At 53.3% G+C, this 264,857-nt stretch overlaps 9 protein-coding genes and 2 long non-coding RNA genes across 45 annotated transcripts; 8 read left to right on the top strand and 3 right to left on the bottom strand.

Moving 5' to 3' along the window:
• Window positions 1-26,798: 26,798 nt before the first annotated feature.
• On the top strand, window positions 26,799-47,272 carry LOC128416925 (epiplakin-like). Its single transcript, XM_053395002.1, has one exon. The coding sequence runs from the start codon at window positions 26,882-26,884 to the stop codon at window positions 46,319-46,321; it is 19,440 nt and encodes a 6,479-aa protein (XP_053250977.1). The 5' UTR covers window positions 26,799-26,881; the 3' UTR covers window positions 46,322-47,272.
• An 11,902-nt stretch (window positions 47,273-59,174) lies between these two features.
• LOC128416929 (epiplakin-like) lies at window positions 59,175-67,018 on the top strand. Its single transcript, XM_053395012.1, has 2 exons — window positions 59,175-59,405; window positions 64,213-67,018. The coding sequence occupies exon 2, from the start codon at window positions 64,283-64,285 to the stop codon at window positions 66,962-66,964; it is 2,682 nt and encodes an 893-aa protein (XP_053250987.1). The 5' UTR covers window positions 59,175-59,405; window positions 64,213-64,282; the 3' UTR covers window positions 66,965-67,018.
• Window positions 67,019-86,573: 19,555 nt separating this feature from the next.
• NRBP2 (nuclear receptor binding protein 2) lies at window positions 86,574-110,712 on the top strand. Its single transcript, XM_053395000.1, has 18 exons — window positions 86,574-86,752; window positions 96,541-96,663; window positions 96,814-96,915; window positions 97,562-97,651; window positions 98,025-98,065; window positions 98,171-98,265; window positions 98,496-98,519; window positions 99,085-99,168; window positions 99,298-99,353; window positions 99,580-99,675; window positions 104,371-104,503; window positions 104,605-104,707; window positions 104,800-104,850; window positions 105,181-105,316; window positions 105,591-105,644; window positions 105,843-105,906; window positions 106,206-106,261; window positions 109,844-110,712. Exons 1-18 carry the CDS (start codon window positions 86,627-86,629, stop codon window positions 109,910-109,912), a joined length of 1,503 nt encoding a protein of 500 aa, XP_053250975.1. The 5' UTR covers window positions 86,574-86,626; the 3' UTR covers window positions 109,913-110,712.
• A 983-nt stretch (window positions 110,713-111,695) lies between these two features.
• Window positions 111,696-112,439, top strand: LOC128416924 (uncharacterized). Its single transcript, XR_008331358.1, has 2 exons — window positions 111,696-112,215; window positions 112,254-112,439. It is a non-coding gene; the product is annotated as an uncharacterized LOC128416924 (long non-coding RNA).
• Window positions 112,440-119,348: 6,909 nt separating this feature from the next.
• Window positions 119,349-132,093, top strand: PUF60 (poly(U) binding splicing factor 60). 3 transcript variants are annotated; one of them, XM_053394997.1, is made up of 11 exons: window positions 119,350-119,716; window positions 122,189-122,284; window positions 122,713-122,802; window positions 123,522-123,572; window positions 125,706-125,867; window positions 125,978-126,070; window positions 126,490-126,703; window positions 126,787-126,977; window positions 127,281-127,425; window positions 131,219-131,454; window positions 131,665-132,093. In XM_053394997.1, the coding sequence occupies exons 1-11, from the start codon at window positions 119,663-119,665 to the stop codon at window positions 131,962-131,964; spliced, it is 1,632 nt and encodes a 543-aa protein (XP_053250972.1). In that variant the 5' UTR covers window positions 119,350-119,662; the 3' UTR covers window positions 131,965-132,093. The 3 variants fall into 3 exon arrangements, with proteins under 3 accessions (XP_053250974.1, XP_053250972.1, XP_053250973.1); XM_053394998.1 differs by having other exon boundaries at window positions 119,352-119,689; XM_053394999.1 differs by lacking the exon at window positions 123,522-123,572 and having other exon boundaries at window positions 119,349-119,716.
• A 1,500-nt stretch (window positions 132,094-133,593) lies between these two features.
• On the top strand, window positions 133,594-191,745 carry SCRIB (scribble planar cell polarity protein). Of its 8 annotated transcripts, XM_053394977.1 has the most exons (45): window positions 133,594-133,804; window positions 151,061-151,178; window positions 151,856-151,934; window positions 153,823-153,912; window positions 153,993-154,049; window positions 154,312-154,375; window positions 154,919-154,993; window positions 155,447-155,591; window positions 156,895-157,013; window positions 157,160-157,359; window positions 160,429-160,595; window positions 160,733-160,854; window positions 161,350-161,475; window positions 161,818-162,099; window positions 165,066-165,392; window positions 165,613-165,675; window positions 167,147-167,236; window positions 167,408-167,485; window positions 167,987-168,304; window positions 168,530-168,610; window positions 169,305-169,589; window positions 169,818-169,928; window positions 170,734-170,910; window positions 171,248-171,364; window positions 172,161-172,349; window positions 172,553-172,672; window positions 172,830-172,886; window positions 175,801-175,866; window positions 175,964-176,047; window positions 177,700-177,987; window positions 179,334-179,402; window positions 179,539-179,589; window positions 179,992-180,036; window positions 180,384-180,509; window positions 180,616-180,723; window positions 180,810-181,065; window positions 181,407-181,590; window positions 181,925-182,017; window positions 182,104-182,298; window positions 186,304-186,465; window positions 186,926-187,065; window positions 187,162-187,199; window positions 187,741-187,815; window positions 188,813-188,861; window positions 190,189-191,745. In XM_053394977.1, the coding sequence occupies exons 1-45, from the start codon at window positions 133,643-133,645 to the stop codon at window positions 190,365-190,367; spliced, it is 6,027 nt and encodes a 2,008-aa protein (XP_053250952.1). In that variant the 5' UTR covers window positions 133,594-133,642; the 3' UTR covers window positions 190,368-191,745. The 8 variants fall into 8 exon arrangements, with proteins under 8 accessions (XP_053250952.1, XP_053250945.1, XP_053250948.1 ...); XM_053394970.1 differs by lacking the exon at window positions 177,700-177,987 and having other exon boundaries at window positions 133,595-133,804; XM_053394973.1 differs by lacking the exons at window positions 165,613-165,675; window positions 177,700-177,987 and having other exon boundaries at window positions 133,595-133,804.
• On the bottom strand, window positions 184,899-207,020 carry IQANK1 (IQ motif and ankyrin repeat containing 1). 18 transcript variants are annotated; one of them, XM_053394981.1, is made up of 16 exons: window positions 206,936-207,020; window positions 205,613-205,710; window positions 205,166-205,228; window positions 203,844-203,977; window positions 203,365-203,529; window positions 201,357-201,563; window positions 198,796-199,098; window positions 198,567-198,706; window positions 197,189-197,243; window positions 196,830-196,922; window positions 196,338-196,446; window positions 194,118-194,214; window positions 193,771-193,905; window positions 193,456-193,584; window positions 192,558-192,719; window positions 184,928-185,119 (listed from the first exon to the last, which is right to left on the bottom strand). In XM_053394981.1, exons 2-16 carry the CDS (start codon window positions 205,704-205,706, stop codon window positions 185,041-185,043), a joined length of 1,965 nt encoding a protein of 654 aa, XP_053250956.1. In that variant the 5' UTR covers window positions 205,707-205,710; window positions 206,936-207,020; the 3' UTR covers window positions 184,928-185,040. The 18 variants fall into 18 exon arrangements, 15 of the variants coding, with proteins under 15 accessions (XP_053250966.1, XP_053250956.1, XP_053250961.1 ...); XM_053394986.1 differs by having other exon boundaries at window positions 198,956-199,081; XM_053394982.1 differs by having other exon boundaries at window positions 201,357-201,548.
• LOC128416920 (uncharacterized) lies at window positions 200,454-201,223 on the bottom strand. Its single transcript, XR_008331357.1, has 2 exons — window positions 201,126-201,223; window positions 200,454-200,484 (listed from the first exon to the last, which is right to left on the bottom strand). It is a non-coding gene; the product is annotated as an uncharacterized LOC128416920 (long non-coding RNA).
• A 1,785-nt stretch (window positions 207,021-208,805) lies between the features above and the next one.
• On the top strand, window positions 208,806-236,889 carry FAM83H (family with sequence similarity 83 member H). 2 transcript variants are annotated; one of them, XM_053394978.1, is made up of 5 exons: window positions 208,806-208,908; window positions 225,485-225,960; window positions 229,209-229,373; window positions 230,370-230,494; window positions 231,452-236,889. In XM_053394978.1, the coding sequence occupies exons 2-5, from the start codon at window positions 225,502-225,504 to the stop codon at window positions 234,063-234,065; spliced, it is 3,363 nt and encodes a 1,120-aa protein (XP_053250953.1). In that variant the 5' UTR covers window positions 208,806-208,908; window positions 225,485-225,501; the 3' UTR covers window positions 234,066-236,889. The 2 variants fall into 2 exon arrangements, with proteins under 2 accessions (XP_053250953.1, XP_053250955.1); XM_053394980.1 differs by lacking the exon at window positions 208,806-208,908 and adding an exon at window positions 214,030-214,270.
• Window positions 236,890-238,906: 2,017 nt separating this feature from the next.
• Window positions 238,907-252,453, top strand: MAPK15 (mitogen-activated protein kinase 15). Of its 8 annotated transcripts, none has more exons than XM_053394960.1 (14): window positions 238,909-239,062; window positions 239,250-239,348; window positions 239,954-239,983; window positions 243,727-243,817; window positions 244,912-245,042; window positions 245,359-245,522; window positions 246,679-246,818; window positions 247,456-247,513; window positions 247,663-247,800; window positions 248,009-248,114; window positions 248,737-249,001; window positions 250,422-250,591; window positions 251,088-251,231; window positions 251,828-252,453. In XM_053394960.1, the coding sequence occupies exons 1-14, from the start codon at window positions 238,991-238,993 to the stop codon at window positions 252,050-252,052; spliced, it is 1,833 nt and encodes a 610-aa protein (XP_053250935.1). In that variant the 5' UTR covers window positions 238,909-238,990; the 3' UTR covers window positions 252,053-252,453. The 8 variants fall into 8 exon arrangements, with proteins under 8 accessions (XP_053250942.1, XP_053250941.1, XP_053250940.1 ...); XM_053394959.1 differs by having other exon boundaries at window positions 251,085-251,231; XM_053394962.1 differs by having other exon boundaries at window positions 238,911-239,062; window positions 250,437-250,591.
• A 1,258-nt stretch (window positions 252,454-253,711) lies between these two features.
• On the bottom strand, window positions 253,712-257,934 carry CCDC166 (coiled-coil domain containing 166). Its single transcript, XM_053394968.1, has 2 exons — window positions 257,767-257,934; window positions 253,712-254,863 (listed from the first exon to the last, which is right to left on the bottom strand). Exon 2 carries the CDS (start codon window positions 254,833-254,835, stop codon window positions 253,807-253,809), a length of 1,029 nt encoding a protein of 342 aa, XP_053250943.1. The 5' UTR covers window positions 254,836-254,863; window positions 257,767-257,934; the 3' UTR covers window positions 253,712-253,806.
• Between the last annotated feature and the right edge of the window lie 6,923 nt (window positions 257,935-264,857).

Below are 264,857 nucleotides of genomic sequence, written 5' to 3'. Positions count from 1 at the left end.
GCCTCCCCTAGTCCACCCCTTAGCCTGTCCCCTGCAGCCCCTCCAGACAGCCTCATCCTGGGCCCTCCCTGCTCCTCACCCGGTTCCTCAGTACCCACCTCAGTCCCTGGGGGGGCAGCCCTGCCCCAGGTGGGATGTTTGGCATCTGCTCTGCCCACCAGCAGTGCCCAGGTGGGCACCCCCTGGATGGTCCCACAGCAGGTTCTTGGGGTGAGGAAGGCCACCTCCCTGTGGTGCTAGCCCTGGGGGGGGTCCTTGCCTGGAGTGCCCCCTTTCCCTCCCTCCCTCCCTCCCTCCCTCCCTCTTCCCCTGGAGCATGCCTGCCTGCCGGCTGCTCTCTAGCCAGGCTGAATATTTGCCTGCCATGGTTGTGGATGTGCTCAGCGAGGGACAATAAAGACCAGGGTTTCTCTAGACTCCTCTCGCTTGGGTGCTGGCTCTGCCTGCCTGCCAAAAGAGGCTCCGCTTGCCCTTGGGGAGGTGGGGGTGGCCGGGGGCTCCTTGGGGTTGAAAACAGGGGGCGGGGGAAGGGAAAGCTCCCCGCTTTTGAAAACAGAAAAATGGACTGGTCCAGATGGGGCCCAGCTGAGAGTCTGCGGAGAACACAGACCACAGAATTGTAGAGTTGCATGGGACCCCCAAGGGCCATCCAGTCCACCCCTGCAATTTAGGAATGGCTGACAGATGACCATCCAGCCTCTCTTGAAAAGCCTCCATGAAGGAGATTCTGCCACCTTCCTCCAAGGTCACTTGTTCCACCGCTGAGCAGCGCTGACCCTCAGGAAGTTCTTCCTAATGTTTAATCAGAATCTTGGACTAAATTCCAGGTGTGGAATTGATCGATCAGTTGAACCTATTTCTCTGTCACTTTTCATTCAAATGAGCCCCAAAAAGACTTACAAACAACAAATAGCAATAGCAGGATAGAACATCACAAATACAGCATAAATCATATAGGATAATTAACAAATCATCAGGGAAACAATTGCAATCTATAAAACGCTGTTATAACAGCAACTTCTGACGAAAGCATCATAATTAAAGCAAAAATAATATTATATGATTAACAAATTAGGGACAGATGGGGCTCATCCACCTGGGAAGAGAGCCCGTCTAGGAGAAGGAAAACTCTGATCCCAAACCTCTGCTGCTTTGTGGGATTTCTTAGGGAGAAGAAAGACTCGGGAGTAGACCCTGCGCAAATGCGGGGCGGATCTCACCTCATGCTCCTGCTTCCAGCAACTCCAGCAACTCCAGCTGGTGCCAAACATCTTGCTCTGCTTTCCTTTGGGCCCCACCAGAGAGGCCCACCTTGTGGTCAGAGGATCCCACACGTCCATGCGCACTGAGCAGGCTTGCACCCCAGGCAGCTCACTTGGGTGCTGCTAACACAGCGGTTTGTCTTTGTCCCCAGAGGCACACACTCCGTTGTCTCTCAAGACAGGGATGCCAACATAAAATAAACATTAACAACATTAACAGAATAGCAGTCAAAAGATAAAAGCAAGCACCGTTAAGTTCATGCGCACACTCTCCAAACCCCCTGACTCCTAATATTCCACTTTGCTCAGCTCATGAAAAGGCCCATCCACTCAAGGCCCATGGCAGCAACTCCCTTCTGAAGGTTCCTTGGGCTGGAGGTTGGGTGGCCACAGGTGAACCCCCCCCCCATGGCTCTCTCCTCTCACAACTCCCTCGTGGAGGCTCTTAGGGCTGGGGGGGGGGCAGGCAGGAGGAAAAACCATTGCCTGGTGACCAGCACAACATCTCTCTCATCTGCTGATGAGCCAATAAAAACACAGCTTGTCCTTAAGATCGGCCTTAGTACCTGAGAACTGGAAACTGGCTAAAAGAAAAACCATTTTTGGAATAGGGATCTGTGCAGTTGCAGCCCAGTTTGCTTCATGTCTGTTCCAAGGTAGAATCGACAGGTATGCGGAAGAACAAGTCCTGCTGAGGCGCAGTCAGCCTGGCTTCTGCAGAGCTAAGTCCTCTCTCAGGCTGTGTGCACATTGCAGTCTTTGAAGTGCTGTGGTTTTCCGTTTTCAAGAAGTCACTCTGCAGGTGCCTGTACCTGCACGCTAGGCAGACAGCAGGTGCCATAGTTAAATCATTAACCTTCCACACATGGAGGGTGTCCCCTGCTGCTGGCACACACTAGTTTTTTGACTCCCTCCCCATTCAAGGCTCATATTATTTTCAAAAAATCTCTATGAGTTTATTAATATTCTAAAAGTCTTAGTAGCACAGGTGCAGTTGGTGTCATTGCACTCAGTGTATGCCCAGAGATTTGTATCATGCAGACAATTTTAAGGCTGCATTTCTCCTTCTGTGTGCTGTGGGCCCCACTCTGGATTGTATCTAACAAACATCTACTCAGAGTATATCTAGTCTCTAATTTTGACAAGGCACTCTGAGTATGCTCAGAGCCTCCTTGCCCTGGCACCAGGCGCTCAGGGAACATCCTGCAGCCTGAATTATTGAACGAAGACTGCAGGAAAAGGCACTTTAGGCTTCTGATAGCTCTACTCCTGTTAGCCAATTAACACCAGTGGAGTCAATGTGGTTTCTTAAAGGGCAAAGCACAGCTGGGTTTTGCTAAAGGGTGATGGGCAAAACAGTTGTTTCTCAGTTCTATCAAAGTCCCACCATAAGCACTCAGGTGATGTGGTTCTTGGTTGTGGTGCAGCGTGAGTGGGGCTGCAGGGTCAGCTGCCATGGGCACAAAATTATTTGTAAGGGGTGCAAAATTTCAGCACCTGGTGCTGCCTCAATACAGCTAGCCACTTCTGTCTCTGGGCTCTGTGGAAAATTGCTGCTCCATGCAAACCAGGAAGTGATCTCACCAGACAATGGAACGGATCTTCTTTTCATATCTCTGTGGCTGCAATCTCCTGGGTAACACAATGCCTTAGGCCAGAGGTTTTCAACCTTTATGAATCCCCTGCTCCTGGCCAGCCCCACAGGCGCCATTCACCTGGGGAGCTTGTAGCAAGGGCTGCTGCAACAAACAGTTGTGCAAGCCTTGGGAAGGCAGTGACAAGAGAGGGCATGGGGGTGTGAGGTAAAAGGGATGGAGGCCAGTGTTGCCCACAGCACTCCTGCCCATCATTCAAGGCACCCAGGGTGCCACAGCACACTGGTTGAAAACCACTGGACTAGGCAGTTGAATGTGCATGTGCACTCTGTGTGTACGCATGTGTACTCTGTCCATTTCCCTTTAGACCCCAGACCAAAACCACACTGGGATGGCTTGGGGACCTGGAAGAGCTGGCCTGTTCATGGGGGGGGGCTGTTCCCTAATGGAGGCCGCTGTCTCATTCTGCCCCCTCCCAAGACGAGGCAGGCTTGGCTCTCTGGTCTTAAACAAACAGGAAGTGGTTGTGAGGCAGAATCAAAGTGAGCTATTTGCCTGCACACCTTGGCTGCCGGCACTGCCCAAACCTGTCCCTCGCCTGCTCTCGTCTGTGGGATCTTTGGCGCATTGTCTGTTTTGCCAGGCCAAGGGAGTCCCTGGACCTTGAGAAACCACCTCCTCTGTTTCCTGGGTCCCCACAGGCCACCTCCGCAAGGCTCCCCTGGAGAGGGCTGGGCAGCCAGTTCTTCCTCCTTGGTGGCCCAGGCAGCCTCCGCTGGGAGCTTCCGTCTGGCTCTGCTGGGTTCTCAGTCTGCCTGTACAGGTTGGACGACTTTTGGGCAAGAGCGCGTGTGCCTTCCTCCCGCTGCATTAACACCCTTTGACTGGTCCGGGGCGGCTGAGCCACATCAGGCCCCATCCCTCCTCCTGGCTTGGAGCCAAAGTCCCACCCCCTTAGCCCACCCACCAACTCTCCCACCTGCAGCAGGTGGCATGAGGGCTCTGTGACGCAGAGGTGCCCTCTGGCCTCTGGCTTTGGCCTTGCCAGACTTCCAGTGGGCCTCTTACACTGAGATCCAAAGGTGCCTGAAGGCTCCAGGGTCCTCCCGCCCCACGGAAGCTAAACTCTGCCCCGTGGCCCCTGCAACCTTTCCCAGCATAGGGATGCCCATGGAGCCAGGCTGGGGCTGGTTTCAGGGCTCCTGGGCAGGGCGAGAGGCTCTGCAGCGTGGATGACTATTGGCGCCCACAAGTGTGCCAGCACTGCAAGGCGATGTTTACAGAAAGCTCAGAGCCTGGCAAAGCGACAGGGAGGCTGGCTCAGAAATCAACACAAACACCCCCCCTCCTCTTCACACAAACACATTTGCTTTGTGCCAGCAGAGGCTTAAGCTCAGCCTGGCAGCTGCTCCTGTGCTACACAGCCGGCCTCTCCTGGGACACGGGACTCCCAATCCCCTCTTGGTTTTGCTGCCAGTCTTGCTATCTGCCCTTGGGGAAGCAGGCGAGGCTCTAACCACTTAACCTGCTGGTTTGGTTTCAACTTGAATTCCTCCTCTAGCGCTGCCTGGGATCACTGCCAACCTGTGCGCCCTCCTGGCTCTGCTTGTCCTCGCTCCAAATGACCCTCTTCGCCATTTTGGGGGTGGTGGGGTGGAGGAAATCTCCCTTGGCTTTTTAGAAAAGTGAGAAATCCTCCTCTGTCCCCCCCGCCCCTTTCCAGCCCTATAGTAATGGGGTGCTGCTGCCTCCCTTTTCTGCCCTGCATGGGGGCTTCCCTTTGGGAAGTGGGGTGCGGGACTAGGTGGACCCATTCAGCTGGGCAGCTTTAGTTTGGCGCCCCCAAGGGGTGGGGGCTGGGAAGCACCACCCATCCAGCCTGCCCAGCCCCTCTTGCCTGGGGCGTGGGGGGGGGGCGACGGCAACGCGCAGACGGCAAGGCGGGAGCTTTGCCCTTTTTGTTCAGCTTTTCTCAAGGAAGTTCGCTGCGCTCTCCAGGCGCCTTCCGTGCAAGGCGTGCGAAGGAACAAGCTCTCGCCTGGTGTGTCATTTGCTGCAGCGAATACCTAGGCACTGGATCATCCTTTGACGCCGGCAGGTCTCTCCGTCCCAAGGAGCTCCGTCCCAAGGAGCCCACAGCACCCTTTATCCCCCTGGGAAGGCATTCAGACGTTGGCGGGGAGGTGTCCAGTCCAGGCAACCTCCCCAAAGTCGGGGGAGAGCAGCGCGGCCCTTTCTGCAGCCCCACACCCGCTGAGAGAGGAGAGCCACGCTTGGTTCACTCCCTTTTCACAGGGCATCTGCACAAGGTCGAAATCAAGGCCGCCTCCTCTCATGTCTTCCCCCCGCAGAAAATGTTGCTTTTTTGTACAGAACGGCCCTGCCATTTTTCCCTCTCGAGGAACCTTCATCTCGCCTCCCTACGAGTCGGCCCCAGCCCTTTAACCATTTCCTTTCCAAGAGCCATTGCAGCGTGATGGGAGTGCAGCGAGAAGGGGGGGGGGGTTAACCGTTTCCCCACCCACCATGGTCCCAATGAAAATGGCACCCACCCACCATTTGGGAGGGGAGAAGCAGGGGCTGATCGCTCGGCCAGAGAATGTCATTTGGATTTCAGAGTCTGGTTTGCTGGACCAGCTTCAAGCAGAGCGGCAGCCCGAGGGGGCAGCTGATTCGTCCATGTCTGGCGGGGCTGGGGGGTGGTCCCCGGAATCCTTAGGGTGGAGGATGGTGGGCAAGGCTGGCCCCAGCCACCCTGCGCGCTGCCAAACAAGACGCCTCATGCCGCTGAGGAAGCGGGTGATGCCCTTCCCAAGTTCTGCCCCACTCCTGGCGTTTTGCCCCCGTCCCCACGTCATTGGCTTTGACGCCTCTGCAGAAACTGCCAAATAATTTTTTCCGCCTGTCCCACCCGCATTTGCTCCGGGACGGAATCTGAGGCATCCTCCGGGTGCGCCTCCTGCAGAGACGGGCCAAGTTGCCCAGGTGATTCACCCTTTCCGGATACGAGCATCCTTGGGATGAAGGCAGGTCACAGCCTCCTCCTCCTCTTGAAGTCTGATGTCCCGAGAGAAGACCATTCTGGGGCTCACAGAGAGCTCTCTCCCCATACTCCCACCCCACAATTGAGGCCTTTTTGCCTCGGCTAGGACAGGAACCCTTTTCACAGCATTCACACGTAGCGCAGAGATTTTTCAAAGCTGTGGGGAGGAGACATGAGGTCATTCATCGACGCCTATGTTGGGGAGCAGGGAGGGGGGAGCCAGCCTCCACTTTCAAAAGCAAGCGTGTGGGGGGCGGGTGCTGCTTACGCCGGCTGGGGGGGGGCATGTTAAGGAGAGGAAGCTCAGACGGGCCCTTTCCTGCCCCATCATATTTTGGCTTCTCCCCCAGCAGCTGCAAACGTGTCTCCCGTATCGGCCTCTACAGCCACAGCAGGCGCTGTAACTCTCCAGCGGTTTGACCCCCAAAGGCGCTCTCCTCCATTGTCTCCCGAGACAGACGGATACCAGCAATTCTTAGAGCCCCCTTTCAGCCCTCCTCCCACAGGGCCCAGGACGGGCTTGAACAGCCCCCCAAATCTAGAAACAGCTGGAGCAGAGACAGGTGCCTCATTCTGGGCAGGAGCCCCAATCCTGCCCTAGTGCTCACGGGAGTTCCCCCAGGACTTGGCTCTGCAAACGAGCAGCTTCCTCCTCCCTTGTAGCAACTCAGTCCGCGTCATGGATCTGTCCCGTTGGGTGGGAGAACGTGCTCAGTTGGCCCCCTTCTTGCTCCCCCACCTGCCTCTGAAGCCCTCTGCTGGTTAGTTTAGTTGCGGGTTGATCCCTGGGTGCGCCCATGTGCTCAGCCTTGGGGTGATGGAGGCAGTTCGGCCCCTTACTGCGGCTCTGGGAGCCCCACGCGGGACCCTTTTGCTTCCTGGTTCCTCTGCTGCCGGAGCGGAGGGCGGCGCGGCTGCCTGGCTGCCAAGGGAGGGGCGAGGCGGATTCCTCGGAGGCCTTTCATGTCTAGCGGTGCTGAAGCCGCTGCCTGCCCTGCCACTGCCCTGCCGAGCCTGAGGCGCTGAGGGAGTGCTGAGCCCCCGCTGCGGGAGGCCTAATCCTCAACCCCGCAGCCTCCACTGGGCCCTCCATGCCCACGGCCAGCCCCTTCTCAGGAGCGCAAGGGGCAGAGCCGCCCCTCGACATTTGAAACACGAGGCTCTCCTCTCCCCAAGGGTCCTGGGAACCGTAGTTCGTTAAGGGTGATGGTCGTTAAGGGTGATGGTCATGGGGGCTGAGTCCCGTAGGTCTGCCCTTGGCGACTGGCCTTCTTCTGATCCAGGAGACGGACTCAGCAGCCAACATGACTAGTAGTAGCCGCGGGCGGCTTATCTTTTTCCGTGGAACTGACAAGTCGTCCTTTGACGCCCCCCCCCCGCCAGCTGGCAGCCCTCCCGGCAGTTGCCACCAGCGAGCGCATCAGGACATGCCCGGATGGGAGGAGGGCAGCGAGCGGACTCTGCCAAGGCTCTGCCTGCTTTGCGAATGCCAAGATCAATAGGCACACCCCAGGTCGACAAGGCGGCCAAGAACGGGGGGGGGGAGCCCTCTGCCCTCCACCTGGGTGCTGAGAAAGCCCTCCCTCTGCTGGTGCCCAAGGCTGGGCTGGCGCCTCCCCACTTTCCTTCCTGATCTGGGGGCTACGGGACCCCTCCCTGTTCACAGGCAGGGGCTCACCTGTGCATCTTCATTTGCAGACATTTGCAAATATTTTCATATGCAAATTCGGTGCGCAAGTCTTTATGACAGCCTTGTTTGTGGAGCTGCCCCGTTATCTCAAACAAAGCAGCCGGGAAGATAAACCACATGCAAATGCCGCTGCCACGGCCTGCCGGAGAAAGGGAACCGCCGCTGCCCGGCCGTCGCGCTACGCCTTCCTCACAGGACTCGCGAGCCGGGTCGGCTGCGTGCCGGAGTCCTTTAGCTGGGGCCGGGACTATTTATTCATTTATCTCATGATCTTTATATACCATCTGATTGTTGTTGTTTTTTAAAAGAAAAATGTCTCAAAGCGGTTTACACAACAGATAAAACAATAAACTCATTGCTAATAAAAATGTACAGCATTATTTTAAAACATCCAAAAATTAAATGCTAAAGCAGATTAAAATTGCTTCGCTTAACTAAGCATTTGGGTAAACAAGATGTCTAAACAAGAATGTTTTAAGCAGGCACCGAAAAGAGTACAGTGAAGGCACCTGCTCAGCATCAATTGGCAGGGAGTTCCAAAGAGCCACACTAAGTTCTTACAAACGTGCAAACAGGTATTGCCCCGGCAGCTGCAGCTGCCATTCCACGTGTTGGGAAGTTGCTGCGCCGGCTGCCAGGCTAGGAAATTTGCACAAGATGGTTTTACAGGAGTGGTTCCCACAGTGGATGGTCGTGTCCCTTGGGGTGGCTTACCTGGGGTGCTAAGAGGCAAGGGGGTGGCAACAGAGAGGCGCCGGAGGTGCAAAGGAGTCTCAGACTTTGAAAAGCTGGAAGCATTGGATCCGAGGGCCTTCTGGCGGTTCCCTCGCTGCGAGAAGTGAGGTTACAGGGAACCAGGCAGAGGGCCTTCTCGGTAGTGGCACCCACCCTGTGGAACGCCCTCCCAGCAGATGTCAAGGCAATAAACAACTATTTTACTTTTAAAAGAAAACTGAAGGTGGCCCTGTTTAGGGAAGTTTTTAATGTCTGATGCTGTATTGTTTTTAATATTCGGTTGGAAGCAGCCCAGAGTGGCTGGGGAAACCCAGCCAGATGGGCAGGGTATAAATAATAAATTATTATTATTATTATTATTATTATTATTATTATTATTATTATTATATTCTCAAGCTCATTAGTTTTGTTCAATTATTTAAACTACATAGTTTCAACTGCACTTCGAATGAATGCGCAATTAATTGGTCCTGTTTTGGATTTTATTGTGTTATTATCTTCCCCGGTGGGTCATGGGGCACTGGGGATGAGTTTGGGAACCACCGCCCAGAGCCGTATTTTGCCTGCAACCCTGGCCTTCCATCCCTAGACTCTGTGGCCCCTGCGGAGAGAGGGAGGGCCTGGCCCCCTTGCACGGGGCCCACGAGGGACAGCCAACCGGCCCGACGACTTCCCCGCGTTCCAGTTTCGAGACGGGTCTGGCTCCTTCGCTTCCTGGAAGCCTGCCTGTCTGCCTCGCCCCAGGCCCCAGGCCGCCTCTGCCTCCGAGGTTTTTGTCCTCTCCTTAGCAAGGCTGGAGCTCAAGACAAACACAAAATACACCCCGATTACTGGAGGGCCAAACACGACAGGAAGACAATGCGCACATCCAGGTGGCAGGTGATGGCAATCAGCTCTGGGTGGCAGGAGCCGCCCAGCCGACTCCCTCGAGCCGTGAGAAGCTATGGCGGAGACTTGGCCGTGGCGCATTCCTTCCTTCTCAGGGCGACAGGGGGTGGCTTTGGCCGGCTCCTTCCGAGGAGGTGGCTGGCGCTTCCGTGTCTTTGAACTGTGTCATCGGCTCCTGGCCAAGGACGCTCCCCAGCTCAAGGAATGCGCGTGGCAGAAACTTAACTCTGTATTGTCAAAGCTGACACGTGGTAACATGCTAGAAGTGTATAAAGTCACCTGGAGAAAGAGGAGAGAGAAAAGTTTTCTCCCTCTCTCAGAAGAGGAGAACTCGCAGGCATCCAAGGAAGCTGAAGGCTGGGACATCTGGAACCAAAGAACATACGTTTTTTATTTAACCAGCAATTGGAGATACATGTATGGCATCATAGACCCACGCACAACTAGAAGCACAACTAGAGCATCTCTGGCAGAAGGAGCTCCTGGCGTGAAGGAGAGCCCCCCACCTTCTGACACGGAGCTGCTTGTGCACACAGTGAGTGCAACGTGGAACAGGGCATTTGCTACAAGAAGCAGAGGTGGCCACCGGTTTGGATGGCGTTGAAAGGAGATTGTAGGCATGAATGGACAGGGCTGTCAATGCTCCTGGCCATGATGGCGATATTCCAGCTCCGCTGTGGGAGGCAGTCTGCCTCTGAATGCCCAGTGCTGGGAACTGCAGGAGGAGGCACTGGCTGCTGCTTGTGGGCTTCTTCCCTTTGAGGCATCTGGTTGGCCACCGTGAGAACAAGGAGCTGGACTGGGTGGGCCCCTTGGGCCTGATCCAGCTCCTACAGGGCTTTTCTGGTAGACTTCTACGGGTTGAGCACTGGTGGAGACACAGCTGACTTCCAACATGTGCGGCGCCAGATTTACACATAAGCTAAACAAGCTATAGCTTAGGGCCCCGCTCTCTTGGGAGGCCCCCCAAAAATTAAAGAAAAAAAACCTGGATGTACATTTCCAAAATATAAGATAAAAAGATAAAAAACACATAAAATAAAACCTACACCCAGCAACCGTGTTTTGTGTTGTGTAGGCTCCTGTGATGTAAGTCATGGGCCCCGCCTGCTAACCTGCTCCCTCAAATATCACATATAAAGGGCCCCATTACCTTCAGTAGCCTAAACCTAAATCCGGCCCTGAACTTGTGTCCCAGATGTCTAGGGCTGGGACCACAGTGTTGCTCAAACTTGGGTCTCCCGCTGTTGTTTGACCACAATTCCCATCATCCCGACCACTGGTCCTGCTTACTAAGGATAATGGGAGTTGCAGTCCAAGAGCAGAGGGCGATCAAGTCTGAGAAGCCCCCGCACTATGGCCTTCTTGCAGAGAGCATCTCAGCACCCTCTGGACTTTTCCTAGTCTCAACTCCGCTCTCCCCGTTGATGCCATTCCGGTGGTGTGTGTGCGCTGAATCTCGTGATCAGTTATGTGGGGTGGGGCTTATCTTATTCAAGTTGGCCCCTCTTCCTGCATCTTCTCCTTCTCTGTACCAAGCCAGGTCCACAGGGGCCAAAAGCCACAGTGAGGAAGGAGACGTGGCTGGCTGAGCTGCCTCGCACAAAACTTTGAGCAGGTTGAGCTGCCTCCTCCTCCTCCTCCTCCTCCTCTGGCAAGGATGGTTCTGGAAGAATAAACAGCCCCACACAGCAAGCTGCTCTCCTTGCTCTCCCAGCCTGGTTACTCTTCCCACTGGGCCGCCCAGCCCAGCTCTGCAGACAAGACGGAGGCTGAGGCCATGCCAGTTCTCCCTGGGACGCGGGGGGGGGGGCGATGCAGAACAGAGTGCTGGCAACTCGTCTTGATGGGCTGGATCCATGTCACGTAGCAGAGCAGCGGGGTAGGCAAGGGCAGGATGGGCTGGAGGGTCTTCTCCTGCCCTGTCCAGAGGGGGCTGGGGCTGGCATTTAAACCAGGAGAAGCTTTGCCTTGTGATCAACGCTGATGAAAAAAATGGACCCTCACCCCCCAGTTTGGCTGGAGGAGTACTGGCGTTGGGTAGTTGCTGCTAGTCTGGATTGTTCTGCCTGCTGGGTGCAGCCTGCCTCTTCTGGCAAGCCCCCCCCCCCCCCAGCAGAGCCCAAGCAAAATGCTGGGCTCTCCCCACTGGTGATGCTTTGCAACTAGCCTTCAGAGGTGGAACACAAAGAAAGGAGGTGGAACACAGCTATCTTTGCTAGTAGCCACAGAAAACCTTGTCCTTCACGAATTTGCCCCGCCCTCTTTCAAAGCCATCCAGGCTGATGGCCATTACTGGCTCCTCCGGCGGTGAGTTCCACAGATTAACATTTCCTCAATCTGCCCCGACCCTTCCAACGTTCAGCTTTGCAGATGGCCCCTCTGGTTCAGAGGAAGGGAGAAATGCTTTCCTCTCTCTGCTCTCTCCACCCACGCTGCTCCCACCCCGACTTGCACAACGCGGCCCGGCCCGTTCCCAGGAAGCCGCGCTCGCGAATCTCGCTTTCTCTGCTGCGGCAGCAGGACGGGGAAAGCCCCGAAGGGCAGATCAGGCGGCAGGAATTCCGTTGCAGACACACCTGGGCAAGGATTAGGATTGACAAACCGGAGAGGAACCAAAACCGCCTCCAAGCTGCTCCTGTCACTTGAGAGCCCGGACCCCGCCAAAGGGTCTTCTCGTGCTCCGTGAGCCCCCTGGTCCCCCCCTCTGCCCCAGCGACACTCTTCTTGCCCATCCCAGGCAGCTCCTGACAAACCACCAGGAGCCTTGCACAAAATCCCTGTGTGCGCGCGTGTTTGCACCCTTCCTTTTGAACACCATCCCCTCCCTCCGGTTTGGGCAAAATCAGTGCCTGTGCGAAGTGAAGAGCCAGGTGTATGGCAGGAGCGCTCCCTCCCTCCCTCCCTCCCTCCCTCCCCGTGTTTGCACCACTTGGGTTGGGCCAGTGTGTCATCCCAGGGCGGGGACATAAAAGCAAGGTTGCGCTCAGGCCGTCCCACCTTGGCAGAGTTGGAAAGAGCAGCAGGAGGCGGCGGCAACAGCAGAGGACCTGCCTGGCAGAGGACCCACAGGTAGGACTGAGGAATGCCTGGTTAGGGGCCATCAGCTGGGGAACGGGGGCGAGTGGGGGGCTCTGCTCCCCTTGGCAAGGCCACTGGGAGTGCTGGGCGCTGGTGCCCTTGGCAGGGCAGGCGTAGGGGAGTGAGGAGCAGCGCCATGGGGCTGGGCTGCCTGTGGCAGGCAGGTGCCTCACGTGTTGCTGGGAGCCAGTGCAGGCCTTCTTGTCGGGGGACACGTCTGGGGGGGAAGCAGCCTCAAAGGCAGACCCCCCTTCCACGCATGCCCTCAGGCTTCTCTGCCCAGGTGGCTCCTCTTGCCTCCAGCGCTTGCAAGCCCACCACCGAGGGCTCCCCTTTGGGTTTCCTCTTCCAGGGCGTACCTAGGGATTGGTTAGGTATGGGGGCGAAAAATCACACCTCCCCATGCTGAAACGTGTCCTTGCCAAGGGTTCAAGGGAGCTTAGGTCCGCCTCTGCTCCTGTTTGCTCCCTGCCACCTTGCCACCAGCCGCTCTGCCTGCCCTTGGTGCCCACGCTGCTCCCTGGGCATCTCTGGTGAAGGCTGGCAGGACCAGGAGCAAGGCGGCAGCAGTGGCAGCAGGATGCCCTCTAGGCCCATACCCTCTCTCTCTGTGCCAGTCAGAGGTGAGGCATCGGGGGAGAGAAAATGCCTCAGGAGGGCTCAAGGTGCTTCCCAGGTGCCGCAAGGAGGAGGAGGAGAAGGAGGTCTTTGCTCCAGGCACCTCCAGCGGCTCGTGGGCCTTTCCAGTGGTGGCCCCTTCCAAGCGACACGCCCTTTGCACCTTCATGGTGTTTTTTCAGACTTGCTGGCCTCCTCATCACAAGGGACACCTTTGCAGGCACCACTGGCTAGTCAGGCATTTAATTTTATCCATGCGGAGTTTTCATCTTCATTTGTTAGGGACATTTTCACTTTTTTAAAAGGAAAGGCAAAGCCTTCTGAAGAAATGTAACCTCTTGGCAAGTAGCTGATATGAAGAAAGGCTTTAAACTGAGGTTGGGTGTCCATTTGTTCAGCTGTGATTCCTGCTTTGCAGAGGGTTGGACCTTTGGGGTCCCGTCCATGAAAGTGTCCCCCACATGTGTGTGCCTGTGGTTTATCCAGAGCCTCATGGGGCCGGGGGTGGGGGAGCGGGGAGCATCCAGAGCCCAGCTATGGGGCTGCCAAGGCTCTTGGCTTTGTGGGCCCCACTAGCGTTTCCTGAAGGGGTCTTTGGGCAAGCCCCCAGCCTGCCCCGGTCTGGAAAATCTTGTGCTAACTCCCCATTCCTTCTTCACAGGAGCAGGATAAGCTCTGGAAGGCAGGCTTAGAAGTGAGATGCGCAGTCTAGAAAGGCAGCTGGCAGTGACTGGAAAGGGCAGGATCAGGTCCAGATGCAGGACAGAAAGGGGGGCTTCCTTACTTACCTCTTAGGTGGGGTGGGCAGGGGGCACAAGCCCCTGGGTTGTCTCTGCTAGAGCCCCCCCCCCTATTTCTGGCCTCTTTTCTCCTTTACATCTGAAGCCTTGGTTGTTCTTGGTGCTCTGTGGTGGGTAAACTACACTCCCAGGCTTATTGGGGGAAGCTCTGTGGTGCTTTAATCTCATGCTGTGGGTGTGTTTTTAATCTTTATTATTATTATTATTATTATTATTATTTACATTTATACGGTGTACCGCTCCTCATCTGAAGATCACAGACCCTAACCCTAACCCAGCAGTTCACAACGCAAAAATACAAACTGTGAGCTTCACTTACAGAAGTGGTGACCAAAGGTGCTGCAAATCACAGTCCCGATGAGACCCCTGGGACCACCCGGCATCCTCATTTGTCCAGAGGCAAATTCAGGCCTGACAGCAAGAGCCCAAATTTAGGTTCTCCCCAGCTGCTCTGCAAGTCAGCCTAAATTTGCCTTTGAATTAGCAGGTGCCGGTTTGTGCTATGGGTCTGTGCCCCTTGCCCTGTCCCTGTCTGCAGCCCTGAGAGTGCCCTCCCCGTCACATGGGGGCAGCAGGGGGAACTACTTTTCCAGATGGGGCACAGAGCACCCCCCTGGTGCCAACTGAGTGACTGGCATGCTTTTTGTTTCTTTAGAAAAAAGGATGTTAAGGGGACAGTGAACAAGGGGAGACCAAAAAATCAAGAAAACAGTTTATGCTGTAACTAGAAAGTTGCAAACCAGTTTTATCCAAAATTTTGTTTTAATCTTGTATCACACAAGCAATACAAAAAAACCACAATCGGGGTTTAGAAGCAGAGAAAGCGCCCTTCCGTGCAGCCCTGGTCAAGCAGTTGGGGGGCTGAGTACCGCAGGCACACGCTTTTGGATAAAGCCAGTGAGATGGAGTTTTAGACTTAGAATAATGCTTTCCTTTACAAATTCTTTAGAAAACCAAAGACCAGTTCCAAAGATGTATGCTGATATAAGTTGTGGCACATGTATGTGAATGTAGGCTTTCAGAATGTATTTTTTTGGGGGGGTCTCTGGGGAAATACTTAAAAGGGGGGATGCTTTCAGAGGGGTACATTCACAGTGCAAAAAGCTGCCCATCCTGCTCAGCCTGGGTGAGGGGGGGAGAGGGGAGTTTGACTCCATCTCTGCAAACAGAGGTCCAGCATTTAAATCTGCAAAGGTTCTCTGGTTACCAGGCAGGCTGCCTTAAGCAATTCTTGAGTGACAGGAGCGGTCCTGCAAAATCCACCTTCAGTCAGGGAAGGTGAGCAGACTTGGCGGGGTGGGGTGGGGTCTTCCAGAAGAGACTTTCGCTGTGCCTTTGCTCTCTAGAATAATAGAATTGTAGAGTTGGAAGGGACCCCAAGGATCAAGAAGTCAATTGTTCCTGTTATAAAAGCAAGGTGGCATCCTTTACACGGAAGCTGTCACTGTCTGTCATGACAAAAATTAAAAAGACAATTTTCCACACACGCAAAATTCTGGAGGAGGGAGCAAAGCACAGCTCCTGGACAATGCACCCATTTGCCGCCCCCTGGCTGGGACCCCAGAAAGCTGCTATGAAGCATCTTCACATCTCCATGTCTGGAGTGCCTCTTGGGTTCAGGAACTTCTGCTCCCTTCCTGCAGGCATGGGCCATCCCTGAAGTGAGCCACAGGGCTGCCAAGCTGCCCATTGCCCCCCCCCCAGCAGCTTCCTTCCCTGGCTGTGTGTTGCACCAGGAAAAGGGCTTGTTATTGGTCTTGCAAAACAAGCAGGCATTTAGACTTCCCCCCTCCTACCTGATCCCTGAATGCTCAGGAAGGCGGATGGCAAACATTTGAAAATGACAAGACTGCAGTTTCAGGGGGAAAAGTGTTTTGAAAGTGAATATACTAGCAAAAGAAGAACCTGTCCCTAACTCCTGGCTAGCTCTAGACTGTTTCTGGGGCTCCTGGAGGATGCTGTGGGAGGCAGGTAGGACACAGCAGCCCGTGAAATTATGCTCTGGCAATGATCTGGGCACTCGCCAGGATGGGTCTTGGGCTGAGCCTCTGGCAGACTGAGAGGTCCCAGGGTGCTCTGCGGGTCAGTGGGAGCTCTCCCTCGTGCGAAAGGGGCCCTGCTGCCTGCGGCAAGCGGGGATCGTGTCCTGGGTGCTGCTGGTGCCACTCAGGCCTTCAGCCAAGGCGTCTTTGGTCTTCCTGCCCTTGGGAGCCCAGCTGCTCCAGGCTCCCTCTCAGCCCCAGTGTGGTCCCCTCCTTCCTCCCTCGCATCTCCAGAGCTGCCTGGGTGGCCAGACTGGGTCATCATCTCCTGGTACCTCATGTCCCCAACCGACTACCTTGTGCCAGAGGCTCCTTTGCGCCAATCCACTCTTCATAAACAGCAATTCTCCACATAATTACATTTGGATTAGGCTGAAACCACATAATTGCAGAATAATTGCCTGCTGAAAGGTGTGACTTGCCAGCCTGTCATGGCGCAATGTTAAAGGCAGTTTTTATCACTCCTCCTTCCACGGGTCTCTATGGATGCTATAAAGGCACCTGGGGAATTAGAGACCCCCCCCAGCAAGCAGAGTGTCTGGAGTGCCACTGCTGCAAAGGTGGGATATCGAGTGTGTTCATCAGGCTCCTTCCTTGTGACCATGGGCATAGGGTCTACTCCTGAGGCTGCAGCTGTGCAGGAGGCAGTGACTGGGCTGCTTGCGGGGCAAATGACTTCCAGCATTGCTGACCTTGTTTATGGCTCTGGCTGCCATTCTGCCTCTGGGCCAAGTTCAAGGCTTTGGAATGAACAGCTCAGGCCCAGGGAACTTGAAAGAGACCCTGATCCCTGACATGCCCCCTAGCCGGTCACTCTGACCTGCAGGAGAGCTCCTCCTTCAAATCCCCCCAGATCTCAACAGCCCCCTCCACAGTAACTCAGGGCAGGCCTTTTGGGGGGGTCACCCATCTTCCATGCCCAGCATCCCTCAGGGTCACAGCAGGGCGTCCATGATTGTCACTTCCCATAAACAACTGGGGACAGATTTGACTTGGAAAACTTTTCTAGCTGAGTGAAAAGGTCTCTCTGCCTCTGGTGCTGATTCTGTGTTGTTTTGTTTTGTTTTGTTTTTTTATAAAATATTTATTAAATTATACAAAAACATAAATACAGAACCACATAAGAAAGGAAAGAAAAAAAGATGCATCAAAAAAGAAAAAGTAGGAATATATAAAAAAATACAACTTACAAAGATGGTAATAAGAAAGCTACATTCAAAAAACAAAGAAAAAATAAGAAAAAATTAAAAACAATACCAATTTTCATAACTTTAAACTCCTTAACTTGTTTCTTTGACCTCCTCACACCTCCTCTTTTTGTATTCCCATTTACATAATCAAGTCAACAAATCCTTACCCTCTTTCCTTTACCTTCACTCTGATTCTGTGTTGTTTTGAAATACATCTTTAATTGTTGCTTTTTTGTACTATTTTCATTTTCAGTGTTTTTTATGGTGTGCCTTTAAAAAGGCCTTGAGACTCACATGAAAAGCGACGCATAGCTTAATAAATGAATAACCACACATGAACTTGTGGAGCCTGAGGCAGAGCTGGCCCAGGAACCGAGGGCACCTGGAGCAGAGCAAGCCCTCCTCTGCCCAAGGCAAGGGGCAAGAGGCTCTGGTCCCTGGAGAACTCCACCAAGGCCGTGGGGTTCAATTAAATAGCTCACCATTTTCTTCCCTTTCAGGCTATTCCAGGTCAGCTGCTTGAGACAGTCTGAGCTGCTCTCCCTTCCCTTTAGAGCAGGTGTCAGCAACCTTTTCCAGCAGAGAGCTGGTCCACTGTCCCTCAGACCTTGTGGAGGGGCTGAACTATATTTTTTTTGGGGGGGGATGAACGAATTCCTATGCCCCACAAATAACCCTGAGATGCATTTTAAATAAAAGGGCACATTCTACTCATGTAAAAACACGCTGATCCTGGACCGTCCACGGCTGGATTCAGAAGGCAATTGGGCCGGATCTGGCCCCCAGGCCTTAGTTTGCCTACTCATGCTTTAGAGCTAAATTAGAGAATTTACAAGTGCACACATTTTGTTTTTGTTACTAAATCATGTATATTATGCAATAAGAATTACAGTGCTATCTAGTATACTGGTCTGCGTGTTGCTTGTATTGTTTGTTGTGTTAAGTTTGCAACACAGGGGTTTGTTGTTATGTATTAGAGCTTACTCCATCAGAATGCAATTAGCCTTCAGCAAAGGACCTCCAGTGCCTAGGATTTCCTTCTCTGCCTTCAGCCTGCATCCAGGGGGTGGAAGTGGGTGACAAGAGCACCTTCCGGGCCGTGTTCCCATGAAATAGCTCCACGGGGGCTGGACTTTGAAGTGGCCAGGCACGGATCTGCTTGTGAGCCCAGGCCCACAGCAGCCCAGGGACAGAGCTGCTGTTGCTGCAGGTCCAGTTCCCAATGTCAGCCCCTCCAGGTGGGACTGGGAACGTCCCTTGTCTGAAAGACTTCGAGAGCCACGGCTGCCCTTGGGAGCAGGCAGCACTGACAGGGGTGGGCCAAGGGTCTGGTTGGGCGTGACTCCCTAAGAAGGGACCAGGGCAGGGGATGGAAGTCTCTGTAAAGGAGGGTCAGATTGGGTGGTGCTGGGTTTGCCCCCCTCCCTGCCAAGTCCTGCCGTGTGCGCAGGCTCTGCTGGGTGTGGTGGGGACCAGTTTCTGTGTGTGTGTTGCCATGAGACGCTGCAGCTGTGCAAACAAGGCGGTGTTGGTGTTGCACGTGTGATGTGTGACTGTGGTTGCTGCCATGTGTGTGGACAAGCCCAGGGAGCTGTGCCAAGCCTGGCACTGCCCCAGCCCACGTCTAAGGCCAGACCTGGGTCCAAACAGGCAACAGCCAATTCAGGAGGAGGAGGAGTGTCCCCCTCGTTGGCCGACCAGGAAATCTCCCCCTTCTTCAGAAAGGCAGGTGATGCAATTTCCAGGCAAGACAACACCCTTTAATTTGCAGGGAGCAGAACCGTCTCCCAACCGGCCCAGTAGCTTTTATCACTGGGAATCTGGGGTGTCAACGCTACGCAGATCCCAGGCCTCCTGAACCAACAAGCATTTGCAGGTGCTTCCCAGGGAAGAGGCTTCTTCCATGCCCAGCAGGAGCCTCCGCCTGCCTCCTTTCCCTGCCAGGGCTGGTAGCAGAAGGCTCTCACTCCACCCACCGCTGCAAAGGGTCCTGTGCATCGAATAGCTGCAGAAGCACCTGTCATTGCCCGAGGATGAACCTTTTCCTGCCATGTGGATGCTGTGAGGGGGAAGCTTCACCTGGGACCTTCTGCATGCAAAGCAGCTGCACTGGGAATTAGCTATGACGGCCTCTTCCCATTTGTGACATTAGAGTCCTGCAAGATTGCTGCTTGCTGGCTGTGACGGTGGGTTCGCTTTGAAGCCGGGCAGGATCACTTTGGGAAAAGGAAAAGGAAAAGCTCCAAATGGTAGAAACATAGAATTGTAGACCTGGAAGGAACCCCAAGGGTCATCTAGCCCAAAACAGGAAGGAGAAACTGACCTTTTCGTGTTATTGGCCCAGTCCTGTGGAACTCCCTGCCACTAGATATTCAGCAGGCACCTTCTGTGCCAATTTTTAAATGCCTGCTGAATACTTTCATATCCTGCCAGGCCTATACAGGCAGTTAAGAATACATCCTCCACAATCGTTTTCTGATGCCTGATTTTAATTTATTTTTGTTTTTAACTTTTTAAAACCTTTATTGTCTGTTTTTATGTTTTTATATTGTTGTAAACCACCATGGTATTTATTTACGATACAGTGGTATATACGTATTTTTTAAAATAAAAAAATGACCAAGCTAAATAATCTCTGGCTATCCAGCCTCTGCTTCAAAACCCCCATTGCAGGAGAGGCCACTGCCTCCCAAGGTGGCCTGTTCTACTGTCAAACAGAAAGTTCTTCCTAATGTTTAGTCAAAATCTCCTTCCTTGTTATTTGAATCCATTGGTTCGGGTCCTTCCCTCTGGAGCAGCATAAAATAAGCTTGCTCTGTCTTCCATGGGGCAGCCCTTGAGATATTTGAAAATGGCTGTCCTATCACCTCTCAGTCGCCTCTTCTCCAGGCTAAATATGTGCAACTCCATTACCCATTTCTCATGAATAAGGCTTTCTTTCTTCAGCATCTTGCTTGTCCTCCTCTGCACATGTTCCAGCTTGTCAATATCCTCCTTAAACTGGGGTGCCCAGTTAAACTGGACACGGCATTCTGGGTGGGGTCTGACCAAGGCAGAATATAACTTTTGATCAGGACACTCAACTTAGGTTGATACAGTCTAGTTAGTATAACATTAGCTTTTTTTGCTGTTTTGAAAAAACAACAACTGCTTCATGACTCCTTAATGGCTCAGAATGACTCCTTAATGGGAGCTAATTGTTAGAAGATGCTTACTTGATAAAGAAATCTCTCTGGAATGTTCTGGGTAGAGAAACCCATCTATTTAGGGAAGGGGATCCCCTAAATAGGGCAGGGGGGAGCTTCTAGATGCAGTTGGGCTCCATCTCCAATGGCCAGGGATGGTGGGTAGTCATAGTCCACCAGCTTCTCAAGGGCTGCAGAGTCTCCATCCCAGTGTTAACGGGGCGGGGGAGGGAAGCCATTAAATCAGCTGGCACTGTTGAAATGCTTGGCAGCCCCTCCCTCATCTTCAAATCCTGGAGGCTTCCAAATACGTTGACTGGAGTTCTTCTTCTTCTTCTTTGGCAATCTCTTGTAGCCGAATAAGATAGTCTTCCCTAAACACGGTTTGAACAATGAGTCCCTAAGTGACTGTGGAGGCCAATTCTGGATCCACACGTCCTTCCACAGTGGGGACATAGGTCTCCGGGCAGGAGATGTCAGTTTTACAAATGGGCTCAGGCAGTGTCAGTAGAGGAACTTGAGTTTTGGAGTACTGCTTCTGTGTTTGGCGATTCTACCTTCTCAAGAACAAGAGCAAGTTGTTGGCTTCTGCAAAGTAGATCACATTCGATTCCTTGCACAGGGACTGGGTTCTGCCGTGTCTGTTCTCCAGCAGGGCTGAGGGCTCATCCACGCTTAGCTTTGCTCCACATTGTAGGCCCGGGTTTTCCAGGTTTGTGTTTGAGCAGTTTCCCCCTTCTGTTTTTTTGCCCTGGCACTTTCTCCGCAAAACCCACTCTTGACCACTGAATCTGGGCAGCCACCAGCAGAAAACCCAAATTGCCCTTGGTTCCAATTCAGCTTTAAAGAGTGTGTTTTCCTGGAGGAAGCACCTGGTGGTAGGTTAGGGGTGGAAGTGCCTGGACACAAGCTGGGAAACAGCGGGGCAAAAAATAAGTGTGGAGGACGAGCCCTGATGCTAAAAGCTCTCTCTTTGCTCTTCTGGATCTAAATGGCAATTTTCACATTGAATTGCACTGATTCTTTAAAAAATGCTTTTAACCTCTCTTAGCTTGTAAATATGAAGTGGCAATTTCCCCCAGGAATTAAATTCTGACCAAGGGTTGGAAAAGGGTGTTCTGTCTTCCCATTAGTGGTTCTGCTGGACCATATTTAGTTACTATCAACGGAGTTGACCTGTAGCTTACAAGAGCACATAGGTGGGACGGCCTGTCTCAATACTTTCTTGGCAGTCTGTGCTGCTCTCTCTGCCTCATTATTTCATTGAGGGTAATTTGAGCTGGTGGCAATATGGCAAAAGTTGCAAGATGCCAGAAATGACTGGAATTCTGCTACTGTAAATGGGTTTGCGTTGTGGGTCATGTTGATCAGGCGTGCCAAAGCAAACAGACATATTCTTCAGTGCTCAGGCAAGGGAAGTAGCTCAATAGACCTTGAAAAGCAGAACCTGAGAACCAAGCCAGGTCAGCCTTACAGTTCAGCTGCTCACCTTTCCTAAGGTCTATCATGTGATTAAAGGATCCTTCCCATTGTGCTGATCCAGTTCTTCTGGATCAGAAGTCACAGCATGAGATTTTGTTCTTTCTGCCCCTTCCAGAACCTGGCCATCACACTGTCCACTTGGATCACTTACAGCAGCCCATGGTTAGACCTTGACATCCTTGGTGGATGGATGAGTTCTGGTCTAGATAAGTTCTAGGATCTCTTTCCTCATTTGTTGTGCTGCAACAATGCGCTTCCCTTTCGTGATTAGGCCTTCCGGTTCACTCAGTCATCCACAGTCTGCAAAGTTTTTCCGACTCACCTCTGAAGAATTGCAAAAATCTTTAGGCCATCCTGATCCAACATAGCACAAGACTTCTTGAAGTTCTGGATTTCCATGAATGGCATTTGGGGTTGGAGTTTTGCGAATCCTGGCCACCATTCCAAGAAGCTTCCTCGCTGCTTTCACTCATCTGATGGGGCGTGGCTTTGTACAGAGTTGCGTTATGGCATCTCCCAAGAGCTCTACGTTGTATTGATGAAAAGTGCATTTCTCCTTGTTCAGCTTGTGGCTGGATTCATGGAAGCAGCAGCAGCAGCAGCTGGGATCATACAGATCAACCTCCAGCCACCGTGATTAAGGGGTGGGAGAGCTGCACATGGTGCGTTGTTTGGGGTCCTGTGGAACTGCCCAGTGTCTGCTTTCAACTGGATCACAGAACCAGAGACTGGTAGAGTCTAGTGTCTGGTGTCGGCCGTCTTTGCTCCCTGGGTGGTCATTGGTGGTAAAAGGAAGACCCTGCTATGGCCAGGACAGTGTTTAACCCTGACACATTCTGCCATTCCCAGCCTCAGAGGCTCATTTCAGGACCCATTAGGAGAACATCATCAATTAAGTGAATTATACATTTACGGTTCACAAGTGATGAGATAACACCCGCATTTTAAAGCATGCAATTAGTCTTCATCTGTCTCCACCCAATATTAACAGCATGTGTTTCAGCTGAATTACAGGTTTCTGTCCCTTACCTCCACATTCCCATCCTTTTCAGGATTGTGGCTGTGGGCACATCACACATTTAAAGTACATTTCCACCCCTAAAAATACTGGGAATTGTTGCTTACTCCAGAGCTGTAATTCCTAGCGCCCTTAACAAATGACAGTTCCTAGGCATTATTATTCTTATTATTTTACAACCAAACATAGTTATTTAAAAGTTCAACACACCAGAAGCATAGGCTGATTTCATTTTTCTTCCCTCAGAATTTCCAGAGAGATGTGAGAGGCAGCTGTTTCTAAACTATGCTGTGCTGAACAGTGAAATGTTAAGGGACTTGCTCTGCGCATGGCTGTGTTAAAGCGCTCCATGCAAAACTCTCTCCCCTCTAACTTGAAAAAGGCATGAGCCTATTCTGGGAGTGGAGGGAGCACATGCAAATATTTGAGGTGTGTGAGTGGTGCCTCAGCCCCATTTTGCAGTGGAGTTACAGCTGGACAGGAACTCTTCAGTTCTGCATTTCCTTTAAGTTCTGACTTTGTGCCTTTGCTCTGGTCTGAGGGGGCTGGCTGCAATCCTGCCTTGCCCAGGGCAGCTCCGGCCACCCTCAGCCCCTCGGGGCGATCCCAGCAAAGCCCACTGCTGGCCGCACGGGCTGAATTTTTTTCGTATTAGAAGTATTTGTTACCATGATTTCTGTGCTGCCTTTCAGGGTCAAAACCCTCCCAAAGTGGCTTACATGCAAAATGCAAATAAAGCCAATCAATAAAGGTTAATGATTGGAGGGTTCTGAACTTGCTTAACACCCCTGGGGGAGGGGGAGTGAGCTGTGCCCCCATCTGGCTGGGAGGAAGCAAGGGGTCTGGCTCTCTTGTTCTTCCTGTGATGCCTCTTGCTGCTTGGAAGTCCAATCATCTGCCTGCACACCAGATCCACTTTCGGAGCACATTTCCCCCTCAAAGCATCCTGGGCTCTGCAGTTTGCCCCTCACAGATTTACGATTCACAGCCACTCTCTTTGAAGGCCACAGCCCATCCACAGCCAAGGCTGCTATTTGTGGGGAGGAACTGTGGGCACAACATCTGTTTCATGCATTTTTAAAATGAGGCTGCATTTTAAATTGCATTTTAACCTGTATTTTAAATTGGTTTTTTTCTTTTCTTTTCCCTATTATGTTTTTACTGTGATTTTATTGGTGTTAGCCGCCCTGAGCCCGGCTCTGGCCGGGGAGGGTGAGGTATAAATAAAATTATTATTATTATTATTATTATTATTATTATTATTATTATTATTATTATAGTGCTCTGGTCCATGGGGTCACGAAGAGTCGGACACGACTAAACAACAAAATTATTATTATTATTTCATTTATAGTTGCTAATGTTATTTATATAGAGGCTTTATTGCACTTGTATCTGATTCTCATTTGCAGCGTTTGAAATTTCACAAATTATTTAAGGTAGGTTGTAGACCACTTCGAGGTAGCTTTGAGATTGTGAAGTGGCATGGAAATCATAGATTCATAGAATCATAAAACTGTAGAGTTTAAGGCACCCCCAGTGGTCATCTAGTCCAACCTCCTGCAATGCAGGAACCGCAGCTCAAGAATCTGCTGCTGGAGATGTCTGGAGCCCAGGGGTGCTCCGGGGTCCCACTGTGGAATAGGTAAAGGTAAAGGTAACCCTGCCCAAACGGGCCAGTCTTGCCAGACTCTAGGGTTGTGCGCTCATCTCACTCTATAGGCCGGGAGCCAGCGCTGTCCGCAGACACTTCCGGGTCATGTGGCCAGCGTGACAAGCTGCATCTGGCGAGCCAGAGCAGCACACGGAACGCCGTTTACCTTCCCGCTGGTAAGCGGTCCCTATTTATCTACTTGCACCCGGGGGTGCTTTTGAACTGCTAGGTTGGCAGGCGCTGGGACCAAACGACGGGAGCGCACCCCGCCATGGGGATTCAAACCACCGACCATGCGATCGGCAAGTCCTAGGCGCTGAGGTTTTACCCACAGCACCACCCGCTGTGGGTGGAATAGTGAGATGGAATAGTGAGCTGCAAATGGCTGTTGACAGGGTGGCTCCCAAGTCCCTGTAGAGCCCAGGCAGCTCTCTGGTGCACTCAAGAACTGGGGGGGGGGGCAAGGAAGCAAGCAGGAGGGGGGCCAAGCCATGGCAAACAGTCACATTCTCAAGGCCATTTGCACACCTGAGAAGGAGTGCATCTCAAGGCATTCTTTCCTTTCCTTTAAGACCAAAACCGTTTCATTCTGAAAAGCCCACCATGGAGCCAGGCAGCAGCCCCCCTGCCATGCTCAGTCCCTGAGAGGGAGGGGCACTCCTGGAGAAACCAAGATGGCAGCAGGCCTATGGGGGGGGGAGCTGGCTGAGTCCGCTGCTGTGGAGCTGGCTTCTTAAGGAAAGAAAAAGGGATGCTGTGACAACGGGCATCAGCCCTAACATGCCGACGCTGGGCACTGATGCTCTGCCAGGCGGCCACTGTCACCTACTGCCTGCCCCTAGTGGGTGTTTCCTCCCCACCCCTAGGTTATGGGGCCCCAGGCTTGGACTATGAAGTCTAGCCCGGAGGGCACCACATCCTAAATACCCCCCCCCCATTTACAGGGGCCTTCCCCCACCATGCCTTCCACTGCAGCTGCCCCCCAAGAGCATTTTGCTGTGGAGGCAGGGAGGGGGAAGGCCTCCCTTGCACCTCTCTAACCACTAGGCTTCAGGACCTCTAAAGCCACCAGCTTCAGCAGCAACTGCTTAAGTTTTACACATTATTTCTACTTTTTGTAAAACGCACAGGCAAGCTGGCCCTGCGCAGGAGTCCTGAGATCAAGACCGGTGAGCGTCTCGCTTGGCTAGGCTCTGGCTGCCCTCAAGGCCTGGCCTGCCACCAGTTTCTCTCTTTTTTCCATGACGTTGGGCTGCTCCCTGGGCTAGTGTGGCATCAGAGGCAGCAGCTGGGTGCTGGGTCCCCCCTTCTCTGCGTGCCCCCCTCCCTGACCCCTCCTGCATTCCAGGCTCCGTGCAAGCAAGCGCAGATGGGGATTATCTGCCACCAAGAGGAACAGGGCTGGGCTGCGGAGGGGAGAGGCAAGTGGGTCGCCTGGGCTTGTCTCCCTCCTTTGTTGCTCAACCTTGGCAATTGCTCAGAATGTAAGAGGAGCGGGGAAGTTGAAAGCGGCTGGGGCTGGGCTCAGGAGGATGCCAAACCTGTCTGGGCTTCCTTCCCACCCCAGCCAGGCTGAAAGGGGACAGAGATCTCATGAAGCAACAGGGGTGAGATAATACGCTGTGGCTGATCATTATTCCGCTTGGCCTTGACAAGGGCTCAGTTCCAGCTTTGTTGAGGGCAGGTTTCTGGTGCAATGACTCCGTGTACCCAAGGAAGATCTCACCTGTCAAATCCTCCAGAGGGCTGGCCCAGCCCAAAGCGCAGAGGGCCTCCCCAGGCCAGCTTCCTATTACTGGACTGGGTGGGTTCTGCACACACCACATGGGCCCCTCCTGCAATCTCTGCCTTTTTATTCCTGCTTTCTCTTTTATTACCAGGGTTTTGGTTTTCATGCCAAGCTTTTGCTTGTTGGTGTGTTGCAACATTGCTCCATTATCGCTCGTAATTGCTGGGAGTGTCCTTACAACCGGAAAAGCAGACGTGCGCAGTTGTGAGGAACCACTTTTAAAATCTGTTTCTTTCTCTCCTCAATTATCAGGGAGTATTTTGGAAGTTTACCCTTGTTTCTTCCCCGTGGGAATGTGCGTGAAGGTAGAAGGTGCATTCCAAGGACACCTTGCAGGTGCCATTCAGGTTTCAGGTTGAATCAAGAGTGGAATTCCATGCCAGCAATCCTTAGGAAAGGAACTGAAAATAAAACTGCCAGTCTCAGAATGCCATTATACAAGTCTATGAAGCAACCACATTTGGAGTACTGTGTGCAGGTCTAGTCACCACATCATGAAAAGGATATTGTAGAGTTGGAAAAGGTTCTGAAAAGGGTTTCTCTGTGAAGAAGGTTTGCAGCATTGAGGACTTACTAGTTTAGATAAAAGAAGTTTAGAGCAAGAAGTATCACAACAGAAGTTTATAAGAGGATGCCTAGCAGGGGGAAAGTGAAAGAGAAAAGGTTTCTGCTCCTTTCTCTCTTCATGACAACTGACTGTTTCCTTTCTTTCTTCTCCTTGCAGAGACCCACTTGCCACCCGCAAAGGGAGCAGAAGAGTCGCCTGCTTGCGCCAGGAGCGGGAGACTTGGAACAACTGCACAAACAGCATGGAGGCCAGGGGTCCAGGGACCCGGGGGCAAGCAGGGTCAGCAGCCATGCCAGGGGGCTACATCTCCCCCAGCAGCACCTCAGCAGCACCCAAGGCAGACACACACATCAAGAGCATTGCCGGAGTCTACGTGGAGGCTGCTTCTGGCAAGACGATGTGCCTTAATGAAGCTGTCCAGCATCATTTGCTGCAGCCTGACGTTGCATCAGCTCTCCTGGAGGCCCAGGCAGCCACCGGTGGCATCGTTGACCTAGCGGGAAAGCGGCTGGTCTCTGTTGCAGAGGCCCTGGAGATGGGACTGGTAGGGCTGGAGATGAAGGAGAAGCTACTCTGCGCAGAGCAAGCAGCAAAGGGCTTCAGAGACCCTTATACAGAGGAGAAGATCTCCCTCTACCAAGCCTTGCAGAAAGAGCTCCTTGGAAAGGAACAGGGCCTGTATCTGCTGGATGCCCAGTTAGCCACTGGGGGCACCATTGAGCCAGCCACTGGTCACCGCATCCCTCCGCAAGAGGCTTATGAGAAGGGCTACCTTGATGAGAAACTAAGCAACTTCCTCTCTGACCCTGAGAACGAGGAGGCCAAGGGCTTCTTGGACCCAAACAACAACCAGAAGGTCACCTACACAGAGCTGATGAGAAGGTGCATTTGTGACCACACTAGAGGCCTGCTCTTGCTGCCACTGAAAATCTCCTTTCCTGGGCTGAGAGGGTCTGTGTGCAGCCATGAGCTCCTGGATTCTGGAATCATTGACTCAGCCATGTTCAAAGCCCTCCATGACGGGGAGCTCACGGCGCAGGAAGTGGCGGAGATGGACTCTGTTCAGGGGTACCTCTCTGGGACAAAGAGCATTGCCGGTGTGGCGCTGCTGCACACCAATGAATGCAAGAGTCTGTACCAGGCTTTAGGGGAGCACCTCCTAGTGCCAGGCACAGCTGTGATTCTCCTGCAGGCTCAGGCTGCCACAGGATGCTTGATAGACCCTGTAAGGAACGAGAAGTTCACGGCCGATGCTGCCATCCGCGCAGGAGTTGTTGGGCCAGAGCTCCATGAGAAACTGTCTTCAGCAGAGAAAGCAGTCACAGGGTACAAAGACCCCTTCACTGGCGAGACGGTCTCTCTGTTTCAAGCCATGAAGAAGGGCCTTGTGCCCAGGGACCCTGGCATTTTCCTGCTGGATGCCCAGTTTGCCACTGGAGGCATCGTCGACCCCCACACGCATCACCGGCTTCCTGTGGAGATGGCCTGTCAGCGGGGCCACTTAGACAAGGACACAGAGAGCCTCCTCTGCAATCCCACAGATGAGATCCGTGGGTTCTTTGAGCCCAACTCCAAGGAGAAATTGTCCTATGCAGAACTGCTCTTGAGATGCGTCACAGATCCAGACACGGGTCTCTGCCTCTTGCCTCTCACAGGAGGCCATGGAAGGGAGCACTCCTTCATTAACCACAACACAAAATCTGCTCTGGAGAACATGGCTGTGTCTGTGGCCTGTGGGAAATTCAAGGGGAAGCAGGTTTCACTCTGGAAGCTCCTCTTCTCAGACTACTTTACAGGAGAGCAGAGGACCGACCTCATCCAGCAGTACCGCTCTAGGCGCCTTTCCGCTCGGCAACTGGCTGACAAAGTCTCTCACACCATCCAGCAAGCCGTTGCCAACTCCAGAGTCACCTTTGAGGGCTTGAGGGACAAGGTGACGCCCGCCCAGCTTCTGAGCTCAGACATCATCAACAAGAATTTGTTTGAGAAGCTGACCCAAGGGGAGACCTTGGCCAAAGATGTTGTCAGCATGGGCACGGTGAAGAAGTATCTGGAAGGGACGGGCAGCATCAGTGGGCTGCTCCTGCCCGACTCCCAGGAGAAGATCAGCATCTACCAAGCAAAGAGGAAAGGCTTCCTGCGGCCAGGGACCTCCCTCATCCTCCTGGAGGCTCAGGCTGCCACAGGCTACATCATTGACCCTGCAGCCAACAAGAAATACTCTGTGGACGAGGCCCTGAAGGCCAACGTAATTGGCCCAGATGTTTACGACAAGCTCCTGACTGCGGAGAAAGCTGTCACTGGCTACAGGGATCCTTACACAGGAGAAAAGATCTCCCTCTTCCAGGCTATGATGAAGGATCTGATCATCAGGGACCATGCCATCCGCCTGCTGGAAGCACAGATAGCGACGGGGGGCATCATCGACCCCATCAACAGCCATCGCCTGCCTGTGGAAGTTGCCTACAAACGGGGCTACTTTGACAAAAAGATGAACCTGATTCTCTCGGACCCCAGTGATGACACCAAGGGCTTCTTTGACCCAAACACCCATGAGAACCTGACCTACCTGCAGCTGAAGGAGAAGTGCATCATAGAGCCCTCAACCTCCCTCTGCCTCCTGCCGCTGAACAGCAAGAAGCCACGCTTCATTGATGACACCACCAAGCAAGCGTTCAGGGGCTCCTCGGTCCTTGTGAAATACGGGCGCTTCCAAGGGCAACGGGTCTCCCTGTGGGATTTGCTGAACTCCGAGTACTTCAGCGAGGGAAAGCGGAGGGAAATATTCAACCATTATTCCCTGCAGAAGGTCACCCTGGAGAAAATCCGGCTCATGTTGGAGGAGGAGATGAAGAAATGGGCCTGCATCCAGTTCCCAGCCCTAAGGGGCCGCGTCACTGCCTACCACCTGATGGAGATGGGCATAATCGACAGGACCCTCTTTGAAAGGTTGCTGGAGGGAGCTGTGAGCCCAGAGGAGGTTCTGCGCATGGGCTCTGTCCGGAAATACCTCTATGGCACTGGAAGCATCGGAGGCATCGTGCTGCAGCCCTCCAACGAACGAGTGAGTCTCTACGAAGCCATGAAGAGGAACATTGTGGTGCCAGGGGTAGCCATGCCCTTACTTGAGGCACAGGCAGCCACTGGCTTCATTGTTGACCCAGTGAAGAATAAAAAGCTTGGCCTGGATGAGGCTGTGAAGGAAGGCCTTGTTGGCCCCGAGCTCTATGAGAAACTCCAACGGGCAGAAGAGGCTGTCACTGGCTACAAGGATCCTTTCACAGGCAAGAAGATCTCCCTCTTCCAAGCCATGAAGAAGGGCCTTGTGGCTGACAAACAAGCCAGGCAGCTGATGGATGCCCAGCTGTCAACGGGGGGTGTCATTGATCCGCACTGTGGACATTATGTCCCAGTAGAATTTGCCCAGAAAAAAGGTTACTTGGATGAGGACTTCAGCAAAACACTTTCCAACCCAAGCAGTGGTGCCAAAACTTTCAGCACTCTGGACAGAAAGGAGATGGTGACCTACAGCCAGCTGATAGATCAGTGTCAGAAGGATGAAGCCTCTGGCGTCCACCTGCTACCTCTGCCGCAAGCAGCTTCTCCTGCCACCACAGATGAGCAGATCAAGCAGCTCTTCAGGGAGACCTATGTGCAGGGCAAAAGGGTCTCCCTCTGGGAGCTCCTGAACTCTGGCTACTTCACGGAGGAGCAGAGAAGAGACTTCCTGGAGAAGTATAGGTCTGAGGCAATATCCCTACAGCAGCTGGTCACCCTTGTCCAGGAACTCATCAAGGAAATGGAACTGAAGGCTCAAAGCCAGGTCACTTTCCAAGGCCTGAGAGGTGCAGTTCCCGCAGTCTGGCTTCTGGATACTGGCATCATTTCGGAAAAGATATTCAGAGAGCTGGCTCAGGGCAGGAGGACAGCCAGAGAAGTGTCTGAGATGGACAGCGTGAAGAAATACTTGCAGGGCACTGGGAGCATCGCTGGGGTCTTCATTCAGGCCTCCAACGAGAAAATGAGCATTTACCAAGCCATGCAGAAGAGCCTCCTTCTCCCAGGCACAGGGGCAAGGCTTCTGGAAGCCCAGGCAGCGACAGGATCCATCATGGACCCCGTGACCAACCAGAGGCTTGGAGCAGAAGAGGCCATCAAAGCTGGCATTGTGGGTGAAGAACTTGTGGAGCAGCTACTGCAGGCTGAGAGGGCCCTGACAGGCTATCCTGACCCCTACTCAGGGAAGCCCATCTCGGTGTATCAGGCAATCCGGAAGGAGCTGATCTCCACCACGGCTGGCATCCCCTTGCTTGAGGCACAGCTGGCCACTGGAGGGGTCATCGATCCCATCCACCACCTCCACCTTCCTCTCCAAGCAGCCTACAAGCACAACTTCTACGATGAGGAAATGCACAAGACCCTTTCTCAGCAGAGTGACGACACCTGCGTCTTCTTTGACCCCAACACACAGGAAAGCCTGACCTACCAGCAGCTGAAGGAGAGGTGCGTCCGGGATGCCGAGACAGGACATTTGCTGCTTCCTCTCTCGGAAGAGGCCATTTTCTATGCGGATCAGCAGACCATGGAAGTGCTGAAATCTGTCACTGTCGGTGTCAACATTGGGCGGTTTAAAGGCCAAGAGGCTTCGCTCTGGGACTTACTCCACTCTGAGTACATCACCCACAGCAAGCGGAGAGAGCTGGTGGCAGCCTACAAAGAGGGGAATGCTGAGATCCTTGATGAGATTGCAGTGGCTGCCTCCAAGATCATCGAAGACACCGAGCAGCAGAGCAAGAGGTTCACTTTCAAGGGCCTGCGCAAACAGGTGTCAGCCAGCGACCTCTTCCAGTCAGAGCTCATAGACAAGGAAACTCTGGACGAACTGAGAGAGGGGAAGAAAACTGTCCAGGAAGTCACCAAGATGGATTCAGTCAGCCGATACCTTGAGGGCTGCAACTTCATCGCTGGAGTCCTTCTACAGCCAAGCCAGGAGAGGCTGAGCATCTACCAGGCCATGAGACAGAGTCTCCTCCGGCCAGGGGCGGCTCTGGTGCTGCTGGAAGCCCAGGCTGCCACTGGCTTCCTCCTTGACCCAGTGAGAAACAAGAAGTTATCAGTAGATGAAGCGCTGGCAGGTGGGCTGATTGGAAGAGAGGTTTACGAGAAGCTGCTGAGTGCAGAAAAAGCTGTGACAGGATACACACACCCCTACACAAAAGAACAGATCTCCCTCTTTGAGGCCATGAACGAAGGGCTCATTGTGAAAAGCCATGGCATTCGTCTCCTTGAGGCCCAGATAGCCACGGGGGGCATCATTGACCCTGTTCACAGTCACCGCATCCCCGTAGAAGTAGCTTACAAACGAGGTTACTTTGATGAAAAACTGAACCAGGTCCTTTTGGACCCCACAGATGATACCAAAGGCTTTTTTGACCCCAACACCCACGAGAATCTCACCTACTTGCAGCTTCTAGAACGATGCACCCAAGATCCAGAGACTGGACTGTACATGCTGCAAATAGTCAAAAGGGGTGGAAGGTACTTTTACATCAACGAGGCAACCAAAAAGTTCCTGCAAGCACAACCAATGCAGATGCACATTGGCAGGTACAAAGGCCAAACCGTCTCCATGTGGGACCTCCTTTGCTCCCCATACATCCAAGAGCAGAGAAGGAAAGAGCTGGTGCGCCAGTACAAGTTTGAGGGTCTGACCCTGGAACAACTCAGCAAAGCCATCACTGCTATCATCGAGGAAACGGAACAGAAGATGCAGGCCCTCAAGGTGAAGGGACCAAGGGGGGACGTGTCAGCGGCAGAGCTGTTCAACTCCGAGATCATTGATAAGAAGACCCTGGATGGGCTTCACCAGGGGCCTGGTGCCCTTCAGCAACTTGCCCAGAAGGACTCAGTGAAGCAATACCTGGAGGGAACAGGCTGCATCGCCGGAGTCTTAGTAGCCAAAGGGCAGAAGATGACCATCTATGAAGCCATGAAGAAAGGGGTCCTGTCCCCAGAGCATGGTCTGATGTTGCTGGAAGCACAGGCTGCCACCGGATTCATCATCGACCCATTGAAGAAGAAAACATTCTCCGTTGACCAAGCAATCTCTGTGAGGCTTGTGGGTGAAGACCTTCGAGAGAAACTTCTTTCTGCAGAGAAAGCCGTTACTGGCTACACTGACCCTTCCACAGGGAACAAAATATCTCTCTTCCAAGCCATGAAAAAAAGCATCGTAGAGAAAGGACTTGCTCTCAGGCTTCTGGAGGCCCAGATTGCCACTGGTGGCATCATTGACCCTGCGCATGGCCACCGCATCCCTGTGGAGGTGGCTTACAAACGGGAGTGTTTGGATGAGGGCACTTACCTCCGGCTTTCTGATCCAAAATATGCTACCAAAGGATTTGTGGATCCGAACACCCAGGAAAGGATTACCTACGCCCAACTATTGCACAGGTGCACCAAAGAGACAGGGATGTACTTCCTACAGCTGCTGAGCAAGAGGGACTATTTCTATGTAGATGAAATAACAAAAAATATATTTTCATCCACCAAAGTAAATGTAACACTTGGGAAATTCAGGGGCCAGATTGTGTCTCTGTGGGACCTTCTTACTTCAAGCTACTTCACTGAAGAGAAGAGGAACGAGCTGATTAAAAAATACAAACTGGAATCTTCTGCTGTTCTGCAGCACATCACGGATGAAATTCTGAACATAATAAAAGAAAAAGAAGAAAATAGAAGAGACATATGGTTCCAAGGGCTACGGAAACAAGTCACAGCTTCGGAACTACTGAAAGCAGAAATAATAGGTAAAGAGACGCTGAAGAGCCTGGAGGAAGGAAAGCAGACAGCAAAAGACGTGGCAAAGATCGACTTGGTGAAACGCTACCTGGAAGGCACCAGCTGCATTGCCGGAGTGCTTGTGCCATCCAAGACGGATCCTTCCAAGACCGAGAAGATGAGCATCTACCAGGCCATGTGGAAGAATGTCTTGAGGCCAGGAACTGCTCTGGTGCTGCTGGAAGCACAAGCTGCCACTGGGTTCATCATTGACCCCCTGAAGAATGAGAGACTGTCTGTCGATGAGGCCATCTCTGCCAGGCTGGTGGGTGGAGAAATTCACAACAAGCTCCTTTGTGCTGAGAAAGCTGTCACTGGATATACTGATCCAAACACAGGGAAAAAGATATCTCTTTTCCAGGCCATGAAGAAAGATCTGATCATCAAGGAGCACGGCATCCGCCTGCTAGAAGCCCAGGTTGCTACGGGGGGCATAATTGACCCAGTCAACAGCCATCGTGTCCCTGTTGAGGTGGCCTACAAACGGGGCTATTTTGATGAGAAAATGAACCAAATTCTCTCAGACCCCACGGATGACACCAAGGGCTTCTTCGACCCCAACACCCACGAGAACCTCACGTATATGCAGTTGCTTAAGAGATGTGTTCATGACACAGAAACTGGACTAATGATGCTTCAAATACAGGATCAGACCTCAATTGCCTTCAGTTTGGATGAAAATATAAAGAAGACTTTGAGGTCTACGACAACAAGAGTAAATACGGGTGATTTCCAAGGACAAGTGGTTTCCCTTTGGGATCTCCTCTTCTCTAAATACATTACAGAAAATAAAAGCCAAGAGCTCATAAGACTATACAAATCAGGAAAAACAACAATTGAGGAAATGATTGCCACGTTGATATCAACAATCAAAGAGAAAGAGGAGCAGAGCATCAACCAACAGAGAAAACTAGAACATGAAACCGTCCACCTGTCCTTCGAAGAGAACTGGCAGAAGACCTTGAAGTCCACGACCCTCCAAATGCCTGCTGGACCACAAAGAGGCCAGACGGTCACTGTGTGGGACCTGCTCTTCTCCAACTATATCACAGAAGAAAAGAGGGCAGAGTTCTTGGACTTGTACAAGAGAGGGATGATATCAGTGGACCGGCTGATCCATGTCCTCACCACCCTGGTCACCAAAAAGGAAGCCACAAGTAGGAAATTGGACATTAAAGTGAGAACCCCCAGCAACGATGGCCCTGAACGGGAGGAGGAGGAGGAGAAGGATGATGATGATCATGAAGAAGAAGAAGAGGAGATGGATGCGCCAGTACTGGGAGAAAAAGAAGCGGCTCTGAAATCCCGGAAGGTTAAAGTCACCGCAAGCGCGTTCCATGGAAGGGAGGTTTCCGTGTGGGACGTGCTCCACTCCAAATACATCCCTGAGGAGAAGCGGAAGGAGCTGCTTCAATGCTATAAATCCGGCATCCTCACCATTGACCAAATGGAAACTGTAGTCACCGCCATCGTCAACAAAACAGAGGAGGAGAAAACAAAGGAAGCATCCCACTCGCCCTCGGGAAGCTGGGAAGAGCCCTTGCGGAATCACACTGTGGTCCTGCATGTGGGTGAGTTCCAGGGGCAAGAAGTCTCCCTGTGGGACCTCCTCTTCTCTCAATACGTTCCAGAAGCCCAGAGAGAGGAGCTCCTCACAAAGTACTGGTCGGGAATCCTCAGCATTCAGGAAATGATCGTCACGCTGGCCCCTCTTCTCACAGAGACAGGAGGAAGCCACGGCGGAGATGGAGAAGCTTCCTCTCAAGAGGAAGAACTAGAAAGTGCCTTGCGCCGGGTGACCGTGGAGGTGCCCTCGGGCGAGTTCCAAGGCCACAGGCAGTCCGCATGGGACCTTCTCTTCTCCAAATACGTGACCGCAGACAAACGGCAGGAACTCCTGGAGAAGTACCGAGCAGGATCCTTGACCAGCGAGGAGCTCGTCCAAAGAATCACCATCCTCATTGAGGAGATGGAGGAAAAGAGCAGCAAGCTGAAATTCTCTGGGCTCAGGAGGCAGGTGACAGCCTCGGAGCTCTTCAACTCGGAAATCATTGACAAGGAAACACTCTCTGAACTCACGCACGGAACCAAAACTGTGGAAGAGGTCACGGAAAGAGATTCGGTGAAGCGATACCTGGAAGGCACCAGCTGCATTGCCGGAGTTCTCGTGCCGTCCCGCTCAGACCCTTCCAAGACAGAGAAGATGACCATCTACCAGGCCATGTGGAAAGGCTTCTTGAGGCCGGGCACCGCCCTGGTGCTGCTGGAGGCCCAGGCCGCCACGGGGTTCATCACGGACCCTCTGAAGAACGAGAAGCTCTCTGTGGACGAAGCTGTCTCTGCCGAGCTGGTGGGTGCCGAGCTGAAGGAGAAGCTTCTCTCTGCAGAGAGAGCCGTGACCGGATACAAGGACCCCTACACGGGGAACAAGATCTCCCTTTTCCAGGCCATGAAGAAAGGCCTCATCGTCAAAGATCACGGCATCCGCCTGCTGGAGGCTCAGATCGCCACTGGCGGCATCATCGACCCAGTGCAAAGTCATCGCCTGCCCGTCAACGTAGCATACAAGCGGGGCTTCTTTGACGAGGAAATGAACCGCGTCCTCTCAGATCCCTCCGATGACACCAAGGGCTTCTTTGATCCCAACACCCACGAGAACCTCACCTACTTACAGCTCCGGCACAGGTGTCTCCCCGATCCTGAGACCGGTCTGTTGATGCTGCAAGTGTTGGACAAGGGCTCCTTTTCCTTCTATCTGAACGACAGCACGAGGAAGGCCCTGCAGTCTGCCAAGGCCAGGGTTGGCGTGGGCCTCTTCGAGGGCCAAGACGTCTCCGCCTGGGACCTCCTCTTCTCCAGATACATCTCTCCGCACAAGAGGATGGAGCTGCTGAAGCAGTACAAAGCTGGCACCCTAACCCTTGAGGAGATCACCCACATTCTCGTTACCACCGTTCCCGAGACAGAGGAAAGGAACGCCAAGCCGACGGGCCATGAACACGCTCCACGTACCCCTCAAGCAACATCACCAAAGCGAGACACTGCTCAGCCATCCTTCGAAGAGAACTGGCAGAAGACCTTGAAGTCCACGACCCTCCAAATGCCTGCTGGACCACAAAGAGGCCAGACGGTCACTGTGTGGGACCTGCTCTTCTCCAACTATATCACAGAAGAAAAGAGGGCAGAGTTCTTGGACTTGTACAAGAGAGGGATGATATCAGTGGACCGGTTGATCCATGTCCTCACCACCCTGGTCACCAAAAAGGAAGCCACAAGTAGGAAATTGGACATTAAAGTGAGAGCCCCCAGCAACGATGGCCCTGAACGGGAGGAGGAGGAGGAGAAGGATGATGATGATGATGATGAAGAAGAAGAGGAGATGGATGCGCCAGTACTGGGAGAAAAAGAAGCGGCTCTGAAATCCCGGAAGGTTAAAGTCACCGCAAGCGCATTCCATGGAAGGGAGGTTTCTGTGTGGGACGTGCTCCACTCCAAATACATCCCTGAGGAGAAGCGGAAGGAGCTGCTTCAATGCTATAAATCCGGCATCCTCACCATTGACCAAATGGAAACTGTCGTCACCGCCATCGTCAACAAAACAGAGGAGGAGAAAACAAAGGAAGCATCCCACTCGCCCTCGGGAAGCTGGGAAGAGCCCTTGCGGAATCACACTGTGGTCCTGCATGTGGGTGAGTTCCAGGGGCAAGAAGTCTCCCTGTGGGACCTCCTCTACTCTCAATACGTTCCAGAAGCCCAGAGAGAGGAGCTCTTCACAAAGTACCGTTCAGGAATCCTCAGCATTCAGGAAATGATCGTCACGCTGGCCCCTCTTCTCACAGAGACAGGAGGAAGCCACGGCGGAGATGGAGAAGCTTCCTCTCAAGAGGAAGAACTAGAAAGTGCCTTGCACCGGGTGACCGTGGAGGTGCCCTCGGGCGAGTTCCAAGGCCACAGGCAGTCCGCATGGGACCTTCTCTTCTCCAAATACGTGACCGCAGACAAACGGCAGGAACTCCTGGAGAAGTACCGAGCAGGATCCTTGACCAGCGAGGAGCTCGTCCAAAGAATCACCATCCTCATTGAGGAGATGGAGGAAAAGAGCAGCAAGCTGAAATTCTCCGGGCTCAGGAGGCAGGTGACAGCCTCGGAGCTCTTCAACTCGGAAATCATTGACAAGGAAACACTCTCTGAACTCACGCACGGAACCAAAACTGTGGAAGAGGTCACGGAAAGAGATTCGGTGAAGCGATACCTGGAAGGCACCAGCTGCATTGCCGGAGTTCTCGTGCCGTCCCGCTCAGACCCTTCCAAGACAGAGAAGATGACCATCTACCAGGCCATGTGGAAAGGCTTCTTGAGGCCGGGCACCGCCCTGGTGCTGCTGGAGGCCCAGGCCGCCACGGGGTTCATCACGGACCCTCTGAAGAACGAGAAGCTCTCTGTGGACGAAGCTGTCTCTGCCGAGCTGGTGGGTGCCGAGCTGAAGGAGAAGCTTCTCTCTGCAGAGAGAGCCGTGACCGGATACAAGGACCCCTACACGGGGAACAAGATCTCCCTTTTCCAGGCCATGAAGAAAGGCCTCATCGTCAAAGATCACGGCATCCGCCTGCTGGAGGCTCAGATCGCCACTGGCGGCATCATCGACCCAGTGCAAAGTCATCGCCTGCCCGTCAACGTAGCATACAAGCGGGGCTTCTTTGACGAGGAAATGAACCGCGTCCTCTCAGATCCCTCCGATGACACCAAGGGCTTCTTTGATCCCAACACCCACGAGAACCTCACCTACTTACAGCTCCGGCACAGGTGTCTCCCCGATCCTGAGACCGGTCTGTTGATGCTGCAAGTGTTGGACAAGGGCTCCTTTTCCTTCTATCTGAACGACAGCACGAGGAAGGCCCTGCAGTCTGCCAAGGCCAGGGTTGGCGTGGGCCTCTTCGAGGGCCAAGACGTCTCCGCCTGGGACCTCCTCTTCTCCAGATACATCTCTCCGCACAAGAGGATGGAGCTGCTGAAGCAGTACAAAGCTGGCACCCTAACCCTTGAGGAGATCACCCACATTCTCGTTACCACCGTTACCGAGACAGAGGAAAGGAACGCCAAGCCGACGGGCCATGAACACGCTCCACGTACCCCTCAAGCAACACCACCAAAGCGAGACACTGCTCAGCCATCCTTCGAAGAGAACTGGCAGAAGACCTTGAAGTCCACGACCCTCCAAATGCCTGCTGGACCACAAAGAGGCCAGACGGTCACTGTGTGGGACCTGCTCTTCTCCAACTATATCACAGAAGAAAAGAGGGCAGAGTTCTTGGACTTGTACAAGAGAGGGATGATATCAGTGGACCGGTTGATCCATGTCCTCACCACCCTGGTCACCAAAAAGGAAGCCACAAGTAGGAAATTGGACATTAAAGTGAGAGCCCCCAGCAACGATGGCCCTGAACGGGAGGAGGAGGAGGAGAAGGATGATGATGATGATGAAGAAGAAGAAGAGGAGATGGATGCGCCAGTACTGGGAGAAAAAGAAGCGGCTCTGAAATCCCGGAAGGTTAAAGTCACCGCAAGCGCATTCCATGGAAGGGAGGTTTCTGTGTGGGACGTGCTCCACTCCAAATACATCCCTGAGGAGAAGCGGAAGGAGCTGCTTCAATGCTATAAATCCGGCATCCTCACCATTGACCAAATGGAAACTGTCGTCACCGCCATCGTCAACAAAACAGAGGAGGAGAAAACAAAGGAAGCATCCCACTCGCCCTCGGGAAGCTGGGAAGAGCCCTTGCGGAATCACACTGTGGTCCTGCATGTGGGTGAGTTCCAGGGGCAAGAAGTCTCCCTGTGGGACCTCCTCTACTCTCAATACATTCCAGAAGCCCAGAGAGAGGAGCTCTTCACAAAGTACCGGTCGGGAATCCTCAGCATTCAGGAAATGATCGTCACGCTGGCCCCTCTTCTCACAGAGACAGGAGGAAGCCACGGCGGAGATGGAGAAGCTTCCTCTCAAGAGGAAGAACTAGAAAGTGCCTTGCGCCGGGTGACCGTGGAGGTGCCCTCGGGCGAGTTCCAAGGCCACAGGCAGTCCGCATGGGACCTTCTCTTCTCCAAATACGTGACCGCAGACAAACGGCAGGAACTCCTGGAGAAGTACCGAGCAGGATCCTTGACCAGCGAGGAGCTCGTCCAAAGAATCACCATCCTCATTGAGGAGATGGAGGAAAAGAGCAGCAAGCTGAAATTCTCCGGGCTCAGGAGGCAGGTGACAGCCTCGGAGCTCTTCAACTCGGAAATCATTGACAAGGAAACACTCTCTGAACTCACGCACGGAACCAAAACTGTGGAAGAGGTCACGGAAAGAGATTCGGTGAAGCGATACCTGGAAGGCACCAGCTGCATTGCCGGAGTTCTCGTGCCGTCCCGCTCAGACCCTTCCAAGACAGAGAAGATGACCATCTACCAGGCCATGTGGAAAGGCTTCTTGAGGCCGGGCACCGCCCTGGTGCTGCTGGAGGCCCAGGCCGCCACGGGGTTCATCACGGACCCTCTGAAGAACGAGAAGCTCTCTGTGGACGAAGCTGTCTCTGCCGAGCTGGTGGGTGCCGAGCTGAAGGAGAAGCTTCTCTCTGCAGAGAGAGCCGTGACCGGATACAAGGACCCCTACACGGGGAACAAGATCTCCCTTTTCCAGGCCATGAAGAAAGGCCTCATCGTCAAAGATCACGGCATCCGCCTGCTGGAGGCTCAGATCGCCACTGGCGGCATCATCGACCCAGTGCAAAGTCATCGCCTGCCCGTCAACGTAGCATACAAGCGGGGCTTCTTTGACGAGGAAATGAACCGCGTCCTCTCAGATCCCTCCGATGACACCAAGGGCTTCTTTGATCCCAACACCCACGAGAACCTCACCTACTTACAGCTCCGGCACAGGTGTCTCCCCGATCCTGAGACCGGTCTGTTGATGCTGCAAGTGTTGGACAAGGGCTCCTTTTCCTTCTATCTGAACGACAGCACGAGGAAGGCCCTGCAGTCTGCCAAGGCCAGGGTTGGCGTGGGCCTCTTCGAGGGCCAAGACGTCTCCGCCTGGGACCTCCTCTTCTCCAGATACATCTCTCCGCATAAGAGGATGGAGCTGCTGAAGCAGTACAAAGCTGGCACCCTAACCCTTGAGGAGATCACCCACATTCTCGTTACCACCGTTACCGAGATAGAGGAAAGGAACGCCAAGCCGACGGGCCATGAACACGCTCCACGTACCCCTCAAGCAACATCACCAAAGCGAGACACTGCTCAGCCATCCTTCGAAGAGAACTGGCAGAAGACCTTGAAGTCCACGACCCTCCAAATGCCTGCTGGGCCGCAAAGAGGCCAGACGGTCACTGTGTGGGACCTGCTCTTCTCCAACTATATCACAGAAGAAAAGAGGGCAGAGTTCTTGGACTTGTACAAGAGAGGGATGATATCAGTGGACCGGTTGATCCATGTCCTCACCACCCTGGTCACCAAAAAGGAAGCCACAAGTAGGAAATTGGACATTAAAGTGAGAACCCCCAGCAACGATGGCCCTGAACGGGAGGAGGAGGAGAAGGATGATGATGAAGAGGAGATGGACGCGCCAGTACTGGGAGAAAAGGAAGTGGCTCTGAAATCCCGGAAGGTTAAAGTCACCGCAAGCGCGTTCCATGGAAGGGAGGTTTCCGTGTGGGACGTGCTGCACTCCAAATACATCCCTGAGGAGAAGCGGAAGGAGCTCCTTCAATGCTATAAATCCGGCATCCTCACCATTGACCAAATGGAAACTGTAGTCACCGCCATCGTCAACAAAACAGAGGAGGAGAAAACAAAGGAAGCATCCCACTCGCCCTTGGGAAGCTGGGAAGAGCCCTTGCGGAATCACACTGCGGTCCTGCATGTGGGTGAGTTCCAGGGGCAAGAAGTCTCCCTGTGGGACCTCCTCTACTCTCAATACGTTCCAGAAGCCCAGAGAGAGGAGCTCTTCACAAAGTACCGTTCAGGAATCCTCAGCATTCAGGAAATGATCATCACGCTGGCCGCTCTTCTCACAGAGACAGGAGGAAGTCACAGTGGAGATGGAGAAGCTCCCCGCAGTCCCAGCAGGGAAACATCCTTGTGCGAGGAAGAACTAGAAAGTGCCTTGCGCCGGGTGACCGTGGAGGTGCCGTCGGGCGAGTTCCAAGGCCACAGGCAGTCCACATGGGAGCTTCTCTTCTCCAGATACATCTCTCCGCACAAGAGGATGGAGCTGCTGAAGCAGTACAAAGCTGGCACCCTAACCCTTGATGAGATCACCCACATTCTCGTTACCACCGTTACCGAGACAGAGGAAAGGAACGCCAAGCCGACGGGCCATGAACACGCTCCACGTACCCCTCAAGCAACATCACCAAAGCGAGACACTGCTCAGCCATCCTTCGAAGAGAACTGGCAGAAGACCTTGAAGTCCACGACCCTCCAAATGCCTGCTGGGCCGCAAAGAGGCCAGACGGTCACTGTGTGGGACCTGCTCTTCTCCAACTATATCACAGAAGAAAAGAGGGCAGAGTTCTTGGACTTGTACAAGAGAGGGATGATATCAGTGGACCGGTTGATCCATGTCCTCACCACCCTGGTCACCAAAAAGGAAGCCACAAGTAGGAAATTGGACATTAAAGTGAGAACCCCCAGCAACGATGGCCCTGAACGGGAGGAGGAGGAGAAGGATGATGATGAAGAGGAGATGGACGCGCCAGTACTGGGAGAAAAGGAAGTGGCTCTGAAATCCCGGAAGGTTAAAGTCACCGCAAGCGCGTTTCATGGAAGGGAGGTTTCCGTGTGGGACGTGCTCCACTCCAAATACATCCCTGAGGAGAAGGGGAAGGAGCTCCTTCAATGCTATAAATCCGGCATCCTCACCATTGACCAAATGGAAACTGTAGTCACCGCCATCGTCAACAAAACAGAGGAGGAGAAAACAAAGGAAGCATCCCACTCGCCCTCGGGAAGCTGGGAAGAGCCCTTGCGGAATCACACTGTGGTCCTGCATGTGGGTGAGTTCCAGGGGCAAGAAGTCTCCCTGTGGGACCTCCTCTACTCTCAATACGTTCCAGAAGCCCAGAGAGAGGAGCTCCTCACAAAGTACCGGTCGGGATTCCTCAGCATTCAGGAAATGATCGTCACGCTGGCCCCTCTTCTCACAGAGACAGGAGGAAGCCACGGCGGAGATGGAGAAGCTTCCTCTCAAGAGGAAGAACTAGAAAGTGCCTTGCGCCGGGTGACCGTGGAGGTGCCCTCGGGCGAGTTCCAAGGCCACAGGCAGTCCGCATGGGACCTTCTCTTCTCCAAATATGTGACCGCAGACAAACGGCAGGAACTCCTGGAGAAGTACCGAGCAGGATCCTTGACCAGCGAGGAGCTCGTCCAAAGAATCACCATCCTCATTGAGGAGATGGAGGAAAAGAGCAGCAAGCTGAAATTCTCCGGGCTCAGGAGGCAGGTGACAGCCTCGGAGCTCTTCAACTCGGAAATCATTGACAAGGAAACACTCTCTGAACTCACGCACGGAACCAAAACTGTGGAAGAGGTCACGGAAAGAGATTCGGTGAAGCGATACCTGGAAGGCACCAGCTGCATTGCCGGAGTTCTCGTGCCGTCCCGCTCAGACCCTTCCAAGACAGAGAAGATGACCATCTACCAGGCCATGTGGAAAGGCTTCTTGAGGCCGGGCACCGCCCTGGTGCTGCTGGAGGCCCAGGCCGCCACGGGGTTCATCACGGACCCTCTGAAGAACGAGAAGCTCTCTGTGGACGAAGCTGTCTCTGCCGAGCTGGTGGGTGCCGAGCTGAAGGAGAAGCTTCTCTCTGCAGAGAGAGCCGTGACCGGATACAAGGACTCCTACACGGGGAACAAGATCTCCCTTTTCCAGGCCATGAAGAAAGGCCTCATCGTCAAAGATCACGGCATCCGCCTGCTGGAGGCTCAGATCGCCACTGGCGGCATCATCGACCCAGTGCAAAGTCATCGCCTGCCCGTCAACGTAGCATACAAGCGGGGCTTCTTTGACGAGGAAATGAACCGCGTCCTCTCAGATCCCTCCGATGACACCAAGGGCTTCTTTGATCCCAACACCCACGAGAACCTCACCTACTTACAGCTCCGGCACAGGTGTCTCCCCGATCCTGAGACCGGTCTGTTGATGCTGCAAGTGTTGGACAAGGGCTCCTTTTCCTTCTATCTGAACGACAGCACGAGGAAGGCCCTGCAGTCTGCCAAGGCCAGGGTTGGCGTGGGCCTCTTCGAGGGCCAAGACGTCTCCGCCTGGGACCTCCTCTTCTCCAGATACATCTCTCCGCATAAGAGGATGGAGCTGCTGAAGCAGTACAAAGCTGGCACCCTAACCCTTGAGGAGATCACCCACATTCTCGTTACCACCGTTACCGAGACAGAGGAAAGGAACGCCAAGCCGACGGGCCATGAACACGCTCCACGTACCCCTCAAGCAACATCACCAAAGCGAGACACTGCTCAGCCATCCTTCGAAGAGAACTGGCAGAAGACCTTGAAGTCCATGACCCTCCAAATGCCTGCTGGGCCGCAAAGAGGCCAGACGGTCACTGTGTGGGACCTGCTCTTCTCCAACTATATCACAGAAGAAAAGAGGGCAGAGTTCTTGGACTTGTACAAGAGAGGGATGATATCAGTGGACCGGTTGATCCATGTCCTCACCACCCTGGTCACCAAAAAGGAAGCCACAAGTAGGAAATTGGACATTAAAGTGAGAACCCCCAGCAACGATGGCCCTGAACGGGAGGAGGAGGAGAAGGATGATGATGAAGAGGAGATGGACGCGCCAGTACTGGGAGAAAAGGAAGTGGCTCTGAAATCCCGGAAGGTTAAAGTCACCGCAAGCGCGTTCCATGGAAGGGAGGTTTCCGTGTGGGACGTGCTCCACTCCAAATACATCCCTGAGGAGAAGCGGAAGGAGCTTCTTCAACTCTACAAATCTGGAGTCCTCACCATTGACCAAATGGAAACTGTAGTCACCGCCATCGTCAACAAAACAGAGGAGGAGAAAACAATGGAAGCATCCCACTCGCCCTTGGGAAGCTGGGAAGAGCCCTTGCGGAATCACACTGTGGTCCTGCATGTGGGTGAGTTCCAGGGGCAAGAAGTCTCCCTGTGGGACCTCCTCTTCTCTCAGTACATCTCAGAGGGCAAAAGAGAAGAGCTTCTAAGCATATATAGAAATTGTCAACTTACTCCTGAGGAATTGGCAGCTGTTCTTTCTACTCTTATTACTGAAATGTCAGAGCAAGGTAATAAATTTTCAGCAGATAATCTATCAGCTGTTGACATGTCTTCATCTGGCACAGAAGAAGCATCACATCTGGAATGGGAAGAAAAGGAAAAAGCTCTGAAATCCCGAATGGTGGAAGTCACCACAGGTGAGTTCCGTGGACAGAAACTTTCTGTGTGGGACATCCTTCACTCCAAGTACATCCCTGAGGAGAAGCAGAAGGAGTTGTTGAAGCTGTACAAATCTGGTATCCTCCCCATTGACCAAGTAGAAACTGTTGCCACCTCTATTGTCACTAAAACTGAGGAGGATCCGGAGAGGACTTCACATCTTAGCAGTGACACAACTAAGCAAAAGGATACTGAAGCTCCAGAGTCATCATACTATGACCTTCTCCAGCACACCTTGCGCCTTAAAAACATTGATGTCACCATACGAGAAGTCCATGGTCAAAAGGCTTCCGTCTGGGATCCTTTCTTTTCACGATTTGTCTCTAATATCAGGAAAGAGGAGATTGTACACAGACATGGAGCACCAACAGTAAGCGTTAAAGAAAGTATTCAAAGCATCACTACACTTATTACAGAACCCACAATCGGTAGTGGCACACCATGCAGAAGTGAGGAAACTCCCACTGAAGACATTAAACCACCCAGAACACTTGACGCTTCTCAGGCAGAAGACCAAGAGAAAACACAGGATTCTTTGAAATCCAGACTGGTCAACGTATCCATTGGTCAATTCCATGAGCCCCATATATCACTGTGGGATCTACTCCATTCTCATTATATCCCTGAGGAGAAACGGAAGGAGCTGCTGCAACTGTACCAATCTGGCATCCTCACCATTGACCAAATGGAAACCGTCGTGACTTCAATCATCAACAGAACAGAGGAGGAGAAAGTCACTGACCCTGGATGTGTTGCAAGTCCAAACCAAGAGACACGGTTGCCAGAAAGAGATGAGAACGTTTGCCTCTCCCCTTCCTCTTCTTTGGAAAACATGCTACGCTCTGAGAGTTTTGTGGTGCCAGTTGGAGAGTTCAAAGGGCAGATGGTGTCTTGCTGGAATCTTCTCTCCTCCAAATACATCTCAGAGGAGAAGAAGCAGGAACTTCTAAACAAATGTGAAGCCAAAGCGCTCTCTGTGCAGGAACTGATCGGCATTCTCACCAACATCATCACCAAAATGGAAAAGTGTGACAGAGATCAGTCAGCAAGTGCGGAGGGCAGCCTCACGGAGGAACACGTCGATTCACATGCACGGCAGCAGCAGCTGAGGAAATCCTTGAGGACAACTATGGTCCACGTGACTGCCGGAGAGTACAAGGGGCAAAAGGTGTGTGTGCTGGATCTTCTGTTTTCTAAGTATGTCCCTCAAGATAAAAGGCAAGAGCTCCTTGAACTGTACAGAGCAGGGACACTGTCCATTCAAGAAATGATATCCACCATCACTGCCATGATTGATGAGGTTGAAAGCAAGCATGGGAAGCACAACCGAAAAATGTCCTGCAGAAAAGGGAAAGTATGTTGGAAGGACCAGGGTGCCCACTCATAGCCAACAGAGTCATCAAAGCCCGGTGGCTCATTCGACTCTCTCTGACCAAAGGCTGCCTGCCCCCCTCCTCCAGCCTCCATCCTTAACCAGCATTCTCCTTCACAAGCACACCAAGGACGGGCTCTGTCAGCAGGAAGCCCTTCATCTGCTGTGACCTTTTGAGAGAGTTCTTCATGCTCTCGTTTCTCTCCGTTCTCTACTGCTGCATTCGCACACTGGTGGGGGGCCTGGGGCAATTCTTGTCTTGAGCATCTGGACTTCTCCCCTGGATTGCCAGTCACAACTGAAAGAAGTTCTGCTCATACAGCACTCTCCCAAATGTGGCAAGTACCTCAGGGACTTTCTAGGAAATTGTACTCTGGGTTTCTATTTGGGAACATTTGTGTGCCCTGAAAGGCATGGGGGAGGGTGTGAAAATAGTGTCTGTGACTTCAGGCAATCTCTGCATGAAACAGAGGGGTCTCCATCATCACTGGTGGCTACTCAAGGATGGTGCAACCTGGGTGCAACCAAGGACAAGAGTGAATTATTTGTGACTTGAGGGTGCATTGAGAGTGCTCAAAAGCAGAATGTTACTCCCCCCACCCCTTCAGAATCTCTTAAGCTGGTCTGTGGAGTTCACAATGGAAAATGACTTGGGCTGAATACTTGATTTCCAAATCCATCCATTTTTTGGTCAAGCGCTGCTTTTCCCCTGGAGATTGTGGGGACCATAGGAAACTTGGCTTCCATTTTCACTGATCTTTGTTTCTTCCACACCTGGGGTTGCAACACCTGCCCTGGAAACATTGCAAGTGGGCTGAAGCTGTGAGCCCAGGTCCAAAGGCCCTTCCATTCTGTGACGGGTTCCAGAGCAGGTCCTTCATGAGAAAGGACACTGGAAGGATGTCACAGAGCAACTACTCAGCTTGACTGTTTCTGCTAACAATAAAGGACAACTTTAAAACTCTCTGTAGGGCTATGTGGCTGCATTGACATTTCTTCTGATGATCCATTGTTTCTAGATCTCCTAAAGATGGACAGTTTCATTCATTCATTCCAGAATTTAGTATTTATAGGCAAAGTCCTCCTCCCAATCTAGCTTACGTAAAACATGAAAAACTTGAAATAAGTCTTAAATATACATAGAAACAACCCAATTAAAACCAGCAGCAGTTAAAACAATATATAGCCCAGCTCACAGTGTGCTTAACGAAAAGCTGGCTGAAACCTTTTAAGGCCTGTTTGAAAGCTCATGGGCCTTCCCTGTAAATTGCCTGTCTCTGTTGCCCCCTGGGGCGATGGGTCTGGACAGCCAAACCTGTGAGCAGAGGTCCTCTGAGGTCAAGTTCAAGTCCCAAAGCTAAAAGTCAACAGTGCTTAAAACTGAGTTGGAATAAAGCAGGCAGTCAACGTAACCAGTGCAGTATAAGGTCATGAGAGTGGTTAGGGCAGGGGTAGCCAATGTGGTGCCCTCCAGATGTTGTTGGACTACAACTCCCATCAGCCCATGAGCAAGGAAGGTGGGAATTGTATTCCAACAACATCTGGAGGGCACCACAATGGCTACCCCTATGTTAGGCAACTTCTTGAAGAACTATAATTCCCAGCACCCTGGGGGAAGCCATGACTGTCCAAGTGGTATATTGGGGCTTGAGGTGCCTTGTGGGGCTGTGACCTCGGAGTTCTAGGATCCAAATGTCATATGACCCTCAGCCATTTTTATAGAGGAGGCCGTGGGGGTGGCAGCCATGTTGGGCTGTCCAGCAAAAACAACGAAGGCCCTTTGGGCTCATTAATACTAACCTGGGCTCCTTTAGGAAGATGGGCAGCACAGACATTGAATAATAAATAAACAGAAGGAAGAAGGAGAGCCCAGCAGCTGCATCAGACCAAAGACTCAGCTAATCTAGAAGGCTCCTCTCATGGGGGCCAGCCAAATACCCTGTGGGAAAAGCCCCTTTTAAAGGGGGAACCAGAAAACTGCAGACCAGTTAGCTTATCATCCCTTCCACAAAAATTGGCTTGAAGCATTATTAAAGATAGAATTGCCAAGCATACAGAAGAACAAGTGTTGCTCAAGCAAAGTCAGCACGGCTTCTGCAAGGGCAAACTGTGTCTCACTGATCTTTTAAAGTTCTCTAAGAGTGCCATTCAGCATATCGACTGAAGTGATTCAGATGACTTGGACTTCCGCACAACTTTTGACAAACTACTTCACCAGCCAGACTCCTGAGTAAGCTCACCAGGCATGGAATAAGAGGAGAGATCCTCTTGGGCGTGAATAATCGGTTAAGAAACAAGAAGCAAAGAATAGGAATAAATGGACAGGTCTCCAAGTGGGTATAGAAAGTGGAGTCCCCAAGGATCTGTATTGGGGGCTGTGCTTTTTAACGTGCTCATAAAATATCTAGAGACAGTGCTAGGCGATGAGGTGACCACGTTTGCTGATGACACTAAACTGTTCAGGGTCATTAAAACAAAAAGAGACCGAGAAGAGCGCCAAAAGGACCTCTCCAAACTGAGGGCTCATCTAGGTCTGTGCTTTAAAGCTCTGGGCCTGAGCACCATTTTGGCTTTCTCTGTGAAAATCCCCTCTTGACCACCAAATCAGAGCAAACAGCAAGTCACAGAAATGTGTGGATGAGCCCTGAGCTCATGGGTGGTAAAATGACAAGTGTAAAGTGATGAATGTTGGGGCAAAAAATCTCAGTTGCGCCTATACGCTCCTGAGGTCTGAACTGGTGGCAGCAAACCAGGAATGAGACCTTGGGACTGAAGTGGGTAGCTTGATGAAGACATCAACTCAGTGTGTGGGTTCCTTAGGAAATGGATCATTAGGGAAAGAACTGAAACTCATTACAGTGGTACCTCAAGTTAAGTACTTAATTTGTTCCGGAGGTCCGTACTTAACCTGAAACTGTTCCTAACCTGAAGCACCACTTTAGCTAATGGGGTCTCCTGCTGCTGCTGCACCGTTGGAGCACGATTTCTGTTCTCATCCTGAAGCAAAGTTCTTAACCCGAGGTAATATTTCTGGGTTAGCGGAGTCTGTAACCTGAAGCGTATGTAACCTGAAGTGTATGTAACCTGAGTTACCACTGTATGCCAATATCATAATGCAAATCTACAGTACAACTGCATTAGGACTATCATGTACAGTTCTGATGTAGAGCTGGAAAAGGTCCAGAAAAGGGCAACCAAAATGATTTAAGGGATGGAGCAACTCAGGAAAGTGTACATCATCTGGGGCTTTTCAGTTCAGAGAAAAAGTAAGTAAAATGGGACATGCTATAAATGTTTAAATGACACATGACCTGGGGAAATTGGACAAAGAGAAGTGTTCCCTCGCTCTCAGTCTGGGGCTAGCACATGAAGAAGAAAGTTAGATCTGTCTGTCAGCCGTGTACTGATGACACTTTAGCAGCTAAACCTCTGGAGGACTTCCCCCTCTGGTCTCACACACAGATGCCAAAAGTCATGTGGGACAAGACAGAGCCCCAAAGGCCTAAAAGCATGGTGTGGGGCAGGCTTCTCTCAACACCACCTGCTGGTCCAGTCTGCAGAAATGGCCAGGGCCAACATGACAGTGGACCTCCCCTGGGCCAGCGATTCATCTCCCGGGAAGAGTTGGGCAGGGGGAGCATCATCCAAGAGGGACTCAGCCGGGAGCTGCTGTCTCTTCCGTCCCTCACCCAACCACAGCCCCGATAGAGAATAGAAGCTTCCTGCCCAGGCTGGGGGGGGGGGGTCCCTCTGTGCACCGCATGCCAGAAAGGCAGCAGCAGCAACCAGCAAGGAAGCCCACAGCCAGTGTCTGCAGTGGGGAAGCCAAGCTCCCATTGACCCACGGCTGCCACGGGGCAGTGACTGGGTTCTACCAGCTCCTGACGTGTTGTTGGCCTCTCACCCCCGCCTTAGGGCCAAGAGCTACCATTTCAGACTGTGGGATGACTCTGTCAGGACTGGGACCCTGGAGGCAGAGGAAATCCAGACATCGGGCAAGGATCAGCCCTGGCAAGCAGCCTGGCAGGGGCCACAGAGACTGCAGACTTCCACGGAGGCCTTAACTGCCTTCCTCCTGAGGGTTAAACCTGGTGGAGTCCACAGTGCAAGGTGTCTTGATGGAGAAAGAGGCAGCAGAGATCACCACCTGTACCCCAAACCATCTTCCTCTCCTGGGCTCATGAGGGAGGCCTTCCCTTCCTGATTCAGCTCTATGGGCTTCTCAAGCCTCAGACTGGCACCTGAGCAGTGAGAGTCAGGGCGAAAGGGGAGTGAACTGGAAAGGGCCGGGCAATGGCTGGGTTTCAACATTGTGATCTATCACCATCGCCATATGCCAATACATCACAGTGTCTGAAATAAGGATGGAACCATGCAGAGGCAACTTAGAAACCGGAGTAGCGGATGGAGGAAATATGGAGGGAGGGAGGAGGAAGAAAGTGGGGTGCCACAAGAGTCAGGAGACAGACAGACCGGATCCAGTGAAACAGAATCTCATGAAATGATGAAACTACTTTGCACACACAACCACCGTCAAATGCTATTGGCTGAACCTTAAAGATCCACTGCACAGATGATGGCAATTTCTAAATAATTGTATTTCAGGTGCTCTCTGTCCCTCTCCACCCTGAGGCATTGAAACATGGGCAAAGATTGATTTCAAGTTTTGCATTGGTTCAAGTTTTGCATGGGGGGGGGGGAGAGACATTGGTTGTCACTAAAAGGAGCTTTCCAGCACTGGCATGAGGGAAAGCATGGCTCAGAGGCATGGAGAGTTACGGAGCCTCATAATCCGTTTCACTGAATCACAGGTTGCCTCTTTGTCCACACAGCTCTTCTGTGGTTTCTTGATGGTTTTTCTGTCATTCTGTGCAAAATTCACAAAGCTCCTTGATAATCCATGCCTTGAAACAATGTTGTTGTGGAGGGTTCAGTCCCCAAAGGCATATCCAAGTACGAGAGGCAATGGGGAAACCCAGCCAGGTGGGCAGGGTATAAATAAGAAATTAATAAGAATAAGAATGAATATTGTTACTGATAGGAGAGGCTCAGAACTTACAGGGTTAAGAGTTCTGAGTGATGACGCCTCACATTCTGAGGGCGGGCACAGAACACGGAAAGGGAGTGGTTTCTCTGTGTGCTTTCAGTCTGCGTGTTTGCTCCTTTGAGCAAGCGAGATGTCCGCTCTGTCTCCAGGCAGGAGATTTATAGCTGTTGTGTTTTGCTAAGGAATAAAGACTTTAAAGATAAGGAGACTGCTAAGTGTCAGCCTGAGTTATTGACTTCGCACGAAGAACGTTCAAGCTTCTGTTCCGCTGTGTTTTACGCTCTGCTGAGTCAAAGGTCCCAGGGGGGAAGACCAGAGCTGCGCAAGGGAAGTGTGCCGGACCCCCCGGACGAACTTGACCCCGAACAGTTACTATTATTATGACTCCAGCAACACTGAGCTGGAGGAACCAAGGGTCTGACTCGCTGCCAGAGCAAGCCCTGAAGGGTCTCCACCCAGCTCCCGCTCTCTTCTACAGGCTGTGAACCCAGAAACTGCTATTCAGAAGCACTTACTGCTTCCAGCTGTGGAGAGAAATCATAATGCTGGAAGGGACCCCCAAGAGTCAGCTAGCCCAACCTCCTGCAATGCAGGAATTGTGGCCTCAGGGGCTGGGAGCCATCAGTGGCCTGATCCTCTGTGAATTTGTCTGATCGCCTTTAACACCATCCAAGCTGGTGACCATCATTGCTACCTCTGGGAGCGAAGGCCTTTGCTTCACCCTTCTGCCCTGTGGCAAGAAGGGCTTTCTTTCCTCTGCCCTGAATCTCCCAACATTCAGCTTCATTGGATGATCCTGCGGGGCTCCAGTGTTACACGAGAGGTGGAAAGCCCTGCTGAGATGCCCCACCCCAACTTGAGACTCCGATGGGGGACAGTTTCTGGGTGGGGGTGGCAGGTGGGTGAGAGGCTGTGGCAGCTGAGGCCACATTAAGCCCAAGAGCCTCTGAAGTGGCCTGACCCCTTTCACCTCTTGGCACTGGCTCTCCTCTGCCACAGCACGTCCCAATGTCACCCTGCTGGAGGCTCAGCTGATCATGTGCCACAGCATGCGGCTGGTCAAGGAGAAGCGTCCAGCCAGGGAGGCAGGACCAGTTCCCAGAACCTGGCTGCAGGTTTGAGGGGCCCGTGGGCAATGTGTCCTCTCTTGGGCTGGCTCCAGATCTAGCCACCCTTTAAAATTCCCACGATGCCCCAGCGTGATGTTAGGTCAGGGGCATTGTGGGAAATTAAATGGCGGCTAGGTGCAGCTGCCCTGAGCTGGGCCATGGAAGGAAACTTTTAAGGTGGGGTGGGGAGAATTGGGCCAGGCGCCAGCAGGACACCCTCAGCTCTGGCCCCAGTGCTGGGCCCTGGCAGGATGTAAAGAAGAAGAAGAAAGAGAAAGGTTTCTCAAAGATGCTGGGGGGGCGGGAATGGTGGTTTATTTTTATATTTTGTACAACACATTTTGGCTTCAAGGGCTTATCTCACTTTGTTCCTCCATCAGCAGCTCAAAAACGGGGCAAATCTCCTTCAAGCTGAACTGCAGTGGGCTAATAATAATAAACCACCACTCTTTCCAGCATCTCTGAAAACATTTCTCTCTCTTTTTGGTTTACATTATTGGACACTTCCTGCTTCCCACCAGCAACCCAAGGATGCTAGAGGCCGACACCAGCGCTACCAGTTTCCCCATCTCAAACTGGGCCGTGATGTGGGCAGTAGGCCAGGGGGTGTCCCAAACTCCATCAACGCAACAGAAAATGGAAAGAAGCCCAGCCAGCACGAGAGGGAGGAAAGAAGCTGCCAGTTGTGGGCAGGGTGCCCCCCAGCGGCCATGTGGCAGACTCAGGCTCAGCCTCCTCAGCATGGCCTGGACCCCTCAGTGCAGGATTCAACCATGAAGAGGCCCCTTTGTCACCTGCTCTCCCTTCACCTGAGCACCAGCTGCCTCAGCACTCGAAGAGGGGTGTCTTCATGTCCAGCTCTTGGTGGGCGCCAGAGACAGAGGAATTTCAGTGGTGCCACCCTCTCTTGGCTTTTCAAAGAGCTTTGAGGACCCATCTGTCTCAATCTGCTTTTAGCTGAGATGGCAATTTGTCTGCTGGTTTGAAACTGTATTTCGGCATGATTTAATTAATTTTAGGGCTTGCTAGGTTGGACTCTCTATTGTCAGATTTTGTTAACTATTCTTTTAAATTAAGGGGTTTTGTTGAAATTGTAAACTGCTTAGAGGTTTTACTACAGTTAAGTGGTATATAGGATTTTGTTAACTGAATAAATCAAAACTGACAGTGTGTTTTTACTGAGTTTTAGCCTCCTTGGGAGATTTATTTCCCTTGTAAGGAAGCCTGCTCCTTACTCCTAAGTGTCTGGGCACAGTGATTGCTCAGTGAGCAGGAAAAAACATCTCTCTGGCCAGGCTCAGAGGTGCTGCCCCGTATGGTGTCCACATACTTGCAGGCTTCAGTGAGCCAGGGGACCCAGCAGGGGGTGCCAGCTGACCAGGATCTGGCCCTGAAAGAGGGCGAGGAGGAACTCTGCACCAGGCCCTCCTTCTCTCTGCCACCACTGCACCAAGGTCACGTCACCCACGTTTTAGAATCGAGTGCCTACTGTATGTATGTATGTGCAAATGTGCATCTATCTCTATACATACTGTATGCAGATGTGTGTCAGCTGGAAGAGCCACACCTGGCTGAATCATTCAGGTGTTTTCCAATGGGCAGGTGGGGTTAGGGGCTTCCACTCCAGGCCTTTGGGAGATGCAGAGAGGGCTCTGATGATCAGAGGGGGGCATCAAAGAGGGGGTCTTTCAGCCCCCCCCACGTCCTCCTCATGCCTTCCAACATTTCTTTGATGGAAATAGGGACATTCTGTTCTACATCAATGTGCGGCGTCTGTGTGTGCTGGAGATGAAACGTGGGAGCAGCTTCCTGATGTAGAAGGGGCACCTGGAGCAAATGACCGCCTCTCTGCCGAACATACCTCACAGGGTTGTTGTAAAGAAAAAATGAGTGAGCGAAGGGATCATTTAGAACATCTTCCGCAGATAAGGAGAATGAAATAAAATAATAAAATTTTAGCTGGAAGCTGCCTTGAGTCCCTGACAGGGGAAAGGGTGAGCAATAATAATAATAATAATAATAATAATAATAATAATAATAATACAGAAGGTGTTGAGAATGGTCAGGAACTTACCAGAGAGTAAATTCTATTGAATTCTGGAACTTAGTTCTGAGTAAAAATGCTTTGGATTGGAGTGTAAGGCTGCCCAGTCTGGAACCAGTTACTTGGGAGTAACACAGTGAGACTTACTTCTGAGTAGACGGGATAAGGTTCCATTTACAATAAAGGAATCAATACTCCATGCATTTCCTCTGAGGGAGGGGTCTGATCTCTCCACCACTTTCAATTCTTCTCCAGGATGTGGAAAAGCAGGACCTTCTGGGGTCAAATCAGACACTGGAACGGCTTCTGTCATTCTGGGACTGTCTCTGGAAAATCAGGACACTTGGAGAGTATGATGCTAACAAAGCAAACCCCCCCCCCCCCGTTGCTTTGGGAGGGTGAGGGGCTTTCCTTCGGCCTGGTGGGGGGAAGGTGGACGGCAAGGGCCTCCCAGCCACCCCCACCCCTCCTGGGCTATTAAACTGGAACAGGAGCATGGAGGGTTTCAAGCCAGTGCTGGAACACAGCAGAAATGTGGGTCAGCCCCACGGAGAGCGGCTGAGTCCACTTCCCTCCTCCTTCCGCTGCCTGGCCTGGCCCTGCTCCGTGGGCTCTGCCTGGCAGGAGACCCCTGTTCTGCTGCAGCCCCTCATGGCAGGCCCAGCAAGGCCATGGGGGGCAGGGCTGGGCCTGGGGGACAGACCTGGGGGGCTGGGTGACCCTCGGGGGTCCCTTCAATTCAGCCGCCCTGTGATCACTGTGATCATGGGGGTCTCTGTGCCATGGCCTGCCCAGCGGCCTCCGCACTTGCCTGACACGGCCCCTGAGGCCACTTGGGCTGGGGCCAGAGACCCCCGGCAGGCCGAGCGAAGGAAGGAAGGAAGGAAGGAAGGAAGGAAGGAAGGGAGGGAAGGTGGAGGGACCCCTCTCCGCTTGCAGCCTCTGCCTAAAGCAGAGCCAGCGGAGCCACCAGCAGCTCCAGATCCTGAGGGAAGTGGAGCGATGGGCCTCCTTGCCAGGAGGGAAAACGTGGTGGCAAATAATCTAGGGGTTTCCAGAGGCAGAACAGGCAGGAATCAGCCAAGCGCCAGAACGGCTGGCTCTGCCTCCGCCTGCTGCCATGTCGGGGCTGCTTCAGGGAGGTCCAGCTGAAGAAGAAGAGTTTGGATTTGATATCCCGCTTTATCACTACCCGAAGGAGTCTCAAAGCAACTAACAATCTCCTTTTCCCCTTCCTCCCCACAACAAACACCCTTTGGGGTGAGTGGGGCTGAGAGACTTCAGAGAAGTGTGACTGGCCCAAGGTCACCCAGCAGCTGCGTGTGGAGGAGCGGAGACGCGAACCCGGTTCACCAGATTACGAGTCTGTTGCTCTTAACCACTACACCACACTGGCTCTCCTTTTCCCCTGGGCAACTGAGGGGCTTCTGCTGGTCTTGGAAGCAGCCGGCAAACATCCCAGGTGAAGAAATGGCCACCTGTCCCTGGGCAGGCGGAGGACAAAAAAGCCGACTGCTGCTCTTGTTCTTATTACATCTATGTGGAGCCCACATTTTCTTGCAGGTACAAAATGCAAAAAGACAGATAAAATAGAAAAAGCTAAAAACATAGGAATGCTAATAATCAACAAGTACAGTGGTACCTCAGGTTACAAACACCTCAGGTTACAAACTCCGCTAACCCGGAAGTAGTACCTCGGGTTAAGAACTTTACCTCGGGATGAGAACAGAAATCGTGTGGCGGCGGCAGCAGGAGGCCCCATTAGCTAAAGTGGTACCTTAGGTTAAGAACGGAGCTCTGGAACAAATTAAGTTCGTAACCAGAGGTATCACTGTAATTAAACACCAATAGTACAAACACACACACACACACACACAATTGCATTGAGGTACGAATCTGGACTGGCCAGCCAAAAAGGCAGCAGTGGGAGATGCGCAGACTTGCAGGAGGGAGAGAGCGCATCCTGCACCAGGAAGGCCTCAGAGGTTGGCGTGACTCAAAAGTGTCCAGCGCTTTAATTAGTCCGCCCCACCCCGGCTCAGGGCTCAGCACCAGCACCAAGGCATATTTTAAGCTCCCATTCATTTTGTGGAGAGGCAGGGAGGGGGAGGGGAGGGAGGAGAAGCTCCTGAATGGGCCAAAGGGGGCTGGAAAGGGAGAGAGGCAACCTGGGTGGCGCCCGGTCCCTAGAGTGGGAGCGGGCACCGTTCTTGGCATTGGCAGCAGGTGGGCCCTGGATGGGGGGGCAAAGGCAAGTGGGCATGGCGGGCAGTGGAAGCGGTCAGGGTCTTCTCACACACACCTTGGAGACACACTTTGTCCCAGTTAGGGGCACACACTCATTAACGCATACATTCAGATTCACCCTGACACCCAGTGCCCCCCCATTCCCCACACCCAGAACCTCCCTCCCTCCTTGTCTCTATCACTTGCTCCCTCTTTTCCTCACATCCCGCCCCATTCCCACTCCCCCCACCTATCTAACATCAGCCATGAGCTAGAATAGGGCTGTGATAGGTTTGGGGGCTCAGGCTGGATGGTGGCTGTCCGTCAGGGATTCTTCAGCTGCAACTCTTGCACTGCAGGGCTTGGACTAGATGGTCTTTGGGAACCCCTCCCTGCGCTACCATTCTGCGAATGCCCTGGCTCCCTCCCAAACTGTGGGTAGAATCTATCAGAGGAAACCAGCCAGACCAGTTCCTTTGCTCAGGTAATGGCCTTAGCCGGCCAGTTAAGGACTAGCATTTGCATGAGGGGGAGGCTGCCCTTTGCCCTAGAGACAAAGGGGGGCTAATCCCACCCCCAATTGGAAGCAGGACCACCTTGTAAGGGAGGCAAACAATAGCCAGAGCGTTTTGTGTTGAGTTTTTGGCTGATGCTGGAAGCTGGAGAGGCAGAGGTCAGCCTTGCTCTGTGCTGGATCCCTAACAGGACGGCAGATCTGCTGTGAGCCCCTCTCCTCCGGTTGCAGATATGCGTAAATAAAGCTGTATATCCAAAAAGAAGGTTTTCAAAGAGAGGTTGGAAGGCCATTTCTCAAGAATTATTTAGCTAGGATTCCTGCACTGCAGGGGGCTGGACTAGATGACCCGTGGGGTCCCTTCCAACTCGACAATTCCATGAAGACGCCGCACTCTTCAGTGACCCTCATTCCAAGGAAACTGAGCCCTGGGAGCCCCCAGAGTCTCTCCCTGCTCAGAGATTGGGGAGCAGGCAGCCGGGGGGAGAAGCTGCTTGTCCTCGTGTGGCTGGGCTGTGGGGCTGAAGCCTCCCCATCAACAAAGGACAGCAATCTTAATGACAATCTGGGAGGGCGAGTCCTCCCTGCCCAGCTCCTCTCCCTGTGCAAAAGACCACCGCCCCTCCCCCACCTCTGGCTGCCACCAGCATCCGTCCCAGAGGCCCAGGGACAGGCCCAGAGCCAAGGGATGAAAAGACCCGCCTGGCTGCTCCCAGCCCTGAACAGGGACCCCCGGGGGGTGTCCGGGGGGGGGGGGAGAGTGCCGTATGAGAAATTGATGCCTGGGGGGAACAGCTTGGAGCTCCTGACCTCTTTGGGCTAGATTTTGCAAGGGGGAGGACTTGGCATTGGTGACCAAACTGCTTGCCTTGTCACCTCCTGCATAGCCCAGCTCTGGCTGTCAGCTCTCAGCTTTTGTAAGGCTGGTTCCATGGAGGCAGTTATTTTGCATTTATTTATTTTTTGCAAGTCAAGTGCTTGACTTCATTTAGGGGGAAGCGGTCAGGAGTTGAAGCCAGGACGCCTCCACCCGCCCAGGCTCTTCCAGATGCAGCCACAAGAGGGGAGGACCTTCGAGAGCAGTTGGAGGAAGGGAGGCTGGCTGGCTGTGCCCCTTCTGCTGCCACACCCTGCACTCAACTGGCAGGCTCAACTGGGAGCAGGGAGGGCATGGGAACCCCCCCTGGCATTCTCCTCCCCTGGTGGGCCCTCAGCCATGTCCCCTGCAGTGGCCCAGTGCAATGGGGCGACAACCCCTCTGCAGTCTTCCCTGGGCCAGACCTTGCCTGCCTTCTCTTCCCTCGCAAAGAGGAGGCGGCCTTCCTTGGCCCAGCTTGGCTATGGTGGGGGTACCCTGGGCCTTCATTTCCGGGGGCTCTGAAAGGCTTCTCCATGTGGGGCAGGATGGGCTCTGAGGGCAGAGGCTCCTCTCCAGGGTCTTCCCCCTTGGCAGGAGGGGCTCCCTCCTCAGCCGCCTGCCTCCTGGGGGTGTCAGAGGGGTGGTTCAAGCATCTGTTTCGGTGGGGGGGCTTATTGTGAGGAGCTTCTGGCCTGGTCTTGGGGGCTCCTTGGCTTCCTCCAAGGAGCTGGCCTGGGGGGCTGCTGGGCGGTTCTCCCTGCCCCATCTTCTCCTCCCCTCCAGCCTGTGAGGTCAGCTAAGCTGAGCTGCAAGGCTGCGGTGGGATTGGGACCCAGCTCTCCCTGGCCCTCCTCTGACCCCCCCCCCCAACCACTCCAGCATGATGCCCCCTGCTCCTTGCACTGCAGGTTTTGTGCTTGTTTCTGTTTGTGCTTCCACATTAAAATGGAAAAGCCTTTCCAAAGGGCAGGGGCCAAAAATAATCCCTCTTTGGCTCTGCCTTGCCACCCCACCCCACCCCCGTTGTAAAGACCCCTCCCCTTGTTTGGGCCTGCTGGTTCCCTGGTGGCAAAGGAGGGCCTGGGGAGGCGGGAAGAGGCTTCTTTCTGCCCTGTTGTTGTGGCAGCAGCAGTGTGTGCCTGCCCCACACCTTGGCCTGGCAGGCAGGGCTGGGCCGTGTGTCATCGCTGGGCGGGGTGGCCAGCTTTAAAGCCGAGGCAGCAGCCCCTGTGGGACAGTCAGAAGAGGCAGCCGGACGAGGCAGAAGAGATCAGAGCAGCGCTTCACCAGGAGCCTTCAGGTAGGGGCTGGGGGCACCTTCTGCGGGGGAGCTGGGAGGTGCCAAGGTGGGAGAGGTGGGGGCAGCAGTGCCTTCCTGCTCAGATCCCGCAAGAAGAAAGTAGGTAAGGGGATGCTGAGGCCCCTGCTAGACCCCCAGGATGGGGTCTGGCAAGAAGCCCAAGGCTGAGGGTGGAGGAGCCATCCTCCCCAGCCCCCTCTCTCCAGCGGGGCAGCCGGTGGACCCCTCACCCCCTTGAGTTCAAGACCTCCCTATCCTCACTCAGTTTAAAAAGCTGTTGGTGGAGAGGAGAGCAGGAGTGCCTTTCCGGCCCACTTAAGTAGGGAAATGAGGGAGGGATGGAGGACGGAATGGAAGGGGGCTCGTGTCAGGTGCTGAAGCAGCCAAGTGGAGGCTGGAGACCAGACCAGCCCCACACGCAGCTCCTCAGTCACCCACTGAGCAACATTGAGAAGAGGCTGCAGGCTTCTCTGCAGGAGCGCTCCCACCCAGACATGGCTGCAGCCTCCACTCTGCACCCCACTTCAAATGGGGGCCTGGGCCACAGTGATGCTTAGAGGGCAAGGCTGCAGGTTCCAGCCCCATGGGGAGCCCACAGGAGTGAAATCAGAGGCTGGCCAAACTAAGTGTGGCAAAGATACCTGCCTGTTTGGCCCCCCAACTCTTCCCCAGCCCCAGGGGCTGCAGGATGCAGAAGAGGAGCAGGAGGAGGCGCCCAGTGCCTTGTTTGCAGGAGCTCAGCACCAGGGAGAGGAGGCTGGGCTCCAGGAGGGACCGCCTGGCTCAGCTGCTGGCCAGGAGCTGGAAGCAGCAGCAGTGGGGTGAGAGGCACTCAGGAAGGGTCTGGAATGGGGCGCTTGTCAGGAGAAGAGAAAATGAGGGGCAGTCCAAGGGTGCGGAGGGGATAAGGGGCAGATCCTGCTGGACTTAGTGGAAGACCAGCGGCTCCACCAAGCAGTGCGGAGGGCACCCCTCTGTGCACCCGGCTGCCCTGGCCTCAGAGGGGTGGCTGACCCCACTACCCTGTGCTTTGGTGCCAAGTCCCTCAGGCCCATCCAGGCCCAGCCAGAGTGCAGCCTCTCCCCCCTTCCCTGTGCTGGGCGCATGCCAGCCCCACAGGTCCCCGGAGAGGCTCAGGGGCCAGCTGACCATTAGGCAAATTGGCCCCAGAGGCAGGAGGCCATTTGCACCGTTGTGCTCCCGGCTCCTCCTCTTCTTGTTGTTGTTGTTGTTGTGTCATTTCCTCTGCTTGGCTGGCCCTGCCAGAGCAGGTGGCCTCTGCCTCCAGGACTCCAGCACCGGGCCAGCCTCCTCGGGTGGCAATTAGGCGGGCATGGAATGTGGTTGGCTGCCTCCTGGCACTCCAGATGCATCCGGCTCCCGCACCTCTTTCCCCAAAAGACAATTGGCCTGTCACTCACCTGCAGGAGCCCAGGCAGCTCCCGTCTGCCTCTGAGAAGCCGCAGAGGGAGGGAGGGAGGGAGCAGGCAGCCCTTCTGAGCCCCTGGGATCCATTCAGCCCTTTCTCTGCTGGAGAAGCGAATGGACACCAGGCCTTGAAGAATGCAAGAGTGGGGGGGGGGGTGGAGAAAGTTTTCTCCCTCTCGTGATCGTAGATTCAGTGAAGTTGGAGGTTGGGCGTCCTTCCACATGAAGCACACGGTTAAAACTATGCAGGAGGCAGTCATGGCTGCCAACCTAGATGGTCTTCATTTTCATCATCATCATTAGCCCACCTTTTCCCCTGATGGGGCTCAAGGCAGCTTTGAAAGGGAACCAGGCAGACCCAGGGAGAATGAGCCTACTAGCCAGGATGGCAGCATCTTTTCTTGGCTGCCGGAGGTGACCTGCCTCTGACTGCTGCTTGCTGGGAAGGGTGGTGGGGAGAGCTATGCTGCTGCGGCTGCTCTTGGGGGCTTCTTCCCTCTGGGACCCCCTTTGCCCACTGAGAATGCTGGGTGAGGGGCCCCCCTCTGGCCTGATCCAGCTGCTGACATTCTTCTGAGGGGCTCTTGGCTGCATTTGCCACAAGAGCCCTGGAAGCACTTTTGTGTTTTCACTGCAGTCTGGTGTGTCATTTATTCCACATTTCAAGGACAGCCCTGCAGGATCAGGCCCAGGTGGGCCCCTCTAGCCTGGCCCTAGTTTCCTGCATGGCTACCCAGATGCCCCACTGGGAAGACCGCAAGCGGGACATGGAGGGGGGTACAACCTCCCTCACTGCTTTTTGCACTACAGCACCTGGCACAGTGGGGTAGACCGCCTTTGCAGACAGAGGTTCCACTTAGCTCTAACTGAAGCCGTAACAAGAGTCCTACTGGCCAAGCAGATGCCCCACAGGGAAGCCGGCAAGCAGGCCAGGGGGCACCCACAGCCCTTGCCCCCCTTGCCTGCTGTCTTTGGTCCCCGGTGACTTTGGCACTTCATGCAGACTCCCCAGTGCCTCTATTGTGTGGGAGGGGTTCAGGTACAGGCTGCAGATGGAGGTTTGCCAAGCTAAAGTGGTTTAAATCCCTCTGTTACCTGAGTGCCACAAATCCACTTTTAAAAAGCAGCAGTGGTTAGGAAAGTGAAGCAGAATAGAGTGTGGGATGGAGGATACCCAAAGCGCTGTAAGGAAATTGGGAGAGGGGAGCAGGCATCAACGCACAACTTTCCTGCAAACAGGTAAAGGTAAAGGGACCCCTGACCATTCGGTCCAGTCATGGCCGACTGGGGTTGCGGCGCTCATCTCGCTTTATTGGCCGAGGGAGCCGGCGTACAGCTTCCTGGTCATGTGGCCAGCAGGACTAAGCCGCTTCTGGTGAACCAGAGCAGCGCACAGAAACGCCGTTTCCCTTCCTGCCGGAGCGTTTCCCTTCCTGCCGGAGCGGTACCTATTTATCTACTTGCACTTTGACATGCTTTCGAACTGCTAGGTTGGCAGGAGCAGGGACCAAGCAACGGGAGCTGCCCTAGGCTCTGTGGGTTAATCCACAGTGCCACCCGCGTCCTGTTGAGTAAAGACTGAGTTTAATCTACCCTCCGTGTAAGCTTTGTGTGAGCAAATTGGGAAGGTTGCAAATTCATGGCGGAGGGGGCCAGTAGCGATTCCTGCCTTGCAGAAGGGAGGAGGAGATTATCCTTGAGGTGCCTCCTGACTACACTCCTATTGTTCAATGATTCTGTCTCCACAGTCACAGGAGGGGAGAGTGTTGCTCTTGTGCCTGAGTCCTGCTTGCTGGTTTCCCCCAAGAGGCATCTGGGGGGGGGCCACAGGGAGAAGAGAATGCTGGACTTAGAAAGGCCCCTTTCCAGCAGCGTTCTTCCCACCTTCTTATGCTCACTAAATAGGTGGTTGGGGAATGGGGCTTACCCCCCCCCGCCCGGCTGCCCCTCCGCACTGGCCATTGCAGCAGTGGGGGGGGGAGCCAGGGGCCAGTGGGTCTTCTCTGCCCTTTCAGCTCAGGCTGAAGGCTGAGGGTGTTTGCATCCAAACCTGTCTTTGTGACTCTGTGACTGAGCAGGGAGGGCAAGTGCTTGCCCCAGGCACCTTCACACAAACACACAGAGGAAGAAGGGTGTGTGCAGTTCCTGTGTACACGCGCCCATCCCCCGAACCCTGCCTCCTGTGTGGTTTCCCCAAATTGTTCCAAAGGAGCCCTTTTCCTCCACTTCCTCCCCAGCAAAGTGGCTTTGCTCCACCACAGCCCCAATTAGGTGCATTTGGGGCATTACCTCACCAGGCAGGCAGGCAGCCCCACTTCCAATTTGAGCACCAGATGAGCCAAAGCGAACAGCCGCCAAGCCCCAAAACATGGCAATTAACATAATGACGCAGGTGAGTCGACAACCTGTGGACGGATGGATGGAGGGCCTGCAAACAGGTTTCCTGGCTGGGGGCAAAGACAGGGTCACATGCCTGGCCGGACCAGTCTGGCTGAGCCCCGTGGCACAAGCAGGGCACCCTCTTTGTCTTCTTCTTCCTCCGCCCGTGGCCCCAGCAGCTTAGCGTCAGGTCCCACTTGTCCTGAGCAGGTGGAATCCTGGGAAGCAATTCCTGGCACAGGAGGTCTCACCAGAGTCCCTCCTCCAAGGCAGCCTGGCCAGGATTTCTGCCCCAGGACCAAACACCCCCCCCCCAGCACCTGGCATCATCACCAGCAGGTACTGAACTGGCACAGTTACCCCACCTGGTGCCTGAATAGTCCACAAAGGAGGGGCAGGGCTGGCACAGGAGTGGGTGAGACTTGCGGGGAGGGGACATGTGCAGGAGAATCACCCTAGAGAAGTGTCTGGGGAGGGGCTTGGTCTGCATTCTCACGTTTACCCTGGGAAGTGGCTGTGAGCTAGCCTTCTCTAAGCCAATGTCCTCCTGGCGTCCTGGACCTTCGCTCCCACTGTCCCACCTGCTGGCGATGCCGCAAGGGCTGGTGGGAGCTGCAGTTCCAGCAGGGCCCAGTTGGAAGACGGCTGTTGGCGAAGCCACAGCTGAATGACATTGCCGAATGCTTGGCCTGTGCTGCTAATCCCAGAGATGGCTGGAGCACACCTCACGGGGCAGTTGTGCATCTCCCGGCAGCCAGCAAGGGAGCAACCTCTGCCCAGGGCAGGATCCAGAAGTGCCAGCCAGGGCCAACTTTACAGGTCTGCATTTGGCACAGACAGCAGGTGTTGGAAGGCCTAGCACTGTGTGGAAATGCTCCCCTGCCTGCCTGCCTGCCTGGCACTGGCTGCTCCCTCTTCTTTGCAAAACAGCCTCCCTTGTGACCCCCAAATGGGAGCACAGTTGTCTCACAAAGCCTTTTCTGCCTCTCTCTTCCTCCAGAGACTTTCTTGCTTCCCCCTGCACGATCACCCACCCAGAAGACACGCCTGGACCCCCTTGCACCCGAGCCATGCCACAGGACAAGCACCTTCCCAAGGGGGGCACGGACGCAGCCCCAATAGTCCAAGTCCGCGAAGAGCCACGCTGGCCCTTTCCGTGTGCGACCGACCTGAGTGAGGACCATGTCATTGCGGGCATCCTCAAGGAGCCTGGCAAGGAGAGGCTGAGCATCCGGCAAGCCATGCACCGAGGCCTCCTGACCCACGGGACAGGCCTGGCTCTGCTGGAGCACCAGGCCGTCTCAGGCTACATCGTGGACTTTACAAACAACCGGCTGCTGTCTGTGAGGGATGCCAAGAACGCTGGCCTGGTCGACCGAGAGCATTTCAACACTCTCCTCATTGCAGAGAAGGCCGTGACAGGCTACACTGACCCCTTCTCCGGGAGCAAAATCTCCCTCTTCCAGGCCATGAAGAAAGGCCTGCTCATCAAGGACCACGGCATCCGCCTGCTAGAGGCTCAGGTTGCTACGGGGGGCCTCATCCACCCCATGCACAGCCACCGCCTCCCTGTAGAGGTGGCCTACAAGTGGGGCTACTTGGATGCGGAGATCTTCCACCTGGTCTCCAACCCTGCCAACCACACGAGAAGGTGCTTTGACCCCAACGCCCGTGACAACCTCACATACCTGCAGCTCCTGCCCAGGTGCTTTCCTGACCCTGTCACTGGGCTGCTGATGTTTCAGGTGATGGATAAAGGGTCTGTCCATGTGGACGAGAATCTGCGGAGGTGCCTGAAGTCTGCCACGGCCCAAGTCCATGTGGGGCTTTTCCAGGGCGAAGAGGTCTCCATCTGGGACCTCCTCTTCTCCAGGTACATCCCCCGGCACAAGAGGCAGGAGCTGCTGAGGCAGTACAAAGCAGGCACCATCACCCTTGAGGAGATCACCCAGACCCTCAAGACCATCGTCACCGAGGTGGAGGCCAGAAGCAACCCTGGCTGTGTGAAGAAGCAAAGAGCCACCCAGACAACAGCGTTTCCGGAGGCAGAGAAGAGCAAGCGGACTTCTGAGCGGGACGAGATGGTGAAGGCGCTCAAGTCCAGGGTGGTCAAGGTGCCTGCTGGGGAGCTCTGTGGGAGGAAGGTCTCTGTGTGGGACTTGCTCCACTCCAAGTACATTCCCAAGGGGAAGAGGAAAGAGATCCTGAAGCTGTACAGGATGGGCATCCTCAACATGGAGCAAATTGAGACGGTGGTCACTGCCATTGTGGCCAAAATAGAGGAGGAGAAAGCCAAAGGGCTGGGTCAGGTGACTGGCATGGCAAAGGGCGAAGGGGACAGAGCCGACCACCAGGAGAGGCAACTGAAGCAATCTTTACAGTTGGTGCGTATCCCTGTGACCTTTGGAGAGTTTAAAGGGCAAAGTGTCCCTGTGCTGGACCTTCTCTATTCTAAATATTTCTCCCAGGAGAAAAGACAGGAGCTGATGGAGCTGTACAGGACAGGGGTGCTCAGCCCTGGACAAATGACACTGGCTGTTAGTGAGACCTTGGAAAGAGCAGAAGCCAGCAAGAAGAAGTTCTCCATCAGAGTGAAAAGTCGGAGCCGAGAGTCATCAGGAACCAAGGAGGCCAAGGAAGCCAAGGAGGCCAAGGCTGCGGACCCCTCGCCCAACAAGCAATCGGATGATGTGCTGAAGGCCAAAATGGTCACTTTGCCTGCCGGAGAGTTCCGGGGCCAGCAGGTCTCCGTGTGGGACCTCCTTTTCTCTCACTACATCACAAGAGACAAGCAGGAAGAGCTCCTGAGGAAGTACAGAGATGGCCAGTTCAGTGCTGAGGATCTCTCCTCCATGCTCACCATCCTGGCTTCGCTGCACGACCTCTTCTACACTCTGGAACAAACGGCAGCAAAGGCCCCGGCCCAGGAGGCAGCCTCTTCCCCAGCAACATCACTTGAGGAAGACGACGAGGAGGAAGATGACGATGATGATGCTGGTGATGACGACGATGACGACGACGAAGGGCAGGATGAGAAGGACAAGGTATTGAAGTCCAGGATGGTCGAGGTCCCTGTCGGCGAGTTCCGTGGGCGCAAAGTGTCCGTGTGGGACCTTCTCCACTCCAAGTACTTCCCAGAGAAGAAAAGGAAAGAGGTCCTGAAGCTGTACCGGATCGGGATCCTCTCGGCTGACCAAATGGAAAAGGTGGTCACGGGCATCGTCACCAGAGTAGGGGAGGAGAAGTCGGGCGAGGGTCGGCGTGCCAGCATCTCCAGCCAAGGGGCAGGAGCCCCCAGCGAGGGTAGGAGCGCTGGCTTCCCCCAAGACAGCCCCTCAGACAGGACGGTGGAGGTGCTCACCTTCGAGTTCCCCCTCGGGGAGTTCCAAGGCCGGAGGATCTCCATGTGGGACCTGCTCTTCTCCACGTACATCTCGGAGGCCAAAAGACAGGACCTTCTGGTGAGATACATCACAGGAGCCCTCAGCAGCCAGGAGATGGTCAGCATCCTCTCTGCCCTCGTCGTCGAGGCGCACAGGCAGAGAAGCTCCTCCAGCATCCCACACCTCTTTGGCCTCCTGCACCCTGAGGCCTCCTACATGATGTTTGGGCCGTCCCAGGCCCAGTCGGGGTCTGTGCACGACCTGCTGCAGTCGCACGAACAAGAAGCGCCCAAAGCCGGGAGGGTGACCTACAGCGAGATCACCATGACCACCACCGTTGTGCATGGGCCTGAGCAGAAGCAGGAGTAGCTCTGGAGCAAGGCAGCCGCCAGCAAGCGGCAGGTTCCAGAGCAGAGAGCTGCTGGCGGCTGCAGTGGGGGGGTCAGCAGAGCACCCCCTTCTGGGTGGGGGAGGGAGAAAGGGGAGGCCAAGAAGGGAGGGGGAGGGCAGGGGATACTAGTGTAAGTAGGCCACTATAAGAGGGAGGCTGGGGGAGGGCGAGGGGGGTTAATTGGGGAAACAGAGCTGGGGCTCCATCCAGGCAGGCAGTTCAGCGCTGGCCTCATCTACAGGACAGACCGGCCAGTCCTGATGCAAAGAACAGTGCAATCTTCAGCCCTCCCAGGGAATTGGAGGGAGTAGCTGTGGGGGGGGGGTGTGTGGAGGGGGGAGGGTACCCAAAGGAGACCCCTTAGCTGGCCAGGAAAGGACTGCTGGGGAAAGGACTGCCATGATGGCTAAACCTCAGAAAGAACTTCCTGCTAGTAAGAGCCGTTTGACCATAGAACTGTCTCCCTTGGGAGGTGGGGAGATCTCCTTCTTTGGGGATTTTAAATAATAATAATAATAATAATAATAATAATAATAATAATAATAATAATTTTTATTTATATCCCGCCCTCCCCAGCCGAAGCCGGGCTCAGAGCGGCTAACAACAGTAAAAGTAACACAGCATTCTAAAATCAATTCATTTTAAAATCAATTCAAAATCAAATTAATCGCAACCATTGGGCTAGAGTTCTGTGAGGAATTACCGAAGGAGGGAGTCAGGCTGTGCCCTGGCGAAAGGCCTGGTGGAACAGCTCTGTCTTGCAGGCCCTGCAGAAAGATGTCAAGTCCCGCAGGGCCCTAGTTTCTTGGGACAGAGCGTTCCACCAGATCGGGGCCACGGCCGAAAAAGCCCTGGCTCTGGTTGAGGCCAGCCTAACCTCCCTGTGGCCTGGGACCTCCAAGATGTCCCGGATCGGGATCCTCTCGGCTGACCAAATGGAAAGCTGGTCATGGGCATTGTCACCAAAGTAGGGGAGGAGAGGTCAGGTGAGGGTCAGGGTGCCAGCATCTCCAGCCAAGGGGCAGGAGATTGGACGGCCATCTGTCATGGATGCATTAGGTGAGGTTCCTGCATTTCAGGGGGTTGGACTAGATGACCCTTGGATCCCTTCCAACTCTACGATTCTGTGATGATGAGGTTGGTGCGTGTGAGAGAGGAAGAGACTGTGATGGGGCTTCTTCAGATGTGGTCCTGAGTCTGCTTCCCCTTGGCAGGGCGAGGGAGGGGGAACTGACCTCAGGGGCATCGCCCCAAACCAAGCCAGGATCCGCATGCAAGCAGGTGACCAAGAGCAGGAGGAAGTCGCCTGGGACTCAGCACCAACCTACAGCTCCAAAACATGCTCAGGGCACCATGTCCCAGGAAGCCCCCAATCCCAGTGGCCCCGCCAGTTGGGGGAAGGGGCTGGCTCGGCCAGCAGGGCTCTTGGACCATTGGGTTGCCGGACCCTTCCGTGGGGAGATGTAGTCAGACCTCCCTCAAAGCTACAACCAGCCACAGAGGGAGAGTGCTTGGAAAGTCCTGGGGGGGGCAGGCAGGCAGGGAGTGTCCCCAAATGGTCCTAATAAGATGTTCAGTCAAAGTTAGGAAAGATTAAAGTTGACAACATTAGTGATGAATAAAGTGAGGGTGGAATGCAGGAAGGCCTCACCCCCCCCCATTGGAGCAGTCATCTAGTCCAACCCCCGCAATGCAGGAATCTCCACCAAAGCAGCCATGACAGGTGGCTTTCCCCCCGCCCAAACTCTGCTTTAAAACCTCCACGGAAGGAGAGTCCACCACCTCCCTCTGGAGACAGGAGGAAAGCCTGGATGTCCCTGATGTGAAATCCAGATGCAGAGAGGGAAATATGGGGCTCAGAAGGCAAGAGAGACTAAGGGACGGATCCTGGCAGCAGTTGCTCACTGGATCAAGTTGTGGGAGACCAGCATGGACAAGCTGCCCCTTTCTATTGGGGGCAGTAACCAACTGGGGAGGGGGTCGTGGGTGCTCCCCTTTTGCTGACGCCACATTTGCCTACAGCTGAGAAAGAGGAAGAATGCCTGTCGCTGCTGACCAGTTCCCAGCATGCAGTGCTGCAGAATCGATGATGGGAGAAGCCATGAAAGGATGAGCAGCAGCACAGCCACGCGGAGCCTCCCAGGGCGTTTCATGTGGGTCATTTGCTGATGGCCCCACAGAGTTCCTTCTTCCATTTTAGTCCCTGCCAATAAAGATATTTCTGGACCTTCTACTGGTAGCCTGATTCTGTACCCCTGCCTGGGTCCCAGAGGTGCTTGGAGCCAGGCCCAGTTCCAAAGGGCTTCCTTTCACCCCACAGATTTCAATTTCTCTTGAGGCCAGTTATGCAAATGTTTCGTTTTTGTAAAGGACGTTTCTGGGATTTCTACCAGCTGTCCCTGTTGAGCAAGGACTCAGCTACACAGCTGCAAATAAAATGTTTAGAATGTGCTATATACAAATGTGACACTAGATGACGACAATAAGCTATGCAAAATTCAATGTATTTTCCAAAAATGTTTTTTTTAAAAAAGCATTTCACAGCTTTTTTTATATGTGTGTAGATCCCACCCAAGAGTGATTCTTATTCTGAGTCACCTGCCCTTCTGTCCAGCACCTGTCCCTTTGCCTTCTGCAAAAGCATTAGGCCTTGTTAAGATGTTGCTGACATGTGACTCCTCAGAGTGTGAAGTGTGGAGTCATCCTGCCTCTCTTGGCTATGCACATAAATTCTTGCGCATAAACCACACAGTGCTGACTCTTTCAGACAGCAGCTGCAGACTAGAGTATGAATATGGGGCAAATGACACAGTGCTATATGGAGCAATGCCCCAGTTCTCTGAGTGGCGAGATCTCCAGGGCTTCTGTTTCCTTGGAAGGAGGAAACTAGAGGCAGAACGGGTGTTTTGAGACGCGGCTAATTTCCAGGCTGAGCACAGGTGCCCTAAATTCCCTGCTGCTCATCAGGTACCAAGGGGCACCCATAGATCCTCCAGAGAGCGGCTCAGCCCTCGGCCTCACCACGCTTTCTGGTTGCCATTCCTCTGGCAGCTTCCTTCCTCCACAGCTTCACTTTCACAGGCGAGAGTCAGCACCTGACCCAGCTGAGAGAAGAGGTGGGCAGGTGGGCTTGCTCCTTCCAGGCTTGGAAAGAGCCATCATCATTATAGGGCAAAGTACTTGATCATCTCTGGCCATCCTGCTAGCTCCAAAAGCCCCCTCCTCAACCAACCCCAGTTCTAGAAGCATGGGCAGGAGGTCCCATGGGAGACTGCTCAGAACTATCTTCCCATCTCATGACAATTGCACAGGAAGTTGCCTCCTATCAACTCAGACCGTTTACCTGTAGAAGCAGAGATGAGTAGAGTTGGAAGGGACCCGAGGGAACTGCAGAATCCCTGATAAATGGCCTCCCAACCTCTACTTCACAACCCCCAAGGAAGGGGAGTCCAACACCTCCAAGGGAGTCTGTTCCACTGTCCGAACAGCTCTTACCTTCAGAAAGGTCTTCCTGGTGTTCAGTTGGAATCTCTCTTTTTGCCACTTGAATCCATTGGTTCAGGGTCTTCCCTCTGGAGCAGCAGAAGACAAGCTTGCCCCACCTTCCATTGAGAGGCCTTCAGATGTTTGGAGATGGCTCTCAGGTCATCTCTGGGTCTCCTCTTCTCCAGTCCACTCTGCCTGGTAGGTCTTTCCATCCCTGCCTTCCCCCCCTCCCCCCCCCCCGAGGGGCCTGGGGACTGAACAGGGACCCTCTGCCTGCCAAGGAAGGGCTCTGCCACCGCCGCAGGCACTGAGCCAGATTCAGCAACATCTGGCGATGCGGGTGCTCAGGGCCTGAGCCTTCCTGTGAGAAGAGGGGGATGTCCCGAGTGGGATTTGGGAGACGCTGGAGCGCACGTGCGCAACGGAGCCCGGCTGCGCAGGCGCCCCCTACTTCCGTCGGGGCAGGCGGCGCAACTCCTCGAGGGGACCCACACCTCCAACCCGACCCTTCCCTCGCTCTTGCCGGGCGGGGGGCTCCTGGGCGGGGCTGGGGGTCTCCACGGCTCCCGTAAGGGTTGCTTCACTCGAGGGTTTCCCAGAAGGGTCGGCGCCGGGACGCCACCCGGGGGGAAACCAGGAGCGCTGCCCTGTGGGGGGAAGGAGTCCGGCCCGGGCGCTGCGCCACGCCGCGCTCCGTTTCGGCCGTCGAGCTGCCTCGCTGGCCCAGGACGGCCTCGCCCCGGCAGGGAGCCCGAGGGGCCCGTCGACCCTCCCCGCGGGGTCGCCCTTCCTGCGCCCGGAGAAGACGCGGCGCCTGCTGCGCGCCAGACTCAGCCCGCATCCGGCAACCCCGGGAGGAGCGCGGAGGCCCGCGATTGCCCCCCCCCGCCTCCCCGAACCCTAAACGTCTGGGGCGGCTCCGGAGCGAAGAGGGCTGAGCCCAGAATACCAGCGGCCGCAGCGGATTGACTCCGCACAGGATGCAAGTTAAAAGCCAGGCAGTCGTGCCTGCAAGTTTACCATCTGAAAGACAACACAAAATGAGAGTTTAAAAAATCCTTCCAGTAGCACCTTAAGAGACCAACTGATTTCATTATTGGTATGAGCTTTCGTCTGCATGCACGAAACTTAGTTGGTCTCTAAGGTGCTACTGGAAGGAATTTTTAAATTTTGTTTTGTTAACGGAGAAATCTGAGGGCTCCCTTGGACAAAAAAACAAGGACTCCAGCCAGGAAGACCAGAGGAAAACAGCAGCCGGGAGGCTTGGTCTTGATTGAAGACTGTCGCGACAGGACTCCCACCTGCCACCAGGTGGAACAAGATGGAAGCCCCCAACAAAAGAGCCCCCAAACCTTTATTAGCTGCTAATCCCCATGCTACACCCCCCCCAACTACATCACTCATACATCATGATTACATCATGAAAGGGGAGTTCTGGGGGCAGTAATCTGAGCATCCTGGACCTGCCCCATGGTTCCCCTTGCCCTCCACCAAACACCCATCAAGTGTGACAAAAGAGATATTTACATTTCCCTGTTTGCCAGCCAAGTTCATCACACCCTTTTGTCTTCATCTGGGTTTGTTATTTCTGGAATGGCTACCTGTCTGGCACTCAGGTATCAGGATGCCAGGAATTATCACTCAGGCAGAGGGGCTGCTGAGGAGCTGAGCTCACATGTCTATAGGAATTTCTGAAGTTTTCCCAGTGAGCCAGAACATAGATACATTGATCAGTGAATTCTTACATTTGGTATCGTGCAGCAGAGGCCCTTTGAATAGATAGGAAGAAACTGTGATGAAGTGTTTTGTGGGGACAAATCACAAAAGTCACAAAAGTGATTGTGCTGATTTTGGTAGTGGGCTGCATGTGCAGGATATCTGCTGGAGGGGCAACCCCCCCAACCTGTACATAAATTCCTGCAACTGTTTCTACTACTACAGACCAACACTGCTACCTCCCTGTAAACAAAATGAGAGGGGGAGGGGGAGGGAGAAGGAAAAACCCAGACCTTGCCTGGGAAAGTTCCACAGCTGTTCTCAGGGTCAGATTTAGGTTTGATGAGGCCCTGAGCTACTGAAGGTAATGGGGCTACTGAAGGAAATGTTGGTCAGAAGTGAAAAAGGACTTAGAAACATGGTCAAATTTGAAGCTTTCCTTGTTGGGTCGAATTGCTGTTATAAAGATGAATGTATTGCCAAGAATGTTATTTTTGTTTCAATCATTGCAAATTTTGGACAAAATGGACTGTTTCAAGAAGTGGCAGAGAGACATTTCTAGATTTGTCTGGCAGGGCAAGAAGCCCAGAATAAAATTTAAAATACTAACTGATGCAAAGGAAAGAGGTGGATTTGCCCTGCCAGACCTTAAACTTTATTATGAATCAGCAGCATTCTGCTGGTTGAAAGAATGGCTGCTTCTTGAGAACACAGACATTTTGGATCTAGAAGGTTTTAATAATGTTTTTGGGTGGCATGCATATTTGTGGTACGACAAGGTTAAAGCACATAAAGCATTTAAAAACCATATTGTCAGGAAAGCATTGTTTAATGTCTGGATAAGATATAAAGACTTACTTGAAAATAAAACCCCAAGGTGGTTGTCACCGATGGAAGCAAAGGCTCAGAAAAAGCTCAATATGGAGGCCAAGTGGCCGAAATATTGGGAAATTTTGGAGCAAGAAGGAGACAAATTGAAATTGCAGAGGTTTAAGAAATTAAAAGACAAAGTGCGAGACTGGCTTCACTATTATCAAATAAGAGAGGCTTATAATTTGGACAAAAAAAATTGGCTTCCAGGTGGAAAAATCAAAATTGGAAACAGAACTGCTAGATCCCAAAACAAAGATACTTTCAAGAATGTATAACTTGCTGTTAAAATGGAACACTCAGGATGAAACGGTTAAATCTGCTATGATTAAATGGGCACAAGATGTTGGACATAACATTATGTTTGCTGACTGGGAACAGTTGTGGGCCACAGGTATGAAATTTACGGCATATAATGCCTTAAGAGAGAATATTATGAAAATGATATACAGGTGGTACATGACACCAGTCAAGCTTGCAAAAATATATCATTTGCCCAATAATAAATGTTGGAAATGTAAAGAAAATGAAGGTACATTCTTTCACCTTTGGTGGACGTGCCCAAAGATTAAGGCTTTCTGGGAGATGATCTATAATGAAATGAAAAAGGTATTTAAATATACCTTCCTGAAGAAACCAGAGGCCTTTCTCCTGGGCATAGTCGGCCAATTGGTGCCAAAGAAGGATAGAACTTTTTTTATGTACGCTACAACAGCAGCAAGAATACTTATTGCAAAGTATTGGAAGACACAAGATTTACCCACCCTGGAAGAGTGGCAGATCATAGAATCATAGAATCATAGAGTTGGAAGAGACCACAAGGGCCATCGAGTCCAACCCCCTGCCAAGCAGGAAACACCATCAGAGCACTCCTGACATATGGTTGTCAAGCCTCTGCTTAAAGACCTCCAAAGAAGGAGACTCCACCACACTCCTTGGCAGCAAATTCCACTGTCAAACAGCTCTTACTGTCAGGAAGTTCTTCCTAATGTTTAGGTGGAATCTTCTTTCTTGTAGTTTGGATCCATTGCTCCGTGTCCGCTTCTCTGGAGCAGCAGAAAACAACCTTTCTCCCTCTTCTATGTGACATCCTTTTATATATTTGAACATGGCTATCATATCACCCCTTAACCTCCTCTTCTCCAGGCTAAACATGCCCAGCTCCCTTAGCCGTTCCTCATAAGGCATCGTTTCCAGGCCTTTGACCATTTTGGTTGCCCTCCTCTGGACACGTTCCAGTTTGTCAATGTCCTTCTTGAACTGTGGTGCCCAGAACTGGACACAGTACTCCAGGTGAGGTCTGACCAGAGCAGAATACAGTGGCACTATTACTTCCCTTGATCTAGATGCTATACTCCTATTGATGCAGCCCAGAATTGCATTGGCTTTTTTAGCTGCCGCGTCACACTGTTGGCTCATGTCAAGTTTGTGGTCAACCAAGACTCCTAGATCCTTTTCACATGTACTGCTCTCAAGCCAGGTGTCACCCATCTTGTATTTGTGCCTCTCATTTTTTTTGCCCAAGTGCAATACTTTACATTTCTCCCTGTTAAAATTCATCTTGTTTGTTTTGGCCCAGTTCTCTAATCTGTCAAGGTCGTTTTGAAGTGTGATCCTGTCCTCTGGGGTGTTAGCCACCCCTCCCAGTTTGGTGTCATCTGCAAATTTGATCAGGATGCCCTTGAGTCCATCATCCAAGTCGTTGATAAAGATGTTGAATAAGACCGGGCCCAAGACAGAACCCTGTGGCACCCCACTAGTCACTCTACTCCAGGATGAAGAGGAACCATTGATGAGCACCCTTTGGGTTCGGTCAGGTGATGGGCTATATGGAATTGGCAGAAATGACTGGCAGAATCCGAGACCAGGGAGAAGAGTCGGTGGAAGAAGATTGGAAGAAATTTAAAGACTATTTGCAGAAATATTGTAAAATTAATGAATGTTAAAATGATGCTGGATTGAAAATAAGTGGCATTAGCAACAAGGTTAATAAGAATATGCAAAAATGGATTGATAATGGATGAAAACATATAGCTATAATGTGTTAAGATATAGAGTTAAGATAAATGAAAGAGGGTAAGGATTTGCTGAATTGATTATGTAAATGGGAATACAAAAAGGGGAGGTGTGAGGAGGTCAAGGAAACAAGCAAATGAGCTTAAAGTTATCAAAAAATGGATTTGTTTTTTAATTTTTTCCTATCTATTTGTTTTTTGTATTTTGTATTTTCTTTTTTTCTATGTATTTTTGTATTTTTTTTATTTTCTTCCTTTTCTTTGTTTTCTTTTTATTCGGTAAATCTCTGTTTTTTGTAAAACCCTAATAAATATCTTATAAAAAAAAAAGTAATGGGGCCCTTTATATGTCCAGCTGTCCTTTGTCAACAACAAATTGTCACTTTTTTGTGTGTTTTTTGTGTACCATATGCTACATGGTAATTTATGGTATATGGTAATTTATGTTGCCATGCAACCAGTCCATGCAGAATGTAGGCACCCTATATATAGAAATGAGCGAACCAGTGATATTTTAGGGAGCAGGCTAGCAGTGGGGCCCATGACTTACATCATAGGAGCCTACACCACACAAACACTGTTGATGTACGTAGGTTTTATTTTATTTGTTTTTTATTCTGGCAGTTCCCTCACTATGAGAAGTGAGGTTACAGGGAACCAGGCAGAGGGCCTTCTCAGTAGTGGTGCCTGCCCTGTGGAACACCCTCCCACCAGAGGTCAAAGCAATAAGCAACTACCTTACTTTTAAAAGACATCTGAAGGCAGCCCTGTTTAGGGAAGTTTTAATGTATAATGCTGTATTGTGGTTTTTAATATTTGGTTGGGAGCCGCCTAAAGTGGCTGGGGAAATCCATCCAGATGGGCAGGGTATAAATATATTATTATTATTATTATTATTATTATTATTATTATTATTATTATTATTATTTCTTATATTTGGGAAATGTACATCCAGGTTTTTTCCCCCTTTGATTTTTTGGGGCTCCCCAAGAGTGTGGGGCCCTAAGCTATAGCTTGTTTAGCTTCTACGTAAATCTGACACTGGCTGTTCTTGCAGTGAGCAGCTGTGCTGTAAATAGGCCTGGGAGGAACCTGCTTCTCCCTCCTCCCGGGCTGAATGGCAGCGGCTGCTCTTTCTCCTGCCCCTGACACGCAGCTTTCTCATTCAAAAGGAGCTGGAGTATTTCTGATGTTTTGCCTGGTGGAGGGTCGAAACGTGCCACATCCTTGGGCTTCGAAATACCACACCGTGTGGCTGGTGGGGGTGGAATGGGGGCTGGACTGAGAAGTAGGTGGGTGTGGCTGTGCCTGGGCACCAATGCCCAGTCTCTGTGGGTGCCAGTCAGCCAGCTTCCCCCACCTGTGGGCTGCTGCAGCTGCTGCCAGGAGAAGAAATGCCCCCCCAGCCCCACTTTCTCTTCTGGGCCTTTGATGTGTCCCATGTGGGGCTCGGCCAGAGGGGGACAGGAGAGATTCTGCTGCCTTTATATTTAGAGTCTGCTATTTTAAAACTACTAAGCATTTGCTGGCATCATTTGTTCACCTGCCTATAAGCTGCCTTGAGAGAGTCTTTGTCTAAAGGGCAGCATATAAATTAAATATAAAAATAAAACAAGGGCTGCTTTCCTGGGCATGCCCAGCTGGAGGCGAGGGGCAGGTGTAGGAACGTGCGTCTTTTGCATGGCTGGGATGGAGCTCCGCTTTCTGCCCCCCCCCCACTGGCCTTGGCCATCCTTGCTTCCTGTGGGAGAGAGTTCCATAGTTTAACTGCACTCTGTCTCTTCCGCCTTGCCAGCTTCCGGCTGCAGCCTCCAGCTCATCCTGCCTGGTGCTCAGTGCCTGGCCAAACGCTTCTGCCCCAGGATCCTGAAAACTGGTTCGGTCCCATCTGTGTTATGACTCCTGTTGGCATTTACCCCAATAAGTGTCTTGTGCATAACACAAGTCACACTCTTTTAGGCTGGCCAATTAGCCTAATTGCAAGCTGGTGGCTTCCTGATCTCAGCCTGACATGAACCAGGATCATCCTTCTGCAAATTCCTTTCTATTGTATGTAAACTCCCCTTCTAGGCCTCTGCTTGTGTGTAAACTTGGCAATTGCTTGAAGGGAATTGAGGCAAGGGGTGTGGGTGGGTGCTCAGCCTGCAGCAAGGGATTCTGCTCAGATCCTGGAGGAGTCCCTTTCTGCCCCTTTCCTTTGCAGAAAAGAGGATTGCTGCCAACCTGTGATGGTATCAGGGTGGACTTGGCTGTTGCCCACAGACCCCCCCCCTTCTTGCCAGCCACTCAAAGGGCCCAAGGTTGGCTTAAAAGAGGAAGAACCAGAATAAGGCAGGTAAAGGGACCCTTGATCATTAGGTGCAGTTGTGGCCGACTCTGGGGGAGCTGGCGTACAGCTTCCGGGTCATGTGGCCAGCATGACTAAGCCGCTTCTGGAGAACCAGAGCAGCGCATGGATATGCTGTTTACTTTCCCGCCAAAGTGGTACCTATTTATCTACTTGCACTTTGAGGTGCTTTCGAACTGCTAGGTTGGCCGGAGCAGGGACCAAGGAATGGGAGCTCACCCCGTCGCGGGGATTCGAACCGCTGATCAGCAAGCCCTAGGCTTTGTGGTTTAAGCCACAGTGCCACCCGCATACATGCAGCAAAATCAGCCCAGATGAAACGAAAGAGTTCAAAAGCATTGGCTTGAAAAGAGGCTTTGAGAAATTCATGGGTTCCGCAGTCAGAGACAGTCATGCTGGAAGCCACAGGAGAGAAGATTGTCCTGGTGTTCAAGTCCTGCTTTGGGGCTTCCCATAATGGTCACCTGGTTGGCCACTGTGAGAACAGGATGCTGGGCTAGATGGAGTTGGGCCTGAGGCAGCCGCCAGGGTCCTCTTCTGAGCTGCTGCTGCCCCCTGCAGGAGGAACAGGCACTTCGCCAAGGCTGCTTCAGAGATCAAAGGAGCAGAGAGGCAAGCAAAGGACTCCTCTGGGCTCCTTCCAGGGCCTCCCACTGAGCAGGTACTGCCTTAGTTTGTGGCTCCCGTGGGGCAAATGCAGCTGGACCCACAGTCTACAAGGCAGCTGCCATCACCCTTTAAGGTGACACAGCCATGCATTTCTCTGGGGGAGGAAGTGCACAGTCTCCCCCCACCCACCCCAGGCAGGCCTCATATTGACAGGGGTGGGGGTGGGGGTGTTTCTGGCATAAAGGGAAGGTTTATTTCTGTTGTGGAGAAGTTGTTTCAAACCTGAGTTACACATATGTTATATGAACATTTTGGGGTTGGCTTTTACAGCCTGTTATGGAAAAAAACCCGGGGTGAGAGACTACTCAACAGCCCAGTTCATTGGAGTGCAAGTCCCCTGTGGGTCTACGCAGTCAGAAAAAGAAGGAAGTTCCAGCCAAGTAATTTGGAGCAAAAGAACGGTCCGTAGACCACAATCTTTACTGTTGCGCAACAGGCCCCCACAGGAGTAAGAACGAGCATGGGGTGACATTGAATTAAAAAATTAAGGTCTTATATATATATAATAAATGTTCATGAATGTAGCAACCAAGCATGTACATAGATATGTGGACCACATGTCTGGAGCAGCACAGGAAGACCATCCTGAAACCATTTTGACTCCCAAACTGACCAAATGTTTTCGCTGCAAGGGGAGGGGGGAGGGAACCTTCCCATTGCCTCAGGAATTGGGTAATCACCATCTCAAAGGAATGGCCAGACTACCAGGAAAGGCAATCAGATAAGGCATTATCAGATAACCTGGCAGACAGGAAAAACAACAACATTCAAATTTCTGTTGTAGACCACCTTTTCTGTGATGTAGGTATGATGTACCTGGGGGATGGTCTTAGGTTACACCCCTTCTGTGATGTATGTATGGAGGGGTGGTCTTGAGGTCCAGGGCAGGGAATTTAAAATGTCTATTTAAGGGCAGGCACACCTGGGTTCTGGGTCCTTCTCCATCGTCCTGTGTGTAAGGGGAGCACCCTGTTGCAACAGATCAATAAAGATCAGGCTTACGAGCTGCTTTGCTTCTCAATATTCTCTGGTTGGCCTCTGTCATTTTCTCCTACCAACAGGGAACCTACATAAGGACTCTATACGGGCTCTTGGATACTCCATAAGGGGGAAAGGGCAGATTTTGTTTACGATACCCTAGTTTCTGAAGCCATTGTCACAGGCCTCCCCAAATCGTGCTCTTTTGACTGTATTTGAAGGATTTGAAATAACTCCTAGGAAAGGATTTTCCAAGATACCATATTTTTCCGTGTATAAACCCCCCCCCCCGTGTTTTGTTAAGGATTGCCCAGAGTTGTGGAGCTTTTAGGGGGGAGGATTACCACCTATCCTCTGTCACCTCACCAACAAAAGCCGCAAATCGCCCGCCCAATTACTGCAGCGACAGCCAATCAACACCTTATCTTGCTGCAGCAGCCAATAACACGCCCAATAGCAGCTGACAATCTCCGGCTTGCAGCAGCAACCAATCACACGTTCCCCCATGTACTATCCGTGTATAAGACTACCCGCCCCCCTTTCACATTCTTTCTTAGTAAAATAAACCTACTGTTATACTCGGTGTTGCAGGAATTTGTGTATGGGGGGGGGGTTGCCCCTCCAGCAGATATCATGCACATGCAGCCCACTACCAGAATCAGCACAATCACTTTTGTGACTTTTGTGATTTGTCCCCACAAAACACTCCATCACCGTTTCTTCCTATCTGTTCAAAGGGCCTCTGCTGCACGATATCAAATGTAAGAATTCACTGATCAATGTATCTATGTATCTCACTGGGAAAACTTCAGAAATTCCTATAGACATGTGAGCTCAGCTCCTCAGCAGCCCCTCTGCCTGAGTGATAATTCCTGGCATCCTGATACCTGAGTGCCAGACAGGTAGCCATTCCAGAAATAACAAACCCAGATGAAAACAAAAGGGTGGGATGAACTTGGCTGGGAAACAGGGAAATGTAAATATCTCTTTTGTCACACTTGATGGGTGTTTGGTGGAGGGCAAGGGGAACCATGGGGCAGGTCCAGGATGCTCAGATTACGGCCACCAGAGCTCCCCTTTCATGATGTCACCATGATGTATGAGTGATGTAGTTTGGGGGGCTGTAACATGGGGATTAGCAGCTAATAAAAGTCTGGGGGGGTCTTTTGTTTGGGGCCCCCATCTTGTTCAACCTTGAGGCAGGTGGGAGTCTTGTCGCGACAGTCTTCAATAAAGACCAAGCCTACTGGCTGCTGTTTTGCTCTGGTATTCCTGGCTGGTGTCCTTGTTTTTTTTTTTTTTTAATAAATATTTATTAAGGTTTTTACAATATTACAAAATGAAAAAAAGAAAAGAAAAAATACAAAATAAAAATAGTTAAAAACAATTCAATCTTTTCATCACTTATCTTCCATTTACTTGTTTCCCGGACCTCCTCATACCTCCCCTTTTTGTATTCCAGTTCAATTTATTAGTTCAGCAATTCCTTTCCCTCCTTATTTTATCCTGATCTTTAATCTTAATATATTATAACATTAATTTACCTGTTAAAAATCCAATTCTTTTCATATTCTTTTATACCAATACAGCTAGAAACCACTTAACTTCAATCCAGCATCATTCTAACATTCATTAATTTTACAATATTTCTGTAAATAGTCTTTAAATTTCTTCCAATCTTCTTCCACCGACTCTTCTCCCTGGTCTCGGATTCTGCCAGTCATTTCCGCCAGTTCCATGTAGTCCATCAATTTCATCTGCCATTCTTCCAGAGTGGGTAGATCTTGTGTCTTCCAATACTTTGCAATAAGTATTCTTGCTGCTGTTGTAGCATACATAAAGAAAGTTCTGTCCTTCTTTAACACCGATTGGCCGACTATGCCCAGAAGAAAGGCCTCTGGTTTCTTCAAGAAGGTATATTTAAATACCTTTTTAAATTCATTATAGATCATCTCCCAGAAAGCCTTAATCCTTGGGCACGTCCACCATAGGTGAAAGAATGTACCTTCAATTTCCTTACATTTCCAACATTTATTATCGGGCAAATGGTAGATTTTTGCAAGCTTGACTGGGGTCATGTACCACCTGTATATCATTTTCATAATATTCTCTCTTAAGGCATTACATGCCGTAAACTTCATACCTGTGGTCCATAACTGTTCCCAGTCAGCCATCATTATGTTATGTCCAACATCTTGTGCCCATTTGATCATAACAGATTTCACCATTTCATCCTGAGTATTCCATTTCAACAGCAAGTTATACATCTTTGACAAAATCTTAGTTTTGGGTTCTAACAATTCCGTTTCTAATTTTGATTTTTCCACCTGGAAGCCGGTTTTCTTGTCCAAATTGTATGCCTCCATTATCTGATAATAATGTAACCAGTCTCGCACTTTGTTTTTTAGTTTTTCAAAACTCTGCAATTTCAACCTATCTCCATCTTGTTCCAAAATTTCCCAATATTTCGGCCATTTAACCTCCATATTGAGTTTTTTCTGAGCTTTCGCTTCCATCGGTGACAGCCACCTTGGAGTTTTATTTTCCAATAAGTCCTTATATCTTATCCAGACGTTAAACAGTGCTTTCCTGACAATATGGTTTTTAAATGCTTTATGCGCTTTGACCTTATCATACCACAAATATGCATGCCATCCAAATACATTGTTAAAACCTTCTAAATCCAAAATGTCTGCGTTTTCAAGAAGCAGCCATTCTTTCAACCAGCAAAAAGCTGCTGATTCATAGTAAAGTTTCAAGTCCGGCAGGGCAAATCCACCTCTTTCCTTTGCATCTGTTAGTATTTTAAATTTTATTCTAGGCTTCTTGCCCTGCCAGACAAATCTAGAAATATCTCTCTGCCACTTCTTGAAACAATCCATTTTGTGGCGTCCTTTTTTTTTGCTCCAAGGGAGCCCTCACATTTCTCCGCTAACAATGGAAAACTAAGGTATTTCCTTCTGCAAAGGAAATGTTTGGAGCCATTGAGAGTCAAGATGGCTTCAAGATTGCTCTCCTCTGCTATTTCAGACATGTGGTTTGTGTACGTATTTATGTGTGCTTACCTTGTTCACTTACATTTTATTTCTGACACCATAGAATTATTATAACATAAAGATGGGGGGGGGGGAGAGGAACAGCTGAAGAGTCCATCATGGATAGAGTCTCACACAGGGGCACAGAGTATAGGGCGGAGTGGGCTTTAGCCCCCTTAATATTTTGGGGCAGGGGGCTCAGCCTCCCCAGTATTGAGGGGGCTGCCACACCCTGCAGCTGCCAAGCCCCATCCTGCTGCCCCTCTGCCCCTTGGTTCAGGCTTGACCCATGGATGGAGCAGCCATGGCCAGCAGCCTCTCTCTGCTGGAGCTTTGCATGGGGCAGCCCAATTGAGGAGAGGGGCAGCAGCCCTCTGCCGCTGACCCTCCACTCAGAGGAAGCTGCCTCCAGAAAATGTGTCTGGTGGATGGCGGGCTGAGTGGGTCTGGGCAGCTTGGGAGGGCATCATGCATGGTCCCACAAAGCACAACTTGGAGAAACCTTGAGTCGATCCTGTCCAAAATATCAAGAACTGAAAAATGCACAGATTGGGTACAGCATTCATTCATCTGGAATATCAGCACAACCACTGTTGAAGATCCTCACCCCAACATGGGGGATGTATCCAGAAAAGGCATCTGGAATAGCTGCCTTGGCCAATGGAACTTGGAGCTGTTGGCATGACTGATGGTTCTTGCCAGACCTAAGGTGCCAGAAGGCCTCCTGCAGGGGGTGGCCCTCAGGACCCCAGAGCATAGCTGGAGGAATCAGAGACCTCCTCCCTTTAGGGACATCACACCAGCACCTTCCTCCTTCAGTGTAGGACACTGCACCCTGGAGCTCTGGACAGCCCTATTTGAGTGCCTGACAAGAGTCAACCCTTGCCCATCAAATCTCATGTCAGTAGAAACCAGGCCGCATTTGTACCAAGGCATGAGTGGCTGGCTCAAGGCAGACTGGAACACATCAAACTTGCAAACACTTGGGGGGGCTGTGAAGTGGGGAGCAAGAATTCAGCTGGTTTTGGGGTCCATGGCACGAGGCAGCCAGCACAGTGTAATATGGGGGGGCAGGGAGGTGCCCAGGACCAGGCTGCTGAGCTTGAATGGCTTTGCTCCTCATAAGGACAGGAGTGGCTTTGCTTCCAGTCTCCTCCTGCAAACTGTTTGCTTTCCCCAGAAACCTTGTGGGGTGGGGGGAGGAGGAGGAGGAGGAGGAGAGCTGTCTCCTCTCTCCATTGGTGGGACAGTGAGCTATTCCAGGCCTGAAAGCCAAGTGTGGGGGTGGGGAGGAGAAAGAAGGATGTGGGGAGGATGAAAGCCTTTCCAGGAAAGCAGCTCTGGACAAGATGCACGCACAAAGCAGCAGGTTCTGCCAAGGAGCAGAGAGAGGTGTTCCTGGCACAGGAGTGGCCCCCGCCTGTTGCAAACACAGCTCCAGTCATGGGACAGAGCCTGCTTCTTCAAGAGGGGGGAGAGTGCCAGTGCTTCCACAGAAGTGGAATGCACAATGAAGAATGCACAATGAAGCACCTTTTCACCCACACAGAAACAGCCCCTTCTCTCCTTCACGCTTAGGAGAGGGGTGTGTGAATGTGCTTTAAACTTATGGGGTGTGTGCAGCCTCAGTGGCACCATAAAGCCAAGGAGAGGGATTGTGGCCGGCAGCTCCAGAGCCTGTGTCCGCTGCATCAAATCCACAAAGCGGCCTCCTGTGTGGCAGGGTTGATACCCCCCTGAGGACCAAGAGAGGTGTGTGAGACCCGGCTGCATGGGCCCTGGAGGCAACCGACGCAGGACCTGAGGTGGCCACAGCCCCTGGCAGAGCCCAGGCAAACAGAGGACTGAAGAAAGGCCAAGCTCCTAGTCCTTGTGGGGTGCTCTGCTCCCATCCAGCAGCCGCCAGAAATCAGGAGACTCAGCAGGAGGATGGAGCCAGGCATGACAGCTCCTCAAAAGGTTCCCTTCCTCTCCTCAGGGGGCTGGAGAGGCCCAGGACTTGCCAAGACCAAATTCCTGGCTGTCGCTGATGAGTCCCAGAAGAGGAGGGGGAGGGGCAGCTGCCTCCTTCGCTGAGTTGCCGCAGAGTCTGGCCTTCCAACAGAAGAGGCTGCCAGGAACATAGGAAGCTGCCTTATACCGAGTCAGACCATTGATCTGTCCAGCTCAGGACTGTCTACTCTGGCTGGCAGCACCGGCCTCCCCAGCCCTACTTGGAGATGCCAGGAGGGGCTGAACTGGGACCTTCTGCTTGCAGACACTCTGCTCACTGAGTTACGGCCCTTTGGCAGTGGATTTGTGCCCGGGGAGGGGGGTGGCTTCTGCAGGCTGAGCAAGGGCCTCTCCCTGAGCTACCTGGCCCCCTCCCCCATTCACAATGCTCCAAAGCACAGGCCAAACATCTGAGGATCCCATGACCCTCAACCCAGTTGCACAATCACGGCGCTGTTGTTTCTGACCAGAGGAAAGCGCCTAGGGCTTATCTGCACATTTAAGATTTGGGGGCTGGGCCCTCCATGTTGCGGAGCCTTTTCAGAGATTGTCTTGCCGCTGCCTGGATGGGCCAAGGGACTTAGAATCCCACCCAGTCTGTTCCTGGTCAAGCCGCAGGCAGCTTTGTGGAGTTAGCCACACCCTGGGCTCCCTGTTAAAGCAGCAACAGAACCTAGGGCCCTCTCCAGAGGAACTTCTGGCTGAAGGGCACCCCCAACCCTGCTCCCCAGAGAGGCCCCAAGCCCCCCAAGCAGGCGCCTTCCCGAGGGAGTGGCTCTGCAATGGGGAGTCTCTCTGCCTCTGTCTCTCTCATTGATTGCATTCATTACAATTACCGGTATTCTCTGCCCATCACTCAAAGGTTCCAGGGTAGAAACCTGCAGGGCAGCTCTCTGCCCCCTTGCAGACCAGTGGGGCAGCGGGCAGAGGGAGGGCTGGTGGCTCCCTGGCTGGTCAGAGGGCAGCCCTTTGGGTCCCGGGGGGCAACACGCAGCAAGGCTCCTCCTCCCTGCAGCTTCTGCTACCGACTGAGGGACCTGTTCTCCAAGACAGATGTTTCTACGAAAGACAAACTAGCCAGTCAGAATTGTAGCAGGACATGGAAGGAGCACTTGCCAAGCAACAGGCAGATTTCAAGACCCAGGTCCTCCTGCCTCGGCCACTGGACATCTCGCTCGGCCCGCCTTCCTGAGTCACATCCAGCAGCATCCTTCCCCACACAAAAGGGGGGCCACGTTTGACTTTGTGCCAGCGCACATCACAGAACATCCCCCCACATTTCTCTGCCTGACCAATTCACCCTCTTCCACAGACAGGCTTGGGGAGGGGGCATGCACTATGGGAATTCTGTCATGGGTGCTGTTGGGGGGCTTATGTCATGTGCATGCACAATTTCATTCTGCACGGGCTCAGATGGGCACAGTGCCGGATTTAAGTATAAGCTAAAAAGGCTATAGCTTAGGACCCCAGTCTCTTGCCCCCCCCAAAAAAAATTTAAAGTGTAAAAACTAGGTGTACATTTCCAAAAGATAAGATAAAAAACAACTAAAATAAAACCTACATACAGCAACAGTGTTTTGTGTTGTGTAGGCTCGTGTGATGTAAGTCATGGGCCCCGCCTGCTAGCCTGCTCCCTCAAATATCCCTGGTTTGCTCCTTTCTATATATAGGGTGCCTCCATTCTGCATGGACTGCTTGCACGGCAACATGTGCAAATGGCTTGAAATACCTATGATGTCCATACATTACCATATAGCATATATTCAGCACAAAAAACAGCGACAATTTGTTGTTGACAAAGGACAGCTGGACATAGAAAGGGCCCCATTACCTTCAGTAGCTGAGGGCCTCATCAAACCTCAATCCGGCCCTGGTCAGACACCAGCAGCCCCCCCCCGGGGGTGACAGATGCCCCTCTCCCTGCTCCGCAGCCGGGTTCGTGCAAAGCCCACCGATTGCGCGCCACCCAGAATCTGCGTCTTGCTCCTGGGACTTTTGGAGGCTGGCGAAGGGGACTGAAGCTGCGCGGGCCACGACACCCCTTCCCGGAGCCCAGAGGTGGGGGGCTCGCTCTGCTTGGCCCCCGCGGCTGCCCTCCCCTCCGCTCGCTCGCTCGCTCGCCCGCCCGCCCACTTGCCAGGAGACCGTCCCGCCGGGTCCCCTCTGGCCTCGGCTCCCCTCTCGGGGGATCCGCGGCAGAAGAGGGCAGGCGAGCCCCGGGCCCCCTTCTCCGGCGGGCCGGGCCGGCGCCTGCCGCCGCCAGGACCCGGAGGCCTCGGTGGGGCGCCCAAGGGCAGCGCAGATCCCGGCGGCCGAGGCCGGCGCTGGGACCCGGGGCGGCTTCCCGAGCCGCAGCGACAGCCGCGCCTTCCGCGCCGGGAGCGGCGGCGGGGAGGCGGAGCGGCGGGCGGAGCTGAGCCGGGCCCGCCCCGGCAGCGGGGGCTCGGGCGGCGGAGGCGGCGGAGCGGCGGCCGGGCAGCGGCGGGAGGGAGGCTGCAGCTGCGCCAGCGGCGCGTCCGTCCTCCGGGCGGCATGTCGGGCGCGGCGGAGGCGGAGGCGGCGGCGCCGGTGTCGGCGGCGTCGCAGGAGGAGAGCGAGGACGAGAGCGAGGTGCTGGAGGAGAGTCCCTGCGGCCGCTGGCAGAAGCGCAAGGAGCAGGTAGCGGCGGCGGAGCCGAGGGCGGGCAGCTCCCGGAGACAGCGGGCCGCGGGGTCCCCTGGCCGCCCCCTCGAGCGGCAGGAGGGGCGCCCCGAGGGTCTGCGCTGCGCTTCCGGCGCGCCCGGGCTGCCCCGCATCCTGCAGCGGGCACCGGGCAGGACGGAGGCCGAGCCGGGCTTCCTCGGTGCCGGGCGAGCGTGCCTCCCTGCCCGACTCCCCCCTTGCCTCGGCGGGCGTCGCTCTTCTGGCTCGCTTGGTCTCCGCGCCAACCCGGCGAGGTGGGCGCACGAGGGGCGGCAGCAGAGCGGGGCTCCCGGGACCCGTCGGAGCCCCTCGCAGTCGCCTCCCCTCCGCGCCTCTCGCCTCGAGGGGGAGCCCGCGGGGTTCCTGCAAAACAGGGAGCGGGGCAGCCCCGGTGCGGAGCCGGGGAGAGGGGTCCCAGGCGGGCCCGGTGCTTTCGCTCGGGCGCTTGTCCCGGCCTCTCGTGGGCTGCTTATCTGGATGTGGCGCCCCAGAAGCGAAGTGGGGCCGGGAGGCAGCGCAGCTCAATCCCCCTCCGACAGGGCGAGGCAGAGTCCTGGGGGCGGCAGTGGGCTCTGCCCTCCTGGCTCTTGCGCCCCCCTTAGCCAGCCCCGCTTCGCCCCATATTCAGAAGACAGTTCCCTCCTGTTGCCCGCAGACAGAGCATGTCTTTGACTGGGTCCCTGCCTACCTGAACCAATCTCTCCTTGTCAGGACCCGTCTAAAGGCGACAAGATCAGAAGGAAGCCTCCGAGTCCCCCTCCATTTGGAGAAGGGGCGCCCTCCCCCTGGCAGAGGACCCACCTTCATCACAGGGGTGCAGAGCCCCCCCTCCATTGCCCTTCCCCCAGGCGCCTCTGGTGCTCCTGCTCCTGATAAGGCCCATGTTTACCTTCAGGGGAGGCTCCCAGGGAGGCCTGCCTGCCCAGTGTTGGGGGTCCTGCCCCATGGGCCCCCAGCCACGATAGTGGGCAGTGGCGTAGCGTGGGTTGTCAGCACCCGGGGCAAGGCAAGTAATTTGCGCCCCCTAACCCGTGGATTTTAGCAGGGGGCAGAGAGCTGCGAGTGCGAGTGCACCCCCCCAGATGTTGCGCTCGGTGCGGCCGGGCCCCCCTGCACCCCCCACGCTATGCCACTGTAGTGGGGGCAGCCGGGAGCCAGCTGGTTGCACAGTATTCAGCACAGAGCAGCTGGGAAGAGGGGCTCTGGTGGGATCTGTTTGCTCAGTGCAGGCAATCTCACGTCCTCCTAGGCTAGGCCTGCCCCACAGCAGGCAGGCAGGCAGGCAGTGTGACCCCCTCCTCCTTATCGCCACAAGCCCCATCATGCCTCCCTCTGCCAACATTGCGGGGGGGGGGCTCCTCTTTGTGCTGCCGCCCCTGAACCAGTCAGAGCAGAGCCTGGAAAACTGTGAGAGGCTCAGCGTGGCTTAACCTGCCTGGGAATGTGGCTCCCTGAGCCGCACTCTGCACTCGCCCAGAGACACACCTGAGATTTTGTCTGTGTTTCTGCTGGCCAGCTGACCAGGACTGAGCTCTCTCTCCTCTTCCGGGGTCTCCTTTCTGCCCTCCCCTAGTGCCTGTCTCAGGATCGCTCTGCAGCGGGGGGGCTGCTGGGACCCTGCCATTGCCGCGCTCTCCGAGTGCCAGGGAAGAGGATCCTGCCCAGGTGGCCTCGCTGCCGCTCTGAGGCACAGGGCGAGGCTCCTGCTCTTAGCTCTGCCCAGTGCCAGAGAGGCTCTTGCCCTCCTGGTCACTCGTTCCCGGGCCTCTGCGCACAGAGTGGCTGCCACAGTCCAAAGGGTCTCAGGAGCCAAGGCCTTTGCTGGCAGAATGCAAACACAGGCTGGCGCATCCTAGGCAAGGCAGGGCGATTTCTTCTGTGCTGACCTCCCCACCTCCACTGTTTGCAAAGCCTTGGCAGCTTCAGGCTTCCATTGGCACAAAACGGGTTTATGGAACCGCCTGCCACTGGCCTGGCTGATGCCACTGGCACCAAGAGCTGAAGTGCCCACAGTCCCTGCCATGACCCACCTCCTGCCCAGGGGGGCTTCTCCCTCATGGGGGTGACCACCATTGCCAAAGCTGCCTCAGGAGCCTGGCCCACTCATTGGGCCCCTCGCTCTGGCTTCTGGGGACAAGCCTAGATGTGCTGGTGACCCTCTGGGGCTACTCCCTCTGGGGCTGGGGCAGACTTCTGGAGCCCCACAGGGCCAGATTTGTGATCCCTGTCTTCTGAAAGAAAATATCAGTGTAGAGAACGGGAAGCTTGGAGGGTTTTTTAATATATATATATATATATATATATATACTCAAGCAATATATGCCATTCATGAAAAAAATGCCTAGAACAAGCTGTGGGTCTGGCCTGCCCCTCTCTCCCTCTCCGCTTTGCCTCCTGCCAGCCGCCCTCCACTTCTGCTCCTCGGTGGACGATCCTAGAATAAGCAGGGGTGGGTGCCATGGGTGGAGGGAGTGGGTGCTTGTGCAAGCCAGGAGGCCCACAGGTGACCTCTGCAGAACAGCTGCTTATCTTGCAGCAGACCTGGGCTCTGGGCTGGCTTATCAGGGCCTCCTGCTGTGCCAGGCTTAGAGGAGGGGGGAGGGGGCTTTGGCCTTCAGTTCGGCCTTCAGCCCCTCCAGACCTGCTGCCTGCCTGCCCAGCCTGCTCCACTTTGCTCTGGAATGAGGCCTGTTGAGGAATTATTATTATTATTATTATTATTATTATTATTATTATTATTATTGCCTTCTTCCCCTGCAGGGTCTCAGAGCATATTACAGATAAAATACAAGCAGCTAAAATATAGGGGGGAAAGCAATAATTTAACAACAATTAAACATTAGTACAATTAAACAATATGAACATAAAAAGAACCACTAAAGCATCATTAGAATATGAACACCGCAGGACCAGCCCTTTCCTTAAGGAACAGTCAAAATAAAACCGTCTTCATCTCCTGTGGAAGGAGTGCAGGGAGGGTGCCCCTCTGGCTTCCAAGGTCCCAGAGTTGTGGGTGAGCAGCCACCCCCGAGAAGGCCCTCTCCCCTGTTCCCGCCCAACGTGCCTGGCTGGGTGGTGGGACCCAGGGAGGGCCTCCTTGGCAGCTTTGGGTGCAGGCTTTGCTTCCTGGATTGTGGCCTGACTGCGTGTCTGAGGAAGGCAGCAGAGGTAGAGAGGAGGGAAATGGAGTCGTGGTGCGGAGGCCCTCGTGGTCTCATGTAGTCTTGGGGGGGGGGATCTCCAGCGCCTTTTGCAAAAGGGACTTCAAGGGACTTTCTTTGCAATAGTGTCCCCTCACAAAATGACCCTTAAAGGCCCAGGAGCAGCGCCCCCCCTTGGCAGCTGCCTCTCTTGCAGCTCAATCTTATGCTGTCGCAAGGCTTCCACATGCCTGGTCCTGTTTGCCTCCTGGGTCTCGCAATGCAGTTGCCATGGCTACAGCTTCTCCAGAGCAGCTGTGGTACCCAGCCAGATGGCCCTGCAGCATCTTGTTGGCTGATGAGCCAAGCCCTCTCGCTCCTCATTGGCTGCCTGGGATGGGGGGGGGAGCAGAAAGGAAGCACCTCCAGCCTCTGAAGAGGCCAGAGACTATCTTGGTTGTGAGTTTTGGTGAACCTGCTCCCAGCCTTGCTGGCTGTTTCTCCACCTGGCCTGGGAGGATGGAGTTCAGACTGACTCCAACTACGAAAGCGGAGGCTGCTGAACAGACTCATGGGCTGGGGTGCTGTTTGGGTTTCTGCTGTTGTCAGGGTTGTTGCTGTTGGTTTTTTGTATCTTTATTTTGTATCTTGTGATTTATGTGGAAAATGTTCAGTTTGGTTATGTACTTTTTAGTATTTCGTTTATTGTTTATGACCACTTTTGTTATGTTGTTAGTATTTTTTCTTCTTGTAAGCTGCCTTGAGTCAGGGCTTTTGCCCGAGGAATTTCTCACCAGCATCAGCACGATGTTCTTGTAGCAGTTGTCAGGCATCCTTCCCCCGAGAGGGTGGTTGTTAAGGACATTGATCTCACGCCTTCCCAACAGAATGTTGCTCAAGGCAATCAATGATAAAAAAATGAAGCTCATGAAAATTCAAATTAAAACATTTATAAACTGCACACCAAAGTTATAAGCAGGGCTGGAAACCAAAATGGCTTCAGTTATATCAACAGCCAATGCAAAGCCAGCCACTGAAAGTCAGCTGCAGAGCCAGTGGGAAAGAGCTGTTGCCTCCCCCCCCCCACTTGCCTCCTGGAAGGCTGTGAAAGAGGAGGTCTCCCAAAACCTGCCTCTGGCCACTGACCCTCCTCCCCCCCCCCGGCTGCGGCTGCCCCCCAGGGTGTCTGTGTGATGCTGCCTGCCTCCTTTCCAATCCCTCCCTGAAACATCAGGCTCCCGTCTGGACCCCCGCCATCCTCCCCCCCAGGAAATGAATTTGCCCAGCTTGCCCAGGTTCTGTCCTTGCAGTGCCTCCCCACCCTTCATTCATTTAAACCGGTTGTCCTCTGCCTTTCCTCATCAAAAGCTCAAGATGGCTGCAACAAAATCAAACCACCATTCAACCCTTTCAAGTCCCCTTTCCATAAACATTAATAATAACAACAATTTTATTATTTGTACCCTGCCCGTCTGGTTGGGTTTCTCCAGCCACTCTGGGCCACTTACAGTACATATAATTTTTTTTGTAGAACATCAGACATTAAAAAGTTCCTGATACAGGGCTGCCTTCAGATGTCTTCTAAAAGTCATATAGTTGTTTATTTCCTTGACATCTGATGGGAGGGCGTTTTACAGGGCGGGCACCACCACCGAGAAGTCCCTCTGCCTGGTTCCCTGTAACTTGGCTTCTCGCAGTGATGGAACCACCAGAAGGCCCTCGGAGCTGGACCTCAGTGTCCGGGCAGAATGATGGGGGTGGAGACGCTCCTTCAGGTATACTGGGCTGAGGCCATTTAGGGCTTTCCTGGGAGCCAATCTTGGTTTTTCAGGACCAATAAAAAGAGCAGTTAATGCAGCAATCGAGTACCAGCAGCTGAAGTTATTCCAAATCAGCAGAGTAAAACGTATGCAATAAATCAACCACTTGCAAACCCAAAAACCTTCTGCAAAAGGAAGGTTTTTACTTGCTTAAGGGGAGGGGGGCACAAAAGGGTGGTCTTCCTTTAGCAGGAGCTCCAGAGCCAGAGGAAAGACCGGCTCCTTCCTGCTTCCTAGCAGAGAGCATTTCAGGGGCGGTTCAGGGGATACCAGGGCGGGCGGCAAGAAGGTCAGATACCCCAGTCTTGAGCCATTTAGGACTTTAAAGCTCATCATTAACACTTTGAATTGTGCCCCCCCCAGTGAAAGTGGAGTGGGGAGGTCACTTGGCCCCCATATGTGGCTGCATTCTGGGCCCCCTGTAGCCTCTGGGGCAGCGCAGTGAAGGTGCATGGCAGCCCCCCAGATGGGATGCAACAAAGGTGTGTCCGTCTTGCCATGGCAAGCCCTGAATCCTTCCGGAAGAGGCAGTGTGAGCACACCAGTCTGTTAGGCAAAGGCCCTCCTGGGCTCTGCTGAGCTCTCCTCCTGCAGGCTCAAGGGGGGGGGTGTCTCAGATGGATGGCAACTCCGTCTCTATGGTGAGAGGCAGTACATCTCTGAGCAGGGCTTTATGGGATGTGTGGGGAGAGTGCCCTTGCACTCAGGTCTTGCATTTGGGGCTCCAACTGGAGCATCTGACTGGCCACTGAGAGAACAGGATGCTGGACAGTGGCCAGATCCATCAGCCAGGCTCTTCTCATGACCTGTGGGCCAATGTGCTCCTCTGGCCTCTCTCTGGCTCTGGACCCTCTTCCCAGTCCATGCCCTTCACTGGGCTCCTGCAGTGCTTTTGCCCAGCTGAGCTGGGTCCTTGGGCTGCGCCAGTGCTGCTTGCCTGCCAGGATGGAGATGTCATTGTGCAGAAACGCCAAACCTTAGTGTGGCTGCTGCTCCACCTGTTGCTCCACCCCCATTTACATGTGGCCCCTGGAAGGTTGCCAGGAGGGAATGTGGCCCCCAGTCATAAAGTTGCCCCACCCTGGTCAAGAGAAATCCTCAAGGTTGTGTACCTGTGGTTCCTGGGGAGGGGCAGCCTCATCCAGTACAGGTGGGGTCCCCATTCCTGCTCCACCAGCACCTGTGCCAGGTCTGCGTTGGCTTTTGACTTATTTGCCACCTCCCAATGTCAGATCAGGACCTCCCCAGATGCCTTAGCACAGGCATCCCCAACCTTCGGCCCTCCAGATGTTTTGAACTACAATTCCCATCACCCCTGATCACTGGTCCTGTTAGCTAGGGATCATGGCAGTTGTGGGCCAAAACATCTGGGGGCCACAGGTTGGGGATGCCTGCCTTAGCAGGACAACGAAAGAAGAGACAGAGTTGGGTGGCACCTGCTCATTGAGACCACAGAACTGCAAATCCCTGGGTGACCCCCTCAGCCTGTAACCCCAACCCAGGGCAGCAGCTCAGGTGCCCAGCAGGAACCCCCAGTGCCTGGAAGTGGCCTCCCCACACGGACCAGGACACCCTCTTTCCAGGCCCCTCTCTTCTCAGGGAGCTAGTCCAGGAGGCTGTTGTATTTCTCTGCCCCATTGAAATTTAGACTGTAAACTTCTGGGGACAGGGACCTGCCCTGCCTTAAAAAACCTTCAACCCCTATTGCGCCTGTGTGTTTCTCTGCAAAGCGCGCTTCCTCTGCTTTGAGCTGTCCCCTCTCTCTGCCCTGATTTCTTTCTCTCCCCCCCCTTGCCCGTTGCTCCTCCTCTTCTCAGTGATGCCACCCGTGTCCTGGCATGCCCCCCCCGGCCACAGAGCCAGAGGTGAAAGAGCAATGAACCCTTTTGCACCAGCAAAGCAGCCTCAGCCTTTTCCGCACAACAATGGTGGGGGCTGTTGGATGAAGAAATGCCTGTGTGTTGCTCCCCCCCCAGTCCTTTTTGGGCTTCTGCTCCCAGGGACCCTGCCCTGGGTTTGCTTAATAAAAAGGTGCCACAAAGACTGGCTCTGGCGTGAGTCACTCCCCCTTGGCCTCTTGTGGGGGGACACAGACCTTCAATAAGACTTTTTTTTTGGGGGGGGAGTTAGTTTCACGTCCACTTTGGCTGCCCCTTTTGCAGTCCCATCTAAGAGACTGGCAAGAGGGTGGCGCCTGTGGGGAAGGTGGGTGGATTGCAACCTGTTTCAGTGGCAATGGGCACTGGGGTCCGAGGCCTTCCCTGGTTGGGCTTGGCCACTGGCCCAACTGTGGCTTCCTCTGCACTTTGGCCAGGGGGCAGGCCGGGTCCTTCCTGGCAGACGCTGCCTCTGAGACCCCCTTCCCTCTTGGTGGGCCTCCTTGGCACGGTGCCCATGTGAGGGGTGCCCTGTTCTTGCAAGTTGCCCCAGTGTGTCATCCCAGGCACACCTTTCTGGGCCTTTGACAGAGGGGGTTCCCATGCCAGCTAGCCGGGCAGCCAGCAGCGGAGCCACCCCAGGGTGAAGGCGGCTGGTTTCTGGCCCTGGCAACCCCACTCCTTGGCCTGGGGGGAGGCAGGTGGCCAGGCGTGGGGAGGGGGAGGATGGGGACAATGGGGCCTCTTTGTTCCCCTGGCAGGAACTGGGCCATGAGGCGCGGCTGCCAGGACGGCTCCATCTTCCCCTCTTAATGAACTCGGGCTGGTGCTGTGGCTGGAGGCCTTTGTCCCTCCTGGCCTGCCAAGGCAGACGTCTGCTGATGCCCCACGGCCTGGCAGGCGGACGGGACAGGGTGTCCTCTCTGGGCCACAAACAATCCTGCCTTTCAGCAGGTGCTGGGCCAGCTCTTGCCTCCCCCCCCCCCTGCCAGCGTCTGCTGCTGTCGGAGGCCCCACAGCAAGGGGGCAGGTGCCCAAGGGCCGAGGGGTTGGCACAGCCCCCTGCAGGGCATACCCTCGGTCCCGTGTCCAGGCGCCAGCCCTCTGCCTCAACTTCCCCTGAGGCAGGAGTGGCCAGCCAGGCAGGAGAGCAGGACAGAGCCCAGGGCTGTGCTAGCAGGCTGCCTTTTGCCCTTGCCTAGCAACAACCGGGGCCTTGTTTCCCCCCCCCCCCATTTCTGCCAAGGAGATGTGCTGGGTCTGGGCGCAGGTAGCTTGGCCAATTGGGGGGCCATGGCGATCTCTCTTCCCCCCAGGGAACCACTGGCTACATTCCCCCCCCAGCATCCTGGGAATCTCAGTGTTTGTTTACTAAAAGATATCCCACATTCCTTTGCCTGCCCGGCTGGGAAAATGTGCCTCCTGCCCCATCCCCATCAGCCCCTGTGCCCCCCACAGAGGCTGAGTAGCAGGACAGGAGCCCAATAGACCCCCCCCCACACACACACACATGCACACCCTTCCTTGTATTCGGAAATATGCTGCCTTTGATCATGGGGGTTAGCTTAGCAAAGTTATTAATAGCTTCCCACAACAGATGGTCCCACAACAATTTAGAAGAATAAAATACAACGAAGCAGAAGAAAATACATGAACATATTAAGACATAACCAAAATAAACGCATCCAGTCGCTGGTGCTGCCCAGAAAGGCAAAGACAGATTTGCATGGTACTGAAGATAAGACAAGCTGGAGGCAGCTGGGTCTCCTGGGGACGGGGCATTTTCTAGCTGGGAAGCTGCTGCAGAAAAGGCCCATTCTCTCCTCACCAGCCCTGAGGACAGAAACAGCCAGCAGGATCAGGCCAGTGGCCCATCTAGTCCAGCATCCTGTTCTCACAGTGGCCAACCAGATGCTTGTTGTAGGAAACCTGCAGGCAGGATCCAGGCTCCAAAGCAACTCTCTTCTGCTGCGCTTTCCCGCAAGGGGCATTCAGGAGAATTGCAGAGCTTGGCTATTAGGACTGGGGGCCTCCACTAGCCCTGTCCTCTGGGGGGTTGTCCAATCCTGTTTTGAAGGCCTCCAAGTTGGTGGCCATGCCGGCCTCCCGTGGGAGAGAGTTCCACAGCTGGACTCTGGGCTGCAGGAAGGAGGACTTTCTTTGATCTGTCCTGAATCTTCCAGCATTCAGCTTCACTGAATGTCCCGGAGTTCCAGCGCTACGACGGGGAGGAAAACCTTTCCTCTCTCCACTTCCTTTGTGCCAGGCATCCTTTCAGAGGCTGCTCTCATGCTGCCCCTTCCTCCCCTTTCTCTAAACTTAAAAGTCCCAAATACTTCAACCTTCTTTCATGGGGGAGTCGATCCACCCCAGATCACTTTGCTGCTCCTTTAGCTCTCTCAGGTGATGGCACACCCAGAAGGGGCTCAGGTGAGGATCTCTGGGGCTAGGCAGGTAAATGTGCAGAGAGACAGTCCTCTGGGGTTAGGAGTCAGGAGCCGTGGGAGGTTTAAAGGGCTGAAAGCATCACTTTGAATTAGGCCAGAGTGGTTTCCACAAGAAACAGTGTTAAATGTTGTTGTTGTTGTTGTTGTTCACCACCATTCATAGATAACAGGGCAGTTCACAACATAAAAATACAAGACAAATAACACAAAATACAAAACAAAAACAAAAATGAAGCAATAGCCCACATCCCCTGCTGCAAACAGATCTGCTCCTCCTTGCTCCCATCAGCCACAGAGCCCTGCCTTCTGCACTAGCCAGATTCCAAACTGTCTCCAAAGGCAGCCCCATGCGCAACGCATTGCAGCAGTCTCCCAGTGCTTGCCTGGGGCCGTGACTCCACTGTGCTCTGGGGGGGCAGGGCCCACGTCCCGCAGCCACTCTGAGCCTCTTGCGCGCTGTAGCTGCATCTCTCCCCGCAGGTCAACCAGGGCAACATGCCTGGACTGCAGAGCACCTTCCTGGCCATGGACACAGAGGAAGGCGTGGAGGTCGTGTGGAACGAGCTGCAGTTCACGGACAAGGCGGCCTTCAAAGCTCATGAGGTGAGGCTGGCAACCCCCTAGACCTTGGGGGTGGTGCACACCAAGCACTCTTCCCCAAAGAAGGCGGTGCTTCCCCCTGCCCAGCTCCAGACCCCCAGCTTGTTCCCCATGGCTGAGTCTCCCCTCCCTGCCCACTTCCTCTGGCAACAGGAGAAGATCAAGACCATGTTTGAGCAGCTGGTTGTCGTTGACCACCCCAACATCGTGAAGGTCCACAAGTACTGGCTGGATGTGAAGGAAATCAAGGCCCAGGTGAGGCAGGGGCCCCCCATGGAGGCTTGGCAGGGCTGCCCCCAGCCCCAGGGATACGCCCCCTCCACGATACGGGCCCAGACCTAACCCTGAGTGGGGAAACGGGTTGAGGGTGACCACCATTGGGGAGGTGGGCTTGTGTAGGGGTCTCAGGGGCAGAGGAACTGCTTTCCAGATGGGAAGCCTTGGGTTCAATCCTGGCAGTGTCTCCCATCTCAGCTGGAGCGGCAGCAGCTGCTGAGGCTGCCAGCGCAGGGCTGACTTGGCAAGACCCTCCTGCCAGGTGACGGAGAGCCTCACTTGGTCGTGCCAGAGTGGAGGGGAGCCCCACACATCCAAAGTCTGGTGCCCATTCCAGGTTTCGGCAAAGCCATTGTGTACGAAAGAGCCACCTGGCTGGTGCCCAGAAAGAAAGGTAGCAGGTCCAGGGCAGGATCCTAAGGATAGAAAGAGCCCGGCGGAAGGGAGGATTTCTAGAACCCTCTTTCTGTTGGGGGCTGGGTTTGTCTTTGGGTGCCCATTTCCAGACCTTGCCCATGGAGGAGCCTCTCCCCCTTGGGGCTGCTGTGGGAAATGTGGTGCCTGAGGTGCTTCCTGGGGCATCAGGTCAACCCCTCAGGTTCACCCACCTGGTCCCCCCCACCAGGTGATCTTCATCACAGAGTATGTCTCCTCCGGAAGCCTGAAGCAGTTCCTCAAGAAGACCAAGAAGAACCACAAGGCTATGAATGCCCGGGTAGGACCCCTGCCCTGCCCCCCAGGCCCCACTTCCCCCAGGCCCCTGCAGGGATGCTCCAGTTTGTCCCCCAGGGCGACAGGTGTGGCACAAGGGCAGGTGGGGGGGCTGGGGGAGAGCCAGAGGAACCCTTGCAACAGGAGCAGCAGGTCAGGCAAGAGAGATCGTCCTCTGAAGAAAGCTACTCCCCTCAGGCTGACCGGGGCCCCCCGATGGGTGGGTGAAGGTGGATTCGGGGCAAGCGGCTGCCCTGTCCAGGTGAAAGCTGCTCCTGTTGAGCGAAAAAGGCACTGAGTCGATGTGGTGGCGGGGGGAGGGTGTCTCCCGAGCTGACTTGATCTCTCATTGCTCCCCCCACCAAAAAACACAACAGGCTTGGAAGCGCTGGTGCACTCAGATCCTCTCGGCCCTCAGGTGAGCCTCCGCTGCTGCTGCTGCTGCTCCCCCCGCAGTGCCTCAGCCCCACCCTCTCTGTGGGGAGAAGCAGTCCAATGCCCCTCGACTCTCTTCCTCTCGCAGCTACCTGCACTCTTGCGACCCCCCCATCATCCATGGGAACCTCACCAGTGACACCATCTTCATCCAGCACAATGGGCTCATCAAGATCGGGTCAGGTACGGAGCAGGTCCCGGGCCTTGGCAGGAGGGACCCCCCTGGGGGGGTGGGCAAAGAACCGCTTTTGCTACCCGTGGAGCAAACTGACATGGGAGGACCTAGTCCGGCCCCACAGCTCCCCCCAGTGGCCAGGCAGGGGCCTCAAGGCTACATTTGAAAGCCTCTCCTCTGCTGCTTCACAGAAGCACTTGCTTTTCAGTAACTCTCCCTCCCTGTTCTCTCCCTGCAGTTTGGCACAGAGTCTTTGCAAAGGGTAAGTGCTGCCTCTTCCTCTTGCCCCCCAAATGTATTCCCTGCCCTGTTTCATAGGGAGCGGCAGGCGGGTTTTCCTCCGCATTCTTCAGGGCTCCAGGTCTTGTGTTTGACCAGAGGCAGCACAGCCACCTTAAGTTCCAGGAGTGCTGGATTGCTTCCTCGTGAGGACCTTCTCTGGGTCACTTGGGCTTTGGGGGCAATGGAGTGTGTGTGTGTTGGGGGGGTCCCCAACCTCTGTTCTGGCCCCAGTCCATTCCTGGAGGCTGTGGGATCTCTCGCAACCTGCTGCCTGGGGGAGGATGGGCCCCTCTGGACACTCCATGTGCTGTCACTTACGGTAAGCCCTTCAGAAGCATCGCTGCCTCCGGCTGTGGAAGGCAGAGCCGAGCCATGGTGGCTGCAGCCATCGATGGCCCTCTTCTCTGTGAAGTTGTGCAACCTCTTTTTTCAAGGCCTCCACGCTGGTGGCTGCCACTGGCTCCTGCAGGAGGGAGTTCCATAGTTTAATCCTTGTATCTGCCCTGGATGCTCCAGCCTTCCTCTCCCTTCTCGCCCTCCTACAGCCATCCCGCCTGAGCTCCGCAGCCCCATCCGTGCAGAGAGGGAGGAGCAGCGCAACCTGCACTTCTTCCCCCCGGAGTACGGGCGTGAGTAGTGGTGCAAGAGCCCGCTGGAGGGTGGGCGGGGCTTCCCTGGAGGCGGGGCTTCCCTGGAGGCGGGGCTTCCCTGGAGGCGGGGCTTTGGCCAGCTGGGTCTGGTTGTGCTTGCTTTTTCAGACGTGGCGGATGGGACGGCTGTGGACATCTTCTCCTTTGGGATGTGCGCTCTGGAGGTAGGGAAGCTGGGGCGTGCGGATGGCCACCCAGGGGTCCTGATGACCCTGCCCTCGGGGGGTGGGGGGTGGCTCCCTTCCCCACATCCACCACCTCTTCAGCAGGGGGCTCCTTGCCAGGGCCAGGCACTGTCTTCTGGCAAAAGGGCTGCTGCCAGCCGTGCTGCCCCTTTCATTCTGCCCCAGCTGCACCCCCTTGCCCCCTCCCCTCTGCTTCTCCCCACAGATGGCGGTGCTGGAGATCCAGTCCAATGGGGACACCTACGTGTCGGAGGAGGCAATTGAGCGGGCAAGGCATTCTCTGGATGACCCCATCATGCGGGTGAGAAAAGCTGCTTGGCCACCTCCCCACACGGGTGGCACAGCAGGGGATCAGGCTGCCTGCCCGTCTGGTGGCTGTGGCAACCCCCTGCCCCCAGCCCCATTGTAGACGCCTGGAACACCCCACTGCCCTTTCTCTGAGGGTGAATGCTGCCAGGCAGGTGAGCAGCATGAAAGTGAGGCCTGCCTCGCTGCTCCCCAAGTCCTGCTGCTGTGGCAAAGCCCGGACACCTCTGGACATTACAGGGGAATCTGGCTTCCCAGCAACCCAGGAGTAGCAAAGGAGGAACAAGCCTTGGCTCCAGCTGGAGGGCTGTGCTGGGCGTCTGGGGCCTGTGCTGGCGGCACCAGGATGGACGGACAGATGGACAGATGGAGCTTGCGCCTTCTCCCTGCCAAGCCATCGCTGGGCTGAGTGTGATGCATGAACTAGGTCAGAGACGTCCAACTCCCAATAGACTGCGATCTACTCACAGTATAAAAAAACTGGCAGTGATCTTCCCATTGTCGTAAAAAGGCTGGCAGTGATCTACCCAAAGTTGTGGGGCTTTTTTTAGGAAGCCAAAGTTGGGGTGGTTTTTTTTGCTTTTTTGTAATCACTGCCTTGATTACTGCCTTCATGCATCACTGCCTTGCCGTGGCAAAGGGGCTTGAATAACTCAGAGAAGCTATGAACTACGCCGAGCAGGGCACCCAAGATGGACAGGTCATAGTGGAGAGTTTTGACCAAACGTGATCCACCTGGAGGAGGAACCAGCAAGCCACTCCAGTATCCCTGCCAAGAAAACTCCATGGACAAAGGCAACAGGCATATAAAAGTTATGACGCTGGAAGATGAGCCCCTCAGGTCGGAAGGCATCCAACATGCTACTGAGGAAGAGCGGAGGACAAGTACAAGTAGATTCAGAGCTGATGAAGCGGCTGGGCCAAAGCCGAAAGGACGCTCAGTTGCGGATATGCCTGGAAGCGAAAGGAAACTCCAATGCTGTAAAGAAAAATATTGCATAGGAACCTGGAATGTAAGAACCATGAACCTTGGTAAGTTGGATGTGGTCAAAAATGAGATGGCAAGAATAAATATTGACATCCTGGGCATCAGTGAACTAAAATGGACGGGAATGGGCGAATTCAGTTCGGATGACCATCATATCTACTACTGTGGGCAAGAATCCCGTAAAAAAATGGAGTGGCCCTCATAGTCAACAAAAGAGTGGCGAAAGCTGTACTGGGATGCAATCTCAAAAATGATAGAATGATCTCGATACGAATCCAAGGCAGACCTTTTAACATCACAGTAATCCAAGTTTATGCACCAACCACTGGTGCTGAAGAAACTGAAATAGACCAATTCTATGAAGACTTACAAGACCTTATAGAAGTGACACCAAAGAAGGATGTTCTTCTCATTATAGGGGATTGGAATGCTAAAGTAGGGAATCAAGAGATAAAAGGAACAACTGGCAAGTTTGGCCTTGGAGATCAAAACGAAGCAGGGCAAAGGCTAATAGAGTTCTGTCAAGAGAACAAGCTGGTCATCACAAACACGCTTTTCCAACAACACAAGAGACGAATCTACACATGGACATCACCAGATGGGCAGCATCGAAATCAGATTGATTATATTCTCTGCAGCCAAAGATGGAGAAGCTCTATACAGTCAGCAAAAACAAGACCTGGAGCTGACTGTGGCTCAGATCATCAGCTTCTTATAGCAAAATTCAAGCTTAAACTGAAGAAAGTAGGAAAAACCACTGGGCCGGTAAGATACAATCTAAGTCAAATCCCTTATGACTACACAGTGGAAGTGAGGAACAGGTTTAAGGATTTAGATTTGGTGGACAGAGTGCCTGAAGAACTATGGATGGAGGCTCGTAGCATTATACAGGAGGCAGCAACTAAAACCATCCCAATGAAAAGGAAATGCAAGAAAGCAAAATGGCTGTCCAATGAGGCCTTACAAATAGCGGGGGAGAGAAGGCAAGCAAAACGCGAGGGAGATAGTAAAACATACAGGAAATTGAATGCAGATTTCCAAAAAATAGCAAGGAGAGACAAGAAGGCCTTCTTAAACGAGTAATGCAAAGAAATAGAGGAAAACAACAGAATGGGAAAAACCAGAGATCTGTTTAAGAAAATTGGAGATATGAAAGGAACATTTCGTACAAAGATTACCATAATAAAAGACAAAAGTGGAAAGGACCTAACAGAAGCAGAAGACATCAAGAAGAGGTGGCAAGAATACACAGATGAATTATACCAGAAAGAAATGGATGTCTCGTACACCCCAGGTAGTGTGGTTGCTGACCTTGAGCCAGACATCCTGGAGAGTGAAGTCAAATGGGCCTTAGAAAGCACTGCTAATAACAAGGCCAGTGGAAGTGATGATATTCCAGCTGTACTATTTAAAATTTTAAAAGATGATGCTGTCAAGGTGCTACACTCAATATGCCAGCAAATTTGGAAAACTCAGCAGTGGCCAGAGGATTGGAGAAGATCAGTCTACATCCCAATCCCAAAGAAGGGCAGTGCCAAAGAATGCTCCAACTACCACGCAATTGCACTCATTTCACACGCTAGCAAGGTTATGCTTAAAATTCTACAAGGCAGGCTTAAGCAGTATGTGGACCGAGAACTCCCAGAAGTGCAAGCTGGATTTCGAAGGTGCAGAGGAACCAGAGACCAAATTGCAAACATGCGCAGGATTATGGAGAAAGCTAGAGAGTTCCAGAAAGACATCTACTTCTGCTTCATTGACTATGCAAAAGCCTTTGACTGTGTCGACCACAGCAAACTATGGCAAGTTCTTAAAGAAATGGGAGTGCCTGATCACCTCATCTGTCTCCTGAGAAATCTCTATGTGGGACAAGAAGCTACAGTTAGAACTGGATATGGAACAACTGATTGGTTCAAAATTGGGAAAGGAGTACGACAAGGCTGTATAGTGTCTCCCTGGTTATTTAACTTATATGCAGAATTCATCATGCGAAAGGCTGGACTGGATGAATCCCGAGCCGGAATTAAGATTGCCGGAAGAAATATCAACAACCTCAGATATGCAGATGACACAACCTTGATGGCAGAAAGTGAGGAGGAATTAAAGAACCTTTTAATGAGGGTGAAAAAGGAGAGCGCAAAATATGGTCTGAAGCTCAACATCAAAAAAACGAAGATCATGGCCACTGGTCCCATCACCTCCTGGCAAACAGAAGGGGAAGAAATGGAGGCAGTGAGAGATTTTACTTTTTTGGGCTCCATGATCACTGCAGATGGTGACAGCAGTCATGAAATTAAAAGACTCCTGCTCCTTGGGAGAAAGGCGATGGCAAACCTAGGCAGCATCTTAAAAAGCAGAGACATCACCTTACCAACAAAGGTCCGTATAGTTAAAGCCATGGTTTTCCCAGTAGTGATGTATGGAAGTGAGAGCTGGACCATCAAGAAGGCTGATCGCCGAAGAATGGATGCTTTTGAATTCTGGTGCTGGAGGAGACTCTTGAGAGTCCCATGGACTGCAAGAAGATCCAACCTCTCCATTCTGAAGGAAATCAGCCCTGAGTGCTCACTGGAAGGACAGATCGTGAAGTTGAGGGAAAGATTTAGGGCACAAGGAGAAGGGGACGACAGAGGACAAGATGGTTGGACAGTGTTCTTGAAGCTACAAACATGAGCCTGACCAAACTGCGGGAGGCGGTGGAAGACAGGAGGGCCTGGCGTGCTCTGGTCCGTGGGGTCACGAAGAGTCGGACACGACTAAACGACTAAACAACAACAACAAAGGAGATGGCTGAGGGGCCAGAGGTCAACCACAATCAACCAGGAACATGCCGTGATCTACCAGTAGATCATGATCTACCTGTTGGACACGCCTGAACCAGGCCAGCGTGAAAGGATTGGGACACCCCATGGCTGCGGGGGAGGTGGGCAGCTTTACTGCAGAGGAAGAGCCTGCTGGATCAGGCCAAAGGGGCTCATCTAGTCCAGCATCCTCTTCTCACGGTGGCCAACCTGGTGCCCATTGTGGGAAACCTGCAAGCAGGGTTCTGTCCCCCTATGGCATGGGGGGCCCAGAGGCCGGATCCAGCCCAATCACCTTCTAAATCCAGCCCGCGGACAGTCCAGGAATCAGCATGTTTTTACATGAGTAGAATGTGTCCTTTTATTTAAAATGCATCTCTAGGTTATTTGTGGGGCATAGGAATTCATTCCTCCCCCCCTTCAAAATATAGTTTGGCCCCCCACAAGGTCTGAGGGACAGTGGACCGGCCCCCTGCTGAAAAAGTTTGCTGCCCCCTGCCCCATGGTTTCCGCCCACTGGAATTGAGAAGCCCCTCTGCCTCCAGCTGTGGAGACAGAGCCCAGCCACCTCCACGCAGAGATGCTTCAGCCCCTTTGGCAATCCCAGGTCTGGGTCAAGCAGGGCCTCAGGGGCCAGAGCCAGGAAGCTCCCAGGAGGCAAGGCAGGTCCTCGGGGGGGGGGCAATGTGTGTCCCACGTGGCAATTCCCTGGCAGCGTCTCAGCTGCCCACTTCTGCGCTCCCTGCCCTTTCTCCTGCTCTGCCTGGACACTGTGGCCACTGATCTGTGGCTTTTCCTGGCCGGCCTCTTGGCTGTGGTGCCCGGCTCTCTTGGCAGGAGGCTGGTGCTGAGCCTGGCTTCCCCTAAGACCCCATCCCCCGCTGCCCCTGTGTCCTTGCAGGAGTTCATCCTGGGCTGCCTCCTCCTGAACCCGGACCGGCGTCCTACGGCTCACAACCTCCTTTTCCACCGCGTCCTCTTTGAGGTCCACTCCCTGAAGCTCCTGGCCGCTCACTGCTTCATCAGCAACCAGTGTGAGTTGGGGGGTGGGAGTGGGGGCAGCTGGGAAGGGCGCCCCCCCGGCCAGGCCATCCTGCTTCAGCCCCAACCAGCCCTGCCTGCCTGATTCTTGCAGACCTGTGGCCTGAGAATGTGGTGGAAGAGAAAACCAAGCAGCTGGACCTCAGCATCGTCATGGCAGAGATCCAGCGAGAGGGTCGCCCGCCTGTGCAGTGGAGGTGGGCAGCCAGGGAAATGGGTGGGGCTGGGCGAAGGGAACCCCCACCCCACCCCCAGCCAGCCAGCAACTCATTCCTTTTCTTCCCTTTAGATACTCAGAAGTTTCCTTCCTGGAGCTGGACAAGTTCCTGGAGGATGTGAGGTGAGTCTGTGCATGGGCTGCACATGTGGGTCTGTGCAGGACCCCCTGCCCCCTTCATGCCCCACAGCAGGATTCCAAGGGTGCAGCTCCCTTGCGTTCTGGGACTGCAGAGGAGCAGCCCTGCTTTTTGCCTGCCCCCCCCCCTTCCAGGAATGGGGGGTGAGGCAGACGGATGGATGAAGAAGCCAAGCTGCTGCTCTCTTAGGGGGCTGAGCCCCAGAGCCCCCCTCCCCCTCCCCTCTTGGGCTCTGGCTGCCAGTCTCCACCGGGCTGTGGGGTCCATGGAGCTGATGCTCCTAGCGAGACTGTCTTTCTCTCCTTTCACTCCAGGAACGGCATTTATCCCCTGATGAACTTTGCTGCTACCCGCCCCCACACGCTCCCCAGATCGACATCCCAGCCCCCCGAGGACCCTCAGAAGGCCAAGACGCCCACGCCAGAGCCCTTTGATGTGGAGACCAGAAAGGTAAGAGCAGCCCTTGCAGAGTTGCAACGGAGCGGCCAGAGGGTCTGCTCCACATGCGCAATATCCTGACCTCAGCCCCCCAAGGGCATCTTTGGGCTGGGGGGCTTGGAAAGTCCCCAGCCTGCATCCCTGGGGGAAACCAGTGTAGGCTCAGTGGAGCCCCCCAGGCTCTGGCCTCAGCACCCACAGGGAACCCCCTTCCCCAGCCTTCCCTCCAGCGTGGGGTGGGGGCCAAGGAGCCCCCTCCTGAGGAGTGTCCCTGCCTCCCCCCCAGGTGGTGCAGATGCAGTGCGGCATGGAGTGGAGCGAGGAGAAGAGGCAATGGCGGGTACGTTCCCCCCCCCCTTCCTGGGCAGGGCTGGGAAGAGGGCAGGAGGGAGCCCTGGCTGTGGGGCAGAGGAGAGGCGGCAGCTCTGTGGGTGCCCTGCAGGTGCCGTCAGCCAGCCTCCCTTTCTCACACAGGGGGGGGGGAAGGTTCTCCCTCAAGAGCTCCCCCCCCATACACTCTCCATGTGTGTCCTCCCAGCTCACGCTCCTTCTGGTCCTGGAAGACAAACTTCACCGCCAGCTGAGCTACGACCTGCTGCCAAGTGAGTGGACCCCATTCCCCCAGGGCAGGTGGCCTCCCCGGTACCCACCCCTCACAGTTGCCTGGTTCTTGGACCCGAGACATTGGCGGAGGGCTCCCAGTGGCACAGCCATGGCCTTGGGGGGCTGCTTTGTTGGCCTGGGGTCAGCTGTGCCTCCCATGCTTTGTGGGGGTCCCTCCCCACGCCAGTCTTCCTTTCGCCTCTCACTCACGGCCACGAGGCTTGAAATACCAGCCGGCCCTCCGGCCCTTTGGTGCCCCCCCTTCAGCAGCTCCTCCTCCTCCTCCTCTCCTCCTCAGATGACAATCCCAAGGACTTGGCTGTGGAGCTTGTGCACTATGGATTCATCAGCCCGGTGAGCTTCTTCAGGGCCCACCCCCTGGTGAAAGGGGGGGAGGGAGGCAAATGAGAGAGAAAAGGAAGGTTTGTTTGAGGCAAGAGCTCTGGTCCTGCTCCTCCCAGGGATTAAGCAGGTGAAAAACAGGTGGGACTGCATTTTTCAGCCAGTTCTGTCTGCCTAGGAAAATAATCCAAGCTGTCAAGTTCCACAAGCGCTTTCTCTCTCTTTCTTTCTTTCTTTCTTTCTTTCTTTCTTTCTTTCTTTCTTTCTTCTCCCCTTTCTCTTTGTGTGCCTTTTTCTGCGTAGCCTCTGCCCCTCCCTACCCAGCGTGGCCAGTGGCTACAGTGGGGGTTGTGGATCAACAATTCCCGGAGGGCGACAGCCCCACCTCCAGCCCCCACCCCTGCTGGGCTGTGGGCACCTGCCTTCCTGATCCCCCTCAGTCAGCTGACATGGGGGGTACCAAAAGGCCCTCCTCTTCCTTTTTTTAAAATGATATTTATTACTTTTCGAACAGTTACAACACAACACTACAAACAAAAAAAGAAAAGAAAAAGAACAATACAAATACAATACAAAAACACTACATAACACATTAACCTAACAAAACAAAACAAAAACAAAAACAAACAAAAACAATTTAAAAACACCTCCAACATTTTCACTATCTTATCTTTCATTCACTTATTTCCAACGACCTCCTCACACCTCCCTTTTTGTATTCCACTTCTATTAATTGTTTCAGCAATTCCTTTCCATCTTCCTCTGTTTTCTATCCTATAATTATCTTAACACATTCTTGCCTTATTTTTTCCTTTAATTTTCTATTAATCTATTTATACTTAATTCCTTATAACATTTCTACTAAAGCCATATAACTTCATTCCAACATTCTTCTAACATTCATTAATTTTACAATATTTCTATAAATAGTCTTTAAACTTTTTCCAGCCTTCTTCCACCGACTCTTCTCCCTGGTCTTGGATCTTGCCAGTCATTTCCGCCAATTCCATATAGTCCATCAACTTCATCTGCCATTATCCAACACTTCAGTGCTTTCAAGAAGCAGCCATTCTCTCAGCCAGCAAAAAGCAGATGGTTCACAACAAAGTTTAGGGGTCTGGCAGGGCAAGTCCACCTCCTTCTTTGGCATCCGTCAATTTCTTAAATTTTACTCGAGGCTTCCTGCCCTGCCAAACAAATCTAGAAACATCCCTCTGCCACCTCCTGAAACAACCCATCCCATCCAAAGCTTGCAATGTTTGAAACAAAAGCAGCATCCCCGACAACACAGCAATCCTCATCCCCACCACAGCAACTCGGCCCAACAATAACAACTTCAGATTTGTCCATATTTCCAAATCCCCCTTCTCTTCAATCCAACGTCCTTCACAGTTATCCTTGAATAGATTCGCATACTGACCCCCAAAAACCTCTCTTTCTCAACCGATGTTAGTCCTGTCTCCTCCTGAAACTCTGTCAAACTTTCCTTTTCCTCAGGTAGGGCTCTGGTCCTCAAATTCATCTGTTTTTCTTTTAATTCAATCATAACAAATGTCAGCTTATCTTCATCAAGTTGTCCTTGTATGGATGGAACTCTCTCTCTCTCCAGTTGTATTGCTTTACATTCAGCAGCAAGGCTTTTCTCCCTGACTTCATCCGCAGTTTGCCGTATCAGAGTAGATTCCTGTATCAATTTCTGGATGGTTTCTGTATTTGTATTCACCTTTTGTCCCAGATTACTTAAACTTTCTACAATTAAGTCTATTTTAATATTTGCAGCATCCACTTTCACATTTATCACGTCTGTTTTCTTGTGAAGCTGTTCCAGCGAATCGTTTATTTTCAGTAATGCGACCGCTAAGGCCTCTTCTGTCGACATTCCGTCTGTTTTTTCCTTCCCATTTGCCATAACACATAAGAGATTCAGGTCAATTCCAGAGTCTCACAATTTTTTATCTTGCAGCTGGAAATTCCCCTAGCCCAGCTCCTGTAAAGCAACCAATTTCAAAAGCTTCCACTAGGGGAAAACAGTTTCTATTTGTATTAGTCAGTAAAATCCTCTTTTAAACACAGTTCCAATAATCCAAAGTTAGTTTCAGTTTTCAGTTACTTTTACTCCCTTTTTTTTCTTTTAAGAACAGCCGGAGACAGTAGAAACAATGTATTCTCTTGTTTGGCTACCTGTCAACGAAAGTTCTAAACGCTGTCAATGAACATTCCAAAAGACATCAATCCTGCTAGCAGCCCGTTTCCAGGGTCAGAGCGGCGGTATTTTAACTCTCTTGACTCTCTCCTACAGGCATATTCAGTCCACCACTTCCCCCCCCTCTTCTCCTGTCTCCAAAGGGGGGGTTTAGTTCTTTGCCGATGGAGATTTAGTCTTTTACAAAAGGCTTTCCAAGACTTCAGCTTGCAGCCTCATTGCTTTAGTTTATTTACAAAAGGGGGAGGCGGACTTCCTGTATTGAACCTCCCCGTTTCGATACCAAATTAAACGTTTAAAAATCCAATTCTCCCACTTCAGCTCTACTCACGGGTAATTACTTTAGAGTCAAATTGTCCACAGGAAAAAGTCAGTGCTCTCCGGCAACAGCTATGTGGCTTCACTCCGTGGAAGAAGCAGATGATTCGAAGCACCACGCCACTCACCACACGTCGCTCCGGATCCCCGAAACCGGGTTTCCCCGCGAGTAGGGGAGGCGCAAAAGGTGCCCGCTGAATCCCACGTTCACGGGCTTCTCCCGCCTGTGATTTTTACGGGTCTCCGCCTTTGCCGTGGCGGTACAGACCCAAATTCCCACGGGGCAAGTTCCTCCCGATCAGAGGAATTCCGCCATTGCCGGAGGCACCAACCCGGAAGGCCCTCCTCTTCCAGGGCTACCCTCTCAAACTCAGTTTATGATACGATACGATAATCTTTATTGTTATTGTCCCATAGAAGAGAACAACGAAATTGAAAAAATCTACACCAGACATTCAAAAACCAACAAGCCTGCTATCCCAGCTATCCCAGCCTGGTTAACCCCCTAAAAACTCTGATACCCCATAATTAAATACAATATACTCCCACAGAGACTACCTTACACTGTGTTTAAAACCAAAATCGCATTTGGATAAAAACTGTTTCTCAGGCGGCTGGTTTGCTGAGCCACATGCAAAGCTGCAGAGGCAGACTGCCAATTCTCCACCCTCTTTTTCAAATCTATTTTGATTATTACATTTCTATCCCCCCTTTCTTGCCAAGAAGCTTAAAGCGGCACACACGGTGCTCCCCTCCCCATTTCATCCTCGCATCAACCCTGTCAGCCAGGCGAGAGATGGCAACTGGCCCAAGGTCACCTGGCAGGGGGACGAGAGCCAGCTCAGAGCCAGCCCTGTGTTCGATTTCTTGCTGGGTTCCCTGGAAGTTGGGGGCAGAGAGAAAGGGCATGGAAGAGCTGGGGCGGAAGGCAGTGGGGCAAATGCCCCAGGCTGTGCTGGGGCAGAACCCTCCCCTAGGGACCAACTGGGAGGAGGAAGGGGGCTGCCACTGAGGCCCAGCGTGGGGGAGCGGGAGGGGAGTCCCCGCTGACCCTGCCTCTTCTTCTCCCCCAGGACGACTGTGAGAAGCTGGCTGCCTTCCTTGAAAGCGCCTTCCGCAAGCAGCACCCTCCTCCCTCCTGAGCCAGCGTGGTCCGGGGCAGGTGGGCCCCGTTGGAAAAGGGACAGGAGCCACCTTGGGCGTGGTGGGCCGGAGGGCTCCTCTGTGCCAAGGCTGGCTTGGAGGGCAGCAGCCGGGTGGGGGAGGCACCAGGAGCCCTGAGGGTGCCCCACCGGAAGAACAGGAAGAGCTGGGCAGGGCTGAGAGTTGGCGCTGGCCAGGGCGAATCTCAGGAACGGTTGCATTTCCACCAGCCCCCCCATCTCCCTCTGCTGGTGGGGGTGGCAGAGGAAGTGCAGGCTTGCTCAGAGCCCCCGGTGGCCCCTCTTGCTCCGCAGCGTCCCCTTACGATGGAGAGGGTGGCAGGCTCAGAGCCACGAGAAGGAAGCAGAGCTCCAGAGGCCTTAGCTTGGCCACCACACCCGCTGGATTCCCCCTCTGCTCCTGTCCGTCCCAGATTGGGGGTGCCAAGAGGGAAGTCCCAGGACCTCCTTCTTCTCGGAAGGGTCAGGAGCCACGGGGCAGCTGAGCTGCTGGCATTTGGACTGGGAAGGAGCTGGGCCCCAGGAACCCCCTGCTTCAGAAGCTGCTTCTGTCGCCGCCACTTGGAGTTGCTCAGCTGTGCCCTGCTGCTCTGGGCAGGCAACGTGTGCGGATTCTGCTCTCTTGTGATGTATGTTGTGTTTGCTGCTTGCAGCCTGCTGAGCTGCCTGCCTTGGGCACCTGGTGCTGGCGGTGCCAAACCTCTCCCCCCCCCCTTGCTTTGCCAGTGCCTGTGATGATAGCAATTAATATATTAAAATATAATGAGCCTCTTGGGGAACAGTTGCCTCCTCCGTTTCTGAGAACTGGCCCTTTCCCAGCCATTCTTCTCTGGGCAAGAGGGCCGGGATCCTGCGCAGCCTCCGCTGCTCTGCCTGCCTCCCTTGGAGCCCAGCTCAGGTGCCTGCAGCTCCAGTCAGCTGGATGGTTTGTCCCTGGGAAGAGGCAAAGCAGCTCTCCGGAAAGGCAGGCAGAGGCAGGAAGAGGCCCTGTGGGGGACGCTCCTCTCTTCTCTGGACCAAAAAGCTGCTTGACCTGCACCCAACATCCTGCCCCAGCATGGAACCCCCAACCCAAATGCATGCCCTGCTTCAGCACCATCAGCCTGGCCGCTTGTGGGAAAGAGGGTGGGGAGCTAGCAGAAGCTGCTTCTCTGGTGCTGCCTCCATGGTTGGGCTGCCCCCTTCCTCAAGCACATCCCAAGGCAAGATTCAACTAGCAAGTCTTGCGAGCAGAACAGAGCCAGCATGAGGGCTCCTTTCTCCCGCTGTGCCCACAGAAATTGGCTGGCAGTTGCTGGGAGATCCCCCCAAACTGCACTTGGGAGGAAGAGAGGAGACCATCCCGCCTGGCAAGCTGAGAAGCTTGTGCTGATGAAACAAGTGGCCCTTGTACTACGTGGATTTCCTCAGCACAGGAATGCTGCCGGCCAGCGCCTGGCCTTTGGGGAGCAAAGGGGTCCTTGCTTGCTGCTGCTCTTTGATAAGCCAGCTGTGATCCTCTCTGCAGGTGGGCTTGCTCAGGTGAATTATGTAATTCTATTCCACCCCCACTGCCCTTAGGCTTCCCTTGTCAAATAGCCAAAGCCCTATTTCCATCAAGACAGTTGGGCTAAATGAGCCTCAGATCCTGCTGGTGTCCTTGCTCAAAGTCCGTCACCCAGCGCAGTCCACCCTTTGCTGGGAGTGCAGGCCTGCTGTGCTGTAAGAGGCTGAAAGGCTTTTCGGCAGTAAGATGCACATTCCAAAGGACACCCACAAGATCCAGAAGTGGGCCCAGGGGGCATGGGTGCCATGTGCCCCCAGCAGCCCCAGACTCTGTTTTCTTTCTATTTCTATTTTGAAAAAAGTAAGTCTCCAGTCCTCCTGGAAATAAAGTTACGCAGCAAGATGTGTAGGTTCCCCTTCTACACACTGTCTGTAAGAAGAGCCAGTCTGGCTGCTTCTGCCTTTCAAGGTTTTTAGCCAGTGAGTGAAGTCAGAGCTGTGATTGATGAGTGGGTTGTTTAGGACCCCAGAGATTCCTATTGCCTGGTGTCTTAAAGAACTGCTCTTTCTCCCACTCCTTTAGCACACTTTTCTGGCTTGTGATTCACTTTCTGATCCTTAGAAACTCTGTAGTTTGCCCACCCTTTTCTCCTGGTAGCTAGGATGCATCTTCCCTGTGGTGTTACTTTCTGCAAATACAGTAAGTATGCATGGATGTGAAAACAACAACAACAACCCACCTTTGCAAATGGCAAAATGTGAAAATTTTGCCAAGAGGCTTGGGTACGTCTCCTGTTGTGCACTCATTAAGAAGTCATCTATAGCTGACTTACAGTACAGTGGTATACATGTCTACTAAGAAGCCCATTTGTGATAAAAAGGGCTTACCCTATGGCTTTGGTTTAGGGCTGGCAGTGAGGGAAAGCAGGCTCCTTGTGCCTTGAACAACTGTGTGGCAGACAGAAGTTCTAGAAGTTAAGCCTTTTCAATTATGGAAATACAATGTTTCACTTGTTCACAATCTGTGTCCCAAGACATTTTATTATGTGTGTTTGCACTGATTCTTAATTAATTAATTTCATAAAATTTAAGCATTACTTGATTGTAAAAACAAAACTATTTGTATGACACCAATAACAGGTAACGTTTTGCACTATTTTGCAAGAGGGTCAGAGGACCCAATCCACAGTACACTTTCCCTAGAAAATCCCACTGGCACCCCTGGTTGCAGGCAGACCAGATAAATCTTCCAGATTTGCATAATCAAATCAACTTCTAGCTGCAGTAAGAGAGGCCATAGGAACGCAAGTGGGCTGTTTTGTACACAGCTGGGCCCAGAAGCAAACTCCAGCAGCTCTTCACAAAGCCTCCTGGCCCTAGGCCTGGGAAAAGCCTCCCTCTGCTGCAGACCCCGGGGAGCTGAGCTAGGAAAGCAATTCAGCCTCACCTACTTGGTGCCCACTTCACTTGGGCCCTCCGTCCTTTCCCTGATTATTTGACTCAGATACCTGAGCCTCATAACCCACAACTTCCAGCTTTTGGCACCAGGGAATATTCCACGTCTGCCGTGCCTTCAGGATCTAGGCCAGATCCTGCCATTAATGCCAGTGTCAATTATTGGTCTTTGTTGCTCTTGTAGAACCCAGAAGGGGGAACGTGCTTCTTTAGGATGTGTTTCATGCAGATTTCTTCCTGCTAGACTAGTCAAGGAGCCTCCTTGGCACCAAGAAGAGGCAGACGGTTCTCACTCAACCGCCTGACAGATGTTACCATGTACAACCAATCTCTATAAGATGGCTGAGGAACTTCTGAAGGGAAACATTCATGGAGCACTCGTTCCTGGGAGTCATGGGTGATGGTAGTGGGGAGTGCTGTTGTGCTCATGTTTGGCTTGCAGGCTTCCCATATGCAGCCCGTGAGACATTGGGAGAGCAGGATTCCAGACTTGGTGGGTCCCGTCTGGCCTGAAGCAGCGGCAGCAGGGCTCTTCTGATGTTGCTATTGTGTATGTGTTAAAGTGAAGGGCAAAAATTCATGCAGGGGCCAGAACGTATGAAACAGAGTCTAAAAGCCTTAAAACAAGAGCAAACAAAGCCAAAGTCTGAATGCCTGCACAACACAGTCACTGCAGGGACTGTCATCACTATGAGGAGGTCTCCAAGGCGAGGAGGAAGAGTGCTTGGCTGCATTCACCAGCTGAATCTAACCAGTGTGATGTAGTGGGTTCGGGGATGCAGGTGGCGCTATGGTCTAAATCACTGAGCCTCTTGGGCTTGGCGATTGGAAGCAACCGGGTGAGCTCCCATTGCTCTGTCCCAGCTTCTGCCAACCTAGTAGTTTGAAAGCACACCAATGCAAGTAGATAAATAGGCACCGCTGCAGAAGGAAGGTAAATGGTGTTTCCGTGCACTCTGGTTTCCATCACGGTGTCCTGTTGTGCCAGAAAGTTTCAGGAATATATAATAATAATAATAATAATAATAATAATAATAATAATAATAATTTTTAAAAAACTTATTATTTATACCCCGCCCATCTGGCTGGGCTTCCCCAGCCACTCTGGGCGGCTTCCAAAAGAATATTAAAATACTATAATACATCAAACATTAAAAGCTTCCCGAAACAGGGCTGCCTTCAGATGTCTTCTGAAAGCCTGGTAGTTGTTTTTTTTAAAAAATATATTTATTAAGGTTTTCATATTTAATACAAAAAAAAGAATCAAAAAGCAAAAAGCAAAAAAGTTTAAAAACACATAATGATCACAATACTTATTTTTCAATAACATATTTCCCTGACCTCCTCATACCTCCCTTTCTTGTATTCCAATTCAAATTGTTAATTCAGCAAATCCTTATCCGTAATTTTTAACCTATTTCTATACTTAATTTAACATATCATTATTTTACTTTTTCTCTTTCGTCCATTTCCTCAATTTATTTTTGCTAACCTTATTTTCATTTAATTTAGTTCATTTTAAAAGACCAATTTTACCATATCCAAACTTAAACATCAATACTTATACATCAATACTCATTCTTAAAACATTTTTTCTAAAGTCGACCCAAATTCCCTTCCACGAATTTCCCAATTTTCATACACATAACACAAACAAAATAAAAACAGAACAAATTATAATTATGTACCCTTTGGATTCCCAAACTCCACCCCCCCTTTCCCGGTTTCAGTCCCCAACAAATGTCCATCAGTCTTAATCTACTATTAGCCTGGAGATCTCACATCCGAGGCTCTTAATTCTCTCTCAATTCCTCTCTGCCGGTTTTTTTTGATAATCCTTGATGTTGAACACCAAATCTCGGAGAAGCTCTGGCCCTACGGGATCCATGTTTCTTCCAGCCAGACCTCCATACCTAAAAAGTGGAGCCCAAATCTTGTTTCTTACTCCTTTCCAGTCCAAATGTCTCCAAAGCTCCAACTTCCACCTTAAGCAAATTTGTAATCCTTAGGTCTTCAAATCTCCACATAAGAAGATCTCTCCATTTTTCAATCTCCAATTCAGGCCAGATTTTCCACAACAGGTTTTTATTTTCCTTTGTTGCCATCATGTCAGGCCTCAAGCTCTCCTTTGTCATCTGCAAAATTACAGCTCCTCCTTCTTTTTCTTCAGGAACAACATGTGTCTCCTTCTCCAAATTCTCAAAGCTCTCAAGTTTCTCTTTTTGTCCAGTTAAATAGACTTCCTGATTCAAATCCTTGTCAGATTCAATAATGTTGTTTACAGTTAAGTCCAGAGTTGTAACATTTGTAGCCAAAACATCAATTTGGCCTTGTAACTTTCCCAAGAGAACAAAAACTCTGTCCAATTCAACCTCCGATCCTGCGGAGCCAATTGCCTCTGGAGCTCAGAGGGAATCCGCCATTAGTCGATGGCGCCAACCCGGAAGTCCTGAAAGCCTGGTAGTTGTTGTTCTCTTTGACATCTGCTGGAAGGGTGTTCCACAGGGAAGGCGCCACTACCGAGAAGGCCCTCTGCCTGGTTCCCTGTAACTTGGCTTCTCGCAATGAGGGAACCGCCAGAAGGCCCTCGGTGCTGGACCTCAGTGTCTGGGCAGAACGATGGGGGTGGAGACGCTCCTTCAGATATTCAAGTAACATATTCTGATCAAAAAGCCAAATCAATTGTAAACCAGGTGGTAGCAGATAATTGTAAGGTACAGAAAGGAAAAAGACAGGGATGTCCATTATCATCTCTATTATTTATTCTGACTCTAGAAGTCCTGACGAGAAATATCAGGGCAGATGAAACCATTAGAGGAATTACGGTGGGGGAAAAGACATACTGTATAAATTAAAGGCATATGCAGATGACCTTGTAATTACAGTTGAGGATCCTAAGAACTCTCTTCCAAAAGTTCTAGAAAAAAAACAGGAATTTGGGCAAGTGGCAGGCTTTAAGTTAAATAAAACTAAGACAAAGCTGTTAGTGAAAAAATTATCAGAGAAGGATAAAAAAGAACTACAGCAGAATATTGAAATAGAGATTCATAAAAAAGTTAAATATTTAGGAATTTGGTTGACAACCAAAAATATTATTATTAAAGATAATTATGAAAAAAATGGAATGAAATAAAAAGGAATCTAGAAACATGGGAAAGAATGAATTTATCATTGCTAGGAAGAATCGCAGTGATTAAGATGAACATATTGCCAAAAGTGTTCTTTTTATTTCAGTCAGTACTGGTCATAAGTAGTGCAGCATGCTTCAAGAAATGGCAAAAGGATATTACAAAATTTATATGGAAAAGGAAGAAACCAAGAATAAAACATAAATTACTTATGGATATTAAAGACAGTGGAGGCTTCTCCCTCCCAGATTTTAAATTATATTATGAAGCCGCTTGCATTGCTTGGATCTGGGACTGGATCAAATTAGAAAATACAGATATATTAGAATTAAAAGGACATGACAACAGATTTGGATGGCATGCGTACTAGTGGTATGAGAAAGGGAAAGTGCATAAAGGATTATATAATTATATAATCAGATCACTTTTAAAAGTTTGGGAAAGATACAAGGACTTATTAGAACAAAAGACTCCGTGGTGGTTGTCACCAACAGAAGCAACATCAATTAAAAAAATAACAAGAAGGAAAAATGGCTCTCATAGAGATCTATTAACAGAAACAGAAAGGAAATTAAAATTGAAAGATTTTAAAGAGATCTGAGAATATGTAAATGACTGGTTGCAGTATTTCCAAATAACTGAGGTATTTTAAAAAGATAAAAATAAAGGATTTAGTTACACTTTATCTAAATTTCAAAGAGAAATCATAGAAGACAACACTAAAATATTGAAGAAAGATGAACAATTTATTGCTAGAATGGGTAACTAAAGATGAAGAGGTTAAATGTGTAATGATTAAATTGGCAAGAAGATTTACATCACAATATACAAATGGAAGATTGGGAAAAATTATAGAAAGTGGATTTAAAATTTACTGATTGTATAACTTGGAAAGAGAATTACATGAAAATGATGTATAGATGGTATATGACTCCCATTAAACTTGCAAAAATGTATAGAACAAGTTTGAATAAGTGCTGGAAGTGTAGAGAGAAAGAAGGTACATTTTATCATATGTGGTGGAATTGTAAAGTAATCAAAAATTATTGGGAAATTATATATAATGAATTGAAGATGTTTAAAACAACTTTTGTTTAAAAAACCAGAAGCTTTCTTGTTAGGTATCATAGGGTAGAAACTCCCAAAAGAGCAGAAGAAATTGTTCATGTATGCTACAATGGCAGCTACTAGCCCCAAAATGGAAAGATGACGAGATACCGACGAAAGAAGAATGGCAAGTTAAACTCAAGGAATATGCAGAAATGGCGAAACTCAGGCAAAGAGACAAAGACAATAGAGACTTGAAAAAAGACTGGGAATCGTTCATGTTAAATCTACAGAAATACTGTAAAGAAATGGGCTCACCAGCAGAGTTTGAGTAAACACAACTAAGGAAACAAGAGCAAAGGTTAAGAGACAACAGTTGTTGTTCTTTAGTGGTGTCCGACTCTTCGTGACCCCCTGGACCAGAGCACGCCAGGCCCTCCTGTCTTCCACTGCCTCCCCCAGTTTGGTCAGACTCATGCTGGTCGCTTCGAGAACACTGTCCCACCATCTCGTCCTCTGTCGCCCCCTTCTCCTTGTGCCCGCAATCTTTCCCAACATCAGGGTCTTTTCCAGGGAGGCTTCTCTTCTCCTTGTTAATGGAGAAACCCAAGGGCTCCCTTGGACAAAAAGCAAAGACACCAACCAGGATAATTGGAGCAAAACAGCAGCCAGTAGGCTTGGTCTTTATTGAAGACTGTCGTGACAGGACTCCCACTCACTGCAAGACGATGCAAGATGGAAGCCCTGAACAAAAGGAGACCCCAACTTTTATTAGCTACTAATCCCTCATGCTACACCCCTAAGACTACATCATGACTACATCATGGATACATCACAAAAAGGAGGGGTTGAGGGAGGAGTTGTGGTGGTAACCTGAGTGTCCTGTCACCTGGCTGGTTCCCCTTCCCCTCCCCATGAGTACTTTTCAGAGGACAAAGGGGAGTTTGCGTTTCCTGTCCCCAGAGGGAAGAGCTGATCACTGTCCTTTGTTACAGTTCGTACTGAATCCACTTCCATATGCAGGTCCTTTGTGAGTGTAATGATCCTCTGTCTAGGAACATCAAGGTTGTCATGCCAACTGGGTACGGCTCGCTGTGGACGGGTTGGCTGCCTTGTGTCAAGTCTCCCCCCTTTGATAGTCCTTCCCTCATGGTGTAAAATAAAAAGTGGAACGGTACAGATCCGATGTACGGGTTATTTTCTATGAATTTATAACAGAAGTGTCGCATATGTCATGTTTGTACAAACTGAATGATGGGGGGGGGTTTCCTGCAACATCCTTAGGTGGCCAATGTCTTGGAGCCTCAGCTTCAGGATCTGTCCCTCCAGTGAGCACTCAGGGCTGATTTCCTTCAGAATGGAGAGGTTGGATCTTCTTGCAGTCCATGGGACTCTCAAGAGTCTCCTCCAGCACCAGAATTCAAAAGCATCAATTCTTCGGCGATCAGCCTTCTTGATGGTCCAGCTCTCACTTCCATACATCACTACTGGGAAAACCATGGCTTTAACTATACGGACCTTTGTTGGCAAGGTGATGTCTCTGCTTTATTAGATGCTGTCTAGGTTTGCCATCGCCTTTCTCCCAAGGAGCAGGAGTCTTTTAATTTAATGACTGCTGTCACCATCTGCAGTGATCATGGAGCCCAAAAAAGTAAAATCTCTCACTGCCTCCATTTCTTCCCCTTCTATTTGCCAGGAGGTGATGGGCTCAGTGGCCATGATCTTCGTTTTTTTGATGTTGAGCTTCAGACCATATTTTGCGCTCTCCTCTTTCACCCTCATTAAAAGGTTATTTAATTCCTCCTAACTTTCAACAATATGGAAATTAATTAAATGTAAGATGTTGGAACCGGAAGGAAATTTGGTATAAAAATGCTAAGAATATAAGAGCACTCGGTTAAAAGATGAAAAATAAGATAAAATTAAGCAGAAGTAGCAAATAGTTAAAGAGCCAGAAGGGGAAGTTGAGGGAAGTCACCGGGTGGGGGGTGTTTTGTTTTATTGTATTTTCTTTGATATGATTAATATGTTGAATATTAAATTAAAATTTAATAAAAACTTATTTTTTTAAAAAAGTCAACATTGTTCTAAGCTTCCAGGGAATGGCGAGAAGAGGACAGGGCCGGCGCCTGCCTGACGCCAAGGGGCGGGGAGTTCCGCAGGGGAACAGCCAGGCGGCGCAGCAGCAGCAGCCTTCCAGCTGTCGCGAGAGCCCACGAGGCCCGAAGTCTGCCGCGGTCTGTCAAACGCATCACTCGGAGGCGGGACTTCCTGGTTTCCCGTCCTATCGGAGACCGAAGGCTCTGACTGGGCCGCAGCTGCCTGTCTTTGGGCGGGAAAATGCGAAATGGTGCCAGGAGCCGCCGCTGAGGCAAATCTCGAACGCGGTGCCGAGTCTCGGAGCGGGAGCCTGGCCACCCGGCGTGACTGAGCGCCGCTCTCCCCGTCTGCCGTCGCGCTCTCTGACGGTCGGCCTCCCCCCTGTGTCGTCACCGCCCCCCGCCCCGCCCGCCAGAGACCCCCCCCAAGGAACCGGAAGTCGGTCGGCCCGTTCTCTCTCGCGCAGTTTAGTTCTCGCGAGAGCCTCTCACTCGGGAAGGAGGAGTCGGGGAAGATGGCGGCGACGACGGCGATCTCTCTGGTGAGCGAGTCGCTCCTCAGCCGGCGGGTGAGGGCTAGGCGGGCGGGAAGGAGGGTGGGCGGCGCGGAGAATACCCCGCCGTCGTGCTCGGGGCGCGGGGGCGCCGCCGCCGAAGTGCCCCCGCCTGAGCCTCAGAGCTATCCCGGCCGGGTAGCGGGCGCGGGGGAGATGGCGGGACTACATCCCCCAGCATGCCCCGCGCCCCTCTCCCGCCCGGCGCACGGGGCCACAGTTGCCGCGGCCGATGGGGCGCGTAGTTCTTGGCCTCCCAGTCGCTGAGGAGAGGCTAGCGCTCCGGGGTTTTCGAGGGAGGGAGGAGAAGGAGACCTCTTGGCGCATGCGCATCTGGAGGGCGCTCGCCGCCTGGCGCTGACTGCCGCAGCGAAGGGATCCCGGCCCCCCGGGAGGAGCGGCCCTTTCCGTGGCCTCTCCTGGCGGGGGGACGGAAGGCGCGCTTCTCACCCCCCACACACTAATTAGCGGCGGAGGAAATGCTTCCTCCCCGGGGCATGGCGGGACTTGTCTCTTGCCCCCCCCCTTAGTCAGCGGCTGGCCGCATCCCCGGCTCTCGAGGGCTATCAGGTGTGTGTGTGGGGAAGCCCCCTCGCCCTCTGCAGGAGCGCAGCGGAACTCACTCCCGCAGCAGGCGAGGCTGGACACCTGCGTGGCTCTAAAAGAGGATTGGGCGAGTTCATGGAGGAGGAGGGGTCTATCGATGGCTGTGTCCTGGAGGCAGCAGTGCTTCTGAATGCCAGCTGCTGGAAACCACATAAGGGGACAGTGTCCTGCTTGCACATTTCGCTTTGGGGGAAGCTGGTTGGCCACTGTGAGAAGAGGATGCTGTGCTGATCCAGGATCCCTCCAGGCCCCCCTTTATTTGCTGTGCATTTGTGTCCTGCCCCCCCCTTTCAGCACTGTCTGCACCTGCAAGAGTTCTGGAGCAAACTGTCATGGCAGGTCCTACCCCTTTCTGTTACCACACATGTTGTAGGTTGCTGTTTTTTCTCCTTTTTTGTGGTGCTATAACACAGGCATGTTGCTTCCCAAGCAGTGATAACGTGGTAACAGTGGAAAAGTTTCACAGAACAGCTGAAGGAGTGAAATGATGTTTGGACCGGTTTGGCTTTAATAGAGTCACAAGCAGAGGCAGCAGTGCTTCTGAATACCAGTTGCTCAAAACCACAGGAGGGGAGAAAGCTCTTGTGCTCAAATCCTGCTTGCAGACTTCCCAGAAGAGGCATCTGGTTGGCCTCTGTAAGGCCAGGATGGGTCTCATAGACTAATCCTGCAGGAGCATTCTTATGGCAATCTGGTATAAATGTACCTCCAACTTGATAGGTTGCACCTATGTTACTAAGTCATTGCCGCAAGATGCGCTTGTGCCTGGCTCAGGTGCTTGTAAAAGGGGAGTAGATAGGTAGGTGAGAGTGGAACACCGGATTACATGGAACCACTTGCTCTAATCCTGCAGTCACCATCAGTTCACTTGTTAGTCCTTGTGTTAGTGCTCCCTCCCAAGGCTGAAAGTCTACCTACCATCCTCTTGTTTTTGTCCTCAATCTCTTCCAGTTTATCTGGAAGGTCTTTAAGGAAATCCTCCTGGACTGCTTTCCTCACACCTTTTCAAGCTCCCAGTCAAGTCATACATTTGCCCAACCTTTGCCCTCCTGTGAGGGTAGACCATACTGAGTTAGGTGGATCAGTTGTCTCCCTTGGTCTGAAGCTGCTTCTGGTGTTCTGCAAGGTAGCTTCTGTCCTGTCTCTCTCAAAACACTTTGCATGCCTCCATCTCACCTTCTCAGCCACCATGCCAGCCCCGTTCTCTGCATGCTACTTTAAGGATCCTGTGTGCGTCTTGAAGACAAGGTGCTTTGTAGATTGCCACTCACTTCCTTGCCTCCTGGATCTGGTTACATGTTCAGGGTTGCCATATGTTCTGAACAATTTGGGTGAGGGCCCCACAGTGTGTAAAGCAGCCACATCTCTCTCTGTCTTGAGTGGTTTGGAAACTTCCACAGGATATGTGCAGCTCTTATACGAAAGTGAAATGTTTTTGCTCTGTGCTGCTGCACTGCAGCCTCCTTTGCTGTTCCAACAAGTATTTGCCTGATGAGGCCTCTGGGTGTTGCAGTTGCTGCATTACCACATATGGAGAGAGGCATGTGTGGCTAAGCAGTGGGGGTCCTTTCTGAGTGCTGCTGCTGGGCTATGGGGCCATGTGTGCATCCTTGAACTAGAGCTTGTTCTTCAGAGGCACTCTGGAAAGTTGGAGGGTGGCAACAGTGGTGAGGATACAATGGCAACACATCGGGGATCACATGGCAGCTTTTTGGGATGGGGTGGGCAATCACTCCTAGAAGAAGAAAGCTGAGTTCTCTGGGGGAGGCTCAGAGACTTTCCCTCTGTCTTCTCATTGCTCTCCCTTCTGAAGCAGCACAAACTTTCCCTGCAGCACTGCTCAGGCCTGGCCACCTTTTATGAGTGTCTCTTTCGTTGCAGGGCACAGAGACCGTCAAGGTAGAAAATGGACAAAGCACAGCAGCCAAGTTGGGACTCCCTCCTCTCACCCCAGAGCAGCAGGAGGCTCTTCAGAAGGTGAGTGGACCAGCAGGGGCCTTCCTGCTTGCATGCTTCTTCTCCCTCTCAAGGCTAGCCGTAATGAGGCTAGAAAGCATCACAGCTCATGGGGAGTAGAAGGCCAGGGGCTAGTCTGCCCCTCCATCCCTAGATGTCCACTTCGTGCGTCTAGGCCCCCTTGGCAAACAACTCCAGTAGCTTTGAAGGTGATGGGGGGGCGGGTCTTGAGCTTCTCGGTCAGCATTGGGCAAGAGCCACTGACTACCAACCTGTCGATGGAGGGGAACTGGTCTCAGGCAGGTGGGCTCTGGAGGAGGAGGGGGCAGTCCTCTGTGCTTGCAGTGCTGGGAAATGCCTCACGCTTTGAGGATGCTGGTGTGGCACACCCCAGTTTGTTGTCACTGTGGATGTCTGCTCTGTGACTCTGGGCTTTCTGTCCCCTTCAGGCCAAGAAGTATGCAATGGAGCAGAGCATCAAGAGTGTCTTGGTGAAGCAGACTATTGCCCACCAACAGCAGCAGCTCACCAACCTTCAGGTGAGGCACCACCCAGGGAAGCCCTGCCTTTGCCTCTCCCTCCTCCCCCCTCCCCCAAGGTGGATCCCTTTATGCACTTAGAGCCACTGCACAGCCCTGAGATGTGACTGGAGCCAGGTACTTTAGCTTCCGTTTCCGCTGCGAAATTGGAGTGTGTTGTATTCCCTCCCCCCTCTGCTAGCTCCCAGGCCCACACACTTGCTTGCATTCATTGCCTGGGTAGGGGAAGCTTAGCTGCTGAAGGAGGAGGAGAGCTGGGCTCCCAGCTGGGAGTCCTGCTGTTGGCCTGCCTAGAAGGGGGTGCCTGGGGTTGCTGGGTACATCGTCCTCACACTGACAGGGGTAGGGAGTGGCAGTCGCCTTACAGTGCAAGAGGGGTCTGTAGCTGCTGGTGAAGCCCTCTTGCTCAAGAGCCACAGATTGGGGGTGGGGGTGGGGGCACTGGGGCCAGGCCCTTTGGGCAGCTCTGGGTTACTGGGTGGGGGCACCTCCCTGCAATTAGGCAGCTGTTGAGGGTCAAAGAGGAGCCCCGCCTGTCCTGAAACACCCCCCTCGCTCCCTGGGGCTGGCAGGGGCTGTGCAGCGAGGAGGTGGAGGCGGCAGCGGCAGGCAAGCAAGGAGGAAAGAAGGAAGGAGAGGCCTCTTCCACTTGAGTTTTGACGAAAAGCCGTCGTATGCTCAGCTCCCACAGACTGAACTCTGTCTTTACTGTCTTTCAGATGGCAGCAGTGACAATGGGCTTTGGAGATCCTCTCTCACCTTTACAATCGGTCAATAGACACATTCACTTCTTCTGGGGCACTTGGTCTTAGTCAGGGCCTAGCACAGGGGAGGACGTAGCTGTGGCCTCCCCCTCCCTCCCCCTCCCTCCACATACCCGCCTGCTTTGGACACGCCCCACCAACCCAGGCCAAGTGTTAGCTCCCCAGAGGAAGGAAGACCGTGGGCTGGGGGCAGCCGGGGCCGTTGGAGGCATTGGGCAGAGAGAGAAAGAGCGAGAGAGCTTTAGAGCCAAGCAGCTGGGAGAGCCACCTCTCTAGGGATGCTGAGGTCCTGACCTAAAAGTAACTGCCAAGGTAACTCACCAGTGGGCCAGCACGGGATGCGAGAGGCCTGGCTGCTGGGTGTTGGGGCAGTGAAGGCCCCTCTGGGCAAGTTGGACTGCTCTCCCGGGAGAACACTGCTAGGACAGTGTTTACGGGGGTGGGAGAGAGAGAGGTGGCAGTTGCCAGTCCTCCCTCTGCCTCGCCATGCGCAGGGCTTGGGCTGGTAGGGCACCCGCCCCTGCTCCTGTAGCTGGAGCCTAAGCACTGCACAGACACCTCACAGAGCCTCCTCCAGCTGTACTGAGGCACGGCAGGGTTAGCCTGAGCGCTTGGCAGGGCCTGGACTCCTGCCAGGCCCTTGTGCCACGCTGTGCCTGGGCATGGGGTGGGGGTGGAGCTTGCTGAGGCATCCCGGTTACTGCTGCGTGGTGGACAGGGAGGCAGAAGACAGACTGAGCCCTCCAGGAGCCGTTGAAGAGTCCGGCCTTTGAGCACAGAAGGGCAGAAATGCCCTTGAGGGCTGGCCTCTGGACTTGACGGAGGGTACCAGCCGCTCTTCTGGGGCTGGGAGCCTGGGTTTAGCTTAGCATTGGTGGGGCAAGGTCTCCACGGGAGCGAGTAACTGGCTGGCGGCCTTGCAGTGCACCTGGCCACCCACCCGTGGCACCTCATAGGAGCTGCCCGTCGCTTCCCTGCTTATGTTGGGAGGGGAGCAGGCAGCCCAGGTGGCAGGTCCTGGGGCGGGCTGGGGATGGTTGTCCTCGACCCCACGTGCTTCCCTTGCGAGTGCATGCAGCATCTCTCCCTAACTCTTTGCTCTGCTGGCTCCTGAATGCTGGGAGGTGTGATGAGGTCCTCGAGGTTGCCCTGTGGCTCTAGTTTCCTTAGTCTGCAGCTGGGAGCCCCATGCCAGAGAGGGGGCCCTTTGCTGGCCCCACAGGCCCCAGACCGGCTCACTTCGCATAGGGAAGGCAGGCTTGGCTTGCAGCTGTCCACTGCCTCCCCCATGCAGTTCTCTCCTAGCATGGTCTTCAGCCTCTGTCCCAAAGAGAGGGAGGGAGGGAGCAATGAAGGAAGGAGTGATCAGGGCGGGCCTTATTTGCCTCCTTTTGGTCTCTTGGACCATGCAGGCTCCTTCCTGCCAGAGAAGCATTGCGGGGCCCCTTGGGGGCCCCAGGGCAGCCCTGACCGTTGCACAAAGTCCACGTGGCTCTGGGCAGCCAGTGCGTGTCCCTGGCCATTGGACTCTCCTCTCCCCACCTGATCCCAGAGAGCAGTTCCTTCTGCTGGCCCCATGCGCAGGTGCGGGAGTGCAACTGCTTCAGGGTCTGGCTGGGTTTCCACAGTAGCCTTGTGTGCCACTGCAGGCCAGCAGCTGGGTGGTGGCAAACCTGGGATTGGACGCCAGCTGAGAGTGCCTGGCTCAGGGCTCCAGCCAAGACAGTATGTGGAGGGGAGGGGCAGGGAGACGCATGACTACGGCCCGTGCTTGGGACAGCAGCCCGTTCTTTGGAGCGCAGGCAGCGGAAATGACCCCTTCACATGGACTGTTGGTTGTTTCTGATGGGGCCTGTCTGGGGGGATGAGGGTTTTGTCAGGTGAAGACTGAAGCTGGATCTCTTGCTGCCCCTTGGGAGGTGGTTGACCCCTTTCTGTCTGCAGTAGGGTGTGGCAGGTTCCTCTTGCAGGAGTGAGATGAGATGGCTTGGGTGGGCCAGGCTGGGCTGGGGCTGCTGAGACTCGGAGCTTCCCTTCGCTGTTGGGGGCGGGAAAGGAAAGCGGGGTTGTTGGGGAAGAGCTGTCCTTGCCCCTTCAGCTACCCCCAAGCTGACCAGCCAGACCTTCTTTCTGATACAGATGGCAGCCCAGAGGCAGCGGGCTCTGGCCATCATGTGCCGGGTCTACGTGGGCTCTATTTACTATGAGCTTGGAGAGGACACGATCCGTCAGGCCTTTGCCCCCTTCGGCCCCATCAAGAGCATCGACATGTCCTGGGACTCTGTGACCATGAAGCACAAGGTTGGTGCTGCTGTGTTGCAGCCAGTTGGGTGAGCTCCTTCAGGAGGGGCGCGGCGCGAGGGCCCTGGCATGGGTTGTGAACAACACTCTCTCCCCCTTATTCCTTGCAGGGCTTTGCTTTTGTGGAATATGAGGTGCCTGAAGCTGCTCAGCTGGCCCTGGAGCAGATGAACTCCGTCATGCTGGGGGGACGGAACATCAAGGTATATCACACAAGCGCCGGCAGGTAGCTCTCCCTGGCCCTGACAGGGTGGTGCTGCTGCCCATTTGACTGCCTCTCGGTTCACTTGTTTTGGTTTTCTCCCTGCCAGGACAGGACAGGACTCTGCAGGCATGGAAGCCCCATGCTGACTCCCTCCCCCTATTGGAAATCTGCTTTGGTGCCCGCCCCCCGCTCACCTGGATTTTCAGCAGGGGCTGGACTCCCTCACCTCCAAGCACACCTCCCCTCCCCTCTGGCCCGTTAGTTGCCTGCTTGTTGTCCAGAGGGAAGCAGTCACTTGTACCCAGCACTGTCTTCTGGGGGGCTCCCTGCAGAATTGTGTGTGCAGCAGTGTCAGGAGAGTGTTGGGTGGGCGGCATGCATGCCTGTCCTCCTCAAGGCAAGGACCTTTGCTTGCAGGTGGGGAGGCCCAGCAACATTGGCCAGGCCCAGCCCATCATCGACCAGCTGGCGGAGGAGGCACGGGCCTTCAACCGCATCTACGTGGCCTCAGTTCACCAGGACCTTTCGGATGATGACATCAAGAGTGTTTTTGAGGCCTTTGGGAAGATCAAGTCCTGCACGTTGGCCCGGGACCCCACGACAGGGAAGCACAAAGGCTACGGATTCATTGGTAAGTGGGCTGCCAGCGGCGAGGGCAAAATCCACTCTGGTATGGGGCAGCTGCCCTCCAATCGCCATCTTCTCTTCTTGCAGAATATGAGAAGGCACAGTCTTCGCAAGATGCTGTCTCGTCCATGAACCTCTTTGACTTGGGGGGCCAGTACCTCCGAGTGGGCAAAGCTGTCACGCCCCCTATGCCGCTCCTGACTCCTGCCACTCCAGGAGGCTTGCCCCCAGCAGCGGCAGTCGCAGCCGCTGCTGCCACAGCAAAGATCACAGCTCAGGTAAGAAGCGGAGTTGAGCATTAGCATTGAGCCGTGTGTGCTGCTCCGTGGTCTGGGTTTTGCAGGCACAGGTTGCACACGTGTGCACACATCTCTTCCATCACATTCTTGCACCTGCCTAGAGCATCTCTAGGGGCTAGAGTGACCTGCTTGGACTCTCTTGTTTCGGCCTGCCATGAGTGCTGGTGGGTGTAGCGCTGAAGACAGTTTGTGGGCCCCTCAAGCCTCTTTGGGTGCTTGGAAAAGGAGGGCCAGGGCTCCTTGGGCAGGTCTGATCTGGTGCTGTTGCCTTTCCTTCCGCAGGAAGCTGTGGCAGGTGTGACAGGAGCTGCCGTCCTCAGCACGTTAACAACTCCAGGGCTGGTGACGCCGGCACTGACCTTAGCACAGCCCCTGGGCGCTTTGCCGCAGGCTGTGATGGCTGCCCAAGCACCAGGTGTAATCACAGGTGAGTCTGGAGACAGGGCGCTGAAAGTCTCACATGCTGGGTGTGGAGGTGAGGGTGGCCCTGGCATTTAGAGGCTGGAGGTCTCCTTCCTGAATTTGTTGAATCTTCTTTTTAAAGCCCTCAGCGAGTTCCAAAGGTGTTTTGTGTGGAGAAGTCGTTCCTTTTGTGTCCTGAACCTGCTGCCAGTCTAATTTCATTGGAGAACAAAAATAACTTTTATTTGCTCTCTCTTCTCCACACCAACATTCTTTTCTGTGTTCTCCCATCGTGTATCTACACTAAAGTGAGCCAACAACCTTCTAAGCAAGATGCTCCAGCCTCTTCATCATCTTGCTTGTCTCTTTCTCCATCTGCTTCAGTTCCATGATGTTCTTTTCAAGATGAGGCATCCACAGCATCTCTGTATGATGGCTGTTCTGGTTTTGATTTCCTGACATGGCCCTTTTCTCTGCTGCTTAAACGATCCTCACATTGCTCATGAAACCCGATGTGTTTATTGTGACTCAAGCAGGACATGTAAAGTTTCACTAACCTTTTAGAGTTCTTTGAAAGTGTAAGCAAGCCTATAGATAGAGGTGGTCCAGTCAGCATTGTGCATTGAACCTTTGGAAAAGCTGCTGGTAAAGTCTCTCATTAAATACTCCAGAATACGTTTAGCAGTCATGGGGTCAGAGGGCAGGTTTGTAGCTCATTAAGGAAGAGGAAGCAGAGAGTAGAACCAATGTAGGAGGTGGAGTCCCCCGAGGAGTAGTATGGGATGGGTGCATTTTAATTTACTCATTAGTTAGGTGCAAGCAGTGAGGTGGCTGTTTGCTGGTGATGCCAAATGTTCCAAGTTGATTAAAATGAAAAGGGATTGTGAGGAGCTCCAAAATGATCTCTCCAAACTGTTAAATGGGTTTTAACATGGCAAATGCAATTCTGTTCAGTCAAAGGGAAAGTTAAGCACCGTATTTTTCGCCCCATAGGACGCACCGGCCCATAGGACGCACCAAGTTTTTTTGGGGGGAAATAAAGGAAAAAAATTTTATTTCCCCCCCACGCGCTTGTGGGGCCGGCAGCGGGGAGAAGCACTCTTCTCCCCACCGCCCGCCTTCAGACCAGGTCCGGGGACAGCGGGAAGACGCGCTGCGCCTCCCAGCTGTCCCCGGAGCTTGCGGGTCAGGCAGCGGGGAGAAGCGCTCTTCTCCCCGCCGCCCGCCTTCAGATCAGGTCCGGGGACAGCGGGAAGATGCGCTGCGCCTCCAAACCACTTCGGGAGACAGCGGGATGGCGGCGTTCCGCCTCCCTCTGCCCCCCGACCTTGTGGGGCTGGCGCTGGGGCTCTCCTGAAGCCTGGAGAGCGAGAGGGGTCGGTGCGCACCGACCCCTCTTGCTCTCCAGGCTTCAGCGAAAGCCTGCATTCGCCCCATAGGACGCACACACATTTCCCCTTCATTTTTGGAGGGGAAAAAGTGCGTCCTATAGGGCGAAAAATACGGTACATTGGAGCAAAAAATCTTAAATTCATACATAGGCTAATGGGGTCTGAACTGGCAGTGACTGACCAGGACCAAGACCTTAGGGCTGCAGTGGACAGCTCAGTGAAGAGCTTGACCCAGTGTGTGGCAGCTGTAAAAAGGCAAATTCCATGCTAGGGATCATTAGGAAAGGAACTGAAAGTAAAACAGCTGATCTCATAATGTTGTTACAAAAATCTATGGTGTGGCCACATTTGGAATACTGTGTCCAATTCTGGTGGCTTCACTTCAAAAGGATATTGTAGAGATGTCAAAGGTTTGTTGGCTTATAAAAGTACTTTTTTACCACTATATCATAAACAACCAGGGTGGTGTATAAAGTTCAGAAAAGGGCGAACAACATGACCAAGGGGCTGGACCAGCAGCAGCATTTGGGGCCTTCTAGTATAGCAGGGGAAAGAGGAGTCTGGGAAACATCATAGAAGTGTATAAGGCATGCAGTCATTGGAGGAAGGGGGAAGGACAAGGTTTTCTTCTGGCCGCGTAATGCCAGAACCCAGTGAGGTCTTCCAAAGAAGTTGCACGTTTAGGACAGATTCAGGTACTTTTTCATACTGTGAATAGTTAAACTCTGCTATTTGCTCCCACAAAATGTCGTGTTGGCCACCCAAAAGATCTAGACATGATGGCTCTGTGTTCTGCCATCAGTGCCTGAAGCAGTATCCTTCTAAATGCCAGTTGCTGGGAATCTCAGAGGGAGAGCACTGTGGGCTTCCCCTCCAGAGGCATCTGCCTGGCCACTGAGAGCTGTGTACTCCACGGGCCTTTCTTATTTTCCAGAAGGGCTCTCCTTGTGAAAACAGGTAATTCCTGCCTTTTGCTTCCTGTCTTTAAACCATTCAGTTAAATAATGCATAAGAGGATTTGACCTCTTTCTCAAGAGCCGTTGATGAGGAAGTTTGTTGAAAGCCATCTACATATTTGTTGCTATTCTCAAAGAATTCTAAAAGGTTGGTGAGACAGGACTTCTTATTGCAGAAGCCATGCTGGTTCTTTCTCAGCAAGGGTTGCTCTTCTCTACATTTGACAACTGTAGCCTTGCATATATGTTTTCTACCAGCAAAGCCTGGTTTGGGGGACAGATCATGTCAGGAGATGCATTTGCCTAGTGCAAGAAGTCACTAATTTCTTGCAGCCACCCTCTCCCCAGATGCTTGCAGCACATCAGTTTCATTCACCTCCAGAATCACTTGTTAATCTCATGCTACAACTTTGAGGTACTTTGTAGCCTTTGTACTTCTGGGGAGAGTCTCAAAACAACCTCAGTTCAAGGTGTTTTCTCCCTTTGCCCACACCTGTTGGAGATAGGGGTGAGCAATGAAGTCATGTTTGTAGATGATGGGATATTAATTCCTTTACACTGTGTACAACTCTGGTCACCTTACCACAAACAAGATACTGTAGAGCTGGAACAGAAATGTTTCGGGCTTTGTAGTATTGAAATGTGAGCAAGGAGGCATATGAGGGGTTTTTGAAATGATTTCATGGCATAGAGAAAGTGGACTGAAAGCAGTTTTTCTTCATTGCAATAATAATTTAGGTTACCTTAGCAAGAGGCATTGGTAAGTAGGTTCAGCAGAGATAAGAGGGGACTTATTGGAATATGGAACTCGCTGTTAGAAGGCATTCAATTACCATATTTCCTTTAATAGAAGATTTGGTGTAGGCCAGCTTTCTCAGTGACTATAAGCTATGATGGTCGTTGAACCTTCACAAATATTGCATGTTGTGGAGTGTATGCCTGCCTTGTGATTTTTCAAAGCAGCACAATTTCTTTGAAAAACTGGTTGCTGGACTAGGTGGGCCTTTGATCTGATTGAGCAGAGCTGCATTCAGGAGGATTGGGAAGCTGCTTTGTATCAAGTCAGAACGCAACCCTATACATAGCCCAGTATTGTCTTTTCTGACTGGCAGACAAGGACTCCAAGATCTTGGGCAGAGAAAGAGGTAGAACAGTTGGTGGTAGAGCAACTGCTTTGCATGTTGAAGGTCCCAGGTTCAATCCCTGTCGTCTCCAGTTACAACTGAAAGAGTCCCCTGCCTGAAATACTTGAAGGCTGCTGCCAGCCAGTGTAGACAGTCCTGAAGTTGCTGTGTTCCTGAATCAAAGCTCCCTCCCATGAGCTGTCATTACTGCATTCTCCCGGGTGGTGTTTGGCCTCCCTCTTTTTGGGTGCCCTGCTCATTGCCTGGGGAGGGAGGAAGGGTCCTGGAGCATATGAGTTGCCTGGCACTGCTCTTGCTCATGCCTTGGTCTGTTTCTTTCCCTTCAGGCGTGACCCCTGCTCGCCCACCCATTCCCGTCACCATTCCCCAGGTGGGTGTGGTGAACCCCATCTTGGCCAGCCCCCCAACACTAGGCCTGCTAGAAGTAAAGAAGGAGAAGGAAGAGGAGGAAGTTTTCCAGGAGTCTGAGAGGCCAGAAATGCTCAGTGAGCAGGAGCACATGAGCATCTCTGGCAGCAGCGCCCGTCACATGGTCATGCAGAAGCTGCTTCGGAAGCAGGAGGTGAGTTGGGGCCAGGGCAGTGAACTTAGCTGCCCCTGGCTTTCTGCCCTGGGGCTGGGAGGAGAAGGGACAGGACAGGAAATGTGGTGGAAGGTGGTGCAGGGTGGCTGGGGTGTGGGGAGCCAGCTACCAGATGATTTCCCCACCCCAGAGTGGGTAAGGAGGGGTCTTGCGGAGTTGTGACATTTTGCTCTCCTTTTCTCCTGGCAGTCAACTGTGATGGTCTTGCGCAATATGGTGGACCCCAAAGACATTGACGATGACTTGGAAGGGGAAGTGACAGAAGAGTGTGGCAAGTTTGGGGCTGTCAACAGGGTCATCATCTACCAAGAAAAGCAGGGCGAGGAGGAGGATGCTGAAATCATTGTCAAGATCTTTGTTGAGTTCTCCATGGCCTCAGAGACGCACAAAGCCATCCAGGCGCTGAATGGCCGCTGGTTTGCTGGCCGGAAGGTGGTGGCCGAGGTGTATGATCAGGAGCGATTTGACAACAGTGATCTCTCCGCATGAACTCTGCTCCAGAGAGACTTTGTTATTCTCCTCAACCCCCTTTGTGTTCAGGGATGCTTCTGGGCCAGCATCTCTTGCTCCTGTCATGTATTTGTAGTTTCGGATAAAAGTGCAAGGAGAAAAACCTTTCTACCTTTGTGCTGGAGTGGTGGTGCTGGTGGGGCATTCCCTTCCCAGTGGCAAGAGACTTTGCGCGCTCTCTCTCTTTCCCCTCCCATCCTGTCTTTCTCCCCTGTCCTTTACCACAAAGGAGTGAATGGGCCGCTTTTGCTTAGTTATGGGGGTGGGAATGAAGAAAAAGGGGCCAGTTCATTCCCCCACCCCATCCCCTTTCTGGCAATTATGAGGAACCCTTCTGTCAAATGTTCTGGTCCTCTCTCCATACCCCTTGCTTGGTGATGGTGGCAGCAGTCGTGGCCAGCATCTCTCTTCCCCTACAGAGCAGGCGTGTTGCCCCTGAGACACATAGGGCCAAAGCCACAGCACTCTGGGGAAAATGAAGATGGCAGGCGCACCATCTAGCTTTGGGCTGCAGTTCATGACCAGCGGTCAGGGATGATGTGAGCTAGGTCCAAAACCTCTGGGGAGGACACCAAGCTGGTGGAAGGCTGGCCCAGAGGAGAGATTGCAAACTCATAAGGTTCTCAAGGTGGGTCTGAGAGCAGCAGAATAAAGTACCACCTAGAAAATAATGATCTGTCCCCCCAACCAGGCTTTGCTGGTAGAAAACATATATGCAAGGCTGCAGTTGTCAAATGTACAGAAGGACAACCCCTGCTGAGGAAGAAGAATGGAAAGGAAGAAGGAAGTCCTCTTTTGGGGTCTGGAGACTAGTTGGGGGTGCCTCTTTCTCCCCCAACCTGGGGAGGGCGGGTGTTTGCGTCTCCTTCCTGTTTCTTTGCTCTGAAGTGTCCCCTCCCCAACCTGAGCAGCAAGAAGTTTCTTTTATTCTGTTTTTAAATTGCCATTCTGTGAGCTGCTTTGAGGCAAGAGGTAGAATAATAACAAATATTGTTTGGTAATTTAGGGACAGGCTGGGGTGGAGAGGATGACCTTAGAGTTGCCCCGCAGGAAATGATGGGCCGAGGGAGGTTTGGGACGATCGCTGAAGCGTCTCCCCGCCCCCTCCGTGCAGCAAAACACCCCTCCAGCTGCAGCGAATGTCAGTCCCCTAAACTATGCCGCTCAGGCGTCTTTGGGGCCAAAGTCGCCCCCCCCCCCGCCCTTGCAGGCGGAAGCCCCTTGTGCTTGGAGCGGCTTAAGAAACAAGAAGCGTCGTCTTCTCGCCATGCCCAATAAGCCGGACTTCCAGAGAGGGCGCTGCGGAAGGAGGGGCGGGGCCCTGGCCGGAAGCGGGCCCGGAAGTTCGGCCGCGCCTCGGGTCGCGGGGGCTGCCGGGAGTGGTAGTCCCCCTGGGCGGAGGGCGAGGCGGGCGCCCTTTCCCAGGGTGCCTGGCGCGGGGGCGGGGCGGCGCCAGGTGCCGGCGGGGCCCGGTCAGCGTCTAAGCGGAGGGAGGAGGGCCGCGCCGAGAGGGAGAGAGGAAGGCAGGCCCCTCCGCCAGCGCCCGCCCCTTCATGGCTCCGCCGCCGCCGCCTGGGCCCTGGGGGGCGCCCCCCCGGAGAGGAGCAGCAGCGCGCGCGTGAGGCGAGAGGCCCAGGACGCCGCCGCCGCCGCGAGGATGCTCCGCTGCATGCCGCCGCTGTGGCGCTGCAACCGGCAGGTGGAGACGCTGGACCGGCGGCACTGCTCGCTGCAGGCCGTGCCCGACGACGTCTACCGCTACAGCCGCTCCCTCGAGGAGCTCCTGCTCGACGCCAACCAGCTGCGGGAGCTGCCCAAGGTGCCGGGCGCGGGGGGACGGGCGGGCCGGCGGGCTCCGGGGAGTCGGGGGAGCGAGGCCTCCAATGTCGCCTCCCCCTGCAATGCAGGACTCCTGCCTGCCCCGCGAGGGAGAGGGCGAGGGCCAGGGCCAAGGCCACCTGCTAGGGATGCTTTAGCTGTGACTCCTGCGTTGCAGAGGGCTGGGCTGGATGACCCTTGGGGTCCCTTTCGACACATGTGGCCCGGCCAAGTCTCTTGGGTCCGGCACTCTGTCCTTCAGCCTGCACCCAGGATCCCCCAGAGCCGCCCTTCTCCTCTGCCTGTAGCACAGCTATCCGCCATCTGTGCGAGTGCTGGGCTCCTTTAGAGCCATTAAGAGGCTCTGTGGTGTGCAAGGCTCAGTGTGAAATCCAATGGGAAGCCGACAGGTGAGCTGTGCTCCCAAGGTGGATGCTGCAAGGCGGATGCCACAGCCAGACAAGCCTCTGGGTGAGCCCTTGGGCAAGGGTTGCTCCCAGTCAAGGGGAGCAGGTGCTGCTGCACCATCTGAGGCCCCAGCACAGCCTCTTGCCTTGGGCAGAGCTCTGAGCCGCAGCTTCCTTGCAGTATGTGGGTGCCTTCAGCTGTTTCCGCTTCTGCCGCTTTCCAGTTGGGTCAGAGCCGGTTCTTGAGCTCCCCCTACCAGCTGTGTTGATGCATTTGGGGTTTGTTTTTTTAACCCTCCTTGCCTTTAGGGCGCAGTTAAGGTTGGTAATGACATGTTAAATGTAATCAAGTGAAACTTGCAGCACTAAACACTCCCTCTGGAGCACACAGTGCTGTTGTCTGAAGCTTCCTTGTTCACCTGAACCTGGCCTTAAAAAAAAGAGAGCCGGTCTTCCAGTCCCTCTGGAAGGGGGATGGGCTTGACTCTGGAGCTTGTGAGGCACTCATGGCTTATCTCTAGATCAGTCCCAAAGGTGCAGGAGAGTGTAGATCCCAGGGCATTTAGTGACTCACATCACTCTGCTAGAAGTCCAGCTAGTTGTTTCCCTCAGGATGAGCCCAAGGTTGTGGACCTTGCCTTGGTTTCCCCCGAGGCCTTGTTGTGGCTGTTGCTGGCTGTGGAAGCTGCAGAGAGGGGAGTAGATTCCTTCTGTAAGTGCAAACCAAGCATGTTCTGGACCAAGAAACCTGTGAAGAGCAAACAGTAGAATTGTCAGGAACTCTGGCTGGGACGGGTTGGTGCCCTCCTCCTTTGCCTCTTGGTGGTGTGGGTTGGAGAGCTGGACGTCTAGCTGAGCAAGCACCCACTATCCTTTGAGACTTGAGTGGGGTGCCATCAGTCCCCACCCCCAGCCCTGGCCAAATCCCAGGGCTTCCCCGAATTCCGAGGGAGGGAGGCAGGCAGGCAGGCACCAGCCTCTTGTGCAACTGTTCCACAGCTGCCGTGCTCCACCCCACACTGGCCAGGGTAGGGCTGGGCCCTGAGCTCTGTGTGCATGTTGTGGAATGGCAGCCAGAGTGTTTTTCCCCAGGCATTTGATATGCATTCTTTGGGGCCTGAGAATGGAGGGTTAAATAGCAGGAAATCCGGCTAGCCTGCCTTGAGGGAGGAGGAGGCAGCGGCGGCGGCTGCAGCAGCCAAGCAGCCAAAGGGGCTGCTGTTTGTGTGGGTTTGCTGTGGCGGCAGTGGCTGTTCTGGCGGCTGCTCATTGCTTACCTGCCTGCCTGTGAGGCAGAAGGGGGTCTTTTTCTGACTAGGCTGCTGCTGCACTACTTTTACTTCCCACTCTAGCTGTGGCCTTTACTTCTGTTCTACTGATGCTTGCCATTCAGCCAGGTGGGTGTTATGAGGATGGTGGACTGGCAGCCTGGCAGGTCTGCTGCCTCTGGGCTTAGCCATGCTTACCCTTAGTCCCACTCTTTCCAGGCACAGGCCCTGCTTTAAGTTGTTGTTGTTGATGTTGTTGTTGTTGTTGTTGTTAGCGCTCTTTCTAAGCACCCCCCTTTTTTAGCCCTGGAGCTTTTCCCGCAAAACACAACACTTTAGCCCTCAAGTGTCCTTTGGACATTCCCATGCGTTCCTGGGAAGAGCAGAGGAAAGGTGTGTATGGATAGAAAGGGCCTGGCTGGCTTCCTCAGCCTCCTCGGCTGCTCCTTGGGCAGAGGGGGAGAGAAGCAGGGCCCGCTGGAGGCCACCAAGGCCAGGAGAGCATGTTGCCCCCCCCATTGTTCTCAGAGCTAAGGCAGGAGGAGGCAGCCCTGCTCTGCGATAGCCATTCTCTGTGCTGGGAATGCCCCTCTCTCTGAGCTGACACTCTGATTGCAAGCCCTCTCCCCCTTGCAAGAATTGCTCTGCCCTCCCTGGTGCTGGAAGTCAGCTTGGCTCCCTCTCCTGGCACAGCCGCCCCTGCCTTGGGGGGTGGGGGTGGGAAGCTGTTTGGTCTGGGGAAGTTTTCCTTGAGCAGAGCAGGAGGGGCCTTGCTCAGGGACCCTCTTGCCCCCTGCAAGACCCCTCCTGTCCCGCTTCCTCCAGGAGCTGGGTGAGGCCCGCACAGTGCTTCCCAGGCCCCGATATGGGGCGTGGGGGAGGAGCAGGCAGTCCTGAGCGGACAGACAAAGCCACTCTTATTCTTGACCCGCGGGGGGGGGGGGTGCGTCTACTGCACTTGGGGACCGAGGGGCGGGGATGGCTATTGTGATGCTTGAATACCTCCTCATCACTGAGCATAGGGGAGAGGGGCTGGCTCTCTGGGAGCTGCCATCTTGAGAAGCAGGGGGAGGGGCACAGGGTGTCCTGGGGGGGGCGTGAGGGTGGTGGTGCCTCGGGTGCTCACTGCTAATCCTGGCTAGCCATTCACAGCCACCTCCTCCTGCCGGGGGCTTTGTCTGCTGCTGCTGCTGCTGCTGCTGAGAAGCTGCCTCCTGGCTCTGATCCTTTTATCCTCCAGCCATTCTTCCTTTTCATTTCCAACCCTCTGATGATGTGGTTGAGTGGCTGCCGGGGTGGCGGCCTCAAAATTGTGTTGGGGGAGCGGTATTGCCTGGGCCTCCCTGGCCTGGGTGATGGCGCTGCCATTCAGAGCGGAGGACCAGGGTGGGGGGAGCTTTGTTCTGCTGCAAGCCATGGGCCGGGTGCTCCAGGCAGTGCTTGGGGCTTCTCCTGGGAAGATTTTCTCCAGATTTTGCCCTAGGAAAGCCTTGGTCCATTTTCAGTCCCTCTGAGGTTCGAAGTCAAGAGGGCAAGGGACCTGGCCTCCAGCATCTGTGTTTGTGTGGGGTGCATTGAATTTGTCCCCACCCCAGAAACCAACCCATTCAGAAGACCCTTCCTGAAGCTTTCATGCTGAGCCCCCCTCCCCCGCCACACGCCACCTGGCACTTTCTCCCCTGCAGCCTCATCTGGCCCTCTGGCACTTCACTGCCTGATCCTCCTGCCTGTCCTCCCTTTGCTGGGCGTCTTCCCCTGGGGATGCACTGGCTGCGCCAGTTGCCCGTGGCTCAGTGGAGGGGCCGCTGGGCAGGGTGGGGGGGAGTGGGGAGAGCAGGGCCAAGGGCAGTCCAGGTGCTGCAGGAGATTTGGGGTGGGGGAAACGGTGCCACTCAGGCAGCCTCTCCATGGAGCCCAGTTCCTTGCCCCTGGAAAGAGCCCTGCGAGTCCATGTGAGGTGCCAGGCATGGTGGGAGGTTGTGATCATGAGCATCAGAGTTGTCTTGGGAGGAGATGGGCACCTGACCCCATTCAAGGCTGCACTGGTTTCCCTTGACATCCTTTGCCGAAGGCGCCAGGGGCAGTGCTGGGGGCGCTGGTGGTACTGAGCTGCCGCCTTGCCTAGAGGAACTTATGGCTTTTTTTACTCAGAGCAGGAAGGCAGCGCTGACACACCGTTCTGGGGGGAAGCCCCTGCGGGTGGCTCTCAGGTCATGGGATGTAGCTGCCCCCCATGCCAGGTGACTGTGGGCAGCAGGCAGCCCTGAAACAGTGACCCTGGCTTTTAAATCTTAAGGTGCTCCACAGTCTGTGCCGGGGGGGGGGGGGCGGCAGAAGAAGTTGCTGGTGCCTCATCCTGATCCACTTTGCCACCTCCCATCCAGTTTTGCCTTTGCAGCAGGGGGCCGTCTTGTTTCTCAACACAAACAACTTGGAGCACACGTGTTGTGCTGTTTGTATGTTGCTCTTTGAAAAAGAGAAGGGAGTTTCCCCTCTTTATTCCCACCCTTCCTTTGAAAGTGGAGCCTCTTGTTTGTGAAATGCCCTGGCTTTGAGGGTTTGGCCGCAGGCTGGAGCTGGTGGAGGTGCTGAAGGGGCACTGTGCCCCCTCCTGGCTTCCAAGGGCTGGTCCATCTCAGCTTGGATGGGTGAGGGCCCTCCTTTCCTTGCATTTTGCTCTGTGTGGCAGGCAGCCCATTGCCATCCTTCAGAAGCAGTTAGAAACTCAGATATATAAACCAGTTGCCAAATGGCACCTTAAAGCTAGGTTCTAGTCGCTGCAATGAAATGTCTAGGCGTCTTTTTTTGCACTGTACTTTATTATTACACTGTGGGACGCGGTGGCGCTGTGGGTAAAATCTCAGCGCCTAGGACTTGCCGATCGCATGGTTGGCGGTTGGAATCCCCGCGGTGGGGTGCGCTCCCGTCACTCGGTCCCAGCGCCTGCCAACCTAGCAGTTCAAAAGCACCCCCGGGTGCAAGTAGATAAGTAGGGACCGCTTACCAGCGGGAAGGTAAACGGCGTTTCCGTGTGCTGCGCTGGCTCACCAGATGCAGCTTGTCACGCTGGCCACGTGACCCGGAAGTGTCTTCGGACAGCGCTGGCTCCCGGCCTCTAGAGTGAGATGAGCGCACAACCCTAGAGTCTGTCAAGACTGGCCCGTACGGGCAGGGGTACCTTTACCTTTACCTTTTTTATTATTACAAGGGAATCTCTCCTTATTGGGGGGGGGGGTGTTTCTTTTATTTATTTATTTTTTTAATAATATTTTTTATTAGGGAATTTTTATAACCACAAAAACATAACATAACATTACAATAAACACAACAAATACATAAACAAACAAAAACAAAAACAAAACAAAAAACAAGTACAATTTCATATCTTAATTTCTTATACCTTTCTTCCCCGACTTCCTCGTGCCTCCCTTTCCTGTATTCCAAATTCTAATCAATTATTCAGCAAATCTTCCCTTATTTTAATTTAATTTAATCTTCCTTATTCTCCTTGTCTTAACCATTACTAATAGTAACCGTTTACTTTCTAGTCCAACATCATTCTAACTTTCATTAATTTTGTAATAATTCTTTAAATAGTCCTTAAATTTTTTCCATTCTTCTTCCGCTGCTTCTCTTCCCTGGTTTCGGATTCTGCTCGTCATCTCTGCCAGGCCCATATAGTCAATCACCTTCATCTGCCATTCTTCCAGAGTGGGTAAATCTTGTGTCTTCCGGGGGGGTGTGTGTTTCGATTCCTGGCTGCCGCTTGTATCACTGAGAGGTGTGTGAATTCCTCCCCCCTCCCTTTCGGTGCCCAAAACGGGGTGTGTGTCAGCAGGAGCATGTGTGCTGATTGCGTGCAAGATGGAAGATGCCTGTATTCATTTCAGTTCTATACTGCTTTGTATTTTAAATAAAAAATCTCAAAGCAGTTTACAACACATTCAAACATCCAATAAAACAATCCTAGCTCCAAGGAACATATTTCAGATCCTTCTCTAAGTGACATTTTGCTTTCCCCGTATTTCTTAATATTCCTTAATTTATCGAGCTACCCCATAGCAGAAGTACTCTAGGAAGCCAGTGTGCTGTAGTGGTTAGTGTGTTGGGCCAGGACCTGGGAGATCAGGGTTCAAGTCCCGACCCAGTCATGAATCTCACCAGGTGACCTTGGAGTCTGTCGCAGCATCTGAACCTCCCTCCCAGGGTCATGGCAGAGATGAACTGAGGAGGGGGTGAACTATGTACTACTTTGAGACAAAGGTGGGATATAAATGTGACAATGAAGCCCTTCTGCTTACCTACTTAAGAAAGCTGTAGGGGCAGCCAGATGATGTTGGTTACCAGCCTGGCGCCCAGAGATACCCACATGCCAGTTGCAAAACGTGCCTGGTGCCAGTCTGGATTTTGGACCTCTGGATGTTCAGGGACACCTTAACCTGGTTTGACTGGTACAAATCTTCTGGGCTGCCAATTCTCTCCTTTTAGACCAGTCTTCTAAAGGAGCATCTCCACCCCGATTGTTCAGCCTGGACACGGAGGTCCAGCTCTGAGGGCCTTTTGGAGATTCCCTCACTGCGAGAAGTGAGGTTAGAGGGAACCAGGCGGAGGGCTTTCTCGGTCGTGGCGCCCTCCCTGTGGAACACCCTCCCATCAGATGACAAGGAAGTAAACAACTACTGACATTTAGAAAACAGCTGAAGGCAGTCCTGTTCAGGAAAGTTTTTAATGTGTGACATTTTGATGTATTTTTAATCTTTGTTGGAAGCCACCCAGAGTGGCTGGAGAAACCCAGCCAGATGGGCGGGGTATGAAAGATGAATTATTATTATTATTATTAATGGGAGTCAGATGATATGCTTTTTGTTGTCTGTGGGACAGAAAACAGGTTCACTTCTCCACCTGTTGCAGAGCGCAGGCTGCCTTTTGCCTTTCTTAAGAAGGTGAAATTCTGGTTCAGTGAGGGACAGCTGGGTGGAGTCTGCCACCAGGGGGCTGGCTGTAGGAGGAGGCTGGAGGGAAGGAGGGAAAGCAGCCCTGGAGTGAGCCCTGGGCTCTGGTCTGCCCCTGGGCAAGCAGGACAGGCAGAGAGGAGAGGAGCTCCAAGGGGCAGAGGGGATGGTCAGGGCAGAGGCAGGACCATTCCAGAGCAGCCCAGCTGAAGGAGGAAGGGCAGCAAGGCGGTCGCTGTTGTCTGGAGTCTCCTTGCGCTTGGGTTGATCTTGAAGGCGTCCTTTGCAAGTGCCAGGCAGCCCGCTTGGAAGCAGCTGGGTGCATTGGGCGGGGTAACTTCAGACATGCTCACAGGGAAGGTGAGCGGCTGACTTTCCACAGCCTGCTCAGATCTACCTGGCATGAGGCAGAATATCTGGATCCTCATTAATCTGCCTTCAGGCAACTTTTTTGGTAGAAGTCACTTCCTTGCATCAGTTGGTGGTGTCTATTTACTTGCATACTGCTTGGCTAGCAATAAAGATAGACGGGTTGTGGATCAGACCGCAGGTTTTTCTCGCAGTGACCAGCCAGGTCCTTCCTTGGATGACCCCTTAGAGTTCTAGTCCATGGGTAGGCAAGCTAAGGCCCGGGGGCCAGATCTGGCCCAATCGCCTTCTAAATCCGGCCTGCGGATGGTCCGGTAGAATGTGTCCTTTTATTTAAAATGCATCTCTGGGTTATTTGGGGGGCCTGCCAGGTGTTTTTACATGAGTAGAATGTGTGCTTTTATTTAAAATGCATCTCTAGGTTATTTGTGGGGCATAGGAATTCGTTCATTCCCCCCCATATAGTCTGGCCCCCCACAAGGTCTGAGGGACAATGGACCAGCCCCCTGCTGAAAAATTTTGCTGACCCCTGTTCTAGTATCACGAGAGAAAGGGAGAGCCACTTTCCACTCACTGTGCAAAATTTTGTAACTGCTATTCTGGCTCTTTCTGTGGCTGAGCCTGGATTTGCAGTGGTTCCACTCCTACCTGCCCAGCAGGTTCCAGAAGGTGTTTCTGGGGACAGTCGCTCCGCCCCAACAAGAATTGCCCCGGGATGTGCCACTCCACCCTGCTGTGTGACGGCCGGGGAGTCTGCTAGCAGTGCGGTGGGTGAAGGCCCAGAGACTGAAGCTCCTCTTGGAAAAGGCTGAGATGGGGATGCTGAGTGGGGATGCTCTGGCTCCCCCTGACAAGATGTTTATTGACAGCTTGGATGCACACGTTTTGTCAGGCTCCACATCCGGATGTTGGGATGCCTTCCATGACAAGGGACCCCTTTCTCCACTGCCCTTTCCGCAGCCGCAGAGCTGCCTGGTGCCTTACTTGAAGGTGCTCTAGGTGGGGCTGCCTTTGAGGAATGTTTGGGGACTGCAGGCAGGTCAGAGTGCAGCAGCCTACCTGCTCTCAGTCACTGGCTTGAGGGGATGCAAGGAGCTGCTGGTCCCCAGCTCAGTCCCCGGCTGCATTCGGCCTTCCAAGGCTGCAAACTGCCTGGGCCCAGCAACCCCCCCCCCCAATGTGTGCTGCCACAAGGAGGACACCTAGTGAGGCTGCAGGGCAGGTTCTCCTGCAGCTGGTGGGCAGGTTCTCTTCGGGTGCCCTTGCTGTGGGACTTCTTTTCAAAGAAGGTTAGAATTACAGAATTGTAGCGTTGGAAGGGGTCCTGAGGATCATCTAATCCAACCCCCTTTAATGCAGGAATATTCAACTGTCCCATATGGGGATTGAACCTGCAACCCTGGCATTATCAGCACCACATTGTAACCAACTGAGTTGTCCAGGCTGACCATCCAGGTTACTTGGGCCAAGGAAGGCCTGCCCTGTTAGAATGTTTTTTAAAGGCTGGAGGTGACAGTTCTGAAATCTGGTGATGTACTGTACTTGTTTTGGGATGTTTGTTATTTATTTATTTTATTTACTTTTATTATGACTTTTAAATTGCCAGTTTATTTGGGAGCCAGTACGGCCGGAAAGCATAAGGGCAGAATTCATAGAATCATAGAGTTGGAAGAGACCACAAGGGCCATCGAGTCCAACCCCCTGCCAAGCAGGAAACACCATCAGAGCACTCCTGACATATGGTTGTCAAGCCTCTGCTTAAAGACCTCCAAAGAAGGAGACTCCACCACACTCCTTGGCAGCAAATTCCACTGTCAAACAGCTCTTACTGTCAGGAAGTTCTTCCTAATGTTTAGGTGGAATCTTCTTTCCTGCAGTTTGGATCCATTGCTCCGTGTCCGCTTCTCTGGAGCAGCAGAAAACAACCTTTCTCCCTCCTCTATGTGACATCCTTTTATATATTTGAACATGGCTATCATATCACCCCTTAACCTCCTCTTCTCCAGGCTAAACATGCCCAGCTCCCTTAGCCGTTCCTCATAAGGCATCATTTCCAGACCTTTGACCATTTTGGTTGCCCTCCTCTGGACACGTTCCAGTTTCTCAGTGTCCTTCTTGAACTGTGGTGCCCAGAACTGGACACGGTACTCCAGCTGAGGTCTGACCAGAGCAGAATACAGTGGCACTATTACTTCCCTTGATCTAGATGCCATACTCCTATTGATGTAGCCCAGAATTGCATTGGCTTCTTTAGCTGCCGCGTCACACTGTTGGCTCATGTCAAGTTTGTGGTCAACCAAGACTCCTAGATCCTTTTCACATGTAGTGCTCTCAAGCCAGGTGTCACCCATCTTGTATTTGTGCCTCTCATTTTTTTTTGCCCAAGTGCAATACTTTACATTTCTCCCTGTTAAAATTCATCTTGTTTGTTTTGGCCCAGTTCTCCAATCTGTCAAGGTCGTTTTGAAGTGTGATCCTGTCCTCTGGGGTGTTAGCCACCCCTCCCAGTTTGGTGTCATCTGCAAATTTGATCAGGATGCCCTTGAGTCCATCATCCAAGTCGTTGATAAAGATGTTGAATAAGACTGGGCCCAAGACAGATCCCTGTGGCACCCCACTAGTCACTCTTCTCCAGGATGAAGAGGAACCATTGATGAGCACCCTTTGGGTTCGGTCAGTCAGCCAGTTACAAATCCACTGAGTGGTAGCATAGTCAAGACCGCATTTTACCAGCTTCTTTACAAGAATATCATGGGGCACCTTGTCGAATGCCTTGCTGAAATCAAGGTAGGCTACATCCACTGCGTTCCCTTCATCTACCAGGCTTGTAATTCTGCCAAAAAACGAGATCAGGTTAGTCTGACATGACTTATTTTTCAGAAATCCATGCTGACTATTGGTGATCACAGCATTCCTTTCTAGGTGCTCACAGACTGTTTGCTTAATGATCTGCTCCAGAATCTTCCCTGGTATTGATGTCAGACTGACTGGGCGGTAATTATTTGGGTCCTCTCTTTTCCCCTTTTTGAAAATAGGGACAACATTTGCCCTCCTCCAGTCTACCAGGACTTTGCCTGTTCTCCAGAAATTCTCAAAGATGACTGCCAGTGGTTCTGAGATCACATCTGCCAGTTCTTTTAATACTCTTGGATGCAGTTCATCTGGCCCTGGAGACTTGAATACATCTAAACTAGCCAAGTATTCTTGTACTATCTCCTTAGTTATTCTGGGCCGTGTTTCCTCTGCTGAATCATTTGCTCCAAATTCTTCAGGTCGGGCATTGTTTTCCTTATCGGAGAAGACTGAGGCAAAGAAGGCATTGAGGAGTTCAGCCCTTTCTGTGTCCCCTGTTTGCATTTCACCATCTTCTCCTCTGAGTGACCCCACTGTTTCTTTGTTCTTCCTTTTGCTACGAACATACCCATAAAAGCCTTTTTTGTTGCTTTTAACCTCTCTAGCAAGCCTGAGTTCATTCTGTGCTTTAGCTTTTCTGACTTTGTGTCTACACGTGCTGGCTATTTGTTTGAATTCCTCTTTGGTGGTTTCCCCCCTTTTCCATTTTTTGTACACATCCTTTTTTAATCTTAACTCAGTTAAAAGTTCTTTAGATAGCCACCCTGGCTTCTTTAGGCATCTTCCATGTTTCCGCCTCATTGGTATTGCCTGAAGTTGTGCTTTTACTATCTCCCTCTTAACAAACTCCCATCCATCATGAACTCCCTTTCCTTTTAGTATTACTCTCCATGGGATCTCACCCAGCACTTCCCTAAGTTTTATGAAGTCGGCTTTCTTAAAGTCAAGAAATTGAGTCCTAGTATGCTTGGCTGCTCCTTTCCGCTGTATAGTAAACTTCAGAAGAGCATGATCACTTGCGCCTAATGATCCTTCCACTTCTACCCCACTAACCAGGTCATCAACATTGGTTAGGACCAGATCTAAAATGGCTGTTCCTCTTGTTGCTTCTCCCACTTTCTGGACAATGAAGTTGTCTGCAAGGCCAGTGAGGAATCTGTTTGACCTTATGCTCTTGGCTGAGTTTGACATCCAACAAATATCCGGGTAATTGAAGTCCCCCATTACTACTATCTCCCTTCCTTTTGCATGCTTGGCCATCTGTTCCAGGAAGGCATCATCTATGTCCTCCGTTTGGCTTGGGGATCTATAGTAAACTCCCACAATGAGGTCACTGTTATTCTTCTCTCCCTTAATTTTGACCCAAATGCTCTCACTTTGGCTTTGAGGTTCTAAATCTTGGATCTCTTCACAGGTATACACATCCCTGACATATAACGCCACTCCTCCTTTCTTGTCTGGTCTCTTTCTCTGAAATAGATTGTATCCCTCCATTATTACATTCCAATCGTGGGACTTATCCCACCAGGTTTCAGTGATGCCTATTATGTCATATTTAGTTTGCTGTACCAAGAGCTCAAGCTCATCTTGTTTATTTCCTCTGCTTTGTGCATTAGTGTACAGACATTGAAGTCCATTAATCATTCCCCTGTTTCTCTTATTTAAGGATTTTAAAAAAAAAGATATTTATTGAGTTTTTCCACCTTTATACATTAAAAAATCAAAAAGAAAAAACAAAAAAGTTAAAAACACATAAAGTTTACAATCCTTATTTTCAATAACATATTTCCCTGACTTCCCCACACCTCCCCTTCTTATATTCCAATTCAAATTGTTAATTCAACAAGTTCTTGTCCCCAATTTTTGACCTTTTTATATTTAATTCATTTTTTTTAAAAAAAACCAATTTTAACTTATAAACATCAGTATTTAAACATCAGTGCTCATTCTTAAAACTTTTTTCTAAAGTCGACCCAAATTCCCTTCCACGAATTCCCCAATTTTCATACTAATAACAAAACAAAATAAAAAAACAGATTATTATTCTGCACCCTTTGGATTCCCAACCCCCCCTTTCCCGGTTTCAATCCCCAACAAATGTCCATCAATCTTAGTCTACTATCAGCCTGGAGACCTCACGTCCGAGGCTCTTAATTCTCTCTCAATTCCTCTCTGCCGGTTTTTTTGGTAGTCCTTAATATTAAACACCAGATCTCGGAGAAGCTCTGTCCCGATAGGGTCCATATTTCTTCCAGCCAGACCTCCATACTTAAAAGTGGAGCCTGAATCTTGTTTCTTACTCCTTTTAAATCCAAATGTCCCCAAAGCTCCAACTTTCACCTTAATCAAATTTGTAATCCATAGGTCTTCAGATCTCCACATAAGGAGATCTCTCCATTCTTCAATCTTCAATTCAAAACAGATTTTCATCATCCAGTACTTATTTTCCTTTGTAGCCATCATGTCAGGCCTCTGGCTCTCCTTTGTCATCTGCAACATTACATCTCCTCCTTCCTTTTCCTCAGAAACAACATATATCTCTTTCTCCACACTCTCAAATCTTTCAAGTTTCTCTTCTTGTCCAGCTGCATGGACTTCATGAGTCAAGTCCTTATCAAATTCAATGGATTTGTTTACTGTTAAGTCCAGAGTTGCAACATTTGTAGCCAAAACATCAATTTGGCCTTGTAACTTTCCCAAGAGAAGAAACACTCTGTCCAATTTAGCTTGAATTTTTCCTCCTTCAGCCATTCTTGTAATGTCCCAAAATCCCCTCTAGAGGGATTTTGGTTACTTTATCTTCCTTCCAGTTCAAATCCAAAAATCAAGTTAGTTTGTATCAGTTCTTCCTTGTTTTCAACAAAATATAACCAAATTGTAGCAAATATATCCAGCAGAGATAGCAGAAACAAAGTTCTCTTTTTCCTTCTTGACAGCTAATTTGACAGCTGTCAAACTCTTCTATATCTCCTCAACAGGCTCTCTCGCGGATCACTCCCGGGTCCGGGGGGGTGGCACTTCAGCTCTCAAAATTAGCTCTTATCCTCCAGTGAAATTACTTATACTGCCAAATCGTGAAATTAATGTCTTTTACCCAATAAAGAAGAATAAATTCTCTCAAACTTAGTTAGCTAGTCCTTGCTTTAGATTATTTATAAGACGGGGAGACGGACTTCCTGTTTGTGCCTTCCCCGATCGTGCCTAATTAAAAAAAATTTTTTTCTTTACAAATCCAATTTTCGTATTACGGGTTGTTGCTTTTAGAGTCCAATTGTTCACAAGAAGAAGTCAGCGCTCTGCGACCATGGCATGCGGCTTCACTCCACAGGAGAAGCAGTCGACTCTCAGCACCGCGCCGCTCACCCCGTCCCCCATTCCGAAGCCTTTAAAAAGGCTCCTTCGCGGGTCGGGGGGCGCAAATGGTGCCCGCCGAGTCACCAAGTTCACAGGCTTCAGCGCCTGTGATTTCTGAGGGCCCCCGCGTCGCCGCAGCGGCAAGACCCGAATCCTGCGGAGCCGATTCCCTCCGGAGCTCGGAGGGAATCCGCCATTAGCCGATGGTGCTAACCCGGAAGTCCTCTCTTATTTAAGGATTTTTTCCCACCACCACTAGGTCTGCGTGCTGTTTGCTCCATTTGGTCTATGACATTTAGATGATCATCTTCATCAATTGATAGACTCCTACCTTCAGTAGCACTGTCTCCCTCCCCCACATTAGTCAGTTTAAAGCCCTCCTGATGAGGTTTCTGAGATTTTTGGCAAAAACATTCCCCCCAACCGTTGTGAGGTGCAGCCCATCGCTTGCCAGAAGTCCATCTTCAAGAAACTGCAGTCCGTGATCTAAGAATCCAAACCGTTCCTGTTTACACCATTTGCGAAGCCAGCTGTTCACTTCCACTATTTTTCGCTCTCTCCCTGGGCCACGTCGTTCAACTGGGAGGACAGATGAGATGACAATTTGTGCATTTAATTGCTTCAATTTCCTGCCCAGAGCCTCATAGTCTCTTTTGATCTTCTGGAGGCTATTGCTTGCAGTGTCATTGGTTCCCACATGAACCAAGAGGAAGGGGTATTTGTCAGTGGGTTTTATGATTCCTTGCAGTCGTTCAGTTACATCTTGGATCTTAGCCCTGGGGAGACAGCACACTTCCCGAGACATCTTGTTAGGCCCACAGATCACTGCTTCTGTTCCCCTCAGTAGGGAATCCCCTATCACCACTACACGCCTCCTCTTAGGTCTGGTCAGGGTTCTTCCGTGAGCTGTCCATTCCAAGGTCGCCTGCACATTCCCTGAGGACTGACTTTGCTGCTCGCCTTCATATACCTGATCAACTGTAATGAGGGAGAGATCCTCAAATGGAGTCTGTTCTTCGTCTTCCACGCTAGGGGAGAGGACCTCAAAGCGATTGTGTATTTCTAAACAATCAGAGCGAACCCTGGGCCTCCTACTTCTTTGAGTCACGTTTCTCCATATATCTGGCTCCTGTGTTGGTGAACTAGCCTCCTTCTCAGGGGAGTCCCCTGTCTCCTCCTTGGTGGAGACAGTGTGCTCTGTTGCTTCCAAGAAGAGCTCCAGCTCTCTAATTCTTTGGAGCGTAGCTACACGTTCCTCCAGTTGCTGGACTTTGTCTTCTAAGAGGGCAATCAACATGCAATTGCTGCAGGTAAAGCTGCCTGCAACCTTTGGCAAGATGGCAAACATTGCGCAGGAACCGCAGGCGACTGCAGCTGTTCCCTCACCCTCCATCTTGAGAACGTGTCGTTGGGGGTGGCTACAGCGGTCCTCCATCATAAAAAGTGTGAAGAAAAAACCTAGGTCTCCCCCAACAAAGGTTTGAGACAAGCTCCCCTAAATCTAAAAGATGGATCAAACTGCGCGCGCCTAGCGGCGCGCGCTGCTGCCCTACAAGCTATGATAAGCTCCTCCCACAGCTAATCCCCTGCCTCAACAGAAGCCCTGCCCCCTCTGACCTTTGCACAGGGAGAGCAGCTAATCAGCCACAAGAAACACACACACAAGAAAACTCTTGTGGCTCCTTTGCCTGCGTCAGAGAGACCCTCTCAAAGGGGTTGGTTTCCTGGCCAGCCTGGTGGCCTCTCCATCACCCCCAGTGGTTTGGTCTCCTCTGCAGACTTGACTGCAGTTCTGGCTGATACTTAGCTTCATCCTTTCAGGGCAGTAAGACAACTTTACCCCCCTCCCTCTCTGGTGGAAAACGTAATCGGCCTTACCTCTTCCATTTCCGCTCCTGCCTCTGCAGTGTCCACTGGCTGTATCCAAAGCCACATCTCTCTTCATAAAGCAGGCTTGCAAATAAGCCCACACATGTTACTGGCCTGAGAAGGGCAGGGAGATAAGGCCAGCCTTAGCCTGCAGCATGCTAGTGAAGGTAAAAAGTAAAGGTAAAGGTAAAGTCCAGTCAAAGATGACCCTGGGTTGCTGCGCTCATCTCGCTTTTCAGGCTGAGAGAGCTGGCGTTTGTCCACAGACAGCTTTCTGGGTCATGTGGCCAGCATGACTACACCGCTACTGGCGCATGAAGGATGATGACGAGTGGTTTAGGCGACAGTGCCACCCCACTGAGGGCAGATAGGGCAGGTCTAACCGCCCATGCCTGTCCTGCACCCCTTCTGAGTTGTTTTTCTTCCTTTGCTTGGCCCTCAAGCAGTGCCAGGGGGCTGAGTCTGGCCACCTTTTCGGTGGCATTTTTATGGCCTCTCCCCCTCCTGGTCCTTGCATGCAATTCCTGGCCTGCTGTGGTTGCCAGGCTAGTGCTTAAATGCAAGACCGAAAATGAGCCAGTAAAGATTCCTACTGAGTAACAGTTTAAAACACAAATAAAAGCAACTTAATCCTCCACTTCACACTAAAATACTCTTTTTGATGAAAATCACCACATTCTTGTTCAGCGAGGCTGTTAATGTCTGCTCCCAGTGAACTGACACTCAAACCTGGCAGGATGTGATTTGGAGGATCAGAAATGGCTCAGGTGCTCCTTCTCTCCTTAACAGGAGACTTTCTGGCTTCCTCCAGTTACAGTTTGCCAGGATGCCTTAACTGGATCAATCCTAGTTTGGAGGGATCTCGCAAACCACACTTTATGGGTTCAAATATCCCACGGCCAACCTGGTTTGCACTTTCATGGAAACAGGGACCTGGGGAGCATTTCCACACTGTGGTCTGGAGTGTGTGGCTTCTGCATCTTGTGTGGGGATTTGGCTTCTGTTGCTCAGTTTCCCCAGCGTGACTCCCAGCCTCCTGATCCTCCCTGAACCAAGAGTGGTCTGGGTTCTTCCCTCTGCTGCTCAGGGCTTTCTTGTCCTCCCTCTGTTTTCGGCAAGACATCTCTCTGGCTTTATTTCATTTTAGGTACTGTTGATTTTAATCATCTTTTCAATATTTTATACTATTTCTAATCCACAATCTTGATGTTTTATTTTATATTTTAGTAAAATGCTTAGAAGTTTTCTTACAATCAAGCATTATGTGAGCTTTGTTCAAACTTTTATTATTATCAGTAATGTTAAACTGGGCTGGGCTGCAGGGGGCACATGAGGCCCTGACTTTACGGCTTCTTTGCTGCCATCCTTCCAGCTGTTCTCCTGGGTGGCCCAGTTCAAAATGGTCTGTTTGGACCTTGAGCGCCCTTCTGTGGCAGACGGCTTCCTCCCGCTATGTGATCAATCCCACCTGCGCGTTAATGTGCTTCCTGGAAGCCCTGCTCTGTGTGTCTCCCCCCCCCCCCACTGGGATTTCAGCCCCAGGCAAAGGTGCTTCTAACCCATTGAGCTTAGCTGGTTCTATTGGCAAGTGGTGGCTGCAGCTGCCTTTGATCCTCAGATGAGTCTCGGTGTTTCCTGGCAGGTTTTTAAAAATGGTGCATCAGAATTCTTTTAGGACTAAATTGTAAAAAAGAAAAGAAAGAGGTGTGCACTGTTTCCAGCTGGGGGAAAGTGAGGTGATGCTCTTTGGGACGGGCCTTGAAATTGTGTTTGGCAAACCCACGTCTTTCCCCAAGGGTTGCGGGGCTCTTTCCATCCAGTGCTGCCCAAGAGGAGTGTTTCTCCTGGGAGCTGCCTGCCTGGTATCCCTCTCATGGGAAATGATGCAGAGACCTCCTCTTCCTCAGGCGGCTCCTCCTGCTGCCTCCTTCCCTTCCGGTTCACCCTGAGAAGCCACTTGGCCGGCGGGGGGGGGGGGGAGGCGGTTCTCTATTGGGCTGCTGCCATCCTTACTCCCCGTAGCCAAGGCACACCTGTGCCTTCCCCAACATCCTGTGTTCACGACCCCAGATCTGGTCTGGAGGGAAGGTTGTCTGCCAGGCTTGCCCCAGAGGCAGGCACTGAGGTGGGCTTGCCCTTTCTGGCAGAGCGGTGGCTAACTTCTCTCCTTTTTCTCCCCCCGCAGCCTTTCTTCCGACTCCTGAACCTGCGCAAGCTTGGCCTGAGCGACAATGAGATTCAGCGCCTTCCCCCCGAGGTGGCCAACTTCATGCAGCTTGTGGAGCTGGACATCTCCCGCAATGGTGGGTAGATGCTGGGGAGGGGGAGGCAGACAGGCCTCTTGGGCTGGGCATTCCCTGCAGTGGGAGCCTGAGCCTTCCACTCCGCGAGGGGCACAGGACCCGCTTTGCCTGCAGAAGGGCCCCATGGCTGCCCCTGCTGGCAGGAGGTCTTTTGTTTGAGAGCGACCTGCCCGTCAGTCAGGAGCACCTGCAGGGGGACGGCTGCTGCTTCCTGTGTTGACGGCTGGGGGCTGAGCACAGGGCTGCAGGCCAGGCTCTGCTGCCATGACCCAGAGACAGGGCCCCAGAGGGGCGTGGTCTGGGCTCAAGCAGCACCCAGCTCAGCTGGCAGCTGTCTGTGGGTGCTTCACGACGGCCTTTGCTGAGGAAGCTTCCTTCAGCCTGGCCAGGCTCGCCTGCCGTTCCAGCAGCAGTGGCTCTTGAGAAGGCCCCCCTTCCCTCCTCCAAGCACCTGGAGGCAGGGAAGTGAGGCTGGCCCATCTGGATCCTCACAGCACACGCCCTTGGAGTAACTCATTGAGTTGAGTGGGGATTTGAACCCAGGTCTTCTCAGGGAGGCTCTTCGAAGACCTGTCAGTGGGGAGGGAATGGCTTTGCTGCTCTGAATCCCTTGAGGAGTGGCACCTTTGTGGGTGAAGCCTCATTACTGTGCCCCTTCTGTGCCCCGCTTGCTGCAGACATTCCAGAAATTCCTGAAAGCATCAAATTCTGCAAATCCCTGGAGATCGCGGACTTCAGTGGAAACCCCTTGTCTAGGTATGGTGGGGGTGGGAAGGTGGGGTGGGGGCTCTGGTGTCCTTCCCGGTCCAAGGCTCTGCTGGTCTGGCTGGGTCTTGGGGGGATTCAGAAAGTGCTCCTTGAAGGCAGGCAGGCAACTGGATCAAAAGGAGGATGGGGGGCCAGTCCTGTCTTTTGCAGAGAGGTCTTCCTGGTTCAACAGTCCTCTCCGCTGAAAGGAAAGGCGAAAGGTTGCAGCACTTGGGACCTTTGAGTTTAGAGAAAAGGCAACTCAGAGGTGACATGATAGAAGTTTATAAAATTACGCTTGGACTTCTGTCACAACAGAAGTTCCTAAAAAACAAAATAATTTATTATTCTATGCCACCACTGTGGCTAAAAAATTCACTGGTCCAAAGGCGGAGAACGAGTACAGGATGTGAGGGCGATCTGGCTGCGACATCTGTCACCCCATTGATCGCCAGGGTTGATTCGGCTGATCTGGCTGGCTAGGCGGGTGTCCCCTTCCTCCCTCACCGCTCCATGTGCGTCCCTCCCGAAGCTGCGCGCTCGGTGGAAGAGGACGACCATCCCAGATAGAAGGAGTGTACCGTTCTTCGGTCAAGGGTATACGATAACTGCGCTCCCCTGCTAGAACCTCCAAACAAGCTCAAGGTCCATTTGTAGGAGAACGTAGGGTAGTCAAGCTTCCAAGACTCCAGACACATCCAAGTAAGGCGCTGCATGTGGCAGTTTGCCATTCTTTAAAAAATAATAATAAAAAAATTAAAAAAACAAAGGCGGAGAACGAGTACAGTACCCACTAAGGAAGAGTGGCAGTTAAAAGCTTGACTATTTAGAATTGGCAGGTGTAATGAGTAGGATAAGAGAAAAGGATGGTGAAGAATATAAGGAGGATTGAAAAATGTTCATTGAATATTTTATGAGCCGGTATAAACAGGTAAATAACATAGCAGGTCTTGAGTAAATCCAGCAGAATAGAAATTAACAGAGGAAGAAATGTGATGATTAAAAATTTGGAATATGCGATTTAGTAGAAAAGTAAAGAAACCAGGAAAAGGGTGGAAGGGAAGTCACTCGGTATTTAGTTGTATGTTGTGGTTGGTATGAAAGTTGTATGATTGGGGGATGGGGGATGGGTGGGCTTTTTTCTGTGTTAAACACACAATTACATTTTTTAAAATATGGGGGGAAATATATAGCGTTAAGCTTGGAATGGAGAAAATTGAGAGATTAAAGTTTTCCTCCCTCTCTTGTAATACTGGGACTTGTGGGTGTCCAGTGAAGCTGAATGTTGGGCAGATAAAGGAAAGGAAAGGGGCTTCTTCACAGAGCACAGAGTTAAACTGTGGAACTCCCTCCCTCAGGAGGCCACCGGTTTGGATTGGACAAATTCATGGAGGAGGAAAGGGCTCTCAGTGGCTGCTGGGCACACAAGCTCTGCTCCACCTCCCAGTTGGAGCTCACAATGTGCCTTTATGCCAGCTGCTGGCAAGAGGGCTCTGGGCTGGAATCCTGCTTGTTGGTTGAGGCGTCTGGTTAGCCACTGTGAGAATAGGATGCTGGATTAGATGGGCCCCTTTGGCCTGATCCAGCAGAATTTCATAGCTGCCCTTGCTGGAGGCTCTCCTGACACGGAGGCAGCAGTGGAACTTGGCCCCAAAGGCTGATCTCTATCCTGTGGTCGCTGAGTATCCCAGGGTCCTTCTGGTCCCTTTCCCCTGTCAAGGTGGGGCTCTCTTGCTTCTGGAGCTCCCACCTGCCAGGCTGTGCCAGCCGGTTCCCCAGGACCAGCAGCAGGCAGGTGGAGGCCTCTCCTTGCCTCTTGCTGCGATGGACTGTGGCGCAGGAGCACAAGCTGCATGGGGCGCAGTGATCAAGGCCTGTCATTTCTGCTTCTGCCCAGGCTCCCGGAGGGCTTCACCCAGCTGCGCAGCCTGTGCCACCTGGCCTTGAACGATGTCTCCCTGCAAAGCCTGCCCAGTGACATTGGCAAGTGAGTTCTTGGCTGGGGGGGGGGGAGAGGAGGGGTCGCCTCTTCCCGCCTGCTTTGCCAACCTCCTCTTTCTCTTGCAGTTTAGCCAACCTGGTGACCTTGGAGCTGCGCGAGAACCTGCTCAAGTCTCTCCCTGCGTGAGTGTGTGCAAGCTTGGCCCCCAGTTTGTCTTGGGGGGTGTCTGCCTTCTTGCTTGCCTCTGCTGGGCAGTGGGGGTGGGTGACCCCCTTAAGTGGAGGACCAGCACTTCTGGAAGCGGGCAGCCTGAGGATCGCTCGGCACTCCAGCTTTCAGCACCTTCTTGGAGTTTTTTTTGGGGGGACGTAGATTCTTTGCTGCCCTCCCTCTTGGTGCCCAGGACTCCCAGCCCCCTGACTGAGCGCCTTCTCTGCCTTGCAGTTCCCTCTCCTTCCTGGTCAAATTAGAGCAACTGGACCTTGGGGGCAACGACCTGGAGGTGCTGGTGAGTGCTGTGGGGTGTGGGAACTTGGGTCTCCCCTCCTTCCTTCCTTGAGCCTCCCACTGGGGGGCTGAATGCTACCCTCCAGGCTGCTCTTGCCTGGTCCTCGGGGCTCTTCCAGGCCATGCCCCTCCATGCCACGCTCATTCTTCCTTGGCTCCTTGCTTGCTTGGCTGGAGAGAGATGGATCTGGCATTGCTGTGGCCTCTGGTATGGGAGGAAGAGTCTCATCTTTGGCTCTGCAGGCTTTTTCCTGTGGCCCCACCCACTAGTGGCACGTGGCCCCCAGAAGGTTGCCCAGGCGGGAACATGGCCCTTGGGATGGGAGTTTCCCCTGCACCTGCACTCGGGGCTGTAGAAGCATCCTGCTGTTCCCTCCTCATCTCATTTTCTTTTTGTGAACTGGCTGCCTCCTCCCACCAGACACTCCCCTCCCTCAACTCAGGGAGGGGCCCCCAAGTTGGAGGGCAGCCTCTTTGCCGGGCACAGCAGGGCGTCCTGAGCAGCCGCCCTCCTGAGTGACCGCTTGCTCTGTCTCATCCGCAGCCGGACACACTGGGCGCACTGCCGAATCTGCGGGAGCTGTGGCTGGACAGGAACCAGCTGTCGTCGCTGCCCTCAGTGAGTGCCCCCACCAAGCCCCCGGCCGGGCCATGTTCTGGGTTGGGGGGGTTGTCTTTGCTGTCCTAAAAGGCACTTGGAAAAGCAGGCAAGCAAGCAAGCCAACACTTCCATTCTGAGGTGAATCCTGAAAATGGAACCAGGACAGCAGGTGGATGGCACCACACACAAAAGAACCAGGCGTTCTGCAAGTGACTCCAGCGCCTTGGCCCCCTGGCCTCAAGGAGGCTTTCCCTGCATGTCTTGCCGTGGCAAGGAAGCCAGAACCACAGAAGCGGGAAAGAGGGTTTTCACGGGGCTTTGCTAGGCAAAGCAAAAGACAGGGAGGCAGCCGACAGGCTGGAGGAGCCTAGCTGGGCCCTTGGGGAGGGGGAAAGGAAGGGCCCCGCGGGGCAGGCATCAATCAGTCCCTGCAGGACTCCACCCGCCCACCCTGCCGGTCTTCCCTCACAGGAGCTGGGCAATCTGCGCCGCCTGGTGTGCCTGGATGTTTCTGAGAACAAGCTGGAGCAGCTGCCGGGCGAGGTCAGTGGGCTGGTGGCCCTGACAGACCTGCTGCTCTCGCAGAACCTGCTGCAGTCCATTCCGGATGGGATTGGTGAGTCGGGTGGTTGTGGAGCCACGGGGGGGGGGGAGGCCCCATTGGGATGCGGGCGCCTCCTGGGGAACATGGGAAGAGTTACCTACTCTTGGTTGGGGGTGCTGTGGGGAGAGGGCAGGCAAATCTGACTCAGGAAACAAAAAGCAGCTCAGGCGCAGCAGGTTGCTTTTCTCTTTAAACCGGGCTGGCTACACTTCTCAGTAGCTGAGGTAGCAGGAGGAACATAGCGTATTTTCCCATGTATAAGATGATGCTTTTTGCTTAAAAAAAATGTGGGCAAAAATTGGGTGTTGTCTTATACATGGATAGTGAATGCAGAGGGGGATGTGCAATTAATGGCAGCAGCAAGCGGGAGATTGGCAGTGGCAGTTGAGCAGGTGATTGGCGGCTGCAGCAAGTGGGCAGGTGGGCTGTTGATGGCGGCGAGCAGGCAGACAATTGGCAGCTGCGGTGAGGTGTGCGATTGGCAGTGGCTGTGGCAAGTGATCGGCAGTGGCGGGCAGGCGGGTGAGCGATTGGTGGAAGTGACCTCCCCCACCCCCCAAAAAAGTTAAGCAACTTAATTTTGGGTTGAAAAAAAATAGGGGTCGTCTTATACACAGAAAAATACGGTACCTGTCTTTGAGGCCCAGTATTACACGTCTGGCACGGGAGGCCATGTGCCAGGTGGTTATTGGGTGGATCCTGTGGACCTGGGGTTGGCAAGCCCCCCCACTGTGCTGGGCCCTGCCTGGAGGAGGCACCATCCAGTATTGAGACCATCCAATGTTCTCCCTTTGCGTTGCACCCAGGGATGTTGCTCAGCTGATGATTTGGCTCCCACCAATGGAATGACTGGGGAGGGGGGAGAGACAGTGCAGAGGAGACTAAAAGAGAAATGGGGGGGGCTGCTCTTGCAGAAGAGTCACTGTCAGCAGAGAGATCCCCTTGGCAGACCAGCCTGGGTGATCCTACGTCCTCCTTCAGTACTCTGAGACTTCCTCAGGGGGGCCTTTTCTCCTCATCTGCTGGAGAGAGGCTGCCCTCCCCAGGCACTGCTGGGCCTGGTTTCTAACTCGTGCAAAAGGTGCTGAGGTCCTTCTTTGGCAAGCGGCACACCACGTCACTTTTGCTAAAGCTGTTAGAAGTGATTAGCTGTTGGCAAATGTTAGAATAACCAGTTGGTATGCAGAATTGTTTGGGATGTGCCAGTGGGAAGCTGGATTTGGATCTGTGCCTGGACCTCCTTGTCTGGGGTGGGTGGGTGTGTAGCCCCCCCCCCGGTGCAGTGTGGCCCATGGTGCTCTTGCCCTTTGCCCAGGCCAGCTGAAGCAGCTCTCCATCCTGAAAGTGGACCAGAACCGGCTGGGGGAGGTGACGGAGGCCATTGGGGACTGTGAAAACCTGTCAGAGCTCATCCTGACAGAGAACATGCTGACGGTGAGTGTGCTCAGCCCTCGCCTGGTCAGCTGGCTTTTCTCCCTGGGGTCTTGGCTGGGGGGTGGGTGGCCCCAGGGACAGCTGGTGTTCCTTGGGTGCCATGTGAGCTGGGATTCCCCTTTCTGACTCCGGAGGCTTTTTCTCAGATGCTGCCCAAGGCCCTGGGGAAGCTCACCAAACTGACCAACCTGAATGTGGACCGGAACCGGCTGATGGCGCTTCCCCCCGAGATTGGGGGCTGCAGCAGCCTCAACGTGCTCTCCCTGCGGGACAACTGCCTGGAGTTCCTGCCTCCTGAGCTGGCCGGCACCGTGGAGCTGCACGTGCTGGACGTGGCTGGCAACAGGTGAGCGAGTGCGCTGGGTGTGCTGGACCTCTGGGCTCTCAGCTGCGCATAGGTGCCTTGGGCTGGGACAGAGAGGAAGCTCTGCAGCTTTGTGGCCAGGCCTGGGGGGCGGGCAGGAGACCCACAGCGTCTGGGGCCTCCCCTCACCCCGGAATGTTCCCCTCTCCTGCTATAGGGGGGAAGAGATTTTAAGAGTCCAGAACTTCCATTCCTTCAGCCTGTTCCCTTGTGAATAACCTTGCGTGCCCTCTCCTCTCCCTCTGTCCCACCTACCAGTGGGCTCGGGGCTGGGGCAAGAGGGGCAGCAGCGCTTGTGCTGCACAAATGCTGGTCCCAGAGTCCCACTGAATTCCACCCACAATTTCCACCCATCTCTCACCTACAATACAAAGATCAGTCATAAAGTATTATCAGAACTCAAAGGCCAGGGCAAATGGAAAACTTTGCCAGGTGCCAGAAAGGCGATAAGCAGGCATGCCTCACTGGCAAAACAGCTGCACAAGTCGGGTCCCACAGCCTCAGAGTCCCTCCTCCCCTCTTGGCAGGGGGGGCACCCTGAAGGTATGCAGACAGGTGTCTCTTTTGGGCCTCTGCTCTGGGCTTTGCTTCACCTGTGGGCTCCTTGGCCAGATGCTAGCTGGACTCTGCAGCTGCAAAGGAGGAGGTGTGAGCAGAGTCAATGGCCATGCAGAAGATCCTCTCTTCCTCTCCCGTGTGTGTGTGCGTGTGTGTGTGGCGGAGGGCTGTTTTTCTCTTGTCCTGATTCTGCTTTTGCTGGTCTTGGCAAGTACTGAGCAGTCTCCCAGAAGTCCCATTTTGCCTTTCAAGGACTCACCAGCCAGACCTTTTCAATTCACTGTGCCATTGCTCAAGAGCTCAAATGTGAAATTGCTGGTTTGCTAATGGTAAAAAGGAACTTGGCCCTCAGATCAGCCTCCACACATGAGGGCTGGAAAGTAGCCGGTGTAGCAACACCTCTTTGGGGGGGGATTAAGGAAAAAAGAGGGGCTCTGGGGTATTACAGATTGGTTAGCCTAACATATCTGCCAGGAATACTGGTGGAAATGTACTGGATATAATCCTTCAATGTATAGAAAATCAGTTCTTCTGGAAGCAGAGTCAGGAAGGCTTCTTTCTGTAAAGTTAAGTCTCCTCTCACTAACCTCCCTTGAGAGTCTCAAGAAACGCATGGTTAGTCAACAGTCTAGCCTTCTGTCTTGAATCTGTCTTTTACTGTGGCTGCTTTACTTTATTTATTTATTTTAAAGATATTTATTAGAAGTTTAATAGTTACAAAAAAGGGGGGGGGGAAAGAAAGACAATAAAAAGTTACAGTACAACAAAAATAAAAAGAAAAACAGAAAACAATACAGCAAAACAATAAGAAAAACAAAAACACTTAAAAACACATCCAATATTTCCGTATTTTTACCTTTCATTTACTTGTTTCATTGACCTCCTCACACCTCCCTTTTTTGTATTCTAGTTCAATTAGTTATTTCAGCAAATCTTTTCCATCTTTCTCAATTTTTCTTCTATAATATATCTTAACACATTCTGACCCTAAATTTTACACTTTGGCCCATTGACAATCTATTTTTACTTAGTTCTTTATAACATTTCTGCTAAAACCATGTACAGTGGTGCCTCGCAAGATGAAAAGAATCCGTTCTGCGATTCTTTTCGTCTAGCGGTTTTTTCGTCTTGCGAAGCAACCCTATTAGCGGCTAAGCGGATTAGCGCTATTAGCGGTTTAGCGGCTTAGCGACTATTTAAAGGATTAGCGGCTAAGCTGCTAAAAGGCTATTAGCGGCTAAGCTGCTTAGAAAAAGGGGGGGAGCGGGGGGGAATGCAAGACTAGCAAGATGTTTCGTCTTGCAAAGCAAGCCCATAGGGAAAATCGTCTTGCGAAGCAACTCAGAAACAGAAAACCCTTTCATCTAGCGGGTTTTCCGTCTTGCGAGGCATTCGTCTTGCAGGGCACCACTGTAGCTTCATTCCAGCATCCTTCTAACATTCATTAATTTTACAGTATTTCTGTAAATATACTTTGAATTTTTTCCAATCTTCTTCCACCGACTCTTCTCCCTGGTCTCGGATTCTGCCAGTCATTTCCGCCAGTTCCATGTAGTCCATCAGCTTCATCTGCCATCCTTCCCGGGTGGGTAGATCTTGTGTCTTCCAATACTTTGCACTGAGTATTCTTGCTGCTGTTGTAGCATACATAAAAAAAGTTCTATCCTTCTTTGGCACCAATTGGCCGACCATGCCCAGGAGAAAGGCCTCTGGTTTCTTTAGGAAGGTATATTTAAATACCTTTTTCATTTCATTATAAATCATCTCCCAGAAGTTCTTAATCCTTGGGCATGTCCACCAAAGGTGAAAGAATGTACCTTCAGTCTCATTACATTTCCAACATTTATTGTCGGGCAAATTTTTTCAAGCTTGACTGGTATCATGTACCACCTATAAATCATTTTCATTTTCATGTGCCTGCTTTACTTTAAAGTGGTTGTTCTATTTGTGGTGGTAGCGTTAGTTAGAAATTTATTTTATTTTACTCATTTATTGAATTTATATGCCGCCCTAAAACCAAAGGTCTCAGAGCTGTTCACAGAATAAAATCACAATATAAAACCACAAAATACATAATCAAAACAATAACAACAAACCAATACCCCCCCCCCGCAAAACCCACACATTTTAAAAGGGCGTAGGATGTTAATCAAATCAACTAAAGGCCTGGTTAAAACGTAATGTTTTTGCCTGGCGCCTAAAGGTGTAGAATGAAGGTGCCAGGCGAAATGAAATTGCATGTTGCTGGAAACCTGTTGTCTTGAAAGGTGGCTTAGAAAAGCTTGCAAGAGATGGCTCCTCTTGTGGTCCTCTCCCTTTTGCAGACTCTCTTCTGGATCTTGCACGTGGGCTCAGTGCAGGGTCCCTTGGAAGGAAGCAGGCGCAGAGGGAGAGAGGGGGCTGAGCCAGGTTCCCGTGAGCCCTCTGGAGGGCTGGGCCTGGGCCTTCTGGGTAGGGGGCCTCATCCTTCTTCCCTTCTTCCTTCTGGCGCAGGCTGCAGCACCTGCCCTTTGCCCTGACCAATCTCAACCTGAAGGCGCTCTGGCTGGCAGAGAACCAGTCGCAGCCCATGCTCAAGTTCCAGGCGGAGGATGACGAGAAGACCGGGGAGAAAGTGCTCACCTGCTACCTCCTCCCGCAGCAGCCGTCGCCCAGCCTCGGTAAATGCTGCTCCCTGCCCCACCCCCCGGCCAGGCTTGCTCTAATAGGGGGCTTCTTGCCTGGACTGGGCAGAGACCCTCCTGGCTGGGGCCGTCCCGCCTGCAGCAGGATCCCTGACTCTGCTCTCCTCCCGCAGAGAACCTGCAGAACAGCCTGGACGACAGCTGGATGGACACCAACCTCAACCGCGTCAGCGTGATCCAGTTTGTGGATGAGCCCAAGTTGGATGAGGATGAGGAGCCGGGGGCCGAGAGGAGGGTAAGGGGGTGGGGGTGGGGGCCGTTTCCCTGCTGAAGGACTGTCCTCCCCAAGCCTGGATTGGGCTGTCAGATGTGGCTGTGGGGTTGGGAGCTGGGGGTGCCCATCACCTGCCCTGTCCTTCTGGAGCCCGGAGTGGGAGTGGGGCAGTGGCGTAGCGTGGGTTGTCAGCACCCGGGGCAAGGCAAGTAATTTGCGCCCCCTAACCCTAACCCCCAGATGTTGCGCCCGGTGCGGCCCGCCCCCCCTGCACCCCCCACGCTACGCCACTGGAGTGGGGGGCTCTGCAGGGCTGCTCTTGGCCTGTCAGGCTGGCTGGGTCCTCCTGGGAGCAGAGCTGGGAAATGGGGGAGGAGGGCAAGTGAGCGCTGACACCTCTGTCCTGTGTTTGCCCTGTCGCTGCTGCTGCAGCTGAGCCTGGCCTCTGCAGTTGCTTGGGGGCCTGTAGGTGGTGGGGGAGTTTTGCCCCACCTCTAACCCCACTCCTGCTCACAGGGCCTGCAGCGAAGGGCAACTCCCCACCCAAGTGAGCTGAAGTCCATGAAGAAGGTGATGGAAGGGCGCCGCAGCGAGGCATCTGCTGCCAAACGGGACACCCAGCGGGATTCTTCCAGTTCAGAGGTGAGGGGGCGTGGGGTGGGCTCTGGGCAGTGTCCATCATATAAAATGTTGCAGGAGGGGAGAGGGAGGCACAGAGCGGGACCGGGCAGTGGGCCTGGACAAGGCTTCCTCGGAGGGAGGTTTGCAGTGGTGGAGCTGGTGACATGAGCCCCTTCTGCAGACTTGCTGCAGGCCCATCTAGGGCTGGAGGGCTCTGAATGGGGCAAGGGGGGGTGGCCTGGCCTGGCCCAGCTGTGGCCTTTGGGGCGGCAGGCCCACCCTGCACAGGGGCACAGGCGCTGGGTGCCAGGCAGTGCGGCTGTCTTGTGCCCTCGCTGACTCGTTCCGCATCCTGCCCCTCAGGAGAAGAGGCTGAGTGCCACCTCCAACCGCAGTGAAGACTCACGGGTCTCCAGCAGCACCATCTCTGCCAGCTGCCAGGAGGCGGTGGTGGCGGCAGCAGCAGCGAAGCACCTGCGGGAGGCCTCAAGGTCGGAAGAGGCAGTGAGGGCCCCTGAGGGGCAGGAAGAGGAGCAGGAGGAGCAGGAAGGCTGTTGGCGGCGGCGGCAACAGCAGGAGGCTGGGGCTGTGGAGGAAGCCCCAGCTGGCCCTGAGGAGGAGGAGGAGGAGCTGGAGTACAATGAGGTACAGTGAGCCTCTGGGAGCTTCTTCTGTGGCAACATCTTGGGCCAAAGTCGGACCCTGCCTTGTTCTGGGAAGCAGCAGCAGGGAGTGGGGAGCTGAGCCCGGCTGAGGAAGGGAAGAAGAGAGACCCTGCTGGGCTGTGAGAGGATGGGGGGGGGGCTGCCCAAGGATGCCATGGTGTTGGTGGCCATGTTAGGAAGTGGGGGCAGGGGTGTTCCCTAGGTCCCTGCAGCCCCATTTGTCCCACAGGGCAGCCTTTGGCCAAGGGGCTGGGGGAGGGAGATCTGCCCGCCTCTTGCCTGGTGAAGGACACACATCCAGGACCCCTTCTGGGGAACTGGAAGGCTGTTGGCACCATGAAGGGACTCAGCTTCTATGGGGCTGGGGAGGCCAGGTCAATGGATGGGGTTCTGTTCTACACAGAAGATGGCAGGTGGCAGGGGGTGGCATCATCACTCGTTGGGCATGTTGCTGCCACGTTGAGGAATTTTTCTTTCACTTGGTTGTGTATGGAGGACCCTCATTAAATGTTTTTGCTGTGTGAATTCAGTGGCAAGGCATATTTCTTGCTTATGAGTGTTTTGCACTGCAAGGGGCTGGATTGGATGAGCCTTGGGGTTCCTTCCAACCCTTCAGTTCTATGAACCCTGTTTTGCCGTGTCCAAATAGCCAGAGCAAAGAGGCGGAGGGGGGGGGGGTCAAAGGAGCCACGGAAAGCCTTGCACTCTGGATTTATTTCACATGTTGGCCCAGGGGCCGCGGAGGAGTGTCTTGCTGCCTTTGTGAATACTTATGTGCAATAAAAACTCCTCACTTTAATTTAAACCAGTTTTAATGTAGGGCGCCCCCATTCCTCTCAAGGAGCCACAGTGGCAAACAAGTGATTAGGCAATAAAAACACATTTAAGACATAAAAAATAATAATCCAAGCCAGATGCATTGGATGTGGTGGAGTAAGACCAGAGGGCAACCCTTGCTGCCTGGTGCTTGGGGCCGCCCAGGTCCCCCTGGAGATGCCCCACCTGCTGCTAGCCCTGGGCTGCTTGAACAGGCTTGGCCGCAGCCCAGGCCAGCTCCCTGGGAGGGGGCTTTGAGCGCTGCCTTGGAGCAGAGGATCCCAAGAGAATCGAGGGGGGGGGAGCTTGGGGGCTTCATTTAAGGGTGTTGCACCTGCAGTTTCAAAAGAAACTTGACTGAGGAAAATCTGTTGGCACAAGGCAGAGCAGGTGATGGAGTATACCTGGTGGTGCTGATGAGGAGACCCCCAGAGAGGTTGTGCAGGGGCTGGTCAGCACCAGAAAGCAGGTTGGGAAAGTGAAAGGAGAGCCCACTGGGCCAGGCTGAAGACCCTCCTCAAAGGACAGAACTTCACCTGCCCAGTGGCTTCCCCCAGACACTCCTTGAATCCAGGATAGGCTTCTTCAGGATGTGGAGGCTCCATGTGGCCCCTGTGGGATCTGCATCCTTCAGAGGCCTTTCCTGTGTCCTGCAGCAGCAGGGTCTTGTGTCACTGGGAGGCTGTGCAGGGTGCACAGCTGAACAATGGAGGGTCATTGCGGGAGGGTCGTGCTAGTAAGACCGTAATAAGAACCTGCTGGACCAGGCCAGGGGCCCATCTCGTCCTGCTCTCACAGTGGCCAACCAGCTGCCCATTATGGGAAGCCAGTGAACCAGAGTCGAGCGCAAGAGCACTTCTCGCCTCCTGTGGTTCCCAGCCAGAGGCATTCAGGCCCATTGCTGCCTCTGCCCAGGGAGGCAGAGCAAGCCATCCTGGCCAGGAGCCATTGAGAACCCTCTTCTCCGCGAATTGGCTCAGCAAAGCCGCTTTGTTCTGCCTCCGCCGTTGGGGCTGTCTCATTCTGAATGCTGGTACTGGGGGGGGGCTGCGTAGGGGGCACCTGGCTGGCTGGACTAGAGGGGGGCCCTTTGGCCTGACCCACGGTAGGAAACTAATCTCTGGGATTTGAGATTAAGGCTCTCTCTGTTCCTCAGGTTTGTTTAATGGCAGAAGTGGGGCCTCCCTCTCCCCCAGGGGCCTTCTGGCTGTGGCCCCCCCAGGGCACCCAGAGCAGGCTGAGCTCAGTAGAAATGGGGGGTGTGCTGTTTTTAAATCTGCACCTCAGCCCTACAAGGGGCAGGACGGCTTAATGAGGGCTCCTTGGGCTCCCCTGCTCTCTTCAGAAGGGAGAGGCTTGCCTGTTTGGCAGACTCCCAAATTTGTGTGCAGAAGAGCCCAGCAAAGATGGCAGGCCTTGCAACAAGAGAGAGCTGGCAGCCATGTGAGAAGCCCTGCCAGGCCTTCGCCCCAGAGAGCTGCCCCAACACACCCAGGCGGACACAGCTCTGGTCAGCTCACCTCAAAAGGGATATTGTAGAGATGGCAAAGGTCAGAAAGGGGCACCCCAAGGATCAGGGGGATGAAGCAATTCCCCTGTGAAAAGGCAAATCAGAGGTGCCATGGTAGACATTTATGAAAACAGGTCTGGAATGGGAAATGGAGAGAGGGCAGTTTTCCTCCCTCTCACTACTCTGGAGCTGGTGGACATCCAGTGAAGCCCAGAGTTGGAAGGTTCAGGACGGATAAAAGGAAGAACTTCTTCACGAAGCACATCGTTCAACTATGGAACTCTCTCCCACAGGAGCCAGGGAAAGCACCAGCCTAGAGGGTTTTAAAAGAGGCTCTGGCCGGAGGAGGCTCTGGGGGCTGCCAGCCAGGATGGCTCTGCTCAGTCCCCCCCAGCCGGAGGCAGCCCTGCTGCTGAAGGCCAGGGGCTGGAGGGGGCAAAGGGGCTGTGGCGCTCAGGTCCAGCTGGCAGCTGTCCCCAAGAGGCACCTGGTTGGGGCTCCCCTGTGGTCCAATCCAACAGGCTTTTCTTCCAGAGGGGAAGGGAATAGGTACCTGCAGAAGAGGCTGCCTGACCTGCTTGTATTGAGCCCCCCCCCCGATGGGGGTGTTTTCCCTGCAGCCCACGGTGCACTTTGCAGAAGACACCCTGGTGCGCAGCGAGGAGGAAGAGGAGGCGGAGGAAGAGCACCCGTTCCCAGCAGGGAAGCAGCGGCTCATCCGCAAAGACACCCCCCACTACAAGAAGCACTTCAGGATCGCCCAGCTGCCCCGGCCAGAGGCAGTGGTGGCCCTTTTGCAGGGGCTGAGTGCTGAGGGGGGGCCCCAGGAGAAGGAGGCCGCCCCCGTGGAGGAGGAGGAAGAGGAGGAGGAGGAGGAGGAGGAGGCCAGGTGGGATGGAGACCAAGCCCAGGGTGGGGCTGCACCTGCCCCACCCTCCTCCGTCAAGGTAGGGGTCTGGGGGGCAGCTCTCTCTCTCTCTCTCTCTCTCTCTCTCTCTCTCTCTCTCTCTCTGTGGTGCTGGGGCTCCTGGATGCTCGGGTGGGGCCTGCCCCTCTGCCTCTCCCTCCCTCCCTCCCTCTGTCTGTGTCCCCCCCCCCCCGGTGGCGGTCCACCCGGCCCTCCCCCCACTAATCCGCATGCCTCTCTGCTGGTTCCTGTCCTAACAGGGGGTGTCGTTTGACCAAGCCAATAATCTGCTGATTGAGCCTGCTCGCATTGAGGAGGAAGAGGTCTGTACTGCCTCCCCCCCCCCACGTCTCTCCCCCCCACCCCCTTTCCCTGGGGCTTGCAGGGGCTGCCCCTCTCTGCACTGTGGTGGCAGCTTCTCTCCTCCCCTCTTGTCTTCCCACACCTGAACTTTGGGGGGGGGGTGATGCGGGGCTTTAGTCCATGCCTATGAGGGAGAAAGGTGAGGAGAGGAGGCAGCTGGCTGTGGAGCCTGGCACCTGGAGCAGCTGAGGGCTGTCTTGGCTGCAGACTGGTGCTTTGGCCTGAGACCAGCTCTCTTCTCCCCAGCAGGAGTCTGGGGCAGCCCTCCCAGCCCCCTGAGCCAGCCAAATGCTCCCAGGGGGGTGCTTTCCTTGAAAGTGCTGGTGTCTGGCACACTCCGTCCTGGATAGAGGTGTCCCTGCCAGAGGCCTTTGGCAAGCCCAGAAAGAGACTCCACAGCTGCTTCTCCTCAGCAGAGCAGCCTCAGCGCAGCCGGGGCCCCTGAGCTCCCCAGAGAGGAGGGGGCTGTGGGTGGCCTTGTGCCAGGGCCTCCCTCTCCTCCCTCTCCAGAGGGTCTTCAGGCTCCCCGCTAGAGGAGGCAGAGCTGCCACTGGGCCCCATCTCCCCTGAGCACTTTGGGCTGCTAAAGTCAGCCCAGCTTGGCTCTGGCAGGTTTGGCAAATGCCTGGCGGCTGCTGCTTTGTCCCCTGAGGCTGACTCTCGGCCCCCAGGCCCCTCTGCTGACGCCTCCAGGGCCTTTTTCTCCCCTGGGCACCCCCTGCCATAGGGGCACACGCACATACCCTGCTTGGCTCCCTCCGTGAGCTTTTGGCCTGCTGGACCTCTGCTCACGCCTCTTGCCTGCTGGGGTGGGGAGTCCGAGGGGTGGGTGGAAAGTGTTCAAGGGCCGCCTGGTTTGTACCAAGGGGGAGCTCACCTTCCTTGCCCAGAATGTGCCCAGAGGCTTCCCCCAACCCTCTTTGCACAAGGCTCTGCCACGCTAGTCGGAGGGCTTTGGCATTACCCCCCGGCTCTCCTGGGGCCTGAGCACTTGCTCTGTGGCCTTTCCTTGGCAAAAGCAAGCCCCCCACCCCCCTGTAGCAGAGCTGGTGGGGTGGAGAAAAGCAAGAGCACCTCAGGCCTGTCCTGGGTGACGGGCCCCCTGAGGGTCTCCGTTGGCCTTGCGCTGCAAGACAGACACAGATTTCTCCTCTTCAGGCAAGGGGGGGGGTGTGAGGGGCTGGCAGTGGGAGATATTTCAGGGGACCTGGGATCTGGTGAGACGTATGGCAGCCCCCTCCCACATAGGTGGTGAATTGGCCACTTGGTCCAGGGGTGGATTGCAGGTCTTGTGGGCACCCAAAGGAGATGCTGGGGGGCCTGCTTCCTCCCCCCTCATTATGGGCTCAGACCCTGGTCCATGGTGCCCCCCCTCGTTCTGTATGTCTTTGCTGCTGTGTCTCCCCTAACATTGCCCCCTTTTGCTTCCAGCTGACCCTGAGCATTGTGCGGCAGACGGGGGGGCTGGGCATCAGCATTGCGGGGGGCAAAGGCTCCACCCCCTACAAGGGAGACGACGAGGTACGGGCAGCTGCAACAAGGAGTCTTTCCACTTGGGGTTTGGGGGTCCCCTTGACCTGGGGCAGCTGTGGGGCAGGGAAAGGAGTGGCCGTTTTGGCTGGAGTGGCCGAGTCAGGCTGCTGAGCTGGCACTGCCCAGGAAGCCCCCCTGACTGCTCCCCTCTCTTTGCAGGGCATCTTCATCTCCCGCGTCTCTGAGGAGGGTCCGGCTGCCCAGGCAGGGGTGCGGGTGGGGGACAAGCTGCTGGAGGTGAGTCGTTGAGCCCCCTTAGGTGGGTTGGGGAGGAGACATCTGCATAAACCCAGGGCCAGCTGCTCCCTCCCTGCCACCCTCTTTTTGGCAGGCCCTGTCCTGGGCGTAGAAGGCCTTGCTCAGCCCCTTCCAGGCCAAGCTGCCCCCCAGGTCCCATGGCGTCTCCCTTGCCCTCCAGCACGCTTGGCCTCCTGCCTGCCTGCCTGCCTGCCTGCCTGCCTGGGGCCTGAGTCACCAGTCAGAATAAGTACATGCTGGAATTGCCAGCAGCAGCCCAGGCTCCCTCGCAGCTCTAGGTGGGCATTTGCTTCTGCGTTGCCCTGCAGAGGGGGAGGAGAAGATGGCCCTTGCCAGACTGCCATGGGAGGGGGCTGCCTGCCTACCAAAGCAGTGCCAGGCTCCCCTTGGGGCTCTCCGGAGGGGGCCGGGGGGCCCTCTACAGCCGGTCTCTGGCCGGGCGCTTGCCTGAGCCAGCCCCCTCTTTTGCGCCCCCGGCAGGTGAACGGGGTGCCTCTGCAGTGCGCGGAGCACCACGTGGCGGTGGAGGCTCTGCGTGGCTCGGGCACCACAGTCTCCATGACGGTTCTGCGAGAGCGGATGGTGGAGCCGGAGAACGCCGTCACGGTGACCCCCCTGCGGCCGGAGGACGACTACAGCCCCCGGGAGCGGCGGGGGGTGGGCCTGCGCTTCCCAGAGAGGCCTGAGGGCGCCCCCCTGACGGAGCGCCTCTCCACCTGCCTCATGCGCAACGAGCGGGGGCTGGGCTTCAGCATCGCTGGTGGCAAGGGCTCCACACCCTACCGGCCGGGCGACACGGTGAGGAGGGGAGGGAGGGAGGGGGACCGCCTCTCTCTGGCCGGCAGCCGCCTGGCAGGGGCTTCGGCGACACCTGATCCCGGCCTCTGCGCTTATTCCTGGCTCCTCGCTGACGGGGGCACTTCACGCTCCCGGGACAGAGGGACAGAGGGGCCCTTGCCGTGCCTGGTGAGAGAGGAGCAGGGGACTCTGCAGGGAGGGGCCCTGACTTTCCTTTCCCCCCAGGGGATCTTCATATCACGGATTGCAGAGGGGGGCGCCGCCCATCGGGACGGGACCCTCTGTGTGGGCGACAGGGTCATCTTGGTGAGTGGACTCTCTTGGGGGGCTGCCTGGGGACCAGGCAAGGTTCCTTCAGGAGGCTCTGGGGTCCCCCCTGCCCCCTGCTTGCCCCTTCAGGGTGGGGCTGAGTCTAGCCAGGGGGGAAGTGGGCTGTTTTGGAGGGGGTGATGTTGGAGTCACCTTTCTGGAACTCCGGGTGGGTGGGCACGGCAGGTGGGGGGCCAGCCATTTTGTTCTGAAGCTCTTTCCCTCCCTCCCTCCCTCCCTCCCTCTCCTGCTGCTCCTCTTCCTCTTCCTCCTTGTGGCCTGTTTCTCTGCCCCCTCCTGAGGCGCAGCCGATCTCTGCTCAGCAGCCGTGATGAGAGAGGATGGGGGGGTAAGCCCCGAGACGGCCTCGTCAGTGCTGGCTTCCGTCTGCCTGTCTGTCTGCCTCCCTCTCTCTCCTTTGCCCTCTGCTGGGTGATGTACACTTTGCCCCACACCTCTTCTGCCCCCCTTTCTTTGGGGACGAGGGCAGGAAAAGAGCTGGTGCTCCTTGGCCCCCTGTCCTGAGCTGCTGTTTGCCTTGATCTGGCGGGGGGGGACGCCTTGCCCTCCCAGCCCCCTTCCGCCTGCCGAGGCTGGGGTCCCTTGCCTCTGGTCCCAGGCCTGGGATTGGGGGCCCTGTGTGCGTGCCCTCCCTGCCTCCCCCTTTGACGCTGGTTTGGGGCCGTTCTAGATCAATGGGGTAGACATGACGGAAGCCAGGCATGATCAGGCCGTAGCGCTGCTTACCGCCGCCTCCCCCACCATTGCGCTGCTGGTAGAGAGAGAGGCTGTGCCCGCTGCCCCCATCGCCGCCACCCAGCCCAGCGAGGAAGACCTGCCCTTGGGGCAGCGGGCACAGCGGGCACACTCTCCGCCACCACCGACCCCCACCCGCGGGGAGAGCCCACCTGAGGAGACGCCCCTGCCCCACAGGAGCCACCCCGCCCAGAGCCTGGAGAGCCAGTACCCCACGGAGGTAGGTGAAGGGCATGGGGGGCGCTGTCTGTCTGTCCCTGTGGGAAGCTGCTGGCATGGGGAGCCCCCTCCTGAGTCTGGCCCCCGCCCACCCTGGGAAGTGCCCTGGTCACCCTGGTTTCCGCCAGCTCCCCTTTGGATGTGGGTCCCTCCAGTCGGGTCCCGGCATCTCCTCCTCCATGAGGCCCTCTCTTGACCCTGACTTGGCTTTCTTGCTTTCTGCCCGCAGGAGGTGATCCTGGTCAAAGCGGGGGGGCCGCTGGGGCTCAGCATTGTGGGCGGCAGCGACCACTCCAGCCACCCCTTTGGGATCCATGAGCCGGGGGTCTTCATTTCCAAGGTAGAGGCTTGCAGGGCTGTGTGTGGAGCCCTCCCCTGGGAACACCGTGGTTGGGAAGCCTAGGAGTTACTACACAACCCGTTGACTCTGCGAATCTTGCCATTCCGTGTGCTCCAGAGCCCCCCTTGGAGGCCCAAAGAGCAAGCAAGCCCCCCCCCTTCTCCACCTTCTCTGCTCAGAGCCCCCTGTTTTCATTAAATTATTTTTAGTAACAAATTTTAACAAGGAAGAAGAGGGAAAGAACCAGTCCGCCCATTAGGGGTTCCAAGACCCCTCAGTGCAGCCATCTCAAATGAAACACAAAAGTGGATTGCAGGCCCCCCAGGGGCGCAGAGAGAGCCTCCCCTGAGATGGGCGTTGATAGGGAATGCATTCAGAAGTGGCCAAGAGACGGCCAGGCCCTCAGACTGTTGTATAATAGTTTTTCGGGGGGGGGGGCAGGCTGTTAGCACCAGAAAAGCTTGCACAGTCCACGTTTGTTGACCTTCCATAAATCCCCATTATAGCAGTATTACTAATCCGCGGGCAACAGGAATGTGATTTAAAAGTACACGGACCTCTGCAACCATTGAGGATTTTGCCTGTGAAAAGTGGATAGGGACGGCAGCCACGTCAGACCAAAAGGAAGAGAGAGATATGTGTATCAGCAGACAGAAGTGCCTCTGGGGGGTGGGGGGGCGGAGATCTTCAGCCTCTCGGCCAGGCCAAGTGCCCGTCTGGCTGCAGGTGTTGGGGACACTGCCAGCTTGCCCCCCCCAGGCCGCAGGCAGGGCTCTTTCCCACCTCTTCTGCGCTGCCTTGGCAGGTGATTCCTCGTGGCCTGGCCTCTCGCAGTGGGCTGCGGGTGGGAGACCGGATCCTGGAGGTGAACGGCATTGGCCTCCGACACGCCACGCACCAGGAGGCCGTGACTGCGCTGCTCTCCAACACGCAGGAGCTGAGGATGGTCGTCCGGAGAGACCCTCCGCCCCCGGGCATGCAGGTAGGGGGCGCAGCTCTGCTGTTGTGCCCCTGGAGAGGCGCCTTCTTCAGCCCTGCTGGGATGTGGCTGGGCTGACCCACCACAGCTCCCTCCCCTCTGGCCTGCAGCCTCCATGGCTTCCCCAGGATGGGGTCTCCTGCCCCCTCCCTGACGGCCTCCGCTGCCCACCCCCTGCTTTCCCAAAGAGCCTTCCCCAGTGCCTGTCTGCTGGAGCTGAGGTGGAGGCAGCCAGGACTGGGAAGGAGGAGGCCCCTCTGTCCTGGAAGGGGGGCCTGGGGGGGTCTGCTGCCCAGCTGCCCAGCCCCCCCTTCCAACTTGCTTTTGCTCACTCTGTCAGGAGATCTGCATTGAAAAGAGGCCAGGGGAGAAACTGGGCATCAGCATCCGAGGAGGTGCCAAGGGCCACGCGGGGAATCCCTTTGACCCCACGGACGAGGGCATCTTCATCTCTAAGGTACGGGGTGACTAGTGCCAAGTGGGGGAGGGAGGTCCCAGCTGTGTTTGGAAGGGCCCACAGCCGTGTCTCCACACCACGTCCCTCCCACGGCCGTGTCTCCACACCACGTCCCTCCCACGGCCGTGTCTCCACACCACGTCCCTCCCACGGCCGTGTCTCCACACCACGTCCCTCCCACGGCCGTGTCTCCACACCACGTCCCTCCCACGGCCGTGTCTCCACACCACGTCCCTCCCACGGCCGTGTCTCCACACCACGTCCCTCCCACGGCCGTGTCTCCACACCACGTCCCTCCCACGGCCGTGTCTCCACACCACGTCCCTCCCACGGCCGTGTCTCCACACCACGTCCCTCCCACGGCCGTGTCTCCACACCACGTCCCTCCCACGGCCGTGTCTCCACACCACGTCCCTCCCACGGCCGTGTCTCCACACCACGTCCCTCCCACGGCCGTGTCTCCACACCACGTCCCTCCCACGGCCGTGTCTCCACACCACGTCCCTCCCACGGCCGTGTCTCCACACCACGTCCCTCCTACGGCCGTGTCTCCACACCACGTCCCTCTCACCCAGTGTTGCTCTGAGGACTTTTGTTTGGGGGGGGGGCTGTGGAAAGCAGAGTTCTGGAGCCTTGAGCAGAAGGTGCTGGACCCTCTGCCTGCCCCCTCCCCAAACCATGAGGCCCTTTCTGCCTCCAGGGCCCCAATAGCTCTGGCTGCTCCCAGGGCCTTGAGGGTGGGGGTTGCCTCCCTCCCCCCCCCGGCTCCTTCCTCACCCTCCTCTGCTTCGTGCAGGTCAGCTCCACAGGGGCTGCAGCCCGTGACGGGCGGCTGAGGGTGGGCATGCGCATCCTGGAGGTGAACCACCAGAGCCTGCTGGGCATGACGCACACGGAAGCGGTCCAGATCCTGCGCGCTGTGGGAGACACCCTTCTGGTGCTGGTCTGCGATGGGTTTGACCCCAAGGCTGTGGCGGCCATTGAGGTGGGTGCTAGGTGGGGGGCCCTGGCCAGGGACTGGAGGTTTGCCTTCAGTGCCTTTTCCTGCTGAAGCCCTGTGGCGAGGGCAGCTTCTTAAAGAGGAGGTGCACCATGGGTCTGGTGTGTCCCCCCAGACACCCCCTCTGCCTGCCTCTGTGCTGGGCAGGGACCAGAGGCCCCCCCTCACCTCTCTCGTCTGCCCCCCAGATATCTCCAGGGATCATTGCCAACCCCTTTGCGGCCGGCATCGGGCGCAAGAACAGCCTGGAGAGCATTTCCTCCATTGACCGGGACCTCAGTCCGGAGGAGCTGGACGTCCTTCAGAAGGTGAGGCCTGTGGTTCCCAGGGGAGGGCAGGCTTAGGTGCCCCTTCTCTCTGGCAAGGCTGCCAATCCCCACCCCGCCCCCCAGATCTGGAGAAAAGCCCTTGAGGTGTCTGGCTGGCGTGTGCCCTCAGCTCTGACCGCCTCCTTTGTGTCCCCAGGAGTTGGAGATGGTGAGGGAGACAACCCAGTGGGAGAGGGAAGAGACGGAGAAAGTGGTGAGACGTGATGGCCCTGCTCTACCCTTCCAGGGTGAGGGAAGGGGGCTGCCTGGATCGGGCCTCCAGTCCCCCTGGCAGCCCCCTTCCCTCCCCCCTCCTGCTCCTGCTGGGGCTGCTTTGGGGCCTGGGCTCTTCCCCCCAACCGCTGACTCTGCTGAGGCCTCCTCTGCCCCTAGAAGCTGCGCTTTGCTTTGGGCCGGGGGTGAGGGGAGAGGTCCGGCAGGGAGTGGCCATTTGTCCCGGCAACCTTCCCTCTGCTTCCTGCTCATCCTGCTCTTGTCTCCCTCTCCCCCCTTGCGAGTGCATCTGCCCGGCCTGGGCAGCTTCCTGCCTGCCTTTGCCCGTAGGAGGCTGCTGGTTCCAGCCCATGCCCTCTGCCTGCAGTGCCAGGTGACGTGGGCCTCCCAGAACGCCTGTGCTGCCTTCCTTGGCTCCGTGGGGGGGAGACGCAGCCGTTGCTGAGATACTGTGCTCAGCAGAGTGTTGTCGTCCCCTTTTGTGTGCCTGGCCGCCCGGCAGGGCCACAAGTCTTCCTCAGCCCTTTGCCAAGAGGTTCTGGAATTCGATCTCAGGGCTTGCGCTGCTCCATCTCTGAGCAATTGGCCCTTTTTGTCTAGTGGAAACCAGGGGGAGTCTGTCATTTGTCTGGCCATGATTCAGGGCTTGGGGCGTTCTCCTTCTGGGAGCAGCGACAGGGGCTGGGAGCCTTTTTCTCTTTGACCAGGATCTGCCAGACAGGTTCTTCACCACAAGGCGGCTTTAGGAGGCCCCCGTAGGTCTTCCCATGGTGGGTGAGGTGGCCACACTCTGGCTCCCCGTGGGCACAGTGCCGGCCACTCAGGGAGGGAGGGAAGCCCCCCTCTGTGAGTCTGTGCGAGGCAGAGGCAGACGGGTCCCGGCCAAGCATATGGCTTTTTCCGTACCTGTTGAGTTCAGATATTCCCTTCTGCGGAAGAATCCTTGGGCCAACCTCCTTCTGTGAGATCTCGGGAGTCTGGATTTGCGCTGGGAAGGAATGTGGGCGTGGAATGGCCCAAGAGACGAGGCCTGGTTTGGCCAGGAGAGCAATCACTCGTTCCTCCCTTTACGTGAGGCTGGAGGAGGCAGTTGGGCCCTGGACTTTGGCTGCTTGTATCTTGGTGCTCAGGGCCAGGCTGGGTCCTCCAGGGGGATCCGGCGGAGGGTTTGGGGAGTGCCTTGTGGCACCTGGAGCCCGGACTTCCAGCAGAAAGCAGAAGGCCCCAGCCCCTCAGTCCAGCTCCTCAGCCGCTGCAACTGGTTGTGCTTTGGGGCAACTTCCAAATGGAGATGTGCAAAATTCCCTCCAGGCTTCATCTAGGCCAGTTCCTGAGCTAGTCCTCAGGTCAGAGCGAAGCCAAGGTCCAAGGAGCCGGGTGCCTTTTCCTTCCCCAGGGGGCCAAGCCTCTGGCTGTGGCCTCCTTCCTTGGCTGCTCCATACGTGCTCTCCTTCATGCCTGGAGGAAAAGGCCACCATTCAGCAGCACAGGAGAGAGAGAGGGAGAGAGAGAGAGAGAGAGAAATGGGGGGGGGCAAAGGGGAAGGAGCAGCAAAGAGCCTCTGGTGGGAGTGACTCCAGCTGGGGTCCCGCAGGAGGGGGCCAGATTTTGGAAACTAGGAAATGACTCTGGAGCAGCCGCCCTCCTGCCTGCCTGCTTGCCTGCCTTCCCGCGAGAGCTTTGCCCAGGACCAGGGCCTTTCCCCGGCACCTGCCTCTGGCTGTGGGGGTCTGTAGTTTGCTTTCTTTGAAAAGGACAGTTTTTAGGAGGGCAGGAAAAAAGGGTTATTTCCCCCGGCTTTCAGTGGTGTTCATCATCCTAGTTAAAGTTTTCCCTGCTTTCAAAGTTCGCCTCTTAATCTTCATTAGGAAAGGAATTGAAAATAAAACTGTGATTAATATAATACAAATCTGTGATGCAACTGCATTCAGAGTCCGCTGCACCTCACCTTAAAAATTGTAGAGTTAGAAAAGATTCAGAAAAGGACAATGAACATGATTGAGGGAGGGATGGTAATAATAATAATAATAATAATAATAATAATAATAATAATAATAATAATAATAATAATTCCCCAGCCACCCTGGGCAGTTTCCCAAAAATATTAAAAATACAATAAAACATCAGACATTAAAAACTTCCCTAAACGGGGCTGCCTTCAGTCAGATAGTTGTTTATTTCCTTGACATCTGATGGGAGATTGTTCCACAGTGTGGGTGCCACTACTAGGAAGAAAATGTTGCAGCATCAGGGACTTTTTGGATTAGAGAAAAAGCAGGTCATAGGCGACCTAAAAAAAGTTTATAACATGATGTCTGACCTGGAGAAAGTGGAGGGAGGAAAGTTTTCCTCCCTCTCTCATGACGATGGAACTTGTGGAACTTGTGGACACCCAGTGAAGCTGAATGCTGGAAGAGTCAGGAGTTGAAGTGGGGAACTGCCGGCTGCAGGAGGCAGGGATGGCTTCAGAAGAGGATTGAGCAAATTCCTGGCAGATGCGGCTGCCTGTGCCCTGGGGGAGAGGGCTGCTCTTGTGATCAGAGGAGGCTGGCTAGATGGGCCCCCTGGGGCTGAGCTCTTCTGATGCTCTTGTCACAGAAGCAAGAGGGGGGCTGGAGGGAAGACCCCAGCCCCCACCCCCGGGGCAGAGCCTGGGAAGGGAAGGGCTCCTCTGGCTGGCCCTGGCTGCCTGCTTTGCTGCAGACCCCGCTGAGAGGCCAAGCACCCTCTGGGGGCCCGCCTGGTCCCTGCTTCTGGCTGTGCAGTTGTGAGTTCTGCTTGGGACTCTGCCTGCTGCTCTGGGGTCCCTGGGCCTGATGCTGCCCTGCGAGTTCTGCTGCTGACCCCTCTTGCTCTCTCTTTGCTTGTGCCGCCCGCCTGCTGCCTCTGCGAAGGAGCGGAAGCGCCGGGAGCGAGAGACGGCCACACAGCTCCTGGCAGAGGAGGAGGAGGAGGCCGAGGTGAGAGGGGGCGGCTGGGCTGAGGGCCTGAGGAAGGGGGCTGGGCTGGGTGGGCACGCTCCTGAGACCCCGCTGACCCTCTTCCCCCTCCCCACAGGACCTTGGCGCTGAGCCCCTGCAGCTGGACTACCGCACCTTGGCAGCGCTGCCCAACAGCGGCCTCCAGAAAGCCACCCGTGGCGTAAGTGATGGGGATCCGCTGGCTTTGGCGAAGGGCGTCTGGATGCCAGCCCGCCTCGCCTGCTCCCTCTGCCTTCAGGCAACCCAAGCGATGGCTCTTGTGGATTGGGGCCCCTGGCGAGTCTCCCCAGCTGCTTCGGAGGCCTTGTCACTTGGAGGGAGGGCGGGGGGGGGGTCCTGTGCCCTGGAAGCAGCTGCTGGCTTCAGGGCTGGCTCTCCGGGAGGGGGGGGTGCAGGGAAGCTGAGGAGAGAAGCACCCAGAGCTCGGAAGAGAGACGGAACACCAGGTGACCCGGGAGGCAGGCAGCAGACCGAGGGGGGGAACTCTGCTTCCGGGGGGGGCTGGAGGTTGCCCTCAGCAGCAATGAAGAGCAGTGGGGTGTTTGCCCCCCCCACTTGCCCAAGACCCATTTGGCCTGGCTGGGTGAGGAGGGAGCAGGTGGGCTGCTTGGGGGCCATTTTTGCTTCTCTGGAAATCTGATCTGCCTGAGGGAGATTCCTGAGCTGGTCCAGCTATTTTGGGCTTGCCTGGTGGGCGTTGGAGGAAGGGGCTGGGCGGGGGGGGTCTTCCTTTGTCTGTGGCTGCTGGCAGGAGCGGTGAGTCTCTCTCTTTCTCCTGGCACCTGCAGGGCTTTCCCTCTGGGCACAAGTGAGCGGGCAGCTGGTGGGCAGCAGCAAGCGGGAGAACTGCTTCCTCAGGCTTGGTCAGGGCCAGGGCTCTGCTGCTGTGCCCGCCTTCATGGGGGGGGCGGGGAGCAGGCAAGCTGTGCCCCTCTGGACGTGGCTCAGCCTGCCATGTTCCTCCTGGTGCAGCAGGCGGGGGTGCCAAAGGGCAGGAGCTCCCTCCCCTGGCTGGGTGTGCCAGGGATGGCGGGGGACGAGGGGATGGGCGTCCCAGACAGGGGTCCCTGTGCGGAGACCCTTGGTTTTTCGGAAGGAGGGTGGCAGGGAGAGGCCCTTCTGGCCCTGTCTCCCCCATGGAGGTCTTTCTTGGCCCTCCGCCCCCTGGGCTGCCCCCCTGGCCAACACAGAGGGGCTTATTCCCGCCCTCCCTGCATCCACGGGGGCTTCCTGGGCAGAGGCATGGGGCCTCCCAGCCCCCTCCTCTCCTTCTGGCCCCATCCTGAGACTCTGCCACTGCTGGGATCAAATGGGGAGGGGGTATTGCGGGGGGGGGCACTCCCAGCCCCTTCTGCTGTAGCTGGAGGCCTCTCTGTTTCTCTGAAGTTTCCTTCTGCCTTTCAGTGTTAAAAAAGAAACATGTCCTGGGTGGTTTGCAGCAGAGCCCGGCTGTTCCGTGGCTGCGCCTTGGGGTTCTGGCTTGTGCCCAGAGGGAAGGTGGGGTTTGTGGGGAGGCCTCCCTCCCCCCAGGCAGCAAGGCCAGTTACCACAGAGGCTGCTGCTGCTGGTGGTGGTGGCGGCACTGAGCGTGGCAGTCCAGCATGTGGCCTGCCATGCCTGTGCATTGCAGGGAGGATCTCCACACCCTCCTGCACCCCTGGGCAGGTCTCTGTCTCCCCCTCCCTGTGGGCCCTGCAGGCATCTAGGGTCCCCCCCCCCCCGGCCACACAGCAGGGAGCTGCTCCCATGAGCCACAGAGCTGCCCCACCAGCCGTGGCCCCTGAAAACGCAGTTCTTGTGTCTCTTCCTCAGCTTGCCCCTCCTGGTGCCATGGAAAGGGACCCACGGGCGCCTCCCCTGCCGGCCCCCCCTCCCTTGGACCTGGGGCAGGCAGGCCTTGCCACGGCCCCCCCCAGCGGGGCTGCCCTCTCACTGCCGACTGCGGAGGTGGAGGAGGAAGAGAGCCTGGTGGACTCGCAGCCCATCCCCTTCAGCGCCAATCCCTTTGTGCTGGCCAACCGGCAGGGCAAGGCGTGCCTGGGGGGGCCTCCCCTTGGCTATGGCAAGGGGGGAGTGCTGAAGACCAGCCTCTGCACCAAGGCAAGCGGCCTTGTGGCCTGGCCTGCTGTGTGCTGTGCCTCTGCTGCATGCCGGGGCAGCGGGGGAGAAGGCAGCCAAGGCTCAGGTTTGGGCCGGGACCCTCTCCGCCCCCCATCTCTTGCCTGAGGGGGGCTCAGCTGCTCTGCACTGCATGCAGGAAGTGTGTGTGTGTGGAGTGGAATCGAGCGGGGACGAGGCAGGCGAGCTCAAGCTTCTGCCGTGGGGACGTGCCTTTGCAGGGCAGGAGGACGCGGCAGTGGGCTTGGAGAGGAGGGCCCCCGCTGGCCCCCGCTGGCCCCTTCCTCCCTTGGCTCCCTGCAGTCTTTGGGCTGCTCTTCTCTTCTGCTTGGCTACTAACCTGCTTTGGGCCTGGCTCATTTGGGCAGCGTTTGTCGGCTGCCCCCGTGAGAGAAGCCCCTGAGCCCCACTTGGAGGGGCCACTAACATGCAGACACTGCTTTGACAGTTTGTGCTCATGGTTTGTAGTGCCAGTTTTGTCAACCTCTTTGTGTGTCTGTGGGCAGCAAAACAGGAGAAAAGGAATTAATTCTAAATGTCCAAAGAGGGTGGGATTCTGCAGTGTGCACAGTTCCATCTTGACGCAACTCCCTCTCTGCGTGACTGATCCAGCCACTTGAGCGCTGGCACGGAAGCGGGTTCAGGTGTTCAGCATCCATGGGGACTAGGAGCTTGTGTAGAGGAAGGCTGTTCCTTCCCTGCCTTTGGGCAGAGTTCCAGCATTGCTCAGCCAATGAAGAGATGCTCTTTCAGCAGGTCGCAGCAGGGGGTGGGCTTCTTAGTGTGAGCAAAACTAGAGGGAGGGGTGTCCTGGGACTTCCGGTTGGCGCCAGCGATTAATGGCGGGTTCCCTCTGAGCTCCATTTGCTGAACAAATAATTTTAAATGGAATACAAGAAGGGGAGGTATGAGGAGGTCAGAGAAATTTGTTATTGAAAAGTATGTTTTATGAACTATATGTTGTTTTTTTAATCTCTTTGTTTGTTTGTTTTTTGTTTGTATAAAAAATTGGAAAATTTAATAAATATCTTTAAAAAAACTAGAGTGAGGGGTGTCCTGAGCGTGGCGGGGGGGCAGCAGAGGAGCTGGCGCTGCTCTGAGGGGCAGTTGGCTCGAGTGGAGGAAGAGTGTTGGCAGGTTTGTGGCTCCAACTGGGGAGATCAGGCAGATTCATGACCAGCCAGAGCCCCTTTTAGGGGGCAGATCCCATAGGGAAGGGGCTTCTGCCTGGGGGTTGGGAGGGGCTGGTCTCTCTGGGCACCCCTGGGGTCCCTCAACACCACTGCCCCCCCCCCCCGCTCACCAGCTGTCCTTCCTCTCCCTTTCAGGCCCTCTCGGGGGAAGGGGAACTGGGAGCCGCCTGGCGAGACTGTCCCTACTCTCCTGGCAGCCAGCAGGTAAGGGGTTCTGCAGGGGGTGGAGGGGGCTGCGGTGTGTGTTGGGGGGGGGCTTTCCTCTGCCTATCCTGCCTGTCAGTCAGCCAGACTCTCTGGTTCTCTCTCTGGTTCTCTCCCTGGCACTGCTGCCTTCCAGCCTCCTGCTGCCCCCCGGCCAGCCCACCTGGTGGGCAGAGAGACCCGCTTTGTAAGTGCCCCCTTGGTGTGCTGTGCCCGCTCTCCTCCTCTGCCCTGGGTGGGGGGCTGCTGAGGCTGTGCTTGGGGAGGATGCTCTGTGGGGCTGGGCAGGGGACCCTCACTACTCGCCCCCTGGCTGCTGCTGGTCCTTTTGGCTGCTTCTGCAAGAGTGGTTTCTAGCTGTAGTCTGGGAGGGGCAGGAGGAGCCAGTTTGTGGCATCACTGGGGGCCTTTCCAGCATAGTTCAAGATGTGGAGTCTCTTTTGGGAGTAGGGGCAAGAGCTTAATGTGGGGTAAGTTTGGGGAGGGGCTCCTGGTTCTGGCATGGCCAGCTTGGAGGTGCCTGGGCTTGGGTGGGGGCCCCCAGCGCCCCTCCCGGCCCCCAAATGCCTTCCTGACTTTCTCCTTCCAGGCTGCCGTCCACTTTGTTCCCAGCCACAGCGAAAGCAAGTCCTCGGTGAGTTCTCCTGGCCTCCTCTGGCGCCATGTGGGCCTTGGGCTGTGACCATTGGGCGCCTGCTGCCTCCAAGGGGCCTTGCCCAGCCCCTCTTGGCATCAGCAGGACTCTGAAATGGTGCAGTCAGAGCACCGGGGGGGGGGATAGTTTGTCACACAAGTTTGTGGGCGACCCCCGTGCTTGGGGACATCTTGCTTTAATTCATTTTGTCCAGTTTGTCCCTCCTTGTTATCAGAGGGTGTCAATCAGACTTGTGTAGCCCTTGCCCTGACCTTTGCTTGCCTTTGGGTTGGAGGCTGAGTTTGCTCTCCTTTGTTCTGGCTGTCTCCCCCCCCCCCCCGTGCCAGACCAAGCCGGGCGTGATCCAGCCCGTCTCCCGCATGCGCCCAGCCCCAGCCCTGGCGACCTCGGAAGGCCGGGACAGCCCCAATCCATTCCAGCAGCCCGAGCTCTGCTCCAGCACCCACAACTCTGTAAGTTGCTGCCCTGGGGCTGATTGGGGGGTGTGCTGGGGGCTTGAGTGGCACCCCCTTGGCCTGGGGCCGCGCTCCCTCTTGACTTGCGCCCTCTTGCCCCCAGCCGCGCTCTCCCAGGCCCCCCTCGCCCGGCGACGTCCCCGTCAATGCCAAGCAGGCCTACAAGGCCTTTGCGGCTGTCCCAGTTCCGCATCTGCTCCTGGAGCCTGAGGTGAGTGGGGGGGCGGCTTTGGGGGGCCCTTGGGGGGCAGAGTGCCCTTTGCGGATGCAGCCATTGCCTGCCCTTTCTTCCCTCAGGAGCCCCAGAAGCAGAAGAGTGCAGAGCAGCCTCCCTCCCCCTCCGAGGTGAGTTTCAGGGGAGCGGGGGCCCCTGCTTCTCCTGGCCAGGCCCCACTGCTGGGGGGCGGCCTGCACAGCCCGGAGCAGAGGTCCTTCCGCGAGAGGCAGAAGTACTTTGAGGTGGAGCTGAAGCAGCAGCCGGCGGCTGAGAAGCCGCCCAAGAGGGTGTCGCTGGTTGGGGAGGAAGACCTGAGGAAGATGAAGGAGGAGGAAGGTGCGTGCCATGGGGGTAGCCAGGCCAGGCCCCCACTCTTCCCGCCCCCCAGGGGCTACTAGCCCAGAGGCTGCTGGGGGGGCTGCTCTCTAGTGAAACACTGCAGTGAAACCTCCTTCCCTGAAGCCCCTCTGCAGCAGCCACTCTCCTCGCCCTGCCTCAGCCCCCGGCCTGGTGGGGAGGAGGACGACATGGGGTGGGGTCCCCTCCTGCTTTTCAGGTAGATTCATCTTTGGATCTCAGAGGCTGCTCCCTCTTGGAGACATTCCCTTGCCCAGCCGGGGTCCTTCCACCCTTGGGGGGCTGTGGGGAGGCTGACCTGCCGGCTTCTCACTTGGCAGCTCGCAAACTGCAGCAGAAGCGAGCTCAGCTGCTGGAGGAAGAGGAGGAGGAGGAGGAGGAAGAAGAGGAAGAGGCCGCCAGGCAGAGACGCCCCCCAGACGTCCCCTCCAGCATCTTCATTGAGGGTGTGGAGTACAAAGTGGAGAAGCTGGATGGGCAGAGCCTTATGCCCTCCACGCCCTGGTGAGTGAGCTGCGTGCCGCGCCCCCTGCGCTTGTGCCCACGCCGGGGAGGGGGCAGGGCTCGATCCGGAGAGTGCAGGCGTGCTCCGTCTCTCCCAGGAACCAGCCAGGGATGCTGGTGGGAAGAGCAGCCTTCTCCCTCCTTCGTCCACAGCTCTGGGATTGCCCTCCAAGTCCCAGCGCTTGGCCTGGGGGCTCTTGCGTCCGCCTGCGGACTCCTCTCCCCAAGGGTCCCCTTTGGTCTCTGGGCCCCTCCCCAAAGGGAAGCCCCCCCCCGGTCCCCGGTCCCCGGTCCCTGCCCTGGCTGGGGCTCACAGAGCTTTGTGCCCTGCCAGGTTCCCCGAGCCGGAGAGGCAGAATGGCTCCTCGCAGAGGAATTCCCTGGAGGAGGGCCGGAGGCCGGAGGTGCGGCCCACTTCCATGGCTGGGTAAGATGGGAGGGCAGGCGGAGGGTGGGGCCTGTGGGGCAGGGAGGGTGGGTCTGCCCCACTGAGCCACGCTCTCTCCTGGCCAGGCTGAGCCCCGTGTACCCCAGAGGTGGCAGTGAGCCTGGGGCCCCCGTCAGGACGGCGAAGGCCGAGCGCCGACAGCAGGAGCGCCTCCGGATGCAGAGCCCAGAGCTGCTCAGCGCCCAGGAGAGGAAGGAGCTCTCCCCAGCCGAGCGCCGGGCGCTGGAGGCCGAGAAGAGGGCCATGTGGCGCGCAGCACGGTAGGTGGGGAGGGGTGGGCAGGGGCAGCACCCTCTCCCGCCCCCCAGGCGTGGTCTCTGAAGGGGGCTGTGGAGCTCCAGCTCACAGCATGTTGGGTTTCTTTGCTGCTTGCCTTGCTCATCGGTTGCCTTTGCGGGATCAGGCCAGAGTGGGCCCTGCATTCGCCCCACGGCCAGCCGGGGGTCCTCAGATGGGGTGTGTGGGAGGCCAGGGGGCCACCATGGGTGCCTCTGCTCTGCTTCTGTGGGTCCTTCTGCTCCTGTGGGTCCCTGTGGCCTGAATGTTCACCCCACTGCCTCGCCCCCAGTCCTGACAGAATGCAGGTGGGGTTAATGCCCCATCCCCCCCCCCCACTCTGCCCACCTCCCTGACAGAGCTGGCAGAGGGGGAGTGGGGGACTCCGTCATCCTGCATGGACCATTCCCTGGTGAGGTTTTGGCAGAAGGCAGCTGCTCTGCCCTGCCAGGGTGGGGCACCCACTGTGTTGAGGTGGCGTAAATTAGCCTGACCCAAAACAGGGGAAGTGGCACCGTTGCGCCTGCCGTGTGGTGGTGGCTGCAGCAAAGAAATCTGACTTCACCACCACCGTGGCTTCCAAAAGTAGCCGTGTGGCCAAGCTTTTCTGAGTGGTGAATGGACTTGTGTTCCCTGGCCAAGAGACCGTTGCCCTGACACCCCCGGGGGCCAGCCACAAGATCCCTGCCAGGCGTTTGAGGGACAAAATGACTGAGATTGGGACAGAGGGATGCCACCTCAGAGCAATCTAGCAGCGGCATCTAGCGCACTATCTACTCCCTCTGCACTGCGTCAGTTTTGATTATAGCAGCCTGAGGATATGGACAAGCGGCTTGAAGAAGTGTGGCCAGCCTTGGCCCCTGCCCATCTTGGCCTCTTAGAACTAGCCACAGGGGCTGGCTGGGGGTCAAAGGAGGCATGGATGTCTCCCCACTTAATAAGACTTCCCTGGACCCAGAAGCATTAGGCAAATACTGGCAAGTGACCAGTGGTCCCTTCCTGGGCGAGGTGCTTGAGGAGGTGGCAGCCCCGCATCACGCACCCTTGGAGGAGGACTTCCGGGGAGGCATCATAGCTGGTTAGTTGCCTCTGTCGAGACGCAGTCGGCAGAGGCAATTAAGTGGTGATGAACAAAGCTACTGCCTATCGTGTTATGTCTGAGGAAGAAACATACAGTAACAGGAATTAACTTCCAAATGCTCTGGAAGGATTGCTCCCCTGCTGTGGGATGGAGGTATCTTCAAAGGACCTGGGCAGATGGGGTGAGTGACCTGGGAGCGGAAGAACCACAAACTTGCCCCAGCACCACTCAATAGCCCTAGAGGTCAGTCCCTGGGGCAAAGACCAGCAAAGCCTCCTTTAATTACTTCCGAAACGTCTATAAAATACTACTGAAGGTTCATTTGAAATACGACCCAAATGGCTGACTTAGGAGCAGACCCCATTAAGAGGATGAAAAAAATTAAGAAAGAAGCATGCTCTTAAGATATATACCCCCAAAAAGTGACAAGTGGGGTGCCTCAGGGTTCTGTCCTAGGCCCGTTGTTGTTCAAATTCTTCATAAACTTGGGTGAAGGTATTGAGGTGATGCCCATCAAAACTGCAGGTGACACCAAACTGGGAGGGACAGCTAAGGCCTCAGAAGACAAAATCGGGATTCAAAAGGACTTTGACAGATTGGAGAACTGGGTCCAAGCTAACGAAATGAGTTTCAGTAGGGACAAATGTCATGTTCTGCACTTAGACAGGAAGAATCAGGTGCACAAATGTAAGATGGGGGACACCTGGCTAATAATAATAATAATAATAAATTATTTGTACCCCACCCATCTGGCCGGGTTTCCCCAGCCACTTCCAACAGAGATCAAGGGGCTTAGTGGACCACAAGTTTAACCTGAGTCAACATTTTGAAAGTGGACAGATGTCAATTTTTACACAATACAATAAGATGACAACTACAAAGAAATACACAGTCCTCCCCTGACGGTCATTGTCAGCCCTCACCACCCAGAGGAGGTAGCCGTCCCTCTCCGCTCTCCATGAGGGGCCTCCCTTTCTTCTCCCGGCTTCTCATGCTGGGAGACCAACGTTTCCCCGTCTCCCGCCCAGGAACCTCCATCAACCATCTCCCACCCCCATGAATGCACAATCCCTGGACCTTAGCAAAGTCCCCAAACGTGCGACTCCAAAGAAGAAAGAACATGAAGAAGACTAAGAAAAGAAAAAACATGAAGAGAGAGATAGATAAAAGCAAAAGAAAATATAAAAGACAAAACGGAAAGAAATGTTCTATCTGCTGGTTGCATAAAAAGGGAAAAAGATTACTTAAAACATTCAGTCCATGATAATATCAATCCAGTATTTATTTTAAGTCAAAGTGTCTCAGAATCATTCGTTTCTTTCCCCCACTTTTTCTAGCTTTCACCAGAAGGGAGTCAGAGGAACAGAGAAATAGCAGTAACAAGAGACAAAATTCTAGGCTTTAAAGATGAAGTAGACAGATGAAGTAGACTGGGTCCAGATAGCACTCACCCAGGAGTTGTTAAAGCGCTCAAATGTCAAATTGCTGGTAAGCTTAAAAAAACCCCCAAACCTCTTGTCACCGAGATCAGCCCTGGAAAGCGGCCAGTCATTAGATTTTTTTTTTAAAGGTTTCTAAGAGAGGATATGATGAATTACATGCTGGTAACATCTGCTTCCAGAAAAACTGGCTCCAGAAGGCATTGTTAAAGATATAATTGCCAGGGATATAGAAGGACGAGTCTTGCTGAAATGGAACCTGCATGGCTTCTGCAGGGATAAGTCCTAGCAAAGAAAAGAAAAAGCACTTATTTGCACAGGACAAAGTTCACCTTTCTGCTGAGAGGCTGCCATGCACTTTGCCCAAGGATGGAACATTTCATGCAGTCCAGAGATTTGAGAAGAGGAGGAGCCCAAACCAGCTGCTCTCCTTTGCCTCTCGGGGTTCTGTCCGCATCCTCAGGCTGCTCAAGTCCAGAAGGAGCCCAAGGGGCCCAAGAGAAATCGGCTGGCCCTGCTCCGCCTGCAGCCCCCAGTCTGGAGGGGAGCTGCTTCATCTGCAAAGACCCTGAGGCTGCCCAGAAAAGCTCTCCTGGGCGAGATGCCATGGCGGCTGCCATCACCAGAGGGACAGCTGCCCCACCAGCTCCAGTCCGCACTGGAGGGGGCCAAGGGCCCTTCTTCCGCCTCTCAAGTCCCCCCTCTGGTTCTTGTTGCGGCAGGATGAGGAGCCTCGTCTGCTCGCCGCACAGTTCAGTCTCTGCCCTTAAGTGGCCCCCATTTCGCCTCCCAGGCCTTCTCCTCTTTCCTCTCCGTTGCTGCTCAGGGTCTGGTTGGCGAACGCAGCCCAGGAACAGAGAGGCCGGGTTTCTGCAAGGGGCTCAGCCTGGCAGCGGTGCCCTGAGCCACACCTCCAAATCTCCACAGGGCTCTGGGGACCTCAGGCGGCCCCACCCCTGATAAAGACCCTGAACTGGCTTCCCTCCCCTCCTTCGTCCCCCTGCCAGTTGCTGATGCCAGCTGGGCACCGAGCGAGAGAGGCTGGGAGGTGTCTTGGGAAGAGGCTGTGGACCGCCTTCCTTGTCTCCCGTATCGGGAAGGGGGGGCTCCCCTTGTGTGACTGCGCCCCTCAGAAGCCCACCCCATTTGGAGTCCCCTCAGTATGGCTGGCTGTGCATGTGGGCTTCTCCAGGGCAGCCCCTGCCTCCTGCCCCCCTCCACCCATCTGCATGCACCTGGTGGGACTTGCTTGTCTGTGATCTGGGGCGGGGCAGGGGGGACTGCCCTCTTCTCCACTGACCAGGACAGGTGAGGTCCCCCCCCCCCTGGCATCTGCCTCTTCCTCCTGCCCACCCTTTCCTTCCCTCTCCTTTTCTTTCTTTCTCTCTCTCTCTCTGCCATCTTCCTGCCTGTCGGGACGTCTTCGGCGCCTCCCTTCTACTCCTCCTCCTCCTCCTCCTCCTCCTCAGCTCTTCCACCCTAGAAGAGAGCATGAAAGAGTATGAGCAGGATCTGGCCAGGAGGCTCTACCAAGCCCGCCAGCAGGCACTGGGGGGGCAGGGCCCTGCTGCTGCTGCTGCCGCCGCCGCCACCACCACCACAAGAAGCCCTGGGCCAGGGGGCCACCCCAGGTTGGCAGAACTTCCACACAACCCCACCCACACCCCAGGGCCTGCACAGCCCCAGAGGTGCCCCCCCCCGTCCAGAGGGGCAGCTGGCCCACACTTGTGCTGAAGGCCTGGCTGGTGCCGCCACTGGAGAGTCCCTGCTTTGGACAGGCGTGTTTGCCAAGCAAGAGACCAGGCTGGGGCAGATCTGCTCCTGAGAGCCTCCACCCTGGATGAAGGAGGCAAGGGGGGCCCTTCTGCCCCCCACCAAGTTTCTGCCTTCTCTGCAGCAATGGGGGGGCTGTGGTCTTCCTCCTGCACCCCTCCTTCCTCCCTCCCTTGCCACTGTCCTTTGGGGCGACTCTACTCAGCACCTCCTCCGTTGGCACTGCATTTCCCCCCCCTGCCCTGGGTGACGGTTGTTCCGCCTGTCTTGCCAGCCCACCCCAGGTGCGCCAACCTCTCTTCCTCTCCCGCCTGGCAGGATGAAGTCCCTGGAGCAGGATGCCCTCAAGGCCCAGATGGTGATTGCCAAGTCCAAGGAGGGCAAGAAGAGGTCCACCCTGGAGCAGCTGGCGGAGTCTCCCTCGCCCGCCCCCACCCCTTCGCCCACCCCCCTGGAGGGTAGGTCCCACAGCCGCTCAGGGGGGAGGCATGGGTTTGATGCACAATTGCACAATTTATCCTCTCATTTCTCTCCAAATCCTGTCTCTCTTTCAGACTGCAGCACCCGGATCCTGACTTCTCCAGGCAGGCTGGTAAGGAGGGGGACCCAGCACCAGTCATGCTTCAGAGGAGGGGGGCTGTGAGCATGGAGGTCCCTATAGCTCTTCAGGTCGGGGGTGCGCCTGGCCGTGGCCCAGGAGGCTCCCTCCTTGCTTCCCACACTGTTCCCTCTGTCTGTTTTGGGGGGTCCCTGGTGCTCCCTCTTGCTCTGACTCCCCCCACCCAGTCTCTGCTCCTGCCCTGACCAGCACAGCCAGCCTCCCCCTTTGGGGAGGGGGGCATTCTGTGGGCCTCAGGCATGACCTCATTGCTGCTGCACTCTTTTGTTGGCCAGGGCAGATGGGGGGGTCTTTTAGGGGGTGGGAAGATGGCTGCCACAGGGAAACTTCATGAAGGAGCCCCTTGATTCCCCCCCCCCCAGTCCAGCCCTGCAGCCTGCCAAGAAGAGCAGCAGGAAGGGCCCCGCCTGCCCCCCCGAGCCTCCCCCCTGCTTCCCCACATGCTCCTTCATCCTCTTTCCCCCTCTCTCTTTCTGCCTCTTCCCTTCTTTCTGCCACTCCTTTGGCCCTCCAGTCTGTGCCTGAAAAGAAGTTTCTCTACAGGGAATTTGCTGCCATTCCTTCTTCCAAACCAGTTTATGAAATCCAGGTACAAGCTGCATGTGGTGGGGGCAGTCAGGAACACCCCCCCCCGGCAGTCGGGGTCTGATGCTCCACCTCCTGCCCCCATCTAGCCTGGGCGGGGGAGGGTAGAGTCCTGGGGGGTCATTGGCAGCCACTGGGGCTTAGGCTGGAGGCTGCCCCCAACCCAGAGCAGAGTCCTAGGCCTTGTGGGAACCCTGCTGCCCCTCCTTCCAAGGTCTGTTGGGGGGAGCACCTGCTGTGCAGGGGGGAGGGGGGAGAGGCTGCTGAAGACCCCTTTCAGGCAGGCCAGGCTGCCCTGTAGTGGCTTCTTGGCCCCCTCCCTGCCTTCTCCAGGCCATGCCACAAGGACACCCCCAAGCCAGGCAGGTGTTGTGCTGGATCCCGCCTGGCAGCGGCCTTAGGCTGCTGGGCTCATCCTGGCTCATGATCTGGCTGGCTCTGCAGCGCTGGTGGCGAGGGGGCCACTTGCTGCCTGCCTTGCCCCTCTGCCTTTCCAGCCATCTCCTTGGAGGCTCCAGAGACCAGTTGGTCTCTGTCTTGGGAAGCCTCCGTCTGCCAGCGATGGCCAGCAGGGCCTGCCCTTAGGAGGCCCTCCTCCCAGCAGTGTCTTGGGCTCTGGGGGTCTCACAGATAGGGAGCATGTGAACCACACAAGATACCTAATGGGCTCTGGTGGGATCTCTTGCCAGATCTCCCTGGCCCCATCTCATGCCCGACCCGCTTTTCTGTCCCTCTGCCTGGCGGGTGGGCAGGGGGCCCAGAGGCTTGAGTGAGGGGCACTTTAGCACCAGGCGCCCTGGCTCTGGAATTCCTCTCTTGCCTCTGGGGCCTCCTGCCTGCTCTTCTCTGCACCCCCTTTCTCCCCCTCCCACCGCATGCTCTGTTCTTCAGCACCTGCTCCCCCCCAACCACGTGGGAACGGGCAAGGGGCGCTTTATGTCCTGGGGGGCGGGGGGCGGGGAGCAGGCAGAGAATGATCCCGCTCTGCCCTGTCCTTCCAGACTCCAGATGGTGGAAGCACCTGCAGACTCAACGATGCCAGCAGCTCAGGTGAGTGCCCAGCTGGAACCTCCTGGCCTTGGGTGCTGCCACCAGCGCTTCTCTCCTGAAGCCTCTGCTTTTTCTGTTCCTTTCTAGAGTGAATGGTCAGCTGAGCAGCAAGGAGCAGTGGGTAGGGTGCCCTTGCACTGCCTAGGAATGGAGTGCTGTGATGAGCATGCAGTTGGGGGGGTCGGGGGGGGGGGTCAGATCCTGCCTAAGGGGCTGGGAGTGGCCCAATGAGCATGCCCAGCCGCCTCCCTTGGAAAGAAGTTGGGGATACCCTCAGGGACCCTGACCCTGGAAGCCTAATTCCAGGCAAGGCTTGAAGGTGTCTGGCAGGCAGGAGGGGGGAAGCATTCTCGAAAGATGAGGGGCTTTGTGGAAGAGCATTGAGGTTGCTTCTAGGTCTCAGGCACTGGTGCCATCTCTGGGGGGTCCTGAGGGTTTGGGCACCCACAAAATGTCTACTGTGGGTGCCTCGCCATCGCATTGCTGTTGGCCTCTTCCCCCTGCCTTATCTCCGCTGGCTCTCTGGCGCCCCTGTTGGGGTCTGCTGCGGCCATGGACATGCTTCTGGGATGCAGTAGAGGACTTGCAGCAGAGGTCTTGGCCTGGTTGCCATGGTGGGGGTGGGGCGCCGGAGTGCCATCTCCATGGGGCCATGGGCACCCAGGCTCCGCTGCCCCAGCCCCATCGCCGTCATGAGCGATGTGACGTCATGACGTCGTGCACACGCACCACTGGGCACCCAGTCTGGGGCCCAAGTTGCCACCTCTGGTCTCAGGAAGCTGCTTTGGAGCAACTGGCTCCCATTCTTTCCCAGGGTGTGTGTGTGTGTGTGTGTGTGTGTGTGTGTGTGTGTGTGTGTGTTGGGCACAGCAAGTGGACCTGGGAGGCGTGTCAGCGGGGAAGTTGGTGGCTCTGCAGGATCCCCCACTTCTGACTGCTCGAAAGGAGCTCCTGCTCGCCACCAGTGAAGCAGAAGGATCTCGGCCTGCCTTGGGTTGCTTGCCTGCCTGCCTGCCTGCCTGCCTGCCTGTGTGTTCCTGAGGTCTTGCTTTGGGCACCTCGGTTCAGCCCACCTGAAGCTGGCTGGACACTGCTTGGAAAGCGGAGGTCTCCCAGTTCCCAACCCCTTTGCAGGGCCACAGCCTGTGCAGACAGCAGAAGGGCCCGGCCTGGGGGCTCCAGAGCCTCCTGCAGCAGGCAGTGCCCAAAGGGGGCAGAGGTTGCCCTGGGCACCTCCTGAATCAAGCCAGGCAGGGGGTTGGGGTCAGATGCTGCCACCCCTTCAGCCCTCCATGACCTCTTTCCCTCTGCTCTCCCCCCACTCCAGTGAGCCAGGAGCAAGACGGACAGGCAGCAGCCCAGGAGCCCCTTGTGGCACACGACCCCTCGACTCCCAGCGCAACTCCCCCTCGGGAAGAGATGGGGCTCTGCAGCAGCAGCAGCAGCGGCGGCAAGCGCAAACTCCGACCAACCCAGCACAACCTGGAAACTGCTGTCCCCACATAGTAGACTTGCCCTTGGGGGCTGTTAGAAACACCACCAAGCCAAGTGGGGGGTCCGCTCTGTGGACAGTGTGGTGATGTGGCCAGTGGGCTCCCAGGTGGGCCTGGACAGAACAAGCTCCCTGGCGCCTCAGCTGGCATCTTGTGGGCTGTGACGCCCCCTCCTACTCACGCAGAGGGGCAGGTTGTGAGCAAACGGGGGCCGAAGAGAGCAGTGAGAGGGGCGGGGGGACCCATGCAGGGCATGTGTGCGTGTAAATATTGGGTGGGAGTGTGTGCGTGCGTGCGAGGGTGGGGGTGCCCGGGTGCTGCAGCTGCTTCAGGCTGACCACTGTTTGCAGAGGGCCCGGGCCCAGCTGACATTTGCCAAACAGCGAGGGGGCCGCCTGGGAAGCACCAGCTGTCCTGCCCCCTCCCTGGCAAAGGGCAGCCGAGGGACAGCACCCTTGTGCAGGATGGGGAGGGAGAGGGGTGTTATTGCCAAGTGCTGCCATTTTCCTTCTCCTTCTGTAGAGCCTGGGGGGCCATCCATGCCGTGAGGGGGGGCACGGGCGGAAATGGGCACTTCTGCCTCTTCAGCAAGGGCCGGAGGGAACATTTGGGAGCTGCCTGGTGCTAGCAAACGTAGAGCAGCGTGGGAGCAAGAGTAGGAGCAGGCTAGTTTCATTAGGATGGGGTGAAGCAGATAGAAGGTACAGGTAAAAGGGGGGATTTGGTGGTTGGGGCGCAGGGAGAGGGGTAGTGCAGGGTAGGGCAAAGATGTTGGGGCACTGGTTGGCGGCCGAGGGTGCTCCAGCGAGGGCCAGGGCTGCTGCTTGCTCTGCCTGCTGGCTCCAGCCTCTTGGGCCCCTTTCAGAGAAGAGTGGCGCTGCCTGTGCATGGCAGTGGCTTAGCCTCGCTCCTGGCTGGGTGGTGGTGAGCAGTGGGTGGCGCTGGCTGGCGTGTGTGTGTGTGCTCATCACGTGTGCAAACTTGCCAGGCAGCCTCTGCCAAAGGACAAGATGCAGCAGCTCCTCATGCCAAAATCAGAGGGTCATTTTAACAGAACTTGTGTTTGTCTGCAGAGGGCGAGAGGGGAGGCTTCCCTCTGCCTGCCTCTCTCAAGCTGCACAGTGGCTGCTTCCACAGCAGCAGTTAGAGCTTTTTGATTTTAATCTAATTTTAGCATTTGCTTTTAATGAGCAATTTGGGAAGTGATCAGGCAGGGTTTCCGTGACTAACATACAACTTCTCTAGGTGCTGGGCTGTGGCATGTCTCTCTGTCTGTCTCCTCTCCCAGAACACTCTGAGGGAGATCAAGACTGTAACTAGTGACATTTGTACAACCAAAGAAATCTATTTTGTGGTTCAAGGACAATAAAGTTTACTTTACATTTTAGAAATGATGCTTCTCTCTTGAGCTGGCAGAGCCTTTCCCTCACTCACCTTGTGTTGTCCAGGCTGTTCAAGCCACTCCAAGGACTCGGGCCTTCAGCAGCATGAGGCTCATCCCACTGAGTCCTGCATCCTGCTCTCACACTGACCAACCACAAAGGAATAGCCTGAGAAGCAGAGTGGGGTGTTTGTGGAAGGCTGCCTCTTTCTTGGGAAGTCCTGGGCCAAGTGAGTGAGTGCCAACCATGTCTGGTGTCTCCACCCCACACATTTCCCTCCCTTTCCTCTCTATGCACACTCCCTAAATTTGTTCTAGGAGAGACCCCGGCAGGGCCTGGTGCATTGATGTGTAGTAGAAATTCTCAAGAGGCACCTTTTCAAGGAAACCTTTATTTGCATTCAAGCCTGCCTGCCTGCCTGCTTGCAAGAGTCAAGGGGAATGAGTTGTGCTAAGAAAAGGCTTCATGGCTGAGGTGAGGACTGGCCCCAAGGCTTTGGGATGTACTTTTCACAGGGCAAAGGGACGCTGGTGTGAGAAGGGGGCTCTCCGAAAGCCTCGCTTTCTAGGGGGAAAAACAAGCAAGTCTTAGTGAGGCTGCAGCCTGCTAAGGGCCGCAGCTTCACTTGGGGGCCAGCAGCACCTGCAGCCACTGGTGGGGGCTGGCAACCACTTGCCCCCTTGCTTTGCAGGTAGCCAGCTCTTTGAGGAGAACCTGCAGGGTGCTGGGCCTACAAGATTCATTACAGGACACAAACCCGCTGCTCAGGTTTTCCTTTAATGTCCAGCACTGGATGAGGCCGCCTGCAGTGCATTGCCTACCGGGACAGGATGACCTGGATCGGAAGGAGCCGCTGCAGCATCTCTTCGGGAGGATGCTGCTGTTTAGTTACAATGAAGAGTTTGAATTTTTCTATTCGAGCTGCTTGAAACTCTGTCTCTGCATATTCAGGCCCATCTGTTGGCTTCCGTAGGGAGAGATACCTGCAAGATTGCAGACAGCAAGGCGGGAGTAAGTCTCATGGAAAGCGGCCCCTGTGCTGCTGCTGCTGCTGCTTGGGGGGCAGGGGGAGGAGGACCCTTGAGCTTCCACGCTGCCTCTTGGCTTCCTAAAGCAGGACCAGTGCTCTGGGCAATGAATATATTCGCTCGGTGGGGCTTGGGGGCATCTGCTCACGGAGCGCAGGGCCATTAATTTCTGCCCAAAGCATCCTGCTCTTCATTTCTGTGCCACTTACTATACAACAAAAAGAGTACCATCCGCACCCAGGTGGGAGGTGGCAAAAAGCTATGACAAGTCTGGAATTTTGCAGAAATAAAAAATCTGGTAGAAACCCACAAAAGAATGAAGCTGCAAGAGCAGGTTGAAATAAATCTCCCATCGGTCCTGGGGTGGGGGGTTGGGACTTGCATGGCAGGCTGCCCAAAGCCTGGCTGGAGCATTCGAAGGGTCACGGGGGAAGCAAGTGCCCAGAATGGAGAAAGATGGGAATGAGAGAGCAGACTGAAGGAGGGGGAGCAAGCACCCTCTCGGTAGGAGGCGGGGGAGGCACTAAAGGCATTGAGAAAACCACTGGCTCTCTTGATTTGGGCACCCATTTGTCAGTTGACAGGACTGATGCTAAGAGTCGTCTGACAGTGGAGCAGACTCCCTTGGATGGTGGTGGACTTTCCTTTCATGGAGGCTTTTAAACAGCGGTTGGAAGGTCAACTGTCCCACCTCTCATTCTGTAGGATCTTCTTGTCCAGCAGTGCCTCTGCCAAGCCTGGTTTAAGCCGTTCCAGCTGCTTCTTCACTGTGTCAAACATGTTCACCTCCATCATGTCAAAGACAAGGGGCTTCCCATATCTGGAGGAGACAGGAGAGGGCAAGTCTTAGCCTCTTGCTCAGTGGACAAGATGCCTTTGGATGCTACCTCACTCCTGCCACGGCTGTAGGTCATCAGGTGGCAGCAGCAGCAGTGCTTCTCTCCCCCGGGTGTTTTTGCCTGGCAGTGGGCAGCCTCTCTGCCCGGCATTTGGCTTGTGTCCCTACCGCAGAGAGCCCAGCAATGCCAGGCGAATGGTCTCCTCAGCCATGTCGCTGGGGTTCACCGTGTTCAGAAAGTTGGTGTCCCGATAGCGCAGGAAGATGGCTGCCTGCCCAGAAGGGTCAATGACCAGTGGCCACCTTATGGGGAGAAAGCACAAGAGGGAGCAAGTCTTCCACACTGCCCAGCAGCTGAAACTTCATGGGCAGGGGCCTCAGCAGCTGGGAAATGGGGGGAGGGGCTAAGACTGTGAGGCCAAAGAGGGGGCCTTTCGGTGCAGGGGAGGGGAGGCTGTGGGAGATGCTGGCCAGGACCCCCAACGTCTAGTGAAAGTGTTTTGCCTTCAACTCACCGTCCATCTGCATGGATTTTCCCACCCACGTCTTTCAAGAGCACATCATCCAGCTCCTGCACAGAGCACTTCAGGCCACGGAACTCTTCTGCTGACCCTGAAAAACCAGCACAACTCTGAGCACTGCTGCATTGTGGTCCTGACATGGCTCACTGCAGGCTACAGACACCCCTTGATGCTCCAGCATCGACAGTAGCAAGGACCAAAGCAAAAAAGGGATATTTCAAGGATATTCAAATATCCAAAGGGCTGCCAGATAAAAGATGGAGCAAGCTTGTTTTCTCCTGCTCCAGGTGGTAAGACCTGAACTAATGGATTCAAGTTACAAGAGATTCCGGCTAAATGTAGAAGAACTTTCAACCCTTAGAGTGAGCGGACTCAGCTGCAGAGGTTTTAAAGCAAACGTTGCATGATCATGAGATTCTTGCATTGCACAGGGCTGGACCAGATGACCCTTTAGGTCTTTTCCAACTCTCTATCTCTAGGATTCTATGAAAATAAAAATGCTGATATCATAATGCCTTTATACCAATCTCTGGTGTGACTGCATGTGGAATGCTGTGTCCAGTTCTGGTCATCGCTCTTCACAAAGGATACTGTAGAATTGGAAAAGGTTCAAAAAAGGCTGCAAAAATGATCAAGGGGGAGGGATGGAGCCACTCCCCTATGAAGAAAGGTTACAGTGCTTGGGACTTTTTAGTGAGTAAGAGGTGACATGCTAGAAAAGCATAAAATTATTCATGGTATGGATAAAACATAAAGTTTGTCTCCCTTTCTTTTTTTAAGTTTCTCTCCCTTTCTCAAAACATTAGAGCTCAGGGACATCCAACGAAGCTGAATATTGGAAGATTCCAGGAAGGACTTCTTCACACAGCCCATAGTTGAACTATGGAACTCACTGCCTAAGGAGGCTTTAAAAGAATAGAAAATTTCATGGCCAGGCGATCAGTGGCTGGGAATGACAAGTGGGGAAAGTTGCTGCTCCAGTCCTGCTTGTGGACTTTGCTTGGGGGCACCTGCTGGGCCACTGAGACCAGGATGCCAGACTAGATGGATCTGATTCACCCCATTTGGCCTGATTCTGCTGAAGTGCTCTTCCAAAGTTCTTATGGGTTTACTCTGAGGCAAAGTTGCCCCTATGAGCTCCTTGGAACAGCAGGGCAATGCAAAGCACAAGATCTGGGCAGACCTCACTCTAACAGGCCTCACTGACTGGAAGAGAAAACAAAGCCACCAGAGGACTTTCCCAACACAAAGAAAATGGCCATCTGGAGCATCCCAGTTCTTGGATTGCAGGGGCTTGGTCCAGGTGACCCTCAGGGACATTTCCAATTCTACAATTCTCTTGACTATGACTGGATCAGACTGGGAAGTGGCAGTTCTTCTCCCCTCCCAGAAGAATTGTTCCCAACCGCCCACCTGCTGGCACTGGACCACAAGCTTAACCTGAGTTAAGAGTGTGATGCAGCAGCAAAAAAAAAGCTAGCACTACTCTGGGCTGCATCAACAGAAGTCTAGTGTTCAGATCAAGGGAAGCAATAGTCCCACTCTATTCTGCCTTGGTCAGACCACACCTGGAATACTGTGTCCAGTTCTGGGTGCCACAATTTAAGAAGGATGTTGACAAGCTGGAAAGGGTGCAGAGAAGGGTGACCAAGATGATCAAGCTTGACCAAGATGACCAAGGTGACCAAGATGATCAAACTAAGCCTTATGAGGAGCAGTTGAAGGAGCTGGGTATGTTTAGCCTGGAAAAGAGGAGACTGAGAGGAGATATCTCAAGGCCTGTAACAGGGAAGAGGGAGCAAGCTTGTTTTCTCCTGCTCCGGAGGGTAGGACTCAACCCAATGGCTTCAAGTTACAAGAAAGGAGATTCCAACTATACATTCGGGAAAAACTTTCTCACAGTAAGAGCTGTTCAGCAGTGGAACAGACTCCCGCGAGAGGTGGTGGACTCTCCTTCCTTGGAGGTTTTTAAGCAGAGGTTGGATGGCCAGCTGTCATTGGTGCTTTAGCTGAGATTCCTGCATTGCAAGGGTTGGACTAGATGACGCTTGGGTCCCCTCCAACTCTATGATTCTATGACCTCTGATTGCTTGAGAAGGAGCCTCATGCCTTCTGCTCACTTTGTCCTTCAGGGTGTGGGAGTGCTAGGCAGGACTTTTCTGTAGACCCGTCTCTCCCAGGAACAAGTCCAGCATTTCACTACACAGGACTGACCTTCCTGCATCTGCTCCCGCAGCTTCAGCCGGGCCAGGGAGACCTTTTCCTCAGCATCTTCGGCAGCCGCGCGAAGCCTCTGCACCAGGGATTCTGCGTCCGCAATAGCCTGTTGCAGAAACAGGCTGTCAGAGAAGCCCTCGTTGTGCTGAGCGTGGCTGGCCTTGCCCTGTGGGAACCGGCCTCCGGGTGCCCAGCAGAGCCTCCTCTCCCTCAGGGTGGCCTGCAGTGGATGCCAGGCAGGAATCTTCCCAGGCACACCTTCTGCAGGCCAAGCAGGTGCTCCCTCCACCAGCTTATGGGCTGCTCAACAGCACACAGCCAAGGTGCCAGGCCAAGGAACAGGAAGCCCTCGACCCCAGCTGCACAGAAGGCAGAGAGCTCAGGCTCTCCCAACCACTTGGATGCCAGCCTCATTGGTGGGCAAGGGCATGGCTCTGAGAGAGAGAGAAGCCTGCCTGCTCAGAGAGGCTACAGGAAGGTGGTGCTCACACGGAGGGTGATCTCCGCGTTATCCATCTGCTTCCGCTGGCACTTGTCGTGCTCTGTGATCCTCCGGTTCAGCTCACAGTAGGCCTGCTGCAGCTGCAAAGAAGATGAGCAGGCCCAGCCTTTGGCAAATGGGGAGGGAGGAACGAGGACACCCACACAGCTGGGGCTGCGGGAGGGCCCAGCCTTGGGTGGCTTCTCCCCATAGCAGGGAGGGCACAGCCCCCTCATGGCTCAAGGAGAGGGCATGAAATCCACCCCAGCGCCAGCAGGTGCCAAGGCAGGCAAGACCCCAGAGGGCCTTCTGGGAAGGAAGACCATAGAGACAAGGGGATGGCCGCATAGAGCTTCTTGGCTCCCACCTCCTTGCTGCATCTCTCGTGCTCCTTGGCCAGCTGCTCTACCTCCTCTGTCATCCTGGGGAGGGGAAAGAGGAGTCAGAGGCTGCAGAGACCCTCTTCAAGGAGTTGCCTCTCCTTCCCCACCAGCATGCAATGGGGTTGGACTAAATGGCCCTTAAGGACCTCTTCCAACTACAATTCTATCATTGTAATTGCTGGCAATATACATTTAATTCTCTTGATCTTTCTCCTTCTGTTAAGGAAACTTTTATCAATTAATAGTATTATAAAAAAGAAAACAACAGAGTAAGCGCGTAACAAATTTAACAAGAAAAGGATTTTTCTCCAAGTGTTTGTTGCAATAAGCAAGTCATTCTTGAAGAAAGTGTAAACATTCAGTCAAAATTAAATGTAAAATCGTAGCATGAATTGCCTAAACAAAGTAAGTACTCTCTTCCCTTCTATTAAGAAAACCAGAAGATCTGAAGCAGCTGGCCCGGCCATGTGAGCTGTCTGAGGAGAAATGGCAGCAGGAGCAGGTGGGGGGTCCAGCGGAGGGCAACTGCAGCCCCCTCCTGAGAGCAGCCACTCAATGATTCATGGTAGTCACTGGTCATAGTAACAGTTGGCAAGGGGGAGAGCCTCCCTGCACCAGCCACCGCCTTCTGCCCTCCTCCTGCTCCCTCTTGCCCTGGCCATGGGGGCCCCTGGGAGCCCAAGGTGGGGGAGGGGGAGGGCTCTGCCCCCAGAGCCTCCCTCCCCATTGGCAGGCAGGGGCATCTCTGGCTCCCATGGGGCAGGTGCCCTGGTGGGCTCTGGCATGTGCTGGCAGTGAGAAGGGGCCAACAGGCTGCAGGACAGACTCCCTTCGCTGCCACTCCCCAGGTGCTTTGGCAAACTCTTTCCTCCCTCTCAATCCTAAAGCCCAGCAAGGGCTTTCCATGAAGCTGATTGTGGGAGGCTGAGGACACACCAAAGGAAAGACAACTTCTTCAAGTAGTTTATAAAGAAACACCAGATGTAGTGATGGCTGCCAACTTGGGTTGGAGACACATGAATGGTGAATAAGGTTGCCTGTGGTCTAATCCATCAGCAGCTTGCTCAAGCACCCCTCCCTGCCTGATACAGGACACCATGAGCTTGCCCCCCCCCCTCCTTGAGTCTACTGACTGAGCTGTCCCTGGAATCCAACTGGCTCCACTGGGGTTGTTTTTTGTGGGGTCACCTTCCAGGCTGGGCCAGCACCTAGTGGCTCCAGGTGACAGCAGGTGAGCCGTACAATGGCTGCAGTGGGATGGGGGGGGGTGCCAGTGGGTGCCTTTGCAAAAGCTCCTACAGCTTGATCCTGCCCTGAGCCCGGAAGAGCAGCTGCCCACAAGCAGCAACTGGCAGGGCTCACCGTCGGGTCTCTGCTTCTTTCTGCTTCTTGTCCTGCTGCGCCCTTCGCTGCTCTTCTGCCTCCATCTTCTGGAGCATGGACTCTGTCAGGCTGATGTCCCAGGAGTTCAGCACAGCCACCAAGCTGTCCAGGGAAGCAATCTTGGGAGAGACAAAAGGGCTGTGGGCTTGAAATGCCCATCCAAGCCACCAGGCCTGGCATGCATTGAGAAGGGCACTCTTGCTCTCACCCTTGCTCTCCCCTCTCTCCATGGCTTCTTCAGGGACACCAGCTCCCCTTCTCTTTCAGTTACTTCGCTCTCTTGCCAGGTGGCCTGGTGGAAACAGCCTACCTGGAGCTCAAGGCCAAGGAGAAGAGCAGCTGCTGGGGGAGGCGGCTGGGGTTGGTACCTGCTCTGGGGTGTTGCCGTCATCAGCATAGAGTCGAGGGTCAGCCCCGTGCTGGAGAAGCAGCTCCACTGCTGCCAGGTGGCCCCCAAAGGCAGCACGATACAAAGGAGTCCGGTTAAAAGCGCCCTTAAAAATAAAGGGGGCTGAAGATCAAACAGGGTTTACAGAAGGAAAGCAGCTGGAAGCGAAGCATCCGCAGGCGGCACATTCATGCCACTAACAATCTCTTTACAGTACACTCCAACAGTTCTCTAATTCTGTCAATGCAGGAAAAGCATCTGAGAACTTTTTACTCTTTAAAAAATGAGTTCTGGTTGCCTCTGGAATGGGGGAGAATTGGACTTGCAATATACCATCTGCTAGAACGGCAGTTGTTGGCTGCCTGTTACCAAGGAGTGAATCTTCAGCACAGACTGAAGACACGGACGTCCACTGCCTCCCTTGTGCATTCTGGCTGGATGGTGAGAAGAGACTAACTTGGAAGATGGATTCCCTGTGAGGTTCCATCCCAGGCTCTTCGAGGACATCAGAAGAGGGTCTTTCACCACTTGCTCTGCACTTGCTCTTCCAGCACAGCATGGCCCCTCAGGGCTGCAGAGGTGGAGTCTCCTCCTATTGCCAGAGGTGCTCTTGCTCACCCTCGGACTGACTCAGAGGCCCTGTAATATTTATTTTAATTCTTGGTTTACACATATTTCTATGCCACCAGGAAAAGCCAAGGGTAAGAGAGAAGAGTTTTACGTTGATGCCTCCATGCCGATGCTTTTGATGCCTGGCCAGGGGCGGGAGCTGCCACACCGAAGACGCAGCTCTGAGCCGACCAAAGGGAAACCTCCCAATCCAGGAACAGCCGCAGCTGTCACAGGGCCATACTGTCAGAAGGTGCTCCTAGCACCTGAATCCACTTCTGCCTCCAGGGACAAAGATGGAGACAGACCTGTCCTCCGCCTACATAGCTGCTGCTCCAGAGAGTGTGACTCCATCCACAACAGGCAACAGTCATATTTCCCAGACCCAGGAAGTGGACAAAGACAACAGCATGGAGGACAAGGCTATCCGTGGCTACTAGGTATGGTGGAGGCTTTGCTCTGCCCTCCCCCCCAGCTGCTGGATCAGGCCAAAGGCCCATCTATGTTCTCAGAGTAGCCAACCAGACACCTCTTTTGGGAAGCCCCCATGCTGTGTGAAGACCTTTTCTTTCATCTGTCCAGCAGGCACAAGCAAGAGGTCTCCTCCCCAAACTAACAAGGCACAAAGAAGGCGCAGGGAGCTCCGTGGGGGAGCAACCAGGTACACAGAGACTGATGCAGGGATTGCGGCAACCATCCATGCTTCCATTGCCCAGGATGACCCACCTGCCTCCCAATCCACACCTTCCTATGTCCAAAGGCAATTCAAGAGGTGCCCCCCTCCTGCCTCCCCAACACTTTTCCATCCTGGCACCACCAACCCGACCACAACCACACACACAGGAAAAAAATCTTAACTGTCTCCAACCCCTTATTCATCAGTTTATTCCTAATTTTAAGCTGCTTAGAGGAAGAATTATAGATATGCAGCAATATATTTTATTTATTAATTGAATTTGTATACCGCTCTTCATCTGAATATAACATATGTTATATTCACAACATAAAAATAAAATGAGAACACAAAATAAAACCAACCAACAACCCCTTCCCACAAACACATCAGCCAGGGCCTGGTTAAGAAGAATCATTTTTGCCTGGCGCCCAAAGATATGTAATGAAGGCGCCAGGTGATCCTCCCCACAGCTTAGCTGTTCCTGATAAGACATTACCACAATGCTATTTTATCTGACCTTATCTGTCAAGGGTTTGGTCCATGAAGTGACATTACACATGGGACTACAGAACCCTGGGCCTTTGGCCCATCAGGTTACAAAAAAACATCTTGTTTTAACAGTGAAATCCCTCAGCATGGGCTAAATACACAGAGAGAAGGGGGAGACAGAAAGAAAGCAAGACTCCTTCACATTATTAATTTGCCACGCAGAATTTCCAGTAGCACATTTGGCTCAAGCAAACTGAGCTTTGGTTGCTGTGGCCCCAACCCTGTGGGGTGCAAGGCTGCCTCCCCAGGACTCTGCCCTCTCTTTCCCTTGCAGGCTGTGACCCTCTTAGGTATGCTGGCTGCCTCACCTGCACACCAGTTGCCAAGCCAGAGACACAAGAGAGGTGAGCCAGTGGCACTTGTGGCACCAGCCTTGCTGGCAATCCCAGGGGAGGGAGGTTTGAGGTGCTGGTCAACTGCAAAGCAGCCTCCAGGAAAGCAGGCGGCTGGTCAGGGACACGGAATCACTCTGCCCCCCAAGCACCACCTTGGCTCTGGCTCAAGGCCACAATGCCTTTCACCCTGCCACCTCCCTCCTGCTTCTCACCCGGCTGTTGGGGTTGGCTCCGTTCTCTATCAGCATCCGGATGGCGTCAGGGTGGCCCCCTCCAGAAGCCTCAGAGAGGGGTGTGTTGCCGTTGGCGTCAGTGCAGTCCACCATGTTGAGGCGATGTTGGAGGCGCAGAGCCTTGCCCCTCTCGTCTGTCCCCAGGCCGCTCTTGGTGTCCAGGTCTGCCACCTTGAGAAACCAAATCTGTGGGTCACGGTGGGGAAGGAACATGGCGATTCTGCACTGTGCCACTGCAGAGCAGGAAAGGGGGCCCTTGGCATGCAGGGAGCATGGGCTCCGCACCCAAAACCAGCATGGCACCAACCTGGGACATCCTCCCGGCCCACCCGCACCTGCCACCTCCAAGCGTCTCACCAGCAAAACTTTCCTGGCAGCACCTCCCTTTGCCTCCTGTGCAATCCATCCCCACACACTCAGGCAGTGGCCCCCAACCTCAGTGGCTTTTCAGAAAGAACACAAGAGCTGGCAAAACAAGCCCCACGCAGAGAGCAGGCCAAAGGAACAAACTAAAGGAAGCTCTGCCATGCTGTGTTGGTGGAGACGGGAAACAGGACATACTGAGCTTGGTAGGCTCACCTGGGCCCAATCCAGGAAGGCAGCTCTTACACTCTAGCAATCTGGTCCTTTTTCCACTCCCTGCTTTGCTTCTCTGAGCAAAGCCATGGCATGGCTTTTACACATTTTTGGTGCTGAATAAACCTTGCAGCAACAACAGCAACTCCCCTGTGCCTTACTCCCTCACACATAAATTCTGGCTGCAAAGCCTGAACCTGCAGCTTAGAAAAGGCACAAAGAAGTCTCCAACTCGGTGTAGTGACCTTCTGGAGTTGTGCTATGAAGCTGCTGCTGACACTGATGGGCTGAGCTGCTGTGGCAGCACAGAAGGTTCAGTTGCTCAGGGAACCTGGCTGTTGGACTGTACAAAAACCTCACATGTGGGCAGACATCAGGGCCGCAAATTGTCTGGAGTCAGGGCTGAACACAGTGAGGCCCAGATTACTGACAACACCTAATTAGTCAGGGTGGTAAAACTAGTAATGTGCCAAAATCTGCCCTTCAATTTCTCAAATGTTTTCCTTCTCTGCTACAGAGGCTTCCATTTTTCTGCCTCATTCTCAGGGCACTTTAGATTTTCAGTGGATGCAGTGAGATTACCTTATTGTTGCAAGTTGGCTGAGGGTGGCCCAGGGGTCCTCACCCCCAGTAAACACTACTTCCGCACTCTGCAGGCCTTTCCTTCTGATATGAACAAGCCCTGAGGGGGAAGTGACCTCATGGTGTCTCTGCTGAGCCTTCACTGAAACAAGGGCATGTGGGAAGGCTGCAGAGTGCAGGTCCCGGAGTGGGGTGTGGGGAGAGGATTTGTGGAAGAAGAGAGAAGCAATCAGAACAACTCCTCCCAAAAAAACACCTGGCTGCTACTTGGTACTTTGAGGAGCACCAGAATACGAAACAGGGCGGACGAAGCCTGGAGCCAAGTGGCACAAGTCTCACTCTGAAGCTGACCAAACACTGGTAAGAACAAACAATCGCGTCTCCCATGTGGCAGTGCAGGCTGCGAAAAAGGCTCATTTTGCAGCTCACATGGTTTCATCTGGGAGCCGGCTGGCAAATTTATTTTGGACGGTGCAGAGGTTACTGACTCCCAGTGCAAGAGCAGAACCTCTGGATTCCCCAAGGCGCCCTGTGAGCAAGCGGCTATGCACTTTGAGCATAAAGTTGAGGGTGAGCTTGACTCCAGCTGAAGTACCCCGTGCTGCTACCGAGGTTATTTTGTGCAGTCGGTTTCACCTGATGCAGTCTCTGTGCCTCCCTTGAAGCCACCCCCGCTCTGTCCAAAGTGCACATGTGGTCCCTCTGTCCTCATTTTGAGACTAATTTGCCCGCACAGGCCATGCGATCAGGCGCTGCCAGGCAAACAGCTCAGAAACCACAAGCCGAGGGTAGGGCTGAGTGATTCTGGCTACAGCGAGGCCTTGCCCACCTCCTTCAGGACGGCCTTCATCTCTTCCACGTCCCCATCAAAGGCCGCTTCCAACATCCGCTTCCTCCTCTGCTGCTCCTCCCGCTGCTTCTTCTTCTCTTCCTCCTCTTTCTTTCTCTCCCGCTCAGCTTCCTCTCGCTCCCTCTTCACCAGCGCAGCAAAGGCCTAGGACAGAAGCCCATGGAGCCAGCAGGCCAAGTCACGGGGAGGCAAAACAGAGGAAGGCTTTCCACACTGATGGGCAGAGGAAGAGCATTAAGAAGAATGCAAAGCACGGGGAGGCCACAGGAAGATCGGGAGGGCTTTAGCCTGAGCTTCAAGCCACAGAGATGTTTCCCCAGCAACCACCCTCACAAGCGAGCCCTGGGCTGGATTTTCTGTCTCGTCTACAATGCCTTCGGGTTGATGATGTCTGTCCCAGCTTCCCTTCCCCCTGGAGGGGGCTTCTCTCATGTTCCCAAAGCCAAGTGTCACCTCACCTCTCTCTGGAGGCGGTCCATTAACTCATTGTACTCCTGTCGCTCTTGCAATCGCCTCGCTCTCTCACGACATGCCAAGATGCGGCGGAAGGCACTCTGCAACGTGAGAGCGGCCTTTGCTTCACGCGTCAGCTCTGAGGGCAGAAAGCAGAAGTGTAGGGCCATAAAAGGGAATCCCAAGGGATTTGCTGGTGGTTTAGGTCCTAGGAGGTGATGGCGCTTGTGGGATAGGGATAGGGGGCTCTCCAGGTGAAGGTTCCCCACGTACAGTCTATTGTCTTGCCTTACCTCAGTCCTGCTTTACAGCCACACCAGCGAAGCACTTTTGCAGCACTGAGCCAGAGAGGTACTTCAGCCTTGTAAATGAGCGTCCAAATGCTACTAGCCTGGAGGCTGGCAAAAGAGGGGGGCAATTCCATATCTCTGGAGACTGGGCCCACAGGCCTCCCCTCCCCTCTCCTCCCAGCCACCAGCTCGCAGCAGACATGAGCTCTCACAGTTACCAGGCAAGGGCGTAGGTACAAGGCTGAGCTACTTGCTCCTTTTCTCTGCTTCTTCAACTCTGGTGAAAAAAACTGAGGGGAACCTAGTCACAAACTTCCTGCAGAGAAAAGAAGTTCTACACAACATGAAAAGGTCAGTCGAAGTAACATTTTTTGCTGGTCAACGCAGATTGGAGGAGGAGATGGCAGCAGGGTGTTCCCCTCAAACAGGTATTTTGAATGCAGAGATCTGGAGCCTTTCCAGACTCTGGTTGTTTCTGGAGTCGATCTGGCCTTGTTTCTGACTTCTTAGGATGACATTGTTGGAATTAGTGCTGTTATGTTTAAATTTGTTTTTTCGGCTGTATATCATTCTGGCACATTAATTTTTTGAGGCACCTAACTCGTAAATAAAACATAACCCTCATCGTTTTCACAAGAAAGTAACAAACTTTAGTGCTGCTCCTGGTCCTCATTCCCCTGTGAGGGGTTTTGCCTTTAATGGCTGCCTATGAACACATCAAATAAATGGGCTGAGCCCAACAGCTGCATTTGCTCTTCACTATTCCTTGTCCCCCTTCCTCTGCCATCCCTCCAGGTGGGGGGGGGGGTGTCAGAGCCTGCCTCATTTTTGTTCTTGCTTAACAGCTCTCCATGAAGTGCCACAAACAGTGGTGGGGCTGACTGTGGGAATAAGCCAGCCTGCCTACAAGGGGTCGGGCTCAGAGGAAAATCTTGCACCAAACCTGTTCAAGAGAGTCTCTGCTCTCCTCCCCCGCCATATTTCACCACCATTAAGTCCCTGCCACAAAGGCCTTGCAGACCCCCCCCCCTGCCTACCTTTGGGATGGCTGCTCAGGGACACTTCTTGGGGTCTGGTGCTGTTGCTTGGTAGGGCAGCATCTTCTCCATCAATTGTGGGCCCCGAGCCAGCGGGAAAATAAAAGAGAAACCAATTTCAAAAAATGCTAATTGTCACCGGGGTAGCTAGTGCTGCAGAAGACAGAATCCTGCCTTAACAGATTGGGGAACTCGGCCCAAGCTAACAAAATGAACTTCAACAGGCGCAAATGCGAGGTTCTGCACTTAGGCAAGCGGAACCACAAAATACATTTGAGCTGCCCTGAATATATTATATATAGCATAGTACATTTTGTGTACTCCTCATGACAAGCAGAAATCCTGCAGCCCCCCTTGCTCCACACCCTGGACTGTGCAGTGGATCCTCACAGCTGGCTCTGCAGCAGAGCCTCAGCCCTGCCCTCCTCCTCCCCAGGGGTGCTATACCTGCCTTCCCAGGGCCCCCCTTTGCTGGAGCTGCCGGCTTGGCCCCTTTCCGAAGTGGCGGCTTTCCTGCTGCTGCCGCCTTCTTGGCACTCATCCCCCTGGAAGGAGAAGACAACATGGTGAGCAGAGAAAAGCCAAGGCGGCCCGACACGTCCGGAGCACACAGGTCATGTGTTCTTGTAGAAAGGCTCGGTCCTTTCAGAACAGTCAGGCTTTTTATCCCAAGGTGCATCATTAGTAAAATCTCCAGGAAACTTGCGCAAAGCTGAAGCAAAGCAAGTCTTTTGGATCTTGGATATCTGCGCCGTGACTATTTTTATTGCGCTTTTAAGAATGATGCTGTCAAGTTCTAAAAGAGATCAGAGAACATGTATATAATTGGCTGCAATATCGCCAGTTGAATGAGGTATTTAAAGAGGACAAAAAGAAGGGATTTAGTTATACTATCTCTAGATTTCAAAGAGAAATAATAAAGGATAATACCTAACTTTTGAAGAAAGTGTATTATTTACTACTAGAATAGGAAACAAAAGATGAGGAGGTTAAATCTGTAATGATTAAATGGGCACAAGACCTAGGACAATATACAAATGGAAGACTAGGAGAAAGTATGGAAAATGAACTTAAAATTTACTGATTGTATATTGTTAAAAGAGAATTATATGAAAATGATGTATAGATGGTATATCACACCTGCAAAAATATATAGAACAGGCTACAATAAGTGCTGGAAATGTAAAGAAAAGGAACGTTTTTTCATATGTGGTGGAATTGCGAGATAGTTCAAAATTATTGGGATATGATTTATAATGAAATTTAAAAAATGTTTATGATAACTTTTGTTAAAAGACCAGAAGCTTTTTTATTAGGTGTTTCAGGTCAAGATCTGCCAAAAGAGAAGAAGAAATTATTTATGTATGCTACGACAGCAGCCAGGATACTGCTAGCCCAAAGATGGAAAAGCAATGATATACCAACAAAAGAAGAATGGCAACAAAAATCAATGGAATATGCTGAAATGGCAAAGCTAACAGAAAGACTCCGAGACAAAGACAATAGAGACTTTAAATAAGACTGGGAACCATTTATGTTGTATCTACAGAAACAATGCAAAGAAATGGACTCAGTGGCAGGGTTTGAGTAAACACTTACAATGAACAAAACACAGAAAATATAAAGATGATGTTAAAATGATAAGAGAACAACAACATTTGATACAAAGAACTCAATATTAAGATATAATAAAGCAAGCAGGGGAAGGTAATACTTTTTAAAAGAGGAAGTTGAGGGAAGTGGGGGGAATTTGGGGAACTGTATTCTTACTTTTTGTTATCTGGTATATTATTATGATAAAAATGAAAAACTCAATAAAATTATTTTAATAAAAAAAACCTGATGCTGTGAAGGGAGCATGACTGGCGATGGGCATGTGCCCGCTCTGCCTGTGCCCCGAGTTTGCCCAGGGGCCTTAACCCCCAATGGATTTCTCCCCCAAGCCTGGTTTGCAGGCTGGGCTGTCACCTCTTCGCCCAAAGCCCTTCAGTCCTGCGGGCCAAGGACCCAGGAAAGCGGCCCGCGAGAAAGGCTCCGGGGGTCCTTGGCCTCCCGCCGGGGATGGAGAGCCGTCACGAGCGCATTTCGGAGGAGCTTATACACGCCTCCCGGAGATTCATCATCATCATCATCATAATCGTACTGCTCGGTGGCGGCGGCCCTTTCCCTCCGGGGTCCCGGGACTCCCCTCCTCCCTCGCCGCTCCTCCCTCTCGCCGCGCGCAGCGTCGCCGGGCAACGGCAAAAGGGGCGGAATGCGCATGTGCGGCTTGCCCGGCGGGCGGAGAGGCCACGCCCCTTCCCGGGCGCGGAGTTGGGAGGGAGACTTCGGGCGCGTCCCGACGTGACAACGCCGCGCCCGCCCGCCCGCCCCGCCGTTTCCTGCGCACGTGAAGCGGCGATGTTCGCGAACGAAACGTCCCGCCTCGCTGCTGCGGCGGCGGAACCCGTGTCGGCGCCCGCGGAGCCCCTTCGCGAGCCAAGCGGGACGGGACGGAGGCAGCTCCGCCGGGGCCTCCGAGCTTGGGGGCTGCGCGGCGGGGGCGCAGCGCACTCGCGCTCCGTGTCGCCCCTCGGGGCGGCAGCCCTTTTCCAGGCGCCTTTTAGCGGCCCTTCGGAGACCCTGCCCCGGCCCCCGTCGTGGCCCTTTCCCGGCAGCAGCGGCCCGCCTGCCTCGCCGGAGACCCGGCAGGGCTGCGCGGCGGGACTCCGGGCTGGGCTGTCCGGCGCAAGGGCGCCTCCTGCTGCCCAGGCCGGAGGAGCGCTGGCTCCGCCCGCGGGCGCCCAAGCGGCGGGGCGGGGCTGGCCAGGTGGGTGAGTGAGTCACGGAGCCCGAGCAGGTCAGCCCGGCAGCCCCGGAAAGCGCCCCGCCCGCTGGGCGGAAGCCCTGGGGCTCCTGCCCGGGAGGCGCGGCTTGGCCGGGAGCCCTGCTGGGAGCCCCGGCCCCGGGAAGGCGTCGCCCGCCGGCTGCTGCCTCTGTCCACGTGCCGCGGAGCCAGCCCCTCGCCCGCATGAGAGATCGTTAACCAATAAAAAAATAAATTGCAAATAGAAAAGGTTTTTGCGCGGGGAACAATAGTAGTCTCCTTTGTAAGGATTCGTGGAATGGGACTCTGGGCACGTGAAAAGGGCCGCGAACAGTTGGAAGGGATCCCAAGGCTCATCTAGTCCACCCCCGCAATGCTGGACTGGTAGCCTCGCAAACGCTCCTCCTCCTCCGAGCAAAGCACTCTTGCCCAGCCCCAGGATTGTTGGCTCCCCACGACGTGGGTGCTCTCGCCCTGAGCCGCCCCACCGGAGCCCGACACGCGTTTTTCTACGTGGGAATACTTTCCCTGTAGGACAGCCTCCCGTCCGCCGGAGCGCGCGAGGGGGTTTCCCCTTCAGGGACTGCCCGGCGCTTTCCTTCCCCTCGAGCGGGGTCCCCGGAGGCGGGAGGGGCCGCGACGAAGCCCCGTCCCCCGCGGGCAGGGCAGGGCAAGCCGGGCCAGGCGAGGGCGGAGGCGCGGGAGGCGGAGGCGGCGCATCAGGAATGTGCCGAGCGAGCGAGCGAGGGAGGCGCGCCTTATCTCTCTCTCCCCCTCGGGCCGACTTGGCCGGCCAACTTCGCTCCGCGCCCCGCGCTGCCCTGGGTGGAGCTTGGCTCCCGCCTGCGCCGAGGTGAATCAGGCGTCGCGGGAGGAGAGGCAGCGCCGCCCGCTTGCCGGAAAGAGGACCCGCGCCTGCCCCGGCTCACCTGGCAAGGTAAGGCGGGCGCCCCCGACGAGGCCGCCGGACGCTTGGCCGCCCGGCCGCTCCAGCAGGCGCTGCCAGGCGGGCCGGCGAGGGGGCTCGCCCGGTGGGGCCGCGGCCGGAGCGGCAGCCGGGAAGGGCCGGGATCCCGGGCCCCTCTTTCGCGGCGTCTCCGTTTGCCGTCGGGGAAACGGGGCCACCGGCCGCGCGGCATGGGCGTCGGGCCGAGACCCGCGGCGGACGGGCGGTGCTCTCGAGGGGCCAAGGCCGGGAGCGGAGGCCGGCGCGGCGCGGGGGTGTCCGCCCCCCTCCCGGGCCGAGGGAAGGGGGCTGGGCAGGGCCGAGGAGCGTCTGCCTGCCGCGGGACTGGACTGTCGGGGCTCCTCCGCCGGGCGCAAGGCGACGGGGCCCCGGAGGCCGGAGGGGCGCCAGGCTCCCGGGCCGCGCGAGAGACGGGGCGGCCGCCCGCCCGCCCGCCGGCTGGGAGTGCCGGCTCCTGTCCCGACACGTGCCGTTCGGCGTGCCGGGGCAGGCCGGCGCTGGCTCGTTCGCCCATCGGGGCCCGGCGACCGCGGAGCTCTGTGCGGGGCCGGGTTCCGGCAGGTGCTTGGCCCGGCGAGCTGGGTGCGGCCGCGCTTCGGCGAAGCTCGCCGCCGCCCCGCCTGCCCTTCCCCGGGAGCGGCCGCAAAGCTTCCCGGCCGGGACTCCAGCGGCACTTCGGGAAGCGGGAGGGGGGGGGGCACCTGTCCGAGATGCTGGAGTTGTGAGTCCTGCAGGGCAGGGCAGGGGGCTCAGCTGGATGACCCTTGGGCTCCCTGCCAAACCACGATTCTATGGAGGAGGAGGAGGAACTGCTTACCTGCCTGCTTCCTTCCTTCCTGGCCTCCGCACTTCCAGGGCAGGAGCTGTCCCGGGAGGAGGGCAGGTGGGCCCGCTTGGGTGCGCCCCCCCCCCGCCTGTCCAGCCTCAAGCCAGCAGAGCCTGGCTGAGCAGCAGCTAAGCTGGCCCTGGGGGTCATCGGACCCCCCTCTGCTTGCCAGGGCCCCCCAAAACATTTGCAGGCCAGTGTTCCTCTGAACACCCCCCCACACACACACTTTATCTGGGCTTCAGCTTCTAGCAAGAGAAGTGGGAGAATGGTGGGTCTGTCTCCCAAGATGGAGGAGGAGGGAAGAAGGGGAGCTGCCCCCTGCAGGCACCTGTGAAGCCCCCTCACCTGCTTTCCCTCCCCCCCCCCCACGTCATTTTGCTCTGGCTAACTTTGAATGAACCGTAGTGGTGTCTTGAGTGTAATTTAATTTTTGAATTGAAAGAAGAAATGGGTATAATGGTAGAAAAACAATCACAAAACAATAAGAAAAGCCAAACTGAGCATCCTGCTCTCAAGGTCGCCAGCTGAGGCTCTGATCTGATTGCAGATCTCGTCCCAGGCGAGAGCAGAGAGAGGGGCTGGGGCTGAGCATTGGGGCTGCTACCAAGACCCTCCCACTCGCCCCCCTGCAAGATGCATTTTGGAGCAGGACTTCCACAGAGACTATCAGGGGCAGGGTGAGATTCACGCAAGAGGAGCCATTGCCTCAAGTTAACACCAGTTTTCTGTCTTGGTGAGAGCTGCAAAATGCACAAGTTGCACACTTTGGAGCCAACCTGAGCTGACTGGTTGGAAGGCCCCATTCTGCCCCATTGCATTTGTGCCCCTTTCTTGGGAGCCAACATAGCAGTTGCCATCTCCTGTGTAGCCGGATTAGAAAACAGAGTCCCCCTATGGGTTTTTTAACTTTTTTAGTTATAATTTCTAGTACAGTGCTACCTCAGTTTACGAACTTAATTGGTTCCGGAAGTCCGTTCTTAAACCAAAACTGTTCTTAAACCAAGGTGAGCTTTCCCTAATGAGACTTCCCGCCACCGGTGCCCTTCCACCGTTCGGATTCCGTTCTTAGACCGAGGTAAAGTTCACAAACCAGGACACTATTTCCAGTTTTGCGGAGTTTGTAAACCAAATCGTTCTTAAACCGGACTGTTCTTAAACCAAGGTACCACTTAGACCCAAAGTCTAGACCCATTCTAGACCCAAAGTCTAGAATGTATTACAGATCTATTTGGCCACCTTTTTGTCTATGCTCCACACCAGTATTTCATACATGTGTTGTGTGATGATTTTGTTTTATGCTTGGTTTTCAATTTCAATTTTTAAAAGTAACGTTTTAGGATTGTGTTGTGAGGTAGTCAAAAGGATATTTTGTGGAACTGGATATTGTGGAACTAGAAAAGGTTCAGAAAAAAAGTGGGGTGAGAGGGAACCTTCTTTCATATGAGGTGGACATGTAGAAAGGTAATAGTATATTGCGAAATGATTTATAATGAGTTGAAAAAATGTTTAAGATTATTATTCCCCCCCCCCAAAAAAACCCTGAGTCCTTTTTACAGGGAATAATCTAGACAGAAATTCCTAGGTGTCAGAAAAGGTTATTTATGTGTGCAACAACTACGGCCCATGTTTTGTTAGCCTAAAAATGGAAAGTGAGCGTGGTTCCAACTAAAGAGGATTGGCAGCTTAAGATGATAGAATATGCAGAACTTGCAGATTTATCACATAGAATAGGACAGCCAGAAGGACATATATTTAAAGAAGAGTAGAAAACATTTATTGAATATATGGGAAATAACTACACAGCTGAAAACGCAGGCAGCATTAAGAGAAATTCAACAGTGTATATAATATTTGATTGATGTAAAAGTGGAAAACGGATTTCAATGGTTATAGTAAAATATGCAGGAACATATGATATGTAAAATGAACCATGCAAGGAGAAGAAGAGAAGTCTTTGGATATTTTGATGTTTGTAAAATGTTTATTTTGAAATGTAAAATTGAAAACTTAATAAAAATTATTCTAAAAGAAAAGAAAAGAGTGGGGGTGGAGCAAGTCCTCTAGGAGGAAAGGTTGCAATATTTGGGGCTTTCTAGCGAAGGGGGAGTAGTGATAGATTTGAACAAGGGGTATAAAATTATGTGCATTGGGAGGAAGTGAATAGGGAGAGGTCTTCATCTGTTTTAAAACTGGAGCTTGGAGTTGTCCAGTGCAGCCAAATGTTGGAAGATTTCAGGACGTACGAAAGGAGGTACTTTTTGCATCGCAGTATTGAATGGGTTCCTGCAAGGTGTAGCTTTGGCCACCAACTTGGATGGCTTTACAAGAGGATGGAGGAGGAGGAGGCCAGTTGTTGGGAATCACAGGCAGGGAGAACAGGGCTGCCTTCTGGTCCTGCTAGCAGCCCACCTCCAGCTGCACATGAGGGAGTGCCCCCCCCCATTTATAGCTCTCCAGATGGCTGTATTTGTTTATTGGCACAGAGGAGCCGATCTGTCTTATAAGAGCAGGATGACCGAGGCAAAGGCAGGTTGGCTGCCTCATCTGCTGTTTGTGAGAAGCAGGGCAATCCACTTTTGTGAGCGCTGCTTCCTCTTCAGGCTCCTCTGTGGCTTTATTTATTTGCTGGCCAGGTTCTTGGTTGCATCAGGAGCTGAAAGGAGGGACACCCGACCGTTACAGGGAACTTGCCAAGGGCTCCCACCTTGGCCTGGCGCCCTTCTCCTTGCCCACCACCCGCCAGGAGGCTGCTCTTAGCCTGCTCTCAGTCATTGGGTGGGAGGAGCCAGTGTGAGTTGGCACCTGGGTGTGCGTGGCCTGGTGGGTGACCAAGACTGTGCCCCTTCAGCCCCAGAACAAGAGGGAAGTGTGCACACCGTTCATAAGACCCCACATTTCCTTGGAGGCTAGCAACTTGTTGTGTTAAACCCAAAGCTGAGGTGGTTAAGGTGCCAAATTCTGCACCAGCCTTTGAAATGTGAAGCCTCAAATGTGTCCACAGAATGTAGGCGGAGGCCTCTAAAGTGAAGGAGAAGTTATATGTGTCATGGCTGCCTGGAAACTCTGTGGTTAACGTGGCCTTGGGATAATTCTGCCCTCTCTATGCAGGCCCCCAAGCAAACCCCCGCTTAGGTCATTGGCTTCAGAGGTGCTGGGTGAGCTCATTTCGTGTGTGAGGAAGGCGGAGAGGGGTCTGCTTGTCCCACGGGGGGAGGGGGTCTCTGTCTGGCCACCAGCTGCTTCCCCAAGACCCTCATGTAAGAGGGAACAGTCCTGTGGCATCCCACTCCCCCTTCGCCCATCACGCCCCTGCTTGGTGGGAAGTGGGGCTCCGGCCCCCTTGGGGAATTTCCAAGAGAGGGGTATGAGGGCATGTGGCTGCACAGGAAGTAGCACCCAGAGGAATGCAGGGCTGTGTTTGTGGGGGAAAGGCCCAGCGGGGGGGGGGGGTTGCTCCATGAGCCCCCTGCTCAGAGCAAGGCAGACCTGCTTCCCTGGCCTCCTGCCTCGGAGGAAGAGCAGGGAGCTGAATTTTGCACTCCCAGGGGCAGCCCTGGCACATGTATTGCTGGAAGGATGGCGAGCAGCTGCCCACCCCATGCCTACCATGTCCCTAGCCCAAGGGCAGAAGGCTGGCCACTGTGAGAGCAGGATGGTGGCCTAGATGGGCCACTGGTCCGATGTCCTTATGTCTCGTCTTCAGATGAAGAGCTCAAGGCCACCCTGAGCCGCAAGCAGGACCACCCTCACCTGGGAGGGGGGCGTTTCGGTGCTGTGCTGGGACTGGGAGGTTTCCGACCACCAGATGCCCGCCTGTGTTCGGTGGGGCAGTGGCATTTGCTGGCAAGTTGGCCTTTCCAAGGCAGCCTGTATTCCTGAAGAAGCTTGACTTGCTGGGTCAGGAGATTCCCCCAGCTGCTGAGGCCAACCAGCCGCACCCCTAGAGGCAGGTGTGAGGGGAGGCCATCCTTTGGCTTCCAGCAATCCTCTCTCTGGCTGTGCTTGGGCCCAGCCAAGGGCTGCCTCCCCCTACCCCACCCTCTCTCTCAGTTTCCATGCAGCTGGGTGTGTCTGAAGCTGCCAAGCCAGTTTCGCAAGGGAGCACCCGGTGGTGCTGGGAACCAGCCGCAGCAGCTGCAGCACGTAGCAACAGGCCCTGCTGGTACAGGCCGGGACAGGAAGGAGCGGCTCCAGAGCCCAGCAGACGAGGCCCTGGCAAGAGCCCGGGCTCTGGGGCTGGCGGAGGGGCTGCCAGGAGGGAGCCCACTGCGCGACCATCTTGCCAGAGCAGGTAGCCAAGCCAGGGGCGGAAGGAGACTTTCTGCTTGAGGGAAGCCGTCCTGAAGCACAAAGGCCAGCGGGACCCCAGTCAGCAAAGCCAGGCGGGTCCCCTCCGGTGGGCACAGGGCACCTCTGGAGCTTGCCTTCAATGCTCGGAGTTGGCTTGGCTCCCCCAAGAGCCTGGAGCCGAGCAGTTTCCTCTTGTTCTTGGCAAGCTGGAAGGTGAGCAGCCAGAATCAGGAGGGGCTGCACTTTGTGTGTCCCCACCCCAACACCCCTCCTTTCTCACTGGGTGTACATTTAGTGCCAGCAACACTGAGCACTGAGGAAAACCTGGAGCTCCCAGTCTTAAGCGCACTGGAAATGGCAAGGTCTGAGAGGCTTCTGGGAACACAGGAAAGGAATGAAGGAGGTTTTTTTGGGGGGGGCAGCTGGCCAGTGCATGGCCAGGGAAGCCGCTGCATGAGCAATGGGCTGTTGGTCAAGTATAGTGATGTTAAATTCTCAAGAATAATCTTTTGGAGAATATTCTTGAGAATATTCTCAATCAATGAGAATATTAGTGAATTTTCATTTAAAATAGGAGAATTTTAATGCATTGAAAATGATATAATAAGGTGATGGCACCAGTAATTGTCATGTTAAGGTTTCGTATGAGGAAACTCAGTAGTTAAATCATATTTTATTCTTCCTTTAGAACATGTACATGTTATAGGACAAGTCAAAAAATACAATTGGCATGTTAAGGTTTGATACAAGTAAATTCAGTAATAGGCTATCTTGTGCTTCTGATAGTTCTAACACAGTAACTGTTTTGGTGACTAAAACACAGCTTGTTAAATAAAACTATATGCATACATATAAAAAAGAAGCCATTGACATTAAATACATTATCATTATATGATAATATATTTCAGTATGTCAGTCTCTGATAAATATCACCATGTACTATTGAATGGCACTGCAAAAACCAGTTACTGGCACTAAATAAAAATATAGAAATGTCAACTGTTTAAATCAAGGCCACCTCACATGCTGTTACACATAGTCCTAGGTACTTTAAGTGTATAAAGCATTAAAACTACCTTCTGTAAAAAATAAATATGTATGGTCACTGTATGGCCAAGGGTATAGAATTGCTAAGAATAAGGTCATGGGGAGTACATGGAAGGAGAAGGACCACCAGAAGCCCGACATGTGATCCCCGAGAACCAATGGGTGTGTGGGGGAGTATTAGTAGGGAGACGAGAACTAGCCGGGTTGACGAGGGACGACGAGTTTGCCCAAACCAAAATCAGGGAACTCAGGGGCACGGGGGAAAACCATAGGGGTTTTGAGGAGAAAGAAGGGGTACTGTATTACAGGGGGGCACTGTACGTACCAGGGGATGACTTGAGGAGAAGGGTACTCAAACAACTCCATGATAACCCGACGGCGGGGCATTTCGGTCAACACAAAACCATGTTGCTTGTCACCAGGCAGTTCTGGTGGCCAAGAGTGAGGGAAGATGTACGGGAGTACGTACGAGGGTGCGACTGCTGCCAGAGAGCGAAGGGGGAGAGGGCGGCGCCCGCGGGGTTACTGGAACCCTTACCCATACCGGGAAGACCATGGGAGGTGGTATCCATAGATTTTATGACCGATTTGCCCAAGTCAAGGGGCAAAACAGCCATCATGGTGGTTGTCGACCTGTTAACAAAAATGTGCCATTTTATCGCTTGCTCGCATGCGGTGACGGCAGAGGAAACTGCCAGGCTGTTTGTGGATCACATCTTCAGGCTGCATGGCGCCCCCTTGAGGGTTTTGTCCGACCGAGGGAAGCAATTTACTTCCAGGTTCTGGAGGAAGCTCATGAGCTTGCTGCAAGTCGAGGTGAGCTTCTCGACGGCCAGACACCCGGAGACCAACGGGCAAGCGGAAAGAGCGAACAGTATACTCCAACAATACCTACGCTGCTATGTCAGTGAGAGACAGAACGATTGGGTGGAGAAACTAGCGCTGGCCGAATTTGCGTACAATAACGCGGAACATGTGTCCACGGGAATGAGCCCGTTCATGGCCAATTATGGGTGTCACCCCAGGGCCTTCCCAGGGGAAGGGGAGGAGAGGTGGAGTGTACCGGCAGCAGAGCAGTTTGTGGAAGAAATGGAGGCCTTACACCAACAACTTAAGATGAACTTGGAACGGGCCAAGGAAGTGTACAAGAGGCAAGCAGACAAGCACCGTAGGGAAGGGGAAACCATACGGGTTGGGGACCGGGTGTGGTTGTCAACCCAAGGGTTACCGTTCAAGGGAGGTTGCAAGAAGTTGCGACCAAGGCGGCTGGGACCTTTTGAGGTGACACAGCAGGTTAATCCCGTGGCCTTCAGGCTCAAGTTGCCGACCAGCATGAAACTACACCTGGTGTTCCATAGGTCTTTACTCTCTCCATATAGGGAGGGACTGAAATTTCCAGGGCGAGAGAGAGAGGTCCCCACACACCCACACGTAGAGGAGAGGGAACTTAGTAGTCAAGCCACGAAAATACTCGATTCAAGATGGCGAGGAGGACAGGTGGAGTATTTGGTGGCTTGGGAGGGGGAACCCGAGTCGGAAAACACGTGGGTTCCTGCGGAAACCATCAGGGATGAGTATCTCCGGGGGGAGTTTCACAGCAGGTTCCCAAGGAAGCCCAAACCAACAGTGAGGTTCTGGGAGGAGCAATTTGGCACCACAGATGAGGAAGAAGATTTTATGGGGTTTCCGGCCTCCGAAGAGGAGGGAGGAGAGGTATCCGAGGGAGAGGAATCGGACTGGGAAGATTACCCTGTGCGGAGAGATAGCAGCAGGTGGAGAGCAATGTTTGAATCTTCAGAGGATGGGGATAGCTCCTTCCGGGGTTTCCCCGCATCACCGTCAGAGGAAAGGGAGGAATTTAGGCCAAAGGAATGGGACGGAGGTGAGGGGGGTCCTGGAGGGGAGGTGGATGTCAGGGAACTGCCATCGGAGCCAAGAGTGGAGGTAAGGCTCCCCAACGATGCAGGAGAAGGGACCAGCAGGGAGAGAGAGAACACTTCCTTTGGGGAAGGAAATCGGCGTGACACCAGGAAGAAAGGGGAGCAGGGAAGGACTTCGGAGAGATGGCTCCAAGACTCTTCCACAGAGACCAGCGGGGAGAGCCCAGGACCTCCACTGGCCACGCCCACTCTGCGCAGAAGGCTTCCGCGCAGGGAGGCTAGGCGGAGACTTGGCGTCAAAGAGCTTTTATGTTGGAAGAAGTTCAGGAAACGCCCACTGACGGATTCTGCCAGTGACTGAGACAGCCACGGAGAAAGGGCTGTCCAGCCAGGGAAAGGTTTAGCCAGACAACGTTGCCTAGAGCAGCAGCCCCCTTACGCACGAGCAACCCCAATTCCCTTTACAATTACTTACACTGGCAATATCACAGCTTGACTTATTATTTACTAGATTTTTAAAATGTGGGGTGTAAAACTGATTCTTACATTAGAATTTATAGTTTGTGGAGAATATTCTCCGGAGCATATTCTCGCCTCACCTCACTAGTCAAGTCATCATCCTTTGGGCTCCTGGGGCTCCTGCTGAGGTGGGCAAGGCATAGGGCAGGAGACCCTTGGCAAGGGTCAGGTGTTGCAGGCGTGAGGGATGGGGCTTCCTTTAGCTAAGGGCAAGCAGAACAGGTGTGGCTTCTAGTTAGAAAAAAGCAAGTCCCCTAACCATGAATGCACCCCCTGTGGTACTACAGTGGTACCTCGGGTTATAGACGCTTCAGGTTACAGACTCCGCTAACCCAGAAATATTACCTCGAGTTAAGAACTTTGCTTCAGGATGAGAACAGAAATCGCACAGTGGTGGCAGCGGGAAGCCACATTAGCTAAAGTGGTGCCTCAGGTTAAGAACAGTTTCAGGTTAAGAATGGACCTCCAGAACGAATTAAGTTCTTAACCCGAGGTACCACTGTATAGTTATCCCCCTTTATGGTGGGCCATGGGGAAATGTAGCTGGCTGTTCAGGTGAGAACAAGATGTTCATAAGGTTTGAAATTTTAATGAAACAGCAACGTTCATTTCTCACAGGCCAAATAGGGTGCGCATCCCCCCCTCTCTGATACACATATTGCTGAAACCAGAAATGGAGCCTCAGAATAAAAACGTGAGCCGTGCATTGCCAGAAGAGGCTGGCTCTAAGCAGCGCCTCATAAATCAATGGGGATCTTCGGAGGAAGTCAGAAGTCTTTGCTTCTCTGTAGCCTGTGGGGCATATTTAGCAGTCCTATGGGGCATGTGATAATCACGGCCAGCCAGTACAAATGAAGTTTTGCTTAGGGGGGGGGGGTTCTTACTGATCCTCCCATTGGGGGCTCAAGATAGTGAGTCCTCAGATCTGAACTAAGGGGACATTCTGCCCAAAGTGTCTCAAAACGGCTTTGACTGTCTCCCAACTTGCCACTTGGTCCCCTCACCCCCCCCTTGCCTCCCTCCCTTGTAAGGAGCTGAATCTGAACATGGCCAAGAGCCACCTCAGCTGGCGTGAGCAGATAAGAGACAGGTGGGGGCACTTTCGCTGGAAGAACAGCAAAACCTTTCTGGACCCTCTTGGAACAGCCCCCCGGTCATTTGTATGTCAGCATTATATGCCTGTCTCTCCCTGGGCCATTCAGAATCAAAAGTATTGTAAACCGCCCTGTGATCCTCAGATGAAGGGCGGTAGAGAAATGATGATAATAGGAGTAGTAGTAGTAGTAGACCTGGTGTGCTCAGAGGCCAATAGAGCCAACAGTGATGGAAAGCAAATGGAGAACTGCCTTCAGCTGAAAAAAGGTGGCTGTTGCTGCAGACTTGGACTCCATCTCAGCCCCCCTAACTTTCCAGTTTTAAAATTGTGCTGTGCTTGTCTCAGTGCTGTGACGTCCAAATGGGCCCCACAAATTCTCCATGGAGCAGTCAGGGAACCAGTTTGCCTTGCATCTTCCAGTCTGGGAAGCCTTGGGAGCCCCACGGACTGTCAGAACTGTGGCTCTGAGATGTGTGGACCAGGACAGGACGCTAGAATACGGACCTCTGGCCTTGAGGGGCGTTCACAGACCCCACCTGGTATATGGCAGGAGATGCCAGCGTCAGCATGCAGTGAAATGGGGTGGGAGGGGCAGAACTCTGAACCGGATCAGAAGAGAAATATGGACCTGAGGCACCAGTGAAGGAGGAGGGCTGGTGGTGGCGGCCCCCCTGCCAGACACCCGCCCTCACCCACAGCGCCCTGCCCCCAGGGACTCACACGCCAACCAGAGTTCTCTCTTGTAATTCACATACAGCCAGATCTCACCTTATGCTGGTTTTTCATACACAATGACAACTTTATGCAGAAAATTAAAATAATACATTAAAAGGGGTGGGAGAGCAGGAAAACCCACCCACCCCATCCAGAAGGGCTGACTGAGAGCTTGCAGGAGTCCTCATGCAACCTCCCCATTCCCTGGTGGGCGCAGGGGGCAGCATGGCCCAACTGGCAGGGCTGGCCCAATACATTTGAACACCTGAGGTGGACCACAAAATGGCGCCCTTCTCACTGCCAGGGAAGAAGGGGGAAGGAAGAGCTCCATTAGGAACAAGGAGGAAAGAAAGCTCAACCTTGAGACCTGCTGCCCCAGTGGCTGCTGCAGCCAGAGGCCTCCAGAGTGGGATGACTGGGGGGGGTCAGGGAGAACCATTCCAGTCGCCTATTATTATTATTATTATTTTGTCAAAGAATGTGTTTGTGGGAAACCGTTAACTTCTTCTTTTTATGCTTTATTGAAGTTAAAAAGAAACAACAAAGTTTTATCCAGAAAAAAGAAAACAATTGTAGTAATTAAATCAAATCACATTGAATTCTTCTTACATCTATAGCGACTTCCCATCACCCCATCATGCATCCATCGCTTATTCAATCTAATGCACTATTCATTTTCTTTTGTTAATTTTCCTTAATCATTATCCACCCTACCACAGAAGTCATTCAAAGGCCTGCCATTGACATCATGCTATTGCAATATTCCTTATTTTTCATTTTTTTAAATTAAATATTTATTAGTTTTTCACAAATTATAAAAACACAAATCACAACAAAAACATACACACACAAAACACCAAAAAACACCACATGTATAATTTCAAACCCTATTTTCATAAAAGATTTTCCCGACCTCCTCGTACCTCCCCTTACTGCATTCCAATCTCTAATTAATTCTGATCAACAAATCCTTCCCTAATTTCTAATAAATGAATTTTAACCTTTCTTTTCATATTACATAATGGTTACAGCATTCAACCTCATATTTTCCAAATCCACAACGTCTCAACACTCCACAATTTTACAATGTTTCTTAAGATAGTCTTTAAATTTCCTCCATTCTTCTTCCGCTGTCTCTTTTCCCTGGTCTCGGATTCTGCCAGTCTCATATAGTCTATAATTTTCATCTGCCATTCTTCCACGGTGGGTAGTTCTTCTGTCTTCCAATACTTCGCGATCAGTATTCTTGCTGCTGATGTAGCATACATAAAGAATATCCTATCCTTCTTTAACACCAACTGGTCGACCATCCCCAAGAGAAAGGCCTCCGGTTTCTTCGGAAAGGTATATTTAAATACCTTTCTTATTTCATTATAAATCTTCTCCCAGAAAGCCTTAATCTTTGGGCACGTCCACCAGAGGTGAAAGAATGTACCTTCATTCTCTTTACATTTCCAACACTTATTGTCAGACAAGTGGTAAATCTTAGCAAGTTTGACTGGGGTCATGTACCACCTATAAATCATTTTCATAATATTTTCTTTTAAGGCGTTACACGCCGTGAACTTTATACCGGTGGTCCACAACCGTTCCCAGTCTTCAAACATAATGTTATGACCAATGTCTTGTGCCCACTTGATCATAGCTGATTTAACTGTTTCATCCTGTGTATTCCACCTCAGCAGCAAGTTATACATTTTTGACAAGTTCTTAGTTTTGGACTCTAACAGTTCTGTCTCAAGTTTTGATTTTTCTACCTGAAAGCCGTTTTTCCTGTCTGACTTAAAGACCTCCATTATTTGATAATAATGAAGCCAGTCACGCACTTTATCTTTTAGTTTCTCATAACTCTGCAATTTCCATTTGTCCCCCTCTCGTTCCACAATTTCCCAATATTTCGGCCATTTCAGCCCCATATTAAGCTTTTTCACAGCCTTCGCCTCCATTGGCGATAACCACCTAGGAGTTTTATTTTCCAACAAATCCTTATATTTTGTCCAGACATTGTATAATGCTTTCCTGACAATATGATTTTTAAAAGCTTTGTGAGCTTTAACCTTGTCGTACCACAAATATGCATGCCACCCAAAAATGTTATTAAACCCTTCTAAATCCAAAATATTCCTTATTTTTCAAAACAAGTTCTCCTTTCCAATTTGTGGCGATTAATATTCTTGCAGCTACCATGGCGTACAAGAATATTTCCTTTGCTTTTTTAGGTATATCTGTGCCTAGTATCCCCAGGAGGAAAGCCTCTGGGGTTTTTTTATAAAGGAAACCTTAAACATCTTTTTGAGCTTGTTGTAAATGACATCCCAAAATTCCTTTATATTATTACAGTTCCACCACATATGTAGCATTGAATCTTGCACTTCCCCACATCTGCAACATTTACTCGAGGTATTTCTATACATTTTAGATAGTTTTAGTGGCGCTAAGTACCAGCAGAATTGCATCTTCATAAAATATTATTTTGAAGCGTAACATGCGGTGAACTTCATGTCTACCTTCCATAGTTTTTCCCAGGCATCCATAGGGATGTTTTGACTAAAGTCTTGAGCCCATTTAACCATTACTGATTTTGCCTCCTCTTCCTTGACTTCCCAGTCAAGGAGGAGTCGGTCAATTTTGGAGAGAGCTTCAGTTCTTTTTCCAATCTGGAGGGTTCTGTCTCAAAGCCATTTCTTTTGTTGAGTTTAAATATCTCATGAAGTTGGTGATGTTGTAACCAACCTGACAGGTGTGCCCTGATTTCTTCGATTTTTTAAAATTTCAACTGATTTTCTTCTTATATGTTGGCCAATTCCCTTTCATATTTTTTTTCTTCACTGCCAGTGCTTCGGGGGCAATATCTACATGGATTTTTAGGTTTGAGCAGACCTTTGTATTTTGCCCAAATCATATATAGGGGTTTCCTTATAATGTGGTTTTAAAATTTTTGTGTGTACCTTGACCATATCGTATCCTAAGTAGGCATGCCAGCCATAGTGATTGTCATGCCCTTCCATATCTAGAAGGTCTGTATTTTGCAATATACACCATTCCCTGATCCAGGAGAGACACGCTGCCTCATAGTAGAGTTTCAAATCTGACAGGGAAAAGCCTCCTCTTTCTTTAAAATCAATTAATAATTTGTGTTTAATCCTGGGGTTTCCCCCCTGCTAGATATATCTTGAGATGTCTCGTTGCCTGTTTCCCCAATCACAGGAATCATCTGAAATAAGAAAAGCATTTTTGGTAAAACATTCATTTTAATGGTGGATATTCTCCCCCAGAAAGATAAATTTAATCTGCTCTGTATTTCTCGATTTCTTTTTATCTCCATCCAGGTCTTAGTGTAGTTATCTTGAAATAGGTTATTATTTTTTGCCAAGATCCATGTTCCCAAATATTTTCTCTTTTTGCAGATCTTCAACTTCGAGACATTTTCTAGATCAGGGGTGCTCAAACCTTTCCCAAAGAGGGCCAGATTTGATGAAGTGAACATGCATGAAGGCCAACCAAAGTTCTTGAGCTTTTTTTTTTTTGATTGAAGTTGTTAAGTTTTTGAGCTTTTTTTACCATTTTACCCCTAAGTTATGGGGGTCGAATTGAGTCGACCGGTGGGCCAGACTTTGGCCGTGCTTGTTCTAGATCATCTCTTTCCTGTTTAGTTTGATTCTTGACCAAGAGCTTTGTTTTAGAACTGTTTAATTTGAACCCCACTACCTACCCAAAATTCGTTTCTAATACCTTTAATAAACTTTCTTTTGGGTTCTCTGTCATTATAATAAGGTCATCGGCAAACGCCTTTAGTTTATATGCTTTCTCTCCTAATGTTATTCCTTTTATGTTTTGGTCTTCCCTTATTTTTTTATTCAGCATTTCCATTACCAGAATGAATATTAGCGGGGATAGCGGACACCCTTGCCTTGTCCCTTTTCTTATTACACAGTCTTCTGTAATGTTGCCATTGATAATAATCTTGGCCTGTTGATCAGAGTATATAGCCTCAATTCCTTTACAAAACTGTTCACCAAACTCCATTAGTTGCATCATTCTTTTCATGAATCTCCATGAGATATTATCAAAGGCTTTCTCTGTGTCAACCAGCATTAATACTGCTGGTTTGTCAATTCTGATTTCTAAGTATTCCAACACATTGATAACATTTCTGACGTTATTTTGCATCTGGTGTCCAGGGAGAAAGCCGGCCTGGTCTTCGTGAATGTTGTATTTAAGAATCATTCTCAGTCTTTCCGAAAGTATGTCGGCAAATAATTTATAATCATTGTTTAAAAGGGAAATTGGCCGGTAGTTTGAGACAATTGTTAGATCAGTTCCCTGCTTAGGAAATAGGGTTATAAAACTTTCTGTCCATGATTCCGGCAGTTTTTACTATGTTGTTCATCATATCCTTTAATGGTTGGAATAGGGGTTCTTCTAGCTTTTTATAATAGCTTGCGGGTAGGCCATCTGGGCCCAGGGCCTTCCCTGATTTCGCTTTTTAAATTGCCTGTTGAACTTCTAATGCGGTAATAGGAGAATTTAGGAGGCTGATTTTCTCCTTTAGAATCTTTGGTAAGTTGTTCTGCTTTAGGTATTCTTCTTTTTTGTCGTGATTTTCTGTTCCCTCCCTGTATAGCTCTCTGTAAAAACTTACAAAACTTCTGTTTATTTCCTTGGGTCATCTGTTACTCTTTTCTCTGATTTTAATTTTGTTTATGATCCTTTCATTCTGCTTTTGTTTTTTAAGTTGCCAAGCTAATAGCTTGCCAGGTTTATTTGCAAACTTAAAGCTTCCATGTTTTAGCAACTTGATTTTCCATTCTCTTGGTTAATAGTCATTGAGAATTGTGTCTGGAGCATTTTAATATTTTGTTTGATTAGTTCACTGTCCGGGTTATTAAATACCGTATTTTTCGTCCCATAGGACGCTTCGTCCCATAGGACGCACCTAGTTTTTTGGGGGGGAAATAAAGGAAAAAATGTTATCCTTTATTTCCCCGCCAAAAGCAGGTCGGGAAAACCAAACCAGGTCGAGGAACAGCGGGATGGCGGCGCTGCGCCTCCCTGCTGTCCCCTGAGCTTATGGGGCTGGCCGATGTCTGCCCGGCGCGAGGGGCGCTCTGCTTCAGGGCGCCCCGCCCACCGGGCGGCAGGCTGCTATCCGCAGCGTGGGGAGCCCTGCGGGGAACTCCCGCAGGGCTGCCTAGGCTGCGGATGTGTTCCCGAAGCGCCGGGCGCTCTGCTTTCAGGGCGCCCGACGCTCCGGGAAGCAGGCTGCTATCCGCAGCCTAGACATCCCTGCAGGACCTCCCGCAGGGCTGCCTAGACTGCGGATGTGTTCCCGAATATATGCATAATAGTCAGGGAGAGCCCCTGTGTCAGGCGAGACCTGGGCCTGCCCCTCTGCCCCTCCTGGGCCGGCTACATTGGAGGAAGCTGCCTCCCCCCTGCTGGGAGGTTCCGTCATGGGTGATCCTGCCGGATGCTGGATTAGGAGAGGGAGGAAGACGTGCTCTCTGCCCTCCTCTTTCTCCATACCATCCAGGATAGAATAATAAAATCACAGAACATTAGAGTTGGAAGGGACCCCCAGGGGTCATCCAGTCCAACTTCTTGCAATGCTCCCATCAAGCTGTATCCCCATTTTATACTGAATATTTATATCTTGCTCTTGGTACTTATGAATGAAAATTATTTTGGTAATTTGGAACTCGGTGTATTGTATGCATAAGGTGCATTTATGGCTTTTATGTATTTGTGTATTTTATGTACTATGGCATTTATGGATTTATGTACTTTATGGCTTTTATAAGCCTCTTTGAGTTTATTTTATGAAGAAACTTAGGATACAGATCTTAAAAATAGCATAAATGAATTGCCAGGGAGCTGAACGGGGACCTAGTTGTGGCCAGATGCACTCCCTGTTGAGTTTTGCAAACAGTGTGTAGAAACAGTAGCTAAGTCATTGATTAGGGGACTGAGGGTCATCCTTTCTGTGAGTAAAATATCTGTCTCATGGAATTATGCCAAAATTATAGTTACCTAAAAAGCAGATACTGACCCATTTCAGAATTCTTTGTCCTGCTCTTAGGATCCCACCCTAAGAGGGAGGGGACGGTGGCACGTTTTGTGAGTCGCTCTGGGCCTGTTCTGCTGTGACACGGCTGCCTCTTCCCTCCGCAGTGCCCCCATCTGTCGCCATGGCTCGCCGGTCTCAGAGCTCTTCGCAGGGCGACAACCCCCTGGACCCCAACTACCTCCCACCCCACTACAAGGAGTACTACCGCCTCGCTCTGGACACGCTGGCTGAGGACGGGGAGGAGAACTACCACCGCTTCCTGGCCGAGGAGGGCGCCCCGGACTTCCTCTGCCCCTCGGAGGTGGAGCACATCACCCAGCACATCCAGAAGCCCCAGTATGCCCATCAGGAGGGCGGGGGTGGCAGCACAGACTCCGGCCCCCACGACACAGACATGGATGGCTCCTCTGGCACTTACTGGCCCATGAACTCTGACCTGGCCGTTCCAGAGCTGGACCTGGGCTGGCCTATGGTCTTTGGGTTTCGAGGGACGGAGGTGACCACTCTGGTGCAGCCCCCACCCCCAGACAACCCCAGCATCAAGGAGGAAGCGCGCAGGATGATCCGGGCGGCCCAGCAGGTGAGAGATCAGGAAGGGGGCTGTGGGAAAAGGACGCTGGCAGGAGCCCAAAGGCAGGCGGACGGGCGGGAGGAAGGAAGGGGGAGGTGGGCAGGATCCAGCAGTTTATGACATGACTGCTGCTGTGAAAGCTCTCTGCCCTGAGCCTTTGGGGGCTCCATGATGTCCCTGCTGCCAGTCCTTAAGAAGGAGCTGCACTGGCTCCCAATTCAGACAGGGCACTGAATGCTTTATGGGCCTGGCCAGGCAGCAGACATGGCAGCAGTTATCGGTAAGCACTAGGGGTGACCAGGGGTCACAGTGGGAAAAGTTAGCGGCATTTGCTGCTGTGATGAACCAGTTATCAAAGCCCATTTCACAGAAGGCAAAGTGGTGTGACTCAGAGACATGTAACTTGCCCAAGAGCCTGAGAGCAGTGGAACTTGCTTGAGCGAAGCTGCACAGGGTTGTTCTCTGTGTTGAATGAGTATCCCTCTTTTTCCCGCGTGGCCAGATGCTAAGGAGGACGGGGCTGCTATGCTTTAGTGGTGGATGAGGGCACTTCAGATGGCATGATCAGCTACACATCCAAAAGCTTGTGTTTTTACTTTAAAAATATTATAGCCTGCTTTTCATTAAATCCAGGGCTCAAAGCAGTTTTCAAAATGGAAACATACAGTCTACAAAATTTAAAACACAGATTGACATCATAGATTAAAACATCAGAACAACATTCATGGTGCAAAGACTTTCTCAAATAAAACAGTTTTAACATAGCAGGAACGGTGTCTGCCGGATTTCAAGTGAGAGGGCGCTCCATCAAGCTGCCCCCCCCCAAGGCACAGCAATTCCCTCTTCTATGCAGTGATTAAAGGAAGTTGCAGGAGTCCCTTGCGCTCCTTGCATCCGGCCTCCCCCTCCCACACTCATTGTCTGCCTTCATCTGTCCCCCTCCACCTTAAGGCTCCATGGAACTTGCTTCGTTCTGTCCCAACTAAATGAGTGGACTCCCACCCTTATGTGCTCCTCAGGAGGACTCCTGACCTCAAATAAACACACAGGAGTAACAACAACCCCTTCAGAGGCAGCTCAAACACTGAGACAAATTGGATAGTTATAAAAATGCTTAATCAAAGGCCACAATTTCCACTTTTTGTATACACATCCACCCCAAAGTGTAATAGGAAATAAAAAAACAATATTTTGCTTAAAAAATGCTTCCCAAGCCTCACACTTTCCCTTTTTAAAGCTTATTGGTGAAATTCGAGATCGGAACAGAGATCTGTTCCAATACTATTATGTGCACCTTTTGCAAAAATAATAGAAAGAAATAAATAAAGGAGGAACGTTATGGAGGAGTGTTGTAATGGAAGAGCTGACACCGCCTTAACTCACATGTTGTACATGCCTGTCCTATCATGTCCATTAAGCAGAGGAAAAAGCAGCAGTAGCAGCACTCCTTGCTGTGCTCCTTAGCAGGCGGCATTCAGAGGTTTCTGACCCTGGTAGCCACTGAAAATTAACAACAACAACGAAGCCTCCCTCTGAAAAAAGTTGTGAGATCTGTTGCACCTGAGATATCCCAGGCTGACTCTCCCCCACCGCCATCTTGTCTTCTAGTAGTAAGCAGATCAGATCCTCCCGCCCAAAGTCTGCTTGCCCAGCAGGGCACAGATGCACTTACCACAGTGGTTTTCAACCAGTGTGCCGTGGCACCCTGGGGTGCCTTGAAGGATGGGCAGGGGTGCCGCAGGCAACACTGGCCTCTGTCCCTCTTTCCTCCCCTCCCTCCTCTGATGCCCTCTCTTGTCTCTGCCTCCCAAAGGCTTGTACAGCTGTTGGTTTCAGCAGCCCTGGCTACAAGCTCCCCAGGCGAATGCTGCCTCTGGGGCTGGCCAGGGGGTGCTTCCCAGGCCCCTATAGGGCAGTGTGAGGAGGTACCTCTCTTGGGGGTGGGGGGGCAGCTCAGAGCCCGGGGTGGCAGCAGCAACTGCCCAGAAGACTCCCAAGGGGAGGGGAGGCTGAAGGAACACTCCACAAGGGAAGATTTGCAAAATGACAGCAGTCTGGCAAAGCAGAAATACAGGAAGGGGTTTTACCTTTTGAGGCTACAAAGGAGAGAGACGGAACATGCACACAGGGCTTCCAGATATTTAGAGGGTGCTAAGCAAGGGCTTCTGAGGTAAAGGAAGATATGGGGCTGGCTAGCTAGCTAGAGGAAAGGATCCAATGTAAATGGTTTCAACTGACGTTAACATTGCATTTTTATATTGTTGTAACCCACCCTGGGACCAAGTGATGAAGGGAAGGTAAGAAATCTAATCCTCATAATCAATAATAGTAATAGTAATAAAGCTGGGCTTGTTAGTTATGGGCCACCGGGAGGTGGTGCTGATCTAGAGGGGTGTGCTGTTGGGGGGGTCCCTCTTCCTTCCTGCCTGCTTGCCTCCCCCACCCACCCAAGGAGCCCTCCTACGGATTTGACCATCTGCCACGTCCTAGGTGCAGATTCTGTCTTGTCCGGAGGTCAGTTCCACACAATGCAGAAGTCGGGCCTTTGCTGTGGTGGCTCCCCAGCCCTTGGAATTCCTTCAACTTGGAGACCAAGACAGGCTTCTTTTCAGCACCTACCAAAGACCTCCTCCTTCCAACAAGCCTTTCACATTGAGACTCTTCCAAGCCTGCAATTGTATTAGAGTTGTTTTTGAGAGATGTTTATTTGCTATCATTTCTTGCTTGCTGCCCTGCGCTTCTTTGGAAGGAAGAGCAAGATAGGAATGTGATTATACATGAGAACTGTGAGGGGAACTTCCTGGCCTTTTCAGTCTTGGTATAAATGGGGTTTTGGGCCGGGGGGGGGGGCAGGCTGCTATGCACAAAGCTGTCAGCTTTGGGGCTACTGTTGAATCTTGTCAGTTATTCATTGCTTCCATGTATAGACTGCTTATTATCAGTAGATCCTTCTTTGGTTATTAAGGTTTTGCTATTGAGATTTCCAAAAACGAAGCCTTCCACACCCCAGGGGCCCAGCAGAGAAGGCCCCCGTAGGGTGACTGGACTTTTATTTACACTGCTTCCTGTGAGCTCTGGCTCTGGTCAGGGAATGGGAGGCCAAGGGCTGGCAGCTCCTTCAAAGGGCAGGTGTGGGAGAGAGGGGCTGAGCCCTGCCAGGGCACCTGAGGCTGCTCCCAGGAAGTCAGTCCTCTGGCTTCCCAAGATGGAAAGAGAGTCCTGTGAGGTGTTAACCTGCCCTTTTGCCTTCCCTCCAGGTGGTTGCCATAGTGATGGACATATTCACTGATGTGGACCTGCTGGGCGAAGTGCTCGATGCTGCAGCCCGCAGGGTTCCTGTGTACATCCTGCTGGATGAGATGAATTCCCAGCTCTTCCTGGACATGGCAGCCAAGTGCAGAGTCAACCTCAACTACGTGGAAGTAAGCACAGCAGGAGGGGGCAGGGGCTCCCATGGGGCAACGTGGCACTAGCACACAGGGTGCAATGTTGCGCCCCTTTGGTACCCCAAAACCCAAGCCCCCCAAACAGTGCAGGCAGCTCTGAGAACACCAGCAGAGCCTGGCTATTGGATCAGGCCCAGGGGAGCCCATTGGGTCCAGCATCCTGTTCTCACAGTGGTTGACCACAAGTGAGACCCGAGCACAGCCACACTCCCTTCCTGGGGTCTCCAGCAACTGGCATTCAGAAGCATTGCTGCTTCCAGCTCTGGAGGCCAAGCTGAGCCGTTGTGGCTCTAGAATCATAGAATGGTTGAGCTGCAGAGATAGAAGGACCCCGAGGGTCATCCAGTCCAGCCCCTGCAATGCAGGAATCTCAGCTGAAACATCCCTCACAGGTGGCCACACAACCTCTGCTTAAAAACCGCCAAGGAAGAAGAGTCCACCACCTTCTGAGGGAATCCGTTCTGCTGTCAAAAAGTTCTTCATAAGGTTTAGTTGGAATCTCCCTTCCTGTTGGTTTGAATCCATCCGTTCGGGTCCTGACCTTTGGAGCAGCAAGAAACAGTTTGTTCCATCTTTCATGCGACAGCCAGGAGCCACCAATTGCCCTCTCCTCCTCCAGGAGTTTGTCCGTTCCTTGTTTAAAGCCATCTAGGTTGGAGGCTGTCACTATCCATGGTTTTAACAGTGCTCTGCAGAAAGAAGGACTTCTTTTTGTCCTGAATCTTCCAACATTCAGCTTCACTGGGTGTCCATAAGTAGAAGCTCTATGAGAGAGTGGAGGAAACCATGCTGCAACGCACACACACACACCCCCTCCTGCATTGATTCCTGCATTGCAGTGGGTTGGATTAGATGACCCCAGGGATCCCTTCCAACTCTGCCTCTTTGGAGCCTGCAGCTAAACAGCCTGGGCTGGGGGGAACAGTGGCTTCCTTGGGGATTTTGCTGCCTGATACCTCTCTTGCCTTGCAGTTCCTCCGGGTGAGAACAGTTTCCGGCCCCACCTACTACTGTCGCACCGGGAAGTCCTTCAAGGGGCATGTGAAGGAGAAGTTCCTGCTGGTGGATTGCATGGTGGTGCTGAGCGGGAGTTACAGGTGAGTGGAGGGCAGGGGAGAGGCCACAGGTGGCTTGATTCCTTCCTGCTGCAACAGACTTCAGCTGAGACGGCCGCCTGGGCAATTGAGGGCTGTGATGAGCCTTAGGAGGGAGGAGGAAGTGCAAATGGCCACCCAGCTGCCCCAAAGGAGGAGCCTTGGGGTGGAGAGGGCCAGCCATGGGTGGGGAAGCTGGCCAAGATCCTAAGTCAGGAGGGCAAGCAGAAATCCATCCACTCTTGGAGCAACTGGGCCTTGCAGCAAACTTTGGGTGTCCAGGCAGAATCTCTCAAGGCAGAGCAGGAGTCAGGCATTTCCCCTTGCTGGGCCAGAGCTCTTTGGGTTACAGTAGTGGGGAGGCCCTGTCCAGTTCCCAGAGACCTTATGGAGGATGGGGGGTTCATAAGCGAAATAGCAGAAATAGGTCTGCCTTTTGCTGTTCCAGGACTCCAGTTCTCATTGCGAGGCCTTGGGCTTGGATGTGACTCGCACAAACAACCCGTCCCGACTGTAATTCTCCTTAGATTATAAGGCTCTGGCTTTGTACGTTCTTATGTGGAATAGTTATATTCTGCCTTTTAATTTGAAAGACCATCCAAAGGGATTTCAGCATTAATACAACATCACTAACAAGTAGACATTATTCTGCTTAAAAGCAGGCACTGCTCAAGGCCCTTTGGAACCAGAGGCAACCAGCAAGATATTAAAGGGAAACGGCAGCAATAAGGAGCCCTCTCCCCAATTCCAGGCCATTGAAGGCACAGGCAGAGTTATTTTAACCTGGCACCTGATATCTCTGGGGAGGGAGTTCCACAAAGGGGATGTCACCCTCTGGGAGTGGTGCCCACAGTATCCTGTGGGTACAGGGAGGAGGAGGGGGCCTCTCGCGCCTGCCCTGCGAGGCAGAGTGGCCACTCGCAGCAGTAACGTGCCCATCTCTTGCCTGCTTCTCCACAGCTTCATGTGGTCGTTTGAGAAGATCCACCGGAGCATCGCTCACATCTTCCAGGGAGAGTTGGTGGCCAGCTTTGATGAGGAGTTCCGCATCCTCTTTGCCCAGTCAGACCCGCTGGTTCCTCCTGCCAATGTCCTGATGAAGGCGCCAGAGAGCTTCATGGCACCCTTTGGCATGGCGCCCTACGGCAGCAACCTGCCCCTCTTCCCCAAGAAGCACCCCCTGCTCTTCCCCCGGGAAGACAACCTTTTCTCGCCGCTGATGGACAGGGTTGACCCAGACAGGTACTTCCTGTCCTCCTTCAGAAGAGACGACATGCTGCGCCACACCTTGGAAGGGTCAGCGATGCGGATGTATTCCAAGAAGGTGGAGATGGAGAACTCCCAGCTGGACCCCATCCGGGGCTTTCTCCGCTCAAAGCAGCTGGAGATGGACTCCTTCAAAAGGCACAGCTTTGCAGAAGGCACCTTTGAGAACTTTGCTTCTTCAAAGCAGTTTTCCAGGCAGATGTTCATGAACAATTTGGATGATTTTAAAATTCAGTCCAGCCATTTTCAGAAAGACCAGTTCTACCAGTATCAGTTTGAGCATCCTCACGGTGCCAGCAGGCCCCAGGGGCTCTTCGAGAGAATAAGGGGAGGCAGGCCCGGGTTCAACGAAGTGGAGGATTACGCCGACGGCTTCCGGTGCCCGGAAGTAGAATCCGGTTTCCCCCAGGAGGGCTACCCTCTGCGGCTGGACTACGTGCCTTCCAATTCCTCCAAGGAAGTGAGGCATGGCTCTGACCAAGTGAATGTGGCTGGGAATGGCCCTCTTGGGCTGCCCTCATTCCGGACACAGAACATGGGGCAAAAGTTCATGTGCCAGACCTCCCCAACCCAGAAGCAGAGCCTGGAACAAAGGCTGTTCCTGCAGGACCAAGACCAGGATTCAGATCAAGGCAAGAAAGTGCAAGAGAACCGAACTGGCCTGCGCAACTGGAGAATTTCCTCCTACCTGAGTGGGTACCAGTCTGACCCAGGAGAGGAGGGTCTCCCGACGCCCATGGAGTCAGAGGCCTACAACGAGGTGCTTGGCCCCACAGAGCCCCTCCCACGGTTCCCCAGTGACCTCCTCCCCTCTTTCAAAGCCCCACTGCCACTTTCAGGAGCTGAGAGGCCAGCTGAGGAGGCCTCTTTGGTGAAGCAGGATCCCTTCAGGAGCAGGATCAACCCCTTGATTCAGAGGAGCTCACGACTCAGGTCGTCCCTTATTTTTAGTGCTGCCAAATTGGACCAGCAGAACACGTCGGCTGAGAAAGTCCAGATGATTCAAAAAGAGCAGACATCCAGCGAGGTGACGAAGGACAGCGAGACAGTCAAGACCACCACCGCTTCCAAAGTAGCTGAGCTACTTGAGAAGTATAAGACAGTGGGCAAAGACTCAGAAAGTACGACCGTCAGTCACACAAAGGCCATGTCCTCTTTCCTGCAGGAAGAGTCCCAGAATGCAGAGAGGAAATGCACCAAGTCGGTGCAGTACAAGATCTTGGAGAGCCACGTGTCAGACTCCAAAGACTCTCTTGGCAGCTACAAGTTGCACTTGGAGTCAGATAGGGCATTTGGAGAGTCCACCTCGGCCGGCCAGCTCACTGACGTGCTTGGCAAGGATCCCATTGCACAGATAAGCGGTAAAACAGACAAGCTCGCTTCTCGGTTCTACCCAATAGAGAACAAGCCCAGTCTTCCAGAGGAGAGCCTCATATTTGTTGGAGAAACTCAGAAACGAGCTCTTGCAGAAAGACAGGAGAAGCTTTGCTTCAAAGGGGAAGCTCAGAATCTGCCCGAGACAGAATTCAAGAAAGCAGAACAAGCCCAGACTGTGGAAGTTCCCTCCAAGGCTCACGGCTCCAACAGCTCCCTCAATAAGCCAGAGGAAGACGGCGGTAAGCAGGAGCAGAGCCCACGGGAGTTTTTCAGGAAAGGATCTCTCAGGCTAAAGCAGCTGCTGAACCCCAAAGGGGAGAAGAAGCCAGAAGAAGACGCCACCCCTGAGAGCTGGAAGCCAGAGAAGCCAAGTGCAGGAGGCCTCAAGCGACTGTCCAAAGGTGACTTCCAGGAGGCGATAGAGGAAGAGAAGTCTCCAAAGCCGGCTCCTTCCCCCCTTGTCTCCAAAGGCAGCCAGTCCCCTCAGCATCGGTTTCCCTCATCCACATCCAATGTCCTCTACAGCAGCAACCTCCGGGATGACACAAAGGTCATTCTTGAGCAGATTTCTGCTAACAGCCAGAAGAACCGAGCGGAGCTGGCCAGGCAGCTGCCAAGCTCCAGCAACCCAGAGCTGTCCAAGTCGGCCACCAGCCTGGACCACAGAGCTGAGGAGAGAAGCACCGGGATCCTCCGGTCGGAGAGCTTTGGCAGCCACAGGCGGAATCTGCAGAGGGACCCTTCGGAGGACAGGGACTCCCTCCTGAAAAGGATGGAGAGCATGAGGAAGGAGAAGCGGGTTTACAGCCGGTTTGAGGTCTTCTGCAAGAAGGATGAGCATGGCGAAGAGGAAGGTGAGCCCGATGCCAAAGACAAGAAGGTGGGCAAATTCATGCCCAAGCTCCTGGGCACATTCAAAACAAAAAAGTGACTCTGATGTTGCTGCCCACCTTCACCTCTCTGGTCCAGAACCGCTTTGCCTGGGACAAATGCTGGTGGGAAGCCCTCCTGTCAGGACAGCTGCGTTGACCCCCCCCCCCAGCTGTGGAATGGGTTGAGCGGGTGGCTGGGCTGGTGGCAGGGGGGCTCTGGGCCCCTGGAAGGGGGACAAAAGGGGCACCAGAAGGCGCTGCTTCAAACCAAACTCTGTCGGGGGGAGGGGGGCCCAGCTGACATGGAGTTCTGTAACCATCTGTCAAAGCAGCTTTCTGTGACAAACTTTCTGCTTCAGTGTCAGGAGTTGGCGGGTGCCAAGCTGCTTTTTGGGTTAAGATCCAGCCTTTCTCTGGCTTAGTGCCAACCTCAGCGAAAGCATCACTGGCCACTCTACAGCGGTCTTTGCAGCACCAGAAGATGCCTACTTGACCAGCGCTGGGGACCCACCACTTAACCAGATCTTTCTCAGAGAGATTGTTTCTACTCTCTCTCTCTCTCTCTCTGTGTGTGTGTGTGTGTGTATGTAAAGCACTTGAGGGGCTGCAGGGTAGGCTGAGACTTAGGCTGGTAGAGCTGGCTGGGTGCTGACTTCCACCACTGCACATGTCGCTGTTGCAAGGCAGATGAGGCTTCCTCCAGGCACTGGCAGGAAGGAAGAAGCAACCCTGCTGGGCAGGGTGAGGATAGGAAGAGGAGACGGCAGTTCTGCTCTGCTGAAGGACAGGGGCTTTTGCGTCACATAGGTAGCTGCTTCTGCACCACCCTTCTTCTGACACTTCCCCTCCCGCCCCAATCCTGATACCCTCCATTGTCACTCTGGTTCCCCCAGGCACCCTATTTATTGAGCATCCTCCATCCTGACTTGCTTCCACAAAGCTGCTGCACAGGAGACAAGGCTGCATCCAGCCTTCATTGGGCATTTGTTCTCATTTGCTTGCTGGGAAGTTATACGACAGTGATCATCCATCTTGGTTGATTTAGACATCTTGCTGCTCATCATTCATTCATTCCCCCCCCCCTTTTCAGTGGGTTTCCCTATCACTTTCCTAATTGCTCAAAGGCTGCTTTTTTAAGTGGTGCTGGGGGGACAGAGAGGGGTTTGAATCATTTTAATTGTGCAAACCTGAATTTACAGCATGAATTGCTCCCATGAGTCTGGAGGTGCGCAGACTAAAGTGGGCTGCTCCATTTCAGACTGCAGGCGGGGCTAATGTGATAGAATGCTCCTTCATAAGTAAATGTTCTTCCTTCCACATAGAAAATGGCTTGCTGGCTTAGTCTTCCTGAAATGATCGTTGTCTATGTGCAGGAACCCTTTCCCTGGGAGGAGCATTCACTCCTTTGACCTCCATTCTGAACTGCAGCAGCCAAGATGCGGCTGGCCCACCTGGGGCAGGAACTGCGGCTGAGTGGAAGAGGGCTGCCCCAGGGCAGCGAAGGTCCCTGGTGCCTCCCGTTAGACCAGTCTCAGTGAGCAGCACAGCCAGGAAAGGCTTTGCAGAAAGAGGAGAGGTGAATCAGGCCATGGACAGAAGCAGCCGGCAAGGGGAGCAGACACACAAATCATGTTTAATGGCTGTGGTTCAAGTTGCCCACCCTGCAGGAAGGATTGCCAGCAAGGGGACTCAAGCCAGGTCTTGGCCAGGAATCCCACCTCCCGTGCAGCAGTGAGGGTCTCATGAAAACCATTGCCCACACATGCTGGACCAGGAGCATTTAAAAGAGGCAACTATTTATGCCCCTGGAATTAAACCAATAGGCATGTAAACCACCACTGCTTTATGAGGATGGTTTTCAGGGTGAGAGCAAAACCCACGCAGGTTGTTAGAAGCTGGCAGCCAACAGGGAGAACCTGGTGTCCCTCCCTTTCCTCCTTGCGCTGCCTCTCTGCATGCTGCCTTTGAAAGACAGGTTCTCTTGGTGAGGAAGCACAGCAGTGCTTCAATGGAAGCATGCAAAGCAGCCATGTCCCTTTTGGGGGCTGTCACTCCATTACTGCTTCCCCAAACATAAGGGGCCTCTCCCCAAATCTCAGGGTGAGGGGGATGCTACCCGCAAGCGTGGGCAGCCACCAGGCTGGAGCATTTCTCATCGTTTCGATTGTATGAACTTACAAATTCATGGAGGAGAGTAAGGTGACTGCCAGTCAGGAGGGCCGTGTCCCGCCTCCAAGAACACCAGTCGCCACAGGGAGAGGCTGTTCTGCTCATGTTCTGCTTGTGGGCTTCCCAGGAGCATCTGCTGGGCCTCTGAAAGGAACCCAGTGCTGGACTGAAGGGCCCCCCCCCTTTGCTCCAATTCCACTGCAGGGTTCTCTGTCTCTTCTGGACATCATTGCCTTGTGCCAGATGCTAGTTGGTTTGGGTTGTGAATCTCTTGAGAAGTGAAGAAACGAAAGAATCAAAGTAGATGATTCCCAGAAGGCTGGGAATATTGCACTGAAGAGCAGAGGGGACCATGAATGACTGCAGACAGGCCCAAGCCTGTGGAGTGTCCTGGCTTCATGTGCAGAGCCACAAGCCTCTGCTAGTCCTGAAGCACAGTTTGCCCCTCTCTGTTTGTTGCATCAATTGAATTAGTGTAAGTTGCTTAAAATGCCAACTGGGTAGCATTCAGCTGTCCACTGAAATGTAGAAGCTACTTCTGGAGCAGGGCCCACAGGACTGGCAATTGGAGCAGGTGACAGGCGGAGGCCACCCAGCCAAAGCCACAGCAGAGGGGAGGGGGCACAGAAATACTGTATCAGGAGGGTTGACATTCTGCACTAAAAGCAATAATAAGTTCTGTGACTGGAATAAACTATGCAAATGTACATACAATTCTGGAGTCTGTCATATATTTAGATTGCAGTAACAGGAGAACAAGGGCTCCGAAGCTTGAGTTGTCTTTTGGGATCAAGTAATGGGAAGAGTTGTGTGGCTCAGGAATAGGGATGGGGATGGCTGTCGTCCTGCAGGCATGGTTTGATTCTTCATAGAATCATAGAATTGGAAGGGATCCAAGGGTCATCTAGTCCAACCCCTGTAATGCAGGAATCTCAGCTGAAGCATCCATGACAGATAGCCATCCAACCTCTGCTTAAAAACCTCCAAGGAAGGAGAGGGAGACTGTTCCACTATCGAACAGCTCTTACTGTCAGAGCGTTTTTCCGAATACTTAGTCATGATCTCCTTTCTTGTAACTTGAAGCCATTGGTTCGAGTCCTGTCCTCCAGAGCATTCTAGCTCCCATCAGCCCCAGTCTGTCTGGCCAGGGATGATGAGGACCGTAGTTCAGCAATGTCTGGAGGGCCACAGGCCCCCTGGCTAGGTAAATGGGAGGGTGGGAGGCTGCATTGCTGGGAAAGGGTCTCCACCTGCAAAGGCCACCTAGTGCATGTTTCTCTGGCACTCCAGTGAGAGCCACTGAGAGCCATCCTGAACAAATGAGCTTTTCACTCATGACTGCCCACCCCACCACCGCATCCAAGCTGCAAGTAAGCTCCTCTGAGACCTTGGCTAGCCTCACCCTGACTTCTAAGGAGATGCCAGTGGAAGAAGAGTTGTGGCAAATGTGTGTTCTGCTCATGGCAAAATTTCCAGCCCTCCTCAAGGACATTGCCCTGGGGCTTAAGTGGTGCCTGGGACTGGGGTGAGAAGCAGTTGGGGGATTCAAAACCAGCCACAGTGCCATCCAATTCAACAAGTATTTACTTAGACAACTGGCAAGGAAGTCCAAAGAGACTTTACTTCAGAAGAGGAAACTTCTCAAATATCAGAAGGTGAAAGGCAAGCAGGTCACAGACAGTGAGGCTTCGGAGTCCCAGTTGCTGGAAACTGCAAGAGGGGACAGATTCTCTTGCGCTTGGTCATGCTTGCGGGTTTCTGATTATGGGCGCCTGTGGCTACTGTGAGAACAGCATGCTGGACTAGATGGGCCTCCTTTAGCCTGACCCAGCTGCAGACTATTCTGTATGGGACGCTATTGGCGCTGGAAGGTCATCAGTTTGAATCCTGTTGCTTTGTCCCAGCTCCTGCCAACCTAGCAGCTCCAAAGCATCCCAGCGCCAGGAGACAGGCACTGCAGTGGTGTCCCATTGTGCCAGAAGCGCTTCAGTCCTGCTGGCCCCTTGACCTGGAAGTCTCTGCGGACAAATGCCAGTTCCATAAGCCTGACAGTGGAGATGAGCTCTGCACCCCACAGTCGAATTCAAATGGACTTAACCGCCCAGGGGTCCTTTAAAAGGTAAAGGGACCCCTGACCATTAGGTCCAGTCGTGGCTGACTCTGGGGTTGCGGCGCTCATCTCACTTTATTGGCCGAGGGAGCCGGCGTACAGCTTCCGGGTCATGTGGCCAGCATGACTTAGCTGCTTCTGGCGAACCAGAGCAGCGCACGGAAACGCCATTTACCTTCCCGCCGGAGCGGTACCTGTTTATCTACTTGCACTTTGACGTGCTTTTGAACTGCTAGGTTGGCAGGAGCAGGGACCAAGCAATGGGAGCTCGCCCCGTCCCGGGGATTTGAACCCTGCTGGGCAAGCCCAAGAGGCTCAGTGGTTTAGCCCACAGCGCCACCCGCGTCCCTTACCTTTACCCCACTCTGTACAGGTCTCCGCAGAATGCTGGCGGGGGGGGGGGAGTGGTGTTCACAAGCACAAGAGCAGACGCTCAGCCGGCAAGTCGAGACTAGAGTAGGGAAGAGACCCGGACAAGAGGATGCCAGCGCGGCTGATGAGCAGCGTCAGGGGGGCGGGGCGAGAGCGGGCGTCTCGCCACGTCTACAGCGCACGCGCGAAGCGCCCTTGAGAGGCTCTCTCGACGATTGGCGCCCGCGAGGGGTCAGAGGGCGAGGGGGCGGGGAAGGACGCTGCGTCCCGCGCACGCGCTCTCCCGCCTCGGCGTTTCCATGGCAGCCGCAGCCAACGGGCCGCCGGGCGAAAATGAGCGCAGCCGCCGAAGTGGAGGAGCAGGTGGCGCGGCGCTACGAGATCAAGCGGCGCCTCGGCAAGGGGGTGCGTGGGGCGGGGGGGGGGTCGCGGCGGGCGGGGGGGTCGCGGCCTGGAGGACAAGCCCCCCTAACCCCCCCTTCTCAGCGCGGGCGGAGCCAGGAGTTCAGAGGCCCCCGTCTTCCTATTGATTAACTTGAGGGGGCTCTGCCCCCTTTGGCCACGCCTCTGACCCCCCCGCTCCCCCCCGCAGGCCTACGGGATCGTCTGGAAGGCCGTCGATCGCAAGACGGGCGCCGTCGTGGCCGTCAAGAAAATCTTCGACGCCTTCCGGAACCGGACTGACGCTCAGGTGAAGCCCCCCCCCCGGGAGACGCCCACAATTGATGGAGGCGCAGCAGGGGCTCGACTAGATGACCCCTCCGGGTCCCTTCCGGATGCTGTGAGAGAGAGAAAGGGAGAGGGAGAGACTTATCGCCATAGAGATCGGAAGGAGCTTAAGGGCAGGGGCGCCTGAGGCTCTGAGGCGGCCAGATGCAGGTGTCGCTCCAGGCAGGTCCCTGTTATGTGTGGCTTCCGCAGCCTTCAAGCACTTTATTCGGGCTGGGAGAGTCGTGTATTTTTGCCTGGGAAGCAAACCACCCTCTGAGCGAAAGTGACCAGAGGGAGTCGAGGAGGGATGAGAAGAACAGCTGCTGCAGCAGCGTTTTAGAGCTCTTTTTAACAATCCAAAGGCTCAAATAAATAATAATATATTATTATTCTTGCAGTTACTATTGTATATAGAATCGTGGTTATTATTACTAAGTGATAATAATAATCCCCAGCTTGGCAAATATGGCTGCAGGGCATAGAACATGTGGGGCATTGTGGAACGTTGATGTGCTTATTGCATGACTTTACTGGGACCCTGAGAAGCTACTCCGTCCTCAGCCAATGGTATGTGTTTCTTTTCAGAGAACCTTCCGGGAGATTATGTTCCTTCAGGTAAGCAATGACTGTCTCTTGTCTTTTGGCCCGCGCTTCTGCTTCTCCCAGAATGCCCTTTTGTCTGCGTGTCACTGGGGGCAACACTGGATTTCTGTGGCTACACATGTATTTGTTACTGGGAAATTGGAAGGGGGATGAGAGACACCCCCCATGAGCCCTGCCTCTCCACACCAGAGACAAAGAGTCTCCGCTACACAAATTTTCACTCACACAGGTACCACAGAGATATTTCCCTGCCTTTCACCTGTCAAACCAAGTTCTCTAGTGTCAAGAGAAAATAACAGCAACATATCTGCAAAGGCATTGCATCTGCAAGGGGAGCTCAGCTCAGTTTGCAGAAGGAGCCCGCGACTCCCGGCTGAGCCCCAGGTATCCAACAAAGGGAAACAGAGAAAGTGTCAATACCAAATGCCGCATTTCACTGATAAATGTATCTATGTACTGGCTCAATGGGAAAACTTTAGAAATTCATAAGAAATCACTTGTTGTAACAATCTTCTCGGTTCGAATAGCATTTAGGACCCAGGGAAGTGAGGTATAAGGGGAGGAGTGAGTGAGCCCACCATAATCCCTGAGATGTACAGTCATGTCTGCAGGGCCTTGCAAATGAGATGACTGGTGATATCCTGCCCCAAGAGCGTCAGACAGATAGCCATCTCAATCACAGTACCTACCCACCCCATAGTGGGATGAAGACAAGGGGTGTATTTGACTTGACCCAGGGACCAGGGAACTGTAAATAGTTTCCTTTGTACTGTGGTGGAGTGAGTGTGAAAGGCTGTATTTGAGTGACGGGCATGCCTGGATCTCAGGTTCTACCCAAGACTACACCTTTTATGTGACATATCTATGATGATTTGATGTGCATCCTAAGATTTATTATGGGAAACTTTGGAAAACATTGAAATACTGATGTAACCCATTGATTGAGGCTTCTGGCTGCTTCATCTTTGTATTAGTGGGAAGTCTTGTTGCAACAATAAAGATCAGGCCTACTGGCTGCTGTTTTGCTTCTATCTCCTGGCTCACGTTTCTTGCTTGTGACCCCGACCTGAACCTTAGGGAGTCAAGATTAAGCAATTGTGGGGTCCTCCATGGACTCCTTCTTACATATTAGTTTGGCTTCATGCCCCAGGTGGGAGGGAACAAGTGGGATTCTGATGCTTCGACTTGAGTGGCTACTTTTTTACTGGTGAGAATATGAAGCTGCTTTCTGCTGAGTCAGGACGTTTGTTCATCTAAACCAGCCTTTCTCAACCTGTGGGTCCCATCACCCCTAGCTAGCAAGGCCAGAGCTCAGGGATAGAATCATAGAATCATAGAGTTGGAAGAGACCACAAGGGCCATCGAGTCCAACCCCCTGCCAAGCAGGAAACACCATCAGAGCACTCCTGACATATGGTTGTCAAGCCTCTGCTTAAAGACCTCCAAAGAAGGAGAAGAATATATTGAATTTGCCATAAGCTCACAATCGCCATCTAGTGTCACATTTGTATAATGCACCTTAAACACACTTCAAACGTTATATTTGTAGCTGTAGAGCTGAGTGCAGTGTCCTGGGCAAAGGTGGTTGGGATCCCAGGGTAAATATGAGGCCCAGGTTTTTGCATGCAGTGATTATTGATTATTGTAACTCGCTCTACGCTGCCCTTGAAGCTGACCCAGAAACTCCAGCAGGTACAGAATGCCGCAACGAGGCTCCTTATGCACTGGCTCCCGATGGAGTACAGGGTCAGGTTTCAGGTGCTGGTTTTGACCTTTAAAGCCCTATGCGGCCTAGGACCCATGTACCTACGGGACTGCCTCTCCTGGTATGCCCTGTGGAGGACCTTAAGGTCCACAAATGACAACATTTTGGAGGTCCCAAGTTGCAAGGTAGTTAGACTGGTCTCAACTAGGGCCAGGGCCTTTTCAGTACTGGCCCCGACTTGGTGGAACGCTCTGTCACAAGAGACTAGGGCCCTGCGGGACTTGACATCTTTCCGCAGGGCCTGCAAGACAGAGCTGTTCCGCCTGGCCTTTGGACTGTCTGATCCTTATGTTTTCCCCTCCCCTTATGGTTTTCATCTATGGGCTACTTTTAAATGAGGCTGCATTTTAAATTGCATTTTAACCCGTATTTTAAATTGGTGTGTTCCCCTCCCCCCATTAAGTTTTTATTGTAATTTTACTGGTGTTAGCCGCCCTGAGCTCTGGCCTTGTAGTCCAACAACATCGGGGGACCCACAGGTTGAGAACCGCTGAACCCAGTAGTGCCTCTTCTGGCCGGTAGTGACTAGCTAAGGTCCAAGGCAGACATCTTTTCCAGCCTAGCCCTCTAACACCCTTTTAACTGGAGGTGCTGGGGATTGAACTCTTGAGAATGCAAAGCAGCTGCTTCGTCTCTTAGCTCAGGCTCTTAACCTTCCCTTTTGGGGAAGTGGGCGGTGACATCCATATATATATCACATTCCCCCTCCCCACTTTTCTTTTGATTTTTCTTCTCCCCTTCCTCTCTTACATATCCACACAGCAATGAATAACGCCAGGGCACACGTCCCTTCAGTTGTGCCGAATAACTGACAATTGGGAGAGAGAGAATTTGGTTCTAAGAAGCCACATGGCTGCATTCAGTCTGTGTACTGATGCCTTTGCAGTAGCTGCTGAAAAAGCTGCTTGGGGGCAGTGACAAGCATATACAAATTTGCTGCCCCTACTGATAATTTGGTATCTGTATTACCATGCTTTTTATGCTTTTGAACTAACTTTCACGTTAAACAAGTACATGATTGACTTGAGTGGTAATTAAAGCAATATACAATCATAGAATCTTAGAGTTGGAAGGGACCCAAGGGTCATCTAGTCCAACCCCCTGCAATGCAGGAACCTCACCTAAAGCATCCATGACAGGTGGTCATCCAACCTCTGTTTAGGAACTTCCAAGGAAGCAGAGTCCACAACCTCTTATGGGAGTCTGTTCCACTGCTGAGAAGCTTACTGTCAGAAAGTATTTCCAAATGTTTAGTCGGAATCTCCTTTCTTGTAACTTGAAGCCATTGGTTTGAGTCCTACCCTCCAGAGCAGGAGAAAACAAGCATGCTCCCTCTTCCATGTGACAGCCCTTAAGATATTTGAAGATGGCTATCGCATCCCTTCTCAGTGTCCTCTTTCCAGGTTAAACATACCAAGCTCCTTCAACCGTTCCTTATAAGGCTTGGCTTCTAGATCCTTGAGCATCTTGGCTGCCCTCCTCTGCACATATTCCAGCTTGTCAACATCCTTCTTAAATTGTGGTGCCCAGAATTGGACACAGTATTCTCAGAAAGGTGTCTGAAACACCCTCTGTTGTAGCTTTTCCCAACTCCTTTCATCATCCCTGATCATTGCCCAGGCTGGCTGCTATGGGAGCTGGAGTTCAACAACATCTGGAGGGCACCAGGTTGGGGAAGACCACATTACAATTGTCAAGCATATTCGCTTTGGCAGAATATTTATTACACCAAAGTTGGAGTTAGAAAACCATCTTGCTGCAGAAGAGTAACCAAGACTTGAGGAGGGCATCTTATCATGGGAACACCAGTGAGTCAGTGCCAGGCTCTTTCTCTGCAGCCGCCAGATGAGTCTTCCTGCATGCAAACAGCGACTCAACCCACAGTCCCAGTGGTGGTTTTCTGTTTAGAGTATGTTGGACTCTGCCAGCAAGCTCTGTGAAGAGTCCTCAAGAGCAGCCGCCATTGATGGGCAGGTCTTTCTTCCTGCAGGAATTTGGAGAGCATCCAAACATCATCAGACTCTTGAACGTCATTCGAGCTCAGAATGACAAGGACATCTACCTGGTTTTTGAGTCTATGGGTGAGTTTTTCCTGACTGTAACTTAGGCTTCCTTCTTGTGGAGAGGACCTTGACAATGAGGAGCAGGAAGCCAGAGTGAAAGTGCACGTTGAGCATTTTGAGTGCAGGGTAAATGCTACCAAGGCAGGGAAGTGGAGAAGGCTGAAAGCAGCTGGCCCACAGGCTTGTAAACAAACAGGCCACCAAGGCCAAAGGGGGAGATGCCAAAAGGAATCATAGAATCATAGAGTTGGAAGAGACCACAAGGGCCATCGAGTCCAACCCCCTGCCAAGCAGGAAACAGGCACTGCAGAGTCTGTGCTAAGTGTCTGTGTGTGCAACTCAGTCTCGCATGCTGAGGGGAGCTGTCGCTCTGGTGAGCCCTTCAATCAGTGGCTCTTTGCTACACACATGAATAGCTAGGAAACAGCTATGTCTGGTGCAAGTATAGTAGCAGCATGGTGGGGGTGTTGGAGTAAACATGGTTAGGGGGCATAAACATCCTGTTACTGGCTATCCATAAGTTATACCTGGGGTGGGGGGAGACCCGTGGATGGTTTACAGGGGGTCCTAATGGATGACCTCTCACAAGGGGGAAGCAGGGGGAGTGTGGCCCTGTTGCCACTGTTGGATCTCTCAGTGGCCTTTGATGCCATTGACCGCAATACCTCCTGGCATTCCTCCCTGGATTGAGAGCTGGAGGCACTGCTTTACAGTGGTTCTACTCCTACCTGCATGGCTAGTCTAGGAGAGCCGCCTTGGGACATTGTGTATATACCTCCCAACACCTTAGCTGTGCAGTGCCACAGGGCCCTATTTTATCCCCAATGCTATTTAACATCTTCATGAAGGCGTTGGAAGTTGGGGCACAGGGTCATCACTACACTGATGACACCCAACTCCATTTTGCTGTTAAATCTGCTCACAGGTTGTCATTCAGAGTCCTGGGTTAAGCTCTGAGATATTTGTGACCCTCTTAGCTGAAACTTTTGGGGTAGTCCTTGCAGGCCTGGGTTTGGAGGCAGTCTAGCAGAAGGGCCAGGGTTTGTGGTCTTGGGCTGAATGGTCAAGGCAGTGCCAGGCACCCACTGCTTCTCTGCTGTTCCCCGTTTCAGAGACCGACTTGCATGCGGTGATCAAGAAGGGAAATTTACTGAAAGATATTCATAAGTGTTACATCCTGTATCAGCTGTTAAAAGCCACCAAATTCATCCACTCCGGAAACGTCATTCATAGGGACCAGAAGGTACATGTGTGGGGAGGACTTGGGCTCCAGCCATACGTTGAATTAAAGGGGGGTCTCCCTCGTTCCATTTTCTCTTTTATTACATTATTACACCTCCTTCCAAACAGCTCAGGATTCATACTTGGTTCTTTCTTTGCCTGTGACGTAGGTTGGTTTGAGAGAGAGTAACTGGCTCTGGATCACCCAGTGCATTCCCTGGGCAAGCAGGCATTGAACTTGGGTATCCCTGCTTGTAACCTAGGACTCTAACCACCACACAGACAGGATGGCTGATTCTTGTGTTCTTTCACTCCCCTGATACCTTTTCCACATGCAGCCTTCAAACATCCTGCTGGATGCAGACTGCTTTGTCAAGTTGTGTGACTTTGGACTGGCCCGTTCCCTGTGTCAGATCCACCAGGATCACGACAGCCCTGCCCTGACGGAGTATGTTGCTACTCGCTGGTACCGGGCCCCTGAGATTCTGCTTTCCTCTCACAGGTAAGGAGGGTGCCTCAGGAGCCTCGGAGAGGCTGAGGAGCTTGAGTCTGTGGCTGCTATTCACAGCCTCCCATCCTCACTTCCTCGCCTTTGAGACAGGTGAGGCTGTGCAGGGACTGGGCTGATGCCTGGAGGCAGCGATAGGCAGGCAGGCTGGCTGAGGGCCAACAGATAGAAGCTGAATCTTGGCAAGGCAATGGGAGTGGGGGGTCCTGTGTCAGGGAGTTGGGGAGCCAGCCTGTTCTCAATGGAGCTGCCCACTCCTGAAGTAGCAGCGTGGTGGCTTGGCAGTCCGCCTTGGTCTGGATTTGCCACTGTTGCTCCTCCTGGGTTGAGCTGCCTTTGCCACGCTCTGGTGACCCCTCAGCCGGACTCTTGTCATGCTGGGTGCAATGTGCTGTTGCTGGCTTTGCAGGTGGCATGCCAATCCAGAGCCATGGCACCTCCCCTTGGGGAGCTGAGCTGGCTGCCTGCTTGCTGTTGGCTCCACATGAGTGTGTTAGTCCCAAAGCAAGAGGACCCAAGTCCCTAGAAGTCAGTCTGTTCTCACATTTGCCCTGCCAGGCCTTGCAGTTGGTGGGGCAGGCCATTCAGATGTCCCGTCAATGGGCGTGGCTTGGTGCCCAGTGGTGGTGGACCAGGCCTTCTCTGCAGTGCCCTGACCAGAGGAACTCCCTCCCTCATGGAGATGGTGACCCCCCCCCCACCTCCCATCTGTCAGAAGGTGAATGAAAATGCTCTTCTTCACACCAGCTTTGGGGTGAGGACTGTGGAAGGAACATTACAATTAAAGTGTAGCTGAACTGCTTTAATTCTTGAACAGTTTTACTGCTTTTGATTTTATATGTTGCTTCATGATCTTTTGTGCTTTGCCCTGATGAAAGGTGGTCTAGAAAAACAATGAAATACATTTCTTCCTCTGGGGGCACTAGTGGCATTGGGGTGCCAGTCCCAAGGGACACTGGCAGGTCCAGATCCAGCCCCAAAGTATCCCTTGTTTGGTGGGGGCCTGAAGTGAGCAACTTTTGCCAGTACACAAACACCAGGGAATAGGAGTGATGTGGAAGGAAGAATCAAGCACCTCTTCAGGGCACCAGGAGCCCTTGGATGTCTGACTCTTGAGGCCCAACATGGATGTCTTCTTCCTTGCTTGCAGCTACACGAAGGGTGTGGACATGTGGAGCCTGGGCTGCATCTTGGGCGAGATGCTCCTGGGGAAGCCTCTCTTCCCTGGCACATCCACAGTCAACCAACTAGAGCAGATTCTGCGTGTTGTTCCTGCTCCCTCCCCAGAAGGTGAGAAGGTTTTGCGGAGGAGGAGAGCCAGCTCAAGGAAAGGGGGACCTTTGGAAGTTCTGTGGGTGCTGCAGAGAGTGTGGCAAAGGAGTGAAAAGGTGCCCAGCCCCCTTTCCGGCTGCAGCTACAGAGCTATACTTTTAAGCCAGCACCAAAAGAACTCAGCTCCATGTGGGACTGCCTTTGGGGCTGCTGGTGCAAAATGTAATGGCTAGACTGCTGATGGGGAGATCTGGTTGAGAGCATGTGACACCCTTGTTAAAAGAGCTGCACGGGCTGCCCATCTGCTACCCAGGGATTCAAGGTCCCTGAAGTACTTGGGTCCAGGGTGCCTCAGGCATCGCCTGAACCCTTAGAACCCAGCTCAGTCACTGAGATCATATGCAGGAACATCTGTGGTCATTCCATGAATTGGTGAGGCTAATTTTACAACATCTGTGTCATTGGCCCAGTCCTGAGGGGCTGGTTGCCTCCCAGGGCCCACCTCTGCAGCCCTGCCCTCCTGCTGCTGCACTGTGTGTGGTGTTCCGCTGGGAAGGAGGGAGAGAGAGAGCAGAGGACAGGTGAGCGGCACTTCCCTGGCTGAAGCGCCTGCCTCCTGTCCTGGTGAGGTTGACTGACTGCCTTGCTGTTGCAGATGTGGCCGCCTTCCACTCCGACTACAGAGCCTCCATTATCGGCCGACTGAGCTGCCAGTGAGTGTCTTGTCCTTCCCTCCCATTGGGGGGGGGGGCTTGAGCAGCCAGTTGCTCACGGTCCTGCTGAGAACATGCCCTCCAGGGCTGGGTGGGGTGGTCTGTCTGTGGCTTGCAGGTGGGGAGCTGTGCCTTTTCTCCAACTGCAGGCCACAGGTGGCTTTTGAGGAGCTTCTGCCTACCTCCACCCCCACCCAAGCCCTGGACCTTCTGAAACGGCTCCTGGTATTCAACCCTGAGAAGCGACTGACAGCGGAACAGGCATTGGAGCACCCCTACGTGCGACGGTGAGTGTCTTGAGGACTGGGTTGCAGTGGAGGCATCTTGGCCTGTGCTGGGTGGGGGGTTGCCCATCTTCTGAAGGGTCAGACAGACATGCTTGGGCAAGTTGCAGCCCATGGACCAGCTGGTCAGATCCTGGTGCTTGGCTAAGGGCCAGCATCTGTCCTTGGTGCCAGCCGAAGGATCTTGTCTCACTCCATGTGCTCTTGGCAGGTTCCACTGCCCCAGCAAAGAGCCTGCTCTTGACTACAGTGTGGTCCTCCCCCTGGATGATGACGTGCAGCTCTCTGTGGCTGAGTATCGCAATAAGCTCTATGAGGTAAGACTCCTCGTGCACCCCCAAGACTGAATGGGCTGCTGGCTCCCTTGACCTGTGGTCACCACGGCATCCTCCAAAGGGACTTGGGTGGGTAACTACGGTGCATGCCAACATTGTGCATGGCTTTTCTGGCATGTGCAGCCTCTGCTGAGTCTCCAGCAGAAAGGAGTTGTTCCAAGGGTTGAGGGGCAGCCACTGAGAAGGCCTCCTGCAGGTCCGCCTCTGTGCTTAGCCCCAGCAGGTCAGGGGGTGGAAATGAGCCTAGGGCACTTTGGCCCATCTAGCTGCCTACCCTGACAGGCCCCATCACCTGTCTTCTTCCTGGACCTTTGCAGCTGAGGTGAAGCATGCACCAGACCTTTTCTTCCTCTTGCTTAAACCTGCTTGAACTGGTCTTTTCCTGCCACAAGTTTCTTCTGCTCAATATTCCTAGCATCACATGAGTTGGGAGAAATCCAGGTCATCTAGGCTGTCCCCTCTCTGCTCAGTGGAATGGTTGCCTGTCCTCTCCTTAAGTATTTCCACTGCCAATGCATTTCTGTACCTGCCATCCAGCAAAAGAAAATTCTTAACTGCTCTTGCCATACTGGTGATTTGAAACCTGATCAGATCTTCTTTGCAGATGATCTTGGAAAGGAAGGCCAGGAACCGCCACCCTCAGAAGCATCAGCAGCCCCAAAATGAGAACCTCCAGCCCAGTCCCCCTCCCAAAACACGCTGTGAGGCACAAGGGGTGTCACCGCCCCTCCCATCAAGGGGCTCCCCCCAGTTGTTGGCACCTTGTGAAGCTTCCCAGCAAAGGGCAAAGGAGACCAGGAGCCTTGGCCGCCTCAGGCCAGGGATCACACACCCCCTGTGCAGTCCCGCCAGCCACATGACCAGCCACGGTAGGTGTCCCCTTGCAACTGTGCCTTTGGCTGGGGTGAATGGGAAGGACACAGTGCCCCAGAGCACCTTCCTCCGACTTGTGAGGCTGGCCAGCCTCTTGTGAGATCCCTGAGAGAGGCGGGTGGAGAGGTGGAGGACTGTGGGGCTCCAGCCGTCCCCAGCCAGCTTCCACCACGAGGTTGTGCTTGAAAAGCCTCCAGCCGCAGGGTTTCTGTGCGGCCAGGAAATAGAGGAGGGCAGCTGAGCGGTGTCCCAGGACTCCCACTAGTCAAAGGCTATTGAGGGAGGAATTTGTCATACGTTGTCATACGTGTGTCATACTTGTGGAGGAAAACCTTAAACACGTTGCAGAGTTGCCCAAAATAGACCAGAGGCACTAGTACTTCATTCAGCAGGGCTTTCCTTGTGCTGAAGGCAAATGTAGCGTAATGGTTATCAAATCCAATACAATCAGGATTGGCTCAGTCCATGCAAAATCCAGTTGCAGCATTTATAAACTTAGCTCATAATAAGACTAAACCTTAGCACTAAGCATCCTATGTACAGAAACAGAAACACCACACCAGAAAGAAGAGAGAGAGAAGAGAAAAGAAGAGTAAAACCCTTCTGGCCTATATTTATAGTCAGCATGACCTTAATTGGAAGAGAACTAATTCAAAGCAGCTGTACTCAGCTTCTCTGAAGGTATAACCCAAACAATCATTAACCCTTCTGCCTCTTCTTCTCACACACAGAGAAGCTTCTAGTAGCTTCTAGAATTAATCAGAATACAAAAAAGGAAAGATCTTTACAAATGAGATCAATACTTTCTGCACTAAGAAATGCAAACTGACAGAATTGGCTTGCCTTCTAGGACAGGAAAGGCTCACTGGAAGGAGGAGACCAGGAGCAGGGGGTGCCTGGGGGGGTGTGCAAAAAGAACACCTGCACCTCAGGAAGCCTTGCCCTTGTCCTGTCTGGGCATCTCTAGTGCCAGGAGAAGCTCGGGGTGGGCGTTCTGGCAGGACAGGCTGTGATGAGTTTATTGGCAGGCTTTATCTTGTCCTTTTATTCTGTTTAGTGTAATAATTCAATTGTGTGTATGTTAGCAGAGTGCAAATTTTAAAAGTGAAATAATGCTATAGGGATTTCCCCACTGGCTTGGCTTTCTGGGTTGCCTGATCTGCCTTACAAAGATCTTGGGGTTCCTGCTGACCACCAAGACACCCCATCTTTCCTCTGCCAGTCCAGGAAGGACCTTTGTTCAGGCTTGCTCAGAATAATTTGCTTGGATGCCATCATGCTTTGCCAAAATAGCATAGGTGGTGCCCAATGGAGAACCAAGAGAGGAGCCTCCCCAGTCCCCGGTGGATCATTCCAGTCTGCCTGGGGCACTGAGCCTTCTCTGTGGCCTTTTCCTTCCTGAGTGTTGTGATTCAGGCTCTCTCATTTCAGCACATAGCCTGGCTCCCAGCAACATGGCCAGGAATCGCTCTGCACCACTCCTGCAGCAGCCGGCTGCTGCCCTCAGCCAGAAAGTGGGGAAGCAGGCGCTCGCCGTACCAGCCAGCAGCCCACCCCCTGCAGCAGCTCCTCAGACTATCCATGGTGTGAGTAACTTGGTTGTTATCTTCCTCTTCTTCCAGTGCGCAGCCCCTTCAGAGCAGGCGGCCAGCTGGCCAGCTGCAGGAGCCACGCACAAAGCAGCTCTCCAGCAACACTGACGCTCCAGCTGCTGCAGAATGAGCCCACCTGCCTCCCTCTCTCCCCCACCCCACCCCTACCACGCTAGGGAGGCAAGGGAGATGCAATGAGGTCTCCGCCTCTTGGGCTCACTGCCTCCTAAATGCCAAGCCGCTTCTCCAAAGCCCTTCTGCTCCATCCCCTTCTGCCCCAGCACACGGCCCCACCTGCAGCATGGGGGTCATGAAGCATCTCTGCCTTGAGGCAGGAGGGTGTATGGGTGGCGAGGGGCAGCTTGATCCTTTCTCAGTGATGGCCGTTGTTGTGGGAAATCTCCTCCCAGTTGCTGCAGCTGCTTTGCTTCCCCCTTCTCTACTCTTGAGTCAGGCAGGGTTCAGACTCCGCTTTGCTTTGCTTCAGCAGGTGCCCAAAGGCCTGGAGGTGGGGAGAGGCCAGGCAGCCTCCTTCCCCAGGCCCCTTTCACTGTGTGCTCAAGCCCAGGAGGCGGCTCTTCACCACCACCTGATGAGGAAGGAGGGCTCCCCCAGGAAGGCGGCTGCTGGCCTGGTGAGTGAAATGGAGCCTCTTTCCTGCCCTCCCAACACTTCGTTCCTGGCTTGGGGTCCTTGTGTGAAAGGAGCCACTAGACCAGGAGCTCAACCAGCCAGGTGGGCTGCAGGTGGAGTGGGCAGTCAGGGTGGGCTACAGGTGGATCTGGGGAAAGGCTGCAAGTTGATTCTTGATGGCTTCTAAGGCTGGGAGAGCTTTGTGCAAAGCAGGCAGGGGTGAGGAGCTGAAGAAGGCAGACTATGCGCCTCTACGTGGGGAGACTGGGTTGCGATGGACTAGGTTTCTCTGGTCTGGCAGGAAGGCAGAGGAGGGAGGCAGCAACCGGTTTGACAGGTCTGGGACTCCAGCCGTGACCGTGGCTGCAGCTGACTCCTCTGAGACTGGGCTGCTTATAAGGTGCAGCTGTCTGGCCAGCTCCAGCTCTCCTGTCCAAGACTGGCCAGGAAGCAAAGGGGCTGAGTCTTGGGAGCCGCCGGGTTCAGCTCAGACCTTTCCAGTTGTCCCAAATGGTATGTTGAGGGATGCTCCCCGTCCCACCAAGTGTTCCTGCTCCCATCTGCGGTGCCCCCACATCTCTCCTGTCTCTTTTGCAGAATCCAGGGAGCTCCGAGGTCCACAGCAGGGAAGCTCGCTCATTTCTTAAGCCCAGTAAGAAGATGTTCCGGGCTACAGCAAACGTGGGAATGGCTGGGGACCCAAAGGCCTGCCTGGGCAGTTACTCCCAGTCCTATGGGACCATCTGCAAGTCTGCTCTTCAGAGTCTGCCTGTATCAGACACTGGCCAGCAGGCAATAGACCACAACACCCAGCAGCTTTGACCTTCCCAGCCCAGCTCAGCCTGCTCCCAAACTGCAGAGCCAATCCTGCAACTGCCCAGGGCCTGAAAGGTGGAGGGAGGGAAGACGGGCAACCGCCTACCCTGCCACTCAGGACAGTTGAGCAGGGTGCTCTTGCTGCAGCACAGTCTCTGCTCCCCTGACTAAGACCTGCTTCTCTTCCCCATTTCACGCCCTGGGTGTAAAACCACTCTGGGAACCACCAGAGACAGAGAAAGTGCTGGCTGAGACCCCTGACCCTCCTCCCTGTGTGCCTTTGGGGTCCTGGGCCACCTGCCAACTCCTTTCTGCACTCTCCTCTCTGTGCCCATGGCTACAGCCTGTGGACTTATCCTTGTAAGGGTTTTTAATAAAAGGAGTCTTTTAAAAACATCTTAAAATAATCCATGAGAAAGGACTCTTTCTTGGTTATCTGCTGTAGAGGGGAATAAATACAATAATTTTGATTTCTGCTCTAAGGCTGAACAGCTGGAGCTGTCCCCACCCCCACCCCACCCCGCCTGCAGCATTTCTGGGTGTTGGTGCATCTGGATTCTGAACTGCTTGAGTGTGTGCAGAGGGACAATGTCCAGGAAAAAAACATGCCCCAATAGTGAACCACAAACTTCCCACAGGAAATCAACTGCTCCTCCATTACACTGAATTTTCTTTTTAATTGTTAGCTGTTTGGTTATTATTTTAATAGAAAAGCAAGGTACAAGTAATTCAGCTAAACTGAGTGTGCCCAAGGTGTTTTGCAATCTCATGGGATGGGGTCAGACTGGCATCTGGGTGTTACCTCCGCCCCCCCCCCCCCGTCGTCTTAGGCCCAGGCTGAGCCAGATGCCACTGCCTTGCTCCCAGCCCCCTGACTAACCCAGGGGCTTCTACTGCTTGGGGCTGAGGCCAGGCTCTTTAGGAAACGAGCTGCTGCACTGGGAAACTTGGGGGGCTGTCAAAATGAGACCTGGAAGGGTTTGCACCTGGCACTTTTAGGCTGCAATCCTACAACACCCTTCTGTGCACATTGAGACCTGCATTTAAGGAGAGAGGCCTGGGCATGTGCTATCAGAAGTAAGCCTCTGTGTTCGGGAGCAGGCACACTTGCACACCGGCACTACTGAGTCAAAGCTGTTTCTGAGATCCTTTCCCTAACCAGACTACGCATCCATCAATGTGTCACCAAGGAGACAGAGGCTGGGAAAGTGACATTTATTTTATATATTTCTGTGTCACACTTTAGCACAAAAATTCCCAGGAAACTTACAACAAGAACAAAACAGTAAGAACAAAAATAACACTAAGACAACCAACAAGAGTTTTAAATGTTTAAACTCTGCACAAAGACCAGCGATGTTGCTGCCCTCCCCTACTGACAGGAGGGCTGTGTGCCTGGCACTGCTTCTGCCCCTTTCTGTTGCCATCTTGACTTGGCCGTTGACCTGGGCTTCGCCTCTCTGAGAGGAATCAGCAGCAGTCACAATCCCTCGGGGTGCTTGCCTGGTAGCAGTGGGACAACTCAGCCCTGGGGCCAGGTGCTGGGACCAAGAGTGTCATCTCGAGGCAATGTGAGGGATGCTTAGCAGCTGCACAGGGCCTGGGGCTTAGCTGGCTCTGTGGAAGAGGACCCTGGTTGGCATGTGATGCACCTTGTATGATTGACCCTGGAACATGTTTAAGGGGCATGTTACCTTATCCATACACCTTCTTGGTGGTGAAAGTAGGAGAAACAGGAAGCTGCAATCTCCAGCTCCAGCTCACTGGTACTTTGTAGGGAGTGAGGCACTGGGAATCCTAAGTAATGGCAAGCTCTCTGGCTGCAACCTTGGGACCTGTTCCCCGCCTGTGAGAAACCTGGAGCTGATTTCCTGCGTGGCAATGACTCTGCTCCTAACCGGTGTGGTACATCTGAAGCTGGTGCCACTGGGGATGAGCAGCCGAGCCCCTCGATGCCTAAGCCACCTGCGCAAGCGGGCAAGGTCTTGCCTGTACTGGTGCTCTCGCAGCAGCAGCTGCTGCTGCGCCTTCAGGTGAAGCACAAGGGATTTCAGCACTTTGGCCTCTCTGATGAGGTCCACAAGCTCATGACGCAGGCGCCGGTTGTCAGCTTTCACCTGCTTAGTGTGCCGGATGAGACTGCGCACTGCTTCCTTTTCAGCCAGCCTCGCCAGAGCCTGGATCTTCAGCTGAGCTTGCATCTCATAGTCTGTCACCTGCTGTACATGTTCACTCTTGAGCTTGTGCATTTGCTCCGTGTGCAGCACTTTCATGACCAGCAGCTCCTTCTCCAGGTCCCGGATCCGCGTCAGCTGCTGGAACTGCAGCTCCTGGTAAGGCTGCAGTGCTTCAATTTCCTTGTTCACGAGGGAGAGCTTTGTCTCCATCTCTATCAGCTGGGACCTCACATCCCTCTCCTTTTCCTGGTACTCAGTGGTCAGCTTTGCCTTCTGCTTCCGGATCTGGATTAAGTCTGAGAGATTCTGGTCATTCAGAGAAATGATGGCGTTCTGGTTGCGGAGGGTGCGTCTGTTTATGTAGGAGATGTAGACTTTGTTGATATCTCGGATCTTTTGGGCTTCCTTGTCCAGGAACTCGTTTTCCCACTGAAAGTTCCTCACACGCTGAGTGTATGTTTTGATGTGCTCTGTCAAGGTTTCAAATTCCTTCTGCAGGTATATCTCCCTCTCACTGACGTATGGCAAGGAACTTGTTTGCCCCTTGGCTGCATCCTTGGCTTTCTTCTTGGCTTTCTTCTTCGGTTTGGTGTTTTTCTTCTTTGGTGGCATCTTGGGCTAAGGGGTCGGGTTCTAGACACTGCCAGATGTGATTATTGTTATTGTTACTGTAAAAGATGAATTGTTCTTACTAAACTAAACCCAAACTCTTGCCTCATAGGGGAGTTGTTCCATTCCCTTGATCACATTGCTTTCCCTTTTCCAACTCTAAAATATCATTTCCGAGGGGAGTGACCGGTAGTCAAACTATGGTTGCACCATAGATTTGTATAATGGCAATATGAAATTGGCAGTTTTACTTCCAATTCCTTTCCTAATGATCTCTAGCATGGATGCACACTAGGGAAAGACAAATACATGGAACTACCTGCTGTGACCCCCACGGTCTTGTTCTTGGTTCACCAGTGCCAGTTCAGACCCCATTAGCCTATGTGTGAAACTAAGATTCCCCCCCCCCCAACATACATCCCTTTAGACTTTTCTTATTTTCTCTTATTATTAATTACAATTATACACCACCAACCATCACAGGGTGGTTTACAACATAAAAACACAAAATACACAACATAATAGCAACCCTGCATCTGAATGACAATGTCCATCAACTTTGGGGGGATTCGGCTCCCTAAAATATTTTACAGTGAGCTGAAGGGACCTTGGCCCCTAGAAGCTGGCTCCTGCTCCACAGTGAAAGCAATATCAAAAGCTGAACTGCACCGCCAGGTTAATCTGGCACTTTTAAATGCCAATAAAGGAGATTGATGATAGAAATAAATTTGATCCATACTCGCATGCCAAACTCACGCTGTGGGGAAACCCTATATTAAAAATTGATAAAAAGATGGTAATATGGAAAAACTGGATGGAAGCAGGTATATTACCTCTGGACCAACTGATAGATGAGGAACATGAGTTTTATACTTATGCTGTTTTAAGATGGGGCTCAGTGGCAGTACTTTCAGGTACAACATCTCCTAACAAGTCTGTTTGGGCCACAACTTTCTCAATTTCTGAGACACCTGTGATACTGAGCAATTGAGTAATTCACTTGAAACAAAAAAAGCCTGCAATTACTTTTTATAGAGACCTACTAACCATAAATAAGTTTGATATCCAGATCTTAAGAAATGAATGAAATAAAGAATTAGAAATTTCAATATTACCTAGACAATGGGAAAGTATTTTAGCTGCTATACCCATGGTATCAATGGATCTTAAGACTTATACAGCAGAAAATAATATTTAGAATCTATTGGACTCCTTTACATCTGTATAAAAAATGATTTGCTAAGATTGCTTTATGCTGGAGATGTGTTAAAGACCATGCCTCCCTGAAACATATGTTTATACCGTGTTCTATACTTAATTTTGGGAGAAAGTGCTGGATTTTATAAATATGACTGTTCAGAAAAAAACCTAAAATTTTTCAGCAGAGAATATTCTTCTGAACCATATGAGTTAACTATATGGAAATCTAAACCACTGAGCCTCTTGGGCTTGCTGATCAGAAGGTCGGCAGTTCGAATCCCCGCGACGGGGTGAGCTCCTGTTGCTCTGTCCCAGCTCCTGACAACCTAGCAGTTTGAAAGCATGCCAGTGCAAGTAGATAAATAGGTATCGCTGTGGCGGGAAGGTAAATGACATTTCCATGTACTCTGGTTTCTGTCACGGTGTCCTGTTGCACCAGAAGTGGTGTAGTCCTGCTGGCCACATGACCCGGAAAGCTGTCTGCAGACAACCGCTGGCTCCCTCGGCCTGAAGCAAGTTGAGCGCTGCAACCCCAGAGTCGCCTTTAACTGGACTTAACCGTCCAGGGGTCCTTTACCTTTTTACCTTTTTTACACTGTGGATTCATGCACAGCTTTTTAAAAAATGGGTTTGGCAAAATGCATTCCCCCCCCCCCTTTATTGGAATTGGGGATTTGAACCACCGACCTTCTGATTGGCAAGCCCAAGAGGTTCAGTGGTTTAGACCACAATGCCGCCCACCCCCCACACCCCCGGTCCCTAATCAACCGTGTAATGGAATGGGGAAAAGAGGCAAAGTGGAGCTCCAGCTCTAGCAGCAGAAGCAGTTTCTGTTTCACAGTTAGTAGTAGTTCCATTTTATTCTGAACTATTCAGACATAATTTGGAGGACCGGGCTTGGTTGTAAGCACCACCACACTTTAGGTAGGGTTGTGTCAGGGAACTGCCATCAGTGCTGAAGGGAGAGAGCAAGCTCCAGAGGGATTCCAGAGAGCGTCCCGGGAGGGGGAGAGGCAGCCCAGCTTCTGGGGAAGAGAATCAGCATAGCACCAGTGGAGAAGGGGGGCAGATGGGGAATCAGCGAGGCGGTCCCATGACTCCTTGCCGGGGACCAGCGGGGAGAGTAAGGGTCCTCCGCTGCCTACTCCCTCCTTGCGCAGAAGGCTTCCGCGCAGGGAGAGTAGGAGGAGACTAGGCGTCAAAGAGCTTCTTTGTTGGAAGAAGTTTAAGAAACGCCCACTGACGGATTCTGCCAGCGATTGAGACAGCCATGGGTGAGTGGCTGTCCGGACAGAAAAGGTTCACTCAGGCAACCCAGCCGGGTGTTGGCACCGGCTTACGCACGAGCAACCCCTAGAACCATTACAGGTTGTAACAGAGAAACTGAAGCAGATTCAGAAAAGGAGAAGAAAGTTGGCCAAAGATGTGCAAAACCTATTAGAAAAGGTTGAGGAAACTGGCTTTGTTTAGTCTGCTGTAGACTTGGGGAGGAGAGGCAGGAGAACAACCTTCAGGTACTTGAAGGGCCATTCTCATAAAGAGGTCAAAACCTTGCTCTCTGTCACTCTCCCCACAGGAGAAGGCAGCACTAGGTCTAATGGTCCTCAATCTCACAACTGATGGTTGGGCTGGAGTTCAAAAGGATTCCTGTGGGCTGCCTAGGACTGCAGTTGTTCTTGTGTGGAAATAGAGTGACTCCCACAAACGCAGCAAACCACTGGATGTCTCACTAACCTGGGTGCTATGATTGCCTCTCTTATCCCCCAACTCTTGCCTGGCACCTCTGTGATGACCAGAGGAGAGGCTGTAGAAAATGCACAGGAAGCTGCAGTTGGCTGACAACCACCGGGCATCGTTGGAAAGTGGGTTGTTTCCATGGCGATGGAACACTGGCATAACTGACCTTGTCCAGCACTGCCAGCTGGCCTTGTGGCCCAACTCTAGGCTTTGCCTAGGCTGCTGTTACAAATGTGTCAGAAGTGGTGGAGGGCAACAGAGGCCTTGGCACCAAGAGAAGGCAGTGCTACCATGCAGGACATGCTGAACTCTTTAGTGTCTCCAATTCAGAAAGGGGTCTTCTCATCCCCACACAATCCTCCCTCAAAATAAAACAGGCTCAGTGTCTTTAAAAATCACTGGCATTTTTTTTAAGGGAAAGGTTTCTCATCTCCCCACTTCTTAAGCCATTTCTACCAAAGTTCACGAGAATTGTATGCTGAACTTCAACTCCAGTAAATTACTCCAGAACCAAAACCCACAGTCAATTTCTCAACACTAACAGCACAGGAGTCCAACAAAACAGCTGGAAGGTTCCATGCTGGCAAATGTCACATCAGATCAGAGAACCAGGAGCCAATGGCTGTGAAAGGCCTTCCAAAGGGCCGAGACCACGAGGCTTTGTGGAGGGCTAGACCTTCGCTGAGGTCTCACAGAGTTAATGTTCCTCCCTCACCTCACTAAGCTGAGTTGCAGCCTGGCTGGTCTCTGGCCCCACCTACCCTGCCATCTACAAATCCACTTGTTTCCTAGACCTTCTTGGAGGTCCCAATTTCTGCCTCTAGGTGGAAGTTAGTGCCCCCCCCCCATTTCTTGTTTCTGTTTGCACAGCCTTGGCTCCTGGTTCTCTGATCTGATGTGACATTTGCCAGCATGGCACCTTCCAGCATGCCTGTCCCTGGGGCCTCCTCCACTAGGGAGCATACTCAAGGAATTCTTAGTCCCTCAGATAAGGTGGCCAGAGCTCATAGCCTATCTGAGAAGAGAGTTAACACTTTTTGTCACTTGCTCAGCTTCCACAGCCAGTCCAAATGGGTTTTCTGGGAAAGACACTGGGGAGTGGAGTCATTGGGCAGTGACCTGAGAGACAGAATTATTATTTTTTCCCCTTAAAATGATTTAGACTTAAAAAGCAAAAGCAAAATTTATTTTCTCTCTGAGTTGGTACTCACGTATGATTATTAGAAAATCTTAATGCCTTGAAATGCTAAGGTCTAGAGAGCAAAATCATAAAAGAAGTGGAAAACCTCAGGATCCCTTACCTAAGAGATCTACAGCAAACCTTTTTAGAACTAAAATATCCACCTGATGAAGTTAAACAACAGATCAACAAAGCCAGCCTGATAACTTGCTGCAAGACAGACCCAAAAGAGAAAGTAACAGAGCACCACTAGTAATCACATACAGCTCCCAAGTTCAATGCATCATCAGAGATCTACAACCTCTCCTAGACAATGACAGTTCTCTTTCTCAAGCTCTGGGAGGAAGATCTTTCATTGCCTACAGACAGCCACCCAATCTTAAACAACTCCTCACCCACAATAATACAACAACCAGACTTAACATGGACATTGGTACCAGAGCCTGCAATAAACCCAGATGCCAACTTTGCTGCCACATACACCTAGACAACACCATTACTGGCCCCAATAACATCCAACATACCATCTCAGGACTATTTAATTGCTCTTCTTCTAACATTGTGTATGCCAGCAGTGCCCTTCAGCTCTCTATATTGGACAAACAGGCCAAACCCTACACCAAAGGATAAATGGACATAAATCTGATATCAGAAATCACAAGACAGAGAAACCAGTAGGAGAACACTTCAATTTCCCAGGACATTCAATAAAGTATCTCAAAATTCTTATTACAAAAGAATTTCAGAAACAGACTAGAAAGAGAAGTTGCTGAATTGCGACTTATTACCAAACTTAAAACCGTGGAGAGACCTGGTCTGAATAGAGACACGGATTCTTAGCTCATTATATAAAGCTATTTTTAGCCATCTCACCCATTGCTTTTTCCTGTAACACCAATTGCAGTAATTAACAGTCGTCAACAGGTTTACCACACCTATCAGCCAATCCACCTCATGAGAAGAGAAGACTCCCTGGAAAAGACCCTGATGTTGGGAAAGATGGAGGGCACAAGGAGAAGGGGACAACAGAGGACGAGATGGTTGGACAGTGTTTTCGAAGCTACCAGCATGAGTTTAACCAAACTGCTGGAGGCAGTGGAAGACAGAAGTGCCTGGCGTGCTCTGGTCCATGGGGTCACGAAGAGTCGGACACGACTAAACGACTAAACAACAATCAGCCAATCACCCACTCCCACCACCCTTCTGAGTAATACCCCTCCCCACCCTCTCACTATATATAAGGGTCTGGTGACTTCTGTTTCAGCGTGTCTGAAGAAGTGTGCATGCACACGAAAGCTCATACCAATAACAAACTTAGTTGGTCTTTAAGGTGCTACTGGAAGGATTTTTAAAATTTTGTTTCATATACACTTGACCCAGATTCCCTTCGCAAAAAGAAAGCACCCCGAACAGAACCACTGAGGGAAAGGTCCATTTCTCCCAAACCAAAAATTGTTTCGAAAGACAACCTGTGACTGAAACAGAAAACCGAACCCCTTCCCCTCACGTTGTGCAAGAAAACCTTCACAGTGAAGTTGTTGAAATCTGTACTTTGAGTACTTTAAAGACCAAGAGCATTACAGACAGTACTTTTGAAGATAACTTTGAATTCAAGGGTGTGGACGATTGCTCGAACAAAGTTCATTTCAGCTTAGGAAAAGCACCACTGAAAGATGAGCAAGACACCAGAGCGTCTCCCAAAGTGAGCCGCAAATGTGCAAATAGGCAAACACGACCCAAAAAGGAAAAGTCTGTATGCCTTTTCAAAGGCAGCCCAGGCACATTCAGCCACAGACGGAAACATTGCTTGTTTGGTGGGCTCTACCGGTCTGGAGCCATGGAGCAGAGTGCCCTCTGGTCACCCCTTCAGAGATGACACCCGGGGCAATCCACTCCCCCCGCCCCCCTCTTCCTATGCCACTGTGCAGAATAGACTGGGGAGGAAAGCGGATGGCGAATAAGATGGACGGAGGATGGAGAGGAGACTGGAAAGAAGAACCACTGAGAAAGCAACCAGGAAATAAAAAGGCTAAGGGGCCTGGGGTATTAAGCTGAGGAGGGGGGAAGTAAGTAAAATTGTTAAACAGAATTAGAGAAAGAGGAAAGGGGCTCTAATTATTAAATAATAATAATAATAATAATAATAATAATAATAATAATAATAATAATAATTTATTATTTGTACCCCACCCATCTGGCTGGGTTTCCCCAGCCACTCTGGGTGGCTTCCACAGAGACCAAAAATACACTAAAATGTCACACATTAAAAACTTCCCTGAACAGGGCTGCCTTAAGATGGCATATTAAAGGCATATTAAAGGTATAGTTAATCTTAAAATGGCATAGGAAAAAAGCTGAGTCAACTTCCGCCTTCTTCCTCACAGTAAAGGAACCAGCAGCAGCGTCAGGATGATATAGCTTAGAGGCTGATCAATGCAATAAACTGCTTCTGTATACCAACCTTGTATTACCTGCAGCAACATCTAGTGACAAGAGGCGTAATTGCCACCAGCCAGTCCAAATTAATGGAAAAGACTGGGAAACCTTAGTAACTCATTTTAACAATTCTAGTATTTAAATATATTTGCAAATATTTTCTTACCAATTCTTCAAACCATAGATAATATATTATATTGGGTGCATGAACTTGTATTAAATTCTATCAATGGTCTGTGAGCAATTATAACAATTTTTATTAATTGATTGTAATTATAACAAAAAAGGTGATTGCAAATGACCTGATGAATTTTATTAATTGAACGCCTATACATAGAATTTAGATTTAGATATTAGATTTTAAGATCATAAGGAGTGGAATGCGATTTTTGAATTAGTTTTTCCCCCAATAAGGTATCAATGTTAAAGTATTAACTTCTTAGATACCCCCAGATCTCTCTTACTAGACGCAACTCTGAATTTAGTATCAACAGCAATAACAGATTATAAAAAACTGGGACAAAGTCTATCTTGGTGTGCATATAGGGAGGTGTGGGCGTATAAAGAAGACAACACAATGTCTACCAATAAGAAATCACAATGAATCCCAGTGGGAACTGCAAGGAGGCAATCTATGGTCGAAATAGATACCAATGTAGACTTAAGAGATTTAATCATAGGCATGAACAAATCCATCAACGATAAATTAGATATTATGGGAAACAACACTGAGCAGAACTCTAGATTAATAATGTACTTAACTGGAGAAATAAAGGACTTGACCATTAAAAATCTAGAGATCGAGAAGACTGTCCACGATTTAAAATCAGAAACTAGTAAACAAGAGGAAATTATGAAAGAAAGTCCGCCCTGTCTGGAGCCACATTTCCCTGTGTGCTCACCATTCTAGGCAACAAGAAATGTTGCATTTGACTGCATCATTGATGAGAGATCCCACAGGGGGAACCTGGGTCTGATCCTGGCATCCCCTGCAGGCCACCCCCTGCCACTCTCCTGGCATTGTCTTGAGGTCAGGGGGCCACATCAGTGGGGCTCATTGCAAAGCCTGTCTGGCGCAGGGGTGCTCTGTAGCCAAGCCAAGCAGATCTCACTGAAGGCACCAGGGGGCTGCAGACAGGACCTTCCAGACGAGGAACTCCCTGGTGCAGCCACCCAAGCTGATTGGAGCTGCCCGCCAGCTTCCCCTGCAAGGAGGTCCCATGAAGCATGCAAGCGTCCCTTTGCCACCGTGTCCTTCCCTGGCGGGTGGCGCTGTGGGAATCCCCGCGGCAGGGTGCGCTCCCGTTGCTCGGTCCCAGCGCCTGCCAACCTAGCAGTTCAAAAGCACCCCCAGGTGCAAGTAGATAAATAGGGACTGCTTACTGGCGGGAAGGTAAACGGCGTTTCCGTGCACTGCGCTGGCTCGCCAGATGCAGCTTTGTCACGCTGGCCACGTGACCCAGAAGTGTCTCCGGACAGCGCTGGCCCCTGGCCTCTTAAGTGAGATGGGCACACAACCCCAGAGTCTGTCAAGACTGGCCCGTATGGGCAGGGGTACCTTTACCTTTACCTTCCCTGGCCACACCTGCCGGCACAGGTGGCATCAGGTGGGGGGCAGGTGGGCATGGCATGGGGGGAAATGGTCTCAGGGACCAAACAGGGAGCCCAGCTGAGCTTTCTCAGCACCGCCCTTTGCCACAAGAGCAGCCACAGGCTTCTTCTGCTGCCCTTTCCCCCCTTCAGGCTTAATGCCTCTCCTGGGGCTGTCTCCTGCAGGCTGAGCCAGGCAGAGAATCCATGGGGAGCTCAAGCAGGGGCTTCTGGAAAGGGAGCCTAGCAGTTAGAGCCTTGGGGGTCACTGGGAATGCATCCCAAGCTGCCCCCGAATGGTGCCTTCCTTGCCCAGCTTCTGTTTCAGACCATTCTCTGTGTCTTCCAAGACTCCTGGCAAATGAGTTCACCAACGACATGAGGCTCTCTTGGGAAAAGTTCTTTGATGCCGTCTTTGCAGAAGTAGAAGCCGCCTACAGTCACACCTTTCTGCCCTAGAAAAAGGAGGGGCCTCCCCCAGTTACCCTGCTCTCTCCCCCTCCCCTTCTTATGTTTGTATTGATGGAATAAAGAGGACACCATTTACTTTCTGGACCTCTGTCCGGGGTGCCTGGTCAATTCTGCAGTGCCACGGGTTCCTTGCAGGATTGGGACCACTTCTCCACAGGTGTAGAAGCATGCCTAAGGCCATAGCAAGGTCAAGCAAGGGAGCAGAGATGTAGCTCAGAGGCTGAGCACCTGCCTTGCATGCAGAAGGCATCGCCAGGAGAAGCTGGCAGAGAGATCCCCTGCCTGGAAACCTGGAGATCCATTGGTCCGTAAAGGCAGTAATGAGCCAGTCTGGCCTGTCCCCTGGCAGGCTACCATCTTCCTTTGAGACTACATGGGCCAAGGCAAAAGTCAGAAGAAGGGTGAGGCTCAAGCTGGCAGGATGGGGAGAGTCCAGGAAGATCCCCTGCAGAAGCAGGCAAGAGAAGGCAGGATGGTGGGAGATGACTGGCTGGTGGCGTCCCAGGGCAGCTTTGGCATGAAAGGGTGAGGCGGCCCAGGCCTGAGTTCTGCCGTGGGTGCTTGGGTGGCTGCCCACATGCCTGCCAGTCAGCAGCCACAGCTCTGCAACAGAGAAGCTGTTTGGCATGCAGAAGTTCCCAGCTTCATTCCCCACGTAGGCCTTTCTCCACACTAGGCAGCTTCCCAGCTGCGGTCTTTCCCTTGGATTGGGCAGGGCCCTGGACTCCCCGTCCTCTAGAGAGACTGGTCTGGGGCAGGAGAGCAGGCAAGCGCCATTCTTTCCTGCTCCCCATTGCCCTTCTGCAGCTCAGAGCAGCCTTCTCTGAAGAATCTCCTGAGCCCCACAACTCACACAGGCGAATGCCCACATGATACCCTAAGCCCTGCCCTGGAGTTCTGTTGGCTCAGGCAGCAGTAGCCCACCCCCAGCCCTGCTGCCAGCCCCTTAACCCCCACACAGCACCCCATGCAGCCACTACCTGCCCTCCACGCTGGCAGGAAGCCTCTAGGGAACCCCCACAGCCCTCCTTTGCCCAAAGGCTTTGGCCCAGCAGTCCAGGGGAGGAGATAGGATGCTTAGGCAGCAGTAAAGGGGCCTTTCCACTTCATTGCTGTATTTTTAGGTAACGGGGCCAAAAGCCCGGCTGGCCTGAGGACTCTGCAGCCCCTTCGGTGGGGCGCATGAGCTGATGGGGGGCACCAGACCAAGGCCTCACTTCCCAAAGGGCTGTTCTTTCTGCCATTCCCACCCAGGAGCAGCAGGGGGCGCCTGCGCGCAGGGAATCCAGCGGCTGCCCCGAGGCCCCACAGCCAACTCGGTTCTGCCACAAAGGTGCGTAAAGTTTGCCTTCCTGACTAGCCAGCCTGGGAGCCACCTCATGGCCCGAGGCTCTGCCTGGCCGAGCGGGAC

This window comes from Podarcis raffonei, chromosome 7 (assembly GCF_027172205.1).
Source record: "Podarcis raffonei isolate rPodRaf1 chromosome 7, rPodRaf1.pri, whole genome shotgun sequence".
Taxonomy (NCBI): domain Eukaryota; kingdom Metazoa; phylum Chordata; class Lepidosauria; order Squamata; family Lacertidae; genus Podarcis; species Podarcis raffonei.
The sequence above is the reverse complement of the archived record's forward strand: the minus strand, read 5'-3'. Positions and strand labels throughout refer to the sequence as shown.

Coding starts and splice junctions, on each gene's coding strand:
- LOC128416925 (XM_053395002.1), top strand. CDS start 26,882: ATGGAGGCCAGGGGTCCAGGGACCCGGGGGCAAGCAGGGTCAGCAGCC.
- LOC128416929 (XM_053395012.1), top strand. CDS start 64,283: ATGCCACAGGACAAGCACCTTCCCAAGGGGGGCACGGACGCAGCCCCA.
- NRBP2 (XM_053395000.1), top strand. CDS start 86,627: ATGTCGGGCGCGGCGGAGGCGGAGGCGGCGGCGCCGGTGTCGGCGGCG. Junction 96,916..97,561: donor TGAAGGAAATCAAGGCCCAG/GTGAGGCAGGGG, acceptor CCCCCCCACCAG/GTGATCTTCATCACAGAGTA. Junction 97,652..98,024: donor ACAAGGCTATGAATGCCCGG/GTAGGACCCCTG, acceptor AAAACACAACAG/GCTTGGAAGCGCTGGTGCAC.
- PUF60 (XM_053394997.1), top strand. CDS start 119,663: ATGGCGGCGACGACGGCGATCTCTCTGGTGAGCGAGTCGCTCCTCAGC. Junction 125,868..125,977: donor CTGTGACCATGAAGCACAAG/GTTGGTGCTGCT, acceptor TATTCCTTGCAG/GGCTTTGCTTTTGTGGAATA. Junction 126,978..127,280: donor CAGCAAAGATCACAGCTCAG/GTAAGAAGCGGA, acceptor TTCCTTCCGCAG/GAAGCTGTGGCAGGTGTGAC.
- SCRIB (XM_053394977.1), top strand. CDS start 133,643: ATGCTCCGCTGCATGCCGCCGCTGTGGCGCTGCAACCGGCAGGTGGAG. Junction 167,237..167,407: donor CCTACAAGGGAGACGACGAG/GTACGGGCAGCT, acceptor CTCTCTTTGCAG/GGCATCTTCATCTCCCGCGT. Junction 181,591..181,924: donor CTTATGCCCTCCACGCCCTG/GTGAGTGAGCTG, acceptor GTGCCCTGCCAG/GTTCCCCGAGCCGGAGAGGC.
- IQANK1 (XM_053394981.1), bottom strand. CDS start 205,706: ATGAGTGCCAAGAAGGCGGCAGCAGCAGGAAAGCCGCCACTTCGGAAA. Junction 201,564..203,364: donor TGAAGGCCGTCCTGAAGGAG/GTGGGCAAGGCC, acceptor CGTGACCCACAG/ATTTGGTTTCTCAAGGTGGC. Junction 192,720..193,455: donor AAGATCCTACAGAATGAGAG/GTGGGACAGTTG, acceptor GCAATCTTGCAG/GTATCTCTCCCTACGGAAGC.
- FAM83H (XM_053394978.1), top strand. CDS start 225,502: ATGGCTCGCCGGTCTCAGAGCTCTTCGCAGGGCGACAACCCCCTGGAC. Junction 229,374..230,369: donor TCAACCTCAACTACGTGGAA/GTAAGCACAGCA, acceptor CTTGCCTTGCAG/TTCCTCCGGGTGAGAACAGT. Junction 230,495..231,451: donor GTGCTGAGCGGGAGTTACAG/GTGAGTGGAGGG, acceptor GCTTCTCCACAG/CTTCATGTGGTCGTTTGAGA.
- MAPK15 (XM_053394959.1), top strand. CDS start 238,991: ATGAGCGCAGCCGCCGAAGTGGAGGAGCAGGTGGCGCGGCGCTACGAG. Junction 239,349..239,953: donor GGAACCGGACTGACGCTCAG/GTGAAGCCCCCC, acceptor GTTTCTTTTCAG/AGAACCTTCCGGGAGATTAT. Junction 245,523..246,678: donor ATTCTGCTTTCCTCTCACAG/GTAAGGAGGGTG, acceptor CCTTGCTTGCAG/CTACACGAAGGGTGTGGACA.
- CCDC166 (XM_053394968.1), bottom strand. CDS start 254,835: ATGCCACCAAAGAAGAAAAACACCAAACCGAAGAAGAAAGCCAAGAAG.